This window comes from Ctenopharyngodon idella, chromosome 10 (assembly GCF_019924925.1).
Source record: "Ctenopharyngodon idella isolate HZGC_01 chromosome 10, HZGC01, whole genome shotgun sequence".
NCBI classification, from domain to species: Eukaryota; Metazoa; Chordata; class Actinopteri; order Cypriniformes; family Xenocyprididae; genus Ctenopharyngodon; species Ctenopharyngodon idella.
In genome coordinates this window covers 17872501-18103031 of record NC_067229.1, presented here as the reverse complement: position 1 = coordinate 18103031, position 230531 = coordinate 17872501, and the positions used below count along the sequence as shown (strand labels likewise).

Sequence of the window (230531 nt, the reverse complement as noted above, 5' to 3'; positions counted from 1 at the left end):
AGTTAAATATTAACCAAATGCAAATTAACAATCTTTCTATAGATAAAAGGCTGTTTAAATACACATTGAGTTGTTATAAACACACAAACGTTATAGTAAATAAAACCTTCATAAATAAATAAATAAATATTAAAAATCAATAAAACCTGACAGATAAACAAACAAATAAATAAATACTAGATTGATTGATTGATTGATTGATTGATACTTCACAAAATTATGTCCTGGACATATTTTTAGGTATAAATGCCACTTTCTTGATTTAAGTCTCTACAAAAGTGTACAGTGACACAATGTGGTAGAGATATGAATTGCAATACTAATGTATGTATGGAATTGATTATTAAAATGTACTGACAGGAGTAATGTTCAAAATGGACAATATAAGCAATCCACACAGTATATTTAAATTAAACTAAATTCTGAGAAAAAATTCTTGCAAACTGCACTAAACTGATGACATTATGAAAATGTGAAAGCTCCACACATGTGTTTGTTTTTGCCACTAAACATCTGAACAGACAGCTAATCAGACATGCACACTGATTGCTTTGGTTTCATCTGTTCATCAAGATATCTTCAAATGTTTTTATTTAAGCATGAGCCTTTGCAATGGCATTTTTAGTCAAATGTCAATCTGAGATTCAACCTGATACGCTGGTAGCAAAATAAATACAATTTATATGGTTATTTGGTCTGAGGACCAAAGTCAAAATTCACACATCTGTATATTCAAATAAATCACACTGGAATATTTACATATACTGTATATTTACTTCAACCTACAATGTTGATTTAAACAACTAAGAATGATCATGTATTAGAGGAGCCGAGCTCTGACTTCCCCTCTTGTCGGTGTGGTTGAGGTTTGTGTTTCCGCTCACAGTAAGAGATGTTTGAATGATCACAGTATAGCAGATATTCTTCTGAATCAGACAATGAAGATCATATCGCTTCAGATCTGTGAGTTTCCCACGTCACATTTGATTGAGTCAGTAAATGAATTTTCTTTTGATTTTATATCTTAAGTGTTTTTCTTTCTCTCATAGATCTGCTCATGTGGTCTCAAGCCACAGAGAGTCTAACAAACATACCAGTAACTTTAGGAGCTGATGTTATTATAACCTGTGATCTTGATATAAAGGAGATTTACTGGTACAAACTGAAATTACCGGATCCTCCAGTGTTGATCTTACGCACTTATGATAGCACATATGAAGGAGCTAAATATGAAAACAGCATCTTTGAACACAAATACTTAGTGAAAACTAACAGTCGTCTGTTCATCAAAAATATCACCATTGAAGAATTAGGAGTTTATTATTGCGTGAAAACTAGTGAACCACAAAAATTCAATAACGGCACCAAAATCTACATCAGCGGTAAGATATTTTATCATTTCATATGTCTTTGTAAACCACATAGTGGATTCCATATTGAATATACTGTATGAAGAACTAATATTTTGGCAGTTTCATTGTTCTGTTAAAGACTGAAACTGAATGAAGATTGAACTACAAACCTTTTACAGACTTTGTCCAAAAGAATATTACAGACTCAGTCCACAGGAATCAGACAGATGATGCTCCACAACACCAGATACCATGGAAAACTCTGACCATCACATCTGTCCTGATAATTGTGCTTTTGACCATTGCATTAATAGGTGATTACTTGTTTTACTACAGTAAAGGTCACTTTGAACTACAAGGAGATAAACTCTAGATCTACACAAATGTAACAATATTCTATGTACTCTTTGATTGCTTAGAGGCCGGTTCACACAGTAATTATTTTTCTATTCTGCTGCGCTACTTTTGCATTGTTTTTCAATGTAAAGGCGCACTAGACAGAAGTCTTTAACTGTTGTGCTCAAAAAAACAAGTCTTTAGACCTTGCCCTTTTTTTCATTCCCCTGTCCTGCATGCACGTCACATTTTTTTAACAGCAAAAAAGCATTCTGTGTGAACCGGCCTTCGGACTATTACAATGTGTGAATTCAGTTATGTTTCATATTCAGTGCTGTTTCAGGTATGGTGAAGAGCTACCTGGATGCAACTGGAAAATCTGCAGCTCAGAACTCAAATAATCCACAGGTAAGATACTTACATCTTTACTATTAATATGTTATCTTGTTTTGTTACCTTTAAACCTGTACTAGTGATTCTTACAGTGCAGCTTCAAGTAGCATACACAAGATTCATTAAATGATCTGAAATGTTTATGATTGACTGACTGTACATTATGTCTTACATACTGTATGTGGCCATTCATATATAATATCTTCCTCTTTCAGTGTGCTGAAATTGATTTTTCCATGTGCTCCAGTAGCACCAGGCCTTGCCAGGAGCAGAGCACTACTGTCTACTACAGCCAATGTATGATGTAATATACAGATTATTGTATTATAAATACAAATTGTGCCTACATATTAGTTTTTTATTATTATTATTTTAAATGGGTGCATTTAACCTGATAGGAAATTTGAACTTTGTTTCAGAACAAGAATCTTTTTCATGAATTATATAATTATGTTACCTTTTATAAGTTTGCTGCTTTGTATCTAAATATGCAGTGTTATAGGTACTAATGAAACATTATTTGCTGGTACTGTTTTGAGTGGAGATCATGCTTATATATAGTAATAATAATCTTTTTTTTCTATGTTATATGTAAGTGTGCTGACATCTTCACAGTAGCAGTAAGAGTTGTAAACCACATGGCAAATGAGCTTTCTTGGGGCTGAAGAAGCTTTTTATCTCTGCAGCCATTTTAATTATTCTTGATATTAAATCACATATTTGTCATGATAGGTGGCTATAGTAAAGTACATGACAAAGGACATATCTTCCGGAGACTTTTTAATAAAGTAATTAAAACAATAAACTGGAGAAACAACAAAGAGGAACATACCACATAACGCTACACATAAACAAAGCTAGAAAAAGAACAGACAGAAACTGAGGGCTTATATACATAGGAAACAGAGGAGCTAATGAGACTAATTAATAAGACACACCTGAACTAAGAACTCTAATCAAATCAGTAACCATGGATACAAACAGGGAGCAAACTAAGGATAACTGAACTAATTAATAAAGAGATAACAATGACACTCAGACATGAATAGAACAGAAAGAGAATCAAAAACTCAAAGTGACAATATTTAAATACATCTAACTTCTGCACAGTTTCCTTTTTTGTGGTTAACACAAGCATGGTTTCGTGCAAATGAAGTGTTCCAATGGTTTGGTCACTTGATGAGCAACACGATCATATATAGACTTGCATGCATCAAGTGGTTTAAACTTTAACCAAGTTAACATGACACGAAACACTGGTAACACTTTACAATAAGGTTTCATTTGTTAACATTAGTTAACTACTAGTTAACATGAACTAACAATGAAAAAAAAATTCTACAGCATTTAATAATTTTAGTTCATGCTAATTTCAGCATTTACTAATACATTACTAAAATCATTAGTTGTGTTTGTTATTATTATTTAATGAACCTAATGAACTAATAATGAACAGCTGTAGTTTTATTAACTAACATTAAGAAAGATTAATAAATACTATAACAAATGTGAGAAATGAGTTTCTGTCACAGACACGCCAGGCTCTACACTCACCCGATCACATCGCACTCCCTCTCCTGAGTACTGACAAGCCACACCTGACGCTCATTCTCACTCATCACCACAGCCACATAAAAGACACGCCAGTTCACTCAGTCACTGTCCGGTCTCGTTAACACATACCAGTGTTTACTTACATCCAGGACTCCCTTGCTCAACTACTTACCTGTCTCCAGTGTTCTCAGTGATTCCTAGTGTCTCCTCGTCTCCTGTGCTTCTCCTGTGTGTTCGTCTGTTCCACGTCTCCCGGCATCCACGCTCCCTAAGAACACACAGACAAGTATCAGTTCCAGTTCATCGGCTCATCGACCTATTCATCTGCCATCACTCACCTGCACTCTGCTCTCGCTCTGCTTTACCTGAAATAAACCTGTTAACCCTTACCTGTGTCTCTGCTCCCTTCTGTATGTAACAGAAGACCGGACCAACACCGCCCAGGTAACAGCATGAGCACCCCGGATCCCATTCAAGAGCTGGTCGATGCACTTCGTCGCACCTTCACCAGCACCTCCACGGCAACGACACCAGCGAACACTTCTGCATCCACCGCCGCAGCTCCTTCACCTCCCGTGGTCGCCAGTCCCATGGCCAAACCGGCGCCCTTCTCTGGTCTGGCGGAGGATTGCAACGGTTTCCTCCTGCAATGTTCGCTGGTCCTGGAGATGCAACCGCACTTATATCCAGACGATCGATCAAAGGTGGCTTTCATAATCTCTCAGCTTCACGGAAAAGCACTGCAATGGGCTGAACCTCTCTGGAACCTAAACAACCCCGTTGTATCATCCTTGTCAAGTTTTACAGCCCACTTCAAGGAAGTTTTTGGTAAACCTGCCTGGGACTCGTCGATTGGTGAGAGATTATGCAATTTAAAGCAAGGTGCACTAACTGTGTCTGATTATGCCCTCCAGTTTCATACCCTCGCTGCTGCAAGTGGCTGGAATGAGCAGGCTTTGATTACTACATATCGTCAAGGCCTCGATCCACGTGTGCGGTTGCATCTCGCTGCATACGAGGATTCCATCGGGCTTGAGAAATTCATTCAGCTATCCATCAGATTCGCCACTCGTATGCAGCTGTGCTTAGAAGAGCACCAGGGCCAGCCGCTATTCCCCTCCATTCCCTGCCAGCCAGAGTCCGTCAGCTCCCCAGAACCAGCAAACGACAACATGCAAATTGAGCACTCACGCCTTTCAGCAGCTGAGCGACAGAGGAGGCTGACCCAGAATCTCTGTCTGTATTGTGGTGGTGCCGGGCATTATATCGCTGAATGCCCCCTGCGTCCTGCCCGGCCTTTGGTGAGTGCCATCCTGCCCACTCTGAATAAAATGAAACCACTCACAATTGTAGTAACACTTACTGCCGCTGAACTTTGTCTTTCAGCCAGTGCGCTCCTCGATTCTGGGTCAGCTGGAAACTTCATCTCCGGAGCCCTCTGTCGCCAGCTGCATCTCAAGACCACCCCAACGCCGAAGATCTACCAGATCCACGCGATAACAGGAAAACCATTACGGAAAGTACGTTACAGCGTGGGACCCCTCCGTCTCCAAGTGGGAGTGCTCCACACCGAAGAGATTCAGCTGCTGGTTCTGGAGGAGTCTACATCTGACGTGATCTTAGGGCGCCCATGGCTTGAGCAGCACAACCCCACCATCTCCTGGAGGACAGGAGAAATCCTGAAGTGGGGTAACCAATGTTTCCATGACTGTTTCCCCGAACTCCCCGCGTCCAGCTCTCCAAGTTCCCAAGAAATCCAAGTCGGGGCTACTACAGTGGAAAGCCCTCTCGAGAAACGTTCCACGGACATCCCAGCCTGTTACTCCTACTTCAGAGATGTCTTCTGTCCTAAGCAAGCCTCCAAGCTGCCTCCCCACCGGCCATGGGACTGTGCCATTGACCTCATCCCAGGTGAGCCAGTGCCCAGAGGGAAGATATATTCCCTGTCCGTTCCGGAGGAGAAAGCCATGGAGGAGTACATCGACGAGGCTCTCAAGCAAGGTTACATCCGACCGTCCACTTCCCCTGCTGCTTCTAGCTTTTTCTTCGTGGCTAAGAAGGACGGAGGCTTGCGGCCCTGCATTGATTACCGAGCACTCAACCAAATCACCGTGAAGTTCCGTTACCCCCTTCCTCTCGTCCCAGCAGCCCTGGAACATTTACGCGGCGCCACTGTGTTCACCAAGCTGGACCTCCGCAGCGCGTACAACCTCATCAGAATACGTGAGGGGGACGAGTGGAAAACAGCTTTCGTGGCCCCTACTGGCCATTATGAGTACCTCGTCATGCCGTATGGACTGGTCAACGCCCCCTCCGTATTCCAAGACTTTATGCATGAGGTGCTCCGGGAGTTCCTGCACCGGTCTGTCCTGGTCTACATTGACGACATTTTGATCTACTCCCGGAGCCTGGCCGAACATCGCCGACACGTTGTGGAGGTCCTCCAACGCCTGAGAGATTACCACCTCTTCCTGAAAGCCGAGAAGTGCACCTTCCATCAGCCTTCCGTGCAATTCCTCGGCTACAACATCGACCACAGTGGCGTCCGCATGGACGAGAGGAAGGTCACAGCAGTGAAAGAATGGCCCATTCCCTCCACTATCAAAGAGTTACAAAGGTTCCTAGGATTTGCCAACTTCTACCGCCGTTTCATCCAGCACTACAGTTCCATCACCGGTCCACTCACCAACCTCCTCCGTGGTAAGCCCAAGTCTCTGTCCTGGACCCCAGCCGCCACCCAAGCCTTTGAGGCCCTCAAGACCGCCTTCACGACCGCTCCCCTCCTGGCTCACCCTGACCCAGAGCTCCCCTTCATCGTCGAGGTTGACGCCTCAACCACCGGAGTGGGAGTGGTATTATCCCAGCAGCAGGGGAATCCCAGCAGACTCCATCCATGCGCTTTCTTCTCCAGGAAACTCAACCCGTCGGAAGTTAATTATGACATCGGCAACCGCGAACTCCTCGCCATCAAACTTGCCCTGGAAGAATGGAGGCATTGGCTTGAGGGAGCAAAACACCCTTTCGTAGTCTTAACAGACCACAAGAACCTAGGATACTTACGAGATGCCAAGAGACTAAACCCCTGCCAGGCCAGATGGGCTCTGTTCTTCACGAGATTTAATTTCACCATCTCCTACCGCCCCGGATCGAAGAATGTGAAAGCCGATGCCCTATCTCGTATCCACAGCCTCGATGAAAGCAACGAGGATCCAGAGCCCATCATCCCCGAAAGACTCGTAGTGAGTCCCATCTCCTGGTCGGAAGAGACGCTCCCAGAGTCCAATGCCTCCACCAGCATTCCGCCGGGTTGTCCCCCCGGATTGAAGTATGTACCCCGGTCACGACGCACACCCCTCATCCACTCAACTCATACTTCACTGGGCACTGGCCACCCCGGGGTCAACGAAACCCTCTCGCTGTTAAAACAGTGCTTCTGGTGGCCCAACATGACATCCAACGTCAGGAGGTACGTACAAGGGTGCAGGGAATGTGCCGTCTCCAAGAGTCCACGCCATCTTCCCTCCGGAAAACTCCAGCCTCTGCCCGTTCCCACTCGTCCCTGGTCACACCTAGGAGTGGATTTCATTACCGACCTTCCCGTCTCCGATGGATGCACATGTGTGCTGGTAATCGTCGACCGCTTTTCCAAGTCCTGTCGTTTAATTCCCCTGCCTGGACTCCCCACTGCCATGGAAACGGCAGAGCTATTATTCAACCATGTATTTTGCTACTTTGGATTACCTGAAGACATTGTATCAGACCGTGGATCCCAATTCACCTCCCGAGTCTGAAAGGCCTTCTTCAAACTCCTAGGTGTGACCATAAGTCTCTCCTCCGGATACCATCCACAGACGAACGGGCAGACGGAGAGGAAGATACAGGAGATCGGCCGTTTCCTACGTACCTTCTGTCACGGCCACCAGGACTCCTGGAACCAGTTCCTAGGCTGGGCCGAGTACGCCCAGAACTCGCTCCGTCAACCCACTACAGGCCTTACACCTTTCCAATGCGTGCTCGGCTACCAGCCCCCACTCTTCCCCTGGGATGGGGAACCATCAGACGTTCCGGCGGTGGATTACTGGTTCCGGGAGAGCGAGAGGGTCTGGGACTCAGCACATCTGCAACTCCAGCGAGCCCTACGCAGGCGCAGGTTGACAGCCGACCTTCGACGCTCCCACGCACCCAACTACCAGCCAGGGCAGAAGGTTTGGCTGTCAACCCGGGACATCAGGATGCGCCTGCCCTGTAGGAAGCTGAGTCCTAGGTTCGTTGGCCCCTTTACCATCATCCGGCAAGTCAACCCCGTCACCTATCACCTGCAACTCCCTCCTGAGTATCGTATTCACCCAGTTTTCCATGCGTCACTCTTGAAGCCTCACCATCCCTCTGTCCTTCCCTCCACAGAGCCTGGCGACCCCGAAGATCCCCCTCCTCCACTCATCGCAGAAGACGGGGTAGCCTACCAGGTGAAAGACATCCTGGACTCCCGGTGTCGTGGTGGATCCCTTAAATACCTGGTCGACTGGGAAGGTTATGGTCCCGAAGAACGCTCATGGGTCCCGAGGAATGATGTTCTAGATCCCAGCCTCCTTGACGACTTCCACGCCAGACATCCCAGCAAGCCAGCTCCCCGAGGCAGAGGTCGACCACCACGACGTCGGGGTCCGCGGTCCTCAGGAGCGGACCGTGGAGGGGGGGGGTAATGTCACAGACACGCCAGGCTCTACACTCACCCAATCACATCGCACTCCCTCTCCTGAGTACTGACAAGCCACACCTGACGCTCATTCTCACTCATCACCACAGCCACATAAAAGACACGCCAGTTCACTCAGTCACTGTCCGGTCTCGTTAACACATACCAGTGTTTACTTACCTCCAGGACTCCCTTGCTCAACTACTTATCTGTCTCCAGCGTCCTCAGTGATTCCTAGTGTCTCCTCGTCTCCTGTGTTTGTCTGTTCCACGTCTCCCGGCATCCACGCTCCCTAAGAACACACAGACAAGTATCAGTTCCAGTTCATCGGCTCATCAACCTATTCATCTGCCATCACTCACCTGCACTCTGCTCACGCTCTGCTTTACCTGAAATAAACCTGTTAACCCTTACCTGTGTCTCCGCTCCCTTCTGTATGTAACAGTTTCACATTTCCTACTCTTTTCTATTCTAAACATTTCCACAAAACTGTCTAAACTAACAAATATTTTAGTAGGAACAAGAAATTGGATAACATGGACCAACTATACAATTTAGCTGCAAATAACAAAAACCCATGAACAGAACAAAACAACAACAAAAAATAACTAAGCAAAAAGAAATAAAATCCAGATTAATAAAAATACATACTTACACGCTTCAAGGATAAATATTGTTAGTGGTTGCTGAAAGCATTGAAATTCAAGAGACAGAAACCAAAAACCTCATCTAAACATGACAGAATTCAGCTACAGTTGAAGAAAACACAGCATTATTGTTTATATATGTATGTATACATACATATACATACAGTGTGTGTATATATATATATATATATATATATGTATGTATATAGGGGGGTCAGTGGTTGACTTTTGAACTAACAGACAAAAATGCTAAACGTGTGGCCAAAGCAAACCTGCCTTTAACTTCCTCTTGATTGTGGTTAAAATCACCCTATTCTTTCGAAATCTCTGAGGTAAAGTTAAACAAGACTGCATCATGCTAAAGTCTTTTAACATCCTTAGGTTATGCTGCTTCACCTCTGTGAGTTTATGAATATTTTCTTGTTCTTTGTAAGTGGATTTATAATGTTTAATGACACAATAATAATCCATAGTGTGTGTGTGTGTGTGTGTGTGTGTGTTGCGTTGTTTATTTGACAGATCTACTCACATATGGTGTGAAGCTGCAGAGACTTTAACATATCAACTAACAGATTTGGGTCAAAATGTGACTATAAACTGTGATCTTGATGAAAATGAGGTTAACTGTTTTTTTTTCTTTTTTTTCTGGTAAATCTTCAAAGATTAGATTAGATTTGTTATGAGCGTGAGATTTCAGATTTGAGGGATGAAGAGATTTTTGCATGGATTCTACACAAGATGGAATCCAACAACGCAACAGTCATTCAGAGGAGTGCAAAAGAATATACAGTTAAATATTAACCAAATGCAAATTAACAATCCTTCTATAAATAAAAGGCTGTTTAAATACACATTGAGTTGTTATAAACACACAAACGTTATAATAAATAAAACCTGCATAAATAAATAAATATTAAAAATCAATAAAACCTGACAGATAAACGAACAAATAAATAAATACTAGATTGATTGTCCTGGACATATTTTTAGGTATAAATGCCACTTTCTTGATTTAAGTCTCTACAAAAGTGTACAGTGACACGATGTGGTAGAGATATGAATTGCAATACTAATGTATGGATGGAATTGATTATTAAAATGTAGGACTGACAGGTGTAATGTTCACAATGGACAATATAAGCAATCCACACAGTATATTTAAATTAAACTAAATTCTGAGAAAAAATTCTTGCAAACTGCACTAAACTGATGACATTATGAAAATGTGGAAGCTACACACATGCATTTGTTTTTACCACTAAACATCTGAACAGACAGCCAATCAGACATGCACACTGATTGCTTTGGTTTCATCTGTTCATCAAGATATCATCAAATGTTTTTCTTTAAGCATGAGCCTTTGCGATGGCATTTTTAGTCAAATGTCAATCTGAGATGCCACCTGATACGCTGGTAGCAAAATAAATACAATTTATATGGTTATGTGGTCTGAGGACCAAAGTCAAAATTCACACATCTGTATATTCAAATAAAACACACTGGAATATTTACATATACTGTATCTTTACTTCAACCTACAATGTTAATTTAAACAACTAAGAATGATCATGTATTAGAGGAGCCGAGCTCTGACTTCCCCTCTTGTCAGTGTGGTTAAGGTTTGTGTTTCCGTTCACAGTGCGAGATGTTTGAATGATCACAGTATAGCAGATATTTATCTGAATCAGAAAATGAAGATCATATCGCTTCAGATCTGTGAGTTTCCCACGTCACATTTGATTGAGTCAGTAAATGAGTTTTCTTTTGATTTTATATCTTAAGTGTTTTTCTTTCTCTCATAGATCTGCTCATGTGGTCTCAAGCCACAGAGAGTCTAACAAACATACCAGTAACTTTAGGAGCTGATGTTATTATAACCTGTGATCTTGATATAGAGGAGATTTACTGGTACAAACTGAAATTACCGGATCCTCCAGTGTTGATCTTACGCACTTATGATAGCATATATGAAATAGCTAAATATGAAAATAGCATCTTTGAACACAAATACTCAGTGAAAACTAACAGTCGTCTGTTCATCAAAAATATCACCATTGATGAATTAGGAGTTTATTATTGCGTGAAAACTAGTGAACCACAAAAATTCAATAATGGCACCAAAATCTACATCAGCGGTAAGATATTTTATCATTTCATATGTCTTTGTAAACCACATAGTGGATTCCATATTGAATATACTGTATGAAGAACTAATATTTTGGCAGTTTCATTGTTCTGTTAAAGACTAAAAATTGAATAAAGATTGAACTACAAACCTTTTACAGACTTTGTCCAAAAGAATATTAAAGACTTTGTCCAAAAGAATATTACAGACTCAGTCCACAGGAATCAGACAGATGATGCTCCACAACACCAGATACCATGGAAAACTCTGACCATCACATCTGTCCTGATAATTGTGCTTTTGACCACTGCATTAATAGGTGATTACTTGTTTTACTACAGTAAAGGTCACTTTGAACTAGAAGGAGATAAATTTCAAATCTACACAAATGTAACAATATTCTATGTACTCTTTGATTGCTTAGAGGCCGGTTCACACAGTAATTATTTTTCTATTCTGCTGCACCACTTTTTGCATTGTTTTTCAATGTAAAGGTGCACTAGACAGAAGTCTTTAACTGTTGTGCTCAAAAAACGAGTCTTTAGACCTTGACCTTTTTTCATTCCCCCGTCCTGCATGTCACATTTTTTAACAGCAAAAACGCATTCTGTGTGAACCGGCCTTCGGACTGTTACAATGTGTGAATTCAGTGATGTTTCTTATTCAGTGCTGTTTCAGGTATGGTGAAGAGCTACCTGGATGCAACTGGAAAATCTGCAGCTCAGAACTCAAATAATCCACAGGTAAGATACGTAAGTCTTTACTATAAATATATGTTATCTTATTTTGTTACCTTTAATACCTATACTAGTGATTCTTAAAGAGCAGCTTCAAGTAGCATACACAAGATCCATTAAATAATCTGAAATGTTTATGATTGACTGACTGTACATACTGTATGTGGCCATTCATATATAATTTCTTACTCTTTTAGTGTGTGGAAATTGATTTTTCCATGTGCTCCAGTAGCACCAGGTCTTGCCAGGAGCAGAGCACTACTGTCTACTACAGCCAATGTATGATGTAATATACATTATAAATAGTTTTTTTTTCTTCTTCTTCTTTTTTTTTTTTTTTTTTTTTTTTTTTTAAAGGGTGCATTTAACCTGATAGGAAATTTGAATTTTGTTTCAGGACAAAAGTCTTTTTCATGAATTATATTACCTTCATAATTATGTTACCTTTTATAAGTTTGCTGTTTTGTATCTAAATATGCAGTGTTGTAGTACTAATGTAACACTTTTTGCTGGTGTTTTGAGTGGAATTCATGCTTATATATAATAATAATCTTTTTATTCTATGTAAGTGTGCTGACATCTTCACAGTAGCAGTAAGAGTTGTAAACCACATGGCAAATGAGCTTTCTTGGGGCTTTTTATCTCTGCAACAATTTTAATTATTCTTGATATTAAATCACATATTTAAATACATCTAACTTCTGCACATTCTATTTTTTTTTTTGTTTTGTTTTGTTTTGTTTTGTGGTTAACACAAGCATGGTTTCGTGCAAATGAAGTGTTCCAATGGTTTTGTCACTTGATGAGCAACACGATCATATATAGACTTGCATGCATCAAGTGGTTTAAACTTTAACCAAGTTAACATGACACAAAACACTGGTAACACTTTACAATAAGGTTTCATTTGTTAACATTATTAACTACATTAGTTAACATGAACTAACAATGAAAAATACTTCTACAGGATTTATTAATTTTAGTTCAAGCTAATTTCAGCATTTACTATTAAGATCAAAAGTTGTATCTGTTAATATTATGTAATGAACCTGAGCTGACATGAACAAACATTGAAGAGCTGCATTTTTATTAACTAATGTTAACAAAGGTTAATAAATACTATAACAAATGTGAGAAATGAGTTTTACACTTCCTACTGTTCCTACTGTTTTATTCTAAAAAAATGTAACTGTCAAACTAAACAAATATTTTAGTAGAAACAAGAAATTGGATAACATTGTTGATACAATTTAGCTGCAAAGAGCAAAAACCATTAAAAAAAGCAAAAAGAAATACAATCCAGATTCATTAAAATACACACTCACTTGCTTGAAGGATAAATATGGTTTGAACATTGAAACTCAAGAAACAGAAACCAAATACCTCATCTAAACTAATGAGTTAGTAATCATTGGCTATAACGACAGTACGCTACATCTGAAGAAAACATTACATTAGTGTTTATAGAACACTGAAGAAAGCAAACTGTTCTGGGTCAATTTGCTGCCTGTAAATTAGAGATAAATAATTTTTAAAAAGACAAGATAATACATATAGGTCAATGGAGTTTTGAACAAACAGACAAAAGTGCTAAACATGTGGCCAGACCAAACCTGCCTTTAACTTCCTCTTGATTGTGGTTACAATCACCCTATTCATTTGAAAGCTCTGAGAAAGTTGAAAGTGTCATCTCTACAGCCATGGAAAAGAAACAAGACTGCATCTTCCTGAAGTGTTTTAATTTGCAGCTTTACCTCTGTGAGTTTATTGTACTTTGAATATTTTATTGTTCTTGTTTATGTTTAATGACACAATAACAATCTATAGTGTGTGTGTGTGTGTATGTGTGTGTGTGTGTGTGTGTGTGTGTGTTTGTGTGTGTGTGTTGTTTATTTCACAGATCTGTTCATGTGGTGTCAAGCAGCAGATACTTTAACAGATCAACTAACAGATTTGGGTCAGAATGTGACTATAAACTGTGATTTGGTACAGGAGGTTAACTGGTTATTACTGAAACTACCAGATCCTCCAGTTCTGATATTACGCAGTTTCTCATCTGCAGCTCCTCATTACTACAATAATAGATTTAGACACAAATATTCAGTGCGAAGTAAACATCACCTGTTCATAAACAATGTCACTATTGATGATTTAGGACTTTATTACTGTGTGACCACAGACGCACCTCCAAAATACAGCGACGGCACCAGACTACACATCATTGGTAAGTGACCATTCAGTGATCATATTGATGTTATACAACATTTTATTATACACTGGGTCCTTTTTAGACAGTTATGTAAAGTAAACATTTCTGCACATGTCTGCACAGTGCTGAATATATTATATATTATATAGAACTGACGGAAGAGATCCAGAATCATACAGTGGTGAAGTACATCGAGAAGAATCAGACACATTGGCAGACCATCTTCATATCTGCTTTCATAAATGGTCTTCTGATCATTGTGATCATAGGTGAGCTCTTTGATGAAATTATACATGTATGGATCCAAATGGGGACATTGTCTTAAATTCTTATCATAATATCTATATGCTATTTTTTTAAAAATAATAATAATAATATTTTAACAGCTCTTGCAGTTACAGCTCTTTATAGTGACTATATTGTTGTGTTACAAAAAGAGCAAAAACATGAAATGTGGGTAAATAAATATGTTTTTGGATAAACTACTCATATAATGTCAAATCTGTCTAAATTCACTTTGTCACTTTTAAGGACTATTAAAGGTGTTTGTTCATGCAAGAAACAGAGATGACTTGAAACAATTTCAAGATACAAACCTAAAGAATCTTCAAGATATGGATTTTGAACAACCTCAAGACTCAACACAAACACTGATATATTACATGAAAATATAAAGAACATAATATGTCTCAATGTTTAAGTGTGTGTTTATATGCTGTTTAGGGGCAAGTAAATATAAAATACATAATACCTAATTATGCATGTGAGATTACTAATTTGTTTTAGAATCAATATGGCCAGAAATAATGATATTTTCATGTCTTCTGCTGGCCTTGTTTTATGCTTTTGTAATTTGTTTATTTCTGTTTTAAGTTTCAGTCTAAACAAAAATAAATAAATAAATAAATAAATAAAATAAGCCACAGCGCAAAAGAAATATAGACAGAGACAGATTTAGGACATACACAGGGCCTTGTGTTTTTAAAGCACATACGATGAAGGTTCACACACCACAAAATACAAACTGATTTTAATTTCAACATGTATTGCCTATGTACGGAGCCCCGAACATGACATGCAGTTATGTATGGTAGATGGAGAAAGACAAATTCTTTGCAATCTTGCACTGAGAAATGTGATTTTTGAATTGTTTGACAATTCCCTCATGACATTTGGCACAAAGTTGTGAGTCATGATCCATCTTTTCTTGCAAAGTGTGAGAAGCTCTTTTAGACCTAAACACGATACCCTCACCTATTACCAATTCACCTGCTAACTGTGGACTGTTTAAAAACAGTTTAACTTGGATATTATACAATCTTTTCACTTATTTGGCTTCTGTCCCAACTTTTTTAGAGTGTGTTGCAGCCATCAAAATTAAAATTTGTTTATATTCACAAAATACAATTATGTTGATCAGTGAAAACATTGGAAATCTTTTCTTTGTGCTTTTGTCAGTTAAAAAAAAAAAGGTTAAAGAGAATTAACAAATCACAGATTGTGGTTTTTATCACATTTTACAAAATGTCCCCGTGATGGCTAAAGCCACACTTATCCAATAATAGATTACTTTATTTCAATGGTTCTAGCTTTCTTATTTTATGTTTTTTTTTTTTTTTTTTTTTTTTTTAAGTAATTTATTCGTTTTGTTTGATGGATTAATTGTTTTTCTGCTTGTTTATACATTTTTATGCATTTATTTTGTTTCTTTAATATTATTTACCCAAACCATTTTGTTAAAGGTGCATGCTCTTTATGTGCGCATATAATATCAAAGAGCGATAATTCGTTGCTAGAGTGCACGCTAGTGATTGAATAAAACCAAGACAAAGATATGGCTTTAATATTGTTTCTTTATTTAATTGTTTTGGTTAATTGTGTCTTACCCGTGGTTCCGCCTGGATCTGTGACTGCAGCATGGAACAAAGACCTGTTATTAAAAAGAGTGTGGCATTTCCTCATGTCCTTTATATATCCTTTGCTGGGTATTATGGGAAATGTATTTTTTCGTTCACCATATGGGTTTGGAATTGTTTGTTTATTTAAATGTATTTTTGTAAAGTTTATTTTTGTGTTTATTTTCATCATTGCTTTATGGTGAATGTAATTTCAGGGTAATGAGTTTATTTGTATATATTATGCTTTTTCGAAGTTTGATTTACTGAGTGGAGACCCCCTGTAATTATAAAATGGTTTAGACTGTTTTGTTAAAAGGGTTAAATTTTCTGTGGCTGAGTTAGTTCTGGTGAGGGATCCCTTGAGAAACATCTGAGGCACAGAACTCAGTCTGTTGAGTTGTAATTTATTTAGTTTTTTTTTTTTCCTTTTCCTATTTCTTCTTGCACCTGTGTGACTAGTACATGAGTGTGGCAATTAATAAAATGGAAAAAGTGAAGCTTCTATGAGTGCCTCATGAACATTTTATGGAAGAACCCTCACAGTCCCAACTCTTCTGGAATTGGGGTTGTATTTTAACTTTTCATTTATTTTACTACATTGTAAATATTTTCTACGCATAGGCTTATCAGTAAACTTACATTTCTTAAGTGGCCTTCTTTTCCCATCTTATAGTATATGAAACTGAACAAACATTAATCTTTTTTGAATCTCTTAAAGGCACAGGATCAGCGGGGGGTGGGGAACAGCCTGTTTAATTCCAAAGGTCATAAATATGGTGGATAAGGTCATTAAAAAAAAGTTTAAAGTTTAAAAAGTGAACAAGAAAACAACTTGAAATTATAAGTAGACACCATATGATATGACACCTTTCATTAGTTGAAAAGTTTTTAAAAACTCAAATACCCTTCTCTCCCTCCTACCTTTTGTTATTATTGTTTCTGACCACCAGAGGACAGCAATGACCCACCATAGGACTTAATGTGTCTCACTTTAACAATTTGTTTGTGCTATATTACTTAAAAATAGATTCCACTTGTTAAAACTGTGGCACTGTGGATTGTTAACATGTAAGAGATGAAGAATCATTCTTTATAACTTACTTTAGACTGTAGTACAAGTTTCAGTATTGACCACATTTAAAATTTGTGTCTTAAGTTAAGTGCTAATGGACAAGGTGTGTTTTCAACTGCTTCTTGAAGGTTGGGATGGTCAAAACAGATCAGATTGAGGTTTCCACCATAGGAAAAAACAAAAAACAAACAAACAAAAAAACACACACACTAGAAGTTAAAGGTGCAATATGTAAGATTTATGTCCACTAGAGGCCTATTCAAAACAAAGGCGTAGCTTGATGATGGCAAGTTTGAGCGCAAAATCTTGGTACATGTGGTCTTCACATCACAGCCGGTTGAAACAATCGGGATAGGACTCAGGAAGAAACCATGTTCATGGATGTGATTATAAATGTTACTGTAGTATGAAGCAGAGCAGGACCGAGTGTTGTGGGAGCTGAACAAGGCCGCTGGAGCGATTGCGCAACACGCCGCAAGCAGCGGGACTTTTATTATGCCACAGTCGCCGGCGCCGCTTCCGCTTTTCCAGTCATGAGTATGAGGTAACACAACCCTCTTATCATATTAGATACATTTGAGTGTGTTGAAAATTATAACGTTACTCTGTGCGTTCGTTCGGCGGCTGCTGTGAGACACTTGTTGCACACTGCAGTAAGCTAGATCGATTTTAGAATATCATATTAAATGTTGGATGGCTTGTGTTGATAAATGGCATGCAATTAATTTTAAAACGTATTGTATGGAGAAAAGTCTGTATTACTGTTACTAAAAATAAAGCTGCATCTTATTATGCTATGTTAGCTACTTGACAAAAAAGTGTTTTTCTCTGAGGTATGGTAAAACATGGTACAAAAATGTTCTTGATTTTCGCAAAAAATCAAGAAAATTAGATTTAAACAATAAGACTAAACGTGTTGAGCTATATAACAACAATTAGTTCCCTTTCAAAAGGGAACTCTACTCTGCGTTTACCGCTATGGGGAATGTCACACGTGAACCGATGTCTGAAAGCCAAGAATCAAACCACTCCAATCCTATTGGCCAGCGACAGCCTATGACATCATCATAGTGCGACCCGGAAGTCTAAAAGGAGCGCCTACAGAATCAGTCAGTATCTTTTCGTCTTTCGGGACTGTTTTGTCTGATTGCGATTGTATCGAATCCGGTAAGGGAATCTTATATTATGCCTTACAAATGTTTCAAGAGAGTGTGTTCATCCGTGTCCCAGGTTTTGACACTTGATATACACATTTCTGGGCGTTTTCTGTCTGGGAGAGGAGCGTGCTTGAGGGCGCTGTCTGTGTTTTTCTGTTATTTACTGTGACCGTCTCCTTATCGGGACGCTCCGTTCTCGTTTGGCACTCTTCTCGAGGGAAGGGTGTCTGCATCTGCACCTGGTGATTCTGGCCCCGTTTGTGCTGAGGCAAAACAGCGGCTGCAATCATGGGGCTTGCAGGTGAGCCCGTTGGGAAGTTTGAGAGAGGTGTATTCTCTCTCAGCCCCCTGGGGCTGACGTGGATGAGTTGTTGGATGACGATGACGTCCATGTTTGACGTCATCGTGTCTGGCAGCGAGCGCTCTTCTGGCTGCTGTATATGCGGAGCTGCTTGAGTTTGTGGGACACGCTTCTGGCAGGCTGCAGCTGCCGTGAGGGCGTGTTAAGAAAGGGGCCGCACGCGGACGGCTCGACGAGCGGTTCCTTTTCTGTCCATAGCTCTGCAGCTCCCGTAAGCTTTCCATTCCTTCCTGATCTCCATGTTTGAGATCAGATATTTGAGATATGTTTTTATAAACATATAACATGCTCAGATGCTTCTTATAGTCAGACTGATGGCGATTATTTTTCTGACGGCCCGCTTTTTCAGTTTGATAATGAGAGGATCTTTTAGGCTTAAAAGAACCCTAGATTCCATCCTTTCATGTAGAGAAAAAGGAAAATGAGGACTCTTCGGTCTTCGAGCCGCAGGAAGGTAAGCTGGGTCTATATTTTATGTTTTAAAATATGACAACCTTGTTTTTCCTGTATAGTTTTTCCTGAGCATGTAGACAGCCAGGAGGCTGGTCCGTCTCGAGCTGAGGCTCAGAGACAGGGCCAGAGGTCCAGTATGGCCGCTCAGGCACCTCCTCATTTTCGGAGCAAGTCGCAGAGATGGCGGTACTCTTGGAGGAAGAAGCAGGTTTTAAGGGAGGTGATCGATCACATACGCCAGTAGCATCAGTAATCGATTCCCTCTCGTTGCGGGGGCGACTTTTCATCTGCCCTCGCCCCTTCTTCCTCCGCCTCCTGGGTTTTGGATTCATTTTAACATACTCAGGCGCTTCTTTAACAGTCAGGCTGACGGCTGGGCCTTTGAATATTTTTCTAAAGGCCCGCCTTCTGGCTTGATAGTGGAAGAGGCTCTTTTAGGCTTCAAAGAACCCTAGATTCCATCCTTCCTTGTTAAAGAAAATAGAAAGAGGAGTCTTCGGTCTTCGAGCTGCAGGAAAGTGAGCTGGGTCTATATATATGTTTCTAAATATGTTGACCTCGTGTTCCTGTATAGTTTTTCCTGAGTATTTGGGCAAACTGAAGTTTGATAGGTTGGCTAGAACGATATTTGTGCAGGCCACAAAATGGCCACCTCTTAGCCACCTGTTGTTTAGAGTAGCTTCCCATCTGGTGTTTGCTAGAGTAAGTTTGAGTTAGCACTCGTCTCTTCAGTTAGTATCTATGTCTAGGTCGGCCTTAATCGGCCGCCTGACATTGTTTGCTCGTTGAGCTTCGCTTTATTTCCTCTTATCTATGGAGATTCAGAGGTGAAGCCCAGGCATTGCTATGCGTGTGGCCCCGTAGGCCCACAGCTTAGCGGCCCAGGCTAGGACTAGGTTTAGGTGTTTATTGTTATAAACCACCCTTTGTATTACTATCCCTTTTTAGGTTGTATAGTTCCTAGTTCTGGCCTCCTCCTGAGGGAGTTGTTAGGCCGTATGCCCATTTCCCCTTGTTTATGTAGGTGCAATGGCTGAGGTTAACAGCTAAGGTAGCAGGCTGTTATTAGCCTCCCTGGTGCTGTTTTCTCAGGTGGTAGGCCCTTATCTTTGCGTAGATAAGTGTATGCAGTGTATGCTAGGCCCCACTCGCTAGAACTTTATTCATGCTATGAATTTGTCTTTCCCCTGAGCCCCTTGAATTAACATTCAAGTTTGAGTTACGGTGCTAGCTTTTTAGCTTCCATTTCTCTAGGGTGCAGTACAGATCTGTAATAATCTGTTTGGTGAGAGCGTTTATCCTTTTCAGGATAGCATGTATTTACAAAGCATTATGTTTGCTTTGGGTTCTAGTTTTTGCCCTACATGTGTGTGAGCTTTACTCTAGTGCTGCCACAGGTTAGCACCTGTTCTCATAATAGTAGGCTTGTGTTAGCCTCTATTTAAGAGCATGGTGACTTTTGTACTCCCCGGTTAGGGTTTGTGGTGTTTCACTGAGTGCATCACCTGTTGGATTGCACACTCAGGTTGAGTGTAGAGAACCTCACTTTCAGTTTGGTTTCTGTTAGCTCCCGCTGGTTTGATCATTGCCACAACAGCTATATTGCATATACTATAGGAGTTGTAGGCTCTAAATGGATTAAGCCTCCTTCTAGTTTAGCAGCTTGTGTTTACAAGTGTTGTTGGTATATGGTCATGAGTTTTGCTCACTTAGTTTAGCACTGCCACAGGTTTATGCTCGTGTCTGTTTGGCCTTTTTAGGCCTCCCTTAGACCATGTTGGCATTTCATTGTACCCCTGTAATTGTATATTGGTACATTGCCTATTGGAATGTGTAGACTTAGCTCAGATGTGTTAAGCTTCCCACAACTGTTGGTTGGGTTTAGAGCTGGTCCCCTTTTGAGCTTGGTCCCTTTTAATGACCACTAGCTGGCGCTACGTGTTGCTGAAGTTGTAGGCCCCTCTAAGACCTCCTTTCAGATTACATGTTGGCACATGTTGGTTCTGTGTTGGTTTTGCAGGACCCATTACCGCCATCGGCCACGCCCGTCTCTGCTAAGAGTAGGCCCTTGGTTAGGCCTCTCGTAGAGTATTGTGGCGGAGTGTGTACTCCTCTTGCTTTAAGAGTAAAAGGTGTTTTTACTGAGTACATGGCCTGCTGGCTGGTTTGATCATGATTACCACTAGTTGACGCCACGTGTTGTTGAAGTTGAAGGCCCCACTAAGGCCTCCTTTCAGATGACATGTTGGCACAGTTCTGTGTGGTTACCATTGGCCACGCCCGTCTCTGCTAAGAGTAGGACCTAGGTCAGGCCTCTCGGAGAGTATGGTGGCGGAGTGTGTACTCCTCTTGCTTTAAAGAGTAAAAGGTGTTTTTACTGAGTGCATGGCCTGCTGGCTGGTGTGGTTATGATTGCCACTAGCCGATGCCACGTGTTTGCAAGTTGTACACATCCTGTGTAGCATGTTGGAGTTCGGTTGTGTACTCCTCTCACTTTGAGAGTAAAAAGTGCTTTTACTGAGTGGCTGACCTCTCAGGGTGAGTTTTTGTAATAAACCTTACTTTGATTCGGTTTTCTACATTTGCTTCCTTGAGCATGGTTTATGTTTATCCTTTAGCTCTAGTTGAGCTAAGTAGCTACCTCATAGTAGGTTGGTTCTATTTTGCTCCTAGAACTTTAGTGGCCACTAGACTAACGCCGCGTGTTTGCAAGTAGTAGGCCCTCGGGGCCTCCTTTGAGAACATGCTGGTGTATGTTATAGTGTACTCCTCTCGCTGAGTTACTGTGTTACTGTGTTACTGTTACTGTTACTGTGGTCTTGATTATGCTCCTTGTTTTTTTTCATCTAGTGGACATAAAGACAATTGCATTAGGTTGAATAAAAACAAATGTCTCATGACAATTAGGCACATTTCTTATTAGCAAAATGTAATATATATATATATATATATACACATATATACACACACACACATATATATATATATATATATATATATACAGTACAAACACTATACTGCCAAAAGTATTGGGACACTACGGATGGGCGATATGTGGGCTAAAAAATGTATCACGATAATTTCAGGTATTTATTGCGATAACGATACCAATGACGATTATATACATATATATATATATATATATATATATATATATATATATATATATACATACATATGTGTGTGTGTGTGTATGTGTATATATATATATATATATATACACACACACACATATGTGTGTATATATATATATATATATATATATATAATTTTATTATTATTATTATTATTATAAATTATTTTCTTCTGTAAAATAGCAGATTATGTTATGTTTAAGTTGACTGTTGTAGCATCTGAATAGATCAAACACACAATTTCTCAACAAAACAGTAACTCTTCCAACCCTTCACCCATGCCAGGCCCCGTAACGGCTGGCTTCCGCACTGAGCACTATCACCTACACTTCAAAGACAGTGTTTTATCAGGAAAACACAGGTCACCAGAATCATTTGGTCTACAAAAATGAAATCTTAACCACTAATTCATTGACAACCACGTATAAATGAATGAACATGCATTTCCCCAGTATATTTTGTGCATTATTACTGTTTTTATATTGTTCTTTTGTATGTTGTATAGTGTTATGCATGCCATGTATTTCATTTAGTTGATGTTTAATATCAAATTACTCCTTGTTTAATGACTCACATTTTGATGGACATCACAATACCATAGAATGCATTGTATGTTTGTTATATTTATCAGAGTATAAATGGACACAAACTTTCTAGTTAACTTCCCCCATGCAAGTGAACTCACTTTCAAACAAAGGAAATCACCGGCCAGAGAATTGCACCTCTCTCATTGGTCAAGCCAAGACTCGAAGGTGGCGACCTTCTGGAGAGTTCAAAAGGCCCCCACACACAAGTTTCTCTCTCTGCTTGTTCCCGCTTCTGGTTCCTTTTTTTTTTTGTTCCTTTTGATACTACGTGAGGGCCACCCGGCCCAGGCCGGGCTGGTAAATCTCCAATCACTTCAAGCCATGCACAACTGCAGCAACCACAAAAGAGTCAAATTAACAGCGCAAAGTTTGTCTTCATTTTCTTCATTCAATGCAGAAGATATTGATTACAATTTCCACAACAGCAGACCAAACCATCAAGGATTTCTCCTGAGCCTGCAGATCTGGACAGCTAAGGCATTTGCAAGTATCGTTTGAACACTAAATGATGATTTAGTATTGAGATTGTGAACCCCTTTTTGTTAACAAAGGTGCTTTATAGTATTGAAACTGATGGTTTGTCCAGCAATTGTTAATTTACTCTTTCCATTGCTTCATTCCCCTGTTATGATACGGTTCAAATTCATTTTCACTCTCTCATTGCGTGAATGGTATGTTTGTGTTTGTCAGTTTAGTTATGTGTTTGTGATTTAGTTAAATAAAACTTGTGTGCACACTCTTGCGAGTTGATTCTGGTCTGCTTATAAAACCAATGTCCCTGATAACGATTACGATCACAGCTACGTGCTAAGAAAGCGATATATTTCTGTGGCCATGGAAAATATCGTTTTTGAAAATTTGATAGACGATCAATACTGAGTGTTCGCTGGCCGAACAGATTAATTGATTGTAATATTAATTCAGCTACATTAAGTTAATTTGATTAACTGATTCAAATATTTATAATTAATCATAATGAGTTATGATTCATTATTCATATTTCTTTTGAGCTAATTTGCTTACAGATTTGGTGGAGAATGCAGGCATCGTTTTAAACATTGGTTTTGAGCAGACCCAGAAATCAATCTTGTATGTTTGTCACTTGAAGGGATAGTTCACCCAAAAAGAAAAATTCAGTCATCATTTACTCACCCTCCGGTTGTTCCAAACCGGTATACATTTCTTTATTCTGTTAAACAAAAAGGAAGGTATTGTGAAGAATGTGGGAAACTAAACAGTTCTGGGGCACCATTGACTTCCATAGTATTTTTTTTTTCCTACTATGGAAGTCAATGGTGCCCCAAAGTCGCCTGGTTACAAACTTTTTTAAAATATGTTCCTTTTTGTTCAGCAGAACAAAGAAATTTATACAGGTTTGGAACAACTTGAGGGGGAGTAAATGATGACAGAATTTTCATTTTTGGGTGAACTATCCCTTTAAGTTTTATTAACATCTTATACATGCAGCGTTTCTGATAAAATCAGATAACACTATAGTTTGAATTGGCCTTCCTAAGAGCAGTAGAAAGTTTTTCAACACTATAATAATGCATGTTCAATTCATACAATAAGAAATTAACCTGATCTTGGATGAAGCAATCTTCAAATTTCAGCTTTAAATGCATTAATTTGATGAGGAAATCTCAGATTATTGGCATGAATTAAACTGAGTGACAAAGTAATCTCACTACAATATTGTTAGTGGTGATGTGAGCAACGGTCATTTTCCAGAACGAGTTACATATTGCTTTCATATCGATCCGCTCATGTGAATTAGAAACAATTGCGTTGAATTAATGGTGTTAATGCTAGCCTAGCTAACTAGTAATTCGCCATTGTTTGTGAAGTGAATGTACTGTTTTGATTGGTGAAAGAGTTACATGCGACACATGCTTGGGTTTCCATGCGGGTATACAGCGGCTCAAATGCTGTTCCACTTATGCGAGCTGTGAATGCGAATTGGTTTCCTAGCTACGCATGACCCGGAAGGTGCGAGCAGGCTTTTCCGGTTCAATCTGATAACAGTGCAACACGTCACAGACCTTTGTGTAAACACACAAACAGCCTATAGCCAAAAGCTAGCTCTTTAGCAGCCTACAGGTATACAAGTTAAAGCCCTTTACAATCAACCATTAGCTGTTAGCATCCAACTAACACTTAGATACGGTGTGTGTAATGTGTTAACCCTTCCTCTCTCTTTACCCTCCTAACTTGGTTTCACCCTCTGTTTCAGCTCCCACATACTTTCCTGTCTCAGTTAGGTTGGTCCTTCCCCATATACCTTATTTTATTTATTTATTTATTTAATTTATTTATTTATTTTATTTAATTTTTACTTCTCTGTTTTTATTTTATTTCATTTATTTACTTTGGTTTTTGCTTAAATATCCATATTCAGCTAAGTTGAATTTAAATAAATTTAACATTTAATTAAATCAATCTGTTTATTTACCTTCCCTTTTAGTTTTACAGAGCTATAAGGACATTCTACTTTTACTTTTACCTTATTTTTAGTTAGCTTACCATCAACATCTTCTCTATCTGTATAGGAATCCAGTTCTAGCAACTGTTGTTTCCTTAATGAGCAATACAGGTTATTAGTAGCCTAATTCCTGTTCTTCTCTACCCCTTCTCACTCATTAGTGCCTAGTCCATGAAGTACGGTTACCGTTTAAATGCACTGTGAGCCCCAGAGAGAACTAGAAACATTTCCCATTGTTTCTTTTTCTTTTTTGACCTTTAGGTGTGTGATGTGTTCCTGTTACCTCCGCTATCAGGCCCCTTATGGTTTTATGAGTCTACTGCAGCATTTACTTGAACAAGTGACAACTGCTTAGCCATATCTCTTAACTTAAAACTAAATAGGTAAATCTCCCTTCCTTTCCCTTTCCGATTTCATCTTATATTTTTTTCTTTCTTCTCCCTTTCTCCAGTTTTGTTTTGTTTGTTACCCTCATAGTGACCAAACCTGTGAGAACCATCAGTTTTGAGTAATAGTTTAACTACACGTACAGCACGTCATTAGCTGACTGCTTACAGACCCGTCAACACGGATACTCAAATTCTTGGTGTTCAGCAACACAAAATCTTAGCACCCTGACTAGCTGCCTCACAGCAGCTATTCACACCTTACACGGCCCACTTAGCCGTTCCCCCCACACAGATAGCTTGCCACCTCAATGAACTTGCATTTGCCTTTGCCATGTCTCTCCTGTGTTCCCACCAATGTGCCAGTATGCCTCAGACATCCAGCCCTGCTCCCCACCAGCACCATCTGGAGACACGGCGGAGCAGTGTGATGGACATTCTTCAGCCTGAAGCAGCGAACGACCTGCAGTGGCAGAGGAAGGAACAACAAGACAGCGACACAAGTGGACACCCAACACCCAGCCTGAGCAACGAAGAGCTGACCAGTTTCATTATCTCCTTGGCCCATTCTCTTGCGGGGCTCCGACAGGAGGTAAATGAACTCAAACTGCCAGTCACACAGCTCCACTCTGCTCAATGAGAGACGACACCGGACATATGCAAGGACAGTGACAGAACGGAACAACCGAAGGAGATCACCGGTCTTCAGGAAGCTCTGACCGCTCGCTGCTGGGCACCGAGAGCAGCTGGAAAATGCCACCAAGCAAGACCTTGAAAGAGAACTGTTTCACACAAAGACACTGTTAAAAACAGCTAATGTGGAACTTAAAGAGAGAGACACTAAGGTTAAGGCCCTTGAAGGCAGTCTGCATGCAGCCAGAGCTGACATCCAGAACTTGACTCAGTGATTCTGCAACACTAAAGAGGAGCTTAACATGGTCCAAAAAGAACTGAAACAGTCCTACCAACTACAAACGGACCCCCTAAGAAAAGGGTACCCGCCTGAACTTTACTTTAGCAGTGCAAACTCCCTCAACCCTTCACACAGACACAAAGGGGGGAGGAGCCAGAGCCCGCTGCTAAACACTTCACCAGCCCATTTCCTGAGAGCCTCTGCGGCCGCAGAAGTAGGATTAATTCAGACAGACCCTGAAATGACACGAAAAGTGACATTCAAAGACCTCCAACGAATAGTCAGGCACATCCCTGCATTCACCCCAGAGCTTGCAGGAGACCACGACGTCCACGCCTACCTACGAGACATTGACTTTCACCTGCAGTCTTTGACGAGTGCGACCCACTAAGATAGACTCTATCTTCTCTGGATCACTTCTGGACCATGGGTGTGGCGTTTTCTGGCTCGGCAGCCAGAAAACATCCAATCCGACTACCGGCAGTTGAAACAAGCCATCGTCAAGGAATTCTCAGACTCAGAGTCTGACTGATTGCTGCCCTAGACACCAAACAAGGCAGACATGAAACTCCCCACGCCTACTACCACAGACTCAGACAAGCTTACTTCGGAGCTCGCAACGAGCCTGGGATGGAGGAGGACACCAGCTTCAAGAGCTTTTTCCTCCGAAATCTCCATCCGATTGTAAGTCACCATTTAGGCATTACAGCCTGCCCCCGCACAATGCCTATTCACCAACTACATGACTTGACACAGAAGGCCTTTAACAACTACAAGGCCTCATCAAAAAGGTTTTGTAACACACAAGCAACTGTGAACTGCAAAACCCAGAACCCAGAGCTGGCACCAGAAGGCACACAGCATTGCTACAATGCAAAACACTTCTCCAAAAGGCTCCTAGCCAGCCAAAGACAGAACTGTCACCATGGCAACAGACCTAGGTACCATACATACCACGAGAAGAAGCCATGGATGGGAGCATCCTCATCCTGCAGACACCGCAGGATCTCAAACAGCAGGCAGCATCCTCCTCCTCCTCCACGGCCTTCACACAGCAGCTATCCAGAGGCTGCACAAGAATGACTGGACACGTCTGCATCGGACCCACAGGAGCTTCGAACGCTAGTAAGAGAGCTCCTTGAACAGTACTTACCTGATGAGTACTGGGAAGCACAAGCTTCTGACCACACAACCCCACTCAGCCCTGCTCAAGTCAGTGCCACCACGAAAGCAGAGTGACACTGCAAACTTCAGACTCCTTCTGACTGAGAGCAGAGGCTACAATCACCTGCTGCCCCTCTGCCATCAGACCTAGGTGAGTCTGAAACACTCTTCACACTACAACTCCCATAACCTCTTCTTGCAACCACCTGCTCCACGGGTGTCCGGACGACAGGTGACACTGTCAAGGCACCTGCTACCTCCACACCTGCTGAGCAAGCTCAGAGACCTGAACCTTGCTACCAGCGGCCAGGGGAACCACCACAACCTCCAGCCCTGCATGCCAGGTGTGTGTCTGATCTTCCTGCATCCTCGATGCCGCTCGCTGTTGTCCCTATGAGGAACAACAACGATCGAAAGGGGGGATATATGTAGCATCTGAATAGATCAAACACACAATTTCTCAACAAAACAGTAACTCTTCCAACTCTTCACCCATGCCAGTCCCCATAATGTCTGGCTTCCCCACTGAGCGCTATCACCATTTGCTCTTCTCCTACACTTCAAAGACAGTGTTTTATCAGGAAAACACAGGTCACCAGAATCATTTGGTCTATAAAAATGGAATCTTTGCCACTAATTCTTTGACAACCTTGTCTAAATGAATGAACATGCATTTCCCCAGTACATTTTGTGTTATTTTTATATTGTTCTTTTGTATTCTTTTGTATGTTGTATAGTGTTATGCATGCCTGAAAGTTGGAATTACCAGATAATGTATTTCATCTAGGTGATGTTTAATATCAAATTACTCCTTGTTTAAATGGTTAGTTCACCCAAAAATGAAAATCATGTCATTTATTACTGGCTATGGAGGCCTCACTGAGCCATCAGATTTCAATAAAAATATCTTAATTTGTGTTCCGAAGATGAATGAAGGTCTTACGGTTGTGGAGCGGCATGAGGGTGAGTAATAAATGACATTATTTTAATTTTTGGGTGAACTAACCCTTTAATGACTCACATTTTGATGGACATCACAATACCATAGAATGCATTATATGTTTGTTATATTTATCAGAGTATAAATGGACACAAACTTTCTAGTTAACTCCCCCCATGCAAGTGAACTCACTTTCAAACAAAGGAAATCACCGGCCAGAGAATTGCACCTCTCTCATTGGTCAAGCCAAGACTCGAAGGTGGCGACCTTCTGGAGAGTTCAAAAGGCCCCCACACACAAGTTTCTCTCTCTGCTTGTTCCCGCTTCTGGTTCCTTTTTTTTTGTTCCTGTTGATACTACGTGAGGGCCACCCGGCCCGAGCCGGGCTGGTAGGCCTCCATTCACTTCAAGCCATGCACAACTGCAGTGACCACAAAAGAGTCAAATTAACAGTGCAAAGTTTGTCTTCATTTTCTTCATTCAACGCAGAAGATATTGATTACAACTTCCACGCTAGTGGACCAAACCATCAAGGATTTCTCCTGAGCCTGCAGATCCGGACAGCTAAAGCATTTGCAAGTATCATTTGTGGCCAAGGAAAAATATCCTATTTGAAAAGGTGATAGACAATCAATACTGAGTGTGCGCTGGTCGAACAGATTAATTGATTATATTCATATTAATTCAACTACATTAAGTTAATTTGATTAACTGATTCAAATATTTATAATTAATCATAATGAGTTATGATTCATTATATATATTTTTTTTGAGCTAATTTGCTTACACTGTGCTGAAAAACATCACACAACAACAATTACACAATAATAATTAAAATCAATTACAAATTTAAAATGTAAACACAGATTCTGTATTTATTTATACTCTCATGGTGCAAACAGTGGCAAAAATAGTGCAAACAGCAAAAGTAACAATCACCAACGGTGTCTTCAGTTGTGTTTCAAAATTACAACAGAATACAACTGCAAATAAATCCTGATAAACTAACAAACATGTTAAAGTAACCTGATAAAGTAAAGAAGTTCAGTGTGAAACAGTCAATAACACACTCTTAGAATGTAAATATAATACGTATGTGGAACATGCTACCACCAATTAGGTAGTTAAATTTTCAACACTCCTGTCCCACGGAACAAATTGTAAAAATAGTGCACTGTACACTGTATCAAAAAGTAACGATCCCAACTGTCTTCACATAGTTTACAAAATAGTGTAAAACACAAGATGATAAATTAAAAACAAATCAATAAATTAAATTTAAATAAAAGTTTAATTAAACTGTAAACACTGATATACTCTTAATTTGTAAGCAAAATGTAGAAATGAGGCTGACATGAACATGTCTGGTAGTGCAAGTTATGTAACACACATACTAGTGTGATTCAGTAACTTTCAAAAAGAGAACAGGGCTCACACCTTAAAATTTTTGGTTAAGAAGACCAACATATTCACTGTAGCTGGTTTCAGAAGAGACCTTTGGCATGTCACTGCATTTCCAGCAGCGCTGAATGCCCTCTCTGAGGGTGTTGTGGCGGGGATGGACAAGTACTTTTTCACCAAACGACTGATGTTAGGTAAATTCACCTTGTGTACCTTCCACCCCGTAAGAGGATTGCTTTCACCATCTGCAAGTGGCCCATGCAGGTAGTTGTTTAATTCAGCCTCAATTTTCTCTGTTTCAGAAAGGCTGGTCATCTCAGCAGCTGTTTTTTTTTTGAAAAAACTTCCAAGACTCTTCTTCTGCCTTTTAGATGCACTCTGAGCTCTGGCTTTGATGACCAGGATCTCTTCTTGACTCATATACTGAGTGCGGAAGCGTGGATCAAGAATTGTTGCCATGTTGATCAGTTCCTGAACCTCTAGGTCACCATATTTGGTGTTCATGTAGTCCAGTATTGAATTTTCAATTGTCTTGGTGAGATCTGTGTCTTCATCTTTCCCCTGCAGCAGCTCACTGTTGAATAGGTGAAGAGTAGGCTTCAAGCATGACACCAGGCCCGGACTGGCTAATCGCAAGCACAGGGAGAATTCCCGGTGGGCCGGTCTGTTTATTTGGCCGCGAGGGCCGGTGTTGTCATGGCACTGGGTTGAAATATGGATGCTCTAGAAACAGTCGACGCGGCCAAATGTACTAAGCTGAGTAGCCTAACTTTTTCCTTAAAACCAGTCAATGACGTATTTAGGCCTGGACGACATGGGCAATGGCCCAGGGTGGCACTGGGCACCCTCGCAAGAAAAAACAAACAAACAAACGAATGTGCGATCGGGTTTTTACTGCTCATTTGCACGTAACGTCAATGATATCATGTCACTCTGTGGGTAAATTAACCTGGTCGGGAGGGACTCGGAGTGTGCGCCCGGAGAAGACAATTAACTCACTCAAAAGTATACGAGAAGAAGGGATGAGGTGACGTCTGTAGGGACAGCAGGACAAGTTCTAAATCAACACTAAATTATGGTAAGGCAAAAGGTCTAAGCCACCGGAGGCCGATTTAAGTAACATAAATAAATAAAAAGAGGGGACACATGCAAAAGACAAAGGCATGTATGCAGTTATTACTCATATCGTAATAATAGTAGGCAAATAATAAAATATAGGGCCTATCACTTATGTTATGTTGCTTGCTATGCTATTACACATTGGCCAACAATATTCATTTTTCTGTCCAACTAGCTTACATAACCAGACAGTAAAATGTGATTTTGTAACATAATGTAACTTTTTTTAAACAAACGTAATACTTTAATATTTTACTATAAAGTTGTGCAATTTTGGGCGATTTATGGTATTTTGTGTTATTTATTTGCCTCAATTTGTAATAATTTAAGTATATACATTTATATAAAACAGCAAAATTTTATGTTAAATCCACTTTAATAAAGATCTACATTTCTCAATTTCATTCATAGTGATAGACATAAAAAATGTGCCTGGGTTTAGTGGACAATTGTTGCCATCTACTGGAAAGCAAACACTTAATTAAATTAAAATTAAAATAACAAGATTTTTTAACTACAGCCACTAGAGGGCTAGAGAATTAATCAATGGTTCACATTATAAAATCATTATTATAACAATAAAAATGATTCTATATCAAATTTTAGCATTTTTTGTATTATCATTTGTACTATCATGGGTATTTGAAGATGTTTTTGAAAAATACAATTAATTACAAGGCTGTAGAGAACAGTGCACTATTGCAGACTTATATACTGAGGTTTTAATTACATTATTTTAATATAGTCAGTAGTGAATTAAAGTGGGCCGGTCTAAGGCATGAAACTCCAGGGCTGAAAATGAGTCCCAATCCGGCCCTGCATGACACTGTGACAGTTTTCAGAAGAGAGGGCATCTGTAAAATCAAGAAGAGGTCCAGATGCCTTACTGACAGAGTCTAGGACATCAATCTCCGGCCAAGTAGGCACCAGATGCCTGGTTGACCTGTCAGCAGCCAGGACTTGCATAATGGCCTTCTCTTGCTCAAGTATCCACTGAATCATCTTCTGCCTTGATCCCCATCGTGTTGCCGATTCAGTCATAAGTTTGTGTGGTGGTTGAGATTCAAAGGAGCAAGCTGGTCCAAATTAACTGGTCATTGATGCATATTTTAAGATCAAGTGTTTTGTGAATCCTGCTTTAAACTCCCCGAGGTTTGAGAAGCAGTCATCAGTAAAATGACAGGAACACAACAAAAGATTGTACAGCTGTTGAAAAAATGAATTTTCCCTGGTGTCTGCGCATGCAATTAATGGGCGGGAAATATGTTAATGTTTTGATCGCAACGAAACGGCTTGGGATTCGTTTACAAACGACTCGTTTAATTGACTCAGAGTCGACTCTTACTTTTGAGAGACAATATCTTTATATACGGCGCACTTTCACATTTAAAACTTTGCAGGATGTTTTCATTCACTTAGAGCTATGTTACACACTACATGAAAGGTAATTTTCAAAGATACACAATAGGGGCATAAATATTGAACCTGTTTTGGTGGTCCATAGACGTCCAAAAGGGGTTCTACTCAGACGTTCAGATATTGAACCTGTTTTGCACATCCACAGACGTCCAAAAGGGATCCTAGTCAGATGTTCAGATATTCAACCTGTATTGCACATCCAGCAGATGTACAAAAGTGGGTCTGAATTTACGGACGTTATAAAGACATGATCTGAACATCTCCCTGACGTTGCGTGTTTGCTGGTTAATGTTGTTCTTATTGACAAAGTTTACTTTATGGTATTGTAAAATATCGTAAATGCTTGTAAGAATGTATATTATTATCTACCTCATCTAAACTTGAATGAGCAGCCTGCAATACTAAGCATACACATTGCAAAATAAGAGTCTGAGTGTATTTAGGTCTTGTTCATAAATAAGTCACTAAAAATGCATACTCTGCCCTGGTTATTATATGGTTATTAAACTGTATTTAATTTGATTCAAATTCAATATTAATTTTATTTCATATAATTTAATTTCTCGTTAATTCAAAGTTAACTATTGTAGCTTCTGACCATTTTTTTGTGCTGTGGGTAGGAGGATTTTCCGCACAGCTACAAGTATTTCGAATCTGTGTGAAGCACTGTTTTGCTGAATTCTATCAGATTATTGACAACATGATTTTTAAGGCATCTGTTTAAAAGTTATCCAGCTTGTTCCATAAGCTTTTGGGTATTGGCCACATGCTGTTGTCTTAAGCTCTTTCAAGTAACTGCTTTTAAAGGGGCATGCTGCTCTTCTCAGATGTTGTAAGAAGAGCACCCATTTGCTGCTACTCTCCTTCTGTAAGGGGCATGGTCTTCTCAAATGCTGGTAACAGAAGAGCACCCCTTCACTGCTACTTCCCTCCTGTAAGGGGCATGCTGCCTCCAGTTTGCTATTCAGAGGGATACGCCACTCCTTTCCATTGTCGTATTGTCCTTCCAGTTACTTTTTCATCAGATTTTGCAGTCAGTTTGTGGTTGGGGGGTTGTCAGCAGATGGTTTTGTTTTGGGTGGTTATCGCTGCTCTCCCTGCTCTTATCCATGCTAGGCTGCATGGATGGGCAGGGAGTTTTTGCCCAGAACAGAACCATACCGCCAATTCACACTGTATGCTAACTGCCAGTCATCTTTGACGATAGTGATCCTGACAGAAATCAAAATCATACAGTCACTGCTGGAAAGGGTTCAAAATTTGCAAAAGATGCTGGAGAACTGAAGAATTTGCAGGACCTGGAGGATTTTTCTGAAGAACACTGGGCAGTTTAATATGGAATTTTGGTAGAGTTGGACTGCTTGGAGTTGGGTCCCACCACTGAGGTAAATTTGCTACGAGCTCATTTTGTTGGACACACTGGTCCAGCCCAGCCTACCTCTCCCTCCATATCTGCCAACTCACTCCAACTATCTAAAACTAATGTTTAATGGCAAATACATTGAAGATTAGACGATAGACTGTTGATTCAAGTGAGAAGCTGTTTCCTCACAAAAGCAGTTTATTCAGTGTACCAAAGCTGCTTGAAATGGAAAACCTTGGAAGCTTGTCTTAAAGTGGCTCTGTTCAAAAACTAAAATGTCCGTTTATGTGAGGGAGGGGCTATTTGTACAGTAGGAGACTAAGGAGGTGGTTATAGTGAGAAACCTGGCTTGATCCTCCTCCTTATAGTGTGGAATGATTCAGTGTCACTTTGTTTAACTAGTGTGAAGTTTTTGCCCATGTAAATGTGATCCAGTGTTTCCAGTGGCAGGTAGGTGATTAATTTTTTTGTATAGTTAAATTAGTATGGATTAATTGTGAGTAGTTTTACTATAAAATTGAGTTAATTATTTGTTCTCCTGGATTACTTGTGTACTTATGTGATTGTGTATTATGACAATAATTAATACGATAAAATTATTGCAATATACTATATTTAAATGAGAAAATCATTTAGTTTACTTGTATAAACATTTATCACTCATTACCCAGAGCTTTTGTAGTGTTTAAAGTTAGTTAAAATCATATAACTGTAAAAATGTCTATGTTGGGATTACATCTTTAATTTAGTTTCTTTGACAGCATTATATTTAGGTGTATATTCATTTGTCTCTTGGTAATTTGGGAAAATACTAAGGCCATATTTGGCGCAGTGTTTGTTTCATATGTTTGACTTGTAAATTACACTTCTGCTGTTGTTTATACTTTTATAAAATTTAATACTTTTCTCAGTCTTTGTCATGTTAATAATTAAACATACTGTATACTGTATACCAGGGGTGTCCAAACTCAATCCTGGAGGGCCACTGTCCTGCAGAGTTTAGCTCCATCTTGCCTCAACATGTCTGGAAGTTTAGTATGCAACTATGCTTAATTAGCTAGTTGAGGTGTGTTTAATTGGGGTTGGAGCTGAAATCTCCAGGACAGTGGCCCTCCAGGAGAAGGACTGGACACCCCTGCTGTATACACACCATTTATGGTAATTAGGAAAAATGTTTATAAGTTTGTTTTGTTTATAATTTTGGTAAAGTAGTGGGTCAACACAGTGTTCAATATAAAATCCAGGTTCTGGAGGGAAAAAAAGTATAGGTAAAGTATTCTCACTTTACAAGTATGGAAGTTGTGTGTTCTAAAAAAAATCATGTTTGTACATGTCCTAGTCTGGCTACTTTTCAACCCCTCATGCAGCCAGGGTGGAACTGAAATTCCAACACTCAAGTATCAAGAAAGAGTTTTTTCAGTAATGCTTATGAATGAATTTCACTAAGGTTGATCAATGTTTTTCGTTTCGTAAGAGGCTTTTCAATAATTATGGCCTACACGGCCCCTCATATTATGGTGGCTATATATCTAACATATACTCTACATGTCATACAGTAATATGTATCATACTGTAACGAATCATCACTCAGGCTGGGATCCATTTGCATGCTTTTATTAGAGCAGAGCGTGGTCGAACAGGCAAGGTCAAACAGGAGCAAACAGGTATAACAGGGGACAGGCAGAATCGTGGTCAGTATACAGGCAGTAGTTCAAGGCTGGCAGATATCACTCACAGGTCAGGTAACAAAGCACAGGTCAGAGGTAGGTGGCAGAGAATCGTAAACGGGTGGCAAACAGGATCAACAACAGGCAGACAGAATAATAATGCTCAGAATTGTACACCAGGGCAATACAAGACTTCGCAAAGAGGTGGAGTGTGTGTGAGTCTTAAATAGTCCAGGTAATGGGTTTCAGCTGTGCGTGATGATGATTGGTCCAAGGTATGGGCTGATGGGAAATGTAGTGTATGCGTGTGTCAGTATTCGGGCGAGGGCTCCCTCCGATGGTCAGAGGAGGGAACCACGGAGTTCGTCTCGGTGACACATACCTTTTACATTTAAAATTTATAATGAACATTTAGTTTAGTTAGCCTTTAGCATAAGCCTCAACTATAGTGGGAACAGAACGAGAAGAGAGTCCTCTTGCGTACCGCCGCGATATGATTTGCGATTCGGGACTTGGGAGAGATCGGGTTTCTTGTTTTTTTAGTATAATATTTAAAAATGATTTAGCCCTAATTTACTCATTCTACTCACTAAAATAATAGGATAAGACAAATAAAATGAGAAAATATGAATTCTATAATTATTTTTATTTTATTCATAGCTCCCACAAAATCATAAATGTCTCTGGTCTTCCATGAAGATTATTGTGGAACCGTCAGTCGAAGTGTTGTGAAATGAGGATTATAGAATACGCCCAAAACTGCACATATATATGTATTTGCATTGTGATTTATTTTTTATTAAAGAAGCAAATGACACTCGAGACCTGCGCAAGGGGTTTGCACCAGTGTTGGAGTGTTAAGCAAAGCTCACCAAAACCCGCCCACTCCAACAAAAAAACGCCCAAAACTTTAACTGTCAAAATAATGTGATAGAATTTCATTGCCATGTCAATCAAGGTTGATATAGGCCATTTTAACTCTTAAAACAAAAATAATGATGACAAAATAATATAAAAATAAATAAATTTCCTGGAAAACAGATGAAATCAGGGCAAATACATTACAGAGAATTACAGAATAAAATATCCAGGTAGGCTTTGTCAAAGCGGCAATTAAAAAATTAACCGATAGCCTCGGAAAAACACATGCATCATTTTCATTGTCAACAGTAAGAATAAGCCAATTTAAATGCAAGGGCCCAATATAAGTAATCGGAATAAGCAACATAATTAGCAGATATTTTACACTCGTTCATGGACACACCCTAGGGGATTTCACACCGGAGGAACCTTTTCATAGTTCCTAGAACTATTGGCTGAAGTACCCGGATTTTGCCGTGTTCGCACCACAGGAACTAGGAACGATTTTAGTTCTAGGAACTTCTTATGGGGGAACTAAGGCCCTGTCCCAAATGGCACACTTCTATGCACTTTCGGTCTTGTGGATTTACAATGGCTGCCGTGTGCACATGTCCGTTAAGTCCACGAGACCATAGGGTGTCCTATTTGTCAATTTTAGGTCTCAGAAGAGTGCTCGCGAGCGCCCCCTTTGCGGTTGATATGTGGCCTCGATGCACACTTTTGCCAAGCCTGCACTGGTGCGAGCTCCGCAGCAGCGAGTTTCTTCCCGACAGTCAAAGCAGCCCTACGTCATGAAAGTGTGGACTCGTAGGAAGACCGCGAGTGTTTAGGGTGCCATCTGGGACAGGGCCACAGTAGGGTCTAAACCAGCACTATAGGAACTATCAGTGATGTGAGTATATGGTGATTGGTCAAATGCATGTCAAACACCAGCACCCAGCATTTTTAAAAAGCTGTTTAAACATATTTACTTCACGAACATGAAAAACAATGATAACGGCATTTACCTGTTGTCCGCCTCGAGGATATGCAATACTGAAAGTTGTCATAGGAGATTTCGTCTCTTAGCCCCCTTTTTTGCTCTTTCAATCGCATAGATTATGCGATTACATTCCATTTCATTTTGCTTGTAATCTTGTCTTGGATTTTTTTTTTATTTTATTTTTTTTACTTTTGCTACTGAAATGGAAGCACTCACTCAAAACGAGGATGTTTGCTGCTTGTTCAATATTATATTTAAATAAATATTTACTTAATTTTATTGTGTATAATCTACTTACTGGGACTAAGGAGATTTCTAGTTTCCAGAATGCTTTGCATGGGATTTAGCCTAATTCGAAGAGAAAATGTTGAATTTGTTTATCTTCATGTGTTTTTAAGCAAGATAAATAGAAGGCTTGTTGTTTTTGTTTAATGTTCTATTAAGGTGGGATTTAGAAAAGTTTTTGTCATGTTGGGAGTTTTGGGGTTACCGTCGTTGTGACGAATGGAGCCTGACGTTAGGTTGACGACAAGTTAGCGTAGCGCGTTAAGTGTATTGCGATAAATGCGCGAATTGCGCCGCAGGATGTCTATTCGCGTTTTTGCATTGACTTAACATGTAAGTCACTCGTGCTTAACGCTTCATTCGCATCTGGTGTGAACGCACCATTACAGCTGAAGTTCTTTATAGTGACTCATTGAGTATCGCAATATATTTACGAGTGACGTTACCCCATATGCGGTAAAACGCAGTGTCTCATTCCCTGTTCTCAGGGAACCATGGTTACATACGTAACCTGAGACGTTTTCATAGGTAACTAGCGTTGTCGTTAACTTTTAATAGTCTGACTTTGGTGGTCAACTAGCTGTCAAAATAATGTTATAATGACCAAATACAACCAAAAACAACTGTTCAGACTTACATGTGAAAGGTAATTCCCCGATTTGTTTATTTGGATTGTGCGACGGTTTGTAAAACCTCAAAATAGTCAGGCATCTTTTCTTCAGTCCACTTATGAGAGTAATGGCAAGTTGCCCCTACAAATATGGCGGCGCCGTTGACGTGCGATCCAGTGGCCAATGATCCAGTGGTCTATGTATTTATTATATCTATGCCATCGATGAACACTTCAGAATCTGGGCGGAAGCAGTGGGCCATCCGGGAACTTCTCGCCTACTCTTTTATGATTACTGAGGTTTCTGACATACTATTCCGGAGTGGGCGGAGCAGAGCGAGCTTTATCAATTCATTCCTATGGAAGTCAAGCTTCACAATCCCACAATGCACCTTGTCCGAATCCACTTTTGCTAGTTTAAAGATGGGAAAAATGATCGGTGCGCCCGGCGGATGGTCTGAAAGGGTTGTCCCTATTCTCTTAATGAGTCATAGGCCCTATATCATACACATTGCGCCGGGTGTATGATATAGGGCCCTTAGACCATGCGCTCATATCGTTAAAATAGGGCCCATGGTTTCTTCCAACTGGGGGCAGAATGTCAGAAACTACATCTAATGCCAAGATAACTTTAGTCTACATCTACATAATTCAACATAAATTTTGATCTTTTTTCTTTATTTCAGTAAGCTTTTATGATGTTTAACTTGCATGATGATTTTAGCATTTTGATATGTTTTGCTGCGGACAATAACTTTTGGTAAATGTTTGAAATAGCATTGTGCTAGTGTGGGCAGAGAGCTTTTCGAAACAAAAGTTTTTTTCTTATCCACATTAATGTGGACATAGACTTAGTTACAGTGTCTGTCAGTTGCATAGATCAAATATAGGCCTATACAAGTTCAAACATGCTAGTCATGCTACTCTCCACCCCTCTAGCAGTTAGGGTGGAGTCAAAAGTATTCAAACATTTGAGAAAACTATACTAAAGTATTTTCCCCCTTTACTCTTTACTACAAACCATTTTGAATGTTATCATGGTGGTCTGCAGGCTACAATAATAATGATACTGTTTTTAAGCAGTTAGCATTTAGCCACGCATTAGCCCAAGTACTGTTAATTTCAATTTCAATATATAATGCAGAGTGACATGAAAATAATCAGATCGCATACCTGGTGATCATGACTTAAAAGTGTAAATAATTCTCAAATATAGCTAATGTTTAAAAGTTTTCTTAAATTATTTGGCGCATGTATAAAAAGAAGGGCTCCAGACGAAATGCGGTGGGAGCAGGAAATGCTCACCATCAGTGAGGAGATGTTCAAAATTGATGAAAGCGTGTAACACTAAACTGTAACACTTTCAGTTTTACAACGTCTAGTAATGTTTTGGTTCCTATAGAAGTACAAGGTGTCATGATCACCTGCTGGAGTGCCCTTGTTACCTTGTTGCCCTTCTGACTTTGATCTAAGTTGTTTTCTATGAATGGGATTATTATCTTTCAATTTTTTTATTTTTTTTTCCCCCGATTGTAATCTGTTCCATATAAAGTGTACTTTTTTTTTTGTAGGGTGATGTTGTTCCTATTGATGATTACTGGATAATGTTGTTGTATATTTATTCTTGTCATGTTTTGTTTGACAAAGTTTTTTTTAGAGTGACTAATTGACTGATTGTATATTTAACTGGGATTAATTGTGTGCACCTGTTAATGATTGTATATTTATGCTCTATTTACTCTGAGTGAAATCATACCTTGACAAAGGCTTTGTGCCGAAACGTTGGTCAATAAAAACTTTTTGCAAGTGAGTGCCCAGTCAAATCTCATGTATACTTGGAGTGCCCTTGTTAGCCACCAGAGGGCACTCCACCCCGGACTATTGCGTCACTATATAGGACTCCATCTCCCATAACCCTTTGTTCCAGACTCATCACTGATCATTGCTCACAGCTGTCTTCACTCATATCATTAGTTTCTGCCTATTTGTTTCAGTCAGTTTCATTGAAGTTTTGTATTGTTACACTGCACTTCTGAGCACTCTGGCTGGTTTTGTTTTCTTGTTTTTGTGTGGACTGTTTTCATGGTTTTTGACCCTTTGCCTGGCCTTGTATACTCCTCTGGATATCCCAATAAAAGCTGCGCTTGGATTGTACTATAGTTTTAGAGCAATCCGTGAGACAAGGGTAGTGCCGTAAAATGATTCAAACCTGTCAAAAAATAGTCCCTGACTTTTCTTATAAAACAGTTGTTTTTCGCAGTAAACTCAAAATACAGTTTATTCCTAAATCAATATTTAATAGCAAATATGTTAATGACTGGCAAACTGACATGTGGTGGTAGTTATGGAACTCACAAAGATGAGGAACACGTAGAATAATCTTTAATCAGAAAACACACAGGAGAAAAACGCCACTAACATTAATGATGACCAACATCAAACTGAGTCAAATAGGTAGGCTCACAGGGCAAATGAGAGAACTAAACAGGAACAGCTGGACAAAGATAAACTACTCAGTAACCATGTGACATGGACAAGGTGTCTAATTTTAATGTGACAACAGTTGTTTATTCAGTATCAGAGGCAAATCCTCCATGACTTCCATTCAAACAGAACAGATTCTTTCTAACCTCTTTGTAGGGTGCCACCACACAATTTTTAGCTAAGCTCGGAGGCTCCCCTTGAGGAGCGGCTTCCTATTCAGGTGGGATTAGTTCATATTCTTATCCTTATTGTGCTCCTTCTTGCAAAAAAAAAAAAAAGATATGCAAGAAAAATTTCAGTCAGGATTCAGAGCACAGAAACTGCGCTCGTTAAAATTACAAATGATTTACTTTTAGCTTCTGACCAAGGCTGTATCTCAATACTAGTTTTACTTGATCTTAGTGCTGCGTCCGACACTGATCATAAAATACTGACTACAAAATTACACTGGTATTCAGGGATAGGCATTAATTTGGTTTAGATTGTACCTATCAGACTGTTACCATTTTGTTTATTTAAATGGGGAAAAATCAAAGATACCATCAGTAAATTATGGAGTGCCACAGGGATCTGTGTTAGGACCTTTGTTATTTTCAATATATATATGGTGCCACTAGGTAATATCATAAGAAAACATGGAATTAGTTTCCACTGTTATGTCGATGATACTCAGTTTTATATTTCATCATGACCTGATGAAATCTCTAAAATATCCAAGTTGACGGAGTGTGTTAAAGATAAAAAAAAATACTGAATGGCCAGTAATTTTCTTCTATCAAATGCAAAGTTCTATTAAAATTCTATTAAATTCTATTATTATTGAAAGACTGGGGTATTACTTATAGGACCAAACTGTACACAGAATCTGTTAGAATACAATTTGCATTTAGAAGGATGTACTGTTACTTCATCCTCTACAGTTAAAGACCTGGGTGTTATATTAGACAGCAACCTGTCTTTTGAAAATCATATATCAAATGTTACAAAAACAGCCTTCTTCCACCTTAGGAACATCTCTAAGCTACGGAACATGTTATCTGTTTCCGACGCAGAAAAGTTAGTTCATGCATTCAGGACCTCTAGACTAGATTACTGTAATGCATTACTAGCTGGTTGTCCTGCAGCCTCAATAAACAACCTACAATTATTCCAAAATGCAGCTGCTAGAGTTCTCACTAGGTCAAGAAAATATTATCATATACTGGCCTATAAGGCCCATCCCGAGGTAACTAGAGAGTACGTCAGCTCCAGTTTGGATCCAGCCTCTTATGAAGACTTCAGATGTCCCAACACCAGTGAAAAGATGACTTGAGAGGACTCCAACTCCAACTCCTGACAGGACTTAAGATGATGCAAACTGAATCAACATGCACCAATGCAATTTTTTTCTACAGTGCTTGCATAATTATTATGCAAGTTGATTTTCTGACCATGTTTTTTTCCAGGCACATTTTACCAATTCCAAACCACATCAATATTAATAACTACTATTCATTTTGTATTTAATCATTTATAAGTGATATATAATTGTTCATGAAGCCTGGAAATTATATTCAGGTGTGCATAATTATTAGGCAGGTTTTCTTTTACAGGCAAAATGAGCCAAAAAAGAGATTTAACTAAAAAAAAATAAAATTGTTGAATGCTCATGAGAAGGATGCAATACTAGAAAATGCAAAGTTAAGGCATGACCATTGGACAGTGAAATGCTCAATGGGCCAGCAGGGTCAGACAGGTGGAGAAGAAAAGTCACATGTTAACTGCAAAATAATTAAGAATTAAGGTTAGGAATTAAGGTGAATAATTAAGTGTGAAACAATCAGGAACCCTTTAGTCTCTAGCACCACCATTTCCCAGAACTACAACCTATCTGGAGTCTCCAGAAGTGCAAGGTGTCAGGATCTCAGAGACTTAGGTTAGGTAAAGAATCCTAAAAAAAAAAATGACCCCCACTTAATAAGAATCACAAGCTGAAGTGTTGTAAAATACATGAATACTGTTTTTTTTGTAGGCTTTATAGACAGACAGATTGAGAGAGACTCTTGAAGGACCAGCACCACATCTTCTTGTACCACTGTTTGAAGAATTTATCTTCCAGAATCTGGCAGTAAGTTTTGGTCATTCATTTTTAGTCTATCTCCTATCCTGAAAAGTCTGTTTTGCAAAGATGGACTAAAAATGCTTATATACTATATGCTTTATAAACACAAATGAATGCCTTGCACGTGCTTCTGCTTTCGTATTCTTCAAAAAGCTTACGCTGTATGTCCTACGCCTTCCCTATTCTACTTAGGACATACAGTGTAAGCTCGCACAAACCGATCGTTTCGTGTCTTAGGACATCAGTGTGTCGTCACGAGCCGCAGGGTTTAATTTGGATTTGTCTGTGCATGTTTTTTTTTTACTCTTATAGATGGAGTTCCCATTGACATGCATTATACGACTGACAGACTGCAACGGTTGGAGTTAAAAATCATCATTTGTGTTCTACTGAAGAAACAAAGTCACCTACATCTTGGATGCCCTGGGGGTAAGCAGATAAACATCAAATTTTCATTTTTGGGTGAACTATCCTTTTAAATGCTGAATTAAGCTCTCTTTCACATCTTCTTGCGCTTGAATGGACAATTTCACACAAAATTATGTCAAAATGCCCATCTTGGTGAGGATCCTCTATAGTCGGTTATATCTTAAGTGAACGTAAACAATCTAGAATTAAAACACATGTGTACAGTATCTGTATATCGGATCCGTGCATTAGTCTTACAATGACAGCAGCCTTATATTCCTGCTGTCTGTCTGTGTTTTTAATGTTAATTAAACAACAAACTCGCTGCAAAAAAAAAAAAAAAAAAAAAAAAAAATCACTCAATGCTCGACAGAATAATTTTTATAACTTTACTAAGGATTCATCTATATTTAACCCTTCTGCGTCCTTAAGGACATTTTTGTCTTTTGCTTGTTTGTTTTTTTGTTTTTGATAATTTTGCCTGTGTTAATGCCAAAAGCATAAATTTTGGCACAAGTGTGTATTTTATTATTAGAATTTTAATATTTCACACTCGTTTCCTTTAATAATCTATTTTACACTAGGTACACAAAATAGTTACACTCAGGACCTTAAGGACAAAAATGTCCCCATTAAAACTGGAATTTTTAATCCTATGGCCATTTAACTATAAAATGATACAGTTTTTGTTAAAAGGTTTTCATTCTGTTGGCAAGACTTCAAAATTAAAATATTTACTATTTTTACCATTTTCTTAGGTTTGTCCTATAAAGCAAATATTCACTTTTTCCTGTTTTTTATTTTCCACTTTATTAACCAAATGTTTTTGCTGCTGACCTTTGATGATCCAATTTAACCATACTAATAAACAAAAAAATTACTTTAGATAAACATCACATTTCTGTTTCTTTCTTTTTGTTTGTTTGTTTTTATTGCTGAAGTAAGAGTTGAACTTTTTTCCTCTGCATCCTATTTTCACGCACTAATTTTGTACTTAAAATACTAAAAATTCTTCTTTAGTACTTCTTAAGATAATCCTAAGAAGATCTAAGTGTACACAACTGTGCTATTTTTTACACTTACCATAGAGAAACGTCCTGCTCCAGTCGTGACTGCAAATCAGTTTCTGGTTGATTGACTACTTCAGACGTTTCATCGTCGGACCCGGTCTCGAATTGATACGGTAAAATTGTGCCATCTGTTCTGTCCATACATTGTATACATTGTCTTGCTAATTGATAGCTGTCATTCAGTTATGGCAATGGCCGTTTCGTTTTCAGCACTTGATGTGCGCAGTAGACCAATCACAAAGGATTGGGCCATCTGACCAATCAAAGCAGTGTAGTCTCACGGAAAGGAGGGGTTTAGAGAGACTGATTCTTCAAACTGCTTCTAACAAATCGTTTACGAATCATTGCGAACTGAGGTGAAATTAAATGTATAAGAAAACTAAAGTGTTTTTTGACCTTGCATGCATGTAAAACTGTTGTAGGAGTCTCCCAAAACAATATTAGGAACCTTAAAAAAGGCATAATAGGGGCACTTTATTATTACAAAATCTGCATTCCATCATCTCAGAAACATTGCAAGAATTAGGCTTTTCCTCACTCTATCTGATGCTGAAAGGCTTATTCATGCATTTGTCATTTCCAGGATTGGCTATTGTAATGCATTTGTTGGTTTACCTGCTAAATCAATCAAACGGCTGCAGTATATCCAGAATTCAGCAGCACATGTTCTTACACATACTCCATCACGTCAGCACATCACAGGCATGCTTTATAGTTTGCATTGGCTTCCTGTCAGTCGCATATTGTTTTTGAAACTCGCACACTAACATACAAAGCTATGCATGGAATAGCCCCTTCTTATATCTGTGACTTAGTCACCCTGTACATGCCTTCTCATTCCCTTCGGTCTACTGATTCTCTTACTCTTCAGCAGCCTAACTGTAGATTAAAATTCATGGGGGAAAGAGCTTTCTCTGTCTCCGCACCCATGGAATGCACTTCCTCTTACTGTTAGAGATGCTCCCACATCAGCTAGTTAAGTTGTTAAAAGCTTATCTTTTTAAAATTGCTTATATAGACTGTGATGATTAGTATTTTATTGTGTTGTACTGTAATGATTATTTTCTGATTTATAGTTTCTTTGTATTGTATTATTTTTGTACTTCTGTATTTTATTTGTTTTTATTTGCAATTCTTTGTGGCGCTTTGGGTTTTAGAAAAGCATTATAAATAAAATGTATTATTATTATTATTACTATTAGGGCCTCAGATAACTGGATATCTATAGAAGACTCAGATATTGTTTGCCTAGAGCACACAGAATTTCCTGTTCAATTGTGTTGAGAAACATTTCAATCTTGTAAAGAGTAAAACTTCCTCAAATATGGTTTTGAGGTAAAAACATGATAAACAGAAGTACTAGGCCTTATGATAATCTGATCATTTGTTTATCCAAGCAATTTTGATAGTGTTTGTTCTATGATAAATGAATATGCATAATAAGCAGAGTATGCAAACTGTGTAGCTGACCAATAAACTTTGTGGAAGTAGATGTGAAGCATGTCACTTTGTGTGTGTTTTATTGTTCCCATGTACCATTTGAAGCAGCAAGAGCGGAACAACAGAACAAAGTTTGTGGGAAAAGATTAACTAATGATTTAATAATTTTCTTACAACTCATGAGCATCTAGATTGAGATGACATGAATAATAACAAATCTTAAGGCACCTTTCTTTCTGATTCTGGTGTGAAATGTGACCCAAACATGACTTTGCACAATATACTCTTTATATGTTACTTATAAAAGCACTTGACTGATATGGTATGTAAATAGGCACCGTTGTGTGGGAGGGACAGTTTGCACAGGAGACTAAGGAAGTGATTCTTGTGTATCAGCTACGGTGGTTTTTGCATGTGATCCGGCATTCAGACAACAGGTTTCAGTTGCAGTTCGGTAGGTAACAATCTTTTGTATTTTAACAGTTCATTGCATTTGTGGTTATATTTTTAAAATATTTACTAATATAAATCATACTATATTTCTAGAAAATCTTTTTTTTTCCCTTCTCTTTTGAGTATCACATTAACCATGTTGCTTTTAACTGACATTGTGTTAGGTGGCTGGAATCATGTGTTTTTATTATGGTATATGGTATGGTATATGGTATATAAGTAATTTTGTGGTGTTGTGGACATTTTTGAAGAGAGGAATTTGTTTGTTGTGGTAAGGCTACATTTGATGTTGGGCATTTTGTTATTCTTATTACTATTTTAGTTGTGCTGTTTGGATTCAATCAATGCAATGTGTCTAATGATATGTACAGTGCTTGTTGGGAGTTTAATTTCTCTGGCATTTATTTTGAAGTGCAATGTTTGTTTTATCATCTTGTGAAATATAAGTGTGTGGTTGTGTGCGCTTTGTGTTCTTATGGTGCCCTTCTGGGTTGTGGGCAATATACTGTTAGTTTTGTAGTCTACATATAATACAATGTTATGGATGTGTATCTTTGTTTATTTTATGCTCTGTTATAGCTATGATAAACCAGTCCCTTCTTTTATGCACTTAAATAATTGTAATTATTTATTCTACTATCGGTTTAATTAACTTTTTTAATATTATAGTGGAGACAGTTGAAACACTTTTTGTAAAGTCCATAACTGCAAATACTGTCTGCTATATCTCTCAAAGTTTTGATACAATTTTCCCAAGTCTGCCTGCTACCAATTAAACTGATTGTAAAATCTAAAACTGATCTCTAAACTTTGCAAGTAGTTTTTACAATCTACTCTAGAAGGGTTGTAATGGGGTGGGCTGTAACACTTTTATAGAAAATGGACATCAGTTTAAATTTTGTTCATATATTTATTTAGTTAATCAAATTACTGATATACCAATGTTAATAATTTTAATAAATAAACAAACAATAAAATATGTAAAACATTAAACATGTGTTACATTTCTTATTGGTTAAGAAGAAGTAAATGTGAAAATTAAAATGTTACAAACCTTTCTATTTTTAACATTAATGTTAAAGTTTTGAGTAATTCCTTTAAGCATTAATCTGCTGTTTTGGATGATACCAGAATATATAATGGCTTTCAGCAAAACGTAAAGAGCAAACAGTTAAGAAAAAGAAAATAATTTACTATAATGGAAATGTAAGTGGTAACATAAAAATATCAGAAATATTGTTTTGGCCAACAATTAACAGAATAAATAATGATAAAAAATAAATTGGCTAAACACAAATGGAAAAAAAAAATTAAATGTCTTTTTTGTCATATTCCTCAGGGAAGGTTTCAGCTCTGCTCTTGTACAGACTAGTTCAAACTTTGCTGAAGTGATTGTTTTGAACAAGTATTATTATGCAAAACTTATGACTTTGGTTAAAGTATTTGTATTAATTCTGGATGCATTTGTAGGGTAAAAGGCCGTCTCATCACCTTCCTACAAAATGTGTTGCTCCATCAATGTTCAATAATATATTATATATATATATATATATATATATATATATACATACAGGTGCTGGTCATATAATTAGAATATCATCAAAAAGTTGATTTATTTCACTAATTCCATTCAAAAAGTGAAACTTTTATATTATATTCATTCATTACACACAGACTGATATATTTCAAATGTTTATTTCTTTTAATTTTGATGATTATAACTGACAACTAAAGAAAATCCCAAATTCAGTATCTCAGAAAATTAGAATATTGTGAAAAGGTTCAACTTTGAAGACACCTGGTGCCACACTCTAATCAGCTAATTAACTCAAAACACCTGCAAAGGCCTTTAAATGGTCTCTCAGTCTAGTTCTGTAGGCTACACAATCATGGGGAAGACTGCTGACTTGACAGTTGTCCAAAAGACTACCATTGACACCTTGCACAAGGAGGGCAAGACACAAAAGGTCATTGCAAAAGAGGCTGGCTGTTCACAGAGCTCTGTGTCCAAGCACATTAATAGAGAGGCGAAGGGAAGGAAAAGATGTGGTAGAAAAAAGTGTACAAGCAATAGGGATAACCGCACCCTGGAGAGGATTGTGAAACAAAACCCATTCAAAAATGTGGGGGAGATTCACAAAGAGTGGACTGTAGCTGGAGTCAGTGCTTCAAGAACCACTACGCACAGACGTATGCAAGACATGGGTTTCAGCTGTCGTGTCAAGCCACTCTTGAACAACAGACAGCGTCAGAAGCGTCTCGCCTGGGCTAAAGACAAAAAGGACTGGACTGCTGCTGAGTGGTCCAAAGTTATGTTCTCTGATGAAAGTAAATTTTGCATTTCCTTTGGAAATCAGGGTCCCAGAGTCTGGAGGAAGAGAGGAGAGGCACACAATCCACATTGCTTGAGGTCCAGTGTAAAGTTTCCACGGTCAGTGATGGTTTGGGGTGCCATGTCATCTGCTGGTGTTGGTCCACTGTGTTTTCTGAGGTCCAAGGTCAACGCAGCCGTATACCAGGAAGTTTTAGAGCACTTCATGCTTCCTGCTGCTGACCAACTTTATGGAGATGCAGATTTCATTTTCCAACAGGACTTGGCACCTGCACACAGTGCCAAAGCTACCAGTACCTGGTTTAAGGACCATGGTATCCCTGTTCTTAATTGGCCAGCAAACTCACCTGACCTTAACCCCATAGAAAATCTATGGGGTATTGTGAAGAGGAAGATGCGATATGCCAGACCCAACAATGCAGAAGAGCTGAAGGCCACTATCAGAGCAACCTGGGCTCTAATAACACCTGAGCAGTGCCACAGACTGATCGACTCCATGCCATGCCGCATTGCTGCAGTAATTCAGGCAAAAGGAGCCCCAACTAAGTAATGAGTGCTGTACATGCTCATACTTTTCATGTTCATACTTTTCAGTTGGCCAAGATTTCTAAAAATACTTTCTTTGTATTGGTCATTAGTAATATTCTAATTTTCTGAGATACTAAATTTGGGATTTTCCTTAGTTGTCAGTTATAATCATCAAAATTAAAAGAAATAAACATTTGAAATATATCAGTCTGTGTGTAATGAATGAATATAATATACAAGTTTCACTTTTTGAATGGAATTAGTGAAATAAATCAACTTTTTGATGATATTCTAATTATATGACCAGCACCTGTATATATATATATATTCTGCAATCATACACACTGGTAGTAAAGAAAAGCATATTTTCCTTAAGATGTGCCTTTAGCCCAGTTGTAACCTACAAGTTCAAACATGCTAGTCATACTACTCCAGCAGACTCTAAGCATTTTTTCCCTTTACTCTCCACTACTGGTATAAAAATTTTTTTTAAAAAAAAGTCTCTTTTTAACATTCCATGTTTGACTAGAGTTAAAATGATACTGAATCTATTTTGTGTCACCTTTCTACTGTAGTAGCACAAATACATTAGTATAGCGAGCAAAGGCTTGTTCCCTAAACTGGATCAATGTACCGCCTATTTCTATGCATGCCTAATTCTGTGTGACATATTAGACAAGAGTAATTGAAATGCATACCTGATGATCATGACATAGAAGGTAATGTTATTTACAAATGTAAAGTATAAACTGTTTGTGGAAGTCGGGCAAAAGGGACTAGAAGAAAAGGATAGCCAGGTCTGTGAAAAAACATACATTAAAAAAAAAAAAAAAAGCAAAAAAGCCAATCAAAATTGCAGCCCTGTTCCAACACCTTTATTAGCTGGTTCAGGTGTGTTTGATTGGGATGGAGCTAAACTTTGAAGGACAGTAGCTCCCCAGTCACAAACACGAGCTCATCAACCACCTATGGTGTTTGGGGCTGTCAATTAATACGCAGAAGAGCATACTGCATCCCAACTAATGTCATTGTTAGAAATATAAATGGATTCGGTCTCTATAGCCCACCTGCCTCTGCCTCTCTGTTATCAGATCAGGGATGTCTCTGACCGTAAAGTCTTTTCAAAGTATACTAGGGCTTATGGGCGCAGCATCGACTGTATGTTGCCTGGGGATACTTAATGATCTTGTGTCAACGACATATTATCATGTTCCCACAAGGTATTTCTTTTTAATAAAAGGAAATAAATAGAAACTTTTGCTAAAATACTAGTCATAGCACATGTAAAATTATTCAAAGAGGCCATCTTATCCCACTTTCGTTTAAAGGTGCAGTAAGGAATTTTGAGAAAAGCAGTTGATATTTGAAATCACCTAAACAAACACACCCCTACCCAAAAGGTTCACATCTCTATCTTGATAGCTCCGCCCCTAAATTCATGAACACCCTATGCAAGACAGGCACCTCCCTCCTAATGTGTGTATACGCCCCTTACGGCAGATTGGCTACAAGTGTGTTTTGTTTCTTGGTTCAATCCACTTTCAACAGCGTTTCTCAGAAATCGCTTACTGCACCTTAAAATACTAAATCAACTATTCTATTTAAAATTGTTTTGACAATTTGGATGATTAATTGAATAACCAATGACAGACAAAGAAGAATCCCAGTAAATGAGATTTATCTGAAAGGTAAATTTATTCTATGAATAAATGCATGCTTACAAATATTAACATATTTAATTGCCCATATTTTAATTGAAGATATTATGTGATTATAATGATTTCACTCAATTAGCCTAGGTTTTAATGAAAAGTGAAGATGTCTGAAATGTAATGGAATTATTGAATAACCCCCCCATGAATTACAATAAGTATTAAATTAAAAAATAGTAACACTACTGACAACATGCCACTCGGATCCTTCTGTGTGAATTATTTTCTTTGCACTGTAATTTTCACTCCACAAATCTAAAAACATGAATGTTTCCATAAATTCCTCATTAACAAACAGACATAATAAACTTTTGATATTCAACTTAATACAATGTTATGATCACTATTTTTCAGAGACACAAAATTAGATCAATTAACCTTAAAACTGTTTTGACTGACTAAATCTCACAAATTATATTCAGATAAAATGACAGAATTAACGCTTTAGGTATATCCCTAAACTGTGAATGTGAACATCTGTAATGCTATTAGAAAACATGGACACGAGTTTGAATATTGTATATACATTTATTTTGTTAAATGTACATGTTTAATTTATTTTTTTTTTTTTTTTAAATGGCTTATCAACCTACATCAACCATTTCCTTTGACTCCATATCATTTCACTTTAGGCATAAAAAGGGGAAAAAATATTTTAAAACAGCAAACAAACATATGGAAAAAAATCCTGAATAAATAAAACGAGCCCAGAATAAATAAAACAGACACAGTGTGTGTGCGAGCACAGTCGTCTTATTTTTGTGGGTACTTTTTTTTTCTTTTTTTTACATTAAGGTTATAGTTTGGAGTAAATGTTGTATATCCAGTAAAAGTATCTGCTGATTCATATGATACAAGTTCTGTCATTTAACATCCATTAATCTGGTTGCAAATCAAACATTACCTTTTCTACTTTAAACTACTTTTGTCCTGTAAATTATTAATATATTAGAGACTTACAACCTCTGTGTGATTTTTCAAAGAACCCTGATAAACTTGAGCTGACTGTAAAAAGGTTGAAAAATGCTAAAATAGTAATCAGATCTTGACAGCCTATCTGTTCCACTGTCATTTCCAAAATCACTTACCAAATGAAATGGAATTTAACCAGACTGCCTAATGAGGATTGGGGCTAGTTGTAACACTTTTTGGTAACACTATAGGGAACACATATAAACTATTAACTACGACTTTTCCCTCAATAAACTCTTAATTTACTGCTTATTTATAGTTAGTAAGGTAGTTGTTAAGTTTAGGTATTGGGTAGGATTATGAATGTAGAATTAGGTCATGCAGAATAAGGCATTAATATGTGCTAATAATGTACTAATAAATAGCCAATATTCTAGTAATATGCATGCTAATAAGCAACTAGTTAAAAGACCCTAAAATAAAGTGTTACCCACTTTTTATTAATACTGTATACAGGGAAAGGTTTTTCTGAAAATCACATACTTGGATTCAAAAAGCTATTGAACATTTCCATCTTTATAGCTGAGGATCAATGATACAGTTAAAATAAATAAAATTTAGCAAGTTGGTAAAAAGTTAACAGTAAACAATGAGTATAAAATTAATAAAATATATAACATTTAATTAAAAAAAAAAATAATAAATTAAAGTGCCCCTATTATGCCTTTTTAAATGTTCCTAATATTGTTTTGGGAGTCTCCTACAACAGGTGCATGCAAGGTCAAAAAACACTTTCATTTTCTCATAATATACATTTAATTTCACCTCAATGAATTTCACCTCATAAACGATTCGTTAGAAGCAGTTCAAAGAATCGGTCTCTCTAAACTCCTCCTTTCCGTGAGCTTACACTGCTCTGATTGGTCAGATGGCCCAATCCTTTGTGATTGGTCTACTGCGTGCACCACGGGCCCATAGCCATAACTGAATGACAGCTATATCAATTCGCAAGACATTGTATACAAAGTATGGACAGAAATGATAGCATTGATTTTACTGTATCAATTCAAGCCCGAGTCCGACAATGAAATGTCTGAAGTAGTCGATCAACCAGAAACTGATTCGCAATCACAACTGGAGCATATTCTATTTGGTAAGTGTTACATTAGTTTGTGTTATTTATAAGATGTGATAGCAGCATCACTGTTATACTTTATGTAGGTGCACCTGTGGGAACTGTATCAGAATGCCAAGCGAAGCTGAAAACCTCTAACATAAGATAAACATTTAGACCAGATGTGTACAGACTTCGTTATGTCATTGTTTGACATTACATGGAGTGTTTACTAGGGATGCAACAATATGATATTTTGGGGCCCGATACCAATTTTAACAAACAATTATTGGCCGATACCGATATGTCACTTCCTCTATTATTTGAAATTTTGCCATCAAAATAGATAGTATTTTGATTATGTTTTAAATAAGCAAAGTTCAAAAACACCTGCATTAAATTATACTGGCAGGTTTATTGCTGCATCATCAAATAATTTTTAATGAACATGGATTGGATCCATTTAACATTCAGCAGGCCTACATAAATACAACAGAACAAAAATATATATGAAACAAGAACGTTCTGGGAAGGTTAGGGGAACATTCTCCAAACCAACAGGGAACGTTCTATTTACGTAAAGAAAACTTTCCTGGCTAACCAACAGAGAACGTTAGGATATATGTTCTGGGAACCAGAAACGAACATTCCCAGAACGTTCTGGGAACCAAAAATTGTTAGCTGAGATATGTCTGTCTGTCTGAGCCGATATGCCGATGGTTGTAAATTGAGCAAAAATCGGCCGATAAATATCGGCGGCTGGTACATTGGTGCATCCCTAGTGTTTACTGTTTACAGAGAGAATACTTCAACTAGTTAGCGCGGACTAGCATCTTAACATCCTATTACCATACAAATAGAGCTCCACTCTACTGTAATAATAAAACACAGAGGGAAAAAAACAGTTTGTTTTACAGTTATGTAAGTGAACCGGGCCCACGGTTATGTTGTAAATTCCCACGTGCCTAGCCAAGCACAAACGTGAATAGCTGATAATGCATTACACTTTGTAAACAAAAGTCGTGCTCCATCCTTGATCATTACTCCAAGTAATAAGACAGACAAGCTGCATTAATCAACACATTTTTATACAATATTGGACCCACATCTAAATAACAGAACTACAGAAACGTGAGCTAGTCGGTTAGCAGGAGACATACAGACTAAGGGTGTATGTTACACAACATAACATATAAAACTACGAATTTTGAACGAACTGTTTGAGAAGCATTCGTCAGTAATATGACAGGAACACAACAAAAGATTGTACTGCTGTGGTATTATTGAAAAAATGAATTTTCCCTGGCGTCTGTGCGTGCAATAAGCGGGCGAGAAGCTAATGTTTCGTTGTGACGTCACAACAAAACGGCTTGGGATTCATTTTACAAACGACTCGTTTAATTGACTCCGAGTGGACTTTTACTTTTGAGAGACAATAACTTTATATACGGTGCACTTTCAGATTTAAAACTTTGCAGGATGTTTTCATTCACTTAGAGCTATGTTACACACTACATGAAAGGTCACTTTCAAAAATCCATAATAGGGGCACTTTAACTAAAAACAAAATAACTGAATTGTTACTGTAAGCTGCAGTGCAAGTTTAAGCAGTGTTTAAGATGGAGGTTTACCTATAGGACTAACGGATACGTCTTTGGCTATTTCTCAAAAGTTGTGATGGTCTCAGCAGATTATGTTGAGGAACCATAAAAATTACTTCTGTCAATACTTACAGAGAAGAACAGAAACAGAAAGAAAAGGCACTAAAAGTAAAATCTTCTCAGGTCTTGATTGTGCTCCTTCGTTAATTTCTGGTGGACACAAAGACAATTGCATTAGGTTGAGTAAAAACAGATAAAACAATTTTCATTGTGTTTTAAAAGAGGTCTTCAAAAACAATGTTAAACAATCTCATTCTCACTTACTCAAAATCATCCTAATGTTATTAGCCTAAATGAATTAAACTTCTTTTTCACAAACCTAGTTTCACACTTTGAATTACTAATTCATTTGTGATGTAGCAATTGTAGATTCCCATATCATTGCGGTGAAGGTTGTTGAGTTTGAGTGAGAAGTTTCCATTCAGATACTCCTCAGGTAAGGTTTCAGTTCTGTTCTCGTATGATGAATCCTGTTTTTCCACTGAAACTTTACCGTTAATAATGTCCAACACATTCAGGGTCTTATTATGTCTCCAAATGACTGTAATGTCGTCAGTTTTAAGCAGACGTTTTCTAGCAGAACAAGGTAAAACAGCAGAGCCTCCAATAACACCCACAATCGGGGCCGGCAAAGGCACTGAAAACAGAGAGAAATAATAATAAAAGAAACTGTTTTTCATGCAAGAAACATAGGAATTTGACTGTTGACTGAATGTTTTCGATACACTAGAGTTTGCTCTCAGTCACAGAACACTGCAAAAACAATGATTTTAATAGTGTACATTACAAAAACAAAGGAACAATACAGGGACTGTTAAAGTAACAATAAATTATGCAACCAAACAAATTTAAATTCTGAAACCCAATCTACTGTTCCCACTTCCACTTGATTTCATACTGAACAGGCACTTCCCATGACCTTAACCCCTTAAGCCCTGAAGGCATATTTAGAGTGACATACACAAAAGTAAAGACTCATAACTCTAAAACTATAGTCAAAAGGTAGGTATCGTTTGATAGAAAACTTTTAAAATATTTAGAAATTAGGACATTCTCATGCTGAGAAACTGCTAATAAAAGAAAAAAAAAATTGTGCTCAAGGGAAATTTTACATATCTTTCTTATCTGACATGCAATTACTCAGGAACGAAATAAGGTAGGAGGACAATTCTTTTTTTTCCTTTTTTTTTTGTAAGTTTCCCTATATGTGACCTGAATCTGGATTAAATTTTGTGGGGATAGCAAAGTAATCAAAAGTTACATCATTTGGAACCAAAATAGCCTTTTTGTTTAGCCCTTGACACCCGGAAGGCATTCCGTGAGGACTATCTTGTGATAGACACAATGGATTATGTTGATTTGGGACTCAAGTAATGATAGGTAATGATGGGCCGTTTTCTAAGATCTATACATGTTTCATGAAGTTATGACCAAAAATGCCACGTGAAAGCTACATTGATTTTACTTAGCTACATGTGCTCCAGTGTTTTATGTGTCGTAACTCTGTAAGGAATATCTTGTGATCGCCATAATGGATTATGTTGACTGTGTGCTCAATTTAATCGTGAGAATCTGCTGTAAATAATGTTGTGCCATTTTCCATGATCGGACCATGTTTCCTGAAGTTACGACCAAAAACGTGACATAAATGCCGCATCCGTATATTATTTACATATGGGTCTTGCAGGGCTTCTCGTACAAAAACTCGCTCAAGTTTAGTCAAAGCCCAAAACAATTTAGTTGTATTCTGGGCCACGTACACACTGCAGCTAAATCTGGTTGTCAATTCACCTTTTAGTGCTTAATCGTGTTCTGTACACACAGTTCAGTAAAATACAGGAGTGACAACTGCATTCTACAACCGAATTAACTCCCGAAAAATAACTGCGGTAAAGCCAGCCGCCACCGCGAAATGCACGATCAATCTAGCCGCCACTATATTTTGCAGTTCGCACATACACTGGCTATTACGGTAAGACCGTCAGAGAACTGATCTGAAAACAAGTAATCTTCTGTCAAAGCGATTTCACATTCATTTATTCAGTCAGTCTATCTGAATAAATGAAAGTAACTAAATAAATACATATTTTACAGCCCAATTTCACCTGAAAATGATAGTACACCTCACAGCCTGTCACTGTATGATATGCTGAAATCCAAAATAAATGTCTGCCTGAATAATTATAATAATAATAATAATAATAAAACAGGCCTAAATAAATAAATATAAATGAAAAAATATATATTTCACAGCCCAATTTCATCTGAAAATGATAGTACACCTCGGACCCTGTCACTGTATGATATGCTGAATTCCAAAACAAAAGTCTCCCCGAGTAAATGGAAGAAAAGGCCTAAATAAATAAATATAAATAAAAATTTAACAGGCCAAAGTCACCTGAAAATGATAGTACACATCACGGTCTGACACTGTCTGCTGCTAAATTCCAAAATAAAAGCCCTCCAACACTCATATATACGATGTTTTGTCCATACATACCAAAACTAAGAAAAGTCCTAGTTTCCCCAGACCACATTCACCTCAGATGGACAGTACACCTTCTTATGGTGTCAACTACACTGTTTCAGGACATTCTGATGTTGTATTTTATTATGTTGTAATTGTTGTAAGAAAAAGATAGTGCCATTAAAAGACCAAACTTAGTAAACACTATACTAATAAAGCATAATATACAGAAAAATTGGTTTGTGCCGAATTTGATCTTTTAATATCACTTATAGGCTACATTAAGCAACGTTAAACATTTTCTTTATAACAGTTTTCTGAGGAAAACGCTCGTGAATTTAAACACGTTACGTTCACATTATGGGCTCAACTGCTTTTCTGTACACAGTATTACATAGTATACTTTATTAGTAGGCCCTATTATGTTTACTGAGTTTGGTCTGTTAATATCACTGTCTTTCTTAGTACATTAAGCCATATTAAGCGTTTTCTTACAACGGTTTTCTATGGGAGGAAAAGGCTTAACGTGTTATTAAACGCGTTGAGATCATTCAGGACTCATCTGATTTTTTTGTTGGCCTACATAGTATACTTTATTAGTATGATGTATAGTGAGTTTGGTCTGTTAATATCACTGTCTTAGTACATTAAGCCACGTTAAGCGTTTTAGAATGTCCCTTGGCGACGCTTGGCGGTGTTATTTAGTCTCTCCCGATAGAGCCCCTTTCCTTTCGCTTCATTATCCATTTTTTTTCCAAGAAACTGCGGCGTATCGCAAAAATGCAAACAAATATCACGCTATTTCTCTCGGTCTCACTGTCAAAGTAACCATTGCAACGGATAGTGTATCCTGCTAATAAGGCGACGCCTTCCCGAAATGTTAATCAATTTATTTATTTTTTTATTTTTTTTTTAATTACACCTATTTTGTATTGATCAAGGCAGTAGTTTTGAAAAAAAAATAATAATAATAAATTCGTAGCTAGGTGGCACCTGTGGGCGATACACTCCATTTTAGAGGGACTACTCAGCACTCATTAAAGAGTAAAATAGTTAGCTTTATGCATTAAAAAGCTGAGTTTCTATTCTATGTTATTCCATTCAGTGGTTGCTTAGTAATTTGATTATGAATTTCCGGGTTTAATGGGTTAAATCAAAGGTGAGCTTTCCTTGGTGTGTAGGGTCAATGTCATCACATTAATTTTTGTCATAGGCTACATAAAATAACCTGAACACACCTCTGCTGTGATGAACAGATATTAAATGTTTGTATATCCTTAAAAGAAATGTAAGTGGAAAAGAAATTTCAAGGATATACACACTTTTTAAAAAATGTGGTGAAACATGCAGAAAAAAAAACAGAAATCAAGAAATGATATCAGAGACCACTGCAAACCCTCATGATGTGGCACTTAAAATATACATGGTCTTTAAAAAAAAAAAAAATCACACCCTGTGTGTGTGTGTGTGTGTATATATATATATATATATATATATATATAGAGAGAGAGAGAGAGTTAGTTAGTTAGTTATGGTTGTAAAATGTCGTGTGTTGTGACTTTCGAAACATGTCTGAATTAATGCAATTTGAACCTTATCAAACCTTTTTAAAATATAATAATTAATATGTACTGTTATATTTACTTGATGTTAACGGTACATTACTAAGAACTTGGCATAAATAATTTAAATAATTTTTTCCCCCACAAACCTTCAATGAGTAGCTCCACAGTCTGAATTACTGATTCCTCTGTGATGAGGCACTGGTACTTTCCTGTATCATTGTGTTGAAGGTTGTTGAGTTTGAGTGAGAAGTTTCCATTCAGATACCCCTCAGGGAAGGTTTCAGCTCTGTTCTTGTATGCCGGATCCTGTCCTTCTACAGAGCCGTTACCCTTAATAATGTCATACACTTTGAGTCTGCCATGGTGTTTCCAAAGCACAGTGATGCCTTTAACTGTAAGCTGAGTTTTTTTAGAAGAGCAAGGTAAAACAACAGAACCTCCAATAACACCCTCAAATGTTCCCTGCAGAGACACTGAAACAGAGAGAAGTCAAATGAAAGGATTAGTTCACTTTCAAATGAAAATTACCCCAAGCTTTACTCACCCTCAAGCCATCCTAAGTGTATATGACTTTCTTCTTTCTGATGAACACAATCTGAGATTTTTTAATAAATATCCTGACGCATCCGAGCTTTATAATGGCAGTGTACAGGGGTCACGAGTATGAGCAGAAGAAAGTGTCTCCAGACACATCCATCCATCATAAATGTGTACTCCACATGGCTCCAGGGGGTTAATAAAGGCCTTCTGAAGCGAAGTGATGTGTAAAAAAAAAAAAATCCATATTTAACAGGTTATGAAGTAAATTATCTAGCTTCCACCAGACCGCCTTCCGTATTCAAATTACCAGAAAAAACGGAACTGGCGTCACGTCAGTTAAGCTTTTTCTGTAAGTTGAAAAGGGAAGGCATAGGATGTAGCATAAGCTTTTTGAACTGTGAGTTTTAGACCTTCTTCGTAAGTAGAATGCGGATGGTGGACTGGCGTAAGCTATATTTTTTACTTCATAACTTGTTAAATATGGATTTTTTTTTTTTTTTTACACAAACGCATGGCTTCGCTTCAGAAGGCCATTATTAACCCCCTGGAGCTGTGTGGAGTACGCGTTTATGATGGATGGATGTGGATGGAAACACTTTCTTCAGCTCATACTCGTGGGTCCTGTTCACTGCCATTATAAAGCTTTGATGCGTCAGGATATTCATTAATATATCTCCTACTGTGTTCATCAGAAAGAAGAAAGTCATATACATCTAGGGAGGCTTGAGGGTGAGTAAAGCTTGGGCTAATTTTCATTTGAAAAAGAACTAATCCTTTAATAAAGAAACATTTTTTAAAAATTTTTTTTATGCGAAACATGAATTATTTGCATGTGTTTTAAACAAGATTTTTAAAAGATATTTCCTTTTCTTTATCATGGACACTTTTACGTGTCATTAATTCTGTAAGGATCATTAGAGCTCACCTTCATTAATCACCATTAACAGATGAAGTAAAAAAATACAGCGTCTGTAAACACAAAAAGAGTTTATAAATTTACTTAATAAGCAATAAGCAATAATTTACTTTACAATAAGCAATAAGAAAAAATAAGATTCGCATTCCTGCTGTTAAACCTTTGAAGCGCATTGTTTGGTTAGTGCATTACTGTAAACATGATTTTTGCTTTAACTAAAAAAGTTTAATAAAATGCGCTAATTGATATTATACCACAGATGAAGTCTCGATATCTCTGATTAAGCCTTCCTTCCAGTAAAGTTCAAAAAGTTTGCAGTGAACGCAGTGCAGAGTGCAGTGCAGTGTTACACCGTGTCTACACCAGATGTGAGCGGTACGACATGACGCGTCAAAAGACAATATAGTCCATTATAATTAGTGATAATGTCTACACTGGATGTGGCGCGGCGCGACACAACAAATTAAACGGATTCCCCATTCTATTTCTGACATAGTCCAAGTGCTTTGCAACAGTCGGTTTGTTAAGTTCAGTGTAGACAGCTTTTAGCTTTTAGCTGTCTACACTGCGAAAAAAGTCACGAAAAAAGTTGCGTCTGGTGTAGACACGGTGTTAGTATCTCATAATAATGACTTAACATCTCATAATGAGAAACTTTCTCGTAATGACTTAACATTTCATAATAATGAGAAACTTTCTCGTAATAATGACTTAACATCTCATAATGAGAAACTTTCTCGTAATGACTTAACATTTCATAATAATGAGAAACTTTCTCGTAATAATGACTTAACATCTCATAATGAGAAACGTTCTCGTAATAATGACTTAACATCTCATAATGAGAAACTTTCTCGTAATGACTTAACATTTCATAATAATGAGAAACTTTCTCGTAATAATGACTTAACATTTCATAATAATGAGAAACTTTCTCGTAATAATGACTTAACATCTAAATAATGACTTAACACTTAAATACAAATGAATAAAAGACTAGGCAAACGAATAAAAGACTACAAATGAATAAAAGTTTCTCATGAGACGGGCTTCCATACTATATAGATTTGCACTGAATAGCGATGCTAAAGATAATGGCAGTCCAGAAGATAAGCAGTTAATAAGATCATGCAATATGAGATCGCTGAGCCGGGCTGTCCATAACTTCCCAACCGAACCTTGGCACATTTTTTGTTGCACCCAGCCCCGGGACACCGCCACTAAGACATCCCGCTTAGAACACAGCGATAGAGTAGAACTTTCCGATGCGCTGCACTGGGATGGCTCACGGGACAGCTCGCAGGGAATTCCTGCTTATGTCATTGGGCAGAGGTTCAAACTCCGGTCCGATTGCCACCGGCCACGAGCTCTGGGCTCCTCTCTCACAGAGCAAATTTATTTATATAGCCTATTTTATAACTTTTTTGTTCTATTATCAACTAGAAACAGTGTTTAATTTACGAACATTTATTTTGAAATGTAAGTCATTGACAACTGGATGAAGCCAGAGCCAAGAGAGAAAGTCTTTGCACTTGGAGACCACGCCCCCTTTTGGAGTTCACACCCCATTTTGGAGATCTCTGGTCTGCAGTTATACCTACTTGCTCTGCTGCTTTGCGCATGCATAGAAGTAATGATTACAAGAAAGTTTCTCATTTATTATGATATGTTTAAAGTATAGTTCACCAAAAAAAGCTTGGAAGAGCCAGGATATATTTAAATATATCACCGATTGTGTTCGCCTGAAAGAAGATAAAAAGTTAATCATGGGATAATTTTCATTTTTAGGTGAACCCTTTAATCATTATTACAATAAAGTTTCTCATCATTATGAGATGTCAAGTCATTATTACGAGAAAGTTTCTTATTATTATAAGAAAGTTTCTCATTATTATTAGAAAATAAGTCATTATTACGTGACAGTTTCTTGTTATTACGATAAAGTCTCTCATTATTGCGAGAAAATAAGAAATTATTATGAGAAAGTTTCCGCAACTTTGGCGGAAACAGGCTTTTTTTAAAAAATATAGTTAGGTCATGGATCATGATCGCAACTGGGCCCAAAATATCAGAAACTGCATTTATGCCAAGATTAGTCTATGTCCACCACGTCAATCAGATAAATCTTTTTCTCTATCGATCTTTTATGATGTTTAAAGGATGGACAGCAAGGTGATTGTTAGCATGTTCAGATGTTTCGGTGTGGACAAGCTAACTAGAAAATGCTTGAAATGTCATTGTGCTAGTGTGGACGGAGAGCGTTTCGAAACAAAAGTCTTTATCTTATCTGGATTCATGTTGACGTAGACTTATAAAGTATCTGTGTGTGTAGAAACAGTTGCATAATTCAAATATGCACAAGTTCAAACATGCTAGTCATGCTACTGTTCAACCCCTCTAGCATTTAGCCCATGTACCGTTATCAGTTTCAATTTCTATATATAATGCTGTGATATGAAAATAATCAGATCGCGTACCTTATGATCATCGCTTGAGAGGACAAAATAATTAACAAATTCAGCAAATGTTTACAAAGTTTCTTAAAATTCAAAAAGTTGTGGACGTCTGTCGCACTACAAAAAACACTAAAAGGACCCAACGAGGATAATGTGATGACGCATTTCCGGTTTTTTTTTCATATGAGTCGCAAATATAGTAGCATTTTTAATATTTTCATTTTTAAAACAAATTAATACACATTTATAACGCTTTACTTTGAGTTGTATTGTCTTGGCAATAAATGACCAAAAAAAAAAAAAAAAAAAAAAATCAGGTCCTCCCTCGAAATCGGGGCTGTGCCCGAAATCGCCCCATATACCCCTAAATAGGGCACTATTTGATGGGGACAGCCATTTGTAGTGATGTCCGAAACCATAGGGGCGCTAGCCCATTATCTTTTCAGCGATGCCAACAAAATGAGCCAACGGTGACGTATCGGCCGGAATCGGCCCAAATGTGCTTGCTATCTGGGTAGTGGACGTTATCGAGTGCACTCATTCAATCCCACAATGCATAATACAACGAGTCTACACCTTACAGTCTATGGTGTACACAAAGGGCAAATTCCAAACGGCATTTTTGCACCCTTGAAGGGCACTTCGAGAAGAGGACGTCATTTGTAGGGGTGTTCCAAACGAAAGTGAACAACTGAATCCCTTCGCGATTAAGGGCCCTTCCACTAGGCTGTTAGCAAAGGGTACATGCTATGGTCATTAATTATATTATTTATGATCATGTGACCCAGCGAATACTCGTGATTCATTCATTTTAAAGGTAGATGGCAGGAGAGTTCTAGTTAACTTACAAATAGCAATGGGCTTTTGCCTACAAAAACACGTCATCCCTGAGGTCAGCGTTCTTTAGAACATCCGCAATAATATAATGCCGCGTTCCAGGCAACCCGTAACCCGTGTTTTTCCAACCTTCTACCCGTAAAAGTGCACTGGAACGGCAGTCAAACCCGTGACTTCCCACCCGTGAACTCGTACTAGATCGATGTACTCCCAGTTCCGCGCTCTGACGTCACACAGCCCGCGAAACAACAATGGCAGCCCCTATGGATGCGGTGTTTATGCAAGTGCACGGTAAAATAACGTAAAATAAAAGGTATAACAGCTTCTATTGCCTTATGCGGCCGTTTTCCTCCTCCGTTTCCCTCAAATAAGCAAGGAGTAAGCACCTTTGGCAATAGAAATAATTGTAAATGAGCATAAGCCCCGTATGGTCCGCCATGCTGGTTTGTTTACACTCACGCAGTTTGGCATGACTCGCCTGGAACGCTACAAAGTCGTGAGTCGTGTTTTGAAGTCGTGACTTGCGGGCTCAAAAACCTGCCTGGAACGCAGCATAATATAGCTCGAAAACTTCCGATGATATGTAATTTGCTGGTGTGTTGAGCATCAGTAGTGTAATACTTATTTTATAATCAGAATATAGTCACTTAAATAGTCAGCCATAGCATTAATTTAGTTATTCAAACATAAGAGAGCATAGAAAATAAATAAATAAAAAAGTACCTCAGTGTTCCTCCTCGGCTAAATTCAATTCAACCATCACTTTTCACACTTTCGTGTGGAAAAAAGCATCAAAAATTAAATATTTATAGTGCACTTTAGAATAAATTGAATAAAATGTGTGTTTTTACAAGTGTGCCGAAATCATGATCTTGCGCTGCACTGTCTGACAGCTGACGTGATTACAAAGCATGGTGCTCGCTTTCTGTGCAATTCATTCACAAGAAAAGTTGTTTTTCATAAGATTTTGTGAGTACTTCATACTTCGCATTGACAAGATGTAAACCTAGTTATTTTATAAAGTTTAATATTTAGTCAAAAACGAAACTAATTGAAAAACGATTAGAGGAGATGGCTGATATATGCGCAAATAAATGCTACTCTGCCACCACCTGCTGATTATAGTGGTAATTATTGTCTTTTTTATTTTTAAATAATGTTTTCTATCAAATGTTGAATTTCCTACATTTTGAAACGTTCGGTTTTACAATAGGGACAATCTCAGAAGGAAGAACAAATAATTTTTGTGGTCATCACAATAAAAATAACATTTGAACATTGAGGTTAAAACTGGTTTATTGGCAAATTAGGTAAATGTGATAACTGCATTAAAATATGAATACAACATTAAAAAGTTAACCACTGATGGTTTTGTGTATAGAATGAACAGCTAACAATTCACCGGAAATGCCCGAGCAGCCTTAACGACAACCAGGAAGTAACCGTGCATATAGCCCATTCAAGATGTTTTTTTTTTTTTTTTTTCTTTTTCTCATGTTATGTTTAAATAAGTTTCATAGGTAGAAATGTGTTGAGTAGAATGCAGTGTCCAGTGATGAGACGGCAGGTTTTAAAGTTGAGAACAGAGAAATACACTCACACACATATATATTTAAAAAAAAAAAAAAAAAAAAAAAAAAATATATATATATATATATATATATATATATATATATATGTATGTATCTTTATTTGCAACAGCTATGTTAACAGCAATAATAAGAAATTTCTGTTGTAAGAACAGCTAATCAGCTGATGGACACCGTGCTGCGTTGTCATGGGAACATCCCAGCTGAAGATAATGTAGAAGTGACGTTGTCTTTCATTGCTCCCTTCGCCAAGTGCATTCCAAACGGCTACATAATGACACGCAACAGCCCTGCTCCCTCCAAAGTCCCCTACAAGGGTTCTGCCCTTCGAAGGAAGTAGGGCATAGAGACAGAGCGACACGCGTCATAATCTGAAAACCACGCCCACCGGGTGGGGGAAACAATCCAACAGTCCCCATTGACTTTATATAGCGTGAAGCTGCCGCTTTGTCATTTCTGGCTTACAACAAAAAATAGAACAATGTCTAAAAGCTGCTATGTGACAAGGTGTACAGCAAACAAGCCAAAAAACCCAGAAGTTTTTATAAGCTGTCGACCCCAAAAAACGAATGTTTAAGGACACAAAAGTGGATATAGGCAGTGAGACAGAGCGGAACGGGTCAGATTACTATAAGAAATGCATTGGAGGGGAACGTATTCGGCGACAGGTGAAATAATTCTTTGACATGGTTAAAAATAATTCATGTTTTCTTTTTCTTTGTTTGTTTAGCATAACCTGTCGGTGGGCGTGGTTTTCAGATTATACTAAATAGGCTCCCTTCCATTTGGAATTTGCCCAAGTACTCTGCGGAACAAAAATGGGCGTTCCCAACTTGGGGGCGTTTTCAAACCCGGATATCATCCAATCAAAAAAGTACGGAAGCTCTAAGGTCTTGCATTATTATCTTTTTTCTTTTTTTTTCTCGTGATTTCAACTATATCTAGGCTACAGGTGCTGGTCATATAATTAGAATATCGTGAAAAAGTTAATTTTTTTATTGTAAATTATTTTAAAAAATGAAACTTTCATATATTCTAGATTCCCTACATGTAAAGTAAAACATTTCAAAAGTTTTTTTTTTTTAAATTTGTTGATTAGAGCGTACAGCTCATGAAAGTCCAAAATCCAGTATTTCAAAATATTAGAATATTTACATTTGAGTTTCATTAAATGACCATCCCTACAGTATAAATTCCGGGTATCTTTTGTTCTTTGAAACCACACTAATGGGGAAGACTGCTGACTTGGCAATGGTCCAGGAGACAATCATTGACACCCTCCACAAAGAGAGTAAGTCACAGAAGGTCATTACTGAATGGGGTGGCTGTTTACAGAGTGTATATCAAAGCATATTAAATGCAAAGTTGACTGGAAGGAAGAAATTGGGTAGGCAAAGGTGCACAAGCAACAGGGATGACCGCAAGCTTGAGAATACTGTCAAGTAAAGCCAATTCAAACACTTGGGAGAGCTTCACAATGAGTAGAATGAAGCCGGAGTCAGTGCATCAAGAGTCACCACACTCAGACATCTTCAGGAAAAGGACTACCAAGCCACTTCTGAACCAGAGACAACGTCAGAAGCATCTTACCTGGGCTAAGGAGAAAAAGAACTGGACAGTGAACAGTGGTCGAAAGTCCTCTTTTCAGATAAAAGTAAATTTTGCATTTCATGTTGAAATCATGGTCCCAGAGTCTGAAGGAAGACTGGAGAGGCACAGAATCCAAGCTGCTTGAAGTCTAGTGTGAAGTTTCTGAAGTCAATAATGATTTGGGGGGGCCGTGACGTCTGCTGGTGTTGGTCCATTGTGTTTTATCAAGTGCAAAGTCAATGCAGCCATCTTCCAGGAGATTTTGGAGCACTTTATGCTTCCATCTGCTGACAAGCTTTATGGAGATGCTGATTTCCTTTTCCAGCAGGACTTTAGCACCTGCCCACAGTGCAAAAACCACTTCCAAGTGGTTTGCTGAGCATGATATTACTGTGCTTTATTGGCCAGCCAATATGCCTGACCTGACTCTATGGGACATTTTCAAGAGAAAGATGAGAAACAGTCGATCCAACAATATACAGATGATCTGAAGGCTCAATAGTGCCTCAGCAGTGCCACAGGCTGATCACTTCCATGCCACACTTCACTGATGCAGTAATTTGTGCTAGGAGCAAGTCATTTGCTGTAATATGTCCTGCCGATCAAGTATTGAGTGCACAAAAGAACATACTTTAAAGAACTTGAACTTTTCTGTTTTGCAAATCCATTTTTTGATTGATCTTAGGAAATATTCTAATATTTTGAAATACTGGATTTTGGACTTTCATGAGCTGTACGCTCTAATCATCAAAATTAAAAAAAAAAAAAAACTTTTGAAATGTTTTACTTTACATGTAGGGAATCTAGAATATATGAAAGTTTCATTTTTAAAAATAATTTATAATAAAAAAAAAAGAACTTTTTGATGATATTCTAATTATATGACCAGCACCTGTATATCTAGATCACGAGAAAACAACTTACGTCGAGATCAAAAGAAAATAAGAAAATAAAATACTATACTAATTTATAGTAAATACTATAGTGTTTTTGAACCATACTATAGTAAAGTGCTCGAATTAATTTGTTGTGGTAATTATAGTTGCTGTGATAATATAACAACTATAGTAATATAAGCAAATTACTTTACCCAATACTGTACTAAGTTTTCTACAGCTGTAGGGTACATTATACTACAATATACACTACAGTTTACTGTAGTAAAAACTAAAGTATACTACAGTATTTATTACAGTTTATCAGTTCACTATAGTTAATACTACAGTATGTGGTAGCATTCATTAACAAGTGTTGTAAATACTATAATATATACACTATACTACAATTTATAGTATGGTTCAAAAACACTATAGTATTTACTACAGTATTTTTTCAGCTGGTGAGTGCCTAGTCGTGGACGTATGGAAACATTTACTCATATCATGTATACAACATTTTCGTTGTTATACATGATGATTATTTTTGTAGCCCAGTCCAACCTCAAAGTCCAACCTCGGCAGCTATATTTATTGCATTTAGCGATACTGGTCCTGGCCCCGATCCCTATCCCGATCAATCAAGCTTTATATAATTCCGAGAATGGGATACTGTACTTGACTACACGTCACGCCACTTTAAGAGACTACAAGACTTTAAAACTGAACATAATTGCAGTATGTCAGTCAGTGCAGTTACATTATTACGTCAACAGGTGGCGTCAAGGGACTGTTTATGAGAACCATTAAATCGTTCATTCAACTAATATGCTTAAAAACACTGATTCAATTGAACACTGATTGAAACAAGGTGTTGGAATTAATTTAACTTTGAGCCCCACTTTACAAGACTCAATCGATGAGCAATGTGTCACCTGGGTAACACTGAAGCTGATGTTTCACTTCATAGAGATCAATTACATTGATTAAATGCAATGACTGAGCAGTACTGGTGCCAGTCATGGAAAAAATTTTGATCAGATTTTGATAAAATCCGATGGCTCAGTGAGGCCTCCATTGCCAGCAATATAATTAACACTTTCAGATGCCCAGAAAGCTACTAAAGACATTTAAAACTGTACATGTGACTACAGTGCTTCAACCTTAATGTTATGATGTGACGAGAATACTTTTTGTGCGCAAAAAATAATAAAATAAAATAAAATAAAATAAAAAATAACAACTTTATTTAGCAATATCTAGTGATGGGCGATTTCAACAGAAAGTATTCACATTCTACAAACAATACCCCATAATAACAACGTGAAAGAAGTTTGTTTGAAATCTTTGCAAATTTAATAAAAATAAAAGCGAAAAATTTTGTTTGCTTTGTTCAAGCACCTTTGGCACCAATTACAACCTCAAGTCTTTTTGGCTCAATGGCTCAATCTTAAAGAAATTCGTGATAAGGAGAAGGTGTTCCTCATGGATGTCCCTATCTCTCAGTCTGGTTTGTTCGGGGAGGCGGTCAACACGGTGGTTAACAAATTTCGGGCCGCCAAGTTCCAGTCGGCTGCTCTCAGGCAGTTTATGCCCAGGAGAGTTAGAGGCTCTTCTATCCTCTCCTCTTCTCTACCCAGAGAGCGCTCCTCGCATAGGAAGGAGTCCACCAGTAGGAGAAGTGACCTGGTTCATCCACCACCGACTGCGGTTTGGGGAGCCCGTGGTCGCCCATTGCCCCACCAGCGACCCCATAGGCGTCTTGAGCTGAAGCGGCCCAGCAAGCCCTCCGCTCCAGCTCCTTCGAGTCGCTCCTGACCCTCACGCCAGAAAGAGGAGAGCTTCCCCTGCTTTCCGAGGTTGGGTCAGACTGTGCAAGCTTTTCTGCCCACCTCTCACTCGCTCTCCTCATCCAGCTCTGTCACATCTGCCGCCCAGCGCGTTTCGGTGTGCAGCGTTCGATCAGCCTCACCCCTCTTCATCACGGGAGATATGAGACGTGCTAAGCTTTCTCCCCTCACCGCCGATTTGTGTGTCACCTGCTACTCGCGTAATCGGAGACACATGCAGTTTTCTCCAGGAGCCGGCAGACCCCATATCGGTCACACAGGCTGTGGGCCCCTCTCGTCCCGCGTCAGGACACCGAGCGTTCTCCTTCGCGGTTAACCATGCTACCCTGCAAGGACCAGTTCGACACTCTAATGCAGGTGTGTCCTTTACATTGCGACATACTGCTTCCTCTATCACATTTCTTTCCCGAATGGAGACGTCTGCCAGGGGTATCGCCTTGGATTCTAAAAACAGTGCAGTTCGCTTACACACTCCAGTTCTGTCACAACCCCCTTTTTCAGCCGCTACTTTCTAGTTCCTAAGAAGAGCGGTGGTCTGCCGTCGGACCTTCGTCGGCTGAACTTCTCCCTTTACAAAGGGAAGTTCAGAATGTTGACGCTGAAGACTATCATGTCTCAAATTCGTGCGGAGGACTGGTTTGTCGCTATAGACCTGAAGGATGCATATTTTCATATTCAGGTTGTCTGGCGGCACAGGAAGTTCCTCAGATTCGCCTTTGGAGGAAAGGTTTATCAGTACAAGGTTCTTCCCTTTGGCCTGGCCTTGGCACCCAGGAAATTCACGAAATGTATGGATGCTGCTCTGGCCCCGTTGAAGCTCCAGGGCAGCCTTATACTCAATTACCTGAACGATTGGCTCATTTTAGCCCACTCTAAGGAATTAGTGACTCGCCACAGAGATGTCGTCCTTCACCACATCCGGTCTCTCTGCCTCAGAGTGAACACCAGAAAGAGTGTTCTCGCCTCATCTCAACAGACTGTGTTCTTAGGGGTTCACCTGGATTCCGTTCAGATGCAGGCCCGTCTGGCTCCTGCCCGGATTTCCAGTCTTGTTACATGTTTGACCCGCTTCAGGCTAGGCCAGCATGTCTCTGTAAGCATCTGTCGGTGGCACCTGGGCCTCATGGCCACAGCATCCCCTGTGCTGCCCCTAGGATTGCTTCACGTGAGACCGTTTCTTTGGTGGATGAAGCTCTTAGGGGTCCGATCGACAGGATCGGCCTTTCGCCTGTTGAAAGTGTCGAGCGTTTGTTTCCACGCCCTTTTGATATGGTGGGACCCACTCTTTCTTCAAAAAGGAGTCAACATGGGTGCTGTTTTCAGTCAGCAAATGATCACAACGGACGCCTCTCTGACCGACTGGGGCGCGGTCTTCGAGGGCAGGCCAGCGTGTGGAGTGTGGATGGGAGAGTTCCTCTCTTGGCCCATAAACAGCTTGGAGCTCAGGGCTGTATCCCTGGCCCTGCTGCACATTCTCCCCTTTCATTGTCAGGACGGACAACATGGCGGTGGTGTCTCACATAAATCGCCAAGGGGGCTCATGATCACGCACCCTGGACAGGCATGCGTGCCGTCTCCTCCTTCAGAACAAACTCCTCTCCCTGAGAGCCCGATCAGACAAGACCTGCTGTCTCAGCTTCAGGGCGAGATATGGCATCCCGAGATTTGGAAGCAGTGGGTATGGCCCATTAAAGGCCGCCAGCTTTAATCTCTTGTCTTCCTGCCGACGTCCAGGAGACCATTGCGGAGTACGAGAACTTTTTCCACAAGAAGGCTGTATTCCTCCAAGTGGAGGGTTTTTGAGTCTTGGTGTTCAGCTCACGCTGTGGATCCAGTCAACTGCCCTGTGGGTTCAGTGCTGGAGTTCCTGCAAGAAAAAATTGCTGCGGGGGCAGCTGCTACTACTCTGAGAGTTTATGTCATAGCCGTTGCTGCTCAAAGGGAGTCAGATGAAATTCCCTTGGGCAAACATAGGTTGGTCTCGGCTTTTATGTGTGGGGTTCAGCGTCTGGTTTCCTCCAGACATAAGGCTTGCTATTCAGGCCAAAGTGTTCAATCTTTGTTTCATCAGACCAGAGAATTTTATTTCTCATGTTTTGAGAGTCCTTCAGGTGCCTTTTGGCAAACTCCAGTTGGGCTGGCCGGGTGGCCCACTCTAGAAAGAGTCCTGGTGGTTCCAAAATTCTTCCATTTACGGATGATGGAGGCCACTGTACTCACTGGGACCTTCAATGCTGCAGAATTTTTTCTGTCCCTTTCCCCAGATCTGTACCTCGATACAATCCTGTCTCTGAAGTCTACAGACAATTCCTTGAACTTCATGGCTTGGTTTGTGCTCTGACATGCACTGTTAACTGTGGGACCTTTTATAGACAGGTGTGTGCCTTTCCAAATCATGTCCAATCAACTGAATTTACCACAGGTGGACTCCAATCAAGTTGTAGAAAATTCACCACAGGGGGAACTTAAGTTAGGGATATATATATATATATATATATATACTGTATATATACATAGTCGACTCACCTACGTTCCTTGACAGTTTTCAGCATCCCTCCACCACCCTGACTCCTCACTCTTGGCTTGTTACGGGGAGTACTCTGGGGGAGTACTTGGCTTGGAGCCCTGTCCATGAACAGCACGCGAAAAATGCATACCATTTATATACTCTATGTGACTTATTTGTAAGTGTGAACTCGCGAATAGCTCTTTCTGCATTATCCTGAACATTGTATAAGCATTCGTTTCATGTGTCATTGAATGGAAGTGAGGGTGCGTCTCAATCAGCTCCCTAGTTCAGTAGTCACAGCACTGATCAAGGAGTCGGCCATTTTAAGGGCCGTCTCATTCGCAAAAACCTTCCAGGGCAGTGAAACTTTCGCTCCCTAAAAAGTCCCACAATGCACCATGAAAACCAGGGAGCATCAATGCTCACTGTGCTCCCTTAACGGAAGTTCTGAAGCGCGAAACTTAGGCCCCGTTTACACTAATGCGTTTCGTTTTGAAATGAAAATGATTCTCGTCTACATTGGCGTTTCCACAGAGTTTCAGAAACGATCTCAGTCTACACTACGTAACCGAAAACGCATGTCACATGACCGTTCATGTACACTGGGCATGCGTGTACAAGTGGAAACAGTTGCTTGGGCACAGTTTCACTGCACAATGGCTGCTAAAAATGACAACAAAGTCAGCAAAGATTGCAGGTCAGTCTCCATGTTACTACACGGTCATCAAGGATACGCAGAGAGAACGTGGGCAGCCACACCATCGTTTTTAGAAGTCTCCATTTTGGTATGTTTACACTGAAACGCAACCCCGGCGTTTTCAACGTGGCCTGCAGCGTTTTCGAAAGTCTCCGTTTTCGAGGTTCGAAAACACTGTCATAGTGTACACGACAGGCGCATAACCGTAGCAAAACTTGTGCATTTTAAAAGGAAAACGCATTACTGTAAACGGGGCCTTAAATCACGTGAGCCAACTCACTACACGTAACCACATGCAATAGATTTTTTTAAAAATACAAACCATTATTTTATTATATTTCAGTATAAACATACATTGCTAGACAGGTAATGATCATAATCTAGCTAACATTTATAATTTATTTACGGCTGAAATGTTGCACGTATATGTACCAAGCAAATAATTTATCATAATGTACTTTAAATAACATTACAAGTAATGTCAGAAAGATATCAGCTCTGCTGTTGTTCATAAATACCAGTAGTGATGTTGTACAATGAGGACGTTGTCACATCACCAGAAATAGAGTCATCAGTGTCCCAATGTGTAGTGAGCCAGGGTCCTTTACTGTGTCATGAACTAGTAACATGGTTGGAGATGTTTCAGAACTACATGCTCGTGATCAATGCTACTGGAGATTCCTGGCCAGAAGCCAGAAAATGCTTTTTCACTGCCTTGAAACTAAAGGTCAGAGACTGTTTTATACATCGCCCAATACCGGTGACGATCTGGCAGATGCTATTAAAGCTTTGGAAGAGCACCTCATTACAAAAAGAAATGTGGTCATGGAAAGACATGCCTTCAGGAAACGAGTGCAGAGGACGGATGAAACGGTAGTGCAATACATTGCTGCACTGAGAGATTTGATGACTATTTGTGAATTTGCTGACAATCTTGACGATATGCTAATATAGTGAAATCTAAATTGACACTGGAGACTGCAATTACAATTGCCACACAGCTAGAGGCCGCTGATGCCCAGGAAAAATCAATGGCTACAAGCAACTCTGCTCCAGTACAAGCCATACATGCCACTTCTGCTTCTGGACGACAGCGTCCTAAGGCCAAATTCAAAGCATGTACCTCATTAAAACCCTCTGCTTCTGCTCCGTCAGCTCAGACATGCTTCTGCTGTGGCTCTGCTGGACATCTTGCAAACACACAGAACTGCCCCACTGCATCTGTAAGAATTGCAATAAGACTGGACATTTTGCATGAGTCTGCCATTCTGCTCCTACTCATTCAGTGCAATCAAATGAATTACCAGAGGTCTGTATTTTCTATCTACCTGGAGCAACTGACCGTTTGATGTGTGATGTGACCATAAATGCTGCACCTGCTGCTACACCTGTGTCTCTGGTTTATCAGTGTCCATTCTGCCAAAACAATTGTATGAGCAGCATTTTCACACTGTGCCATTACAATCTCCTACTGCCTGTTTAGTTACTTACAAGAGCCAATTTCAGTACTAGGATGTTTACCTGCAACGATATCTAAATATGGCCTTACCTGTCCTGCACACTTCTTCATCATCAACAATGGCACAGCTTTGCTAGGCATGGACCTGATTAAGGGACTCCAGCTTCGATTTGATGGGCACACTGTGCTGCCACCGCCACAGTCCGCTTCAGTCTGTGCCCTCTCCACTCCTCCATCACAGCGTACTGCATTGGGCTGCATTGCGTTTTACACACAAGGTTAACATTTCTGACTCTGTACCTCCTGTCAGACACAAATTGCGTCGCTTACCTTTCTCTGTGAGAGATGCTGTTTCCACAGAACTGGAACGACTCTTGCATGCAGGTGTAATTGAAAGGATTGGCTCCTTTTCATGGGTTTCTCCAATTGTTGTGGTCCAAAAGAAAATGGGGGGGGATCTGCATGTGTGGATCTGCGAGGGCCCAACAAGGCAGTTATAGTAGACAGCTACCCACTGCCACACATGGAGGAGATGATGACATTATTGCAAGGTGCAACTGTATTTTCAACCATAGACTCTTCATGAAGACAGCCGGGACCTCACTGCATTCATTACACACAAGGGCCTCTTCAGGTTCTGCAGAGTATCTTATGGCTTGGCATCTGCTCCATCTGCATTCCAAAAGATGATGGTTGTCATTCTAAAAGGAACATTGCAAATTATCTAGACGACATCATCACGTGGGGACGCTCGCTACAAGAACATGATCAAGCACTAGAGAATGTGCTGCAATGTCTCAAAGATGCTGGGTTGGTGCTGAATGAGTCTAAATGTCAATTCAGAAATTCAATTTTAGGACACATGGTGATGCCACAGGGTATTCAGCTGGATCAGGAACATCTCTCAGCAATAATCGATGCACCTGCACCATCGGATGCTGTTCAGTTGCGTTCTCTGCTAGGCCTCCTCTCATGGTACAACAAATTTATTCTCAATTTCACTTCCGTAGTGATGCCTCTGCGTGCATGGATGAGATTGGATTTCGCTGGTCTGATGAAGCTCAACAAAGCTTGGCTGAAGTAAAAAAGCTACTTGCACACAAGCATTGAGTGCATCATTTTTCTTTCCAAAAAGGGCATAAAAGCGCATTAAAAAGTCAGTACATGTACCAAAAGCCCATCCAAAATTCACTCCTCCAGTTGAGGTTAGGAAAAAGTTGTCCCCTTACACCTACCTCTTGGATGATGAAAAGAAGTGGCATACATCGTGTCTTGCACCCGTGCCGACTAATGCGCTGAATAATGGACTGACCACCAATGCTAAAATCTTGATTCCCTCTCATGTTCCATTGTCTGGAAATTCAGTGTCTTTTGATGCTTATCCATGGGAGAAACGTCAAAGATGTGAGCCAGGTTGGCTAAAGGACTATGTCTATTAGTCACAGAAACTGACATGGACTTTTGCAACATACATTACACGCACTCACATGAAAATTCAAGTACTGAATTGTAGTTGAGTAGTTTTTTGTTATTTTAAATGCTCCTTTGCATTCATTTAATGTGTTGCTTAGTGTTTAATTCATATACATGTGAAATATGTTGATACATTACAGATTTGTTGTTCTTTATTTCTATTTCATGCCAATTGTTGGCTACAGAAAGAATTAATTTAACTAAGAGGGGAATATGTGATGACGGATGAGGTTCAGGAACATTTCAGCCATGTGAAACATCTCATCACTGCTAGCCCAGATCCTTCCTTACTAACAACAGTCACTACAGATGCTTCAGATTATGGCATTGGTGCTGCTTACCCAGTGCCATGCCATTACTGAAAGAACAGTTGCTTTTGCATCTAGAACATTGTTAGACTGTGAAAGGAAGTACTCTACAACAGAAAAGTCTCTTGCTTTTTTGAGGGAGATTATAATTAAAATGAAATCATCTGCCTGTTGCATAGGTATTTTTCCCTCTCATTTAAAATAAAATGTTTTTGAAAGTCTCGGTCCCAAAATTAAAATAATCATAAATAGCAGTCTTGCCTCAGGAGTTGTACCTCAACATTTTAAACATGCGATAGTGGAGCCATTGATCAAAAAATCAAATTTGGATACTTTGGTGTTAGGTAATTTCAGACCTATCTCTAAATTTCCGTTTCTTTCCAAAATATTGCAGAATGTTGTATTTATACAACTGCAGTCCTTTTTAAATTTACATGGTCTTCACAGCACAGACACGACCCTGTTGAAAGTTTTTAATGACCTGTTACTTGCCACTGACTCTGCCACTGAATTATGCTGTTCTCACGCTCCTAGATCTTATGGCTGCATTTGACACTGTAGACCACAACATCATGATTTCTTGTTTGAAGCACTGTGTTGGCATTAAGGGTATAGTGGTTTAGGTCTTACCTGTCTGAAATAAGTTTTTCTGTTCACCTTGGGGATTTTGTGTCCTCCTCGGCATCTTTTTCATGTCCCCCAAGGCTCCATTCTTGGGCCTATCCTATTTTCCTTATATATACTTCTTCTAGGGTCTATCTTTAGGAAGTATGGCATCTCGTTTCACTGCTATGCAGATGATTCACAGCTCTATCTGCCTCTGAAACAGAAAGATGCTAACTCAATAGTACCATTGTTATTAATATTTGGAGACTCGCAGGCACCCCGCGAGTCTCCTGATTTGGATTTGGGTGCTATAAGCCTACTGTAGAAAACCTGTGTTATAATGGACAGTGAGTTTAAACTGGGTAAACAGATTAATTTAGTAATCAAATCTAGCTTTTTTCCCATTGAGACAATTATTGAAAGTTGTCTTTTTTGTCTTTTAATGGTTTTGATGGTGTTATACATGTTTTTATTTCAACCCGCCTTGACTACAGTAATGCTCTCTATGTGGGTATTAGTTAGACTGCCCTCTCACACTTGCAGATGGTACAGAATGCTGCTGCTCGCTTGTTACAGGGACAAGAAAATGAGAACATATTACACCCATACTGGCCTCTCTTCACTGGCTTCCTGTACGTTTTAGAATCGATTTTAAGATTCTAGTTTTAGTTTTTAAATCATTAAATGTTTTAGCACCAAAATATCTCTCCGATACAGCTGCATGCTCCATTAAAGAGCACTCGGGTCAGCTGAGCGTTTACTCTTGGTTGTCCCTTGAGCACAGCTGAAGAGTAGGGGTGACCGTGCTTTTGCAGTGGCGGCCCCCGTAGCTCTGGAATAACTTGCCCTTATATGTTAAGCAGGCCCAGTCACTTTCAGCTTTTAAATCCAGTCTTAAAACTCACTTTTATAATTTGCCGTTTCATTCATTAAGTTTCTATGATCTTGTTTGTGTTTAATGTTTTGTTTTTGTTATGTTATTGTTTTATCTTGATTGTAGCACTTTGGTAAACACTCTGTTTTTTAAAAGTGCTATATAAATAAATGTTGAGTTGAGCTGAGTTGAGAAAAGGGAGCCTTGGCATGTGTTTAGGTGACAGAAATATGGTGTACCTACCCCTGGGGCCACCACTTCCCCTTCTTGCACTGACCACAGCCCTTTATTTGCACTGCTTTCCACAAAGGACCTTGGACATGCAGGCATGAGAATTGCCCGATTGTCTATGCGTCTGGTCTGTTTTAATTATAGCATTTAATTCTTACCTAGTCGAGACAATATGACAGCTAATTGTTTATCCAGACTTCCACTTTCAGCAGCAAAACCAAGAGCCTCAGATGGTGGCTGTACTGTCTCCTGAATTTGCAGCTTTTACTGTAGAGTAGCTGAAGTCTATGTGTGATGCCTGTCCTATCCTTCAACAGGTTACAGGCTTGCATTGAAAATGGGTAGCCTCGTAACACAAAAAGCTTGAATTCTGCTATTGCACCATATCATCATCTCTGGAATGAGATGGCTATTCAAGATGGGTATGTCATCATTCAGTAGGCACATGCCACTCATAAAGGGATAGTGTGCATAAAGTAGAGACTGAGGGACTTATATTGGTGGCCTGGCATGGACTTTCAAGTGGAAAATGTTCCTATTCCACCTGCCTCCAGCATGATAAAACTGCCTACTCCAACTCACTTGGGAGAAACTGATGTGGGCTTTTGAATAATGTTCCTCAAGGCTGTCGCTTTGACATGCTATGACACTCGTTGATTACTACAGTAAATGGCCAGAGATTGCACCTGACATTACTTCTCTGACTATTGTAAAGTTTCTTTCTGCTGTGTTCAGCCTTAAGGGAAATCAGCTTGAACTTGTAACTGACAACGAATCAAAATTCGTTTCAGCTGAGTTTGAGGCATTCTTTGAAGACAGAGATATTAAACACTACCATAGCTCCTTTTATTATCCACAAAGGAATGGTGAAATTAAATGCTTCAATAGAGTGTTCAAATACTGTTTACAGATAATGATCATTGAAGGTAAAGAGTAGAAAGCTTTTGTGACAGAGTTTTTGTTCAGAACACCATTTTAATTCAGTAGGCTACATTTATGCCATGATGAGGTAATTTGGCTCTTGAATAATGGGCTAGGGAGTTGGATGGCTGTTTTGAAAGGGACTAAGTAATGAAGTAACAAAAATGATCAAGGTTTTTGGCAGAACATAGAAAACTGAAACAAAATCCCATTCCCACAAAGTGGTGACCTATGCAGACTTCGTGATGTGCATATGCCCCATCAACCAAAACAAGGGGATGCCTATTTCTCTAACTAAACCTGGCAACACTGAGTGGGAAGTGGGTACTCTTAGTGGTCGACATCAGTGAGGAGATGGCCACCACTGATGGAAACATATAACGGTAAACTGAAACACTTTTTTTTAGTATATCGCCAACCTACCTCTATCCCATGACAGTTTTCCAGCATCTCTCCACCACCCCAACTCCTCATTCTTAAACATTTGCTATTTGGATGAGGCGAGTAATTTGGGTTTGGGCCAAATTCCTAGCCTGGAGCCCTCCCCTCAGACAGCATGGCAAATATGTGTACTTTTCCGATTATATGTAAGGGCGAACTTGTGAAACCATTATTACTGATGCTGTCTACACCAGATGCAGCAAAATGTGATGTTACACAAAAAAATCCTGACTGTAAACTGATTCTATTTCTGACATCGCACTTGTGCCACTTCTGACATGAAGAACAAAAACATTTGCTTTGTCGTGTAGACAGCCTAAAGAAAACGACATGATCCCATTCATTTCAATGAAAAGCTAGCGATTTCCAGCAACAGTGATCGCTGGCAACAGGATGAAGTCATGTCCAGTGACATGACAAAGTTGAGATATGTTTAACTTTATGCAAATGAAGAGTGACTTTTGGGAGTGACAACCAACAGGAGTGGTCAGTGGACCGCACATGATCCATCACTGTAGTGCAGGGGTTCTCAATATATCTTTATTCATCTTTATTCAAAGAGAAAAAAATAAAAAGGATTTCATATGGCCCTAAAAATCATATTTTTTTGTTTTAAACTTTTAATAAATCGTTGATAAATTGTATACATTGTGTAATTTCAATTAATTAGACATGCTTTTTGATCACAAGATTACAATCTGTATCAAATTATGCTTCATCATGACTGTTATAATTATGAGAGAATTGTTGGAAAATGTTCTCCTCTTTAAGGGGTCTCTGACCCCAAAAAGTTTGAGAACCTCCACTGTAGTGGAGTGTTGGCAGCATTATGGAGGAAAAGCTATATAGCAGTCAGCAAATTTCCTATAATTTATTATAGGCCTATGTCTCTGTGTACATATAGTGGTACTTGCCATACTGACTCTGAGCTTGAAAGGTTTCGTGAACACAGATAGACCAGCACTTGCCTTGTGCTTTTGCTACAGATAAATAGCCGAGATGACAAAAAGCACTCAGTTTTCCTCGTTCATCTTTAATATTAAACATTTTATGTACTGATTCCATTTATATTAGTCTTTGGTAACACTTTAGATTACAGCCCGGAAAGTACTGCGTAATTACAACGAATTTACAGGGTAACTTTCGATAATTATAGTGTAGGGGAGCGCAGGGGCACAAACTAACGCAGGGTTAGTTGTAACACACATGGTTTAAATACTTCCACACACGCTAGCATGAAGAAACTTTTTTTCATGAAGAAACTATTTACAAGTTGCCATGTCGACAATATATATAGAAAAAAATTGCGCCAAAATTCAGAAATATTTGGAAGATATCACTGAACATTTATTTAACGATAGCAAAAGTAAATTTCTTACTTTTGGTAAGCTAATTTTTCATCTATATTTTTTTGTGTTTATTTAAAATTAGACAAATCTGATATTATTTTAATCTACAATCTGTTGTTTAGCAGTTTGGGTAGTTCTTTAATGCTTCACTAACTATCAGAAGACACTAACCAGGTTTAAATTCCAGTTCTTTGGAACTAATTACAAAGATTGAACTAGAATCAATCACTGTTTTTTAATATGTGTCATATTTTTCAGTGCGAAGACATACACATCAACCGAGACTGTGTCATAAAGAGTCTGTGTGTGTATCTCAATGGGGACATTACAACACTTGTCAAAGAATTCCAGGTTTGTACTGTATACATACTTTTTGTAATGACCTAAACAAAGTATATTGCTGTGTGCTGCCAATATTTCAATGAAACTAAACAAGGTGTTATTTATTTATTTATTCATTCATTCATTCATTTACTTGCTTAGGACTGCAGTCCTGAAGGAGATGAGGGAGGAATTTCTGAGACCACTCTGGACCTTTTTGTGACCCTTAAAGTGCTGAGTACTAGCCAGACAATGTTGGAGTAGCAACAGAGGGTGTAAAACTGCTACAACACTTAAGAGTTTTTCCTTTGGATTAATAATGCTGTTCGGATTGATCTACGCACTCAAGCTACACTCAGAGTCTCAAATTCACATTTGAATTCTTCCAGAAGGTAATGATGAATTTGGACTTTAGGACATCACATAGATGTTTCCATCCCCTGGAAGGACATTGAAAACTTTTAAACTTGTTCTGTACCGTTGAATTGAAGACAGTATGATCGACGGCACTATGAACCGATGACACTAACTCAAATCAAGAGACTGCACCTAATGCACCTTCTGGCTTCCTCTAGCTCTGATACATTTAAAGGGTTAGTTCACCAAAAAATGAAGATTCTGTCATAAATTACTCACCCTCATGTTGTTCCACACCCGTAAGACCTTTGTTCATCTTCAGAACACAAATTAGGATATTTTTGATGAAATCCATGAGCTATCTGGCCTTCGATAGACTGCAACACAACTATCACTTTCAAGGCCCAGAAAGGTAGTAAAGACATCATTAAAATAGTCAACATGACTACAGTGGTTCAACCTTAATAATATGAAGCGACGAGAATACTTTTTGTGCGCAAAACAAAAAAACAAAAACAAAAATAATGACTTTATTCAAAAATGTCTTCCCTTTTATGTCAGTCTCCTACACAGTTGATGTTGTACACACAAAATATCTTAATTTGTGTTTCGAAGATGAACGAAGGTCTTAGGGTTTTGGTGCGACATGAGGGTGAGTAATTAATGACAGAAATTTCATTTTTGGGCGAATAAACCCTTTAACAGTGATGTTAGCCCTTGTACTATTCTTTGTCCAGGAAGTTAACATGTGAATAGGACACTTAGGCTACTGAATGCCTAAATGCTGAAATGTGACAGACAACAGAAAACCTGTCATATGTAAAGTAAAATATAATCCTTCAGATTGCTTTTCTTTTTTTCCCCAAGTGTCCTGATTGTTTATTTGTTTGAATAAATGTTTACAAGGAATGTAACCATTTACAGATCTGTATCAAGTTTCAGATAAGTGAAAGCACAAACTGATTACCATACTATGCAGTGAGATCCCAATATTACCTTGAATATGTGAAAATAATGTTTGATGTTGAAATTTGGTTCCTTGTTGATCTTTGAACTTGTTGGCACACAGCCATAACCATTGTGTTAGTTTGGGAGAAGGCACAAAACTGCAGTAAACAGTTGCCTTAATTTGTGAAATACTGCATTATGTTCTATTTTATTTATTTATTTATTTATTTTTTGTTAGATTGGATGTTTCTTATTAATCCTGGAGCAATTGTGACAATAAATGTTTATAAATGTAACACGTGTTTGACCATTTATTTAATATAAATAAAGAAATGTAAGGTAGTTATATTGTAATGATGGGTCGACAGAATGTGGATCCATTTGCAGCTAGTTTATTAAAAGTACTTACAGAGTAGACAGGGCAAAGGCAGAGGCATAAACAGTAACAGGCAATGGTCGGGGCAGGCGGCAGACAAACAGAGTCAGGGTACAGGCAAGGATCAGGGCAGGCAGCAAACAATCACAGTCCAGGAAACAGGCAAAGATCAGGGTAGGCAGCAAAGGGTCGTAGGGAATAAACAGTCCAATCAGTAACAGATAAACAGTCCACAGAAAAACGCTCAGAAATGATCACCTCGGCAAATCAAGACTTCGCCAAGGGTGTGTGTGTGTGTGTGTCTTAAATAGTCCAGGTAATGATCTGCAGGTGTGTGTGGCAATTGGTGATTGGTGCATGTGATTGGAAGGGAGGATTATGGGAAGTGGAGTCCAGGAACTGACAGGAACAGACAGTGATCGTGACATAACGCCCCCCTTCCGGAAGGCGCGTCCTCGCGGCGTAAATGGCACAGATAGGGAGGGGGGGTGGGTACATTGGAGACCTGTTGGCAGACGGGAACGGGGTCTCCAATGCAGGTCCAGGAACTCGGGCAGCCACGGCGGGTCAGGTGCCACGGGCAGCCACGGCGGGTCAGGTGCCACGGGCAGCCACGGCGGGTCAGGTGCCACGGGCAGCCACGGCGGGTCAGGTGCCACGGGCAGCCACGGCGGGTCAGGTGCCACGGGCAGCCACGGCGGGTCAGGTGCCACGGGCAGCCACGGCGGGTCAGGTGCCACGGGCAGCCACGGTAGGTCAGGTAGCTTGGGCGCCCACGGCAGGTCAGGGTCCGTAGCTGGCAGGGCGAGGAGCTCGGGTGGCGCCGGCAGGGCGAGGAGCTCGGGTGGCGCCGGCAGGGCGAGGAGCTCGGGTGGCGCCGGCAGGGCGAGGAGCTCGGGTGGCGCCGGCAGGGCGAGGAGCTCGGGGACGGCCTCCGTGGCCGTATCAGGAAGAGCGGGCTGCTCTGGGACGGCAGCGGACCGCTCTGGGACGGCCTCCGGGCTTACAACGGGCTCTGGGACGGCCTCCGGGCCTACAGCGGGCTCTGGGACGGCCTCCGGGCCTACAGCGGGCTCTGGGAAGGCCTCCGGGCCTTGAGGGATGGAGGAAGCCTTCTTCCTCCTCCTCCTCCGTTTACATGGTTGAGGCGGTGGCTCTATGCCCACCTCCTCTGAGGGCGCTGCAGCGGGCTCACGGGTTGGAGCGGACTCGCGGACTGGAGCTGGTTCTGGAGTGGACTCACTGGCTGGAACGACCCCTATGTTCCCAGACACTGGCGGGGCGGCCATCTTGCCCGTGGGCACTGGCAAATCGGCCATCTTGTCCATAGCATCCAGAGAATTTGAGTGCGTGGCAACCGGCGAGCTTGAGTGCGTGGCAACCGGCGAGCTTGAGTGCGTGGCAACCGGCGAGCTTGAGTGCGTGGCAACCGGCGAGCTTGAGTGCGTGGCAACCGGCGAGCTTGAGTGCGTGGCAACCGGCGAGCTTGAGTGCGTGGCAACCGGCGAGCTTGAGTGCGTGGCAACCGGCGGGCTTGAGTGCGAAGCGGCCGGCGGAGGCTTAGGAATGCCAGCCGCTCGTGCTGAAGTCAGCGGTGGATCAGCCACACTGGAACGCAACCCACACCCTTGGCGAAGTCTTCTGTAATAATGGATCCACATTCTGTCGACCCATCATTACAGAGTAGACAGGGCAAAGGCAGAGGCATAAACAGTAACAGGCAATGGTCGGGGCAGGCGGCAGACAAACAGAGTCAGGGTACAGGCAAGGATCAGGGCAGGCAGCAAACAATCACAGTCCAGGAAACAGGCAAAGATCAGGGTAGGCAGCAAAGGGTCGTAGGGAATAAACAGTTATGTCACGATCACTGTCTGTTCCTGTCAGTTCCTGGACTCCACTTCCCATAATCCTCCCTTCCAATCACATGCACCAATCAGTAACAGATAAACAGTCCACAGAAAAACGCTCAGAAATGATCACCTCGGCAAATCAAGACTTCGCCAAGGGTGTGTGTGTGTGTGTGTCTTAAATAGTCCAGGTAATGATCTGCAGGTGTGTGTGGCAATTGGTGATTGGTGCATGTGATTGGAAGGGAGGATTATGGGAAGTGGAGTCCAGGAACAAAGCAAGTAAGAATAAGTTATTTAAAAAGAGTAAGGTTTATGTATTACACAAGCTTAAATTGCAGTTAACCAGTTACCATAACCTTTATTTCATTCAAGTCAACTGAACATGATGGGGAAGCTTAAGTAAAAGTTAACTTTTTTTTACGTTGGATTTATGTGATTAAATTGGATGGAAATTTTATATGCAATTGAATTACATAAGTTTTAACTTTTGGGGTTAAATATTTTTTTGAGTGCAGTTGCACAGAGAGGGTTCGTTGTAACTGTGTTACAATGTGCCCCGCTATTAGAACTATGCTATTCTATACAGTTACGATATAATTGGAATAATTAACTTTTATGAATTTCTGTTGAGAAACTTTGGGAAAAAGGTGAATAAAGACTGAGAGGAAGAACCAGCATTTGTACTGTCTCGTCTATTTGTCTTGTGTTCTGTGAGAGCTGTGAGTGGAGGGAGAGGAGTGTTTTGTTCAGCTCTGTGTTTTTCTGAATGTTTGGATATGTTTCTTCATCTGTTTGGGTGTATTGTTTTGATCAGTGCTGTATAGCTGTGTTTTGCAGAGTGTTCATTGTCAAACTACAAAATTATTTAAATTTGAATTTCTAAAAAAATGCTATTATTTTATATGAAAAAAAAATTATTGTCTTTTATTAACAAAATATTTTAGTTTGTCATGTATATTTTTTAAATTAAGTCAGATAAAATTTTTAGCTGTCATATGGTCATGTTACAACGTGCCCCATCACATGTTACAATGTGCCCCACCTATGGGGCATGTTGTCACATTTCACTGCCCTTCTTTTGGGGTAAATAAAGAAAAAAGTATACACTGTATTAATGAAACAAAGCCACATATTTGTACCAGACATGTGTGAAATTAATGTGGAACATAAGAAATTCTCTGAACCCTAAGTACATTTACACAAACTGAGAAAGTCAAAAAGCGTTAGGTTGTGCCCCGCTCTCCCCTACCTATAAAGTAAGTACGTGTAAGTATAGGGGAACAATATGTAAAGTCTTGGGAATAAAGGGGTAACAACCAGGAAAATAACAAATTATTTATACTGTAAGTATTTTAGATCTAGGGGTACTTATACTATTATGATAGACAACAATCTTACGTTTGGGAGCAATTTAGCGAGAAAGTGCACTGATTAATGGGTTACTTCACCCAAAAATGAAAATTCTGTCATTTATTACTCACGCTCATGCCGTTCTAGACCCGTAAGACCTTCGTCAATCTTCGGAACACAAATTGAGATATTTTTGTTTAAATCCGATGGCTTCGTGAGGCCTACATAGGGAGCAATGACATTTCCTTTCCTAAGATCCATAAAGGTACTAAAAACATATTTAAATCAGTTCATGTGAGTACAGTGGTTCAATATTAATATTATAAAGCAACGAGAATATTTTTGGTTCGCCAAAAAAAAAAAAAAAAACTAATTATTTAGTGATTTCAAAACACTGCTTCAGGAAGCTTCGGAGCATTATGAATCAGCGTGTCGAATCCGCTGAGCCATCGGATTTAAACAAAAATATCCTAATTTGCGTTCCGGAGATCAACGAAGGTCTTACGGGTCTGGAACGGCATGAGGGTGAGTAATTAATGACAGAACTTTCATTTTTGGGTGAACTAACCCTTTAAGTTGTTTCAAGGCAAGTAGAAAGAACTACTGCAATCTTTTTTAATACATGGGGAAATACACTTTTGTTTCATGTAGTTACAGGGTAAGTATTACGGGCCGTAAATTAAAGTGGTGCTTGTTACACTCTTATTTCATGTAGTTACAGGGTAAGTAGGCTAATTAAAAAAAAACGCAAACAATCTGATATCACTTGGAAACCTTTATTTGAAAAACAACTTGTTTCAAAACAGATTTAAAGTTACAACACTTCTTATTCGTTTCTCTTGCCTGGCTTCCTCCTCCTCTTGATCCTCTTCTTCTTTTTCTTTCTTTCCACCGATGAATCTTAAGAGGGAATCCCATGTCATTTGCTATTCTGTATTAAAAGAAAATACAGTACACCGGGAAATGTGCTCACCGTTTACTCATCTTTTACCCTCATGCCATCTGAGATACGACTTTCCTTCTTAAGATGAACACAAACAAAAGTTTTTAGAAAAATAAATAATCTCTGGGAACGCTTTATAATGCAAGCTCATGTGTTCCTAAAAGTCGAAGCATCAAACAGCACATACAGCAATAACAACTGTAATCCATACGACCCCAACGGATGAATCAATGTCTTCTGAAGTGAAACGATACGTATTTGTAAGAAAAGTACCAAATATTTTTAAATTTTAAACTTTCGACCGACTGTCACTTGCGCGTGCATGAGAGGGTTGAGAGTTCATGCTTGATGTAACTTGAAGCGTGACGTAAGCCTGCCGAGAACTCAAGCGAAAAGTCACGCAGATGTCGGATGCCGTCAGTTTTTTTTTTTTTTTTTATTTTTTTTTTTTTTTAGTTTTTTTTTATTAATGCTCACAACAAAATACACAGAATAACAGATAATGATAATGATAAACAAACAAGACAGAATAACAGAGACGGCAGTTCTCGCGCGAGTTTCACGTGAATCTCCCGCGAGAACGTCATGAAAGCTTCACGTTTCTCATTACAATCAAAGAATATACACTAACAAGAAGCGACACTCAATAGAACGTTCCATTACAACACCGGCGCCCAGCAGCAGCCCTGCGTTTCCGCCATTTTGGGGTGAAAGCGAGTCGGCAGTCCACTAGTTTCTATGGTAATATAAGTTGCTTTGTTAAAAAAAAAAACGTACATTAAAGCTGAAATCGAACCTGAATGATGACAACACAGAATAAAATACTATCACTAGTGATCATCAAATCCTTTTTACAGTTTATTTACACGTTGTGTTCAAGTCTTCCACTTTTTTCACAAAACCTTTGCTCTCTAGAAACCCAGTCCATTTTGGGTTAAAATTCTTTGAAGTTCAAGTATTAGCATTATAAACACTTAATTAATACAACACAGGAAATTAAATTAAGGACATGCATAAGAAAAATTGGGAATGTTGGACAATAAATATATGAATATAACAGCTTGATTTTGCAGTGTTGTCTAATGTCCGTTAAAGCAAAAGTGTCCAAAAGTGGGAATTATGCGATAACGAACACAGCAATGCAACATGTATTATAAGATCATTATGTTTGTAGCGTGATCCATTAAAACGTACAATATATATATTCCAATTTAGAGATACTATCATTACTATTACTCCACTAGGTCTAAAATATATTGTTCGCTGCAAACATGATGATCTTAAATTTATTAATTATTAATTTACTATTAATAAATGTGTAAAGTTGCATAAAATGGAAATACTCAATAAGTAGGCTAACTACGTTACCTCAGATGGTTGAATGGTTGGATTCCACAACCGGTAAAATAAAACATATATAAGACAATACAACATTTACTGTAGGAGCCATACAATTTACTGGTGACTTAATTTAAAAAAAACTGTTCTATTGCACTTCTGATTTGGCAGTGAAATTCGCCGATTTTGGGTGCGTAAGATGTGAAGGATTCTATGGTCCAGTTAGTATTTTCACCCCATAATGGCCGCCGCGCTACAGGCGCGCCATCTAGTGGCTGTTACCCAAAAAGTATCAAAGTGTCGCCTCTTGGGTTCTAAGCTCTTTGTTACAATATGCTTCGTCGAACGCAAAGTGGACTCCCATGCAGGCGCTGGTGACAGTTGTTCGGAAGCGAAAAGATGAATAGCCTAAACCATGAGAAAATTTCTGGGTGTAGGCTACTGTATTTTCTTTTAATACAGAATAGCAATGGGATTCCTTCTGATTCATCAGTTGAGAAACAAGAGGAGGAGGAAGCCAAGCAAGAGAAACAACAACAACAACAACAACAACAACAACGAAAAAAGGACAAAACGTGTTACTTTCTGTCAGGACTTTAGAATTTGAAATGAAAAGTTGATATTAAAAAAATGAATAAATGAATAATAAGTGTTGCAGACCTGTTTTTTAATTAAGTTGTTTTTCAAATAAATGTTTCGGAGTCAGTGATATTAGATTGTTTGCGTTTTTTTTTTTTTTATTTTTTTATTACTTACCCTGTAACTACATGAAATAAGAGTGTAACAAGCACCACTTTAATTTAAGGCCCGCAATGTCATACTTACCCTGTAACTACATGAAACAAAAGCATATTTCCCCATGTATTAAAAAAGATTGCAAAAGTTCTTTGCACTTTCTCGCTAAATTGCTCCCAAACATAAGATTGTTGTCTATCATAATAGTATAAATACCTCTTAGTTCTAAAATACTTACAGTATAAATAATTTGTTATTTTCCTGGTTGTTACCCCTTTATTCCCAAGACTTTACATATTGTTCCCCTATACTTACTTACTTTATAGGTACAATATAATTATCAAAAGTTACGCTGTAAATTCATTGTAATTATGCAGTACTTTCCGGGCTGTAATCTAAAGCGTTACCGTCTTTCTTTTCCCTCAAAAAAAATTGTTGTTAGCAACAAGAAAACTGATCAGTGACAGTGAATCTCATTCATAAATGTTTCTAGGCAGCTAGTAGTTGTTACGTGTGATAATCCAAACAGAGATGCTTGATGCAGAAGAACAATGATCTCACATTTAATAAAAAACAGTAACAATACAAATAAACACAAGGACAAAACTTCAACACAAAACAATGAACAGAAGATAACTGAGGGTTTATATAGGATGACAAGGGGCTAATGAGGAACAGCTGAAGGTGATAAGTTGTTACTGAGATTAACAAGGGTAGTTTGTTGGAAACAAACAAAATGGCAATGGAAACAAGGAACAGGAAGTAAATACACAGGAACTGAACACAGGCACATTAAGAAAAAGAATATCAAAATAAGAGTCCACGAACAAAGACACCTCCCTACCTCTATAGTCCACTTGAAAGAGTGAATAAAATGAGTGAAGGAATTCGAGGACTGCACTGGAAGTGCTGTGGATGCCATCTTCAAGATGCAGGAATTAATTTGGGTATTCTCTCACCTTTGTGTACATTTGTTGTACACTCATTACTGCGGTGCATTATGGGATTGAATGAGTGCATCAGGAAATGTCCACTATGATTTCAGACACCACTGCTAAATTGCTGCTCCCTCAAATAGTGCACTAAGTAAAAATAAAGACTCTGAGAGGAAATAAGTTGTTTTGTGTTTTGACTCTGGCTCGGAATTTGGATGCGGAGACGTCACTGACATGTTTGGACTGAACCGTATAAGGTCCAGTAACGTTACTCTACTTAGGCAATTGAACTGAAACTCAGAACCATGTGGGTGTTAGACACTGGATTTTAGCCCTTGCTTACTGCATATTTGTTTGGAAGATTCTTTTTTTTTTTTTTTTTTACTTAGAGGACATATAGACTTGTGCTGTTTCAGTTGGATTGCACGTCAGAACAAGTGAGTCTTTTTGTTTGGGGGCAGTTTTATATCTTGGCTCCTTAAAAACTTCAAGGTGCAATATGTAATATTTTCTGTCCGCTAGAGGTCGCTAGAGGCCTATTCAAAACAAAGGCGTAGCTTGATGACGCAAAGTTTGAGCGCGGAATCTTGGGACATGTGGTCTTCACCTCAACGGCTGGTAGAAAAGAATTGGGATAGGACTCGGGAAGAAATCGTGTTCATGGATGCGATTATTAACGTTACTGTAGTAAGAAGCAGCGCAGGACCGAGTGTTGTGGGAGCTGAACGAGGCCGCTGGAGCGATTGCGCAACACACGCCGCGAGCAGCGGAACTTTTATTATGCCGCAGTCGCCGGCGCTGCTTCCGCTTTTCCAGTCATGAGTATGAGGTAATGCAGCTCTGTTTATCATATTAGATACATTTGAGTGTGTTGAAAATGATGTTATAACATTACTCTGTGCGTTCGCTCGATGGCTGCTGTGAGACACTTGTTGCACACTGCAGTAAGCTATATTGATTTTACAATATCATATGAAATGCTGGATGGCTTGTGTTGATAAATGCAATTAATTTTAAAACGTATTGTATGATGGAGTTTCTGTATTACTGTTACTAAAAATAAAGTTGCATCTGATTATGCTGTGTTAGCTACTTCACAAAATAGTTTTTTTCTCTGAAGCATGGCAAAGCATGGTACTCGCAAAAAATCAAGAAAATTAGATTTAAACAATGAGACTAACGTTAAACGTGTTGAGCTATATAACAATAATTAGTTCTGTCTATAAATATATCAAAAAAAGTTGTTCCCTTGCCTATTAAAACATATAAATATTAAAGCGTCTTTGGTGTTTCCATGGTTTCTACAAAATAAAACTGGAAACCGAGGGTAACGCGGGTATGACGCAATTGACAGGTGACTCCTCACACATCCCGGAGCCTTGGTTAAAATTGCAATTTTCTTTCGATTTACAAATAGTTGCAAACATTTGGGATATTGTAAGTACTCAAGTGAACAAAATATATAATACTGGCCTAGTGGTTTTTGGATATTTTACTGCCAAATTCTCACATATTGCACCTTTAACTAATTTAAATTATTTTCTCTGTGAGAATTATAATTACATTCTTTCCTACAAAACAGCCAGTCTGTCAAACGTGGCAACAACTTATTAATCATACTTACAGGTTGTGATTCAGAGGAGGAATAAGCTGGTCCAAATAAACTGGGTACTGACCCATCCTTCAATAACAACCGGCTTGCGAATCCCTCGTTGAACGCATTTAGGTTGAAGAAGCAGTCGTCAGTAAAATGACAAGAACACACAGCACAAGGTTCGGGTTTCAAGTTTTCCCTGGTGTCTGCGCGCGCAATAAGTGAGCTAATGTTTCGTTGTGACGTCATAACGAAACTGCTTGGGATTTGTTTGACAAACGACTCGTTTAATTGACTCAGAGTCGACTCTTACTTTTGAGAGACAATAACTTAATATACGGTGCACTTTCAGATTTAAAACTTTGCAGGATGTTTTCATTCATTTAGAGCCATGTTACACACTGCATGAAAGGTAATTTTCAAAAATCCATAATAGGGGCACTTTAATATTTAAAAACATTTGTGTGCTGCTACGTGTCCCTGTGTGTGTAACAAGCAGAGTGTATGTGCGCTGTGCACCCGACTATAGTCGCATATTACTAATGCGTCCTTTAAATAAAAAAATAAAAAAATTACTGCACTACTGACTTTAGACCAGGTTTTTGTTGATCAGTGGCACAGTCGTTTTCAGTTGCCTCAAAATAGCAACATGCCAACAATGCGCCTGAACACCAGGACCAGCGAACAGATGGGCGCAGATGGGCGCAAGTGCATTTGTTATTTAAACAACATGGCGCTAGACGTGAAAATGATAACTGTGTCGGACTGAAACTAGCAAAAAACACTTGCGTCGCGGCTGGCGTCGCGTTGCGCCAGATAGGGCCTATTAACGCTTATAATACCAATGTTTTAACATTTCATAGTGCTTACACTGCAAATCTATTTTAATAAATTATTTATTAATGTGTCATAAACATATAGATTTTAATGAGAGATAATAAAAAATTCAATGGTGTGTGTGTGCACACTGCAATTTTAGAGTCCAAATTATTTATTAAAATATATATTTTGTATAAAATAAAAAAGTTTTTAGTGCCATACATTTGCTTCACAGTAAACTTAAACTTCTATAACTTTTTTACACTTTCATGTTTTGAAGTGTTTCCATTTCTTCTTTAAAACGAGACCAAACTTAGGCCTGTTAAAGATCCCAGGTGTGACCATTTAATTTTATAAAACCTATGAACAAAAAACAACAACAACAAAAAAACTATACATTCATTTGCAATGAAGACAAGCAAGTTTTGTACTAACCACAATGAGCTAGTGGTGTATCGGCTGCAGAGAGCAATAAACCACCAACAGCCAAGCAACACTTAGAAACCAAACCCTATGCAGAAAATGTCAAACTAAAAATTCAGTTTTTCTATTTAGCTTTTTTCATGTTAGCAAATTTGCATGTTTATGGATCTATGCAGTTCATTGTAAAATAACAAATTTCAAAGTTTGATTTTTGATACTTGTGTATGATAAACAATTTGGTTCTATGTTGGGTTGCCACAAGATGTCCAATGTAAAATCTGGGTTCTGAAGTAAGTACCAGAAAACAACTGATAACTAACTATGTGCCATATAACCATACAAAAATAGTTCATAGCACTGAAAGCTAATTAAATTGCAAAATAACTACAAGATGTGGTCAGTGAAACATGACCACATCAACTTCCTCTTGATGTGGCTGAAATTCCCCTCTTGAAAGTTCTGGGGTAAAGTTTCCTCTCAGTCACAGCAGAAATCCAGACTGCATCATGTTGAAGTGTTTTAACATCATGAAGATCATGCAGCTTCATCTCTGTGAGTTTATTGTATTTCGTGAATGTTTTTGTATGAGCTTTGTAAACTAAATTGATTTCTGATGTTTAATGGTGCAGTCTAAATATGTGTATGTGTGGTGTTTATTTTACAGATCTGCTTATATGGTGTGAAGCTGCAGAGACTTTAACAGATCAACTAACAGATTTAGGTCAAAATGTGACTATAAACTGTGATCTTGATGAAAATGAGGTTTATTGGTTATTACTAAAACTTCCACATTCTCCAGTTCTGATATTACTCTCTACCACACCTTCAACTACTTTTCACTACAATCTAACCTTTCAGCAAAAATATTTAGTGCAAAGTAAACACAATCTCCTCATAAAAAATGTCACCATTGATGAGTTAGGAGTTTATTACTGCGTGACCACCAAAGACATACAACCAAAATACAGCGACGGCACAAGACTGCACATCATTGGTAAGTGATCAGTCAGTGATCAAGTTAAATATCATTGTTAGACACAAAATGTAAAAAATGTTAAACCCCTTCAGTGTTTGTACAGTACCAACTTCAACTCCAGAGTTCCAGAATCATACAGCGGTGAAGTGCATTGAGAAGAATCAGACACATTGGCTGGTTATTATCCTCATATCTGCTCTGTTGAACGCTGTTCTGATCATTGTGATCACGGGTGAGTTCTTTGATAGGATTGTGTTGTTCTATCTTTGAAAAAGGGAAGACTTAATGTTTAATCTGAATTCACTGTCGCTTTAAAGGACTGGTAAAGGTGTTTGTTCTTGGAAGCAAGAGAACCAGAGACAACTTGAAACAATCTCAAGATACAAACTTACAACAGCCTCAAGTCATGGATCCTGAACAGCCACAAGACTTAACTCATGTGCAGGTAAAACTATTATGATTAATACAATCAAAATGAGTTAAGACACTAATATGCACCCTTTAAAAGGATAGTTTGATAGTTTAATGAAAATTGTCCCTCGTGTCATTCCAAACCTGTATTTATTTATTCATTCTGTGTAACAAAAATAAGATATTTTCGGAGAACAGCTGTTTTTGTCTATACAATGAAAGTCAGTGGGGTCCAAAACAACACTGGACACACTGGCTTTTACTGTATGGATAAAACAGTCGTTATCCAAACATATTCAATATCTTATTTTGTGTTCATCAAAAAAAAGTCAGAATTTTCATTGCTGGGTGAACTATTCCTTTAAGGTGTGTGTTACCACAGCTTTAGTATATGTTTTCAACTGCATCCCTTTAAAGATCTAATATGCACTCTTCATGGGGTACAATTTGAGGTACCTGTTGTACACTCTTAAAAATAAAGGTTTCAAAAGAGTTTTTTTTATTTTTTTATAGCGATGTCACATAAGATCCATTTTTGATTTGCCAAAGATCCTTTCAGTTATCAGTTCTTAAAATAATAATGTTGTAATGCATGAAGAACATTATAATAATCTTTCCAGTATTAAGAACCTTTTTGTGGAATGGAAAGATTCCATGGATGTTCAAGATTCTTCATGGAACTATTGATGCCAATAAAGAACCTTTGTTTTTAAAGTTAAAGCTGTTATTCTTTCAGTCAGTGCAAATTGTTTGGATTATGTGTTACATAAAACTGTAACACATCTGCATTGAGATTAAATTGTATTATTGATTGTTTTTTTCAGTACGCTACAGCAGACTTCTTCCACACCATGTAAAAGGTTTCAGCCCAGACAAATAAACAGCACATATGCACTTCTACAGCTGCCAGAATCAAGAACACATAATCAAATCTGACACCATTTATTTTCTGTTCTCACTGTATTTGATCACATATTGCATAACTATATATAGATTTATTTAATCTGCATATTTAGCTCGCTAGTTGTTTTTTACCCCAAGGGTTGTGCAAGAGACTGTTTTGTTTAGAATAAGCATATTAAAGTGAATAGTAAGTTATGATTAATACTTGCTTATCTTGGATGTAATATAGTTAATATCTGTAATTACTTGTCATTTTAAATCTCAATGTTGTGATTTCATTGTTTTTAAGTGTGTACTCTTACATTGCTAGAAATATGTTGTAATGTTGATAAATTTCAATTTGATTTGTGATAAACAATAGCATTGAGTTTGCAGGCAGATGTTGAATGTGAATTATATAGACTGGAAGTCAAATAACAGAACAACCTAAAAATGTACAGTTTGCTTTAGAAATGTTTTGCTTGATATTCTTATTTGTGATAACTTGCTAATTGATGGTCATTCAGTATTCAGATATCTTTGTTTAAAGACTGATAAACATTAAACTGATTTCCGGTGCTAGTTTCATGTCTTTCTACTCTGGTTTCCCATCTACTCACATTAACTCATTTCAGTTCAATATGTATTTATTTGGTAAGTAGTCAATAAGTGGGATAATAAAAAAATAAAAAAAAAGTAAAAAATGTATTAAAGGTTTAAGTGAATAATTAAAAGTAGGAACGGTAAAATAATTTCTACTGCAGTTGTGAAGTAATCAATTTAAACTAAGAAAACGAAAAAGGTTTCTTGTCTTGTCACATTCAGTTATGAGTTACATGGATGAAATGTAAATTATACCATACAACAGTGAAAATTTTTAAAAAGTTGAGTTGTTTGCATCCGTGGATATTACTGTCGGTTGTTCAGCAATCCTCTCAAAAAAAGGTAAATATTAATGTTTAGCTGTTAATTTCCATGCACTCTTTCAGAAGTAAAACTAAAGCGTTGTGCTGGAATTCATACTCTTCTTCTGTACAGTAAGACCTGCCTTCTTTTATTTTATTGGTCATCTCACTCATTTTGACATTGACGAGCACTGTTAAGACGGTTGAGACAGAACAATTTTTTAACAAGCTTTTAAAACTTTTTGTCATCCAAATAACAAACAGAGATGCGTGTAATGGAGTGCAGCAGTCATCAGAGCAGCAACATATCAAATATTGAGGGACAATTTGGCCATTTCTGATTTTTGGGGAGATTTGTCCCTCTAAATGTCTATGGTGGTTATATATCTAACATACACTCTACATTTCATACAGTTATATGGATAATATCTTCTACATTTAAAATTTATAATAAACGACTGCCATACAAAGAGTCAAAAACATATCTTAGGCCTTGGCCTACCTAATGCAGAGGAAGCCGCCTCTTTTCCGAGTTGCGTAGTGGAAGCTATAGCATCAGAGTTAGAGCCCCCTCTTCTTTAGTTTAGTAGCATAAGCCTACACTACAGTGGAACAGGAGGAGAAGAGAGTCCTCTCGCGTACTGTGATATGATTCGCGAGTTGGGAGAGAATGGGTTTCTTGTTTTTGTTTTGTTTTGTTTTTTTAGTATAGTAGCCTATTTAAAAACGATTTAACCCTAATTTACTCATTCTACTCATTTAAATGATAGGATAAGACAAATAAAATGAGAAAATGTGAAATATATAATTTATTTTTCTTTCTTCATAGCTCCCACAAAATCATAAATGGCTTGGGTCCCCCCCCCAAACTCCGCACATGGTTTAAATTTAGTGTGTTCATCACATAAAGATAATGTACGGCTTCAGAAGACTAGAAATGTAGCCCATGTAACCCCTCCTGTTCGAACTGCCTGCGCCTCTTGAGATCAGAGGAGTGAGGTCTTACCGGCCTACGTCTCTTACACCCACACATTACATGGAGGGAGAATGGTTTATGGTACTTAATTTATGATTTTATGTCTTTAGAGCTTGACCGTATAAATTAAACATGATTTTATTGTATGAAACAGAGCTGATCTTTAAAGTCTCATATTGTGTTCCACAGTAGAAAAAAAGTCATACATGTTTGGAACAACATGACAAAAATGTTGATATTGGGTGAACTGTCCATTTAAATTACTTATTTGTACTTTGAAATCTAAGAGGACCATGTGCATTATTTATGTGTGTTATGTGTTACAGTCGTCTTCGAGTTACAGTGTGTTACAAACATCTTTTTGAATAAACAAAAAACACTGGGTAAACAACCTCATGACTTTTTTTTGCAATTTGGTCACTGCACAGCTTTGCTCACCTGTGGCTTTAACACCTCGATATAGTAGTTTACCTCATATGAGCTATACACAGTAAGGTGTTGAGAAATGCTGTTGTAAAATGTTCCACTGGTCTTACACCTACAAGAAAAAAACCACAAAGGTCTCACCTACTTTAAAAGAGGAGGTGTAAACCAAGATTTCTGTTTAATTCATTTGTGCATCATATTATCACAGTTTTCTTAATCTCAAAAAGAAAAAAAGATTGTGTTAAATTGTTTCAAATGTTTTGTGCATTGAGAGAAAAAAATGTTTACATGTATATATCACATTTAGCCCATACATAGTCCAGGGCCCATATGTATAAAACTTCTCAGAAATGCTCTTAAGAATAGTCTTAAGTTTTGACTTAAGTGTCAAATTCTTAGTAAAGAGTAGGACTTTTCTAAGAGTAAAATTCTTTCATAAAGAAGCTAAAAGCAACTTTTAGTAAAGTATAAGACTGATTCTTAAGTGCTGACTTAAGTGTTGTGAACTAAGGACTACAATGATGTCAACTCAAAATGGCCACCCTTAACCTCTGAATCAGCCAATAGCGAGTCTACAAGGGTGAAGTCACAGCAGCACAACACCAATAATTTAATGTTATTATAAAAAAAAAATAATTTAAAAAGACACTGAAACGTTTTAATATTTTAATTTATTTTTAAAAATTGCATTGCATTGTGCAAAATTATCACAAATTATTATTGATGGTGTGGAATCTTTTTCTATTGATATATGTCTCCTCATTTACAATTGGAGCAATAATGTGAACATGAGTTCCATCAACGGCTCCAACAACTCCAGGGAAGCCCACAGTCAACATAAAAGTGACTTGCTTTTGCTGCATGGTTTGATGGTCAGTTGGAAAGTCAATGAACTGCCATAGAGTAGTGGCCAAATGTGATGTCCAGCCATATGAAAATTGACATCTTCAACCTTAATTCAGATATTTTAAAAAATGTGTTAAAAGATGTAAGCATATCGTGTAGCTGTGCTTGGAGTCAATTGTTTCATGTGTGATCATGAAATGAAATTTCAAATGATTTCAAATTATTTTTGGCCAGGCTGTCATCCAAAGTAATTATGAACACATGCAAAAACAAGAGAGAACCAAAGAAATATTAAAAACTGATTATGTTGTAGTCATTGTCATATTTTAAAACACTTAAATGATATAAACACAAAAATAAAAATATTTCCTCATATTTTGATGATTTAAGCAAAATTGTAGGGTCATTTAAAAAAAAAAAAAAAACCTTTGCACATCAATTTTGGCCTCTATGTTTGGTGTGGTAAGTTTACACAATACTAAAGAGCTCAAAAGAATATCACTGCAATGAAGGTTTATGACTGGGCAAGCGCTTTAGGACTGCGTTTATATTAGAAAAGCTTTCCAGCACTGGAGAGAGCTAAGCGGGAAGGCCTGAAAACAGACGCGGAGGCTGCTTTGATTCTTAATCATGTAAGTAACACTGGGTTTTGATTGTCTGGAGCTGCTGTTCTGTTGGCGATTAACAAGAAACTCTTGTTTGTATTTACGTTCATTTTTTGTACTGTTGTGTACTGTACATTCATTTTTTGTGCTTCCTTGTCGTTCGTTCATCATTTGCGCTTTATTATTCGTGAAGCGTTTTGTTGCGTGTCAGCTGTGATAAACAGACATCCACTCGCATTGCGTGTGTAACAGTGGCCAAATAGTGAGAGTTTTGCAGTTAAACTACTGCACACTGACAACAGCTAGAGAATGAGGTGCTTAGCATCATTGTCAGTGCATGCGCCTCGCATGACAGCAGTGATCGGGCCGGAGTTCGAGACTGACTTGGAGCAGGGTGGTTAGTATTGGAGTGTGAGTTTTGGAGGCGGAGCAATGAAGAGAGGGCTGGGTTTGTTTGGGTTAATTTCAAATATCAACAGTGTTCAACAACAAATTTGAGAAATCGCATACAGAACCTTTAAATGTATTAAAATGCATTAAAAATATTAATTAAATTTATTACATTTATTTAAAGTTATTACATTTCTTATTAGGTCAGTTACAAAAAGAATTGACAATCAAGTTTATATCATTTTATCAACTCCATGTCATCATATAACTCCAATACATCATATCTTTATTGGAATGCGTGTGTCTCCTCTTCTTTGCTGCCATCTTGTTACTCCTAACTAGGTTAAGAGACCTCTCCAGCTCTCTTAAATAATTTAGGAGCTATGACCTAGTCTTGACACTTAAGAATAAGTATGATTCATAAAGGTTCCTAAGTCTAAGAATAAGAGTAAAATTACGTCATTCTTAGAATTTTGACACACTTAAGACTAAAATTTTACTCTGAGAGGCTTTATACATACGGGCCCTGGTTAGGAGACTCTCCAGTACTCATAAATCATTTTGGAGCTGAGACCTAGTCCTAACACTTATTATTAAGTGTAGGAATAAGAGCAAAATGAAAATTATTAGAACTTTGACACACTTAAGACTGATGCATGGTTTTATGCATATGTTCCCAGGGCCTGTATATATAAAACTTCTCAGAAATGCTCTTAAGAATTGACTTAAGCTTTGACTTAAGTGTCAAAAAAATTCTTAGTAAAAAGTAGGACTTTTCTAAGAGTAGGAGACCTTTTTAAAGAGGCTAAAATCAACTTTGTTGTGCCACTTCAGTGATGCAAACTGAGGACTTTTATTGTTTCATCAACTCCCTGTCATCATTTAACTCCAATACATTATATTTCTGTTGGAAAGTGTGTGGTCTCCTCCTCCCTGCTTCCATCTTGTTACTCCTAACTAGGTTAGGATACCTCTCCTGGTGTCTTAAATAATTTAGGAGCTGAGACCTAGTCTTTTCAATTAGACAACGTTATGAATCATACTTATTCTTAAGTCAAGGAATAAATTACGACACACTTAACCCTCATGCGGTGTTCGGGTCATTATGACCCGAAGAAGATTTTCTTTTTCCCATGAAATCGGACCTTCGCATGTGTGGATACATGCATACACGTTCATATACACAAACATACTATTTTGAGTATTACAGGCTTTCTTTTACACAGAGATGAACTTCATCCTCAAATCAGTGAGGCTCAGATCAATGAGGCCTATGATTAATCAGTTTCAAAAATAAATACAAAACCTGTCCTAATTTAAAGAAAACAAGTTGACAAAAAGATTGAATCCAGTATTTGGTAATAAAATAGTGTAACAATTGATTTATAAGTTATTTTTCTGCAGGCCGGTCATTTTTCACCGGGAACACAAGTATGATTTTGTGCCATTTTGTAATAAATAAAAACAAAATAAAAACATTTCAAAACAATTTTTATATTTAAACAATAAAGCACACTAGTGTGATAAACTGTGCAAATTTTTTTCATATTTTGTGCAAAATTGATAAAATTATCCACAAAAAACACTTTTTCAGTCAAAAACTGAGGTACATGAGCTCAGATAAATAAGGCCTATGAACAATCAGTTCCAATAATAAACACAAAACCTGTCCTAATTGAAAGAAAACAAGCTGACAAAAAGATTGAATTCAATATTTGGTGATAAGGTAGTATAACGAGAGATTTATAAGTAATTTTTTGCAGGCCAGTCATTTTTGACTGGGAACACCACAAGTGTGATAGGGTTTTCAACACAGCACAAGGGTTAAGACTAAAACTTTACTCTGAGGGCTTTATACATATGGCCCCAGGTTATTGCTGACATCAAAATGTAATCTTTTGTGTATCTGACTGCAAGTATTGCCTTTATTATGTAAGTTATGATGTTAAAGCATTAATAGCCGCCGAATATTGCAAAATGTCAATATTACAGGAAAAGGGGTTAACATATTTACATGACCACATGCACTGTCAGCTTATTAACCATATTTGGGTAAAGAATGTGAATGCAAATGTTTGCACACTCAATTCAATGTATTTGTTTTTACAATAAACATTGTTTTAAATGGTTTTACAAAGAAAAACCTTACAAACATCCTAATCAACAATGACACTACACATTACGTAACTTTTCAGTTATTAAAATTTATGTAATTATGTGCTGAATCATATTTATATTTTTGTTTTAGGAAGATACTCACAGAAATTAGTAATTAATAAATAAATAAAATAAAATAAATACAATTTTCATTACATGGTCCCTAAGCATTTGTTTGTAAACAGTAACAGTCTGTCTATTCTGTTTTATGTCCAGTAGATCCTAAATGAATCACCAAGGTTACTAAACAGATAAGCTACGATTCTGTACACATGAAAATAGCCAAACAGCGTAGATCATTCACAAAATCATACACAAAGGAATGCGCATACTCGGACATACAGTGGGTACGGAAAGTATTCAGACCCCCTTAAATTTTTCACTCTTTGTTATATTGCAGCCATTTGCTAAAATCATTTAAGTTAATTTTTTTCTCTCATTAATATACACACAGCACCCCATATTGACAGAAAAACACAGAATTGTTGACATTTTTGCGGATTTATTAAAAAAGAAAAACTGAAATATCACATGGTCCTAAGTATTCAGACCCTTTGCTGTGACACTCATATATTTAACTCAGGTGCTGTCCATTTCTTCTGATCATCCTTGAGATGGTTCTACACCTTCATTTGAGTCCAGCTGTGTTTGATTATACTGATTGGACTTGATTAGGAAAGCCACACACCTGTCTATATAAGACCTTACAGCTCACAGTGCATGTCAGAGCAAATGAGAGTCATGAGGTCAAAGGAACTGCCTGAAGAGCTCAGAGACAGAATTGTGGCAAGGCACAGATCTGGCCAAGGTTACAAAAAAATTTCTGCTGCACTTAAGGTTCCTAAGAGCACAATGGCCTCCATAATCCTTAAATGGAAGACGTTTGGGACGACCAGAACCCTTCCTAGAGCTGGCCGTCCGGCCAAACTGAGCTATCGGGGGAGAAGAGCCTTGGTGAGAGAGGTAAAGAAGAACCCAAAGATCACTGTGGCTGAGCTCCAGAGATGCAGTCGGGAGATGGGAGAAAGTTGTAGAAAGTCAACCATCACTGCAGCCCTCCACCAGTCGGGGCTTTATGGCAGAGTGGCCCGACGGAAGCCTCTCCTCAGTGCAAGACACATGAAAGCCCGCATGGAGGACTCCAAGATGGTGAGAAATAAGATTCTCTGGTCTGATGAGACCAAGATAGAACTTTTTGGCCTTAATTCTAAGCGGTATGTGTGGAGAAAACCAGGCACTGCTCATCACCTGTCCAATACAGTCCCAACAGTGAAGCATGGTGGTGGCAGCATCATGCTGTGGGGGTGTTTTTCAGCTGCAGGGACAGGACGACTGGTTGCAATCGAGGGAAAGATGAATGCGGCCAAGTACAGGGATATCCTGGACGAAAACCTTCTCCAGAGTGCTCAGGACCTCAGACTGGGCCGAAGGTTTACCTTCCAACAAGACAATGACCCTAAGCACACAGCTAAAATAATGAAGGAGTGGCTTCACAACAACTCCGTGACTGTTCTTGAATGGCCCAGCCAGAGCCCTGACTTAAACCCAATTGAGCATCTCTGGAGAGACCTAAAAATGGCTGTCCACCAACGTTTACCATCCAACCTGACAGAACTGGAGAGGATCTGCAAGGAGGAATGGCAGAGGATCCCCAAATCCAGGTGTGAAAAACTTGTTGCATCTTTCCCAAAAAGACTCATGGCTGTATTAGATAAAAAGGGTGCTTCTACTAAATACTGAGCAAAGGGTCTGAATACTTAGGACCATGTGATATTTCAGTTTTTTTTTTTAATAAATCTGCAAAAATGTCAACAATTCTGTGTTTTTCTGTCAATATGGGGTGCTGTGTGTACATTAATGAGGAAAAAAAAAATGAACTTAAATGATTTTAGCAAATGGCTGCAATATAACAAAGAGTGAAAAATTTAAGGGGGTCTGAATACTTTCCGTACCCACTGTATAAACCAATGAATTTGGGTGTAGGCAGAGAGACACGTGTTGCCCCACCCAATTGGACACCCATCCAGGTGCCCAAATAAGATCCTTTGGCCAAAATTCTCTGATCTCTGAACAGTGCCCGCCCCTGTCTTTACAGGTGAACAAGCCACTTTTGCTCCACATTCCAAACAGATATGTGCTGCAAAAGTGAGAGAATGTGGAACTTGTTAGCGAAAATCAGCATTTAAGATTTGTAACAGCAGATTCATACAGTTTTAGTTATGGACTTTTCGTGCCAAAAAATATCAAAGAAAATAAATGTATTTGTGAGAAACATTCCACAGGTGCATTCACAAACTGATTTACAAATGTACAAAATTTGTCCAATTTACTGATACGCATGCGTGACTATTCTGTACAACTACAAATTCTGCTGTCACAAGTGCTCAGGTGTTTTGCTCCAGTAATACCTTCATAGAAAATGCACCAGGTTTCGAAACAAATGCTGAAATGAGCCAAGTGAGAAAAGCCTCTAATTTTAACCCACCCTAAGATTAATTCAAACAACAAATATAGTATATCACTTGTAATTAGTAAACCATGTTTGACCTTGTAAACCACTTTGCTTTCTAAGTTTTACACAAGTAGTCCCTGTAAACCGGTGTGTACCTACAAACCATGATTTGTCTGTCCCTGTATGCCTGAAAAAACAGGTGTCATATTTCGATGAATTTGTGGACAGAACTACATTTTTAAGTGAGATGTATCTTAGTGAGGCCAAATAACAATGTTTGATATATGTCTGTTTTATTTGCAGGATGTAGGAAAAGGGGTGTCCCTCTAAACCACAGTTTTTACATGATGTCCTCATAAACACTATATACCTGTATGTGTGTGTGTGTGTGTGTGTGTTGCGTTGTTTATTTCACAGATCTACTCGTATGGTGTCAAGCTGCAGAGACTATAACAGATCAACTAACAGATTTGGGTCAAAATGTGACTATAAACTGTGATCTTGATGTAAATGAGGTTAACTGGTTATTACTGAAACTACCAGTTCTGATATTACGCTCTTCCACAACTTCAGCTACTTTTTACTACAGTGAAACTTTTAGGTAGAAATATTTATTGCAAAGTAAACATCATCTGTTAATAAATAATGTCACTATTGATGATTTAGGACTTTATTACTGTGTGACCACAGACGCACCTCCAAAATACAGCAATGGCACCAAACTACACATCATTGGTAAGTGATTATTCAGTGATCATATCGATGTGATACAACAATTTATTATACACGGCATCCTTTTATAGACCATTATGTAAAGTAAACATTTCAGTGCACAGTGCTGAATATATTATATGTAATATAGAACCAACGAAGAAAACTGAAGAATATAGAACTGAAGAGATCCAGAATCATACAGCGGTAAAGCACACTGAGAAGAATCAGACACACTGGCAGATTATTATCTTCATATCTGCTTTCATAAATGATCTTCTGATCATTGTGATCATAGGTGAGCTCTTTGATGAAATTATACATGTATAGATCCAATTGGGGACATTGACTTAGATTTTTATCATAATATCTATATGCTATTTTTTTTTTTTTTTTTTTTTTAACAGCTCTTACAGTTACAGCTCTTTATAGTGACTATATTGTTATGTTACAAAAAGAACAAAAACATGAAATGTGGGTAAATAAATAATATGTTTTTGGATAAACTACTCATTTAATGTCAAATCTGTCTAAATTCACTTTGTCACTTTTAAGGACTATTAAAGGTGTTTGTTCATGCAAGAAACTGGACGACTTGAAACAATTTCAAGATACAAACCTAAAGAATCTTCAAGATATGGATTTTGAACAACCTCAAGACTCAACACAAACACTGATATATTACATGAAAATATAAAAACATAATATGTCTCAATGTTTAAGTGTGTGTTTATATGCTGTATATGCTGCTATATGCAAGTAAATATAAAATACATAATACCTAATTATGAATGTGAGATTACTATTCTGTTTTAGAATCAATATGGCCAGAAATAATGATATTTTCATGTCTTCTGCTGGCCTTGTTTTATGCTTTTGTAATTTGTTTATTTCTGTTTTAAGTTTCAGTCTAAACAAACAAACAAACAAAAAAATAAGCCACAGCACAAAAGAAATATCTCCTGACCACAAGAGAGCAGTGTTGAGATAGAAAACCAAGATTTTTTTTTTTTTTTTTTTTTTTTTTTTTTTTTAAATATGAAACATATGCAATACATGTTGAAATTAAAATCAGTTTGTATTTTGTGGTGTGTGAACCTTCATCGTATGTGCTTTAAAAACACAAGGTCCTGTGTATGTCCTAAATCTGTCTTTGTCTATTTGTTAAATTAGGTCACATTAAAACTTTTATTTTAATTTACAACCCCAATTCCAGAAAAGTTGGGACATTTTGTAAAATGCAATAAAATCAAGAATCTGTGATTTGTTAATTCTCTTGAACCTTTATTGAACTGACAAAAGTACAAAGAAAAGATTTCCAAAGTTTTCACTGAACAACTTTATTTTATTTTGTAAGTATAAACAAATTTTGATTTTGATAGCTGCAACACACTGCAGAAAAGTTGGGACAGAGGCATGTTTACCACTGTCACATCGCCTTTCCTTTAAATTACAATTTTTAATCGAACTGAGGATACTAATTGTTGCAGTTTTGCAAGTGAAATTTTTACCCAATCTCGCCTGATATAAGACATCTGCACAACAGTCTGTTGTCATCGTTGTCTGATTCTCTTTTTCATGACATTTTCAATAAGAGACAGATCTGGACTGCAGACAGGCAGTCAAGCACTTTCTTTTTATGGTGTAGAGTGTCTAGAAACCACTCTCATGTATCACGTACAGAATGAGGCCTGGCATTGTCTTGATTCCCAGGAAAGATGTCATCTTGATGGCAATTTATGTCTCTGTACAATCCAAATATATGCCTCCATGTTAATGGTACCTTCACACAAATGCAAGTCACCCATAATACAATCCAAATATATGCCTCCATGTTAATGGTACCTTCACACATATGCAAGTCACCCATGCCTTTTACACTGCTTTTGCACCTGTCGCTAATTAAGGTCTGGATGGTCTCTTTCGTCTTTGGGACTGAAAACTCGATCAGTTTTTTTTCCAAAAACAAGCTGAAACATGGACTCATCTGACCACAGCACACATCTTCACTGTCTTTTAGACCATCTGAGATGAGCTCGGGCCCAGAGAACTCGGCAGCATCTCTGCATAGAACAGATGTGTAGATTTCTCCTTGTGTAACAGAGATTCGAGTTGCATTTCTTGATGCAGTGTCAGTCTGTTCAATGACAACAGTTTTCCAATGTACTCCCGAGCCCATGTGGCTGTATTTGACACAGTGCATGACGGTTTCTAAAGCAATGTCATCTGAGGGCTCAAAGGTCATGCATATTCAAAGGAGGTGTCCTATACCTTGCCCTATACAGACTGAGATTCCTCTGGATTCCCTGAATCTTTTAAAAATATTATGTATGGTATATGGAGAAAGACAAATTCTTTGCAATCTTGCATTGAGAAATGTGATTTTTGAATTGTTTGACAATTCCCTCATCATTTCGCACAAATTGGTGAGCCATGATCCATCTTTTCTTGCAAAGTGTGAGAAGCTCTTTTAGACCCAAACACGATACCCTCACCTATTACCACTTCACCTGCTAACTGTGGACTGTTTATATAATCTTTTCACTTTTATTTGGCTTCTGTCCCAACTTTTTTGGAGTGTGTTGCAGCCATCAAAATTAAAATTTGTTTATATTCACAAAATACAATTATGTTGATCAGTGAGAACATTGGAAATCTTCTCTTTGTACTTTTGTCAGTTAAAAAAAAAAAAGGTTAAAGAGAATTAACAAATCACAGCCTGTTTAATTCCAAAGGTCATAAAAATGGTGGATAAGGTCATTAAAAAAATTTGAAGTTTAAAAAGTGAACAAGAAAACAACAACTTGAAATTATAAGTAGACACCATATGATATGACACCTTTCATTAGTTGAAAAGTTTTTAAAAACTCAAATACCCTTCTCTCCCTCCTACCTTTTGTTATTGTTGTTTTTGACCACCAGAGGACAGCAATGACCCACAATAGGACACTTAAATGTGTCTCACTTTAACAATTTGCTTGTGCTATATTATTTAAAAATAGATTCCACTTGTTAGAACTGTGGCACTGTGGATTGTTAACATGTAAGAGATGAAGAATCATTCTTTATAACTTACTTTAGACTGTTGTACAAGTTGCAGGATTGACCACATAAAATTTGTATCTTAAGTTAAGTGCTAATGGACAAGGTGTTTTCAACTGCTTCTTGAAGGTTGGGATGGTCAAAACAGATCAGATTAAGGTTCCCACCATAGAGAGAAAAACACACACACACACACACACACACACTAGAATTTAAAGGTACAAAATGTAAGATTTATGTCCGCTAGAGGTCACTAGAGGCCTATTCAAAACAAAGGCGTAGCTTGATGATGGCAAGTTTGAGTGCGGAATCGTGGGACATGTGGTCTTTACATCACAGTCGGTGGAAACAATCGGGATAGGACTCAGGAAGAAATCATGTTCATGGATGTGATTATTAATGTTACTGTAGTATGAAGCTGTCAGGATCACCAGTTGGAGTGCCCTGGTTAGCCACCAGAGGGCACTCCACCCCGGACAATTGCCTCACCACTGCAGACTTCATTTCCCATAACCCACTTCCCGGACTCATTATCACTCATTGTACTCAGCTGTTGTCACTTATGTTATTAGTGTCTGTCTATTTATACCCTGTTGTTTCAGTCATTTGGGTTGAGTCTTAATCTATGTTACTTGCATTTGGAATTCCTGTTTCTCTGTTTTGGTTTTTGGTTTTCTTGTTTCTTGTATGGACTGAATTTATGGTTTTGACCCTTTGCCTGGATGACTACGATTTTGGATTACCTTTATTAAAGCTGCAATTGAATCTAACCTTCTTGTCTCTGTGCCATCCGTGACAGAAGCAGAGCAGGACCGAGTGTTGTGGGAGCTGAACGAGGCCGCTGGAGCGATTGCGCAACACACGCCACGAGCAGCGGGACTTTTATTATGCCACAGTCGCCGGCGCCGCTTCCGCTTTTCCGGTCATGATTATGAGGTAACACAGCTCTGTTTATCATATTAGATACATATGAGTGTGTTGAAAATGATGTTATAACGTTACTCTGTGCGTTCGCTCGGCGGCTGCTGTGAGACACTTGTTGCACACTGCAGTAAGATAGATCGATTTTAGAATATCATATTAAATGTTGGATGGCTTGTGTTGATAAATGGCATGCAATTAATTTTAAAACGTATGATGGAGAAAATTTTGTATTACTAAAAATAAAGCTGCATCTGATTATGCTATGTTAGCTACTTGACAAAAAAAGAGTTTTTCTCTGAGGCATGGTAAAACATGGTACTCACAAAAAATCAAGATTTAAACAATACTAAACTTGTTGAGCTATATAACAATAATTCATTTTCTGTCTATAAATGTAACCAAACAGTTGTTTCCTTGTCTATTAAAACATGTAATATATTAAAGCATCTTTTTCCATGGTTTTTACAAAATAAAACCGGAAACCAAGGGTAACGCAGGGGGACGCAATTGACAGGCGACTCCTCACACCGGAGCCTTGGTTAAAATTGCAATTTTCTCACGATTTACAAATAGTTGGAAACATTTGGGATATTGTAAGTACTCAAGTGAACAAAATAAATAACACTGGTCTAGTGGTTTTTGGATATTTTACTGCAAAATTCTTACATATTGCACCTTTAATGTAGATCATAAGCAGCCAAATTGCTTCTACTGCCAAAATACATACACAGAATGAAAACATAAAGCACAGGTGTCACGATCACCAGGGAGAGTGCCCATCATTGCCACCAGAGGGCACTCCATCCTGGACAACACACATCATTTGGACTCGATTTTCCCATCTACCCTCATACCCTGGACTGATCACCCTGCACCTGCTACCCATTATACAATCACTCACTCACACATAAAAGACCCTTGCACCCACACCTCCATGCAAAGTCATGTTTAGCCCCGTCTGACATTTCTGAGCATTTCCCTTGGATTCTGTATTCTTGTGTTTGACCTTGGACTATTACTCGTTTCTGATTCTCTGCTGCCTGCCTTGACCCTTGCCTCTTGCCTGTTCCTAGATTGTGTATGTTTGCTGCCTGCCCTGATCTCTGCCTGCCTTGGGAATCTGATTGTTTGCTGCCTACTCAGATCACTGCCTGTCACTGTTTCTGCCACTGACTCATCCTTACTATTGTCTGTCAACTTAAATTCAATAAAAGCTGCAGATGGATCCTCACTCCGTTGACCCAATCATTACAACAGGCACTAAAGTTACTGTGGTCTTGATTTGTGCTCCTTGTTCACAAGTATCTTTTTCGTCTTTCGGGACTGTTTTGTCTGATCGCGATTTCATTGAATCTGGTAAAGAAACTTTATATCATGTCTGACAAACATTTCAGAAAGTGTGCTGACCCGTGTCACAGGTTTTTGACACCCAGTGACACACACAATCTGTGCATTTTCTGTCTGGGAGAGTAGCACGCATGGACAGTACTTGAGGGCGCTGTCTGTGTTAACTGTGAGCGTCTCCCTATGAGGACGGTCCGTTCTCGTTTGGCACTCTTCTCAAGGGAAGAGGTGTCAGCATCTGTGCCTGGTGGTTCTGGCCCCACTTGTGCTGAGGCAGAGTGGCGGCTGAAATCATGGGGCTCGCAGGTGGAGCTCGCTGAGGAGTTTGAGAGAGATATAAATCTCTCAGCCCCCAGCGGCTGGCGAGGATGAGCTGTTGGATGGTCCTTTCATTGACGTCATCGGATCCAGCAGCGAGTGCTCTTCTGGCTTCTAGCCCTAGAGAGCAGGAGATGGCTGTTGATGAGGAAGCAGGTGAGCCTGCTGAATCTTCAAAGCCTCCCTGCCCTGCGTATGCGGAGCTGCTGGAGGTTATGGAACGCGCTTCTGGCAGACTGCAGCTGCCTTGGGAGCGCGTTAAGAAAGGGTCCGCACGCGGATGGCTCGACGAGCGGTTCCTTTCTGGCCATAGCCCAGCAGCCCCCGTGAGCCTTCCATTCCTTCCTGATCTCCATGTTGAGCTCAAAAAGGCATGGAAGAACCCATATTCGGCTCGTATTCATCGACATCAGCGGGCGAATTTCACTGATGTTGAGGGATTGAGCCAGCATGGGTATGTGTCGATGCCTCCTATTGATGAGACGTTTGCGAACTATCTCGTCACGGGGCAGGCACAGACACTGAAAGCTCCGGTCCTGCCTTCTAAGCCCCTTAAGACCACCTCTCGCTTAAATGGCAGGGCATACCAAGCAAACCGCCGCGTCGATCGGAAGATCGGTGGCGGTGATGGTGGCCACGCCGCCGTGGCCACCAGGCGGCGTGGGAGAGTGACCTGGCGGACATCGGGGAGAAAGAGAAGGGCTTTCTCCTTGATGCGCCGGTTTCTCCTTCCGAACTTTTCGGCACCTCCATCGAGGCGAAGGCACGCTCGGCAGCGTTTAAAACCTGCATACCGCTCAGATCTGTATCTGGGCCCAGACAGACAGGAGGTCCTGGCCCATCTCGATCTGAGGATCAAAGACAGGGCCAAAAGTCCAGCGTGGCTTCTCGGGCACCTCCTCCTCCACGGAGCAGGTCTCAGAGAAGGCGGGACTCACAGAAGAAGAAGCAGGATTTGAGAGAGGTGATCGATCGCAGACGACAGCAGCGTCAGTAATCAATTCCCTCTCTGCAAGGGCAATTTACATCTGCCCTCTCCTCTTCTTCTTCTACCTCCTCTGTTTTTTTTATTCATGTAACATGGTCAGACGCTTCTTACAGTCAGGCTGACGGCTGGGCCCATGATGAATATTTTTCTGATGGCTCGCCTTCTGGCTTGATAGTGAAGAGGCTCTTTAGGGCTTTAAAGAACCCTAGATTCCATCCTTCCATGTGGAAAATGAGGAGTCTTCGGTCATCGAGCCGCAGGAAGGTAAGCTGGGTCTATATTTATGTTTTAAAATATGTCGACCTTGTTTTTCCTGTATAGTTTTTCGGAGCATGTAGATGGAAAAAGATAGGGTTTTTTTGGGCACTGAAGTTCCATTAGGTTGGCTGGAACGATTTATTTGTACTGTACTGGCCACAAAATGGCCGCCTCTCAGCTACCTTTGGTAGAGTAGCTTCTCCTCTGATTTCAGCTAGAGTATGTTTGAGTTAGCACTCTTTACTTCAGATAGATCTAATGTCTAGTGTCGGCCTCCTGGGCCACCTGACATTGTTTGCTTGTTGAGCTTTGCTTAAGTTTCCTCTTCTCTGGTTGAGTTCAGAGGTTGAGTTTAAGCCCTAGGCAGATCTATGCTTCGTGTGGCCCTGTAGGCCCACAGCTTAGCCGGCCTAGGCAAGAACTAGGGTTTTAGGTGATTTACCAAAGCATTCACCCTTTATTGCTACTATCCCTTGTCAGGTTGTATAGTTCCTAGTTCTGGCCTCCTCTTATTTGAGTTGTCAGGCCAAATGCTCATTACCCTTTTGGTGTAGGTGCTAGTTAGATAGCAGCTAAGGTAGCAGGCTGTCACTAGCCTCCCTGGTGCCGTTGTCTCAGGTGGTAGGCCCTTATCTTTGTTTAGATAAGTTTATGCTATGTTGCTTAGGCCCCACTGTTCTAGAACTTCTTTCATACTGAATTTGTCTTTCCCCTGAACCCCTTGAATTAGCATTCAAGCTTGAGGTTACGGTGTTAGCTTGGTTAGCTCCCGTTCTCTAGAGTTCAGTAGAGATGTGTTATTTCTGTTTGGTGAAAGCATCCATTCTTTTCAGGATGGTATGTATGAATAGCAAAGCATTGTGTTTGCTTTGGGTTCTAGTTTTTCCCTACACATGTGTGAGCTTAACTCCTTGCTGCCACAGGTTAGCACCTGTTCTTATGAGTAGTAGGCCTGTTTCTAGCCTCCGTTAGAGCATGGTGACTATTTGTACTCCCCTTGCTTTTAGGGTTATTGGTGTTTTACTGAGTACATGACCTGATGGATTGCATAGCTCAGGTTGAGTGGTAGGGAACCTCACTTTCAGTTTGGTTCTTTTTAGCTCCCTTTAGAGTTAATCTCTGCCACAACAGCTTATTGTGTCTGTGGAGTTGAAGGCTCGGGTGAATCTGAGCCTCCTTCTAGCATGATAGCTTGTGGTTTCACAAGTGTTGTTGGTAGATGTTCATGAGTTTTGCTCACTTAATTTAGCACTGCCACAGGTTTATGCCCATGTCTGTACTTAGTAGGCTACTCCGGGTCTCCTTCAGACCATGGTAGCATATGTTGTTGTGCTCCCATTTCTGTTAGGGTTTAGTGTGTTTGAGTACATTGCCTGTTGGAATGTGTAGACTTAAGCTCAGGTTGAGTTAAGCTAGTTAACCGCAATTGTTTGTTGGGTTTTAGAGCTGGTTCCCCTTGAGCTTGGTCACCTGTGAAACCACTAGCTGACGCCACATGTCTTTTGGAGTCGCAGGCCCCACTTGGGCCTCCTTCAATTAACATGCTGGCACAGTTCTGTGTTGGTTTTGCTATCACTGCCTTGCTACCTGCTGTGTCTGCTATAGCAGGCCCAGTTTGGGCCTCTCTCAGAGCATGCTGGTGGAGTGTGTACTCTTCTTGCTTTAAGAGTGTAACGACTGAGACAAATCAGACACAATTATTTGTTATAGGTAACCAATAATTGTTTAAAGCACTCTGGGGCCTGTCCCCCATCCCCCGAGAAGTTCTCAGTTACAAGTTTTATTGCGCTAAAGAATGTGGTTGCCACATGGAAGAGCAGAGAAGAGACACAGAAACGTGCATCTTTCCTGCATTTTCCCCACAGAACACAGACTTTCCTGCATTAATTTATAGACCGACTGTTCTATAAATGAACATGCACATCCCTAGGAAATGGTATCCATTATTGCTGTTGTTGTATTGCACTCATTGTATTTGCATGTTTTATGATACATTTAAGGTAACTTCAATTATGCCATGTTTAGTGTCTATGGGTTCGTATCGAGAAGATTTAAATGCTTGTGTATGTGGTATGTCCATACCTGTGCAACACATCAGTATTACAAGAATCTTTAATAGTTCTTCTTCAAAACTCAGCTAGTAAATCTTGCTCGATCATAAAAGCCCCGACAGGAGGCGTGTTATCACCCGGAAATACAACATCTTCATTGGTCCGGTCAACAACTAAGAGGTGTGACTGCCTCGGCCTACAACCCAGCCATGTGCTCATCTATAAGTTTTCATAGTACTTCATCTAACGCAGAAGATACTGGCAACAACTTCAGACCGAACCATCAAGATTACAACCCAGCCGGCAGATCCAATGCTCCTCAGCCTAAAGGCATCTTGCAAGTATCGTACATTTGAACACTAAACAGCGATTTAGCATTGATTTGTAAAACTTACCTTTGTCAGCAAAGGTGTTTATTACTGAGGAAACTGATGATTCTTTTCCAGATTGTCTATGACTTTTTCCTATAGCTCTATCAACAGTATCACTTCCGGTTCAACTCTATCATATCATTGCTCATTCTTACCAATGTATGTGTGTGTGACCTTCGTGTATGTTATGTGTCTGTTAGTTTAGTTATGTGTTTGTGAGTTAGTTAATAAAGATTGTGTACAATACATGTTTGGTTCTGACTCCGTCTGCTAATAAATTGCCTCTTAAGTGATTTAGATCCTGACTACATGCTCTGAGTAGTACTGTACAATACGAATGTTGTTTTTCCATAACCTGGAAATGAACATGAATTAATAAACAATCAACACTGAGTGTTCACTGGACGAACAGGTTAATTGATTGTAACATTAATGTAGCTACATCCAGTTAATCTGATTAACTGTTTTACATATTCATAATTAATCATGATTAATAATCATAATGAGTTATGAATAATTATTAATATTTCCCCTTTGAGTTAATTCGCTACAAGAGTAAAAGGTGTTTTACTGAGTACATGGCCTGTTGGTTGTAAGTCTGGTACTATTATGGCTCCTAAAACCTTTAGTTGCCACTAGTGGGCGCCACCTGTCTGCGAGTTGTAGGCCCTCTTGGCCTCCTTTGAGAGCACGTTGGCGTATATCTTTGTACTCCTCTTGCTTAAAGAGTAAAAGGTGTTTTACGGAGTACATTGCTGAGTGGCCATTGGCTCAGGTTGAGTTTATCTAGTTAACCTCACTTTGGTTCAGTTTTCTTATGTTTGCTCCTTTGTGCTTGAAACACTGCCACGAGCTGACGCTACGTGTCTGTCTGAAGTTGTAGGCCGGCTTTGGGCCTTGTAGCGTCTGGATAGATCCGGCTAGTCAATCAACTTTGGACATTTCAGAATGCTTTTAGCCTCCTGAACTGTGCATGTAAATCACGAATCGGCTCCGGCAAGTCCGGGACCAATTGCCCCATTGGCACCTTTGTTACCCCAGTAAAGAAAAACAGAACATATTCTCACCAGCTCCAGAGACTTCAAAGAGTCACCCTGGTGGGACTAAAGGACATATGGTCACAGACACTGGCCACAACCCCAATACACACACACATACAGACACTCACAAACACGCATGGAGATTGTGAATGTACATTTATCCTCCAAATATGACTGTGCCAATATGTACCCGTCGCTGTATTTAAAGGTGCATGTATTTATCCCTAGTATATAAGCTTAGCTATGACTGTAGTTGTATTAGTTTTCTTCTAAACGATAAAACTCAAGTATAAACTGTATCTCACCTTTTATGTCTTTGCCATCTGACAAGTTTGGTCTCATTGTAAAGCTTTCGTTATGCTCTAATTGAAAATGTATGTCACATGACTGTAAAATGCATTCTTCTATTTTTAATGGTACTTTGAAGAAAATGTACTCAGATCGGACACTTCGTAAACCATGCAAATTAGGTCATAAATGGAGACAAAGAAAGAGTTTGCCCGCCAAAATCGCACCCTCATCATTGGCTGATGTATCCCAGGAGGCGTTCTGGCCTGTTGTCCTTAAAACACAACGACACGCATCTCTCATTGTCTCTCGATTGTCTCTCGCCATTTAACACCCGTCTCTCCCGGACGTCTCGGCGACCGCGCTTCCATCACGCGCCCCCTCTCTTCGGGACGACCATCTTTTGGCAACAAGTTTCTTTGTCAAACCCTCTTCATCCGTCGCCCTAAGTCTTCTCTCTTCATCGCCTAGGAGACGGACTCTTTTTCTTTATTTTCCGGTTATCTTACTCTTAAGTTAAACCCTTGTTTGAAAATCCCGCCGAAGAACACCTTCTCGGAAAAGGACCAATCGCTTCAGCCGCACGCACCGAAACTCCCGCAGAAACACGAAACGACCACAGCACCTGAACCTATGCAAGTATAGAACCATTCTTTCCAAAGCGTTTTAAGCTCGATGTGTAAGCTGAGTTTCCTTGCTGGCTCTCAAAGGTTTTAACTGTTAGTAAGTTGCCATTCCTTTGATCACCTCTGTTTTCTTGACTTTACTTTCGCTTTCTATATATGTGTATTGTTTGTGTATGTTTAGTAGTATAGTCTCTGTATCCGTAGTTTCATATATTAAATACATTATATTCATGCTCGATTGTTTTTTTTTGCTCATGCAACAAACCCAGGTCACTTTAACGTTTCGATCCAGTATCCTTGCTTTACGCATTGATGCTAGAATAGGAAGTCTTTCTCGTGGCCAGAGAAAAACCTTCCTTTTATAATCGGCTATGAAGAGCTAACGGTTTGCTGGACAAACTAATAGTTTCTCTAAATTATTATCAAACCAGAACTAATCATATATGTGATTGATTATAATTCGTTGTAATTAATTCACAATATATGTATAATTCCCTCTCGGGTCGGTATATGTATTATAATTAATCATAAAGCTTTATGATTTATTATATTCATATATTTCACCCATAAATTAATTAAATACCTGTACTGATTCGCTACAGCCTCCTACAGAACATGATGGTGTATGTTGTACTCCTCTTGCTTTAAGAGTAAAAGGTGCTTTTACTGAGTACACTGCTTGTCGGATTGTGTTAAGTGGACTGTTATGTGGGCACTCTACAGTCTTATCTGCTGGTTTAACTCCGTTTCATTCTGAACGAGTTACATGTTTGTGGGTTCTTGCTTTCAGCAAGCTAGCTGTTCGAGGTGTGTGGCCTTAACAGGCCGCCTTGAAGCTTTCCCACCCCCACATCTGGGTGTTGAAACTTAAGCAGATTAAAGTTGTAGCTTCACATGTTGGCCTTTAGCAAGGCTGTTGTGTTATTTATATTTTTCTACACTTGTAGAACTGTTGTCATGTTGTAGGCCCCTTCTTCGGCCTCCATGATTTTGTGCCTACAGTACGGTCTATCTGTTAGGTTGAGCTCTGTACTCCCCTCATTTGAGGGTTGTCCTGCATAGTACTTAGCTCCCTAAGCTGGTCAGTGGTTGAAGGCTCTCCGAGGCCTCCCTAGTGAGGATCAGCCCCCAGGCTGGTAATGTACTCCGTTTGTTGGGTTCCTTTAGAGCCTCCTCAGTGCAAATAATCAGGCGCTGAGTAGATCCTAGGATTGAGCAGAGTTTACTCCCCTCATTTGTAGGGTTAAGAGCACTTAGCTGAGTCCTGCTCTCCTGGATGCCCGTCTCTACGCTCTGGTCTGAGTTGCTTACTGCCCCTTTGCAGTCACTCTTACTGGATATCTTCTCTGAAGAATGCGTTGTTGAGGCTCTGTGTTCAGACAGGTTGCTGGCCAAGACTAGGTTGCTATCAGACCAGGTCGGCCTCCCTGGTGGCATTTGGGGTGGCTGTGTTCCCCTACTAGTGACTGGCTGGAGTTCCTTCCGGCCCCCTGGCTACATTCCCTTAGAGGAACCCTCTTTTCTTGGAAGGTTCGGTCCCAGAAGCCTTGGAGCGGCCTTCTGCAGAAGGCCTCTTTGAGGCTTATAGCTTGGGCTGTTGGCCGTAGGGAATGCTGTCACTGACAGCCTTTGTTTGTCCCGAGGGGGAGTTGCTCTGGCGTTTCGTTTGAAACTGCTAGTTGACGTTTGTCTAGCCATCTTCTTGGCATGCACTCCCCTCAAGCATGGCGGTGTGGGTATATCGTTCCCTATATGCGGTAAAATGCAGTGTTGAGTTCCCTTTCGAAAGGGAACATCTCAGGTTACGTATGTAACCATGGTTCCTTGCCATGCATCGGGGCTGCCTGCTGAACAGTTCCTTCAGACGATAGGATACTAACTGCTTCACTGGCGGCTCCTTTATACTTCCGGGCCGCGTCTTGATGAAGTCATAGGCTGTCGCCGGCCAATAGGATTGGCGAGATTTGATACATTGCTTTCAGGCACCGGTTCACGAGTGACGTTCCCCCATATGCGGTAAAACGCAGTGTCTCATTCCCTGTTCTCAGGGAACCATGGTTACATACGTAACCTGAGACGTTTTCATAGGTAACTAGCGTTGTCGTTAACTTTTAATAGTCTGACTTTGGTGGTCAACTAGCTGTCAAAATAATGTTATAATGACCAAATACAACCAAAAACAACTGTTCAGACTTACATGTGAAAGGTAATTCCCTGATTTGTTTATTTGGATTGTGCGACGGTTTGTAAAACATCAAAATAGTCAGGCATCTTTTCTTCAGTCCACTTATGAGAGTAATGGCAAGTTGCCCCTACAAATATGGCGGCGCCGTTGACGTGCGATCCAGTGGCCAATGATCCAGTGGTCTATGTATTTATTATATCTATGCCATCGATGAACACTTCAGAATCTGGGCGGAAGCAGTAGGCCATCTGGGAACTTCTCGCCTACTCTTTTATTATTACTGAGGTTTCTGACTGTTACAAACCCTTTTTTAAATTGTCTAGGGAAAACAAGGGTGCAACATTAAAACATTGAACGTGTACTGGAAAATAATTACACACAATCAAGTCAGCAACGTATTTGTTTATTATATTGAAACCAATACCAATTAATCCAAAATATAATTATTTACATAAATTTACAAATTATATACATTCGTTAACCAAGCCAAAAATAATTCACAAAAGAACGGGGAAAAGAGAAAAGAACGAGACCGTGCCAAATCAAAGAAAGAAACAAAATATAACCAATCTTACTAAACAGAAAACAAAACTTCTAATCTAACTCAACCATCAATATTCACAAAAAAAACCCTACATTGAACAAAAAGAAAAATCTTCAGCGTCCAAGACGCCCTAAATACACTACCCTTACAAAAACCAAAAATACAAAAAGTGGCACGTGTCACTAAACTAGTGTTCTATACAAAAATTGATAGCTCAGTGTGGCACATGTATATCACGTGATATCTTACCTGTTCTTTATCTCTTTCTCCGTTTAGTGATGTCGTTTTATCAACCAGATAACAGAAACGGCGGGAAACACCAGAGAGAAAAGATCGAATGGCCATTAACACTGACTTGTCAAAGAACACAGACTTAACTAACAAAGATTAACACAAAGATGGTACAGGGCAAAACAAGCACCAAACAACAAAGAATATGTGGCATGCCAGAGAACTCCCGCTTCCTGCACAGGTGCGCTCTTTAATCATCACCTACGGCGCCCTCATTGGTGAAGCCGCGCGTTGTCACCACGCGTCACGGTGATTGGAAAAAGACTTGACCACTCAGGTACCCGCATCATCCTGCTGAAACGAAAGTAAAGACAAAGAAAAAGAGAAGAGGGAAGAAAACAAAAACAAAATACCAATCCCAAAACAAATAACAACATGGGATGTAACACTGACATACTATTCCGGAGCAGAGCGAGCTTTTTCAATTCATTCCTATGGAAGTCAAGCTTCACAATCCCACAATGCACCTTGTGAGCGTGAAGCTCGACTTTCATAGGAATGAATTGAAAACGCTCGCTCTGCTCCGCCCGCTCTGCGCCAGTGGACACCTACCGTAAGTGCACTTGTGCCGTGCGCTTTAGACCATGTGCTTAGATCGTTAAAATAGGGCCCTATAGCGCACGGCGCAAGTGCACTTAGGGCATGTCCGAATCCACTTTTGCTAGTTTAAGGATGGGAAAAATGATCGGCGCGCCCAGCGCATGGTCTGAAAGGGTTATCCCTATTCTCTTAATGAGTCATGGGCCCTATATCATACACATTGCGCCGGGTGTATGATATAGGGCCCTTAGACCATGTGCTCATATCGTTAAAATAGGGCCCATGGTTTCTTCCAACTGGGGACAGAATGTCAGAAACTACATATAATGCCAAGATAACTTTAGTCTACATCTACATCATTCAGCATAAATTTTGATCTTTTTCTTTATTTCAGTAAGCTTTTATGATTAACTTGCATGATGATTTTAGCATTTTGAGATGTTTTGCTGCGGACAAGTAACTTTTGGAAAATGTTTGAAATAGCATTGTGTTAGTGTGGGCAGAGAGCTTTTCGAAACAAAAGTTCTTATCTTATCCACAATAAGATGGACGTAGACTTAGTTACAGTATCTGTCTGTATAGAAACAGTTGCATAGATCAAATATAGGCCTATACAAGTTCAAACATGCTAGTCATGCTACTCTCCAACCCCTCCAGCAGTTAGGGTGGAGTCAAAAGTATTCAAACATTTGAGAACTAAAGTATTTTCCCCCTTTACTCTTTACTACAAACCATTTTGAATGTTATCATTTATCCAGATATTTAACTTTATCTAGTATCAGGTGGTCTGCGGGCTACAATAATAATGATACTGTTTTTAAGCAGTTAGCATTTAGCCACGCATTAGCCCAAGTACTGTTCATTTCAATTTCAATATATAATGCCGAGTGACATGAAAATAATCAGATCGCATACCTGGTGATCATGACTTAAAAGTGTAAATAATTCTCAAATATAGCTAATGTTTAAAAGTTTTCTTAAATTATCTGGCACATGTATAAAAAGAAGGGCTCCAGACGAAACGTGGTGGGATCAGGAAATGCTCACCATCAGTGAGGAGATGTTCAAAATTGATGAAAGCGTGTAACACTAAACTGTAACACTTTCAGTTCTACGACGTCTAGTAATGTTTTGGTTCCTATAGAAGTACAAGGTGCCATAATCACCTGCTGGAGTGCCCTTGTTACCTTGTTGCCCTTGTGACTTTGATCTAAGTTGTTTTCTATGAATGGGATTATTATCTTTAACTTTTTTTTTTTTTTTTTTTTTCCCCCGATTGTAATCTGTCCCATATAAAGTGTACTTTTTTTTTTTTTTTGTAGGGTGATGTTGTTCCTATTGATGATTACTGGATAATGTTGTTGTATATTTATTTTTGTCATGTTTTGTTTGACAAAAGTTTTTTTTAGAGTGACTAATTGACTGATTGTATATTTAACTGGGATTAATTGTGTGCACCTGTTAATGATTGTCTATTTATGCTCTATTTACTCTGAGTGAAATCATACCTTGACAAAGGTTTTGTGCCAAAACGTTGGTCAATAAAAACTTTTTGCAAGTGAGTGTGCAGTCAAATCTCATGTATACTTGGAGTGCCCTTGTTAGCCACCAGAGGGCACTCCACCTCGGACTATTGCATCACTATGTAGGACTCCATCTCCCATAACCCTTTGTTCCAGACTCATCACTGATCATTGCTCACAGCTGTCTTCACTCATTTCATTAGTTTCTGCCTATTTGTTTCAGTCAGTTTCATTGAGGTTTTGTATTGTTACACTGCACTTCTGGGCACTCTGGCTGGTTTTGTTTTGTTGTTTTTGTGTGGACTGTTTTCATGGTTTTTGACCCTTTGCCTGGCCTTATATACTCTTCTGGATATCCCAATAAAAGCTGCACTTGGATTGTACTATAGTCTCAGAGCAATCCGTGACACAAGGGTAGTGCTATAAAATGATTCAAACCTGTCGAAAAATAGTCCGACTTTTCTTATAAAACAGTTGTTTTTCGCAGTAAACTCAAAATACAGTTTATTCCAAAATCAATATTTAATAGCAAATATGTTAATGACTGGCAAACTGACACATGGTGGTAGTTACGGAACTCACAAAGATGAGGAACACGTAGAATAATCTTTAATCAGAAAACACACAGGAGAAAAACGCCACTAACATTAATGATGACCAACATCAAACTGAGCCAAATAGGTAAACAGGGCAAATGAGAGAACTAAACAGGAACAGCTGGACAAAGATAAACTACTCAGTAACCATAGAAACTAACGAGAACTAATACAGAAACAACAGGAACTAACTAAACAGAACAGAACAAAATCGTGACACGGACAAGGTGTCTAATTTTAATGTGACAACAGTTGTTTATTCAGTATCAGAGGCAAATCCTCCATTGACTTCCATTCAAACAGAACAGATTCTTTCTAACCTCTTTGTAGGGTGCCACCACACAATTTTTAGCTAAGCTCGGAGGCTCCTTTGAGGAGTGGCTTCCTATTCAGGTGGGATTAGTTCATATTCTTATTCTTATTGTGCTCCTTCTTGCAAAAAAAATATGTAAGAAAAATTTCAGTCGGGATTCAGAGCACAGAAACTGACTTACAGCCTTGATCAGAAGCTAAATGTATCTCAATACTAGTTTTACTTCATCTTAGTGCTGTGTCTGACACTGATCATAAAATACTCTTAGATTGACTACAAAATTACATTGGTATTCAGGGATAGGCATTAATTTGGTTTAAATTGTACCTATCAGACTGTTACCATTTTGTTTATTTAAATGGGGAAAAATCAAAGATACCATCAGTAAATTATGGCGTGCCACAGGGATCTGTGTTAGGACCTTTGTTATTTTCAATATATATGGTGCCACTTGGTAATATCATAAGAAAACATGGAATTAGTTTCCACTGTTATGCCGATGATACTCAGTTTTATATTTAATCATGACCAGATGAAATCTCTAAAATATTGTTCTAAAATAAGTTGACGGAGTGTGTTAAAGATAAAAAAATACTGAATGACCAGTAATTTTCTTCTATTAAATTCAAATAAGACTGGGGTATTACTTATAGGACCAAACTGTACACAGAATCTGTTAGAATACAATTTGCATTTAGAAGGATGTACTGTACATCCTCTACAGTTAAAGGCCTGGGTGTTATATTAGACAGCAACCTGTCTTTTGAAAATCATATATCAAATGTTACAAAAACAGCCTTCTTCCACCTTAGGAACATCTCTAAGCTACGGAACATGTTATCTGTTTCCGACGCAGAAAAGTTAGTTCATGCATTCAGGACCTCTAGACTAGATTACTGTAATGCATTACTAGCTGGTTGTCCTGCAGCCTCAATAAACAACTTACAGTTATTCCAAAATGCAGCTGCTAGAGTTCTCACTAGGTCAAGAAAATATTATCATATAACACCAATATTATCATCTCTACACTGATTATAATTGATACAGTATCTTAATATGTAAAGTATTGCTACTGGTCTATAAGGCCCATCCCGAGGTAACTAGAGAGTACGTCAGCTCCAGTTTGGATCCAGCTTCTTGTGAAGACTTCAGATGTCCCAACACCAGTGAAAAGATGACTTGAGAGGACTCCAACTCCAACTCCTGATAGGACTTAAGATGATGCAAACTGAATCAACATGCACCAATGCAATTTTTTTCTATATACAGTGCTTGCATAATTATTATGCAAGTTGATTTTCTGACCATATTTTTTTCCAGGCACATTTTACCAATTCCAAACCACATCAATATTAATAACTACTACTCATTTTGTATTTAAACATTTATAAGTGATATATAATTGTTCACGAAGCCTGGAAATTATATTCAGGTGTGCATCATTATTAGGCAGGTTTTCTTTTACTGGCAAAATGAGCCAAAAAAGAGATTTAACTCAAAAAAATAAAAAATTGTTGAATGCTCATGAGAAGGATGCAATACTGATGCAATACTAGAAAATGCAAAGTTAAGGCATGACCATTGGACAGTGAAATGCTCAATGGGCCAGCAGGGTCAGACAGGTGGAGAAGAAAAGACACAAGTTAACTGCAAAATAATTAAGAATTAAGGTTAGGAATTAAGGTGAATAATTAAGTGTGAAACCATCAGGAACCCTTTAGTCTCCAGCACCACCATTTCCCAGAACTACAACCTATCTGGAGTCTCCAGAATTGCAAGGTGTCAGGATCTCAGAGACTTAGGTTAGGTAAAGAATCCTAAAAAAATAAATGATCCCCACTTAATAAGAATCACAAGCTGAAGTGTTGTAAAATACATGAATACTGTTTTTTTTTTTATAGGCTTTATAGACAGACAGATTGAGAGAGACTCTTGAAGGACCAGCACCACATCTTCTTGTACCACTGTTTGAAGAATTTATCTTCCAGAATCTGGCAGTAAGTTTTGGTCATTCATTTTTAGTCTATCTCTAAATTCTTCATGGACGGATCAACATTGACAACCCTTTACAATGCAAGTAAATAATAAGTTTTAAAAATAAGTTTAGCGCAGATATAATTTCATTGCCTGCTGAGTTTTACACACTGTTGCTTTGTTGAGAGTGCCCTCTGTCACTTTCTCTCACACACATGCACTCACCATGAGAGAAAGAGAGAGCACATGCAGGGTTTGTTCACAGAACTGTCTCTGTCCCGATCGGACCAGTGCTGCGTCGTCATGAAAGTTTATCATTTGCATGTGTTTTTAACTCTTGCCAATTTAAACATTCAAGTTAAATATTTCAGAGTGACAAGTTTTGTCTGCGCAAACTACACATCCGAAGCGTACGTCCAGAAAGCCGCTGACCCCCAGGGCATCCAAGATGTAGGTGACTTTGATTCTTCAGTAGAACACAAATGATGATTTTTAACTCCAACCGTTGCAGTCTGTCAGTCGTATAATGCATGTGAATGGGAACACAATCTATGAGAGTAAAAAAAACATGCACAGACAAATCCAGATTAAACCCTGTGGCTCGTGACGACACATTGATGTCCTAAGACACGAAACAATCGGTTTGTGCGAGAAACCGAACAATATTTATATCATTTTTTTTACCTCTAATACACCACTATGTGAGGCGTGAGGTGTGTATGCGCTCTGGCGTAGTTTAAAGGATTAGTCCACTTTCAAATAAAATTTTCCTGATAATTTACTCACCCCCATGTCATCCAAAATGTTCATGTCTTTCTTTCTTCGGTCGAAAAGAAATTGAGGTTTTTGATGAAAACATTCCAGGATTATTCTCCTTATAGTGGACTTCAATGGTTTCTCCAAATGGTTGAAGGTCAAAATTACAGTTTCAGTGCAGCTTCAAAGGGCTTTATATGATACCAGACGAGGAATAAGGGTCTTATCTAGCGAAACAAACGGTCATTTTCTTAAAAAATACAAATGTATATGCTTTATAAACACAAATGATCGCCTTGCACGTGCTTCGGCTTTCCGTATTCTTCAAAAAGCTCACGCTGTATGTCCTACGCCTTCCCTATTCTACTTACGGAACAAACGGAACTGGCACCGCATTTGTTCCGTAAGTTGAATAAGGAAGGCATAGGACATACAGCGTAAGCTCGCACAAACCGATCGTTTCGTGTCTTAAGATATCAATGTGTTGTCACGAGCCGCAGGGTTTAATTTGGATTTGTCTGTGCATGTTTTTTTTTACTCTTATAGACGGTGTTCCCATTGATATGCAATATATGACTGACAGACCACAACGGTTGGAGTTAAAAATCATCATTCATGTTCTACTGAAGAAACAAAGTCACCTACATCTTGGATGCCCTGGGGGTAAGCAGATAAACATCAAATTTTCATTTCAGTATATTGGATCCGTGCATTAGTCTTACAATGACAGCAGCCTTATATTCCTGCTGTCTGTCTGTGTTTTTAATGTTAATCAAACAACATTTTCGCTGCAAAAAAAAAAAAAAATTCACTCAATGCTCTTGACAGAATAATTTTTATAACTACTAAAGATTCATCTATATTTAACCCTTCTGCATCCTTAAGGACATTTTTGTCTTTTGCTTGTTTGTTTTTGATAATTTTGCCTGTGTTAATGCCAAAAGCATATATTTTGGCGCAAGTGTGTATTTTATTATTAGAATTTTAATATTTCACACTCGTTTCCTTTAATAATCTATTTTACACTAGGTACACAAAATAGTTACATAGGACCTTAAGGACAAAAATGTCCCCATTAAAACTGGAATTATTAATCCTATGGCCATTTAACTATAAAATGATACAGTTTTTGTTAAAAGGCTTTCATTCTGTTGGCAAGGCATCAAAATTAAAATATTTACTATTTTTACCAGATGGTGCCATTTTCTTAGGTTTGTCCTATAAAGCAAATATTCACTTTTTCCTGTTTTTTATTTTCCACTTTATTAACCAAATGTTTTTGCTGCTGACCTTTGATGATCCAATTTAACCATACTAATAAACAAAAAAATTACTTTAGATAACCATCACATTTCTGTTTCTTTCTTTTAGTTTGTTTGTTTTTATTGCTGAAGAGTTGAACTCCGCTGCATCCTATTTTCATGCACTAATTTTGTACTTAAAATACTAAAAATTCTTCTTTAGTACTTCTTTAGATAATCCTAAGAACATCTAAGTGTCCTCAACTGTGCTATTTTTTTTACACTTACCATAGAGAAACGTCCTGCTCCAGTCGTGACTGCAAATCAGTTTTTGGTTGATTGACTACTTCAGACGTTTCATCGTCGGACCCGGGCTCGAATTGATACAGTAAAATCGATGCCATCTGTTCTGTCCATACATTGTATATAATGTCTTGCTAATTGATAGCTGTCATTCAGTTATGGCAATGGCCATTTCGTTTCCAGCACTTGATGTGCGCAGTAGACCAATCACAAAGGATTGGGCCATCTGACCAATCAAAGCAGTGTAGGCTCACGGAAAGGAGGGGTTTAGAGAGACTGATTCTTCAAACTGCTTCTAACAAATCGTTTACGAATCATTGAGAACTGAGGTGAAATTAAATGTATATTATGAGAAAACGAAAGTGTTTTTTTGATATTGCATGCATGTAAACTTGTTGTAGGAGTCTCCCAAAACAATATTAGGAACCTTAAAAAAGGCATAATAGGGGCACTTTATTATTACAAAATCTGCATTCCATCATCTCAGAAACATTGCAAGAATTAGGCCTTTCCTCACTCTATCTGATGCTGAAAGGCTTATTCATGCATTTGTCATTTCCAGGATTGGCTATTGTAATGCATTTGTTGGTTTACCCGCTAAATCAATCAAATGGCTGCAGTATATCCAGAATTCAGCAGCACATGTTCTTACACATACTCCATCACGTCAGCACATCACAGGCATGCTTTATAGTTTGCATTGGCTTCCTGTTCAGTCGCATATTGTTTTTGAAACTCGCACACTAACATACAAAGCTATGCATGGAATAGCCCCTTCTTATATCTGTGACTTAGTCACCCTGTACATGCCTTCTCATTCCCTTCGGTCTACTGATTCTCTTACTCTTCAGCAGCCTAACTGTAGATTAAAATTCATGGGGGAAAGAGCTTTCTCTGTCTCCGCACCCATGGAATGCACTTCCTCTTACTGTTAGAGATGCTCCCACATCAGTTAAGCTGTTAAAAACGTATCTTTTTAAAATTGCTTATATAGACTGTGATGATTAGTATTTTATTGTGTTGTACTGTAATGATTATTTTCTGATTTATAGTTTCTTTGTATTGTATTATTTTTGTACTTCTGTATTTTATTTGTTTTTATTTGCAATTGTTTGTGGCGCTTTGGGTTTTAGAAAAGCGCATTATAAATAAAATGTATTATTATTATTATTATTATTATTATTATTAGGGCCTCAGATAACTGGATATCTATAGAAGACTCAGATATTGTTTGCCTAGAGCACACAGAATTTCCTGTTCAATTGTGTTGAAACATATTTCAATCTCGTAAAGAGTAAAACTTCCTCAAATATGGTTTTGCGGTAAAAACATACATGATAAACAGAAGTACAAGGCCTTATGATAATCTGATCATTTGTTTATCCAAGCAATTTTGATAGTGTTTGTTCTATGATAAATGAATATGCATAATAAGCAGAGTATGCAAACTGTATAGCTGACCAATAAACTTTGTGGAAGTAGATGTGAAGCATGTCACTTTGTGTGTGTTTTGTTGTTCCCATGTACCATTTGAAGCAGCAAGAGCGGAACAACAGAACAAAGTTTGTGGGAAAAGATTAACTAATGAATTAATTTTTCTTACAACTCATGAGCATTTAGATTAAGATGACATGAATAATAACAAATCTTAAGGCACCTTTCTTTCTGATTCTGGTGTGAAATGTGACCCAGGCATGACTTGACACAATGTACTCTTTATATGTTACTTATAAAAGCACTTGACTGATATGGTATGTAAATAGACACTGTTGTGTGGGAGGGACAGTTTGCACAAGAGACTAAGGAAGTGATTCTTGTGAATCAGATACAGTGGTTTTTGCATGTGATCCAGCATTGAGGCAACAGGTTTCAGTTGCAGTTCGGTAGGTAACAATCTTTTGTATTTTAACATTCATTGCATTTGTGGTTATATTTTTAAAATGTTTACTTATATAAATCATACTATATTTCTAGAAAATCTTTTTTTTTTTTTTTTTTTTTTTTTCTCCTTCTCTTTTGAGTATCACATTAATCATGTTGCTTTTAACTGACATTGTGTTTGTCATGTGTTTTTATAATGGTATAGGCCATAAGTAATTTTGTGGTGTTGTGGACATTTTTTAAAAGAAGAATTTGTTTGTTGTGGTAAGGCTACATGTTGATGTTGGGCATTTTGTTATTCTTATTACTATTTTAGTTGTGCTGTTTGGATTCAATCAATGCAATGTGTCTAATGATATGTACAGTGCTTGTTGGGAGTTTAATTTCTCTGGCATTTATTTTGAAGTGCAATGTTTATTTTATCATCTTGTGAAATCATCTTGTTTACCCTGAGTAAAAGCCTCACTAGCACGGGGCACCAGCATGGGGCAAAAGGCATTCAGAAATAATACATTTTGTCGGAAGGCTCACCACCTTCCTACAAAATGTGCTGCCCCATCAATGTTCAATAAAAATATATTCTGCAGTCATACACACTGGAGTGGTAAGGAAAAGCATGTTTTCCTTATGATGTGCCTTTAGCCCAACTGTACCCAACAAGTTCAAACATGCTAGTCATGCTACTCCAGCAAACTCTCTAAGCATTTTTCCCTTTACTCTCCACTACTGGTAAAATAAAAACAAAAACATTCCATTTAACATTCCATGTTTGACTAGACCTAAATTATAATTAAACTATTTTGTGTTTTCTTTCTACTGTAGTAGTACAAATACATTAGTATAGCAAGCAAAGGCTTGTTCCCTAAATTGGATGTACTGCTTATTTTCTATGTATACCTAATTCTGTGTGACATATTAGACTAGAGTAAGTGAAATGCATACCTGATGATCATGACATATGAGATGAAATTATTTACAAATATAAAGTATAAACAGTTTGTAAAAGTCTGGCAAAAGGGGCTAGAACCATGAATAGGATAAGGGCTGCCAGGTCTGCAAAACAAAACAAGCAAAATGGCCAAACAAAAACAGGCCAAAACAAGCCCAAATAGCCAAATGGCTCTATCCCAAATATTAAAACTGAAAATATGCCACTGCCATACATAAAATACATATTTTACAGTCACTATTATGCATTATACACACTTTCAACTTGAAAATCACTATATAGTAGTAATTATAAACAGTCTGTTTTCATAAAGGAGCTCAAAGCCAGGTTAGACTAGACCAGTGTCCCTTCCTCACAAAGCTCATCATCTAGCACTGTTTCTATACAAGCATTTCAGTCAAATACAATTTATGCAATACTTTGTCAAACCTTTAACCCACGGGGAAAAAAATAAAAAATAATAATAATAAATTAATAATAATCAACCTGCAGCAACTGTTTAAAAGTAGCAATATATTTGACAATATATGCATCAGGTTACTAAGTCCCACAGACTTAGTAACCTAAATGTTGAGCAAAAAAGTCAGGCGATTCCTAAATCACACTTTTGCAGGAGATTCCTACATTGCGCCCCAGAGTTTCATTTGATAAGTCAGAGGATGGCGAGGATGCTATGTCCATGGTGAAAAGCTGTGACGATCTGAGGAAGAAGGACCCAAAAGCAGTAGAATGCTGAATTTCGATTTATTGAAATAAAGACAGTTCAAGCAATAAAGCTCCAGGCCAGATTGGGACCAAAGAGAATGGTCAGGCAGGCAGGGGTCAGAGTCCAGAGCAAACAAATCCAAATCATGAGATGGGAATCGGTGTCAGACAAGCAGGGAAGTCAGGCGAGGGGCAAACAGAACCGACAGGGACATCCAACTCACGATCAGAAACATGCAGGTGTTCACAACAGAAAGCAGTCCAGTGTGGCAAGCGGTAATCCAGAAAAATCCAAACTCCAGTCCCAATAACAGTCTAAAAGTTCAGCAGCACAAGAGATATCTGAGACCAGTAATTTCTGGAGAGAAACAGGAGACCGCAACACAACTGGGCAGAGGAAAAAAATAAGTAAGATAAAAGAAACAAACTAAATTATATAATAACAAAACAAGAAAAAAAAACTGGCAAGTGAACAGCAAACAGCACTGAACACACTGGCAGAAAACAAAGGGAAAGGAAGGACAGATATAGTGGAGAAATCAAGCGATAAGGGGAGACAGGTGAGTGCAAATGAGTGAACGCACTGATTGCAAAACACAAACAGCTGTGCACACACAAGCGAACACGCTGACTGGGAAACACAAACAGCCACATATAAAAACAAACAGAAAAAGAAGAAAACAGAAGGAGAATCAAACCTGAGTCCTGACACAAAGCAACACGAGCGAAGCACCTATGACTGTTGATGAGACAGCTTGCGGTTGGACAAGCAGCTTCAGCCCTTCACACGATGGCTGTACTACAGGTTTATCAGGCCAAGATATTACAAACCATGGACGAGCGTGGCCCCCTGATCCAGAGCTTTTCAAAGAGTTTGCAGCGCTACAGAGCTGTTCCTGCAAGCCACAAAGACAGCCCAATCCATCGGTCTCACAGTGGGCACCCTCATTGTCCTGGACCACCAATTATAGCTGAATTTGACTGACATGAAGGATGGGGGAAAAGTTGCCCTTCTTGAAGCCCCCGTTAGCCTCGTTGGCCTCTTTGAATGATTCATAGAAGCTCAGAAGCTGTCAAAAGCAATAAGTCACTTCATGCCCAGGGCAACACCCTCCACATTCTCGCACACCTCTTCTACTCAGCACACTCCTGAGTGCTCTGCCAGATACACCCCTAGCTAGGCCTCAGCCAAGCCTCGAGGACCTGAGCCAGAAGTGAGACACAAGACCAAGTGGTAAACAGAGCTTAAACGTTTCCAAAGTGACAAGGTTCCAGACCAAGTGGCAAAAGTGCTTCAGAACCCCTATCTCGATCCTGACAGTTTGAGCAGTAAGAGGAGTGCACTGCACAGTGCTAAAGAAAAAACGATTGTGTTCTCCTTGTTTCTCCATATGTTGTGGTCAAAAGGGAAAATTGTTCGGTGTGTATGTTATGGCAAAATCCACGCTCCAGTGCAATAATGTCTAAACAAAAAAATGCAAAAATTTACTCAGCATCTTTCTTTTCCTCTTTAAACTCTCACTTACACTATATAAACAGCTCCCAGCCTCAGAGCAACAAGCTGCAATATATAAAGCATGAAGTACTTCAGTCCCTAGAAAATTCCTGTAGACTTCAATTGCAGCTCTGTTCCAACACCTTTATTAGCTGGTTTAGATGTGTTTGATTGGGGTTCGAGCTAAACTCTGCAGGATGGTAGTGTTGGAGACCCCTGTGCTACACAAGCTCATCAACCACCTATGGTGTTTGGGACTGTCAGTCAATACGCAGAAGAGCATACTGCATCCCATCGAATGTCATTCTTAGAAATATAAATGGATTCTGTCTCTATACAAGCCCACCTGTCTTGGGAGCACTCTCAGGTTTTACTTAACTCCCTCTCTGTGTTCAGACCAGGTCAGTCTCTGACCGTAAAGTCTTTTTAAAGAATACTAGGGCTTATGGGCGCAGCAAAGACTGTATGTTGCTTAGGGACACTTCATACGGTCACTTAAGCTTTGGCTGAAAGTGTGCGTCTGCTGCAATGCTCCAAGCTGGCCATATGCACGTATGGATGACTTGCAGCTGCCTAAATGCAATTGCCCCCTGGTGCAGCGAGACAACGTTCCATCAGGGAGTGGCAATGGGACAAGTTGTGAGAAGGAATGCTGTCACAACAGATGTGTTGAGCACAGGCTGGGGGGCTCTATCTCAGAAAAAGTAACAATTTGGTTGACTAATTTAATATACAATGACAGATGAATCAGAATCCCAGGAAAAAAGATTAATCTGAAAGGTAAATTTATTCTATGAATAAATGCATGCTTATAAATATTTACATATTTAATTGCCAATTGTGAAACTGCGATTTCACTCAATTAACCTATTTTTTAATGAAAAGTGAAGATGTCTAGAATGTAATGGAATTATTGAATAATAACCCCATGAATTACAATATTTATAATAATTATTATAAAAATAATTATAAATAATCTCAATTTATTGTGCTATCAGTGATAAATTATTTTATTATTAGTAGGGGAGACTGGCAATAGTAAAACTTTTGCTTTTAAATCTAGAACTCTGTAAATGTAAAAACATCTGTACATGATGTCTGCAATTTATCTCAAACTTTTTGAATTATCCCACATTTATCTGCTACAAATTACATTTTTATAATCTACAACATATCCCTTATTTTGTTAAACAAATGTACATATTTAAAATTACTTTTTTTGAAAAATGGTTTATCAACCTACATCAATTTCCCTTGACTCCACATTATTTCACTTTAGGTTCAAAATTCCTGAATAAATAAATTGAGCCAATAATAAAACACAGAGGGTGTGCGAGCACGGTCGTCTCATTTTTGTGGGTACAGTAGAAGTAAATGAGGAAAATAAAAACCCTCCCCATCTGTTTAGCCATATTTCATTTTTTTTTTTTTTTTACACATTAAGGTTAATAGTTTGTAGTAAATGTTGTTTATCCAGTAAAACGAGTATCTGCTGTTACAAGTTCTGTCATTTAACATCCATTAACTAGGTTACAAATCAAATATTACCTTTTCTACTTAAAACTATTTTTTTTGTCCTGTAAATCATTAAGCAGAGTAAATCAATATGCAGAAACTTCTGTGTGATTTTTCACAGAACACTGAAATGCTTGAGCCGACTGTAAAAAAGGCTGAAAAATACTAAAATAGTATTCAGATCTTGACAGCCTATCTTTTGGAACAAGCTGAGGTAAATGAACAACCGAGTAAATGATGACAGAATTTTCATTTTTGGGTGAGTTATCCCTTTAAGATCAAACTCAAATTGACTAATTAATTTGAACTAAACCGAGATATGCTGTCGGTTGTGATTCGTGACAGTACATTAAAAACACATAGGCTATCTGCCTATGATACACTAGTGTTGCAAAGAAAATACTTACAATTTTACTTAAATGCACCAACCAGTTTAATCCATTGAAACAAATGTCCAATGTTAACACGGGCATGGTTTGTAAGCGCGACAGAAGAACATGGTGAACTTTCTTTAAACGGCGTCAAATACGCAGGAAAAGAAACAGCATTATCAATGTGGTCTAATATTCATATTAATGTTTATAAATAACGAGACTGTAGTGATTTTGGATTAGCCTCACACGAGGGTACCACAAATGTAGTTATTTATGGTCTTAAATAATAATATTAATATTTTGTATTATTTTAATATTGAGTCATATGATTCCTTCCTATATTTCGGGGCACCAGCCAAGGACTCTCACCTTGACAATAAAGAACACTCATGGAAGATTGTTGACTGAATTAGAATTTTATAAATTGGAGGAAGTTTATCATCTAACCATACTGAAAGATTTAGTGAGATTCAGGCAAGCTTGTAGAGCCTCTGATTATCAACACAAGAATGACACAGTTTGCAATAAAAATGAATTTATTAACAAAAAGATATTCAAGAGAAAAATATCACACTTACTAAATACTACTGAGGAACATGAGTTAACAACAAAGGAAAATGACTAAACTACTAAGAAAATTGAATCAATAATCAAACAGAAACTACAAACTACTAAACAAATGTATGTTAGCAAAATGAATGCCAAGTAGATGAGCAACGGATTGGACAAAGCAATGAATAGGTAATTAGCAGTCTATGGGGAGTCAACTGTGGTCTTTCTGGATGCTGGTATGAAATAGTAAATAAGCATTTACTATGAATACAGATAACGTGTCTAATGTATCTATCTGTGTACGCTGACCCTAGATAAACAGTCATAACACAAATAGCAATCTCATATGGCAACAACCTAATGCCAAGGCCTTTGGGAAAAGGTTTGGTTAGCTTATATTTACGCTTCACTTGGTCGGGTGATCAGTCCGGCTATGGGAAACGTCTTCCACTGGTATCCTTCCGTTTCCAGTGGGAGAGACTGGATTGCTTTTCAACAGTTGCAGAGCTGCACAGAGGGCTGGGGTCTTTGTGTAATCCAGAGAACTGTAGGTCAGACGGTGGTCGATCCGCAGGATCTTCTGTAGGTAGGAGGTACTTGAGTTATGCAGGTCAGGAGCCATAGTCCTCTGCAGAAGCAGCTGGGCTGCTTGTAGGTCCGTGCAGTGAAAAGTTTACTCGCAAGAATATAACCTTGGTCGTGCTTCCCTCGTCAGGTCAGAAACTAAGAACAAGTGTTTGTTCACTTGGGAAAGCCTTTATTCCTTCCCGTTGGGGAGGGGATTGCTAATCCCCGCCTTTCCTGATGTGGTGATGTGATTAGGTCGTAGCGTTCCAGGTGTCCGCCTACAATGTCTCACCTTCCCATCCTGTGGAACTTGTTGTATTGTCCAAAAATACACAGTTAAATAAGACAGTGTCTTTAGGACCTTGTAAATGCTTTATTTCTTTTCCAAACCTTTCTCAAAGTCCTTGTGGAAGTGTTCTGAACTCATAGAGTCCAAACTTGATGTGAATTGGTTGAGGTATCACATTTCTGTCTCAGTGGGTGCGATTGCATTGGCTTTTATTCCAGGTGCTTTTATTTAGGTTTTGAATAACTGTGTATATGATATATCCAAAAATAGAATATTATGGCAAAAGTGTTTGCAACGTAAGACAATTGTTTGCTTTTGAGATGTGTTTGTGATATTTTGAATGCAGTGCTTCATTTTGCAAGAGACATGAGGCATTTTGCAATTCTTGGATTTGTGTGTAAAGTTTTGAAAAAAAAAAAAAGAGGCAAAGTTTTGAAAATGTGTGTAAGCAGTTATATATTAAAGGTAAAAAGGTATTAAAGGTAAAGGTAAACTGTAATATATTAAAGGTATGTAACTTTTGGCCCTCTAGAGGTTAAAAAACAAAACTGCATGCATTTTGCGGAAGAACATTGTTTTTCCCTTCACAATAGATAATGCTTTACAATGAACTCTGTTAGAAAGCTACATATGGCGATTTATCTGTTCAATAAAATACCTTATTCACCTGTTGAGTAATAAAACTTTTACAACATTTCAAGTCCCTTAGTTCTCGCCATCTGTGAAAAACCAAGCCAATGATGATTCTCATTTTATTACCAGCTCTGTCTTGTTCTCTGTTTGCCAGCAGACTCTCCTCTGTTCGGCTTTTTTTTTTTTTTTTTTTAACGGGTGATTTCCCTGAAGGTACAAGATTTAGCTGCTCCTTATCAACCTTTCTCACTCGTTATGACACATATTATCACAATTTCACAATTATCAATACTTCAGCAAAAATTAATACTAGGTTAATTAATGTAAGTAAAAAGTCCTCAAAACAGCCACAGAAGACAATAAACAGTCAACAATTAAATAAGAACAAAGAAACTAATTACAAACAAAGCAGACAAAAAATACAACAGAACAAAAATACAAATTAAATAAACAGTGCTTTAGGTTTTCAGATAGATGTACCAACAGTGGTATTTAGATAAGTAATACCAAACAGAAATTGAATAATCAAATGTAAAATAACTGCTGTATACATTAAATATAGACTAGTTCTTATTTAAAACTAAAAAAGTTATTCATTCAAGAGCAGGGAGTGATTTTATCTTTGTCTTTTCTAGTTAGATTAACAATGACTTTAGCAATCATTAATGTTGGCTGCTGTCCCTTTAAGAGCTGCACGGACCCAACATAGGCCTACTGTTATGCTGCCTTCATGAGGTCTCGGAATTATGGTAAATATGAGTTTCCTAGGTAAAAATTGCACATGAACACCCTTTCATTTCACAACATGAATGTGATGAGCTCGTAATCACGACTTCAAGTGGTGATTATCAAATTTCCGATAGCATGTGAAGGCAGTAATATACACGCGCACTTTCTCAGTGTACACTTAAGACATAACCGACTGCATTTACGAGGATACTTACCAAAACGGCATTTGTTGGCTATTTGACTGTTTAGGCGCGTATCTGAAGCCCTTTGCTTATGCGCATTCCGCACTGTCTCGGAGCGGGCGCACAGGTGGCCACCTAGGGAACAGCATCCGTTTCGCGGCTTAATGCGCTTTTAATAGCACGTTTATGTTTAATATCAAGCACGTCCCGAAGTTTAGCAACAGTAGACTGCATTTTACATCCCTCTCTTGTTCGGCTGATTTGGATGTTAAGTTTGGGTTAGGGAGGAATTTTTATTCACCACTGTGAAGTCAAGTCAAGTCAAGTCACCTTTATTTATATAGCGCTTTTTACAATGCAGATTGTGTCAAAGCAGCTTTACAGTGATAAATGGTATATAATTTTGGCTGCACAGCAGCTCTTAAACAAAATGCTGTCAATGTATGCAGATGCAAAGCACTGTTGAATATCAAATGTCAAATGTCAAGTGTCCCCAACTAAGCAAGCCAAAGGCGACAGTGGCAAGGAACCCATACTCCAACAGGTGACATCAGGTGGCAAACAGGTGGCAAATAGGTGTTAAAATGGAGAAAAAAACCTTGGGAGAAACCAGGCTTAGTCGAGGGGCCAGTTCTCCTCTGGCAAACAGTGCTTTGTTACGATTCAGGTAGCTATCATAAGCCCGATAGGATCGCAACATTCAAAGTATTTATTCCAGTTCTATCCAGTTCAATCCATCGTATTCATCACGCCGGTATGGACGGTTTGTTGAGGAGCTGTGTCGTGGCTGTCGTGTCGATGAGGCCTTCACAATGGATGATCTAGATGACTTAATCTCTGCTGACACTTCAGGGGTGCGTTGTGGTTGTGTCAAGGCGTAGGTCCTCAATCTCACCTGGATACGGCCTGGATCCGGTTGACTACGGTAAACCTCGGGATAAACAGAAAGACTAATATTAGCGTAGATGCCATTCTTCTTCTGATGTAATGAGTACATCTGGTGTTATAGGAAGTGTTCCCGGTTCCGGCTGACCTAATTTATGCAGCCTAATAATCCTTTAACGGATTTGAAAAAATAAATTGATAATGTGTTATGTGTATGCCAAGTTATAGAGATGCGTTTTTAGTCTAGATTTAAACTGACAGAGTGTGTCTGCTTCCCGAACAATGCTAGGAAGATTGTTCCAGAGTTTAGGTGCCAAATAGGAGAAGGATCTACCGCCTGCAGTTGATTTTGATATTCTAGGTATTATCAGCTGGCCTGAATTCTGAGATCGCAATAGACTTGAAGGACTATAATGCATTAAGAGCTCGCTCAGGTATTGGGGAGCTAAACCATTTAGTGCTTTGTAAGTAATTAGCAAGATTTTAAAATCTATACGATGTTTAACAGGAAGCCAATGCAGTGTTGACAGAACTGGGCTAATATGGTCATACTTCCTAGTTCTAGTAAGAACTCTAGCTGCTGCATTTTGTACGAGCTGTAGTTTATTTATCAGGCGAGCGGAACAACCACCCAGTAGAGCGTTACAGTAATCTAGCCTTGAGGTCATGAACGCATGAACTAACTGTTCTGCATTTGTCATTGAGAGCATATGCCGTAGTTTAGATATATTTTTAAGATAGAAGAATGCGGTTTTACAGATGCTAGAAACATGGCCTTCAAATGAAAGATTGGTATCAAAGAGCACACCCAGGTTCCTAACTGGCGACGAAGACTTAACAGAGCAGCCATCAAGTGTTAGACAGTATTCTAGGTTATTACGTGAAGAAGTTTTTGGTCCAAAAATTAGAATCTCTGATTTTTCTGAATTTAGTAGTAGGAAATTACTGGTCATCCAATTTTTTATATCAGCTATGCATTCCGTTAATTTTGTGAATTGGTAAGTTTCGTCAGGGCGCGAAGAAATATAGAGCTAAGTATCATCAGCGTAACAGTGAAAACTAAGGGCATGCTTCCTGATGATATCTCCCAAGGGTAGCATGTACAGAGTGAACAGCAACGGTCCTAGTACTGAGCCTTGCGGTACTCCATATTGAACTTGTGATCGATATGACATCTCTTCGTTTACTACTACAAACTGATAACGGTCAGATAAGTATGATTTAAACCATGACAGTGCAATTCCACTAATGCCAACATAATTTTCGAGTCTATTTAAAAGAATATTGTGATCAATAGTGTCAAATGCAGCACTAAGATCCAGTAACACTAATAGAGAGATACAACCACGATCTGATGATAAGAGAAAATCATTAGTAACTCTAATGAGAGCAGTCTCAGTACTATGGTACGGTCTAAATCCTGACTGGAAATCCTCACAGATACTATTTCTTTCTAAAAAGGAACATTGTGATGATACTGCCTTTTCTAGTATTTTTGACAGAAAAGTGAGATTTGAGATCGGCCTGTAATTGACTAATTCCCTAGGATCAAGTTGTGGTTTTTTAATAAGAGGTTTAATAATAGCCAGCTTAAAAGTTTTCGGTACGTATCCTAGTGATAAAGATGAATTAACGATATTAAGAAGAGGATCTATGACCTCTGGAAGCATCTCTTTCAATAGCTTAGTCGGTATAGGGTCTAGCATACATGTTGTTGATTTTGATGATTTAACAAGTTTAGACAATTCTTCCTCTCCTAAAGCAGTAAATGAATTGAATTTTTCCTCAGGGACACTACAATGCACTATCTGACGCGATACTGTAATAGACGGTTACATGGTTATAATTTTCTCTCTAATATTGTCAATCTTGCAAGTAAAGAAGTTCATAAAGTCATTACTGGTGTGCTCTTTGGAAACATCAGAAGTTGAAGCTTTATTTCTTGTTAATTTAGCCACTGTATCAAATAAATACCTATGGTTGTGCTTATTTTCTTCTAAAAGTTTTGAAAAATAGGCAGATCTAGCAGTTTTTAAGGCCTTTCTGTACTCAATCATTCTCTCTCTCCACGAAATGCGAAAAACTTCTAGTTTTGTTTTCTTCCAGCTGCGCTCCATTTTTCTGGCTGCTACCTTTAGGGCCTGAGTGTGCTCATTGTACCACAGCACTGGATTAATTTCCTTAATCTTTTTTAAACGCAAAGGAGCAACTGAGTCTAATGTGCTGGAAAAGACAGAGGCAATAGTTTCTGTTGCAACATCGAGGTCTTCTAAGCTATCTGGTATGCTAAGGCGATGAAACTGATCAGGAAGATTATTTATAAAGCGATCTTTAGTGGTAGAAGTGATGGTTCTACCATATTTATGGCAGGGAGGCAGTTTAGCAGCCTTGACTAAATGTAGTATACACGAGACTAGATAATGATCTGAGATGTCGTCACTCTGCTGCAGAATTTCAACGGCATCAATAGGAAAGGAAAGGAAGGTGTGCTGAACGGAATGCAGCAGCGGTACAGTAATCGTTTTACCTCGATTTATCTTGTTTTCATAATCGTTGGAAGCCAAAATTGAAATTGAAATCAAAAATACGATTAATTGCACAGCCCTAACAAGAAGCGACACTCAATAGAACGTTCCATTGCAACACAGAATAAAATACTATCACTAGTGATCATCAAATCCTTTTAACAGTTTATTTTTTGGACTTTGTGTAAACCTTCTTCTTTTTTCACAAAACCTTTTTGCTCTCTAGAAACCCAGTCAGTTTGGGTTAAAATTCTTTAAAAGATCTAGTATTAGCATTAGACTTATAAACTCGAATTAATACCAACATTTAAAATTACAAACCCGATTCCAAATAAGTTGGGACACTGTACAAATTGTGAATAAAAAAGGAATGCAATGATGTGGAAGTTTCAAATTTCAATATTTTATTCAGAATACAACAGAGATGACATATCAAATGTTTAAACTGAGAAAATGTATCATTTTAAGGGAAAAATAAGTTGATTCTAAATTTCATGGCATCAACACATCTCAAAAAAGTTGGGACAAGGGACTGAGGAGACAAGTTGCTCAAGTTTAGGAATAGGAATGTTGTCCCATTCTTGTCTAATACAGGCTTCTGGTTGCTCAACTGTCTTAGGATGCAGTATATGGTCTGGCATTGTCATGTTGGAAAATGCAAGGTCTTTCCTGAAAGAGACAATGTCTGGATGGGAGCATATTTTGTTCTAGAACTTGGATATAACTTTCAGCATTGATGGTGCCTTTCCAGATGTGTAAGCTGCCCATGCCACACACACTCATGCAACCCCATACCATCAGAGATGCAGGCTTCTGAACTGAGCGCTGATAACAACTTGGGCTGTCCTTGTCCTCTTTAGTCCGGATGACATGGCGTCCCAGTTTTCCAAAAAGAACTTCAAATTTTGATTCGTCTGACCACAGAACAGTTTTCCACTTTGCCACAGTCCATTTTAAATGAGCCTTGGCCCAGACAAAACGCCTGCGCTTCTGGATCATGTTTAGATATGGCTTCTTTTTTGACCTATAGAGTTTTAGCCGGCAACGGCGAATGGCACGGTGGATTGTGTTCACCAACAATGTTTTCTGGAAGTATTCCTGAGCCCATGTTGTGATTTCCATTACAGTAGCATTCCTGTATGTAATGCAGTGCCGTCTAAGGGCCCGAAGATCACGGGCATCCATTATGGTTTTCCGGCCTTGACCCTTACGCACAGAGATTGTTCTAGATTTTCTGAATCTTTGGATGATATTATGCACAGTAGATGATGATAGCTTCAAACTCTTTGCAATTTTTCTCTGAGAAACTCCTTTCTGATATTGCTCCACTATTTTTCGCCGCAGCATTGGGGGAATTGGTGATCCTCTGCTCATCTTGACTTCTGAGAGACACTGCCACTCTGAGAGGCTCTTTTTATACCCAATCATGTTGCCAATTGACCTAATAAGTTGCAAATTGGTCCTCCAGCTGTACATTTTACTTTTCCGGCCTCTTATTGCTACCTGTCCCAACTTTTTTGGAATGTGTAGCTCTCATGAAATCCAAAATGAGCCAATATTTGGCATTTCAAAATGTCTCACTTTCAACATTTGATATGTTATCTATATTCTATTGTGAATAAAATATAAGTTTATGAGATTTGTAAATTATTGCATTCCTTTTTTATTCACAATTTGTACAGTGTCCCAACTTTTTTGGAATCGGGTTTGTAAATTAAGGACATGCATCAGAAAAATTGGGAATGTTGGACAATAAATATATGAATATAACAGCTTCATTTTGCAGTGTTGTCTAATGTCCGTTAAAGCAAAAGTGTCCAAAAGTGGGAATTATGCGATAACGCAGCAATGCATCATGTATTATAAGATCATTATGTTTGTAGCATGATCCATTAAAATGTATAATATAGCCTATTTCAATTCAGACTGAAATATTTTGTTCGCTGCAAACATTGTAAAGTGTAAAGTTTTTACAATGTGTAAAGTTGCATAAAATGGAAATAATAAAGTAGGCTAACTACGTTACCTCAGATGGTTGAATGGTTGGATTCCACAAGTGGTAAAATAAAACATATATAAGACAATACAACATTTACTGTAGGTGCCATAAAATTTACTGATGATTTCATTTGAAAAATGTTATTTTGCGCTTCTGATTTGGCAGTGAAATTCGCCGATTTGGGGTGCGTAATTTGTGAAGGATTCTATGGTCCAGTTAGTATTTTGTCATAATGGCGGCCACGCTACCGGAGCGCCATATAGTGGCTGTTGCCCAAAAAGTATCAGAGTGTCGCCCCTTGGGTTCTACTCTTTGGCAGAATGAACCAGCCGGCTGGTCTCGAATCGATCTCGCGGTACTTAGATGCCATACATCACAGTCACATGGCGTTGGCGCTGTCTCGAGTCGGACAAAATTTCTAACTGGCTTGCACTGCCTCAAGTCAGCTAGTCTCTGCAGTGCTGCATGGAGTTGAACAAGCCTATTCTGTTTCAAAAATAGCGCAAAGTCACAAACCAGCTTGTGCGGGTTTCGAAAGTAATTTGCTTCTTTGATGAGAATAAATCATAATACGAAAAAATATTTACATGTGTAGTTTTGTGCATGTTCAATTTGTATTAATCCCCAGTTCACAAGCACTTCAAAGTTGTAGAAGCAGATTCATAAAAACTGCTAGAATGCAACACTGTTTTTTTTTCATCAATTTTATTCTCATTTATTCATATTAAATTCATTGACACGTGAAATATTTAGCCTATATAGACTAAATTCTTTTATTGTCTTATATGGTTTTGTAGCACAAACTGATATATTATATGAAACAATCAAATAATGGCTGGGTCGTCTGGGACGCAAAGGCAGCTTTAACACCTTTTGACCACAAGATGTCGTTAGTGTGCACTGTTTTGAAAAGCTTCGAGTAATAAACCGTTTTTCGGCACAATTTGATGAAAGCCTCAAACGCTTCAGAAAGCCTCGTTTTCCCGTCACTAGTGGTTAGATTCTCTCAATTCGCATACTACCCGTCCTAAATAGTATTCTAAAATAGAATTAGTGTGTCCCAAATCGTAGTATGTTGAAATGAGTATTCCAAATTTTTCCTACTTTTCCCGGTTACCTAATCTGAAGTGCAGAATGCAGATCTGTGCACACTTAACGGCTGTGGACGATTCGATTAGAACTACAAACACGAATAAAAATTGTTTAAAAAAACAAAACAACAACAAAAAACAAACAAAAAAAAAAACAAAAAAAACATGACGGATGTGCCAGACCGACGGTTAGCAGAGCGGTTAAGATAAAGGTTTTTTTGAGTGATTAATAATCAGTATCTAACCTGAAGAAAAAATATCAAACGCTATCCACATTATCTGCAACAGCATTGTGAACTTTTATAGCTACTGATGCGTTTGGTCATTAACTTTTAAATGCATCATTATGCAAACATGAGGAGAGTTCTCCATATGAAAGACCCATGACTGGCAGGTCAACGTGCTGCTACATTTCACTCCGAAATGGTAGGAAATTAAATTTAATTGAATGTGGAGAATTTTAACTGTGACAAGATGATTGACAGGGCAGTTGAAATAGGGATTTGCCTCATTTAATGCTAAAAATACCAACAGGTGTCCAATTTAACGAACGCACGTTGTAATTTAGCCATCGAATGTTTACAGTTAAACAATAAAAAGAAGCATCGTAGGCTATTTAACGTCTGTAGGCTGTAGGGCGTATGGCATCTGAAAGTAGCTTTTGACGTGATCGACTCGGGTTCGAATCCGCCTTTTGCCAAACTCGCTCTTCTCCCTTTTCCTACCACAAATCAGATCGGAAAGGCATTTATATTTGATAAAAACGAAGAAAATGTTTGAAAAGTTGAAATAAAGTGCCTAACAAGTGTTTATAATAAAGTATTTGTTAGGTTGGCAATAGATTTGCTCCTCTCTGATTGCCCCCTGCATCGTGCAGCTGGGGCGAATTTATGGATGAAGTCTCTCCCGACCTACCTCCTATTTTCGGATCCTTTACGAATGTAAGGGAGGAAGACGATGATGACGATGAAGCTATCGCTCGTCTGTTGGAGGAGGATGGGGAGGAAGATGACGATGACGCGATCCTCCCGCCAAATCCCTTCCGGCCGGGCAGCGCGTTAAGCGAAGGGTCACCCTCCCCAGCTCAGGCGGAGCTCGACCTTCTCGAAATGTGCCGGAGGGCGGCGGCAAAACTCTCCATAGACTGGCCGTCGCAGCAGACAGGCCAGGGGACGGAGAGAGATCTCTATGACTGCAAGAGACTGCCGTCACGTGCCCAACCTGTTAAACAGCTCATTCCAGCGGTCCCAGCGTGCGTTTCAGAAATGAAACGTTTCTGGGATAAACCCTTTTCACACAGGGTTCCTGTAAAAGGATTTTCTAGGCTGGATGTTGATAACATGGAGGAGTTAGGGATGTCAAATCCCCCTCATGTCGAGCTGTCAGCAGGGGCGCAACTGTACATTTGCTGAGGGGTATGCAAGATCATGGTTGGCGCCCCCCCTAGCCTACATTGTGTTTTGTCTACTTGTGACTTTAATGAATATGACATTGAGCAATTGATATGATCAATTAATCCAGAAAATCCAAAGGATTCACATTTTCTCACATTTTTCAATATTCTTGCCACTCTATATCCCCTAACCCTCACACACAGAAAACTTCCTGCATTTTACTGTCGATTTAACACGTTAATTAGATTAATTAATTACGATTAAAAAAAAAAAAACTTTACATTTTTTAATGCACTTGCCCCGCCCCAAACCTATGTAGGTCATCTGATGAGGAAAATAATGCAGGGCAACAACTCACTATGCGATGGATAGAGCTTACAGAATGCAGTTAGAATGGCCATAAAACTCAAGATACTGGAGCAAAAATGCCCCTTATTGAGTTTTTGTCTCATATTTATCATATGAGTTAAGCAGTATCACAAAAGTAACGGATTTCTATATAACACGAGTGCTGTTTTTGTCCCAAATAAAATGAGTGCAACATGCAATACTTATTTTATACGTAAGTTCAAAATAAGTTTATATCGTGTTATTTTAGACAAAATATTGTCTGGTTTGTTCAATTTTGCCAATGAAACTATAAAGACAAAGCAGAACTGTTCGTCTCCACGCAACACACAGCAGTGTTTCATTTCTGAATCTGCGTTTTGAACGTAACAAAAGTGATTCAGCGGACCATTCATAAAAGACTTGAAGCGGCGCTACTCACAGACAGATCGTATGACACGGTATGACATTAAAGACTTACAGTGATATAGGTTACGCTTACCAATTTCTTGTTATCCACATGGACATCGATGTCCTCATTTTAAGACACTGTTTTTCATTTTCATTTTCTTTTTTGTGTTTTCTGTTCTGCGCCCCAGAAACGCTTCCCTCCTCTGTCCATTTTGGACATGTGACTGTCCGTAACAGAGCAACGGCTCTTGTCAAAATGGTTAACAGTTGATATCACTTGAATTTAAAATGCTAAACAAACATTATTTTTCAACAAACATCATTTTTAAATTTATTTTAAACGTTTTATTCAAAAAGATTTTCAAAGACGTTTTGGCACAATGGCGCCCCCCTCCGTGCGGCGCCCCTATGCACTGCATATACTGCATACCCCATTTTTGCGCCACTGGCTGTCAGTAGCACATCATCTCAACCCTAACCGCAGAGCAGCCTTTTCTCTGCTTCAGCTTCACTGCCAGGACGCACCGAACGATTAGCAGCCTCAGTCTTTCAGAAGATTTATCGTTCTTCTGCACTGGCAGTGAGGGCTCTTAATGCCACCTCTCTCCTCACTGCTTATCAAGCGGAGCTTATGGAGGAGATAGGGAGGCAGATGGATGCTGGGACACCAAACCCAGCCCTGTGGGAAGAGATCTGCGTTATTGCAGATCTCAACCTGAGAACCTCCAGGGGCGCGGTCCAGAGCTGTGGTCACAGCATGGGCCTGGCCATGGTAGGTGAGCGGGCTCTCTGGCTGGGGCTGTCAGGGCTGTCAGAGAGAGAGAAGGTGGACTTCTTGGATGCTCCAGTTGAGCCCAAAGCCCTTTTCGGGGCATCGGTCACTGCAATGCGACAAAGGTGTGATCTGAGGGAACAGGAAGGTGAGGCGTTCCAAACTTGTCTTCCTCGCAGACCCACTGCTCGTACTTCTCAGCCACCATGCTCCGGGTTTGAAGCTCCCCACAGGAGTGGTCAGTCAGCCTTCAGAGGCCCTAGACCATCTCAGCCTCAGCAGGCTGAGCCACAATCTAAACCGGTTCAGCCGAGGGTAAAACCTTCCTTTGCGGCAGCTGCAGCTAGACACCGGCCAGCAAACCCTCAGGGAAGGAAGAAACGGCGAGCGACCTAACAAGTCATTACATTCAGAACAAAAGGATGAACAACAGCACTTGCGGAGTATCTGTTGTTGTCCTCCCTCAAAGAGAGCGGTCAATTTCCCCCCCTCTCGCCAAGAGAAGGCGTTGGACATGGGAATTGTTCACAGAAAAAAGTTATCTAATGACCAGTTCATTTGTAAAGTTGGCACCAGTTCCCCCAGTGCCCCACACAGAATTTCCCCTCCCTCCACCCACGGGGTTTCAACAGACGGCAGAGGGCTGTTCTCACAAAGACATGTTTGGTGTGAAAATAATAAACACATTCCCTGTGTATCCAGGCAGTGGGCCGAGGGCACAGCAACGTTTAAAAAGAAAAACACGCACAAAAACAAAACTGTTCAGATCAGAGCTGCACTCCCCAGCGCCGCTGCTAGATGGCGCCGCCGCGTCACTAGTGAACGAGAGCGGGCTCGGTCTGCTCTCTGCTCACGTGGAGAGCTGGCGCGCATGCGCAGTACACCCCTGGGTTTTCTCCACAATAAGCCGGGGTTATCGTCTGCAATTTGCTGTAAAACCTCCACTTTTCAACAGTGTGTTAATGTCAACAGCACAAGGGGAGTCAGCTCAGATTTTAGAGGAGGAAATAACCTCTTTATTGAACAGAAGAGCAATTCGAGTTGTGCCGCCAGAGGACAGCCACCACGGTTTTTACTCACGGTACTTCGTCATTCCCAAAAAGGGAGGGGGTCTCCGTCCCATTCTGGATTTACGGAACCTCAACAAACACCTCAGGAAATACAATTTTAAAATGTTGACCTTAAAGGTGTTATCAAAAATTATTTGTCCCAAAGACTGGCTGACATCAGTCGATTTGAAGGACGCATATTTTCACATAAGCATCTATCCGGCACACAGAAAATTCCTCAGGTTTGCCTATCGGGACACAGCGTACGAATTTTTGACAGTACCGTTTGGTCTGTCTCTCGCAACGAGAATTTTTACAAAGTGTGTGGAAGCAGCGGTCACACCGCTGAGAATGATGGGTCTAAGAGTGTCAGCATATTTGGACGATCTGCTGCTCTGCGCGCCGTCGCGGCAGCAGGCAGAGAGAGAGACAAAAATGCTCGTGTCTCATCTGGAGAGCCTAGGCTTCAGGATAAACGAGACGAAAAGCAGCTTAGTGCCCACACAAGAGATAATTTACCTGGGTCTCAGACTGAACTTAGACCTGTATCAAGCTTTTCTGTCGGAGGAGCGCATCAGGTCAATTCGCGGCTGTTTGTCCCTTTTTCAGAAAGGAAACAGAGTTCAATTCAGACTGTTTATGTCTTCTGGGTCTGATGGCCTCGACAGTTTCAATCATTCCACTGGGACTGTTGCGAATGAGGGATTTCCAGCACTGGACAGCGGCGCAGCGTTTGTCTCCAAAACTCCACCTAAACCGCAAAGTGATTGTAACATCACTTTGCATGCGCGCTCTCCGTCACTGGAGAGATCGTGCTTTTCTCGAGTCAGGGACTCCGCTGGGAGCAGTTTCTCTGAGAAAGGTGGTCACAACGGATGCGTCACTCACAGGTTGGGGTGCTGTGTGCGAGGGCAGAATAGCGAAAGGGAAATGGCCCGTCTCGCTACAGAACACACACAAAAACTTCCTGGAACTGTTAACGGTGTTTCTAGTATTGAAACATTTTGTGCAGTTTCTAAAGAACCACCACGTTTTGATCAGATCAGACAACACAACGGCGGTGGCATACATAAATCGCCAGGGAGGCACACGCTCCCCTCAGCTTCACAGTCTGGCACAGAAACTGATCGTGTGGGGTGTGAAGTATTTTCATTCACTACGGGCAACGCATGTTCCAGGAATAATGAATGTGGGAGCGGATCTCCTGTCCAGAGGAAATACGATGTATGGAGAATGGACTCTCCACCCTCAGGTAGTGAGCCAGTTGTGGGAGAGGTTCGGCCGAGCTGCCGTAGATCTCGTCGCCTCGCACGAAAACACTCATTGCCCTCTATTCTTCTCTCTGGCGAGAGACGGTGCACATATGGGTGTGGATGCTCTGGCACACCCGTGGCCAAACGCACTACTTTACGCGTTTCCTCCTCTCAGTCTGATCATACCAACATTACAAAGAGTAAGGGAATGCGGTCACTCAGTTATACTAATCGCCTCGAATTGGCCAGGGAAGTTGTGGCTGACGGAGATAATTCAAATTCTGTGCGGCCAACCCTGGCCGCTTCCGTTGCGCAGGGATCTCCTCTCTCGAGCGCGCGGAGGCTCATTCTACCAGAGGTATGGCCACCTCATGGGCACTGTTTAAGGGCGTTTCAGTTCAGGACATTTGTGCAGCAGCGAGTTGGGCATCGCCTCACACATTTGTCCGATTTAATAGACTGGATGTCACTGAGCCATCGCTGGCTCATTCCGTCCTAAGTGTATTAAAAAAAAAAAAAAAAAAAAAACACTCGTTTGAGGTGTTTTTCGATTTTTGTTCACATATATTCCTGTTCTATTTGTGAATAGTTACGGGTGTTGTGTTATGTTATAGCCTACATCACTGAGTTGGTTGACATGCCTGCTTTGGACAGCGTATCTGCAATAAGGGAGTTGTCTATATCCCTTTGTGAGATACTGAGCGAATGTTTGAAAGAGAACTTTAGGTTACTTACGTAACCCCGGTTCTCTGATAACATGAGTGAAGTATCTCACCACACTTCCCTCCTTGCAGTGCACAGAGAAGAGATACGCTAAGAATGAAGTAGGGACCATTGGCAGCGGTATATATTAGGGAGGAGGACTCCCACATCACTGTCGTGATTGGTCTGTCAACTGACAGACGTGGTATAATTGGTGCTTCCAGGATCTGTCACGCCCAGAGGCGTTCCCCTTTGTGAGATACTTCACTCATGTTATCAGAGAACCGGGGTTACGTAAGTAACCTAAAGTTTTCCTCACATAGAAAACTGTTGGGAAATGTTGCTTAATGTAGCCTACTAAGTGATATTAAAAGATCAAATTCAACACAAACCAATTTGTCTGTATATTATACTTTATTATAGTGTTTACTAAGTTTGGTGTTTTAATGGCACTGTCTTTTTCTTGATGGGAGGAAAACACGTGTAATTAAATGTGTTGCATTCATATTCTGGGCTCATCTGGTTTTCTGTCCGTAGTATGCTTTATTATGGTGTTTTGGTTAGTTAATAAACTGTCATAGTAAATTAAGGCACCCCCAGTTTGTGTGTCCTGGCGCCGGCTCTGTCCTGACATTGTCAATTACCTGGTTTATGGTATCAGTGCCTACACAATGCAAGAGTTCAGACCCTTTAAGCAATTAAAAGCAAATTTTTAAGTTATTAGCAAGCAGCATTATTTAGAGAAAACTGCCTGACATCACTAACCAGTCTATGACTCAGTAGGCGAAAATATTATTATTTTTCAATAATAAGCATCAAAACTGTAATAAAAGTGGAGTGCAACCTTCCTTAGCAAGTATGACTGAGCTCTCGCAGTTTACAGGTTTGTGGGTTTGTAATTCAGCCGCAGCAGAATTGTTCATATGCTTCTAATGATTTAAAGGGTCTGAACTCTTGCATTGTGTAGGCACTGATACCATATAAACCAGGTAATTGACGATGTCAGGGTATGTGACAGGTGTTGGTGCTTCTGGGTCTTTCGCAGGTCGCACGGGTCAATGCTTTTAATGTCAAGCATTTTCTCTAAATGACGCTGCTTTGGCGGTGTTATTTAGTCTCTCCTGATAGAGCCCCTTTCCTTTCACTTTCTCCTTCTCCATGTATTCCCATAAAACTGCGCTGTATCGCAAAATGTATTTATTAAATTAATCTGCTCTCTCTCTCTCTCTCTCTCTCTCTGTTGCTCTTTATCTCTGGCTCGCTGAAGAAGTTACCATAGCAACGGATAGCGTATCCGCTTGATTTTTTTCCCCAAACGGTTCAGCGGAAATCAGGGATCAGGGTTGGGTGTAGGCAATCGCATGATTGACATGGCCAATGAAATGTTTAGAATCGGCTTCAGGGCTGGATTTCCGCTGGACTGGTTTGGGAAAAAAAGTCACGCAGCGTATCCTGCTAATATGGCGGCGCCTTCCCGAAAGGCAACGCGGAGTGAAAACATCGTGACGTAACTCCTCATTCTCTATTGGAACCATAGACTGTAAAAAAAAAAAAAAAAAAAATATGGACGTAGCGATTGGAACGCGGCATCTGGATCGAGTTCATCTGATCCACACTCCGGAGTAGAAGGTGACGGTAATAAAGCTGGATGCCAACCGCCGTTAAAAAAGAAGAAGAAGAAGAAGAAGTGGAGGTTCACAGTAGGTGGCGATAATGCGCGAAATCGGTGAAAAAAAGGAGGAAGTAGAAAGAACGAAACGACGAGAAGTGAAAGCAAGGCAAGGCGTTAAAACTGGAGATCATTGTTTTCGATAGCTACTTGAATCATGGGACTAAGGTAGGTCTATGTTTGTGCGTTGACAAGTTGCGTTAAACACAGGCTACCACATTTTTGAATACGTAATTGATTAGGTGTGTTAAGTCCGGCCTTACCGATTGGCGAGATTGCCGCTGGCCGTGAAGTCGTCACATTTTATTTATATATAGGCTAGATAGCTCTTTTATTTTATAGATTTTTGTTTAGAACTGCTTTACATTATTAAACTATATATATAAATTTTACTCTCGTCAACACACTATGCGCGCAACGGACACTCCAGTTGTGGAGGCGCACGCTGTCACGTTACTATATTTGAAAAGCAGTCATCCATATTCTGACTTGGTGAAAAGAAACAAATTTTTTCTTAAAGTACACATGACATCAAAATTGACAATTTATTTTGTTAGCTCAAATTGCTAGTTTTGTGGTGAACAATTCATCCGTGCCAAAAAGTCAATCCACGCAAAAAAATTGTTTGGCTTCCTAATATTTAATCAAAATCTGAAAATGCTCCTCCCCTCTGCAACGGTTCCCCTTCTCTAATGACATCAATTTGACAGCTTGGGTTGAAAACGCTTAAACCACTCCCCTCCGACCGTTAGTCTGCTATGAGTGAGAGATGGAGAGGAGGAGCGCTAAAATAAAACCCTGCTCGCTATTCAATATTCCGTTTCACTTGGAAATACGTCACAACACTGGAGAAAAGTCGTTTGCAACTTCCGGTTCACGGGGACTTTAAAGGAAAATTTCAGCCTTTTGTCTGACGTTTAATTACACATTTTAAATAGCAAATTCTGGTATTAACATATAAAGAACGTGTAAATGATGGCAATGAAATTACGAGCACATGACTTTGCCAGTAAGTCATGGAATTATCAATATATTACGAATAGAGTACGTATCTGGAACGTCCTTGGTTTTCTTATAACGTTAGGAGATCGTACTGGAGACGTTGTGAGTTGGTAATTTGATGGTAATGATATTACGGGCATACAACGGTGTAGTTACGTTACTAGTTAATCATGGAATTACCAATATATTACGTACAGCGTACGTATCTGGAACATTCTTGGTAATCTTATAACGTTCGGAGATCGTACTGACGGCGTTGTGATTGAATCAAACTAATTTGAAGGTAATGAAATTACGGGCATGCGACGTGTAGTTACGTTGTCAGTTAGTAAGTCAGTTTGATTCAGATATGATACAAAATACATAATTTGGTTATGGCAGAAAGTGAAATGGTCGCCATGGTGACCACGAGGCGTTTTTGTGATGGCTCCATTTCTGAAAATGTTCAGGGTCCCAAACTGTACAAGTGTACCAAATTTCATGCTTTTATGAAAAAGTGAACATTTCACCTCAAATTTTGCACTTCACCTGGACTATATATTATTTAAATACCAATGTAGTGGGGTCTATGTTTTTTTTTTTTTTTTTATATCAGTTTTATTTTGATAAACATGACACGATATAACATTGCGACTAAATGAAAATAGCTTTAACTGTTAAAAAAAATACAGATTTGTGAGCATTAGTGGAACTGAAGGTTTCAGAATAAACACAAACACACGTGATTGTTGTCATGCGGTGAATCCGGCCAATCGTGAAACAGCTGTGTCGTCATCAGAGCTCGTGCAGAGTTCTGTTAAACTGTAAACAATCAGTGAAATGTTCGCTCTACGAATGGAATAATAGATGGGTTTCATTCTGTGCAATGTCATCACAGAGATGTGCGCGCAACTAGGGGGCAGAAAGCAATGTCTCACCATTACTGAGAGTTATTTTCTTAATATAATCAGCAGAGTCCGTGCTACCTAGACTTCCAAAGTAATTGATGCTATCCATTTCCTCACTGTGACACACCTAGTTAGCTGTCACACATCTCATGTCTTGTACAGTATGTTTACAGTATCAATTTTCTTTCAAATGTGGCGGGTTGTGAAGTAGCCTTGTCATAAACATTTAGAATAGAAAGGCTCAACAACCAAAAAAAACAGGTAAGTTCATAGGTTTTTATGATTAGCAAACTTAGTTGGACAATTTCATTCGAGTCCTGGGCCCGTATGTAACTTCTCAGAAATGCTCTTAAGAATAGTCTTAAGTTTTGACTTAAGTGTCAAAAAATTCTTAGTAAAAAGTAAGACTTTTCTAAGAGTAGGAGACTTTTATAAAGAAGCTAAAAGCAACTTTTAGTAAATTATAAGACTGATTCTTAAGTGCTGACTTAAGTGTCGTGAACTAAGGACTACAATGATGTCAACTCAAAATGGCCACCGTCAACCTCTGAATCAGCCAATAGCAAGCCTGCAAGGGTGAAGTCACAGCAGCACAACACCAATAATTTAATATTATTATAAAAGAAATCATTTAAAAAGACACTGAACCGTTTTAATATTTTAATTTATTTTTAAAAATAGCTTTGCATTGTGCAAAATTATCACAAATTAGTATTGATGGTGTGGAATCTTTTTCTATTGATATACAGTGGGTACGGAAAGTATTCAGACCCCTTAAATTTTTTACTCTTTGTTATATTGCAGCCATTTGCGAAAATCATTTGAGTTAATTTTTTTCCTCATTAATGTACACACAGCACCCCATATTGACAGAAAAACACAGAATTGTTGACATTTTTGCAGATTTATTAAAAAAGAAAAACTGAAATATCACATGGTCCTAAGTATTCAGACCCTTTGCTCAGTATTTAGTAGAAGCACCCTTTTGATCTAATACAGCCATGAGTCTTTTTGGGAAAGATGCAACAAGTTTTTCACACCTGGATTTGGGGATCCTCTGCCATTCCTCCTTGCAGATCCTCTCCAGTTCTGTCAGGTTGGATGGTAAACGTTGGTGGACAGCCATTTTTAGGTCTCTCCAGAGATGCTCAATTGGGTTTAAGTCAGGGCTCTGGCTGGGCCATTCAAGAACAGTCACTGAGTTGTTGTGAAGCCACTCCTTCGTTATTTTAGCTGTGTGCTTAGGGTCATTGTCTTGTTGGAAGGTAAACCTTCGGCCCAGTCTGAGGTCCTGAGCACTCTGGAGAAGGTTTTCGTCCAGGATATCCCTGTACTTGGCCGCATTCATCTTTCCCTCGATTGCAACCAGTCGTCCTGTCCCTGCAGCTGAAAAACACCCCCACAGCATGATGCTGCCACCACCATGCTTCACTGTTGGGACTGTATTGGACAGGTGATGAGCAGTGCCTGGTTTTCTCCACACATACCGCTTAGAATTAAGGCCAAAAAGTTCTATCTTGGTCTCATCAGACCAGAGAATCTTATTTCTCACCATCTTGGAGTCCTCCATGCGGGCTTTCATGTGTCTTGCACTGAGGAGAGGCTTCCGTCGGGCCACTCTGCCATAAAGCCCCGACTGGTGGAGGGCTGCAGTGATGGTTGACTTTCTACAACTTTCTCCCATCTCCCGACTGCATCTCTGGAGCTCAGCCACAGTGATCTTTGCGTTCTTCTTTACCTCTCTCACCAAGGCTCTTCTCCCCCGATAGCTCAGTTTGGCCGGACGGCCAGCTCTAGGAAGGGTTCTGGTCATCCCAAACGTCTTCCATTTAAGGATTATGGAGGCCACCATGCTCTTAGGAACCTTAAGTGCAGCAGAATTTTTTTTGTAACCTTGGCCAGATCTGTGCCTTGCCACAATTCTGTCTCTGAGCTCTTCAGGCAGTTCCTTTGACCTCATGATTCTCATTTGCTCTGACATGCACTGTGAGCTGTAAGGTCTTATATAGACAGGTGTGTGGCTTTCCTAATCAAGTCCAATCAGTATAATCAAACACAGCTGGACTCAAATGAAGGTGTAGAACCATCTCAAGGATGATCAGAAGAAATGGACAGCACCTGAGTTAAATATATGAGTGTCACAGCAAAGGGTCTGAATACTTAGGACCATGTGATATTTCAGTTTTTCTTTTTTAATAAATCTGCAAAAATGTCAACAATTCTGTGTTTTTCTGTTAATATGGGGTGCTGTGTGTACATTAATGAGGAAAAAAAATGAACTTAAATGATTTTAGCAAATGGCTGCAATATAACAAAGAGTGAAAAATTTAAGGGGGTCTGAATACTTTCCGTACCCACTGTATGTCTCCTCATTTACAATTGGAGCAATAATGTGAACATGAGTTCCATCAGTGGCTCCAACAACTCCAGGGAAGCCCACTATCAACATAAGTGACTTGCTTTTGCTGCATGGTTTGACTGTCAGTTGGAAAGTCAATGAACTGCCATAGAGTAGTGGCCAAATGTGATGTCCAACCATTTGAAAATGGACATCTTCAACCTTAATTCAAATATTTAAAAAAATGTGTTAAAAGATGTAAGCATATAATGTAGCTGTGCTTGGAGTCAATTGTTTCATGTGTGATAATGAAATTAAATTTCAAATTATTTCAAATTATTTTTGGCCAGGCTATTATACAAAGAAATTATGAACACATGCAAAAACAAGAGAGAACCAAAACTGATTATGTTGTAGTCAATGTCATATTTTAAAACATTTAAATAATATAAACATAAAAATAAAAATATTTTCCTCATATTTTGATGGTTTGAGCAAAATTGTAGGGTCATTTAAAAAAAAAAAAAAAAAAACCTTTGCACATGAATTTTGGCCACTATGTGGTAAGTTTACACAATACTAAAGAGCTCAAAAGAATATCACTGCAATGAAGGTTTATGACTGGGCAAGCGCTTTAGGACCGCATTTATATTAGAAAAGCTTTCCAGCACTGGAGAGAGCTAAGCAGGAAGGCCTGAAAACAAACGCGGAGGCTGCTTTGATTCTTAATCATGTAAATAACTCTGGGTTTTGATTGTCTGGAGCTGCTGTTCTGTTGGCGATTAACAAGAAACTCTTGTTTGTATTTACTCTTGTGTACTGTATGTAATTTTTTTGTGCTTCCTTGTCGTTCGTTCATCTGCATTTTTCGTGAAGCATTTTGTTGCGCATCAGCTGTGATAAACAGACATCCACTCGCATTACATGTGCAACAGTGGCCAGATAATGAGAGTTTTGCAGTTAAACTACTGCACACTGACGCCTGCTAGAGAATGAGGTGTTTAGTGTCATTGGTAGTGCATTCGCTTCGCATGCCAGCAGCGATCGGGCCGGGGTTCGAGACCGACTCGGAGCAGAGTAGTTAGTATTGGAGTGTGAGTTTTGAGCCCATAATATGAATGCAACATGTTTAATTAAGCATTTTCCTCCCATAAAGAAAATGCTTAAAGTGGCTTAATGTACTAAGACAGTGACATTAAAAGACCATATTTAGTAAACACTATGCTAATAAAGCATAATATATAGAAAAATTGGTTTGTGCAGAATTTGATCTTTTAATATCACTTAAAAGATCAAATTCTAGTAGGCTACATTAAGCGACGTTAAGCTTTTTCTTCATAACGGTTTTCTATGGGAGGAAAACAACGTGACATTAAATAAATTGCATTTATATTCTGGGCTTATCTGCTTTGCTGTACATAGTATGGTTTTTTTAGTATGATGTTTTCGGAGTTCGGTCTTTTAATATCACTGTCTTGCTACATTAAGCCATGTTAAGCGTTTTCTATGGGAGGAAAACGCTTAACGTGAAATTAAACGTGTTGTGTTCAAATTCTGGGCTCAAGTACTTATCTGCACATAGTAGCTAGGGATGGCTCGATACCACAATTTAGGCTTCGGTACGTTACCACAATCTAATACCAATATATCAATATTAAATCGATATCATAGGGTCTAAATTTTGGCACAGGTATTAGGCATAATTTTACTCATTCTTGCGGGTTTCGTGTTTACAAAGAGGGAAATTACCACAAATGTTTATTAGTAGATTAATCAATACAGATTATCACATCAAATCAGTAATTTAAAAACTTTCTTGTGAAGTAATTTCAGCAATACTTTCTCTCCCCTCTCTAACTCTCAAAATGAGCAAATTGCTTCTGGTTTCAAAAGACATTGCGCCTGTACATAAGCGACCTGCGCTACAACTCTATCGTGCGTGTTTTCGGACAACTGCAGAAAACACTTGCCCACGTCTTTTTAAACCTTGCCAATTTGAACATCCAAGCGATTTTATCATTCAGTAGTAACATACTTGGGAGCTCTTTGAGAGATGGATTCTTTGTGCTTATACCAACAAACAACGCATACACAAGCCGGCCTGTATAGAGCTCGCGCATTCCAAATTTAGTTGTTTTTCCTAGAGGTCGACTGATAGTGGATTTTACAGATATCGATAACTAGGTCGGGCTGTACTTGCCGATAACTTTATATGCTTCTATTTATTTGCTTCTAACACTTGATGATTATCTAATCAAAATAACAAAATATGTATTACAGTGATAACAAAAAAAGAACTGAAATCGAAGGTGTTTCTGATTTGTTTAACATATCGATTTTGAAAAAGCAATCACGTCACTAGCTTTAAATAAGCAACTTAGCCAGCAAATGAATGCATATATGAGTGACCAGCTGGATATAAACTAATGCAAATAGTTGGTAACAATTGCGACATTAAACATTTGGGTCGGGTTTGCGTGTTTTTGTCACATTGTTTTAACCACTTAAGGGTACTAGTATTAGCGTCCTCTCAGCCTTGACGGCAAACATACTGCTGTTCTTTCTCTGCTAATGCAGCACCTAGTTAACAAACGGATTACTTTATAATTATATGGCAACATGTACTGTAGTGGCCTGTATTCATACCGTTTCGCTGTCTGTGTTTTAAACATTCATCTGATGTGTCAGTGCTCTCCGTGCAGCGCGCAGCATCACTTGTCAACATAGACAACACTCCAGTGATAGTTTTTATTTAGCCTCTAGAGGCCGCTCTCATTCTGTATAATGCCAGCAGACCCTTCTCAGCACTCTCATACTGTGTAATGACAGCGCACCCTTCTCAACCGCTCCAGCAACGGACGCAACCCGGAAAAACTATCGGTATGGATTTTTGCCGATAACCGATTGTTCCACCAATCAACTTTCGGTGCCGATTAATCGGCAAAACCAATGAATCTGCCGACCTCTAGTTTTTCCCTAAACGGTCAAATACACACGAAATTGTCAAAATGTCCATCTTAGTGAGTATTCACATAAACACAGTCGATTATGTCTTGCGTGAATTTAAACAGTTTAATAGTATGTGTCATCGCGTGTGTAATAGTCACCTTTATTTATTTATAAAGCGCTTTTTACAATGTAGATTGTGTCAAAGCAGCTTTACATTGATAACTGGTACATTATTTGGCTGCACAGCAGCTCTTAAAAGAATAGTGTCAATGCAGGCAGATCAAAGCACTGTTGAATATCAAATGTCAAGTCAAATGTCAAGTGTCCCCAACTAAGCAAGCCAAAGGCGACAGCGGCAAGGAACCCAAACTCCATCAGGTGAAATCAGGTGGCAGACAAGTGGCAAATAGGTTTTTTTTCTCCATTTAAACACCTTGGGAGAAACCAGGCTTAGTCGGGGGGCCAGTTCTCCTCTGGCCAACAGTGCTTTGTTACGATTCAGGTAGCTATCATAAGTCCGACAGGATCGCAACATTCAAAGTATTTATTCCAGTTCCATCCAATTGAGGATCGTATTCATCACGGCGGTATGGACGGTTGTTGAGGAACTGTGTCGTGGCTGTCGTGTCGATGAGGCCCTCATAGTGGATGATCTAGTTGACTCAATCTCTGCTGACACTTCAGGGCTGCGTTGTGGTCGTGTCAAGGTGCAGGTCCTTGGTCTCACCTGGATACGGCCCGGATCCGGTTGACTACGGTGAACCTCGGCATAACCAGAAAGACTAATATTAGCGTAGATGCCATTCTTCTTCTGATGTAACGAGTACATCAGGCGTTATAGGAAGTGTTCCCGGTTCCGGCTGACCTAATTTATGCAGCCTAATAATCCTTTAACAGATTTGAAAATATAAATTGGTAATGTGTTATGTGTATGCCAGGTTAAAGAAATGCGTTTTTAGTCTAGATTTAAATTGACAGAGTGTGTCTGCTTCCCGAACAATGCTAGGAAGATTGTTCCAGAGTTTAGGTGCCAAATAGGAGAAGGATCTACCGCCTGCGGTTGATTTTGATATTCTAGGTATTATCAGCTGGCCTGAATTCTGAGATCGCAATAGACGTGAAGGACTATAATGAATTAGGAGCTCGCTCAGGTACTGGGGAGCTAAACCATTTAGTGCTTTGTAAGTAATTAGCAAGATTTTAAAATCTATATGATGTTTAACAGGAAGCCAATGCAGTGTTGACAGAACTGGGCAAATATGGTCATACTTCCTAGTTCGAGTAAGAACTCTAGCTGCTGCATTTTGTACGAGCTGTAGTTTATTTATCAAGCGAGCAGAACAACCACCCAGTAGAGCGTTACAGTAATCTAGCCTTGAGGTCATGAACGCATGAACTAACTGTTCTGCATGTTTCATTGAGAGCATATGTCGTAGTTTAGATATATTTTTAAGATGGAAGAATGTGGTTTTACAGATGCTAGTAACATGGCCTTCAAATGAAAGATTGGTATCAAAGAGCACACCCAGGTTCCTAAGTGACGACGAAGACTTAACAGAGCAGCCATCAAGTGTTAGACAGTATTCTAGGTTATTATGTGAAGAAGTTTTTGGTCCAAAAATTAGAATCTCTGTTTTTTCTGAATTTAGTAGTAGGAAACGATCTGATGATAAGAGCAAATCATTAGTAACTCTAATGAGAGCAGTCTCAGTACTATGGTACGGTCTAAATCCTGACTGGAAATCCCAGCAAACACATTTAAGCTGTGCCAACGTCTGTGGCACGTTGCATTTCTCCTATGGCAACGTCACCGTCTACGTGCTCACAATATATTAACAATGCAGAATTGTAAGATGCCACTAAATTAATAAATTATAATCATAACCTGCAAATGTACACTTTGAAGTGTCAAAATGACATACAAGGTTACATAATTCAACTTTATTAAAACTGCATATGATATTCTAATTATCCTTCAAAGGGTATGCATTTATAAAAGCATGTAATATATGTGACAGCATATATATATATATATATATATATATATATATATATATATATATATATATATATATATATATATGTATGTGTGTGTGTGTTTAATAAATAAAAAATGAACTCCAAAGGCTGTTCAGAACTGCTGTGTGTATTAACGAGGCAAACAACCAACTAATGCTATCAAGCATGCTATCAAGATTCACATCATATGTGCACCGGGTGAATATGACTTAAATACTAGCTCCAAGGCATAGGAACCAATGAATGCAACTCATGAATTAGTTAATAATATTAATAATGCACATTATCTCAATACACCACATTACCTCCCCCATTACAGTTAAACACCACAGTTCAACTTTTAACAACATATATTTTTACTCAGTCTCTGAAACGCTGTGGTACTTTACTAGTCTGTTTAGAACGTCTCAAACCCACTGGACTTGAAACCAACACTTTTTATTATTTAACAAAAGTGGGCTCTGTACAGGTGAGCATAGTTGAACGCCGGGTGAAAAGTTTGGTAACCAGAAAGAGTCCAGGAAAGATCAACAAATCCGGAGGAGAGATGCAAGCGCAGATACCTTGAGGCATGAGTCCGAAACCTGTAGACATCCGGGACCAGAGAGGGTTGCACTGCAGGCACAGGTAAACTGGGCAGAGAACAGAGCAGATCGGAGCTTGACATGATAGGACTAGACCGGGACTGACCAGAGTGACTAGTGAGCAGACATGAGAAATTAGTCTTCTCAAAAGGTCCTTTGTGCATGATCTCAAAATGGTAAAATGCTGATTATTTTTCATAAAAGTCTCCATTTATCTTACCTTCGAATTGATGAGCCAAAACCTCGTCCTTCACTCGTGTCATCCATGTTTGGTTTGTTGCAAAAATATAAAAGAATGATTTTGTGTTAACATAATTGTACATCTAATGGATATACTCTACTAGCTTTCAAAGCCAGATGAAAAAGTTAACCAATTAGTTAAACAATGTTATCTAATGTTTAATAACAAATAAGAAAAAAAAAATGAGCACCATGTTATTATTAACTAACATTTGCATCTATTTATGCTTGCCAAAAAATCCAGCTCTTGGCAAGGTGTCAAAACCCTTCCATGTCCGTGGCTCGGGTGCTGAAAATAGTATGCAGAATCATATTGTTAATAATGCTACTATCTGCTGTTATAGACAAATGACAACAAAGTTCACAGTAAAAAAAAAAAAATAAATAAATGAAAATCTTTTTAGATAAATTCTTACTTGTTCTTAGTGAGGAGAGCAGGGTGGTCGTATGGTGTTGATATTGCCCAAAAAAAGAGATTTTTGTGTCTAACAACACTTTCACACAGTACTTACCTTATCTAATGCATCCATGCATCAGGAATTACAGCTACACTGATCTGAAGTGAATTCCACAAATGAAAACATTCTGAAAGTGTTACTTACTTTTTTATTGTTACTTAATCTTTAACTGTATTAAATTGAATAGATTCATTAATAGACCCACTTGATTGTTTACAAGAAAATACTTAAATAGTGTATGCTTACCTTCATTGCTAGTTTTTATAGGAACACCCACCTGGAGGGTAAAACAAGGCCAACTTCAATATACACCTTATTGATGATGCATACTATATATACAGGTGGGCAAGCAGATGAGCCTAAAACATAAATGCAACGCACAGTTTGTTGTTAAGCATTGCATTTATGTTCTAGGCTCATCTGCTTGCCCAGTTACTGTATGGCGTTCATATTCTGGGCTCATCTGCTCGCCTGTATATAGAATACATCATAAATAAGCTGTATAAAGAATTTGACTTTTTAATATCACTGTTTTATTACTTTAAGGTACTTAAAGTGAATACTCTACTGTTTAGTGATTGAAATACTGCAGCAGGTGCTGTATATGGATCACAAGTGCCCGAAATGTGATGTGTCCTTGGATTCATTAATGTATTCATTCATTAAAAACAATACTGATCTTACTGACCCCAAGCCTTTGATCAGTAATGTGACATGCTACACTGTTGGCCTAACGAACAGCTTCTGTAGTAATAAACAAGGAAAATGATACCGTGTTTCTTGATGGATAGCACTTAAGATGATTTCTGTGTTCGAGGTTATAAACGTTTGTTATGTTAAGTTTCCCAAAAATGGACAAACGTTAAACATTAACAGTGGAGTCTCTGTCTGTTCCTGGATAGCTGTCTGTTCAAAAAGTGCTAAAATGTCAACCATTCATCACTCAAGTAATTTTTTCTTCACTATGGCTTATAACTTTTGGCGTGATGATGAAATATTTGTCATTTACCTGACCAGAAGACGTTTTAACGTTCTGATCTGCATACTTAAAAGAAATAGCTAGCATTGCTGGTAAATTTCACATAGGATCGCAAACACTCCGGAATTACCGACTATTCTGTTCTATTTCGTTCATTTTGTAGACAGAACAAATGAATGTCACATTATAAAACGGATAGTTCCGGCCCTTGATTCTGATTGGTTGAGCCGCATTCGAGGCCGTTGTAAAATTCCCGAAAACATACAGCTGACCGCATTGCGTAAGTATTGCTGCGCCACTGAGTATGTTTCTGCATCAGTCTTAGCAACCACTCTTAGCAAAGTAAACATATGTTTGTTCTCTGTTGATTTTGTTCATTGAAGCTGCATTATGTAGAAGAGTATTGTGAGAGAGATATATAGTGACTGAGTGTACTACCTGCATTCAGATTTAGCATTTTCCTTCAGGTCAATGTCAGTCCTATGTTCATAATAAAAATCCGTTTGAATGTCCACTGTGATCTTGTCTTTTTAACATTTAATGGTTTTCCCGTGCCATGCTGGCACTGACAGACAGCGCTAGTCAAAGCATTTGTCATTTGCGTCTTGTTCCGTGTTCACAACAAGTTTCAGTATAAAAGTCTTTGCGACTGAGTGACTCGCTCATAAAGACAATATTTGCTGCCATTTAATGGCGTAATAATGTAACTTCTGTTGCTGTTCACGGTCAGGGACTATTTTTTTTCCAGCGAAAGGAAGACTTTTAATAATTTTACTTAATTAAAGTTGCATTGATACATGTTTTTTGGTGTTAATATTTGTATTGTTAATTGTTGTTAATTGTACCATTTTATAAAAGCAATAAGCCCAGTGAAGCCGTGGTTTACAGTGAATTTATAACAGCTAAGGGGGTTTTAGGCACTCTGCTCCGCGTCGTACTTAATAACGCCCTGTAGCTGTTATAAATTCACTGTAAACCATGGCTTCCTGGGGCTTATTGCTTTATTAGACACGGTAAGTGTATGTAGTGTTTGAATATTTGCATATCTTATTTAGGGATAAAATAAAAGCAATACTCACGGTATCCTTGCTTGATGAAGAGACAGTTCAACGGTCATTTGAAATTTAAAATCCGCGCTCCAGAGGAATCAGGGCCTGTATGTATAAAGCCGCTCAGAGTAAAATGTTAGTCTTAAGTGTGTCAAAAATCTAAGAATGACGTAATTTTACTCTTATTCCTAGACCTAAGTGTCAAGACTTAGCTTGATAATACCTAGAAGTCTTGGCTCCTAAATTATTTAGAAGAGCTGGAGAGGTCTCCTAACCTAGTTAGGAGTAACAAGATGGCAGCAAATAAGAGGAGATACATGCTTTCCAATAAAGATATGATGTATTGGAGTTATATGATAACATGGATTTGATAAAATGATATAAACTTGATTGTCAATTCTTTTTGTAACTGACCTAATAAGAAATGTAATAACTTTAAGTACATGTAATAAATTTAATAAATATTACTTAAACAATAATTAATGTTTAATGCATTTTAATACATTTAAACTTGCTGTATGCGATTTCTCATATTCGTTGTTGAACACTGTTGATATTTGAAATTAACCCAAACAAACCCAGCCCTCTCTTCATTGCGCCGCCTCCAAAACTCACACTCCAATACTAACTACTCTGCTCCGAATCGGTCTCGAATCCCGGCCCAATCGCTGCTGGCATGCGAAGCGAATGCACTACCAATGACACTAAACACCTCATTCTCTAGCGGGCGTCAGTGTGCAGTGGTTTACCTGCAAAACTCTCATTATCTGGCCACTGTTGCACACATAATGCAAATGGATGTCTGTTTATCACAGCTGATGCGCAACAAAATGCTTCACGAAAAATAAAGCGCAGATGATGAACGAACGACAAGGAAGCGCAAAAAATGAACTTACAGTACACAAGAGTAAATACAAACTTACCACACCAAACATAGCGGCCAAAATTGATGTGCAAAGGTTTTTTTTTTTTTTTTTTTTAAATGACCCTACAATTTTGCTCAAACCATCAAAATATGAGGAAAATATTTTTATTTTTATGTTTATATTATTTAAATGTTTTAAAATATGACATTGACTACAACATAATCAGTTTTTAATATTTCTTTGGTTCTCTCTTGTTTTTGCATGTGTTCATAATTTCTTTGCATGACAGCCTGGCCAAAAATAATTTGAAATTTCATTATCACACATGAAACAACTGACTCCAAGCACAGCTACACGATAACACATTTTTAAAAATATTTGAATTAAGGTTGAAGATGTCCATTTTCATATGGCTGGACATCACATTTGGCCACTGTTCTATGGCATTTCATTGACTTTCCAACTAACCATCAAACCATGCAGCAAAAGCAAGTCACTTTTATGTTGACTGTGGGCTTTCCTGGAGTTGTTGGAGCAGTTAATGGAACTCGTGTTCACATCATTGCTCTAACTGTAAATGAGGAGACATATATCAATAGAAAAAGATTCCACACCATTGTAGCAAATCAGCTCAAAAGAAATAGGAGTAATTAAACATAACGAATTATAATTAATTATAAATATTTACAGTTTCAGACTGTAGCAGAATTAATTACGATTATTTAATCAGCTCGTCCAAGCGAACAGAGCATAATCAGTTATCAATTCTAGGATACACATTATCTTCCTGGCCAAGAAAGAATAACTTTTTCCAACAATATAAAGTACTAGCAGGGTAATAGCATGTAGCTAGATCAAAACGTTTAAGAGACTTTGATTTGTGAGCACCAACACAGAGACAATAAGCGTGGATATAATGGTTTAATAAACGAAACTACGTTAGGCTACACACACAACTAAACTAAGCAAAGATTATATATAGAATAAAGAAAGTGAAGGAAAGTAAATAAAGAGAGAAGAGAATGGCAAGATTACAACAGTTAACCACAACCTGCGAGAAACATCAAAGAATCAGGTCACCTTAATTCAGACTATTCTTAAGAGCATTTCTGAGAAGTTTTATACATACAGGTCCAGAGCAGTGACAAGCTTACATGTCATCCAGTGGTAGTCCAGACACCCAAGTGCAACCTTGAGCAATGGAACTGAGCGGTGGTCAGATGTCAACATTGTGACACCGCTGTAACAACCCTCACAACGCAACGTTATAGCAACCTTTTGGCCACGTTGTTAAAACGTTATTAGAAGGTTGGCTACGTTGTACCAACATTCTGTGTTTGTTGGGTAGTAGCCTATATCGAATCTGTGAAGCCTAAAATACATGCTGCTGTCTGTCGCTAAATAACGTTTGTAACTTTAAATTAATCGTAAGGATTTACCTATTTAATGTATAAACAGTGACTATCCAGTGTTATTTTACATTTGATTTAATTTCACTTTATTTAATTTCTGTAACTAGCATCTCTACCTGAATACTACTGTTAGAACTACCTAAACTTAAGTGCAAATATTATGAGATATAAACATCATTGGTACAAACGCATGCATGCTGGAGTTTTCGTGTTATCTAAATGATATGATCTTATGTACGTGCGTTGATCAGTGTTAAAAGAAAATAAATTAGATCGTTTGAATGACGCACTGACCTGTCAATCTCATATTGTCTTGTACAAGTCAGAATGAGCGAGTGACATATGCTTGGCAAGGTTTGATGGTTCTTCATCATCTTTATAAGCAAAGTAATTCCAAATTATACTTCGTCTTCTCTCATTATTAATTAGTTTTGGGCGTGTTGAGTGAGATTCAACTGCTTTATCCATTTTGTTCCTCAATGTTGTCACATTTGCCAGTTTCGTCAGTTTGTGTAGCACACTGCCAGCAGCATATACCGAAATGAGCAAAATTATGATATCGTACCGTTTGAAATAAAATATATACACCGGTATTTTCCCAGTACCGGTATACAGCGCATCCCTAATAGTAGGTATATTATTATTATTATTATTATTATTATTATTATTATTATTATTATTATTATTATTATTAGTTGTGGTTGCCAAAGGTAAAGCATCACTATTCACTATTGTTTTCTTGCATGCTTATTATTCTTCCACACAAAACTTTGGTGCTCTACTCCTTTTTCCTTCTAAATATTTTGAAATTGAGTGTATACAGTTAAACTTATAATCTCCAATATTTTTTTTTTTTTGAGTGTTTTTGTAGCCTATTAGACGATGATGTGAAAAGGAACTAATTAATAAACATTTATTTGAATTGACTGAGACGTTATGTGAACCCATCCTTTATGGGAAGTGTTCTCGGTTCCGGCTGACCTAATCTATGCAGCCTAACAATTTACATGATTTGAATTATAGAAGTAGATGGTGTGTTATATGTATGCAAGTTTAAACAGATGTGTTTTTAGTCTAGATTTAAACTGACAGAGTGTCTCTGCTTCCCGAACGGTGATAGGAAGACTGTTCCAAAGTTTAGGTGCTAAATAGGAAAAGGATCTGCCGCCTGCAGTTGATTTTGATATTCTAGGTATTATCAACTGACCAGAATTCTGAGATCGCAATAGACGTGAAGGACTATAATGCATTAAGAGCTCGCTCAGGTACTGGGGAGCTAAACCATTTGGTGCTTTGTAAGTAAGTAGCAAAATTTTAAAATCTATACAATGTTTAATAGGGAGCCAATGCAATGTTGACAGAACCGGGCTAATATGGTCATACTTCCTGGTTCTAGTAAGAGCTCTAGCTGCTGCGTTTTGGACCAGCTGTAGTTTGTTTAACAGGCGAGCAGAACAACCACCCAGTAGAGCGTTACAGTAATCTAGCCTTGAGGTCATGAACGCATGAACTAACTGTTCCGCATTTGTCATTGAGAGCATATGTCGTAGTTTAGATATATTTTTAAGATGGAAGAATGCGGTTTTACAGATGCTAGAAACATGGCTTTCAAATGAAAGATTGGTATCAAAGAGCACACCCAGGTTCCTAACTGACGACGAAGACTTAACAGAGCAGCCTTCAAGTGTTAGACCGTATTCTAGGTTATTACGTGAAGAAGTTTTTGGTCCAAAAATTAGAATCTGTTTTTTCTGAATTTAGTAGTAGGAAATTACTGGTCATCCAATTTTTTATGTCAGCTATGCATTCCGTTAATTTGGTGTATTGGTAAGTTTCGTCAGGGCGCGAAGAAATATAGAGCTGAGTATCATCAGCGTAACAGTGAAAACTAAGGGCATGCTTCCTGATGATATCTCCCAAGGGTAGCATGTACAGAGTGAACAGCAACGGTCCTAGTACTGAGCCTTGTGGTACTCCATATTGAACTTGTGATCGATATGACATCTCTTCGTTTACTACTACAAACTGATAACGGTCAAATAAGTAAGATTTGAACCATGACAATGCAATTCCACTAATGCAAACATAATTTTCAAGTCTATTCAAAAGAATATTGTGGTCGATAGTGTCAAAAGCAGCACTGAGATCTAGTAACACTAATAGAGAGATTAAACCACGATCGGATGATAAGAGCAAATCATTTGTAACTCTAATGAGAGCAGTCTTAGTATTATGGTACGATACCATTTCTTTCTAAAAAGGAACATAGTTGCGATGATACTGCCTTTTCTAGTATTTTTGACAGAAAAGGTAGATTCGAGATCGGCCTGCAATTGACTAATTCTCTAGGATCAAGTTGTTTTTAATAAGAGGTTTAATAATAGCCAGCTTAAAAGTTTTCGGTACGTACCCTAGTTATAAAGATGAATTAATGATATTAAGAAGAGGATCTATGACCTCTGGAAGCATCTCTTTCAATAGCTTAGTCGGCATAGGGTCTAACATAAATGTAAATGTGGGCAGTGTCATTAAAAATAAAATACAAAATGCATATCCAGTATTTTAAAATTGCTCTTTCAAGCTGCCAGTAGGGAGAAAAATGATATGGATTTCGTGGATGAATTTAAACATTAAAGCTTTTAAATTTACAGACATAGACATCAAGTTAAACTGCTAACTCTTAGATAACCATTAATATATCATTTCAAACTTCAGGCCTCAGTGAGCTCCAGCAAAGATAGCAGGGCGCATTGTAACGCAGTGTTACAACATTCCCTATCTGTGTAACTGGAATTTAAACCAGGTTAGTGTCTTCTGCTAGTTAGCGAAGCATTAAAGGACTAACTACAGATTAAAATATGATATGGCAACTAGTAAATAACATACGTTTTGTTATGCTAGCATGTGTGGAAATGTTTAAACCATGTGTGTTAAAGCACCTGTGTGAAAACCTGGAAAGAGACGTGAGGATTTGGGGAGAAAAACGAGAGAATGTCAGTGCATTCCAGTGAATTATTCATGGGAAATATCGTAAATTAATTCGGGAGAACAGACCACAAATGCAGAGTATGCAGAGTTTTCTTTTTTCTTTTTTTTCCCCCTCACTGTTACAGTGGAATACAAAGGGGAAAAGGGAAAATAATCGGAGGAAAAGAATACAGCAACTGAAAAGAGCTCTTACCACAGATATTCTTGTGATACCATGTCACATTAAAACACCAAGAGTTACGTTATTCTCATGACATCTGAAAATAAAACAGGAAGGAATATTTACAGCTCATTCAGTCAAACTGACGGATGATTATTTGTAGTATATTTGGAGTATAACAACTCCAACTCTTTACAAAGAGGGTTGAATCATTATCACAAGGGGTATTGTTACCTTTTACTCATTTGACAAGAATGTAAAACGCATCAAAGTCCCAAAACAATGCTGTGTTGAAAATATGAGGCAAAGTATACACTTGTTAGACACATGCAAACATAACACAATCTGTTGACTTTTTATAAACCCAAATGAAATAGTCATATAGCGAAAGTTCAGTAGTAGGCTTGTTGCCCACAACCCAACAGTCCTTTCAAGCAGAAAATAATAATAAAGATGATACTCAACAGTCCTTTTCTGTTTTGGCGTAAGTAGGAAATTTAAAGTCCTGATGAAAAAACAATGTCCCTAAAAAGAGAAAAAATATTAATCCATTGGTTCAAGGCCCCACAAAAAAAACCAGGTTATCCTCCAGCTGTATAAAGTCCCCAGAGTATAGTCCAAAACGTATATCCCATATGAAACGGCTCCAAAGTCTAATACACACTGTCTCTCTTCCCAGAGATCACTTTGGACAGTTATACCGAGCTAGGTTAGCCGTTAGCCAAAACCAAGTCACCTCACCAAACACGAAAAACTTCCTTTAAAATGGCTGCCCTTCCCTCCTTATTGGTAGGCCTACCATAATAAGAGTCCTTAGAGGCCAACAAAAGTCCCCCTCAAAAAAAAAAGCATGTGTAAATGCTCAAAATCAACATAAATTCAGAAAAAAAAGAAAAACTAAAAATCTACAGGCGTGGCACATATACATAAGCAATGACTTTTTTACTTAAGTGAGCGTCATGCAGGGCTTTACTGTGGCAGTGTCACAATCTTATATTTTGAAATGATTAATTTCAGTCTTTTTGAATGAAAGTACCCCAAACCGGAAGCGTCACCCATAATTCAAAACACAGTAGACTCGTCAGGAAAAAGGTGGATAGGCCAGTTTCACAAGAATCGGAAATTACGTCACATTATATAAAGTTAATCTACAGTAGTCAACATTTGAAGTGGATCAAAAAAGTTCATCAAAGTTGTCCTAAGAAGAAGGTTCTAGGAACTTTTTTGATCCAATTCAAATGTTGACTACTGTATTTTTAATTAATACAAATAAATATGTCTGCTTGAAAGAATGTATGCAAGTTATGAAGAGTGTATATATCAATAAAAAAAAAAGACCAAGTTCTTGTTTCTTTGAGAAGTGGTTTTATTTAATTTTAAGATGGACATACATCACAGCAGTTAAATCTGTGTCTGTATAGCATGTTCAAATGCCACATCCACATAAAGCCAGAGCTTTCCCAATCCAATCTTTTTTTTTTCCCTCGTTCTAAAAAAAAAAAATGTCAAGAAATGTCTGCGTACACAACGAACCCACTGAAACTTATTCAAAACGATGTAGTATACATGCCAGACCAGTATGTGGCACTGTAATTCTGCCACAGAGATACACTAAAAATGGAGAAGACTTGAAGCATGCGCATACACCTTGTGCGCTGTATACAAACCCAACTGACTAGGGTCGAGATGTGGGGTAATGACATAATTTCACAAAATATACGAATTGGCTGTACACATGAAAACGCAAGGGTGTCGTTTTCAGATTTATCCACTCTGGGACCACTCTTAAAAAAATAGCGTTTTCAGGCTTCCAAAATGCCGAATCCATCTGGACGAGACGCCGATACGATACAAAATTTTTACGTATCGGTGATCTGCGATCAGTCTCACTTCTTAACGATTCCGAGCCGATCCGTTTTGTTACCAGCAGCACAGGCAATAACATCAGCTGCGCGTTCTCGCTCTCTTCTCTCGTCTCATTTGCTCTGGTTAAATAGTGCTTGTATTGCGCATAATTTTAGTCATTCCCGCAGGTTTCACGCTCACACCAAAGGTTGCGCGCATCACTGATCTATAAAGGTGGAGTGAACAAACCACGCTCAGTCTCAAACAGAGACAGAAGTCAAACAGAGTCACAAGTACCAAAATCAGTGGCTTACTGCGCTTAAACTGCCAAATACATACAAAATTATGTCAAAACCAGCGGCACAGGCAATCTTGGCAAGTATTCAGATAAACAGTCAGTTTTGAATCGTTAAATAGCTAAGAAAGTGAACCCATGTTGTGCGTAACAGTATTGGGTCCGTTGAACACCGTTCATAAATAAGTCCAATATTCCTGCTGTTGTCTGTCATGTTAATCAAAGAACAAAAGACAAAAAAAATCACTTTCTGCTCTTGACTGAATACGTTTTATAACTTTAATGGTAAGAATTGATCTGTATTAATATTTACAATAAAGACTACAGAAATTAAGGTAACCAATGTAAAAATAACACTGAACGTGTTATTTTACATTTGATTACTTTAATTTCTGTAGTATTTCTTACCTGAATAAAAACCCAGTTAACCTGAAAAACTTAGTTTCATAGCTCTCTTTATTCTATTGCATTTATTTGAGCTGTTTACATTTTTACTTGTTTTTTTGTTTTTTCTTTTTTTATGAAAATAAATAAAACTTTGCGTTGAAGAAAAGTTGATTTTTGTTGTCAATTATAGTTTATAGAAAATCGGAATCGGCAAAAATCGGTATCGGCAGATCACACTAACAAAAAATCGAAAATCGGAATCGGCCAAGAAAATTGCAATCGGTGCATCTCTAGCTCTTAATATCATTCATATTTACAGGTTAATAGATGTTTTCTCCAGGAGTATAACTAAACCCATTAGATTTTAGTCAACTAAATCTTATGATATTTAGTCGACTAAAACTAAAACAATTCAAATGACTAAAATATGACTAAATCAACATTTGCTGTCAAAGGCCTTTACATTGCTCAAACGACTTTACATTGCGTGGCCACGAAATAAGGATGTCGTAACCTTGAAAACCCACGACTTATCACGTTCCCACAAGTTAATATGACATTACCACGAATTAATATCTCACTGGCATGACATATTATCACGTTCCATGATTTTCCCCCGTTAAAGTAAATTATCATGTCTTTACTTTGTATTTAAAGCAGTGCATCATTTACTTGTGCAGTGCATTAAAAAGTCCCATTTGCTCATGTCATTTGGCAGAGGCGTGTATGCTCTCGCGCTCTCTCTCTTTCACTCACTCACTCACCCAGAGAAAAAGAGTGAATCCGCATAGGCCTATGTTGTCTAGTACAGATACAGAAGTTTGATTGCAGAATGTTTGCTTAAGAAGTTTAGTATGTCAGTTGTTATATTTCTGTATATTATTGTTGAAACAAGATGGGGATAGTCTTGGGCAGTAAACCCCCAGGCTGAAAATAGGCCCAAATGTCTTTGAGATTCCCTGCTTTGTGAGGACTTTTTGCTGGTCCTTACAAGGAAAATTGAATAATAAACATAATAAAATGTGTTTTTTTGAAAATGTAAAAATGCAGAGAGTTTTCTGTGATGGGTAGGGTTAGTGTAAGGGGATATAATATACAGTTTGTACAGTATAAAAACCATTACATCTTTAGAGGTCCTCACAATATAGCAAAACACAAGTGTGTGTGTGTGTGTGTGTGTGTGTGAGATATTATCTTCACCAGAAGGATGATGTATGGCTTTGAAATCATGCACTCCTCTGGACACGTTTGTCATTAGCTGTGATTCCATTTACCCATTTTTATGCAAATTTTGGGATATTGAATAAACACTACATGGAAACACCAAGATGCGCGTAAAGTATGCGTGGTTCATCTGAGGTGGATTTTTTTATCCGAAAATAAGACAAACTGCAATTAAAACAAATTTACTGAATAAATGCAACAAATCAATTCTTAACCAAAAAAAAAAAACAACAAAAAAACTCAAAAGTGGATGGGATTGGATTGGATTGGAAGTCTGTCATCAAAATGGTTGTGTATAATGACTTCCCTCCCTTTCACCCGATTGCGTTCTGGGCATCTGCTTCCGGACACAAGATAACATGACAGCGTTTATTATGTTTTGTCTTTAATTTAAGATGTACAAAAAAAGATCCACAGTTTCTTTCCCGTTTGCAGCAACTTCCATTTTTATTACTGGGGCCGTATCAGTGGTGTAGTCCTAATAAAAGAACAATAATTAATACGTTTAATGTATTTTAATACATTTAATGACTTTGAATAAACCTTTTATATCTTTAAATGTAACAATTTCTCCCACTCTCCAAATCAATGCTCTGACTGTAGAAATGAAAAAGTAATTACCTTTTTTTGGTAACTGTAAAAATGCAGCAGTGCACCGGTGATGACTTGGACCCATCAGTCCACAGTAAGCTGGCTTTTAGATAGTACTATTGCTAAACTTACCACACCAAACATAGCGGCCAAAATTGATGTGCAATTTTTTCATTTATTTTTTTAATGACCCTACAATTTTGCTTAAACCAACAAAATATGAGTAAAATATTTTTATTTTTATGTTTATATTATTTAAATGTTTTAAAATATGAAAAGAAAGAAGAATAAAACACTAAACTAAGCAAAGGTATTTATCCGACAATTTTTGGCAAAAAAAGGAAAACTACAGCTACAGGTTTCAGAAAGACAAAAAAGCTCAGAAAAAAAGCACACATTGACTACAACATAATTAGTTTTTATATTTCATTGGTCCTCTTGTTTTTGCATGTATTCTAAATGTCTTTGTATGTGTCACAGACACGCCAGGCTCTACACTCACCCAATCACATCGCACTCCCTCTCCTGAGTACTGACAAGCCACACCTGACGCTCATTCAGCACTCATCACCACAGCCACATAAAAGACACGCCAGTTCACTCAGTCACTGTCCGGTCTCGTTTACACATGCCAGTGTTTACTCACCTCTAGGACTCCCTTTGCTCGACTACTTACCTGTCTCCAGCGTCTTCAGTGATCCCTTGTGTCTCCTCGTCTCCTGTGCATCTCCTGTGTGTTCGTCTGTTCCACGTCTCCCGGCATCCACACTTCCTAGAACACACAGACAAGTATCAGTTCCAGTTTATCGGCTCATCGACCTTATCATCTGTCATTACTCACCTGCGCTCTGCTTTACCTGAAATAAACCTGTTAACCCTTACCTGTGTCTCCGCTCCCTTCTGTATGTAACAGTATGATAGCCTGGCCAAAAATAATTTGAAATAATTTGAAATTTAATTTCATTATCACACATGAAACAATTGACTCCAAGCACAGCTACGCGAAATGCTTATCTTTTAACACATTTTTTTTTAAAAATATTTGAATTAAGGTTGAAGATGTCAATTTTCCTAGGCTGGACATCACATTTGGCCACTGCTCTATGGCAGTTCATTGACTTTCCAACAAACGATCAAATCATGCAGCAAAACTTTGATGACAGTGGGCTTCCCTGGAGTTGTCTTCCCTGCAGACTCGCTATTGGCTGATTCAGAGGTTGACGGTGGCCATTTTGAGTTGACATCATTGTAGTCCTTAGTTCACAGCACTTAAGTCAGCACTTAAGAATCAGTCTTATACTTTACTAGAAGTTGCTTTTAGCTTCTTTATAATAGTCTCCTACTCTTAGAAAAGTCTTACTTTTTACTAAGAGTTTTTTGACACTTAAGTCAAAACTTAAGACTGTTCTTAAGAGCATTTCTGAGAAGTTTTATACATACGGGCCCAGATATTTTGCGCCAATTTCCCAAAAAGTGAGGATTTTGTTTTCTTGAACACATGGAATGGAAATGGTGCCTTATTCACAAATGTTTTTAAGCGATATTTCAATTTAGCACATAAGTTAAATTTGCAACTTTTTAAATTTGTTAATTAATCCAAAAATACAATTTCTGTCACCCTTATGTCGTCCCAAACCCGTAAAACCTTCGTTCATCTTCTGAACACAAATTAAGATATTTTTGATGAAATCCGAGGGTATCTGATTCACACATAGGCAGCAATGTCATTGTACATTTTGACATCCAGAAAAGTACTAAAGACATTGTTAAAATGATCCACGTGACTGCAGTGGTTCAACCTTAATTTTATGTAGTGACGCGACAAAAAATTTTGTATGCAAAAACAAAAAAAGAACGACTCCTGTCATTCTCCTATGCATTTGATGTAGTAAACACAGTGCAGCACTTTTGTGTTTACGTCTGAATGCCGGCTCCTGTGTCAGCAACACACACATGCATAGTGGTGCTCACGTGTACAGTTTCAGCCAATACTGAGTCGCCGTTCGGATGTAAACAGCCTACTCTGTGTTTACTATGTCAACTGCGTAGAAGACTGACAGGGGAGATACGAAATTGTTGAATAAAGTAATTATTTTTGTTTTGTTTTTGTGCACAAAAAGTATTCTCGTTGCTTCATAACATTAAGGTTGAACCAACGTAGTCGCGTCGACGGTTTTAACAATGTGTTTAGTACCTTTCTGGACCTCAAAAGGTGCAATGACATTGCTGCCTATGTGTGGTTCAGAAACCCTTGGATTTCATTAAAAATATCTTAATTTGTGTTCTGAAGATGAACGAAGGTCTTGCGGGTTTGGGACATGAGGGTGAGTACCCACTGACAGAAATTTCATTTTTGGGTGAACTAACCCTTTAATGAAATGTTTGTCTGAAACAGAAATCTTGTCTTGAGTAGTACTGTAATATTCTTAGTTGATGGATATGGACAAGAATCATAGTTGGTGCGACCAATATTAACTTTGCTTTCAATCATTTGTGCAGATGCTGCATCATTGTATTACTTCTACATCTGACAGGCAAAGGTTAGTATTCACAGATCTCAGTTAAGATATTTGGTATTAATGTATTGGTAACGCTTTAGATTACAGCCCAGAAAGTACTGCGTAATTACAACGAATTTACAGTGTAACTTTTGATAATTATAGTGTACCTATAAAGTAAGTAGGTGTAAGTATAGGGGAACAATATGTAAAGTCTTGGGAATAAAGGGGTAACAACCAGGAAAATAACAAATTATTTATACTGTAAGTATTTTAGAACTAAGGGGTACTTACACTATTATGATAGACAACAATCTTACATTTAGCAAGAGCAAGAGCAATTTAGTGAGAAAGTGCACTGATTAAGTTGTTTCAAGGCAAGTAGAAAGAACTATTCCAATCTTTTTTAATACATGGGAAATATACTTTTGTTTCATGTAGTTACAGGGTAAGTATGACATTATGGGCTGTGAATTAAAGTGGTGCTTGTTACACTCTTGTTTCATGTAGTTATAGGGTAAGTAATGAAAAAAAAACCCGCAAACAATCTGATATCACTTGGAAACCTTTATTTGAAGAACAACTTTGGCCTATTTCAAAACAGATTTAAAGTTACAACACTTCTCATTCGTTTCTCTTGCTTTGCTTCCTCCTCCACTTGTTCCTCTTCTTCTTTTTCTTTCTTTCCACTGATGAATCTTAAGAGGGAATCCCATGTCATTTGCTATTCTGTATTAAAAGAAGATACAGTACACCCGGAAATGTGCTCACCATTTGCTCATCTTTTACCCTAATGCCATCTGAGATGTATACGACTTTCCTTCTTAAGATGAACACAAACAAAGGTTTTTAGAAAAATAAATAATCTCTGGGAATGCTTCATGTGTTCCTAAAAGTCGAAGTATCAAACAGCACCTACAGCAATAACTACAGTAATCCATACGACCCCAATGGATGAATCAATGTCTTCTGAAGTGAAACGATACGTATTTGTAAGAAAAATACCAAATATTTTAAAATTTTAAACTTTCGACCAACTGTCACTTGCATGTGCATGAGACAGTTGAGAGTTCATGCTTGATGTAACTTGAAGCGTGCCGAGAAACTCACGCGGATGTCGGATGCCGTCAGTTTTAAAAAAAATTTTACATTTTTTTTTATTTTTTTTATTAATGCTTACAACAAAATACACAGAATAACAAATAATGATAATGAGAAACAAACAAGACAGAATAACAGAGACGGCAGTTGTCGTGCGAGTTTCACATGAATATCCCGCGAGAATGCAATGCAGTATGCTTCGTTGAACACAAAGTTGGTCGGAAGCGAAAAGATGAATAGCCTAAACCATGAGAAAATTTCTGGGTATACTGTATTTTCTTTTAATGGGATTCCTTCTTAAGATTAATCAGTTGAGAAACAAGAGGAGGAGGAAGCCAAGCAAGAGAAACAACAACAACAAAAAGGGAAAAAACGTGTTACTTTTTGTCAGGACTTTAGAATTTGAAATGAAGAGTTGATTTAAAAAAAATAAATAAATGAATAAGTGTTGTACACCTGTTTTTAATTAAGTTGTTTTTCAAATAAAGGTTTCGGAGTCAGTTATATCAGATTGTTTGCGTTTTTTTTTTTTTTTTTTTTTTTTTTTTTTAATTACTTACCCTGTAACTACATAAAATAAGCACCACTTTAATTTACAGCCAGCAATGTCATACTTATCCTGTAATTACATGAAACAAAAGTGTATTTCCCCATGTATTAAAAAAGATTGCAATAGTTCTTTCTACTTGCCTTGAAATAACTTAATCAGTGCACTTTCTTGCTAAATTGGTCCCAAACGTAAGATTGTTGTCTATCATACACTCCAAAAAAAAAATGGTGCTATATAGTACTAAAAGTGGTTCTTTGGCTTGTAATCATAGGGGAACCACTTTAAGTGCTGTATAGCACCAAATCTTGGTGCCTCAGTGGTTCTTTAGCGGTTCTTCAGTGGTTCTTTGGGGTGGTTAAGGTGCTATATAGCACCACTGCCGTACAAAGAACCTGTTAAGCCCCTTTAAAGGTTCTTTACGAGCCAAAGAACCACTGTTGGTGCTGTTTAGCACCATTTTTGTTGAAGAAATAAAATGCGATATGGCACCTCTTATGGGTTCTACATAGCACCATTTGACAAAGGTGCTGTAGAGCACCTTTAAAGATATGGTGCTACATAGCACCGAAAGTGGTTCCCCTGTGATTACAAGCCAAGAACCAATTTTAGTGCTATATAGCACTTTTTTTTTTTTTTTTTTTTTTTTTTTTAATAAATAGAGTGTAATAGTATTTGAGTGTAAGTACCCCTTAGTTTTAAAATACTTACAGTATAAATAATTTATTTTCCTGGTTGTTACCCCTTTATTCCCAAGACTTTACATATTGTTCCCCTATACTTACACATACTTACTTTATAGGTACACTATAATTATCGAAAGTTACGCTGTAAATTCATTGTAATTACGCAGTACTTTCCGGGCTGTAATCTAAAGCGTTACCGATGTATTTTATGTTTGGTGCCATTTTTGTTGTTTTGCTTCCTAACATAAACTTCTCTTTTTCCCCAGTGTCTCTGCAGGACTCTGCAAACAAATTTGAGTGTTTTGTTGGAGACTCCGTCACCTTGCCATGTTTATATGAGAATAAACAAAGTAATGTACTTTGGCGACACAATGTAAGCAGGAGAGTGTTAAATATTATAAATGACAAACTCTCACTAGAAAAGCAGGACAAGATATTCCAGAATCGAACAGAAAGTTTCTCTTCAGAGTATCCAAAGGGAAACTACTCAATTATGCTGAAAAATGTAGAGTTAAATCATGCAGGAAACTACACTTGTTTTATTCAAAAATCAAATGAGGAAAAGAAGCTACAGCTTTTTGTCAAAGGTACGTGGAATCCTTGTTTGGCAAATGACAGAATTTTAAATTGCACATTGCAATAATATCAGCATTTTATCTCTACAACACTGATGAATTTACAGAACTACTTCTCTCAACATTATATTGTTTTTCTTACAGAAAAGCCTGAGAAAAACATTCAAAAGCCAGGAAACTCCTCCATGAATGCACAATCACAGAAGATTATGGCTTTCCTAATTGCTCTATTGGGACTTACTCTGCACCTCATCTGAGTTTTGCTCCAAGTGCTTGTTACATTTGATAGTATGTAGTGACAGTGACCAGATGTGTTTGATGTTGACAGTATTATTCTCAATCTGCGGTAAATCTGCGGGTCAAATCTGCAGAAGGGATTGCTTGTTTGGACATTATCTTTTTCATACTCATTATGTTTGGACCAGTGGATCGCTCACATTGTTCATATGCTATCACTCTGGACTATGCCATTGACTTGGATTTTGCTGATATGTTGAGTCTGTATCATTAGGGGCCAAGCACCACAAGTGTGTATTCGTTATTCTTCTGCACTTTAGTCTATGGTGGCACATACACCCGTTCATAGAAAATGTAATAATTTGCACACAGAGCACAGTCTGAATATTAACTGGGTATGGCTCAGTACCACTTTTTCATGTTTGATACCACAGCCTTGACTGTCTACCAATGCTTTTGATGATGACACATTTTCACAGAAGTCATCCACTCACGTTCCTGAGACATGCTGAGTACAACAATACCACACATGCTATGTTTTGACCTTACAGTCTGTCTTCCTTTTAGGTTTATTGTGTAAACAACTTGAGACCATTGCTTTTAGGCTATTTGCCCAATCTAGGCTTCGGGAAATACACATCCAACTATAGTCGCAAGTTCCGTCATTACCAACACAATTCAACATTTGCAATTTTTTTTTTTTTTTTTTTAAATCAACACTTTTTCTGTTATTATGCTTGGCCCTGTAACCGCTACTTTGAGCTATGTTTTATATTATGTTTACTGTTACATTGTTTGGTTTGCTTGTTTAATAAGTGCTCTGTTTTTTTTTTTTACATTTACAATACGACTTGCAATATGTAAGCAATTTGTCACAAAGATGGATAAAAGAAGAAACATCCGCTCGCTGTTCTCATGCTATCTGAACATTTACCTGAATGCTATTAACTTAAATTACTGTTTTTATTTGTGATTTACTTTTGTATTCATCATATTGTTTGCATCTTTGTTCTTATTTTTTAATAGCAAAGCAATATAACAAAATAAAAATAATTATATCCACCACATATCACTATATAAAGTCTACACACCTGTGTTTAAAAAAAACAGCTGGTTTTTGTGATGTAAAAAAATGAGACATATATCACAGAACATTTGCATGTTTAATGTAAAAATTACAACCTATACAATGATACTAAAAACCAAAGTGAAATATTTTAGAGAAAAACTTGGAATAACTAACTGCATAAGTGTGCACACCCCTGAACTAAAACTTAGTTGGAGCACCATTTGATATTCTTACAGCACTTAGTCTATTCGAATATGAGTCTATCAGCTTGGCACATCTTGACTTGGGAATATTTTCCCACTCTTCTTTGCAAAAACTTTCCAGATCTGTTAAATTGCAAAAACATCTCATTGTATGTTAGTTAGTAGTACCAAGGCACATTGTTTTATGCTCTATTGCAATTACACATTTAAGATGTTTAGTACTTCAATAGCACCTCCTGGTGGAATCCCAAAACTGCAAATGCACAGATTTTTCAACCCCAGTGTTGAATTTGTGGTCAAATATATTGTGATTTTGGCTAAATACTGTAGTGCAAATTGTTTTTAACTACTCCAACATCTTTCTATTCCAACGTGAGTTGGTGGTGTTTTACAAATCATAATATATTCCAAACAAAAAGCTGTTTTTGTGGTTGTCATTTTTGTGTGGCTGTTTTTGTAGTTTAGACGTTTTTTTGTTTTTTGTTTTTTATGGGGGCGGCCTTTGTGTTTTATATTTGTACAAAGGGGATTTTGATATAATCCAGCTTGCCTTATATGATGTCAAATTAATTGGAAAAAGGAATTAATAAAGAAGTGCTGTGTGAGCGAGTTCATCTCTGACTTCCCCTCTTGTCAGTGTGGTTGAGGTTTGTGTTTCCGCTCACAGTAAGATGTTTGAATGATCACAGTATAGCAGATATTCTTCTGAATCAGACAATGAAGATCATATCGCTTCAGATCTGTGAGTTTCCCACGTCACATTTGATTGAGTCAGTAAATGGGTTTTCTTTTGATTTTATATCTTAAGTGTTTTTCTTTCTCTCATAGATCTGCTCATGTGGTCTCAAGCCACACAGAGTCTAACAAACATACCAGTAACTTTAGGAGCTGATGTTATTATAACCTGTGATCTTGATATAGAGGAGATTTACTGGTACAAACTGAAATTACCGGATCCTCCAGTGTTGATCTTACGCACTTATGATAGCATATATGAAATAGCTAAATATGAAAACAGCATCTTTGAACACAAATATTCAGTGAAAACTAACAGTCGTCTGTTCATCAAAAATGTTACCATTGATGAATTGGGAGTTTATTATTGTGTGAAAACTAGCGAACCACAAAAATTCAATAACGGCACCAAAATCTACATCAGTGGTAAGATATTTTATCATTTCATATGTCTTTGTAAACCACATAGTGGCTTCCATATTGAATATACTGTATGAAGAACTAATATTTTGGTTTCATTGTTCTGTTAAAGACTGAAACTGAATAAAGATTGAACTACAAACCTTTTACAGACTTTGACCAAAAGAATATTACAGACTCAGTCCACAGGAATCAGACAGATGATGCTCCACAACACCAGATACCATGGAAAACTCTGACCATCACATCTGTCCTGATAAATGTACTCTTGACCATTGCAGTGATAGGTGCGTACAATTTTTTAATCTATGTTCAGGTGAAGGTCTCTTTGAACTTAATATACAGGGAGACAAACTCTAGATTTACACAAATGTATGAATATCTTATAGTCTTAATTTAGCTTTTGTTTTGTTTAAACTGTCAAAAGGTGTGATACAGCAGTTTAATTTACTGCCTTTTCAGGTTTGGTGAAGAGCTGCCTTAATGCAACCAGAAGATCTAAAAATACTTCAGTGGACCCTCAAAGTACAGCTGCAGCTCAGGTAAGAATAATTGTGTAATGAATATTAGCTTAATTTTAAAAATTGGCTTACAGTAATTAGCTGAGTATTTTCAAATAGTATTCATTCAAATAATGGATCTTGCACTAAATGCACTAAAATAACATATTAGCACATAATATGTTGTCTTATTATGCAACTCTACAATACTGATTGGTTAGTTGTGATATTATATTAAATCATATGTGATATTAAATAACTACAGTATTACGACCACTAAAATATATTTGTCTGTTGTACATTGCACTAGTTTCATAGTGCACTAGTTTGTAGATTTATCTGCAGAAGCTGTGTAATAAGTGGCATAATATACAGTCAGCTGGTGATTATTGCAAAGTAAACCCCTTCAGATGCATCTACTGCATGTTGGAGTCCTGATCACCTTTTTTCTGATAATGACCAGCTGACTGTACATTATTCCTTACATATATGGCCATTCATTGCTAATATCTTAATTTTTCAGTATGCTGAAATTGATTTTTCCATGCCTCCCGGTGGAAGCAGTCCTTGCCAGGAACAGACAACATACTCTCTTCTACAGCCAATAAAAACTTTCACAAACAAGGCTTAAGCTAGTCCCAGACTAAAATGCATGTTTGAGCTGTTTCAAATGAATGCAACTTGTACTGACAGATCTTAAAATATGTCAGAGCCATTGTTTTGTCTCAGTTGCACACTAATGTTTGTTTTCTAGTGAACGTTTATAAAAGCTACTTAAATACCCTAATTGAACTAAGGCCTAATCCTGGCTTAGGCTAAGACCTGTCTGTGATACTGGGCCATGATAATTTTTAATGTACATAATTTGAATATACAAATATAACGTTCATACACAAATACTCAGTGCAGTAGAATCTACTTGTACTTGTATGATGCAGACAGTTTGTAATGATCAGTTCTGAGATGATTTGTCACATTATGTTTTAAAGTTAAATATGAAAAAAATTATTAAAATTCTTATTTTTTGAAAATAAAGTGCTAAAAGTAGTGGACACCAGGGCTATTTGCCACAAGAGGAAATTCTCACAAATGCTGTATAAAGTTTTGAGTCCAACGTGTGTTTCCTCGACTGGTGGTTTTAACCACGAGGTTCATCTGTGCTCTCAGAACAAGAGTTTGTTGCATGCATGTTTTTGTGTTACCTTGTTTGCTGCTTAATGAATTGTTACATGTTTAAACATGCAGTTTGGTGGATGCTGTACACAGAGTGTGGTAGATAATATAATGCTCTTGTCTGGTAATAAAAGTTGCTGTTTTGAATGGAGATCTTGCTTTTACAGCTTTGACTTGTTCAGTCACTTCTTTGAGTTTATTTTTGTTTTATTTATATATGAGTCATACACCAGGGTAGATGCCAAATTTAATTTTATGCATATGAAAATGAGGCTGTGAGGGATAGACATAAAATCTTTAAAATGGCGTGCACTGAAAAGTTCCTTGATCAAATGCCGTTTTCAAAACTTTCAACTGTTTTATGGAGGGTTTTTTTTCCAAAAAAAAAAAAAATTGTTTTGAAAAGGTGTTTTGTCTGCTGAACAATAGACCATTTGGGTGTTTGGAAACAGTGATGATGTGTTTTGTGGGCGGAGCCTACCTGGTAGCAGAAAATATGATGATAGTGGGATAAAAAGGGTAACATTTACAGTACATGAAAGATCTCATCATATCTCTTCAAATAAAGAAGTACATTTTTTATTATTAATTCTTGATTTCATTAAATGTTCTACTTCGCATAAAACCGCTTTTTTTTTTTTTTTTTTTTTTTTTAAAGAAACCTTTGTGAAATAATTTTGCCACAAGAATAAGAAAGTTAACAGTGACTTGTTTTGGTTTGATCTTAAGGATCTACATCCTTAATGCATTGACTACAATCAATATTATTGTATTGTGTAATACAATAAAATATAATATTAACTACAATTAATAAAAACAATAGAAACTCAAATCATTCCAGAAAAGTGATGAAACATTACAAGAAAGAAAAAAAAAAGACAAATGCCTTCACTTTCATTTTTACAGAAGGTGCATATATCAGGTGCATCACAGTATTTGGATAAAAGTGCATTGCATGGGTAGATTTTATGCAGAATTTTAAAACGCTTTTCTCTCAATTTATTAGGTATGCAATATTTGTATGGTAATAATCAAGCTTTCCTCCACTGAATGTTACCTGTTATAGGCCCCCAAATAAATTTTCCTCTTGGAGTAGTGGAGTAATTGAGACTGAGAAAGTTGACAAATAAATTTATTATTGCATATATATATATATATATATATATATATATATATATATATACACCGATCATGCATAACATTATGACCACCTTTCTAATATTGTGTTGGTCCCCATTTTGCTGCCAAAACCGCTCTGACCCGTCAAGGCATGGACTCCACTAGACCACTGAAGGTGTGCTGTGGTATCTGGCACCAAGATGTTAGCAGCAGGTCCTTAAAGTCCTGTAAGTTGCAAGGTGGGGCCTCCATGGATTGGACTTGTTTGTTCAGCACATCCTACAGATGCTCGATTGGATTGAGATCTGGGGAATTTGGAGGCCAAGTCAACACCTCAAACTTGTTGTGCTCCTCAAACCATTCCTAAACCATTTTTGCTTTTTGGCAGGGCGCATTATCCTGCTGAAAGAGGCCACAGCCACCAGGGAATACTGTTTCCATGAAAGGGTGTACATGGTCTGCAACAATGCTTAGGTAGGTGGTACATGTCAAAGTAACATCCACATGGATGGTAGGACCCAAGGTTTCCCAGCAGAACATTGCCCAAAACATCACACTGCCTCCGCCGGCTTGCCTTCTTCCCATAGTGCATCCTGGTGCCATGTGTTCCCCAGGTAAGCGACACACGCACCCGGCCAGCCACGTGATGTAAAAGAAAATGTGATTCATCAGACCAGAACACCTTCTTCCATTGCTCTGTGGTCCAGTTCCGATGCTCACGTGCCCACTGTTGGTGCTTTCGGCGGTGGACAGGGGTCAGCATGGACACCCTGACTGGTCTATGGCTGTGATGCACTGTGTATTCTGACACCTTTCTATCAGAACCAGTATTCACTTCACCTGTCAGTGGTCATAATGTTATGTCTGATTGGTGTATATATAGTCTCTCACATTGTAGTCACTATAGAAGGTTACCTAACTATGACAACTTCCGCTTCTGAGAAACCCGGGAATGTGAAAACGGTCCAGTTAAACTACACTCCTCGCAGCCTGGTTTTCATTTCTTTGAAAAAAAAGAAAAGAAAAAAAAAAAAGTCTATACTGACACTGCACATCGTAAACACCTGCATGCATCAAGTGGTTTAAACCCTAACCAAGTTAACATGACAGGAAAGACTTTAAACAAATGCACTTGAAATGCAGGCCTACTTGAGTTTAGTCATTTCTATTCTGTTGTGTTCTATTTTAAAAAGCTCCTCAAACCGAACAAATATTTCAGGGGGAAACAAGAAACTGGTTAGCATGGCCTATTGCTGGTAGATGCTGGTAACTACACCATCTGACTCCAAAGAGAAAAAAAACAAGCAAAAATACAAATAAAGTAAAAGAACTGTGTCGACCACAGTGTGTTTTGTGCAGCAAATTACTGACTGCAAAAAACATCATTAACGTTTATTTATATAATGGCATGTAGGCTACAGTTGAAGAAAATATCAAATTAGTGTTATCATGAGTCATATTGTTGTCTGTTACAGGTATGAAATATGACTTTTTTTCAAAAAGTCAAAAAATTATATATATTATAAACAGAATAAAACACTATAGATGTGTGGTCAGCAAGCTTGACTTTAACTTTCTCTCGAAGATCCTTAATGAAGATCATGTGCTTTTGAAATTAATAAATTGATTTATGATGTTTTATATATAATAATAATAATCCATATTGTGTGCGTGTGAGGTGTTTATGTCGCTGATCTGCTCATATAGTGTGAAGCTGCAGAGACTTTAATAGATCAACAGATTTGGGGCAAAATGTGACTATAACCTGTGATTTTGATGGACAAGAGGTTAACTGGTTATTACTGAAACTACCAGATTCTCTGGTTATGATATTAAACACTTTTTCATCTGCAGCTCCTCGTTGCTACAATAATAGATTTAGACACAAATATTTAGTGCGAAGTAAACATTGCCTGTTCATATTATATAATGTCACTGTTGATGATTTAGGGCTTTATTACTGTGTCCACAGACACACCTCCAAAATACAGCAATGGTACCAAACTACATCATTGGTGAGTTCAGTGATCATGTTATTACACTTTCTTTTTTGATAGAATTGCATTTGTTTCTCTTCTGTAAAAAATAAATAATAAAATAAAAAATAAAAGTGTTCTTGGAAGGAAGAAAACCAGAGACAAACAATTTCAAAATACAAACCAACAGCAACTTCAAGTTATGGATCTTAAACAACCTCAAGACTCAAGCCTAGTGCAGGTAAACCAAGTAAAACCATGATTAATATAACAATATGCTATTTCAAACCTGTATGTGTCTCTTTCTTCTGCAGTACACAAAAGAGGATATTCTGAAGAATACTGTTTTTATCCATACAATAAAAGACAATGCATGGGGTCCAAAAACAACATTGGACCCCATTAACTTTCATGAGCAAAAAATAAATAAATAAATCTTCTTTTATATTCCACAGACAATGTCTCTGAGAGTGTAGAATTGTATTAATTCATAAAATCAGTCCATATAACTTTGCATTCTGTTTACATGGTATATTGTTTTCCTGTTGCTTTACACTGTGGTGGACTTTCTACACCATGGTGAAGGTTTCAGTCCAGCCAAGTCAACAACACCTATACACTTGTACAGCTGCTGAAATCAAGCTGAAGAAATCACACTTGACCCCATTTAGTTTAATTTCTCATTGTATTTGACAAAATGTAATTTATCAGGCATTGTATACATATAGTTTTTTTTTTTTGAGCTTGCAGAATGAACAATTACATGCCAAAAATAACTGCTGCTATTATTGTGCATTGGATACATATACATGTGATTTCTGTTTGATTAAAAAAATGTTGGGTTTTTAGACGCGTTTTAAACTGGAACCCAAACAGCAAAACCCCAAAACATATATTTGTCAGACACGCCAGGCTCTACCATCACCCAACCACAGCGCACGTCATCACCCGAGTTCTAATCACGCATGCCTGCATCCCATCAGCACAGTCATCAACAGCAGCACAAAAGGCACACGCACTCACACAGTCACTGTCCGGTCTCGTTTGCACATTGTCTTACCTGTAAGCTTACCTCAAGGACTCCTTCCAAGATACTTACCTGGTCTCCAGCGTGTTCCCAAGTCTCCTTTGTTGTTCCTCGTCTCGTGTGAGTTCCTCAGTGTCTTCTCAGCTCCAGTCTGTCATCTGCCTGCGATATCTGCAAGAGAAAAGACAAGTATCACTCCAGTATCCATATCTGCCACCTGTCATATCTGCCATCTCTTACCTGCACTCTGTATATGCTCCTGGTTGTTCAATAAACTATGTTACCTGCATTCCAGTGTCTCTGTCCCCTTCTGTATTTTAACAATATTATCTATACTCTATATATGTTTTAGATCAGAAGAACCTGCTAGTGTTCTTGAAGGGCATTGGTCAGATTTGTTAGTATAAACTGACTACTGCTCCTACAAAAAAAAAAAAAAAAAAAAAAAATTGATTTCCTACATAGCTGTGATAGTTTCATGTCTCTCTGCTGTGTTTTTCTCTTTACATAAACTAATTTCAATTCAGATCAATATTTCATGTTTATTTGCTAAGTATCTGCGTGATATTGGGATAATGAACAGTCATTCTGTATGTACTTTATTTCTTATGCAATAGGCTATATTTCTTGTGTCAAACACCTACACTCACGTTGTTTTATTTAATTTAAAGCCATTACCAAATGAGATGTCAGGCAGAATGGTGAAGGTGAATCAAAGAAATTGAATGGGTATTTATATTTTCTAGCTCAAAAAATGTAGGCCATCGCCTACCATAAAAATAGTCAATAAAAAGAAAACATCTTTTTTTGTTTATTCAATTTATATCAGGGGAAGTCATCACAGGTTTTTGGACTAAAAACCTACTTAAGTTACAACCTTAAGTTACAAGCTTACTTTTTCACAGTTTGGTCTCTAGTGAAGCTACATCTGCACAGCTTTGTGGCTAACACCTCTACATAGTGTAGTTTACCTCATATGAGGTATAGGCAATGTGTTTAAAAATGTTCTTGTAAAATATTCCACTTGTCTTGCTTGTTACAAGCAATGAACCACAAAGTCTCACTTTTGTGAGAGAGTGCAAACGAACCAATAGTTTTTATATTTGAGGTTATGCATCATATTCTGGCGATTTTCTTAACCCGTTTAATCCCACCGGTCACAATTGTGACCACAATTTTTAATCACATATTTTGGTGTGGTATTAAAAAGCAACTCTTTTTATGAAGCACATGTTCATTTATAATACAAATTTAAGATGTCTGCATGAGTTCTGGGCAGGTCTAACATTATTGGGTAGTTCGGTCATGTGACCACACTCATTTATTTCCTGGTACTGCCATCTTAACACGATGATGACATTAAAGCTCAGAAATGACAGTTAAGTTTTCTAAGTACATTTTTGAATAGCTCATACATTTTTTTGCACACATCATTATGAAAGGGTTATCTATACATACATTTCGAAATTATATTAATACATGGTTTCTTCTGTTGTCAGACTGCAGATAAATGAAGAAGGTCACAATTGTGACCGGTGGTATAACACAGGGAGTTTATGTGCCCCTATATGTTATTCTTATAAACTCTCTTTCAGACTGACCGTAAGTCAAGTTTTGGATTTACTTGATCCTTGGTGACCTTGGTCGGTCTGTCTGTCTGTCTATCTGTCATCTACACTATATTGCCAAAAGTTTTGGGACGCCTGCCTTTCTTAATCCGTAGGGTTTAATATGGAGTTGGCCCAACCTTTTCAGCTATAACAGCTTCAACTCTTCTGGGAAGGCTTTCCACAAGGTTTAGGAGTGTGTTTATGGGAATTTTGGACCATTCTTCTAGAAGCGCATTTGTGAGGTCAGACAGTGATGTTGGCGAGAAGGCCTGGCTCGCAGTCTCTGCTCTAATTCATCCCAAAGGTGTTCTATCGGGTTGAGGTCAGGACTCTGTGCAGGCCAGTCAAGTTCCTCCACACCAAACTCGCTCATCCATGTCTTTATGGACCTTGCTTTGTGCACTGGTGCGCAGTCATGTTGGAACAGGAAGGGGCCATCCACAAACTGTTCCCACAAAGTTGGGAGCATGAAATTGTCCAAAATATCTTGGTGCTTTACACCACTGCATCCAACGCTTTGCATTGCACTTGGTGATGTAAGGCTTGGATGCAGCTGCTCGGCCATGGAAACCCATTCCATGAAGCTCTCTACGCACTGTTCAAGAGCTAATCTGAAGGCCACACGAAGTTTGGAGGTCTGTAGCTATTGACTCTGCAGAAAGTTGGCGACTTCTGCGCACTGTGCGCCTCAGCGTGCGCTGACCCCGCTCTGTGATTTTACGTGGCCTACCACTTCGTAGCTGAGTTGCTGTTGTTCCCAATTGCTTCCACTTTGTTATGATACCACTAACAGTAGACCGTGGAATATTTAGTAGTTAAATTTCACGAATGGACTTACTGCACAGGTGGCAACCTATCACAGTACCACACTTGAATTTACTGAGCTCCTGAGAGTGACCGATTCTTTTACAAATGTTTGTAGAAGCAGTCTGCATGCCTAGGTGCTTGATTTTATACACCTGTGGCCATGGAAGTGATTGGAACACCTGAATTCAATGATTTGGAGGGGTGTCCCAATACTTTTGGCAATATAGTCTATCTATCTATCTATCTATCTATCTATCTGTCTCTCTGTCTGTCTGTACTTATTTATTGTGTTATTTATTTATTTATTTCAGTTTATAATGATTTGTAATAATTACCTTTCGATTTCCTATAATTTATGTCATTTTGTCATCATTTTATTGGATTATTTCTGCCGTACTGCTGCATAGGAATGCTATTTTGTCCTTTTTGAAACTGAGCCAGACAATGTTTACTTCATTATTAATGGAATAAAACACTAATTTCATCTATCTTTAAACTTATTGCTGGAGGTTTGTCATTTTGTTAACGCATCAACACCATAGACCTAGGGCTGTGTCCGAAATCGCCCCCTATACCTTACATAGGGCACTATTTGAGAGGACAGCCATTTGTAGTGGTGTCCGAAACCATAGTGGACGATGTTGAGTGCACTCATTCAATCCCACAATGCACCGCAATGACGAGTGTACAACCGATGCATGATCAACGGCTAGATAATACCCATAATGCACCGTGAGAGTCGCGCGCTGAATGAATTCCCGCGTCTCGCCAGGAGATGGCGCCCGCAGCTGAATCAATCATCCATTCATTTTCCAAACCGCGCTGGTCCAGCATTATCATACGGGTATAATTTCCTTTTTAATGAATCATTAAATCGTTTAAAAGGTTTGAACATGCTAGTTCAACATAAATATTCATTACTACTGGAGCTGCCAGTTTGCTACATTTCAAAAGATTATTAAACAGTAGCACAAACTATGCGAAATCGGCAGCCCTTCCGGCGCACTCAGTGTCCGAATTCACTCACTCGTTTCATTCACTCCTTCAAGTGGACCATATTAGTGGACTAATGTAGGGAATAGTGAATGAGGGTATAGGGGGCGTTTTTAAACACAGCACTAGACTCCCTGTGTTCTATACTGGTCACTTGTGTGACCAGACATAAAACCCATTTTTTCATGGACTTTTCAATATATATATATTTTTTTTTACATAATTGACATTGATTGTTTAATATCCTTACAAATACCATACAAATTCATGTCATCTCTGGAAAAAAATTGGGATTAAACGGGTTAATCTCAAGAGTGCTGTTAAATTATTAGCCTAAAATTAAAATTGTTTTGTGCATTGAGGAAAAAGAAGATTTAGCCTGTATACTTTATATTGTGTATGCTTTATGTCTTGTATTTGATATTTGTATCGAATGAATAATAACACAAAGTAGGCTAGTACGAAAGTAGCCATAGCAAATTGTGCAAATGATCAGAGCCTCGTTGTTAAAACCATGGTCGTTTTCCCATTTTAGCTCATAATTTAGCATGACATATCAGCAGTGCAGTGTAGCCCTACATTATTAGGTTTTTACCATTAGATGCGAAAACGTATATAAATATATTAAAATATATTTAGAAACTTTAAGAACCAGAATCACTACTGAAGAGTACGTCAAAGGCGTTACCACTGTTACTTTTCTCAGCGCTGGCCAGAATGGACCAATCAAAGACATTTGTGATACTGGAAAAGGCTGTATAAAATGTTTAAGAATATGTTTTGACTGATAAATCTACAACGTCCTGTGAATATATAGACGTAAAATATTAAATTTATTAAATTAATAAAATATTAAACAAATTTGTCCTGTAAGACAAAATATGTCCTAAAATTTGAACGCTTCTCAAATGCGGACTCAGTTTTCTGGGTCTTTAAGCGCCCTCTAAAGGAACACTTTGGACTAACAGGAAACAACGATTTTGAGAGACAAGCGAAAAGCATTTTGGGTCATTTTGAAAGATGGCGGACGACGCTGAGCAGGTATGCTATTTTGTTGTGTATGTCTTAATTGTTTAATAACTGCATAGCGTAAACATATCTGGCGTTTTCATTTATGTCTCGCTGCTCACACGAGCCAGTTTATATTCAACAGACTTCAGACAGTTGCTCATATGGTTATTCAATAATATATATGACTGAAACTTCATTTACAGCAACAAACCACCAACACTGTAGAAGAGCCTCTGGATCTCATCCGGTTGAGTCTGGATGAGAGGATCTATGTGAAGATGAGAAATGACAGAGAGCTGCGCGGCAGACTGCACGTGAGATCAAACACACATCCACTGCAATTTATTCATACTCATGTGCCGTTTTCCTTCCTTTCGTAATACCGGTGTAATACCACAGTGTACAACAACAACACAATGTTAAAGGAAATGAAACTGTTTTAACTTTGCCTTGCAGTGGCGGTTTAATACCCAATCAATATACAATAGTAAATAACACAGGCTCAAAGTTAATGCTCAACAGATTGTATATTAAACAAACAAACTACATATATTATATGATAATATACTATATAAATGTGTGTGTGTATGTGTATATATATATATATATAATATATATATATATATATATATATATATATATATATAATTAGTATATGTGTGTGTATTTATATTATTTTACGTTAGGCCTATGACCAGCATTTAAACATGATCCTCGGAGATGTTGAAGAGACCGTGACGACTGTGGAAATTGACGAGGAGACGTATGAGGAGATTTACAAGGTAACTGCTGTTGCATTCCTCCATGTTTATTGTTCTGTGAAGTTATCAAATTGAATTTCAGTGAAGAATTCTAAAGGGTTTTGCATTAATCTGTTGCATCAGAATGCAAAAGTAAATTATAATAAACCTTATATTGGTGATTTACAAGTTCGCCTGCCCATTCAGTCTGAATGGTTAATGGTAAAACAAACTTGGCTTGTTGTCCTCGAAGGAGGCTCGAACCCGAGGCTCGGCTTGGCTTGAGCTCCGAGTTAAACCCCCCTGTAACAGTACTGCGTAGAGGGAGAATAAGAGAAATAGAGGTGGAGATGGGGAGGAGGAGGGATGCTGGAAGAAGTGTCGCTGGGATGACGCAGTGACTGCTGCTTATATACGCTCGTAATGATGATTGACAGGACTGAATGTTTAGGCTCCTCCCGAACCTACGTTTGGAACTACATTAAATAGAAAGTACAACAAATATCAATCAATTTAACAGCAGCAACTAAGTAAGAAAATGAACAAAAAATAAATGCTAATCTTGATGTAGGATTGGGACACTTTTAATCTTTAATATTGAACAATATTTACAAAAAATCCTCTCTTCATTACCCTGGTTGAGTCCGAAATCTTAAAAATGCTGCCTTCGAAGGATACATTCTAAGGTCAGAAGGCATCAAGGCATGTCTGAATCCAATGTTAGCTTCACTTCCTGTCTCCTGAGTTGCCTTCATCTGATTGATTTTTGAAGGCAGCATAGATGTATCTATCTTTCGCTTGCAAACGCTGCCTGCAAAGCCATTGCCTGATGGGGCAGCGAGGCAACAAGTCAGCTGCCTAAGCTTTCGGATGCAGCCCGTTTTTCCCCCTAAAATAGTACCACTTTAATTTTCTTTTCTATATTAATAATGTTTTTTTAACAAGATTCGGGAGGAGCAGGTTCAGATAATTAACCTGATTAGCACAGGTGGAGAGCATTCAGTTAATCAACTCTACCATAACAAGAGGTATAAATACAGCAGACTTACCTCTGTTCTTCTAAGAGTTTATCAGCATCCCTTCTCCACCCCATCTCCTCACTTCGAGTTCTATCTATTTTTACCACACCGGGGGGAGTGCTCTGGGTTCGGGCCAATATTCCGAGCTCTGAGCCCTCCCCCTGGACAGCACGCCAAATACGCATAACTTTTATTCTTGAATTATATGTACATGTAAACTTGTGAATTTAATTTAAACCATCAATCATTGTTTTGACATGCATAACCCGTTTGTTTTGCAGTCAACGAAGCGAAACATTCCTATGCTGTTTGTCCGAGGAGATGGAGTTGTGTTAGTGGCGCCGCCACTGAGGGTCGGATAACTAACTTCCTTGAGTTGTACTCAACTTACCTACAGAATTATGCTTTGGACTCTAAATTCTTTAAGTGGGTGGACTTTTAAGTGGTTGATGTTTTCATTTGGACCCACAGAGTTGTAAATCTGTTTATTTTGCAACTGAACCTTTTGTTTTGCTTTTTTGAAACCCGTATTGGCAGTTTATTTGCGCCATATTTTTTGACTGTCATTAAAATTTTTGAAGTTCGATCTTTTTCAAATGACTGCTGTTTTCCCTAATGTAATAAAATTCTTGTTATGATTTGTCATGCAAAAAACCTTCCTACCAAACATCTGCTGTGCTGGCCTAAAATTATGTACAAAAAGCACATCAGTAACTCAACATTGAGGCATTAGAACAAAGTTTTGTATAAACAACATTATGATGGGAGTTATAATATATTTTCATGAGAGTAAATCAATTATTTAAAAGTATACATATATATATCATCACTTAAGAATTGGAAAAAAATTAAATGGGAGGAAAACTTATATATCAATGCATTTGCGTTGCTTTCCCCCGAGAAACTTTGAATTCACTCACAAAACATTTGTAATTTCTCTTGCAAAAGTACTGCATTCCCCTGAGAAAGTGCGTTTTTCTTTTTTCATATTTCCATCAAATGTTTTTTTTCTTTTTTTCTTTTTGCAAGTGGACGTATTTTTTTTATTGGGGAAATGTTAAAGTTTTATGAGAGAATGAAAAAGCATTGAAATGTAATTTTTCTTCCTAGCTCTCTCACAGGAAGAGAAACCCCTTGGACTGATTAGCCAGTCCGTCACAGCCAATGGTAATGGCATGTACTGAAATGAATGGCTGTGTACAAAACCGCCCCCTATACCCTCATTCACTATTCCCTACATTACTGGAAGGGCTGCCATAGTTTTGCATAGTTTGTGCTTCCTGTTTAATAATTATTTGAAATTTAGCAAACTGGCAGCTCCAGTTATCTTGAACTCTGTCATGGAATCTATAAAAACCTTAATTAAGCAATTTAATACATTAAAAGGAATTTATACCTGTATGATATTACACTGTAGCCACACAGACTTGGTCGGCATTACTGATTACAATTCGAATTAACACACGTAGACCTTGTTAGGTGCTTAATCTTTACTCTTTGTAATGATTACAATTGATTTTTGCTTGGTGCAATGCCGAAAAGTTGCTGTGTGGCATTCTTAGTTAAAAAACAAAACCAAAAAAAAAAAAAAAAAAACGATCTGATCTGAAGTTTTATATACTGCCAAATAAACAGACGGAGCTGGCAAGAAGAACATATGTGTAAACGGTTAACGTGTAAATGTAAACGGTTGGGTTTATTCTGTGAGATATTCTGTTTGGTTAAAAGGTTAAGGTGTGATTATAGGCCTTGATACCGCGCCTCCACTACTACTACTCACTACTGCGCAGACTCTGGTCCCAAGTTTAATACTGTGCAGAAGAGAGTGAAGGTGCTTCCTCCATCTTTTTTACAGTCTATGTTGTGAAGCATTGTGTTTTGAGTGTTTACTGATAAACATACTCCCTTACAGGGGTACTACATACACAGCCTCCAGGGACCTGTAATTCTTCATGTTGCTCTGCTACAGTTGAAACTACAAAAAAAAAAAAAACATCTTCCAGATGTAAACGCGCACATCAGACAGACATCTCTGAGATGTACGTGTGCTATCAGGGTTCATTTAACTTGCTAAAACATACTAATCTTTTATATCATAGCTTTAATGAACATGGGATAACAGTCATAATATGAGTCATGACCCTGGGATACTGATATTATAGTCAGATAATCCAGCCCGATCTCACGGCAATTCGTACGTTTTTTACGAGTTGACAAATCCGTATGAATTCATAGGAATGACCTACCCCAAACCCCACCCTAAACCTACCCATCACTTGGGTTTAGACAAATCGTACGAATTCATACGAATTAGCCACCTCGTAAAATATGTACGAATTGTTCTTGAGATAGCGTTGGATAATCTATAATCTAAGATTAGCTGTCTCTTAGCTGGAGATTCAATCAGGTAACAAATAATGTCAGGAAACGACACCTCTAGCCATTCCGTTGGGTCGTTTGTCACAGATACTGCACAGACAGTCTAACCCAATACACTCAGTTTTTCTATGTGTCTTGCTCTGTTGAGCGACAGAAGTGATTCGGTAACACTTTACATTAAGGTTCCCTTTGTAAAGGATTTATAAAGGTGTTTGTTAATGACTAATAACTCATTTACAAATGCATTATAAGTTGTTGATAAGCAGTTATAACTGCATGAATAAAAAGGGTGACTTTAACGTAATACCTGCCAAATAGTGAGCCATTTTTAACTCAAATGCTATAAATGCTTAATAAATGTATTTATTCACATTTTACTCAAAACCAGATTTCTATTTCAAATTCTGGTTATTTCATAATGCAGCAAAAATATACTGTTATGGTGAGACTGAAGAATGATTTATTTGTGGTTTTCTCAATAATATCTCATGACTTATGTCACTTTTCTCACTGTTGCTCATCAGAATTTACTCTGTGCATTACCCATGATACTCTGAAAAATGGCCATGATGCCTATTCAGAAGAATGTATAAAAACTGTTTATCAAAATGAAATTTTTTTGGAAAAAAAACAAGCACAACCATAACTTGATGAGATATTAATAATAAAAAATGTGATTACATTATTAGTTACTTGTGAACCCTAATGAAGGGTGAACCATTTATTCATGAGTTATAAATATTAGTAACTTGTGAAAGTGAACCGAACCATTTATTCATGATTTCTAAACGTTATAAATAAAGACATGATTCACATGTTTCCATTAAGGTTGACTTTCACAGGTTACTAACTTTTGTAACTCATAAATAAATGGTTGTTAATAACGGTTTAACTCTTCTATGAACCTTATACAGAATATGAGTTGATCTATGTGGTCTACTGTACATTCAGAACAGGCTGGATTAACTCAAAACTGAAGCTGCATTTTTTTTTTTTTTTTTTTTTTTTGTGTTCTCTTGATTTTAACATATATAGTTATTGGTTATCAGCTAATAACAAAATGCTAGTAAAGATGGGGAGCACTGTTAATATTTAATTATATAAATAGTATTATAATACTTAGAATTTAACAAGTTTTCTTTTTAAAATTTGTTTTTGAATTGTGCTATACTCGGATATGACCAGCAGAGGGAGCCAACGTTGCATTCAACCCCAAAATATTTTGTTCCAGTGGGAGTCGCTGTTGTTCTCTGTCACAGCAGCGGTTCCGCTCGCCTGATGCCTGTTATCATGGAAGTGATCAATCTCTAATTATGTTGAGCGTACTTTTAACTTGCCCAACAATTAACATCAAATTCACATTCAATTACATGTTAAATGATCTCTTGGGTCAAAACTAAGAACGCTATTCTTCAGTTACTTATAAATAGTGCAGTTGTTTGGATAAGAACACCAAAATAACACGTTCCCATGATATGGGTCTTTCCCATTAGCGAGACAGTGACGCAGCGTTCTCAATGAAGATGGCCTAACTTTTCCCACAGCTTAAAATAGTCCCCTGGAACTGGGTGATAACCAAATATAGCTAGTTTTGGGACTGGACCAGAGGGAACACAGTTCTGAACAGCTGACAAATGTAAGAAAAACTGCCTGTAACTCAAAATAATGTTATTGTAACATCATGCTGGAGGTCATACACAAAAAACGAACGGGTTAGTAATAAATAAGTTCCTAGATGATGAAAAGGAGAAATCTTTGAACAGTAAAATGTTATATATTACAAATACAATGTTATTTGTATGTTTTATGTTGTATTAGACACAACATATGACAGGCTAATTAATGAGCTCATTTGAGATATGCTGTGGAGGAACTGAGGAACATTGTGTTGCTCCACCAAATACCGGATAAAAAAACTTTCTCCAAATATTTGGATAAAAATATAACTATGGCCTCTAGATGGTTTAAATATTTTTTCTAACTTCTACCAAATGCGTCTTAAATTTATTGTGCTGGAATATGCACTGGAAACACAGGATCATTTTTGAGGATACATTTTTAAAATGGAATTTGTGGTGTATTTTTGCATGTAGAGAATATTTTATACATACTGTAATTCATTCACTTTGGCCACCTATCAGTAACTAAGTTTATCCTGTAACTCAGATTACTGTGAGAAAGAAAGTCTAACTAACTCTTTACTTGTGTTATTTCATATTGCAAACATGTTCCTGGGCTTTGCACTTATTACATAACAGAAACACTGGAGCATCTCCATGTGATCGTTCCCTGCTCATTCAGTTATGCTGAACCTGAAATAATTCATAAAGAATGGCCTCCAGATGAATGCTTATAAATGAAAAAATACATTCCATATAAAAATGACAAAAGCTGTATGTATATTATTGACCATATACTCTCTATGTAAAAGTTAGTGCTGCAGATGTTAAGGTCAGTCGACACTATTTGAGGAATAAGGTTGATTACCACAATCAATAATTTTGACTCGTCTCGCATTTAGAAATATCAAGGTTAAACGCTTGTTTGTATGGAGCCCCTTAAGGGACATGGTGATGGCAAAAATATGAGATGGGAGGAATTGTATGCCAATGCTTTTGCGTTCTCTTGCAATTCAAAAAGCTTACGCTACTTATTTTACTTCATAACTTGTTAAATATGGATAATTGTTTACACAAACGCATCACTTCACTTCAGAAGGCCTTTATTAACCCCCCAGAGCCGTGTGGAGTACAAGTTTATGATTGGTGGATGTGGATGGAAGCACTTTCTTCAGCTCATACTTGTGACCCCTGTTCACTGCCATTATAAAGCTCGGATGCGTCAGGATATTTATTAAAATATCTCAGATTGTGTTCATCAGAAAGAAGAAAGTCATATACACCTAGGATGGCTTGAGGATGAGTAAAGCTTGGGCTAATTTTCATTTGAAAGTGAACTAATCCTTTAAATCTGCTGTGGTCAGGTGGTACAAGTCGTAGCTCTCAGTAAATTACGAGTTTACACATTGTAATTACAAGTCCTACAAGCACGTTGAAGGCATAATATACTACTCTACTGGCTTACAGTTTTTTTGCATACTATATAGTAGGGAAGTATTCGATATCAGCTGCAGCATGAGTATTTTAGTGGTTAAATATTGTAAGTGCCTCACTGTAACCCAAAGAAAGAAATGGAGTGACACATCAAAATTAATTTTTTGTTGTACTCAACAACCTAGAATATTCCTTTAATACATAGCTTTCTCTTTGGCTGAGAACTGCTGGGCTTTGAATCCACACTCGGTTTACACCCTTTAGGATCAGTTTTTCCTACTAACTAATGTGAAAAGTCTTGGGCTGTTGAGAATGGCTTACGGACATGAGGGACACGACATCAAAGACCTGCGGCTCTAATCTTAGATTGGCTGGAGTGTCCAGCAATCCTCCTAAGCTGGAAATAGCAGTGCTAAACATAGACGCTTGGACTGTAAGATGCTATACTAATGTGCAAATAAAGATGTTGGCGAGTCAGTGCAAAGTCCATTTCTGTCCTAGGCTAATATAATATGATCTCAGAAACCTATTTGCACAGGTGTGTCAATTTACATCATCTGACAAAGGAAATGAGGTGTCTTTATTACTAGTAAATGGAAATTGGTGGTTGTTCATTTGTGTTCTAGTGTGCCTTATTATTGACATAACTTTAATGATTCCAAAAGTAGTGATATTTTTGATGCTTTAATGCTAAGTGTGTAAGCAAAATAACTTTTCTAGCTGCTTTCTCATTTGTGTTTGTGCTCCTATTGCGATTCAGCCCTGTTATTTCCCTCTTTAAAAATATTTCAGAAACAGGTTTCACTTACATTCTTTAACAGTGTTACCTTATATGGTTAGTTATTCTTTTGATAACAGCCACAAATATAAATTCTGTCATAATTTGCTCACCTTCATGTTATTTCAAACTTGTACGCCATTCTTTCTTCTGTGGAACACGAAAGAAGATATTTTGAAAAAAGTCCCAGTGTTTTGAGGTCAGTTTTGTTTGGACCCCAACATTCTTCAAAATATCTTCTTTTGTGTTTGAGGCAAAGCAACCAAACATAAGCTCAGCTCTTTTTGATATAGTAATGTGATGTAGTAAAACCTTCTAAAAGTAGTAATATTGATTTCAGCTTTTGTTTAAGATTATTTTAAGCTGATTGAACCTACTTTTACCCCATATAATCTAAGTGCACAGGCTAATCTTTGCTTTGTTTATGTTTCTTCAGCCTCTTTGTTCAGTATGATTTTGTTGAAAGGCAGTTTTTATAGATATATTTTCTTTTAAAGTGGCACTTGATTGTTTATTAATGTGCATATGCATCAAACATGTAGTTTATCACACATTTCTGATTGCTCTGCTGCTTCCATGTGTTATTCATTTGTACATATATGTCCATAAAATATCAGTGTGGAACCGTTAAAGTATCCAGACAGTGTTTATATCAGTATTGCTTCCAAAGAAATGTAGTAAACAAATTATTTTCTCATAAACTCAGAGATTTACATCTCTGCAGTGTCAAACAACAGTAGCTTCTGTGGTCTTCTTGTTTTTTACTCACCAAAAAAAAAAAAAAAAAAAGCCATAAAAACAAATTTAAATAGATTCCTCGAAATATAGTCATTTTGAGTTTCCTTGCTTTAATTTCTTCTTAAATAGCAGACATAAAATCAGAATTGTGCTATTATTGAAAACAGTTGTCTGGCAAACCGATAAACAATGGCATGCCGTTGTTTTAATGATTCTTTTGCTGCTCTGTATCTTCAAACTTAGATTTAATTTAGCTTGAATAGACAAACACACAGGCCTACAATCAGATTTATCATCTTGGCTAGTGTTCAGACAAGACCCTGATGAAAAACAGCTTTGAGTTGAGTGAGATATGGTATTACAAACAAGAAACAGAACTGTTGCTGGAAATCCATGCTTCTCATATTTCACTCACTAAAGCACTTTATAAATACATGACATGTGATTTAAAGCCTAAAGAAAACAAGATTGCACTAAGCGACACCCTAGCAACCATCCAGAACACCATAGTAACCAAAAAAATAAAACACTAATTGAAATAAAATTAAAAATATAAAAAACCTTAAACCTATTTTAAATGAGGTAGTTGCCAAGACAACATTTCTCATTTTTGATTGTTTAGTTTACGCACTAAAATTACTAAAACTGAAATAAAAATGATTAAAAGCTAATACTTTACAACACAACAAAAATTACTAAAACTTTAGAATTAAAATGAAAACCGAAAATATAATAATAAAAAAATCAAAATATTAATAAATGAGTATATTAATAATGCCACTTAGAATATGCTAACTGTATAGCAACACACTAAAAATCACACAGAACACCATAGCAACACCCTGGCAACCAGTCACAACACTATAACATCACAGTGGCGAGTTCATGAGAAAGCATCAGTCACATTAAAAATTAAATGAATCTTTTTTTACTATTTTTGTACAACCTAGTAGTGAAGAAATTGCTTACAGTAGATTTAAAGGATTAGTTCACTTTAAAATGAAAATTACCCCATGATTTACTCACCCTCAAGCCATCCTAAGTTTATGTGGAGTATTATGATGGATGGATGCACTTTTTTGAGCTTCAAACAGGTGGTTTCCGTGCACTGCCATTACAAAGCTTGGGAGCATCAGGGTGATTATTAATATAACTGACTGTGTTCATCTGAAAGAAGAAAGTCATAAACACCTAGCTTGAGGGTTGCTGAGGGGAAGTGCAAGTGGTGAAGCGAGCAGAGAAAAACGGCATTTTTCATGGACAAAGGAAAGGTACTCCTAAAACATGCAAATAAAGATACTTTTAGATGTTTAATTGCTATTTGAAGCATTTGGATCGCTACACTGTCATAAAAACAGGTACGGCGCTTGTCATTTGGGCAGTACCCTAAGGTACAAAGGTAAAAAGGTACTAATATGTACCTTTAAAGTACTAATATGCACCATTTAGGGGTAAGGTACAAAGGTGCCTTTTCACTTTTGTACCTTAGGGTACTGCCCCAGTGACAAGCACCATCTCTTTTTTTCTAACAGCGTAGATGAGGGCTTAATGAACTCATTTTTGTGAGACCCTCAAATTCGACCGAAATCGACCAAAATTTTTGACTTGTTTTGCCTGTAGCTCATAATTAGCCCGTGCGCATTCCGACTCATTTTGCCAGCACGGGTCACAAATGTTTTTCTCTAATACACATTGCCCATAATTAATCATACCCTTTTATTTTGCAACCTCCTTTTCACTTATAATGCCTGATGAGTTTGGAGAACACCTGACAAGATATCAGAATCACTCCAGACCCTTGCAGTTAAATTCCCAGGACCATGTTGGTGCTTCTCCTCTTCAGTTCACCCCACTCATTTTCTATAGGGTTCAGGTCAGGGGACTGGGATGGCCATGGCAGAAGCTTCATTTTGTGCTCAGTGACCCATTTTTGTTTTGATTTTGATGTTTGTTTTGGATCATTGTCCTGATGGAAGATCCAACCACGGCCCATTATAAGTTTTCTAGCAGAAGCGGTCAGGTTTGATTTTTTTTTTTTTTTTTATCTGTTGGTATTTGGTAGAATCCATGATGCCATGTATTTGAACAAGTTGTCCAGGATCTCTGCATTAAATATCCAGCAGTATATTTCATTGTACACATGGGGTACTTTTTTCTAAGGTCAAAAAAAAAAAAAAAAGTTTTTTGGCATCAAACACTCAAGATGTGCACACATTATATATTTATATCATGACATAAATATGAGACAAAAACTCATACAGGGGCATTTTTGCCCTGATATCTTGAATTTTAGGAGCATGTAACTGCATTCTATAGGCTCCATCACACAGTGAGTTGTTGCCTTGCATCATGTTCGTCACCATCAACTGTGTAAAATGTAAGATGAACTACGCATTAATCGTTTTAACACATTATATTTCAATAGCTAATTAATTAATAACACATTAAATCAACAGCCTTAATATTAGTTCATTTTTTATCTTTAATTTTTCACGTCTTAGAAAACAACAAGAACAACAATAATAAATTATTTCTTATTTTTGTGTGGAAAAAATAAATTGTTTATATACAATTCCAATCATCCCTTTTGTTCTCAAAAATTCACCAGCAGCATTTTTGTTGACCCTCAAATGGGCATATTTGAGCTAATACCCGAAAGGAATTTACAATTTGAAAACAGCTCCTTTCCACAACTTCATTACACACAACTGCCAGTTGGGTCTGGAGAGACTGCAGAAGTTTGCCAGGGATTTCTTATTTGATGACTTTCCTAGACATGCTACTGGGAGTTTTAGGTTCAACAGTGTCATTTGGAAGCCATGTTTGGCGTAAACAGAGCAATTTACATTGCTCAGAGAATATTACAGTAAATTTTTGTTTTCAACAACTTTAAATGGGTGACTTTGAAGTGTCCTGCCTACATATAAAATGACCACAATTAAGATTAGACCACAGAAGCCTTTTTTGTTGTTGTTGTTGTTGTTGTTGTTTTCCACTGTATGTTGTTTTGATGCCTAGGGAGCATTCTAGACTAACTCTGACCACAAATAATGTAGACGTCATATTATTTCCTATTTCGGTCGCAGGTGGCACGTAGAAATGAGCTCCAAAGCTTGTAACAAATACATCAGATACTTTCACACTATACACAGATCAGTCAGGACAGTTTATAAAGCGATTGTCTATTTAGCGACGACACAATGGAAGAAAAAGGCCCACGTCCAGAGAGCTTATACAGGCACCTGTGAATTCTCGCCTGACTCAATGGACAGCTGCGCTTCACTTTAAAAGTCACAGTGACGGACTGCAGAAGCTGCACACTTTCAGCCAAGGGAAAAATAAATGGCCTTGGTGACCTTGAATGGAGGCGTGCGTCAGAGATCCCATTCAAAATGCTGAAACGTGACACGACTAGATTTCTGTTACATTTAGGGATGAAAATCATAACACTGCATGGTGTATTTGCTCTCAGAAAAAAGGTACAAAAGCTGTCACTGGGCAGGATCCCTTTGAAAGGTACTAATATGTACACTTTAGGTAATAATATGTACATTTAAGGTACTAATATGCAGCCTTTAGGGGTAAATAAGGTTCAAAGATATACCTATTTGAAAGGGTACCTCCCCAGTGAAAGCTTTTGTACCATTTTTTTCGGAGAGTATTGAGAGCAGCGCTGGACTAGTTCCCTGAATGTATTTCTGGTGCCTTTGTCCGAATCATTAGAATGTGAATGGCAGTGGACAGCACCTTTTGTGCTGAGTTACTCTAGTGAATTGTTCACATAATATTAATTGTTCCCTGTAGGATGTTTTTCGCATCTGGCAGTGGACCCATATTGTCTGTAAACAATGGCTAAACATTGTACCGTATTACTGGTGTACAAACTGTTGCACCTGTACATAACAAATGATTTCCAGTGGGCTTTTGTTGATTAAAGTGTATTGTGTTGAAGTGTTAGACTTCTGATCTGAATTACCCAATCAGGTGTTGTTTATCCATGCTTATTTTCTTAACCCTGTGTGTACATGTAACATGCTCCATCATTTTGATTTTCACCCAGTATTTTTACCATTTTTATGCTTTTCTTTGGCAGAATTAGAGGAGATTTATTCAAACGTAGGCTGCACTACTGCTCAAAGGTGTGGGGTGGTGAGATTTTAATACTTTTATTGGTGAGAACAGACTTCATTCAAAAGCATCTTATCAACCCCAGTCGTCTGAAGCAAAGCAATGCGTTTGTGTAAAAAAAATACATATTTATCAAGTTATGAAGTAAAATATCTAGCTTCCGCCAGACCACCTTCCGTATTCAAGTTACGAAGTAAGTGTAAACTAGCGTCCCGTCAGTTAAGCTTATTCCGTAAGTTGAATAGGAAAGGCATAGGATGTAGCATAAGCTTTTTGAACTGCAAGAGTTTTACACTTTCTTCGTAAGATGAATACGGAAGGCAGTCTGGCAGAAGCTAGATATTTTAGTTCATAACTTGTTAAATATGGATTTTTTTTTTTTTTTACACAAACGCATCGCTTCACTTCAGAAGGCCTTTATTAACCCCCCAGAGCCACATTCTGTAGTTCATACTCGTTGGTATCGCTCACTGCCATTATAAAGCTTGGATGGATCAAGGTATTTATTAATATATCTCAGATTGTGTTCATCAGAAAGAAGAAAATCATATACATGTATGATGGCCTGAGGGTGAAAGTGAAAGTTTGAAAGTGAACTAATCTTTTAAGACAAAATGTAAAACTTTCAAATTTGGCCAAATTATCAATAAAATACAAGTTAATGAAGGAGTGGAGGAGTTTCTTTATGCAGGTGAGTAGATGTTTGATGGAATGGGGCACTCTATTCATGTATACATGCTTATAATTGTATGTGGCGCTGTCCGTTTTTTCCATTTATTTAGGCTACCTTATTGACGACAAGTGTTGGTGTTTGAAGATAATGCATCATTATTTATATAGACTCCTTTAGGATATGCATCATTTGGGTAAAATTGGGTACAATGAGCACAATCTTTCATTGGTTGGTTCGAAATAAATTTACATATCAGCCTGCTCAAAATGAATTCCCTCACGGACCATCACGAACACCTTAGCAACCGCATAGCAACCTCCTGGCTACTACATTTGTATTGTGGCGGCAAGTTGTGCATGTGTAAGCACTGTCTAGTTTGGTTTTGTTATTGCACATTGTAATTCCAAATCTTGTAAAATAATATACTGCTTTGGATAACCACCATTTGCCCTTGTACTGAGGTAAAGAAATGCCAAAACGCAAACATTCCAGTCATTCCTGCTATCAACAACAACTCTTTTAAAACAACAGCTCAATTGCTCGTGCAACAATAAAGCCGTCAGACCACAAAACTTGAAAATTATAGAGGCGGGAGAAACTAATAAAAGTGTTATTAGTTTTCTGTTCCTATTATGTATCCTGAAGTACCGCTTAGTATTAATTTGTTCCCAAGGCAAACCTCATTCCTTGGATATTTTTGTCATCTTGTTATACTCATTAACAGCTTGGTTATTTTACTTATAAAATAAATCTTTTATATACTTAAATGCATCCAGGCAAAATTACAATCTCCTTTAAAAAATAACTATGATCTTTAAATAGCTTTCACTGATGTTTGTGTTGAAGAAGGTATTTATAGCAAGCTGTCAGAGTCTGGCGCTCTTCATCTTGATTTGTCCCTGAGAAGTACCCTCAATGTATTATCCTAACTAAAACCTTCAGTCTAGGCACCTTGGATTGGCTTTGTTTTTTTAGCAAGCTGCCTTGCTTTCTACATAGGCAGCTACCTTCTAACATACTAACTGAAATTCAGTGATTGGTTTGGAATGCTTGGCCTAAAAGAAGGGGTCTGTCCCAATAACCATATCTGTGGTCTTGGCCATGTGTATGTGACACCAAGTAAGTGCACTGCCTGTCCTAGTCTGAGGCTCAGTGCCCTTAATGCACACTAAATCCACACTTTCTAGTGCCGTATTTGAGGCCCATCATTCATAATGTTCAGGAATGAATACCATGCAAGATTTCGAGGAAAACTTCCCTGTTTAAGATACATTTATTTGATATTGCAAATAATTTGGTAGAAAAACTTTGTTGCACATTTCATTGGTGCAGAGATGTGTATTTCTATTTTGTTACATCTTTGCAATTGCTCTTTATCCCTTGATTTTGAAGCCCAACAGTTAAAGTACTACTGAACAAACATTTAGAAGTTTATTTTAAAGTGCAAGATATCAAAAACCAGAAAATTTAAATAAAGCTGTTAAAAAAAAAAATCCTGCAAGTGTGTCCTAGCAGCTCACTAGGATTTGAAACGGGGAGCTCTGTTGTGCCATATTTAACTGTCAAAGCCCATCTTACCTCAACTCTTCAAGTACCCAGCCCCCAACCAAGCTTACAGAATGATTATCATTTAAGTTGGCACATATGTTTTCTCACCGAGAGGATTAGCTTTATGCGATCTGTCTGTAGAAAATGGGTCAAACGAATTCTACGACGTAGCCAGGAACAAATGACTATGTGATCATTTAGCCCGAGCATAACTCACCAAACGGCAGTTATTTAACAACCGGCCAATGACAGGGAGATGTCCTGTCAGCCAATCAGTGAACTAGACTGTAATGGGAATTTGTCTTCAATATAACACATTTTGAACGGATCTTTTTTTCTTCATTATATTATTATTATTATTGTTAAAAATAAAACATTTACTGCACACCCGTAAGACTTTCGTTTATCTTCGCAACACAAATTAAGATATTTTTGATAAAATCCGATGGCTCAGTGAGGCCTCCATTGCCAGCAAGATAATTAACACTTTCAGATGCCCAGAAAGCTACAAAAGAGATATTTAAAACAGTTCATGTGACTACAGTGGTTCAACCTTAATGTTATAAAGCGACGAGAATACCTTTTGTGCGCCATCAGTGCGAATCAGCGGTTCGGAGCGTGTCAAACTGCCAAAGTCATGTGATTTCAGTAAATTTCAAAGGATCACCACTGGGGGGACGTGACTTTGGCAGTTTGATACACGCTCCGAACCACTGATTCAAAACAAAAGATTCATAAAGCTTCGAAGCTTCATGAAGCAGTGTTTTGAAATCTCCCATCACTAGATATTGTTGAATAAAGTCGCTATTTTGTTTTTTTGGCGCACAGAAAGTATTCTTGTCGCTTTATAACATTAAGGTTGAACTATAGTCACATGAACTGTTTTAAATATATCTTTAGTAGCTTTCTGGGCATCTGAAAGTGTTAATTATCTTGCTGGCAATAGAGGCCTCACTGAGCCATCGGATTTTATCAAAAATATCTTAATTTGTGTTCTGAAGATGAACAAAGGTCTTACGGGTGTGGAACGGAATGAGGGTGAGTAATTAATGACAGAAATTTCATTTTTGGGTGAACTAACTACTGTGTACTAACATTTAAATGAATCATTTGATACCATGCACTTATTGTGTACTTGTTTTTAAATTGTACTTTAAAAAAAAAAAAAAAAAAAAAATACCTGCATGTAATAACAGCTGTAATTAATTTATATAATTGCTTCTTTAATTACACTATTGAGCTGTCCCATACACCTTAACCCACCCATAAACATACCCATACCACCAAACCTGTCCCTAACCTCACCCGTATCCCACCTCAATAGCAGCAAGAGTGTTTTGCAATACAGTATGAACACATACATGAACACAGTACATTGTTCTTTTTTTTTTTTTTTTTTTTTTAACTTTTTTGATGCAAGTACATAGTAGTTAAATACACCTAATATAAAGTGGGACCTTAACTTGTTTATCTTATTATCTCACGTATTTAATTGGTCTACAACAGTGTAAATGTAATTAAACTGTTTTTTTGTTTTGTTTTTTGTTTTACATTATTATTATTGATTTATTACTCATTTTTTTTTTACAATTTCATTTCCACAACATTTTCAATTTGTGATGGAATATGGCAGTTTTGTATATTGAAAAGATGGGCCAAGCACTGAATCCTGAGGCACCCCTGTAGTTAGCTAATGTGACACGGGCCCTGTCCTAAGTAGTAAAGTTGATGTGGACTTGGAGTCTTGTGGCCTTCACTTGCAAAAGTCCATAAAGTCCATTTCGTTTTTAAGGTGTAAATACTAGCAATCACTCATTCTCATCCTGTTTTTCTGGTAGTGCCTGAGCCGAACCCTTTACAGTAACAATAAACACAATAACAGGGCCTGGTCACAGTCTGTCATTTAAGTCAAACCACAGACTGGCACCAACAAACGTGTAACCCGCCTGGTGCCATGGCACGTTAACGGTTTTACCCAGATTTTGGGACGACACAATGCTCTAAACACAAAAATGCAATGAGGTTGCTATAATAATGCCATTACTATCTGCAGACCATATGGAACCCATCTAGTGGAAAGGTTTAGGAGAAGGTCTCTGTGCCCTGCTAGTGTCATTTCCCGTACTTGCTTAGAAGTTTATGGCACTGCCCTCACTGGCTTGAAAGATGCCTGCAACAGTGTTTGCATGCCATACTCCTCCGAGACATGTTTTTCCTCATGCACACCAGTGGCAGTTCTGGGCCCATTAGAAGTTCTCTTCCGCTTGTTGTTGACATGCATTGAAAGTACTTCCTGTCCCCTTAAGTGGGCCTTCTCTTAGTTTCTCTCTGTGGACAGTATTTGCTCTCTCAAGGCCCTAATTCAATACAAGAAAGCTTGTTGTCCTCAATTGGTGGTCACAGCAACTATATTGTTTGCTCCTTTCTTAAGCTTAGATTTATTGGTTTTGGGTTTGGGCCAGATGGGTTTCTAAAGGAGGGAAATTTGGGTGGCTCAGGTTGTGTCCTTAGTAACCTGTTTTAGTTATTGTGAGAAATGCCACTGAGAACATGTTGCATACACAGTGGGGGAAAAAAGCTTTAAATTTTGTTTACATGGAGCCTAAATAGACCTGGGGAGGAATGAGAATGGATTTTCTCTTACAAGAGAATATGTTAAGTCAGGCTTATAAATATTTCTGTGCCAAATGGGTTACTACAAGATTCTTTACATAAAGTTAATAAAGAAACTATTGCGTTCACTTTTAACATTTAAAGGGTTAGTTCACCCAAAAATGAAAATTCTGTCATTAATTACCCTCATGTCGTTCCAAACCCGTAAGACCTTTGTTCAGAGCACAAATTAAGATATTTTTGATGAAATCCAAGAGCTCTCTAACTCCTCCATAGACAGCAATTTAATTACTACTGTCAAGGCCCAGAAAGGTAGTAAAGACATTGTTAAAATAGTCCACGTGACTGCAGTGGTTCAACCTTAATTTTATGAAGTGACGAGAATACTTTTTGTGCGCAAAAACAAAACAAAAATAAGGACTTTATTCAACAACCCCTTCTCTTGCATGTCAGTCTCCTATGCAGTTGACGCAGTGAACGCAGTGCAGCGCTTCCGTGTTTACGTCTGAACGCCGGCTCAGTATTGGCCAACGCTGTACACGTGAGCAGCATGGCGCATGCGTGTGATGCTGACGCAGGAGCCGACCAATAATGAGTCGGCGTTCTGACGTAAATACGGAATCGCTGCACTATGCTTGTCTGTCACTTTAAATGCTTGTTTCTAGCTGTCAGTGTTTTTATCGATCATCAGCTGGTAAAAACCTTTCTGAAATTGATTCCAACTATATTGTTTCTCTGTGCCGTTATTGTTATAGCTGTGGTGTAGACTCTGCTATTTTTAATACTGAGAACGATTTTTAGAACTATATCTTTATCATTATCTTTATCGTCCTTGGTGTGAATGGGCCTTTACTTATACGTTTTAGCTAATGAAATAATTTTATTAAAAACATTAATAAATATTAATAAACACTAATAAATTTACACTAATAAACACTAATAAATAAATGTGTTATATAAATATAATATACATTTTATTAATATTATTTTAAATACCATGATTTAAATAATATATCATAATATTTATTCATTTGATGTGTGTCACAGACACGCCAGGCTCCAACACCCACCAATCACAGCGCACTCCATCTCTGGAATACTGATCACACGCACCTGCACCTCATAAGCACACTCATCACCTCCACTACAAAAGACACTCACACACATTCAGTCACTGTCCGGTCTCGTTCGCATCTAGACTTACCTACGTGCTTACCTCAAGGACTCCCAACGATCTACTTACCTGTCTCCAGTGTCTCCAAGTATCTCCTCGTGTTCCCAGTCTGTGTGTGTGTCTCCAGTCTTCAGCCAAGCGTGTTCTCCACCGTCTTCCAGGATCCTCACCTAATCAACACAAAGGGACAGTATCATCATCTCTCATCTCACCATTCACCTGCAAAGTTCACTTTATACTCACCTGCACTACTGTTTACTCAGCTGTTGTTCAATAAAACTACCATCTCTGCCATCTTCTGTCTCCGACCCTTCTGTACTGTAACAATATGGTGGAGTTTACTTAATTATCATGAAAGTAACGTCAGAGTAGATGACTCATTTTTCACATCATTGACACCAGTCTTTTAACACCAGTGGAACAGCCTGAGTGATACCTGTTTTTTATTTTTTTGATTAAACTTAATAGAATGACTCATATTTACTGTAATGCACCTGATTGTGAGCAATAACAGAGTGTGCCTCTTCTAAGGTCTGTGATGCAGCGTTAAAAATGTTATTGTTCAACACAAGCCCTCAATGTTTGCTCAGCACAGAACAGTCAGCTCACACGTGTGTCCTATTAGGCCACAGTTCTCTGAAATATAATGCAGACTGTGGAGCTGTAAATGTTTGACATCAAAACTCAGAATTACAAATTGTATTGAGTATAACACAAACTGTAATATTGCAACAGCAAGAATCTCAAATCCATTAGCAAAACAGGAACAACATGTAAAGTAGGATGAACAAGTTTTGTGATTGATTGCTTTCTATTTAAATAAATGTATATTATATTATCACTTTTTATAGAATAATGTCCTCTAATTATTTTTTTGGGTAGTACTAAATTTCATACAAGATTAAAACACTCACTTTGGGTGAATGATGTGTCCCATTATGTGTAAAAAAAAGAAAAGTGAAAAGGTGTGTCTAACTGTACTCAAAGGTCTGTAAATATCACATTAAAATGATATCAAATGTTGCTTTAATACATTTTCCTTTAGGAAGGTTGTAGAATCTCACACACACACACATGCACGTTTGTTTTTGTGAATTGTGGGGACATTCGATAGGTGTAATGGTTTTTATACTGTACAAACCGTACATTCAAGCCCCCTACACTACCTCTACCCCTAAACCTACCCATCACAGAAAACTGTGCACATTTTTATTTTCTCAAAAAAAAAAAAAAAAAATGGGGACATGGGGTAATGTCCTCATAAGTCACCCTCTCCTTGTAATACCTATGTCATACCCATGTCATTATACAAATTTGTGTCCCGATATGTCACAAAAACACGCACACACATTTTATACTGTACAAACTGTACATTCTATCCCCCAACACTACCCCTACCCCTAAACCTACCCACCACAGAAAACGTTCTGCACTTTTACATTTTTAATAAAACATTTAGTATGTTTTTAAAGCTATTTTAAATGAGGACTCATGAAATGTCCTCATATTTCATGTTTACATCATAATACCAGTGTAATACCCATGTCATTATACAAATCTGTGTCCTCATAAACCACAGAAATGCACACACACACACACACACACACACACACACACACATACAGTCTATGTGGTTTACGGGGACTCTCCATAGGTGTAATGGTTTTTATACTGTACAAACTGTACATTCGATCCCCCTACACTACCTCTACCCCTAAACCTACCCATCACAGAAAAATGTCTGCTTTTTTTGAATTTCAAAACATTTTTTTAAGCAATTTGGTTTACGAGGGCACAGGAAGTGTCCTCATAAACCATGTTTACGTTGTAATACCCATGTCATTATACACATTTGTGTCCTCATAAACCATGTATACAAGAACACACACAGCTTTACTGTCATGAATCTACCAAAAATTGTCCAACTTCTGTATCTAGTTTACCCAAAACATTTCAGACTTTATTATTATGCAGAAGATATCTTTTAAATATTTTATATTAGAATTCAGTAAGAGGCCCTCAATGGGCATTTTTACCAGTAAATGACAAATCTACAGTGAGACTGGTGTGAAATTGCTTTATTGCCTTCATCTAACAGAGACTGTGCAAACTCACTCCTAGAGACTGTTTGCCAGCTTTTGAGTTAATATTTGAATAAATCTGTCACCTACCAGTGAGCTTCGCTCTAGGATTTGGGATTTATACCAGTATCCTGAAAGCAACCTTGTCCAAGCCAAATAAAAGGCATTTCACTGGGTGTCGGCCGATGCTTGCATTTGTTTACAAGTGGTACAGTTAGCATTGCGCATATAGAAAACAACAAGCCGCAGACGTTAGCGTGGTTCAGAGTTTTTGTGATTTACCCAAGAGTGCCATGTTAACTGCTGTGCTGGATTGTTTTGAACTGGGGCTTTGCATGTAAAATGAATGTGGTCTGTGGTTTTAATGCAACATTGGGGACTTTCCCAGTTGTCTCTTTTCGCTTAAAGTCACAGTCAAGTGTCGCACAACTTGCGCAGCATACGGAGCTCAGAGGCAACTGGTGCTTGAAATGGATGTTTACTGTACGTGTAAGACCAATTCTCAGGAAACCTGAGTCCTGAAAATGAAGGTGAAGTGTATAATTTCTGCACCACTAACTACACCAAACACAAATATGCTTCAAACACTCCCGTCTTCTATTGTTTGAAAAACAGGTCGACTTTTCCCGAACTCACGCCATTGGTTGAGCTAATGTTGTTATTTCAAGCCCATTTGTGTCTCTCAAACAAATAGATTGCAGTTCTGTTTGGTGCTGGTAGTGGCACAGAAATTAAACCCTTCATGTTTGAATGTAGAAATTTTAAACAATTTGCATTTCAATGGGTTAAACTATTAACAATCAAATTCTACTTAAATAATTCAAATACATTTTATAGAAATAAAAATAAATCCTTTCACTGTTTATGCATATTTAAAAATGCATAAACAGTTTTTTTACATATTTTTTTGAAAATGCAGAATTGTGATCAACTTGAACTTTCTGTTCAACACTGTTACAGTACCCTGTGATATTTTAAAATAATAATAAAAAATTAATACTTTTATGTTTGTTTGTTTTTTTTTCTTTTGCTTGGCGCAAAAATAATGACTGTGAATAATGTTGTGTGGTGTAATTATATCTGCTAGTCAAGGCCATTATTAGTATTTTTTTTTTTTTTTTGCTGTGGCCTTCAACCTTGTTCAACGTTCAAAACATTTGGAATAAAACATAGTTAAATCGTTGTTGCGCATTATATGTTTTTACTCAAATTTTATTATAGGTTCATTAAAATCTCTAAATTGTTTGTAATGCTACCACAATTTACACAATTATCTATTCAAATTATAAATGGGTTTATATTGATAAACTGTGACATGGTGTTTAATTCAGTGTTTGATGTATCTGTTATTTTGGGCTGTTAAAATGATTTCTTTACTGATGATTTAACTTTTATGTTCAGCTGTAACCTTATCAAATGTAAAAAGAAGACTAAGATTATTCCTCGACAGGTGATGCAGGTGTATGATAATCTGCAGAAGAATAGTCTGCGAGCCTGACCTGTGGAGGGACTTAATTATTAATTCCCTGCTTAACACAGTTATGAATGACTCATGGTTTAGAGCTTCTCATGAAGCTACACAATCCACTCACTCCACTTTCAGCACTGTGTCAAGTGAGGATTTGCAGCCAACAAAACCAATCAATGCTCCTTTGTCCCACATATGAAGCAGCAAAACTGGCTCTCATTGTTTGCATTTCCCACCTTTTGTCCTAGACACCATGTTCTTGATAGCTTACTGTCTCATGAGTGAGGAATCAAGAACATCTTGGGAAAGTGTGGTGTGACAGGTGTAATAGCCTTAACGTTACAGTCTGTGAGATGTGAATTGTGTCGGGTTGAATCTAAATGATGTGATGATGAAGAGTGAAAGCTTTGTTCCACTTGCTAGTGAAAATAAAATAGTAAACTTACAATATTTTAGATGAATTTGATAGTCGGCAGGTGGTGCTTTTATTCATTCAAGTGAATTTGAACATGAATTTCTGGTATACACAAAGTATTCTGAATAGACAAAAAAATGTAATTCTACCAAAATGTTGCTTTTATTAAAACTAGTGGGTAGATACATTTATTTATTCAGTGTGATGACGTTTAATGTCCCCGGCAACCTCTGTAGTCCCATTTACCCACTTGGTAACAACTGCCTTTTTGAAGTAAAAGATTTAAACAAAACATTACTTATGTAGAATAACTTTAAAAATATCTTGAGCTTGGTTCACCACTGACCTTTATTTTAGACAGCTAGCCTAACCAAAAACTGAGGTAGAGGCATAAAGGTGCTGAACAATGGTGAAAAGCTAAGTTGCATCAATTTGTATGAAAGAAAGCTTAATGTTGCAACCAATAACGTTTAGTACACACACAAACACAACTTAATAGACACCCTGTGGTCGATGACTAAGGCCCTATTTACACTAGCGCGTTTTGTTTTAAAACGCATACGTTTTGCTACGGTTACGCCTGTCGCTTACACTACGCCAACGTTTTCGAACCTCGAAAACAAAGACTTTTGAAAACACCGGGGTTGCGTTTTAGTATAAACGGACCAAAACTGAGACTTTTGAAAACAATGGCATGGCTGCCCACATTCGCTTTGCGTATCCTTGACGACCGTGTAAACAATAACGTGGAGACTGAACTGCAATCTTTGCTGGCTTTGTTGACATTTTTAGCAGCCATTGTGCAGTTAAACTCAGCATTTTTTTAATACTGCAGCTATCTACATACGCAAGAGACAACTGTTTACACTTGTACGCGCATGCCCAGTGTTTATGAACAGTCATGTGACACGCGTTTTGGCCGTGTAGTGTAGACGGAGATTGTTTCTGAAACGCTGTGGGAATGCCAGTGTAGACGAGGATCGTTTTCATTTTAAACCGCCATTTTAAAACAAAAACGCACGTGTAAACGGGGCCTAAACCATGATCAAATCAGACCGAACGTGTACTCTTTCTTAATGCTTTTAGAATAGAATGTTCCATCTGACAACACCTGTATTTCTCTGTCAGTGCACATTGATTTGTTTGTGAACTGCAGTGAACTGTCTGTGTCCTCACATGTTGGCCTCAGCAGGTACATCACGGGCATCTCCAGGATTTTCAGGAAGACTGTGAAGTATACAGAGAGTTGGGTGAAGTTAGTTACGGCCTGTTTGTGACATCCTGACAAACAAGGTTAACTTGATCTCGGCAGTTGTGTTCAATTTAACCACTTCTCGGAAATGACAAAAGAGTGGTTTTGAGATCTTCTCAATGACTTTCACTGCTATTCTATATGAATATTGATTGTGCTTTCATTAAAGGTGTCAGCTTTTGGATTGACAAGTTGGGACAGGGGGACAAAGTAGTCATTCAGGAATCCCAAACAAACCAAAAAAACTCAATGGAAACATTCAGCATGTGAGACCAGTTCAAATATCTTGACCTTGCCTACATGAATTGCTCCTCACAGTGCATTTCCTCTATAACACACAATGGATCAGCTGTGGATTGTGGACCGCACGCCTTGGGGAACAGCGGAGAGGTTATGGTATCTCTCCCACCAGACACTGATAGTCACTAAGGACCTCTTGAATCACTCCTCTGGCTGTCCTCCAGTGCAGGATCATGTGGAAAAAAGCGCTTAACTTGGCACAGTTACCCTGTGGGAAGCATGCCTTCCATTCTTCGCAAAGTTTGATTCGCCTCTCCCGGTTCCACTGCATCAAAATAAGAGTCTGACAGCAGAATTGAGGTGTTGCTGGATGGCTACATAACACAAATTGAGTCTGCAGATCTGCTATTGAGGGGAATATTTAATAATTTAATAATAATTTTCTGATCTTCTTGGTGAAAAACTTGGAAGATAATGGGAAATAAGACCACCACAGATAAATGAGACTGCATAAAAAAAGTGTCTACATTGAAAGTGTTGAATCTCTATTTCCTGTTTTGAGAAATAATATTAAAAAAAAAAAAAAAAAAAAACCTAAAATTATTATTATTATCATTATTATTATTATTATTTTTTTTTTTTTTTGGTGATTTCAAAATTGATTTGAAATAAGTCTGTTGCATTATCTGATTTAAATTCAAATATTTAATTCTGATCTCTTTTGCCAAATGCATTCATGCAGGTGTACTAATGTTCAGCTAGATGCACCAGCTATAAACAGCCCATAAAGTCTTTTTTAGAAAAGCTGAAATTTGATATGCCTGGGAAACCCTGTTGTGGCCAGTCCTAAGTTTGTTTGTATTGTTTTGATCTTTTTTTTTTTTTTTTTCTCATTTGAGCTTGATGAATGTTGTACCAGAAACACACATGGGAACAAATTAATTTTGCTTTGCCATTAATCTTGTCTCGTATGTTTATATGTTGGGATTTATCCTATTCTTGCCAATTGGATTGTTATGTAGCCTAATAATGACCAATCTGCTTACTGCAGGAGTTGAACTTTGACTGAATTCCATCATGACTCAATCATACTTGCATAACTTTAATTAATAATTCTGTAGAACACAAAAAGAAGACTTGAAGAGTTTTCACACTTCTCTTACATTTTCAGGTGTTTTCTAGGGTGTGTTAGGTGGTTTCTAGTGTGTTGTAGGTTGTTGCTCAAGCATTGCTATGGTGTTTTTTTAGGGCATTACTACTGTTTTGAGTGTTTTTAGTGTGTTGCTATGCAGTTGCTATGGTATTCAGGGGTGGTTGACAAGATGTTGGGAGCATTGCTAGGAGGTTGCTATGGTGTTGTAGGTAGATGCTAGGATGTTGTTATGGTGTAGTGAGTGCAGTTTTATGCATTGATATTGTGGTTTTAGGGTGTTCTGAGTGTTTTTTTTTTTTATTTTGCTGTGTTGTTTCTAGGGTGTTCAGAGTGGTTAACAAGATGTTCCAAGCATTGCTAGGAGGTTGCTAGGGTGAGGTTGGTAGTTGCTAGGGTGTTGTTATGGTGTAGTGAGTGCAGTTTTGTGCATTGCTATTGTGGTTTCTAAGGTGTTCTGAGTGTTTTTGTATTTTGCTGTGTTGCTTCGGGTGTTCAGGGTGGTTAACAAGATGTTCCAGGCATTGCTAGGAGGTTACTAGGGTGTTGTTATGGTGTTGTGTGTTTGTTTAATTTGCTGTGTGTTTTTTTAATTTATTTTTTATTTTGCTGTGTTGTTTCTAGGGTATTCAGGGTGGTAAACAGGATGTTCCAGGCATTGCTAAAAGGTTACTAGGGTGCTGTTGGTAGTTGCTAGGGTGTTGTTATGGTGTAGTGAGTGCAGTTTTATGCATTGATATTGTGGTTTTAGGGTGTTCTGAGTGTTTTTTATTTTTATTTTGCTGTGTTGTTTCTAGGGTGTTCAGAGTGGTTAACAAGATGTTCCAAGCATTGCTAGGAGGTTGCTAGGGTGAGGTTGGTAGTTGCTAGGGTGTTGTTATGGTGTAGTGAGTGCAGTTTTGTGCATTGCTATTGTGGTTTCTAAGGTGTTCTGAGTGTTTTTGTATTTTGCTGTGTTGCTTCGGGTGTTCAGGGTGGTTAACAAGATGTTCCAGGCATTGCTAGGAGGTTACTAGGGTGTTGTTATGGTGTTGTGTGTTTGTTTAATTTGCTGTGTGTTTTTTTTATTTATTTTTTATTTTGCTGTGTTGTTTCTAGGGTATTCAGGGTGGTAAACAGGATGTTCCAGGCATTGCTAAAAGGTTACTAGGGTGCTGTTGGTAGTTGCTAGGGTGTTGTTATGGTGTAGTGAGTGTTTTTTATGTGGTTGCTAGGCTGTTCAGCATGGTTACCAGGGTGTTCTGATTGTATTTTATCACATTTGTATGTGGACAATTTTCAGGAACGTTTTTTTTCCATAGAAGAAACTCAGAAAAAATGTATTTGGAACTGATAATCCATGGGCTAAAATGACAGCAACTAGACACGTAATTTTTTGGAAGCTGGAGACTTTTGGATGGCCTTCCATATCTCCACTCACTAAAGAAGCAAAAGGCCAAACATGTTTAAAACAGGGTCTTTTTTAACCCCCCCAATGGTACACTGACTTTTCCAGTGTTGGTACTAATATCATTAGTGACTCTTTGGCGTAACAGCTGTACTGAAGCAAAGAAATAATTGTTGTGGTTCAGCACATGACATTGTTATTTTTCCGTCGGCTCTTAAGCACATGTTCTCTGTATTACTTTTTGTGCAGGACGTACTAATGCTGGACTGGGGCATTTAGCTATGTTACATCCACTGTGCTTGAACGTGAGTTGTTTTCGTGTGCTGGAGTCACTGGGTTCAGAGGGATGGAAATAGAATCTATCCCCTCAGGATTGTAATCATAAAATATGGTCCAAATTTGGAAGCTCAAAACTCATTCTCATGGAGTTTGTGTTGGTTATTTGGCATTTAGCAGATGCTCTTTATCCAACATGCAGCGCAGTAATCATAGAGACAGTCCCCCGGGGCTCAGTGACTTGCTCAAGAACACAATGGTGACGGACAACCTTTGTGTGACCATCTCAAATTCTACTGCCCTTACAAATCAGAGCTGAACAAGCCAAATTAATATTCACTGATCTGTGACTAGATAAAACTTTATATTATTTCTAATTATTTTATAAATAAGAAGTACATATTTACAGTGTTAGAAGAAGATGTGATTGGTGCTTGCTTGTGTCAACTTGCCACCACTAAGCTAGGTTGCTCTCTGCTGTGAGCTAAGGGGTGGACATTTCAACAAATAATTACATTAACTGCAAAGTAAGGTAGAATTACAAATTGGTTGCCAACAGAAGCTATCAAATGTACTGTTCTTTTGTTGACTTATTAATGCACTTTAAGTCTAGGTTTGGTCTAGTATTGCAGTATTATATCATAGCCTCCTGGGTTCAGGAATGCAAACACTAGACAGATCTTTATTACCGACCTTGAGAAATAAATTTATCATGGTATTCAAAACCTGAGTCATGCTGATATATGGGTCTCATGTTTATCAGTTCACTGTCCTGGTTTCAACAAAGAGTCTGCATAAAGTTTTTATTTCTCCCATAAATGTAGCAGACAAAAACTTGAACTGCTATAAATATTTTATGACTTACAAAGTTAATTTTTCTACCTCCTCCTAGATGGTTCTTCCGATTTTATTCAATTTTTTTTTTTTTTTTCATATTTAGATCATGCTGGCAAAAAGTTATTAAAAGCTTTTTGATAAACCCAACCATTCTCTCAAAATAAATAAATAAATAAATAAATAAATAAAACAAAAAAACAGTACAAACGAATTTAATGAAGAGCATACCAAATTGGATGTGAGGCTATATCTCCCCAATGCTTTAGCATATTCAGACCAAACTTGGAACATGTTTGATATAGGTCACGCTGATATATGGGTCTCACGTTTATCTCGTTTCAACAAAGAGTCTCCATAAAGTTACAGTTTGATATAAACCTGTTTTTGTTTCTCCCATAAATGTAGCAGACAAAGACTTGAACTGCTACAAATATTTTACTATATCTTTATAGACTCTGTAGTACTGAAAAGCCATTCTCGTATTCTGATGAGCTAGAGATAATTTTAAAATCAAAGGTGTATATTTAATTATTATTTTTAGATTAAAACACAGATGTTTGGCTGTGCATTTATTTTGATGTCGTCTATTTGCTAGTCTGCTCCTAAATGTTGTCCAAATTCACTTTTACCAGATATACAATTTCATGTAAAAAAAAAAAAAAAAAAAAAAAAAAAGAGCAAAGATATTAATGACTTTTCCTGGACTATAGATATTTATCCAATAAAATACAGTGTGGAATGAGAATGTTTCTATTTATATATATATATATATATATATATATATATATATATATATATATACATCCTATTAGTAATGACACTACTTGTGTGTTATGAACAAAACGCTGACCACAATGTACATGTTTTATATTTTTATTTGCATTGGCTGCTTATGTATTGGCTGTGGTAATATTAATTAATGTCAATGTTTTTAAGACATTCATGTCAATGTTACAGTATCTTCAATATTTTATCACTACCATCTTACGCTCGCAAAAGTTTTGCTGAAATAGGCTTGAGTGGAAATTTACCAAGTAAGGCGACTTTTTTTTCCCATCTTATCTGTAGCACTGACTCAACCCTTTTTTCTATATACAAAAAAAAAAAAAAAAAGGAAGAAGGAAAAAGGAGCAGATGATTGCCCAATTCAGACGTGTAACACAGCATGAGTCACCTCATTGTATAATACAGCATGAGATGAATCAGATAACCTGTACAACATAATGCCTCGAATATTATTGCTTGTGCCAAAGCTATAAAAGGCTGTTACACATTTGCTATACAAATCCCTACCATGGAAACCATTTTATATTCATATAATGTATAATACTGCAACATCAACATCTAAAGGAATAAACTGCATGAATAAACAGCTAACCATGAAAAATTGGGGACAGGGTGAGCTTAAGTCAGTCTCCTAAACATCAGATAATAGCTTGGAGGGAAAGCAGTGAGTCAGACACATATGCAATAAATATATTCTGACTGCACAGTGCACATGGATTCATTTGTCAGTGTGCAATTTAAAGGGATAGTTCAACAATAAATCTGAAAATTCTGATTTGAACTTGCATTGCCTGTATGAGTACCTTGCAATGTGCACTAACCATTGTAAGAATGGACTGGTTTTAGAAACTGACCTAACAATAAGATTTACAAAAGATTCACTGCTTGGTTTTTTCTTTTTTTGATTCTTGATAAGCCCTCATCTGACTCGATCATGGGATTGTTATAAAAATCTGTTTCCAAAATAACAGCTTTCTGAGAGGCAGAAATCTACTCGTGATATTCCTGTTAGTGTTTAAATTGAACTTTGATTTTGGTTATATTTAACATTGAGCTGTTATGAGAGCTTGGTATATTTCAGTCAATGAACTTTTGACCAAATTGTCTGCTATGACTGATTACATCTCAGTTTTTAGAGTTGTTTAGAAAGTACTTGTGTCATCTGTTGCTGAGATACACCAGATTTATATTGGCCTGTGAGCGAATTCACATCCTGTTTGGCAGGATTAGGGTGACCATTTAACAGGTTACTTTCTTCTACCACAAAAACATGTTATGTGTGTGTATTTGTTCATCTGTGTAGGTCTGTAACTGCCCTAGACATTTAGAGACTATCATTCAATATTCAAAATACCACAAACATTCCCAAAATTCAGATTAGTGATCAACAAATGTTTTTCAATTGCAGATTTTGAAACTATTACCCCAAATACTAAGTATGTAGTCATAGTCTTGCAATGTATATTTATCTTTACTAAGCCTAATTCTAAACTATTGTTGTTATTTAAGCAACAAGGTACGAGAGACTGTGCTGTATCGTGAATAATTCACGGCTGAAGGGCGTTGTTAGCAACCCCTTCAGCCGTGACTTATACAGGATACAGCACTAGCCTCGAGTACCTTATTGCTTTTATAAAACGGTTACAACACAATACAAATATTAAAGCCAAACATATGTAACAATGCAACTTTCATGAAGTAAACTCTTACTAAAAGCCTTCCTTCCACCGGAAAAAATAGTCCCTGACCTTGAACAGCAACAGAAGTTACATTATTACGCCATTAGATGGCGGCAAAGACTGTCTTTATGAGTGTGTCAGTCAGTAGCGAAGACTTTTACATTGAAAAGACTGAATTGTTGTGAACATGGAACAAAACGCAACTGACAAATGCTTTGACTAGCGCTGTCAGTCACGGGAAAACCCCTTAACTGTTAAAAGGACAAGATAATACAACGGACATTTAAACAGATTTTTTATTATGAACATAGGTCTGACCTGAAGGAAAATGCTAAGTCTGAATGCAGGTAATACACTTGCTCACTCTATCTTTTTCTCACAGCACTCTTCTACATAATACAATAAGCTTCAATGAACAATATCAATTGAGAACATACAGTTTACATTGCTAAGAGTGGTTGCTAAGGGTGTTGTGTAGTGATACACAGAACCGTTGGGTGAAGCATTCATAGCCGTGTTTTATCGTGAATAAAATAATTAATTATAATTATATAAATAACTAAGTATATTTCATAACAGTTTATTTTAGTGTCCTTGTTACACGTTATATGTACTTACAGTAGTTACATAATTGCATGCAACTAACCCTTAACCAAACCATAATCCTAACTTTAACCCCATAGTAAGTGCACGTAGTTAGTTAATATTACTCAATACTTAATGTATAATTACACTGTAACAAGGACGCCTTGAAATAAAGTGTTACCGTTTATTTTATGTAGTTACATAGTATTGTTCTATTTTATACTTATTAAAATCAAATATAAATAACATTTATCTTTAAAAACATGTTATGTATCAACCCTGTTACATTGCAGCATTAAATATCAGTGCAATAATTTCTAATAAAGTCACAAACTAGCACATTTCATCACACTACACAACATCATTTGCTGTTTTTTTCTTTCTTGTGCTATTTGGTAAGAACAATGTTTTTTTCTGTAAAACGTATAGGCCTATGTGGAATGTTTTTCCCCCATAACAGAGTTGAACTATTGAGCTTGACAAGGCCAATGTAAGTGTAAACCTCATTAAATACAGTAAGAAACTTAATTGTTTGAACCATGTAGTTTAAAAAAAAATGTAATATTAATTGTGATTTCAGAACTGTTATTTTTATAGAGGGTATGTCACAGCACAACAAGGTTGAATGAAGAATTTTCATTCAACCCTAAATTTTCTTGAAAAATGTATAAAGCATTATAGAAAAAAATGCATACAGAGTGAAATCATATTTAAATGTTGATACAAGTAAAATGTGTGTGTGTATATATATATATATATATATATATAATTCTATTTTTTTATTCTCTATAAAATTTTATGTAACATTTAATACGAATTGGCTCATACCACAATTAAAAAACGTTATTACACTCAAATGTTTAGTGGTCTATAAAGTGTGATGAAATTCTGTATCATATTAGAAGCAAGTAATTTTCTGAGAACAGACCCTTTTTCGCAGAGAAGGTTGTTATAATGTACTTTTCATGTCCTGCTGTGAACTGCTGTATCAGCAAATGTGAGTAGCCTCTATTGTAAAGCTAATGAAATATTACACCTGTTTACACAAACTCACAAATTATGCTGTGTCGACTTCATTTCAAACCCTAGAGGAGTAAAGCTGGAAAACCTAGTATTACTATTTCAACGCTCCTCAAACTTCCTTTGCTTTGTTGTTCATTGTTGTCATTCTCCAAAAAGTGAAAAATGGGCTGAAACGCAGCAAATGAATGAGTGGAATGAATCTCAAGCAGTCGCTGTGGGAGGTTTCGGTTACATTGTGGGGTGATATTTCTTTTGTAAACGTTGCAGCCACCCATGAAAGATGAGATGTTTTGTGGAAGTTATTGGTGGATTGTAAATGTAGTTTGTAGTGTAAGTAGTGCTTTTTAGGGCCCAAGCCCCAAATGGGTGGAGGCCCTATTGTTTTCCTAAGGATTATTATTTGATTTTATTTTTTTCCAACTTCTCGGGCACTTTTGTGGCCCTTATCATACTCAAAAACTCTTGATACTTTGCACACACGTCGGAATTATGCGGAATCATCAACCATCAGGGCCGGACCAAAGCTGGTACCCGGGCGTGGCAGGGGGGCTCAACAGCGCCCCCTTGAACGGGGCACTTGCACGTATATGTATGAAACTCGGTAACATATAGACCTCATCGGGCCAAACAACTTCTGCACTCATAGTCATAAGCTCCACCCCAATAGGAATTCGGCTATTTAGGGTTGTTTGAAAAACGCACACTCTGGAATTTGATGCACTTCTTCTAGGCGATTCATCCTATCACCACCAAACTCGGTCAACATGAAGCCAAGACATTGAGGATGCTAAATTGTGGTTTGGTCATGGCGAGGCAAATAATTTATGGCAAAAAAAGGGAACCAGGAAGTGTGTTATAACTTCAGCATACGCTGACTGATTTGGATGAAACTTCAGCTGTGTGTTTGTGTTGTAGGAGGCCTTCAAACTTCATCAGTATAATATCAAAACATGGCAGATGTAGACCTGCTAAAAGGTTCTTGAGATCTTACATACTGTTGCAATGGCAACACATCAAACTTTAATAATATTCTTGGGTGTTTTTGAGGCTCTTAGCATGCTTCAAATTAAATGAAACTCAACACACACATCAGAGTGGTCAGCCAGTAGACATGGGCAAAGCCTTAGAAATGGGCGTGGAGAGGGAGCTCTGTAGCACCACCTTTTGACAAAAGTGGGGGGTTAGTTTTACCTACAGTCATCAAACTGTCTAAATAGACAATTGTCTCATCGAGCTGGACAACTTTTTAATTTACAATCATTAGCTTTGACTGTTGGTCAGATATTTAGGTCTGAATGTGAATTTTTTAAATAATCAGGCACTTAATTTTTAACTACTCCTCCTACGGGACATGGTGGCAAGACATTGAAGATGTTAAAATGTAAAAGGATATTAAATATTTCAAATGGTGTTGCCATGGCAAGTGATTAAATTAATGACGAAAAGGGAAACAGAAAGAGTCTCATGTCTTGACATAATTATTTTTTGCTATTTAGATGAACGCCTGCAACAACAAGTTTACAAAGGAAAAAAAAAAGTACGTCAGAGCCTCAGTAGATGTTCTCAGAACCGTTTCTGGAACTACCTAAGGCTATAAGTGGTTCCCAACCCTGTTCCTGGAAGCCCCTCAACAGTACACATTTTGGGTGTTTCCCTTATCTGACACACCTATTTTTTAAGTCGCAATGTCCTAATGAGAGGATTACTTAAACCAAGTGTGTCTGATTAGGGATACATACAAAATGTGTTGTTGGAAAGCCTCCAGCAACAGGGGAGGGAACCACTGGCTTAGGGGCTGTTAACACGATTCCGCTTTCAACTAAAAACAGAAAACTTTTTGTGTTTTGGCCTTTCATTTACATGACAACAGCGTTTTCGGGGCCTGAAAGCACAAGCTTTTAAAAACAGGTTTTAAAGTGCAAGTTTTTGAAAACGACGCCGTTTTCAACTCCATGTAAACAAGAAAAATGCGAATTTGTGAAAATTCGCATGTGTATTATGTTTTCAGTCTATAGGGGCGTAGTGTTTCTTTACAAAGTGACATTGCCAACTACTGGCCTGGCATCACAATACAGCATTTTAGCCATTTTCTTTGATCCATGTAAACAGGGGTCATTTTGACAAAGAAAAAAGCAAAGGGAAAACTTTTCAATTTTTAGCACATTGTTGTCATGTAAACGTACCCTCAGATAGAGGTGCATGAGAGCATACAATAGGATAAATTCATAATGCTATACCAAATGTTATGAGAATGTGTGTTGTTAACTAACATAATCATGTAAATTATTTCACAAAAATATTTTTTAAATGATAAACCAATAGATTTTCTGTTTAAAATGAAAGATAAGGAAATAAAGTTTTTTTTTTTTTTTTTTTTTTTTTTTTTTTAAACTTCAGTAAAACATATAGGATAGGACACCTGCTAAGACACATATTAATGTGATACACACATATTTTTGTTTTGTAATTATAATCTTATAATTGATAATTATTCATATTTTGTATTGCGTATATGTGGTGCTTTATAATTTAACAGGCTACTTTTTATATATAATATATAAAAATGTAATAATTTATACAATATGCCTCTGTTAGAGTTAATGCAGCCCTGCGAAGATGTAACATGGTTTGGTATTTGGATACATAATCAGATATATTTTTTGTGAAACTTATGCTTTTATGCAGCCCCCAGTCTTCACTGACTGCTTCTTCACTGGTTGTTTAATTCGAAACATTAAGTTCATATAAAACTGATAAGTACATCTTAATTCTGCACTCTTGCAATTAGACACGCTGCCAGATGAGATGTTGCTAGCTATGTCCCTGTCTCTCCACCAAGCTCTGCTGTTGAGCAAGTGGCACCAAGCTGTAATACACCCTGTGTGAAGACATCGCGGAAAATGGGAACTGAAACTTAAAGGTGAAGAGTGCACCAAAAAAGCACCAAACACAATTGCAAAAATAATGACTATGTTTTTACAAGTTTCAAAGTCTATATGCAGTTACACAGAGAAACAAGTTCCACCTCAAACTCATAAATATGGGCTCAGCCAATGGCATATGTTATGCAGTTCTGCTTGGTGTTGCTAATGGTAGAAAAATTATACACTTTACTATTCTCAGTGACATTTAGTATTCCTATGAGAATTTCTTAGTCTTTAACATGAGACTAACTTTAGACTATACTATCTTTAAACTAAAAAAAAAAAAAGGGTTGTTGTGGTGGAAAGTTTACATTAGATGCAAATTTGAGACTAGACTAACTTTACACTAGCTTAACTGAAACTCAACCACAACAATTCTCTTTATATGTAAAGTTTAATTTTATTATCTTGATTCTTTATTAACTTCATTAACTTAAGACTACATTAACATTATCTTAACTTTTCATTCATAAAGAGAATTGTTGTGGTTGATTTTAAAAGTTAATCTTCTACATTATCTTGAGATTCGGCTAACTTTAGGCTATATTAACTTTACGCTTAAAGGGTTAGTTCACCCTAAAATGAAAATTCTGTCATTAATTAATCACCATCATGTCGTTATAAAATTGTAAGACTTTCGTTCATTCTCGGAACACAAATGAACATCTTTTCGATGAAATCTGAGAGATGTCTGTCCTTCCAACTTGACTGCCTTTGCAACTTGAACTTTGACGCTTCTAAAAGTTCATAAAGAGATTGGAAAAGTAATACATATGAATTGAGCGGTTTAGTCCAAATTTTCTGAAGAGACTCGATAGCTTTTTATTATGAATAGATTTAAATTAGGCTAAATTAGTGAACATAAACAGAAGCTCAACTGAAAGTGAATGACGCACAAGAACAAATCTGAAAATTTGGACTAAACCGCTCGATTCATATGAATTACTTTTCCGATCTCTTTATGAACTTTTTGAAGCATCAAAATGGTTATTGCAAAGGCAGCCAATGTTTTAAAATATATGCAACATGCACATTTAAACAACAATAAAATCAAAACTTTCAGCTCTTAAGCTTGTGTGATGAGAGATGACACTGCACGTTTAAGTTATGATCCTGGTTCCAGTGGCCTTAATCGCACGGCGTTTTGTGGTTGTTTTGTATGAAATATTTAAGTTTATAAATAAGTTTTTTGGCACAACTGGCCGAGTGGCGCTACGCATTGTTCTAAAATCGCGTTCACTTGGATTTTTATTTTTCTCATAACAGTGGAAATAACCTAAAATACTCTGTCATTTTTAATCATTCATACAGATAAGAATAAGGCATCATTCGAAACTGTAAAGGGTCTACTTTTATTTAAGTAGGCTACACTTACAATAACAACAAAACGTTGTGCTTTTGTAAAATAAAGAAAACAAACAGGATGCACTTTCTGGCATTTCTGGGAGCCCGATCACATGAAAATGCATATCAATAGTACGCGTGTGTAATCTCGTGGAATGTATACGCCAGAATGATTTTTACCATGCATATGATACACCACTCCACTAATCCTATAATAAGATTAACAAGCATATTATATACACGTCATAAAGTGCATATCATAGGCACACAAAAAAACTGTGTATCATATGCACGCCAAAACTCATTTTGGCTTATATATCCCACGAGATTACACACGCGTACTATTGATACATATTCTCATGTGAACATGTTGGTTTCTGGAGCGCGTCACAAAAATGAACCGAAACTTGGTGTATAGGTTACTTGCCTCAGTCATGATAAGAAATATGTCTATACTGTAGAACGCTTGAAATGTGAAAACAAATATTCTCTGATTATGTAATCCATATGAAACCAACGAGAGGTACAGAGGTAATCTGCTCATGTTTATAATGTGTATGAGCGCTTCCCAATAATATAAGGACAAGGTGTAAGACAAGAGTGAAAATCTTGCTCTAATTAAATGTAAAAATGGATAAATTATTCCTTTGTCGAAATGTTTCGGTATTGTTTAATTATTGCTAATACTGTTACTTTAACAGCTGCCCACTGTGGTTCAGGATTTATTTTCATGAATAAAAAAACAAACAAACAAAAAAAACCCAGCTTCAACCCCCTCCCCCCACCGCTTTTTTCATAAATCGCACCCTGGATGTATTGATGCGCAAATGTGGCTCTGTCCGGTATTGCAACTTGACTTGTCTAGAATGTAAATAAGCTCTTTCTGTTGCACTATAAACATATTATACACTGAATTCTGGAGAAAAAAAAAAAAAAAAAAAAAAGGTTAATTTTTTTTTGTTTGTTTTCATAAGTGTTTTGGTGTGCATAAATGTATGAATTATATGGACTCAATTGTCATTTGGTTATTTGGTGTCTTCAAGTGACCTTTTTTGAAAACACACCTAAATTTACCTTGAAAAAAAGCTTGCAGAAAATACAGTTTTGTGATAATCACCCTTCAATCTAACGGTTTACTTTGCTGGATACAGCAAATGATGACAAAATGAAAGTGTTAAACAAGATCATTTTATATTCCAGTTTGTTCTTTTTTTGTCACTTTGGGTTTTTTTCTGGTTCACACTGTATATCTATCTCCACACTATCACTTGTGGACTTTTGCATATATCTTCAGTGCTGTAACACGATATGCTGTAACATGACAGTTCTGTTGTAGAGCTGTCCTTTTTTTTTTTTTTTTCTCCTCACAGACAAACCCTCACAATATTCAAATCGGATCTTCAGGGGTCAGTTTGTGGTGGATTTTACTACTTTGTCTACATTGTAAAAAGTAATATGCTATATCTACTCCATAAAATTTTGGCAACAGATTACAAGCAATATTATTAATTAAATTCAACACATAGAATTGAGTAGAATTAATCAAATTCCTTAAATGTCAACCATTTAAAACAAATAAAATTTAAGTAAAATTTAAACAAAAACATCTGAATAGCAGGCAGATGTCAAAGATGAACTTTTTATTGCCAACATTGAAGACACCTGATGATAACGAGAAGAATCACTGAAGGAAAGAGAAACACAAGAATTAACAGAGGTTTAGATGTTGATGTTGATGTTATTGAAAATGTTTGGTCGCCATTATGGTGATCAGTGTTTCATGTAGTTGGGCAGTTTGACTCTGCTTTTTATGTCAGTTTGTGGTTTTTGTAATGGTGTTTGCTAATTTTACACATTTTAAATGGTTGACTTTTAGAATTAATCCAATTAATTCCTTAACTCAATTCTTATATGTTGAATTTAATTAATAATATTGCTTGTAATCTGTTGCCACAATTTATTGAGTAGATAGAGCGTATTACTTTTTACAGTGTAGATAGTAGAGAATTGAACTACAGTAGCAACGCCAAGGTCCCTGGTTTAATTCCCAGGGAATGTGTATACTGCCAAAATGTACACACTGTAAGTTGCTTGCAAAAAAGAAAAAAGAAAAATCTCCCAAAGACAAAAATGCAACTACATATTTAGTTTGATGTTATCAAAAATACATCATGTTACACTTTAAATAAATTCACAGTACTTTCTGTTCTCATTCCAAATAGACAAATGGTGTTACCTAATTATCAGTGCACATTCCCTTATTGTCGAATCAAGAATGAAATAAGCACAGATGTGAACTCATGAGATGCCCATGATTGACCCAGCATGCTCCGGTTTGTTTTGACACCTGTTACAAATGAGGCTAGCTTTTTCGCTTTGTTTGTTGGGCAACAGGAATGCTGAGGGTAAATTTCCACAGCTGATAAGGCACGTTGCACGTGTTTGACTACGCTTCTGCTGGGTGTTGCCAGAGCGACCTTGTCTTACCTAATGAGGAGATCCTCTCAGCGAGATTACAGGACGCTAGACATGATTCACCACTCCTGTCACCACCAATATTCTAATTCACCTTTAAAACAGGCTTACTCAAGAGTCAACGAACATTGTGTGAGAAGACTGGAATGCAAACTCAAATTAATCAAGTAAACCAAAAAAAAAAACATCAATGTAAAAGTAGTTACATTGACTGAAGCAGGAAGTTATGACAGCCATCTATCATTTTGATGACTGTTTATGGCTTTGTAGCACAATTTTCTGATACTAGCATGTCTTTCTGAAGTATAATCAACGAATTTCAGCTCTCCTGCCTTCTGTTGATTACCTAACATTGAGTTATACAGACTTTGACCATCTCCTCCCTATATTGGCCCACTGACACATAAACGTCAGCTTAGCAGATATGATCCATTAAGACTCTTTGAACCTTATGAATGACAAGCTGAGATACTAAGGTGGAGGCAGGGTAAGGGAAAGGGCTGTGGCTTGCTAACACAAAGGTCGCAGGTCCAATTCCAAGCAAGGGAGACCTAGGAACTATAGAGTTACTTAGATAGCAATCCTACCGTCACCTATGTGCCCTTGAGCAAGGTCAGTTGAAACCAGGTTGGTACAAGATGGCTGTTGTAGTATGTACTGTCCCTAAACGATCAGCATACAAGACAACAAGCTTTATTTACCAACAAGCTCCTGTAGAATTCTTCATTTGCATTACCTTCGGGCATCTTATCCTTGATAAGAAGTGCACTTGATTATATTGAATGTGCACTTGTAGTGCTCTTCAAATCTTAAAAAGTACATTTTAAAAAAACTGTACTTGCAGATAATTTTAATATATAAAGGCTAATGGTTTATGTATTTGAAGAGCGGAAAAGAGTGTCTTAGTCTAGTAGTCAACACATCAAAATGAGTGCACTTCTTTAAAGCATGACAAGATTATTATAATGATTTAAAATGTACCTTTAAGTAAAACTTTTAATTTAACCTTTAAAGTGCACTTTTTAAAATTGTACTTGAGTGTGTATAGAAACATTAATGAAAGTGTACTCTCTTTAAGTACACTTATGTGACCATTTATTTCATTAATATTATATGCAAGTGCAGTTTTTTTTTTTTTTTTTTTTTTTTTAAATATACTTTTTAAGATTTGAAGAGCACTACAAGTGCACATTCAATATAATCAAATGCACTTCTTATCAAGGGTAAGATGCCAGAAAGTAATGCAAATGAAAAATTCTACAGGAGCTTGTTTGTAAATAAAGCTTGTTGTCTTGTATGCTGCAACAGCCATCTTGTATCAACCTGGTTTCAAGTGACCTTGCTCAAGGGCACATAGGTGACGGCAGGATTTCAAGAACCAGTTCAAAAAGGATCTTTTACTTCATTCAAAGAACCTGTTCTTTTTTTATCCTTGCATTGCAAACAAGCAGAGACGGTCCAAACTGAGATACGACAGCGACGATATGTGAAAAAGAGCAGCATGTACTTTCTACTAAACATCTCATTTTGTCTTCCACCGAAGGAAGAAAGTCATGTAAATTTGGAATAGCTTGAGGGTAAATCTTGACATTTTTGAGTGTTCTTTTAGTATCAGTCTAATCAAAGTCAGAGCAGTGTTTTGATATTTACAGAAAACGGTGATGACAGAATTAGCGCTAACGGTGCTGGAATACTTTATGGTTTAAGCACTAACAGTGTTTGCATCTAACACCCCATTCTGGAATCTGAGTCAAACATTCCTTCCTGTTTTGGCTGTACCGACTGGTTAAACTCTTCTCATTCTATTAGGGGCTTTGACTTTAGGCCCAGAGCTTGCCTGCTCTTGCACAATACAAAACCAAAACTCTGCCTGCCAAAACCAATAGCTTGCCTCCCGCTGATAAGACAATTAGCGCGTCTCTCGCTGCAGACTCCACAGAAGTTT

At 38.0% G+C, this 230531-nt stretch overlaps 3 protein-coding genes and 8 long non-coding RNA genes across 15 annotated transcripts; 9 read left to right on the top strand and 2 right to left on the bottom strand.

Moving 5' to 3' along the window:
- Positions 1-990: 990 nt before the first annotated feature.
- On the top strand, positions 991-2685 carry LOC127520151 (uncharacterized). The gene is made up of 4 exons (XR_007932053.1): positions 991-1382; positions 1532-1666; positions 2032-2096; positions 2297-2685. It is a non-coding gene; the product is annotated as an uncharacterized LOC127520151 (long non-coding RNA).
- Positions 2686-10595: 7910 nt separating this feature from the next.
- On the top strand, positions 10596-181429 carry LOC127520150 (uncharacterized). 2 transcript variants are annotated; one of them, XR_007932052.1, is made up of 5 exons: positions 10596-10694; positions 10781-11113; positions 179758-179892; positions 180068-180147; positions 180629-181429. It is a non-coding gene; the product is annotated as an uncharacterized LOC127520150 (long non-coding RNA). The 2 variants fall into 2 exon arrangements; XR_007932051.1 differs by lacking the exon at positions 10596-10694 and having other exon boundaries at positions 10751-11113.
- Positions 13216-16828, top strand: LOC127520154 (uncharacterized). The gene is made up of 3 exons (XR_007932058.1): positions 13216-14064; positions 14199-14318; positions 14581-16828. It is a non-coding gene; the product is annotated as an uncharacterized LOC127520154 (long non-coding RNA).
- On the top strand, positions 34058-44365 carry LOC127520155 (uncharacterized). The gene is made up of 3 exons (XR_007932059.1): positions 34058-34348; positions 42799-42894; positions 43201-44365. It is a non-coding gene; the product is annotated as an uncharacterized LOC127520155 (long non-coding RNA).
- Positions 45130-81993, top strand: LOC127520153 (uncharacterized). The gene is made up of 3 exons (XR_007932057.1): positions 45130-46260; positions 80330-80422; positions 80555-81993. It is a non-coding gene; the product is annotated as an uncharacterized LOC127520153 (long non-coding RNA).
- Positions 51340-62639, bottom strand: LOC127520149 (HERV-H LTR-associating protein 2). Its single transcript, XM_051908041.1, has 5 exons — positions 62484-62639; positions 60016-60059; positions 58697-59023; positions 54838-55155; positions 51340-54668 (listed from the first exon to the last, which is right to left on the bottom strand). The coding sequence occupies exons 1-5, from the start codon at positions 62492-62494 to the stop codon at positions 54580-54582; spliced, it is 789 nt and encodes a 262-aa protein (XP_051764001.1). The 5' UTR covers positions 62495-62639; the 3' UTR covers positions 51340-54579.
- Positions 85426-96513, top strand: LOC127520152 (uncharacterized). Of its 3 annotated transcripts, none has more exons than XR_007932056.1 (5): positions 85426-85798; positions 92725-93054; positions 93140-93268; positions 93354-93481; positions 94272-96513. It is a non-coding gene; the product is annotated as an uncharacterized LOC127520152 (long non-coding RNA). The 3 variants fall into 3 exon arrangements; XR_007932055.1 differs by lacking the exon at positions 85426-85798 and adding an exon at positions 87704-92612 and having other exon boundaries at positions 93129-93268; XR_007932054.1 differs by lacking the exon at positions 85426-85798 and adding an exon at positions 87709-92612.
- On the bottom strand, positions 86034-87474 carry LOC127520156 (uncharacterized). Its single transcript, XR_007932060.1, has 2 exons — positions 86247-87474; positions 86034-86173 (listed from the first exon to the last, which is right to left on the bottom strand). It is a non-coding gene; the product is annotated as an uncharacterized LOC127520156 (long non-coding RNA).
- wu:fu71h07 (uncharacterized protein LOC570464 homolog) lies at positions 149172-179059 on the top strand. Of its 2 annotated transcripts, none has more exons than XM_051908040.1 (4): positions 149172-149429; positions 174034-174074; positions 176633-176953; positions 177086-179059. In XM_051908040.1, exons 1-4 carry the CDS (start codon positions 149419-149421, stop codon positions 177196-177198), a joined length of 486 nt encoding a protein of 161 aa, XP_051764000.1. In that variant the 5' UTR covers positions 149172-149418; the 3' UTR covers positions 177199-179059. The 2 variants fall into 2 exon arrangements, with proteins under 2 accessions (XP_051764000.1, XP_051763999.1); XM_051908039.1 differs by lacking the exon at positions 149172-149429 and adding an exon at positions 159013-159083.
- A 1460-nt stretch (positions 181430-182889) lies between the features above and the next one.
- Positions 182890-185689, top strand: LOC127520942 (uncharacterized). Its single transcript, XR_007932235.1, has 2 exons — positions 182890-184614; positions 184688-185689. It is a non-coding gene; the product is annotated as an uncharacterized LOC127520942 (long non-coding RNA).
- A 4038-nt stretch (positions 185690-189727) lies between these two features.
- On the top strand, positions 189728-192164 carry lsm3 (LSM3 homolog, U6 small nuclear RNA and mRNA degradation associated). Its single transcript, XM_051911090.1, has 4 exons — positions 189728-189851; positions 190025-190135; positions 190508-190603; positions 191862-192164. Exons 1-4 carry the CDS (start codon positions 189831-189833, stop codon positions 191940-191942), a joined length of 309 nt encoding a protein of 102 aa, XP_051767050.1. The 5' UTR covers positions 189728-189830; the 3' UTR covers positions 191943-192164.
- The last annotated feature ends 38367 nt before the right edge of the window (positions 192165-230531 follow it).

Excerpts from the sequence above, each read along its gene's own strand:
- lsm3 (XM_051911090.1), top strand. The coding sequence starts at position 189,831 with ATGGCGGACGACGCTGAGCAG. Across the intron at positions 189,852-190,024 it reads TGGCGGACGACGCTGAGCAG|CAACAAACCACCAACACTGT; the intron begins GTATGCTATTTT and ends CTTCATTTACAG. Across the intron at positions 190,604-191,861 it reads CGTATGAGGAGATTTACAAG|TCAACGAAGCGAAACATTCC; the intron begins GTAACTGCTGTT and ends TTTGTTTTGCAG.
- LOC127520149 (XM_051908041.1), bottom strand. Across the intron at positions 59,024-60,015 it reads GTTAATGGTGATTAATGAAG|TGTCTCTGCAGGGAACATTT; the intron begins GTGAGCTCTAAT and ends TCTCTGTTTCAG. Across the intron at positions 54,669-54,837 it reads AATTCAAAGTGTGAAACTAG|AAATTAACGAAGGAGCACAA; the intron begins GTTTGTGAAAAA and ends TGTGTCCACCAG.
- wu:fu71h07 (XM_051908039.1), top strand. The coding sequence starts at position 159,028 with ATGAGTCCGAAACCTGTAGACATCCGGGACCAGAGAGGGTTGCACTGC. Across the intron at positions 159,084-174,033 it reads GGGTTGCACTGCAGGCACAG|ATGCTGCATCATTGTATTAC; the intron begins GTAAACTGGGCA and ends TCATTTGTGCAG. Across the intron at positions 174,075-176,632 it reads TCTACATCTGACAGGCAAAG|TGTCTCTGCAGGACTCTGCA; the intron begins GTTAGTATTCAC and ends CTTTTTCCCCAG.